The sequence below is a fragment of the Empidonax traillii genome, unplaced genomic scaffold (genome assembly GCF_003031625.1).
Source record: "Empidonax traillii isolate 1590-97213 ecotype Southwest subspecies unplaced genomic scaffold, ASM303162v1 scaffold586:size682069, whole genome shotgun sequence".
Lineage (NCBI taxonomy): Eukaryota > Metazoa > Chordata > Aves > Passeriformes > Tyrannidae > Empidonax > Empidonax traillii.
Genome location: NW_020955779.1, coordinates 6,087 through 251,859, shown reverse-complemented (window position 1 = coordinate 251,859; position 245,773 = coordinate 6,087). Strand labels below are relative to the sequence as shown.

The 245,773-nt window shown below is 41.6% G+C and overlaps 3 protein-coding genes and 2 long non-coding RNA genes across 8 annotated transcripts in view; 3 read left to right on the top strand and 2 right to left on the bottom strand.

The window, feature by feature from the left end:
* The first annotated feature begins 25 nt into the window (after positions 1–25).
* On the top strand, positions 26–13,498 carry CALM2 (calmodulin 2). The gene is made up of 6 exons (XM_027898248.1): positions 26–196; positions 4,551–4,581; positions 9,522–9,665; positions 9,739–9,845; positions 10,738–10,873; positions 12,260–13,498. Exons 1-6 carry the CDS (start codon positions 194–196, stop codon positions 12,286–12,288), a joined length of 450 nt encoding a protein of 149 aa, XP_027754049.1. The 5' UTR covers positions 26–193; the 3' UTR covers positions 12,289–13,498.
* A 5,168-nt stretch (positions 13,499–18,666) lies between these two features.
* On the bottom strand, positions 18,667–23,483 carry LOC114064856. The gene is made up of 3 exons (XR_003572820.1): positions 23,286–23,483; positions 21,628–21,757; positions 18,667–18,801 (listed from the first exon to the last, which is right to left on the bottom strand). It is a non-coding gene; the product is annotated as an uncharacterized LOC114064856 (long non-coding RNA).
* Positions 23,484–52,412: 28,929 nt separating this feature from the next.
* Positions 52,413–225,380, bottom strand: TTC7A (tetratricopeptide repeat domain 7A). 3 transcript variants are annotated; one of them, XM_027898243.1, is made up of 20 exons: positions 225,081–225,380; positions 222,305–222,468; positions 220,550–220,718; positions 205,069–205,199; positions 202,826–202,947; positions 195,780–195,858; positions 192,670–192,830; positions 192,138–192,201; positions 182,047–182,184; positions 181,545–181,628; positions 170,084–170,188; positions 160,718–160,835; positions 154,234–154,291; positions 150,816–150,888; positions 144,132–144,292; positions 113,873–113,989; positions 109,981–110,078; positions 103,369–103,503; positions 91,705–91,907; positions 52,413–56,621 (listed from the first exon to the last, which is right to left on the bottom strand). In XM_027898243.1, exons 1-20 carry the CDS (start codon positions 225,238–225,240, stop codon positions 56,400–56,402), a joined length of 2,562 nt encoding a protein of 853 aa, XP_027754044.1. In that variant the 5' UTR covers positions 225,241–225,380; the 3' UTR covers positions 52,413–56,399. The 3 variants fall into 3 exon arrangements, with proteins under 3 accessions (XP_027754044.1, XP_027754045.1, XP_027754046.1); XM_027898244.1 differs by lacking the exon at positions 225,081–225,380 and adding an exon at positions 224,165–224,303; XM_027898245.1 differs by lacking the exons at positions 222,305–222,468; positions 225,081–225,380 and adding an exon at positions 219,764–219,820 and having other exon boundaries at positions 220,550–220,599.
* Positions 225,381–226,800: 1,420 nt separating this feature from the next.
* MCFD2 (multiple coagulation factor deficiency 2) lies at positions 226,801–231,226 on the top strand. Of its 2 annotated transcripts, none has more exons than XM_027898247.1 (4): positions 226,801–226,914; positions 227,695–227,843; positions 228,547–228,706; positions 229,819–231,226. In XM_027898247.1, the coding sequence occupies exons 1-4, from the start codon at positions 226,843–226,845 to the stop codon at positions 229,948–229,950; spliced, it is 513 nt and encodes a 170-aa protein (XP_027754048.1). In that variant the 5' UTR covers positions 226,801–226,842; the 3' UTR covers positions 229,951–231,226. The 2 variants fall into 2 exon arrangements, with proteins under 2 accessions (XP_027754048.1, XP_027754047.1); XM_027898246.1 differs by having other exon boundaries at positions 226,828–226,962.
* An 11,071-nt stretch (positions 231,227–242,297) lies between these two features.
* The window catches only part of LOC114064852, a 4,725-nt gene continuing 1,249 nt past the window's right edge, over positions 242,298–245,773 (top strand). The window contains exons 1-2 of the long non-coding RNA XR_003572819.1: positions 242,298–242,380; positions 243,565–243,676. This is a non-coding gene — a long non-coding RNA (uncharacterized LOC114064852). The remainder of the gene's footprint in view (positions 242,381–243,564; positions 243,677–245,773) is intronic.

The window sequence follows — 245,773 nt, the reverse complement described above, 5'->3', positions numbered from 1 at the left end:
CGCTGCCGGGGGAAGGGGAGGGGGGAGGGAGCGGCGCGGAGCGATCCGGGCGGGCGGTGAGGCGGTTTATGAGGCGCCGGCGGCGGGCGGGCAGGGCTCAGTGTGAGGCGAGCCGTGCAGCGGGCAGGTCGCGCAGCGTGCGCCCCGTGCAGCTCTCAGCTCCCACCGCACCCCGCAGCCAGGCCGGGCCACCATGGTGAGTCCCTGGGCGCGGGGCAGCCGCAGGGTTCGGCGGGCGCCGCTGCGGTGCTCGGCTTGTGAGGCGGGGCTGGGGGCGGCTGGGTTGGGTGCAGATGGGGGGGGAGGGGGGGGAGGTTGGCTGGTGTGGGGCGAGATCGCCTGCAGAAGGGCGGGGGGGAAGGTAGGGATGCAGGCGTCCCTCGCTGCGGCCGAAGGGCTCGGGCTGGCTCGGATGGTCCCGCTCGGAGGCGCCGTGTGCGTGGGAGGAAGTGGTGGTGGCGGCGGCGGATGGGTCCCGCCCGGGTCCCTTTCCCGCCCTGGGGCGTTGGTGCGGATTCAAATCCAAACGGCCCCGGGGTCGGCGGGAGCGCCGTGAGGCGGCGCCGGGCGTGTGCCGGGGGGAGCGGCGGATAGCGGTCCCGCCTGGGAGGGCACCCGGGGTGCTGGGAGCGCGGCAAGGAGCTTGCCACGATGGCATCGACTCGGCGCTCTTATCGCTTCCCCCCTCCCTGTCCCCGGCGTGTGCGGCTGAGAGTGCCCGGGGAGGCAGCCTAAGATGTCCGGCTCGCTAGCGAGGTGTGCTGCGCCCGGTCATCATAATGCACTGCGGAGCCCTGCAGCTTCTGAGCAGCATGATGATGAGGGGCAGGCTGTGCCTCACTGCACCATCGCCCTTCTCGCTAGACCTGTTGTCAGCTCGCGTTGGAACCCCTGCCGATCCCGTGGTAGCGCCTTGCTGTTGGTGGCTCTGTTGGACAAGGGATTATTTGTGTTCTTTTTTATTTTTTTTTTAATCAATTTTGGCTTCCCGTTTTGGTCACTGCAGAGGACAGTCCTGCGTTTCTAATTTTTTTTAGTGATGCGTTTAGGATTTTAAGCCGCTGTCGAAATAAAGCGCGTTTTGTGGGATCGGAGAATTCTTTCGAATTCGGTCTAGACGCTGTGAATTTAGTGTTTGTTTTTTTAAAAAAACAAGTGGATAATAAGAAACTTACAAAACCCAATTTTGTTGTAAAAGCAGCACCAGTGATCACTTAGGGCTATCTTTGCATTAAGATATTATCTCTGCATTAAGATAAGTATTGTGGAATTGTCTTTTCATTCATTACGTGCTTCCAAGGAATCAGATCCCTGTCAGCTCGTCATGTCTAATGTGAACGATGGGTACTTAAAATTTAGGTTTTTAGAAGTGCTGTTTCTGAGCAAAGAAACTAGTTGACTCGCAGCCTGAATTGGTTCTTTTTTGAATTGTGAACCTGTACAGCAAACCATCTCTAAAGGGTGGTGGGGGGGAAAGCAATGGATCTAGCAGCAAAAGACTTACTGCATTTAGTCATCATCTGTAGAGAACCAAAAATGGAGTATCTTCAAGCAAGGTCTGTGTTAAAATGGGTGTGTCCAGGAGGCACATTGACACTGAATGTGGTTATAGTTCATCCCGACAGACCAGACTGGCTCAACCTGTGACTGAATGCTGTCCAGTGCTCCCCATGCTAGATAAGGCAGAACGATCTGCTCCTAGAGTAAGCGAACCTACCATAAGCCTAATTTTAGTCCGTATATGCTGGTCTGTCTGGTTCTTGTTCTGCAGTTAGTCCTTCCAGAACAGAACTGTCCCTTCAGATCCCATGAGCGTGAAATACACCGAAATGCCGAGTTTCAGAGAGGAACAGTGTCTGCGATTTGCTGGTGGCTCTTTATCTGGCAGTGCTAGTCAGCCCTTTAGAGGATCTCTCAAACTGGTTACTGCAGAGCAGCTAGGGCTGTAATGAAACACTACCTCTAGAGGCTGCATGTGCCACAGAAAGCGCCGCACACACAGCAACTCCCCTGCTTTTCTAGGAGGTTTAGATTCTTTGTCAGGGCCTCCTCACGAACTGGGTGTGGGGGGATGGGAGCTACTGCAGTGAAAATGAAAGTACTGCAACGTGAATCACGGAATGCCGTGTCAAATCTGTGATGGCATCAAAGGAGGTTTTCGGGTGGGTCTTGGCCGCGATAAGAGGGCATGTCAGACCTTCAGCATGAGCACGTTACAGTCAGCATTTTACCGTTTGGATCTGAATTTGTGTTGCCTCGATCAAAGTGCGCACCGTGTCGCAGGTATGGTGCACGATTATCTAGCTTAAATTCTGGGCACAGAACTCCAGGAGGACCCTCTCGGAAGGGCACAGTGGCCTGTAAGTCGCACGCATGGTTCCGGGCTGATAGCCCTCCACCTGGGTGGCACGGGAGGCAGGGATCTGGCAGGCTGCTGGCTCCGCCTTTTACTGCTGTTGCGCAGCAGTCCCTGCAGAGCCCAGCACTGCAGAGTGCAGATGGTGTTTGTTCAACCTTGCCCCACCTCCCCGCTTATCTTTCAACTGCTCCATACCTGTGCCTTCTAATAAGCTTTTCTGCTCTCCTCAAACAATGTACCTCTTTACAGCACTGTCAGAGCTTATCCAAATTCATGGTTAGGATGTTTTAAGTTTCTGGAAGCGTTAGAGGAGGAAGAGCTTGAGAACGCGTAACAGCTCACACATGCTATGTCATGTCTTCATATAAAATTGCTTGTATAAAAGTGTCACAGTACGTGACTTAACTTGGTAACCCATAAGTACTGAACTAAGTAAACTAGGTTCTCATTCCTTAAATCTGATCTACAGCTTTCTGTGGATATAAATGTCTTATGGAAATGTAGCACATCATTCTCCTCGAACAGTAAAAATGTAAATAGCATGCAAAGGTAGGAGCCTATGTTAATGAAACTCTCCAGAGAAGCGAAAATCTGTTAGGCTTCTGCCAAGTGACAAGCAGAATATTTCCATCCCAAAGCCTAGGGCTGAATTGCTGATGTTCTCAGCAGTGTTGCTCCCACCCTAGTCTTTTTGTTTAGTTTTGTTTTGTTTTGTTTTTCAAACAGTAGAACCTACACGTGGATACTTCCTACAGCAGCTGAAATTGGGGCAAGTGGAATCTGTAGCTTCCAATACCCATTGGCTGCTAGTTTGAAAGTTGCTCAGCAGGGAGGTCTTGGTTCTTGAAGTAGCTGAGCCCCAGACAGTCTGAGAAAAGGAACTGATCGAGGCCTTTGTCTTGGGCTGTTTTTGTATTGTTTTTTGGTAAGCAGTTTTAGCTCTTGTATGGCTGCTTGAGTAGCTGTCTTCCCTTCAGTTATAGGAGGAATAATCAGCAGCTGGTAATTTCTAAGCTTGTATGCAATATAGAAATGTAATTCAGATTGTAATTAGTAAAGTAAAAATTGACAGGTGGTGCATATACCTTTTTCTGAGTCTTCCCTTGACAGATGGTTAATGTGTAGGGAGATTTTGGTGGGCACAGCTAGCGACTGAAAATTTTCCTGTCAGTATTGCAGTAATTACAAAAAGGTTGCTGTTGAAATGATCTCAACAGGAACAAAACTGAAAAAGCAGTGTTGAACTTAGGCAGTGAATGTGTCTCTTCAGTATTTTAGCTTGGATTTCTTTACTCTTCAGTGGGGTGCTATGAAGTAAAGAGTTCAGGAAGCTTCCCTGAAGGGCGTGTGTGGCATTGTTACTGCAATTGAATTGAAGCTATCCAGAATTTGTGTGAAGAGTAAGCTGATTTGGGAACCAAGGGAAAGTGCTTCTGCAGTCCTCAAACACCTTTGTGCTGTCAAATCCAGTTGATTAAAAACTGGTGATAGATACAGTAGAGGTATAAACTGGGGCCTACTCAACTGATACAGAAATTATGTCTTAGACCACAAAACCTTTCTCTGCCGGCCCTGTTAACTACCTGGTAGCTGAGTCAGTGTAGACAATGGTCTGAAAAAAGTCTACACAGCCGCATTTCATTGAAATGACTGGTTTGAGCTGAAGCTGGTATCTCGTGTTTTGTGGCCAGGTCTTGGACCTAGCTTTAGGTTAATCAAGGGATGATTTAATTCTAGCAAAGAGTATATTCTTCTAATTTTACCATTGTAACTTAGCAGAAGATACTAGTCTGCCTTAAATTTGGTATTTGGGGGTTAGTGCTACATTACTTAGACCTAAAGTGTTTAGTTTGAAGCTGAGGCTGGTAGTGTGCTGTGCAAATGAGTTTTTAAAATCAGTCTGGAGGGACCTCTGTGCCTTGAGCTTGCTAGTGTTGCTTGGGCAATTGATTGATAAAAGTGGTAATATTTTACTTGGGTGTAGCAGATATTTCAGGGTCAGGAAATGAGAATAGGTGACCAGTTTTACTTAGCAAGCAATCCTGATGACTTTTGAGCTGTATTAATTAGAACTATTTCAGAATGCTACAGATAAGTCATGAAGAGCAGCTGCCATATTTAGAGGCTTCTACAAGTCTTATTTTGCCTTGAACTTTTGCTGCAACTATAATCATATTCTCTTTTATTGCAGGCTGATCAACTGACAGAAGAGCAGATCGCAGGTGAGATTTTTGTGCTGTGTTGCTACTCCTTGACCTGGCACATCTCTCAATTCAGTGACAGTCTTGTGTTACACAAGATATTTTGCTGTCTTGGATACTAAAGTAATATGGTGGAATGTTTTGATATGTTACCTAAGTTTTAAAGGCTTATCTACTGTAAGAGCACCATGGGCACAATGAATGTGTAGTTAAACAATCCTCACATCTTTACTGGCTAATAGACCTGTGACTCTTCATTTTTCTCTCATGACTACAAAATTGTCCCAAGTGCAAACTGAAAGGGGGTGGGACAGAGGGGAGAATAAGAAGTCTCTGGTGAAGGCTTGGAATCTGCAGTACTTTTCTAACAGCAGGCAGAAATGATGTACTTTGCTGTCTCCTGTCAGCAGAGATGTTTCAGAGTGGCTCTTGTTGATGACAGCAGAGACTGGCTTCAAGATGACAACTCTTGATATTCCATATTTGGAACTGCATTTTGTACTTGGACACAAGTGTTGTGTGTGTGCTGTTCTGATGGTCTGGCACTTGCTCTGAAATGCTTAAATAAATATGCATCTTAGTATTAGCCCCTTAAACAAATGCTTATTAATGGCAAAAACTTTGTGTTATCGTGACTGCTGCTCATGCAGGCTGCACAAGCTCCTGTGTTTCTTATTGCTCTCTGTAGACTTATTTGAACTTCGGTAATTGATGTGACTTTAAGCTGGTCATGCAGAATTCAGCTTTGCCAAAGACATTAAAGAACTTCAGGGTTTTGATCTGACAAGTGTATAGTGTTAATACTGGAAAGTCTTACTGTGCATAACTGTCGTGTGAAGTTATTTTAGAGGATGTTAGGGTTCTGCTAATCTAATAGTACCAGGTCAGGCATACAAATAACAGCCTCTCTGAGATACACCACAGTTAAATAGTAGTATCTCTTAAAGACACTGTATTAAACAGATGTGTCATTATGAGCTGGTTTGTTTTTGCCATAATTGCCAAATCTGAAGTGTAAGAACATTCTTCTGTAGCTTTTAGTCTTTAGAAGCTTGCTTTTACTCAAAGGAAACTAATTATGGTTTTGTGGAAAATCCTTGGTCTATTTACTTGTTGCCATGGTACTGTCTTGCGAGTAAGCACAAGCCAAATTTAGTTCAACTTCAGATTTTATTTTTTTTTCTGGAACTGGTTTTGTGATCAGTTTAGTTACAGCAGCTTTATCGATTGTCACTGCTGTCTTTTCAATAGTGCATCATTGTTCCGGTTCTTAACTGTAGAAGCTTTATTAGTTGATGTAGCTGATTACGGAATGTAAACAGGAAGCTTATTACCTTGGGATTAGTGCAAATTTTAGCTATTTATTTATGATGGTATAATTCTTGGAACAAAAAGTGAATATTGATAAGCCTGTCATGCTGGAATAGAGGTTTTCATCTGCATGGAAGGAATAAAAGCATATTTTTAGTATTAGTATTCAGTGTAAAATGTCCTACCACTTTCAGTTCAGTTATTAGTATTTCATTAAGCAAATGTGTTTGCAAGGAAACCATAAACCATGAACCTCAAATATGGAGACATGAGCCCGCTGCTGGTCTGTTAGGGAACTGTCCCCCAGTACTGCTTAGGGGGGGCTGCACCTGACTAAGCAGTCTGCTTAGTTCTGCTGCTGGAGGCCAGCCAGTGTCTTCCCTTGAAGACTTCCAGGTAAAATTTGTGTGTTCTGCAGACTGTGGCTTGGAAAACTTGAGCCACTGCCATTGTAATTGAGTTTCTCTGAAGATACCTAGCTTTTGATTTGAAGATAAACGTAGTAAATGGTACTGAAAGGTAGTGACAACTTTCCCTTTCCTAAATAAAAGGCCGGAATACTTAATGCAATCACTTTTCCTGAGCTTAAAATCTTCCACCTGTGCTGCGAAGCACCAGAATAGAGTTGTTTAAGATTCAAGATGTTATTTTCCATGGAACTCATTAATCATATAGGACTGGAGCTCCTTGTCAGTGTAAGAGGGGGTGAAACTTCCCAGAGTTTGTTCATACAAAAGACTGGTTTTTTTGAAAGCTGAGTAGGTACAGAAAGTGAATACGGGCTGCAGTTGCATTCAGTAAGAATTAAAGTTGCTGAGTCCAAGGGCCATCCCTTTGGTTAAGCACTGTATTAAAAGATGCCTTTCTCCCAAAACCAGCTGGTCTGGTGAGCTCTCCTTCCTTCCACAAGACCTCAGGGTTCTAACTGGGCTTTGTGAACAAGTAGGCCTATGTATGGTGTTTGTTATGTCTTCTTCCTTTAGTGTGCCGTGGTTCTCTGTGGGGGATCTGTCCACAACAGTGATTTAAAATTTATGTCATAGTAGAAATAGACATGTTTTGAGTGTTGAGCTCCTGGTAGCTGTGAAGAGAACAATTGATGTTCTCCTATAAAAGTTCCAGGCATAGCTTTCTAAACTGTGCAAGAGTAGGAATGGTAGCCCTGGTTCACTGAACATATTAGGTCACTGAAGACTGCTACTTCATCTGGAAAGGGGATGTGGTGTAGAGATGCTTCAGAAGCTGTGGTTAAAAAGAACATTCTGAGCTAGGTTGTTGGAGTTTAAATTCCCTTGGATTAGCCTTTCTTTCATGGGGCCAGGAAGTAGTGTTTTTTTTTTTTATGCAGGACAGTTTTCAGAGGGAGGAACCCTTGTAGCCCTACAAGAGAGTTTTCATTTGCAATTTGGGATGGAGAAGTGGAATGGAGAAGATTTGCTTTACATGCTACATGGAGTCATAAAAGTGTATGAGGTGTGTTTTATAACCTTATGTTGCAGGAAGCCAGAATTGAGTTGCTCACTAAAATTAAGTATTTCATAGCTGCCTTCACTACCCATGGCTGCAAATCTTCCAAAGCTGTGCTAGATTTCTCTTGTTTTCATCTAAACTGTATCTGCGTAGGTTGTTACTCCTTTGTTCTAATTACTGGAGGTGGTTCCCAGAAGTGGTTAAAGAGGTATTTTAATTGTATTCCTAACTTGATTCAGCATTTTAAATGGGAATATGCTGCTAATCTTTGACTTGCTTTTATTTTCTTTATGGTTATGCTTACGATTTATAGCTGGTTGCTTCTTAGCCTACAGCATCTTTGAGTGAAAGAAGGGTAGAGTTGTCCTTTGAGTGGTTCCTTTTGAGTGTTGAGAGCATATCACTGAAAAGCCTATTTTTGTAGAAAGCAAGTCTTAAATTTATTTTTTTTTTACACAAAATGTTAAGTATTACTACTTCTGAGCAAGGTCACTGCAATACTGAGAAGTCTGCTTCATGGTTGGGTTAGTGATGGTTGACCTTCATGTGAATGACAAAGTAGTTAACAGCTAAACCTTTTGAATAACACTTGAGCACTTGACTCTTCATGGAGACTCAACTATTCCCTTTTGAGGTCCTTCCGTGTTTGACGGTGAACTTCTGTACTAGCCTTGACCTGAAAGCCTTTCCTTCCCTGGTGTAAAACGGATGTCCTGATAAACATATTTGTTGCCTCTAAGACAACTGAGACTAGCCCCAAAGACTGTTGGGAAGTGACTAGGTACAGGTGCTTGGTGATTATACAATACTGGCTTCAAACAGTTTTGTTTGGTCCTGTGGTAGCCTTGCTCCAGTTCTTACGGGCTGAACAGTGGCAGCTGGCTTTTGGAACACTTCAGGCTGTTAGATGTAGAAGAGCAGGTTTTTTTTTTTTTCCCCTGGAACTTGATTGTGGTCTGGTATTATAGCTGCATTCATGAACCATAGAAAGCCTATTTTTGTAGTCTCATTTTTAACACTTAGCAGCTTGTACTCACCTCAAGGGCTTCAGAGTATGAAGTGGATGAAGTAAGACTTCATGCAGGTCATGTGAAAACACAGTTTCTACTGTGACTAATTCTCGTCTGGGAAACTCACCATCTGGAATGCTGGCTGCTTGGAAATGTTGAAAAAAATAATACTTGGAAGTATTTCTGATGCAGGAGTACCCTTGAGCTGACGAGTCATCCAAAGGCATGATATGATCTTAGGTGTCTTAAAATCTGTAAAAGGATCTGAACTCTACAAGTTAAGATTTTCATGTTTAACTGTCGTGTATGAGCCATCACAGCCCAGTGAGCTGGTTTAAGGTCTGTGGCCAAAGAGAAACAGATGGCATGAATTAAAACCAGCTCCATTTTTGGATTGGACAATTAAGCATGTTATGCTTGTATTAATATTCCTGGCTACAATACATCCATTGTAGGGGGTTAAGAGGTAATGTTGAAACATGGCTAAAGCAGTCTTATAACTAGTCAGAAACACTTCTGTGAGTGCTGTTTCAGGATGCAGTAGGGCCAAAGCAATTTTCTAAGCAGCTTTTCAGAAATTAAGGCTCCAGTGACTCTCCTCCTTCAATGACTGTGGTAGCATGCACTTTCAGACATGTGTGTCTAACAGAAACAAGTTATAATCATAGAATTAACTGGGAAATGATAAACTTGCTTTTAGTTTGGTCTGACCATACCTTCTTCTATTGGCTCATCTCCTCTATTAGTAATAAAAGTGCTGTTAAGCTCTAGCATTTATATTTTAAGTACCACTTTGCAATTTTCTCATGTAATTCCATACAGTTCTTTGTTGAGATACAGTTCCTACCAAGAATGTGGATCATTGTAGTTCCAGGTAGCCATTTCAGTTCTGTGTTAGGAATCCTTTTCAAGACAGATAGTAACAAACATCTGAGTACTTCTGAAATGGATCACCTGCGGTCTTAACTGAGGTCAACATGTGGTTGATTAGTAGACTGGTGGGTAGTTTTTCAGATGTTGGTGCTTTGATGTTGGCATTAGTTATACTGGCTGAGCAGTATACTAGAATTTTCTTACGAGAATGAAATCAAGTAACTTAGAACAATAGGCAGCAGTGGATTAAGTTAACCTTTCAAAGCTGAAGGGATTAACTTTTTTGTTGTTGTACAGAATTCAAAGAAGCTTTTTCACTATTTGACAAGGATGGGGATGGTACTATAACTACAAAGGAGTTGGGGACAGTGATGAGATCGCTTGGTCAAAACCCCACAGAAGCAGAGCTACAGGATATGATCAACGAAGTAGACGCTGATGGTAAGACTTTACTAATAAGTAATTTAATAAAGTGCATGAAACACTTTTTTCTAACAAAGTGATTGTCTTTCAGGCAATGGCACAATTGACTTTCCAGAGTTTCTGACAATGATGGCAAGAAAAATGAAAGATACAGATAGTGAAGAAGAAATTAGAGAAGCGTTCCGTGTCTTTGACAAGGTACTATAATGTTTACCTTAAGTATTCCTTTTGAGAAAACTGTCTGACTTCTAATGTGCTTCCTCATGAAGCTTAGAGGTATTTGCAGTCCTGTCATCTGGAACCTCTAGATTGGCCAGTCACCCTAAAGTTCAGTCTACTGTGGTACTGTACATGAAAGTCGAATGAGGCGTCAGGATAGTAGTGGGTGACACCATTTAAGGTACTGCTTGCTATGATACTAAAATACGTGTACACAACTGGCAGGGAAATTGTTTTAAGTACTTTAAGTGTTAATATTTTAAATCTTTCACGTAGTCTTTGCTAAGTGAATTTCTAAAAGAGTCTGAAGTTACTCGTTTTACTGAAGATGCCCCCTTAAACTGAAAACATATGATGTGAAGTACCTTGGGTGTTGGAGATGAAAGTCAGTTGGGTTAGTATGCACTGGTACTTCAATGTTTGGTGTCCCAGCTAGCAGGGAATATGTGAAAGTGGTCTCTGAAGGCCTTGTGGCTTTGTCCTGGAATCCTGTTAAGTAGGCATATCAAATAAGTAGCTTCTGTTCTAAGAAATAACCACTTGAACCACAGTCACATAATTTAATAGACACCCATCACCTAAGGCAGTTGCAAAAGGTGCTGGTTGTATTGTCAGTGGTATAAAAATGTCTCAGAATAGGACAGCCAAAGTATACTATATTGGATAAGTTGATTTTAAAAAGTCTTTTAAGACTAAGAGATTGGACAATGCTGAAGATAGGTTTACAGCTCTCATTTGCCTTGTGCAAATGCTAGTGGTTAAAGCCCTGTTAACTTCTTAATGCTCAATTTGCTCTGCAATGTTCTTAAGTTATAGTTAAATCACTAGGCCTTAGGCAAGTCTATTCCAGTGTTCCTTTTATCCCTCCCAGGATGGCAATGGTTACATTAGTGCTGCAGAACTCCGTCATGTGATGACAAATCTTGGGGAGAAGCTAACAGATGAAGAAGTTGATGAAATGATTAGGGAAGCAGACATTGATGGTGATGGTCAAGTAAACTATGAAGGTAAGGAGTTGTTAACTGATTTTTTTGTGTAGCACTTCTTATGCTGCTGCTTGTGTGGTCACTTATAGCCACACCAGGTTTAAATAGGGCAGCTTTCAGACAAGTTCATCTGAACACGTAGTGTTCCTTTAAGCTAATGTTCAATTAGTATGTACATTGTGTACCTCTAAATAGATTCAAGTTTGAGTGTTATTGCTGTCCTTGTGCCAAAGGCAGAAAAAGACTGTTCAGCTGTGCAGTATAAGAATTAAGTTCCTAAATCTAATGATGTCTAATGACCATTAGAATAAACAAGGTGTCAGATGTTCACATACTGCTCTGTTCACTAACGAATGTTGACCTGACTGTAGGAATTCACTCATTTGTCATAAATGCTTTTAAAATCGCTTACTGATCAAAGGGGGAAGGCCTCTAAAATATGCAGAAATTTCAAGGCCTTTAGAAGACCTCCTGAATATATTTCACACAAATCAGCTGTAACTTATTTTTATTTCCTCCATTCTTTCTGGCATTGAAACTTAAATGAACTAATGCAAGCAGGAGGAATTCTTTTAGACAACTTGTTTGCAGCTCAGACACACTAAGCTTGTTTTTACTTTAACTTTCCCAACATGCTGTAGGAAGTAGTGATGAGGGTATTTTGAGATAATACCTGTACTGTTTCTGAGGTGTAGGTGTGCTTTTCCTCTAAGGCCTCTTTGACTGTGGCCTAAGGATGAGCACTCATCTGAGAGTGAAAAGTCCTTTTTATGTACAAGGCTGCTGTTTCATCACTGCACTTAATGTATAGACTGTTCAGAGACTGGCACTGGGGAGGATCGGCATCCCTCTTGTTTCCAGTTGCTCTTCTGAAGCTTGAGCAGCCAATTAACTCCTTTTAGGCTCCCAGTTTCTTTTCATTATTGCATCTGAAACTGTGTTCCAGAACAATAAATGACTCCTATTTTGTGGGTTCTGACTTACAATGTCCTGTGAATTAACATTGAAGCAGTCGCTTAAAGACAGGCAAAATAGTATGAGTTGGGCTGTTCTGCTTTGGAAAATAAATATTCAACACTGTACGCCTACTTATTGTCACTTTAGTGTGATTTCTACTCTTAGTCATTCTTGGGTATTTTGTCCCCACCTGTAAGTCGGTGGACATGAGTAATGTTTTGTTCTGGAAGTAAGGTTGTTCCCTAGTTCAGTGAGGGACCAACTTTTATAGCCATATAGGAGGGGTTTAGGTCTGATTGTTAAAAAAGGGGATGGTCTTGAAGATGCTTTTTTTTGACTGTAACTGAAAGCACAGTTTTCAAACAGTGTTTAGCACCAGTAGGGTCACTTTTGAGATCTTGCAATTCAGTTTCTTCTCTGAATAACTCATGCAACTCTTTCCTTTTACAGAGTTTGTACAAATGATGACAGCGAAGTGAAGACGTTGTACAGAATGTGTTAAATTTCTTGTACAAAATTGTTTATTTGCCTTTTCTCTGTTTGTAACTTATCTGTAAAAGGTTTTTCCCTTACTGTCAAAAGAATATGCATGTATAGTAATTAGAAGGCCATTCCTCCATGTTTTTCTCCTTTATCTTACTGTCATTGTTCTGATTTTTGGAAAATTGATCTAAGTAACAAATGTTGCATGTGGCTTACTCTGGATATTTAAGCCCTTCTGCACATCTAAAGTTAGATGGAGTTGGTTAATTGAGGGAACATCTGGATTGTCTATTAAAGAAGTAGCTTTCTTTAGGAGACTTAGGTATGACTAGTGTGACAAGTTACATAAAGTAAGCTAGGGTTTACCATGCATTAGCAATTCCTTAGTTAAAGCAACATGCTGGCTCTCGTTCTCTAGTACATAGAGTTTATTCCCCTTTCTGTGATGGAGGCTGAGGACACTTGTGGTAAAATGAGGTTAATAGTATCTGTGATGTGGCTAATGCGGTGTAAAAGTCATTCTCCTGGCTTACTTCACAGTAACTTGTTTGTGGCCATACCTGTAACATGTTGTTGAAATGTGGAGTCTTAACGTTGTGGACGATTGACAGTCAACAATATGAAACTTAAGTTGCACTAATGCAAAACGGGTGATTTATCCAGGTACTCGTACACAAGTTTTTTTTGTACTGCTGGTCCTGTACCAGAAAACATTTTCTCCTCTTGTTACTATGCTTTTTAAACTTTGTTTAGCCACTTATTTTAAAAAAAAAAAATCTGCTTATGGCACGATTTGCCTCAAATCCATTCCAAGTTGTATATTTGTTTTCCAATAAAAAATTACAATTTACCCATACTGTTTCAATGTATCCTTGAATTATTTACAGGAATTGTTCAATGCAGTTGCTGCTCTATGTTTCAGTGTGTAGCAGTTTGGTTTGCTTATGCAATGGATTGGCTGTCTTAAAATAGCTTGGAAGGTGAAAACTTAGTCCTTAAACTCTGGCCCTTAATAGTATTGTTGACTTGAAGAAGCTTTCTTACTAGTAGTTTAAAATGTATTTTACAGTCTTGTGTGGAGCTCGGTGCTTCAATAAACTTACCGTAGTGACTGGCTATGCCCACTATCTGTAGACATTGTGAACTGGATGTTGACCTAGTTCAATAGTTGACCTAAAATTAAAATTCCTTGTTCAGACAACTAAACCTGTTTGCTTTCTTTTAATTATTTTGGAGTTTATTCCCTGTCAGCTGCTACATCGGGGTAACTTAGTCTCACACTTGGGCTTTTCTGAAACTGCCATGTCTGAGTTGCCATTCAGGATGCAGCCAGCTCAAAGTACAGAAGGAAGACATTCTCGTACTCATTTGTTAATGAGCATGATTGTGCTTCTTGCACTAGTTTCTTGTCAAGGTTTAAATTTTTTTTAAAGCAGAAAACAAACCTGATTTCAACCAAGGGACAAATCCAAGAACTCAATGCCAGAGGCTGCTCATGCCTGTTGCCTCCTACTCTCCTGGCAAGAACTGAATTGACCTTATATATGCTATATGGTTATCTTCTTTGGGGATTCTGGTGGCCTTTAAACAAAGCATTGGCCCCTGCATCTGGTTACCCTCACTGGTCCCAGAAGAGCTGTTACCTAATGTTGTAAAACTGTTTCAGTCATCTTTGTCTTTATGGTTGCAGTGAACATGTAAAATTAGGACAGCTGTTCAATCTGAATTCAGGAACACGTAATCAAATGTTTATGGTCACTGATCTTAAAGCTCTGCTCTCTAAGGACTATGAACAGCTCTGCTGGCTTTTCAAAGAGGCTTGTCAAAAGTATTTAGATTGCCAGCATCAGAATTCCTTAAAACTGTTGTTTGTGCACTGGCAATCTGATTCAGGAAGCTTATGCAGTCTAAATTTTCTAGCAGTTATGGTTTCCCTTCTATAGAATAAGTGACCGAACCAACACTTCCCACCCAGTCTTCAGCCCATGGTCTAGTAGCCTGGGGGCAAGACACAGGTGTTAAAGCTGACACCGGTTGAGGAGAATTTGGCAGAACCATCAGACCAACCACTTGAGATTCTGAGTTGCTGGAGTATTGGAAGACTCATTTTTGGAGGTAAGTAAAGCAAACAGGGATCTGACAATTTGATTTTGCCAGTCTGGTGTCTTGACTTTGAGTAGACTGAGGATCGCACTTCAACCTCTGCAGGCTTCTGCAGCTCCACATGCATGTGTAAGCGTCTGTGGTGAAAAGGAGAGGGCCCTCTCCATTATGTAAGGCTGCCCTGACCGAGGTCTTTGCCTTTCATAAAAGGAGTGGGTGAAGAATGAGTGAGAAGGCCACTTTTATTTATGGCCACTTTAGCTGCTCCCTGCTTGGAGTGTTTTAGTCACAGGAATCAAAGCTGCTGGTTTGGTTTAGTTCGTCTGTGTTGCTGTTACGTAAATGAAATGCCTGGTTTCTAGGTCAGTATTGAAGTCTTGTAGCCCTGTTTACGTAATTAAACTGGGGAATGGGGGTGGTGGATTTCAGTACTGGCTGCTAATGGAAGGATGTCTTCTCAGTTACAGTGGGCTAAGTGTGATGGGAGCCAGTGGCACTGGTCATGAACCTTTTGGCTGAGGTGCGCTTCCATGTCCTTTTGCGATTGTGGAACAGTAATCCTTGGGTCACTCTAGGTAGATTTCTGGATGTATGTGCAGGAATACTGAAGTTTCAAGCTCGGCTTCTGATAGCTGTACAAGACAATCCTTCAACCCTGTCTTATACGTATGGTGGAGGTTCTCATATTCTGTATACTAGAAAAAAAACCCAAACCATCTTTGGCATAACAGCAGTAAAATGGCTGTTGGTGTTTTATTCTGAACTGGGCAGTGAGGTGGGAGATCTTAGGCCTAAAGACTAATGTTCCCCTAATGTGTAGGCTTAGGGGGCTTTCCTGTTGATTCCTGATTGGGGGGAATGAAAACAGCCAGATTAATCCCTAGCATCCACTGGCAGGGCATGGGGCAGTGGGCACAAATCTGCATACCAAGTTCTGTCTGAACAGGAGAAAAGACTTTTACAGTAAGAGTGATAAACTTAGGTTGTGGAGTGTGTGTAGATTTAAAACCTAGCTGATGAGGTGCTGGGCAAATGGCTCCAGCAGATTCTGCTTTGAGCAGGGTTGGACTAGGTAATCTGAGAATCATTTATCTTGGCACAGAGAAGTGGTGCCCCTGCTAGCTGTCTGGGCTTACCGTGGTCTAACCCTACCTCCATATAGTTGTCTTCCCCAGTGAGGGAAGGTGCACAATTGCTTGTTAGAGCCTGATAAGCTTTAGAGTATGTCTCTTAACTCATCTTAGTAGTGTTAGGAGTCCCAGACAGGACTAAGGTGCGGTACCTCAAGGTTGCAAGCTGTCTTGGGAAAAAAAATACTTCCCTAGTCACTTGTGACTGGAGCTTTGAAGGGGTAAATACATGGCTGGATGAGGAATGGTACCTGGTAAGTTTGCAGCCTGTTGAAGTAACTGCTAGTAAATTAATGATAGCTAATGGCTAAAGAAGAAGGTAAGTGAGGATTAAGGGCCTGCTAATAAGATCAGTCTTATTATTTGAGTGATACTACAGCTCAGAAGGCAGATGAACACGTAATGCAGGAGTGCAGCTGTTGGACCTGCTACAGGAAGTGCACAGGGGGTATTTAGTCTTTTGGCCACTGGTCTCCAAAGACTTGGCTCTCAGGAGTGAGGCAGCTGTGTTTATGTTGTATCATAGTGGCCCACTCAGATATTGTTTGTTAACAGCCTGGACACAAGAAGCAAAATTACTGCTTGCTTGTATTTATGTGTATCACCTCCATGACTATACTATGTTTATTGGATAGTGACTCAGTCCACTTAAGAGAAAAGCTGTGTTAAAACTTGTTTACTAAATAAGTAAAGGGAGTTCCATAGTTCAGGATTAACCTCATTGCTCACCGTTTCCAGTGAGGGTGGGTGGGAAATACTTGACACTTCAAAATTTCTCCTTGAAATACTGTGTTTAAAAATGGCTTTTCTGTTGAAAGTCTTCATGCTGTAATGGACAGTTTAGAAAGTTTGTCAGTCTGTCAAATGAGACTTCTCAGATAAAAATGTTCAGCTCAGCAAAACTTCTGTAAAAATGAGCCTTAAAAAGTCACACTTTTTTAACAAGTGAGAACAGTAGGTATTTGAGATGACTGAAGAGGAGTATGCTGGGGTGTGCAGTCTGAGTATAAAGAAAAAAATGTTTTGTTCAGGTAAAAGGGACAGTTTCAAAAAAACTTGGGTACTGCATATTAAACCTGTGCTTTAACAGAACCTTGAAAAGGAGATTGAATCACCTTTGGGTTTGTTAAAGTAAGTGTGTATCATAGCATCTCCCTAGCTATCTCTTTTCTACTCACACCTACCTTTATCACCAGTACGGATTTGTGATTGGAATGAGAATAACCATCTGCTCCAGTGTCTGGTTTTGAAAAATGTTCCTACAAGAATAGTCACAGCTTGTCAAGTTATCTATTCGCTCTGAGGGCCTTAATTTTCCTGTTTCCCATAAGGGCGAGTCTGATGTCCTAGTGTCATCTTCAGATTATATAAATAGCAGTTTGTATTTGAAATTGATTACTCACTTCAGCTGCTCTGTAGAAAAAATTAATCCTATAGTTTTTTTCAATATGAACTGTGGAGAAGAGGGCATTTATTTCAGTGTCCTTAACTTGAGATTCCTGAGAACTGTTCAAGAAATTGTGCAAAGATCAACTGGGATACCTTCAGGTGTAGAAGATTGGGTAAAGATGACCTTAATGGCAGTAGCCTAAAGATGAGGCATATTCCTTGCAAAAGTCTGATTGGATGGTGTGACACAATAACTCTTGATAACATTATCAATAAGTTTCAGCAGGCTATTGAAGAATGGGTCTGCTTTTTGCTGCATGCTGTGTATGTAAGTAGCAGATAGTGCTCTTGCCATGCAAACAATGTCATGCAGTGTTACGTAGTGACTGCACAGATAGTTGGCTTTTTTTTTTTTTTTTAGGTGGAGCTGAACTGGAAATAAGAGCGGAAGAAGGGCATGAGGAAAAGAAAGAGGATAAAAGAGTGTAAAATTAGGAGAATAGCATGGGAGGAAGAGAAAATAAGTTTGATGCAAACATCTAATAATTGGTGCAAGACAAACTCCACCACTATTTTCGTAATAACAGCAACACCCTAGGGCTAGAACCCCTGCCTTGCTCCTGCAGGGTGTTCTCAAACGGCAAGGGTGGTAGCTGGGTTTGTTACATTTCCAGTGGCCCCCATAGCTGGAATAGAGTCCTTAGATTGTTCCAATTGCATAATCCTCATCTTGCAGATCAGACCTCTGGGTAGGCATGTGCTTGCTCAGGAGTCAAACTTCCTATTAGTAAAGCAGTACTTTTATCAGTAGTAATTGACACCTTGATCAGCAAACAAGATCAGTTCTCCATTCAGACCTCTCCCTTAGTCATTTAGGTATCACCAGCTTGTGCTGGCTGGTTCCTTGTGTGACAAGGCAGCCCACAGAGGTCAGACAGGTATTCCCCTTCCTTCCAGGTCTGACAAGCTCTAAGTTCGGATTAGTCACTGATTGTATTGTCACAGCAACACATTCCTGGTCCTGTTGTACCTTCTTAAAAGGCACGTGCTTTTTGGCAGCCAGAAAAATGCCCTTGAGAGAAGGAATTTCCCCTAGCTTTTTATGTCTCTGGGATTATAGAAAAGTTGTCTGTTTCTGGGATGAGCGCTAATTTTTTTCTTTTTTTTTTTTAAACTAAGAAGTTTTTTTCACACTGCTAAAAGACAGGGCTATGGAGATAAAAGAGGGGAAAAAAGGTTCAGTGCTCTCCCCTCCTACCAATCTGTCACAAATTGTGAAACATTAGAAGATTTGCAACCCCAGGAAGACTGGGGTGTTTCATAGTTCCCCCTATTTCTAAAGTCTTCCAGCCTCTGACTACTATAATTCTTTTTTCTATTAAATAGACACTGTTTTTCTACTGTTTACTAAACCTGAGGCCTTCAAAAGACCTTTGAAGGTCCCTGTGTGTGAAGTGGAAATGCAGAGTCTTGTTGCAGCCAAATCAGTCACACAGACTGGAAAATCATAAGTCAAGGTTTACTCTGAAGCTCTGTGGTCAGTGCAGTCTACATTGATTCAGAAGGTCTTGAATATGCATAAACTAAGAGGCTAAGAGGCGTGACAATTTCCAATAATTTGGAATTGATTCACAAAGCAGTGTAATATGTCATTAGAATTCTTCCCTTTTTTAAAGATGGTAGAATTAAGACAGACTGCATAATTGATTTCAACTCTGAGAATGCTAGGCATTTTTCCATGGAATTAATATTGGCATTTATTTATACATATGTTGCACTTTAAAAGACTGCCAAGATAAAAAGTGTTAGAGGATTGTCTTCTGTTGACTCTCTCTCTGTGGAAGCCATCCCCACCAGGCAGGTTAACAAGCCAGTTTGCAGGATCATCTGAGAACAAGAGTGAAGGAACACTTTCAGCAATTTTTGGTTTTTTAATCATTCATTATTCTACCAGTAGGACAAGCTCTCTTCATTTTTGAAATGGACTGGGATGCCCAGGTTAATCATGCAGAGAAGTTACACCTCTCTGCTAGCTTTTCCATCCCTTCCCACCCTCGTGCCATAGCAGCAGAACTGGATTGATGCTGTGGGGTTTCTGCAGGCAGTGGCTTCCCTAAAAGCCTTTAAAATCCTTTAGAGGTTCTTTCCTGGGCTTTGGGAGGAATGCTACCAAATAATTTCCTTCTGGCAGCTTTTTCTTTCCCTTGAATTTGCCCATGTTCTGTCCTTCCCTAAGGAAACATTAGCTAAGGAAACCCATCTCCACATACCCTGAAGAAATCTTCATGTGACCTGAAAAAAAAAAAAAAAAAGCTGGAGGTCCCTCACAGGATGGCCCAGATTGCCATGCTGTAGATTCATCCTTTATCTAATGATAGCATAAATTACACTTGAGCATGGGTTTTATTGCCAAGGTTCTGATAAATTCCCTTTGGCTACTGAAGAGACTTATAAATTGTTTTTGCTGTTTTGCTCTTATTAAAAAGTAATTTTCACTACAAAAGCAATGAAATTGGGGGATAAGGGGGAGGTTTCATATCCATGGCCCTTGCTTTCTTGGCTGCCTCTGTCTAAAGATGTCTGTCTGCTCTGCTAGCAGTTAAACAATAAAAAGCAGTCATTTGCTCATGGAGCAGATTGGAAGTATCTGCATCAATCCCGAGACCTTATTGCTCATCTGCATCTGAGAGAAAAGTACCTCCTTGCAATCTGTCTGTGAAGTGTAGGCAAGCAGCTATTGAGGGAATTTGCTGAACAGTCTTAAGCAAACTGGCAGTTCTCAGAGAACATCTGACGCAATTACATTTTATATCAGAAGCCTGGGGAAAATGCATCCAGTATTCAAATGTGTGTGTTTATTTCTTCAGCCCCCATCCAGCCACCTCTTCTGCACCCAGCCAGAGTAGGCTGTTCTCACCAAAAATGCTGATAGTTACATCCATTTACTGCTGGCTTGGTAGGATGAAAGGAGTCATATAAATGGTATCCTCCACTTGAGTTGCACCTTGCTTCTTCAAAGCGGAGAGGCAGACTCTATCTTGCCAATCACCCTCTTGGTCTTATTTTCTCTTCAAAATACTGAGCAGGTGTGCTTAATTCTTTGATGAACTCAAGCAATTCTGGCCTTTTCTGATCCACAGCCATTCTTGTGAGATAACTTCCTCTTGCCAACAAACAGACATACTTTTAACTCCACTGCTCAAAAGCTGTCTGTCCTTGTGAGCAGTATTTTTTTTTTGCCATGAATCTCTGTGTCTGAGATAGCAAAGGGAACAGGAGAGTGGTGAGAAAGATATGTAGCAACACAGCTCTTCACCTCTTGAACTAAGATTTTTACCTCTTCAGTGAAGCTTAGAAGGCCGTTCAGGGCACCTACAGAAGACTGTTGATTACAGCCTGTGTAAACCTGTTACCAGGCAGAAAATGGCCCCAGTTCAGATCCTTAATATTGCTCGTATATTCTAACTCACTCACTGGGGGAGGGCCCATCTCCTCTGCTGACTTGCAGCCTCCAAGCAGGTCCTAGCCAGGAAATTCTTTTCCCAGCTTATTTGCTCTTTGGCACAGCGCAGCAATCTCAGTAATGTGGGGATGAAAACAAAAGTGGCATATGAATTTTGAACCATTCCATCAAGCTACCCTGCAGCAATGAGTCTGACAGTCTCAGCTCAATTTAAATTAACTTACCAAAGAGGTTTGGATATTTGCCTTTTATAGTTCTTCCATTTTTGCTTGAAGACTTACATATTTCATTTTTATCCTAAGGTGTTTATTTTTCCCCCAAGCATCCTCTACTCTACAGAGCTATTTTGTACAATTGTTTAATTATGAATAGTGCTTTAGAAAAGCATTGGAACTTCAGCTTTATGACCTTGCTTAAGCAAGATCAGAACCTTGAAAGATACCTCTGCAAAATTATGGGCCCTACTTGTGAGCCAGTTTCTACCTTCAGTTCCACCATATTGTTCTTCTCTGTCCTGTGGAAATCTGGGAAGAATCAGTAGTTTGAAGGTCCTGTCATCCTCCTGTCTGTGCTGACATTTTATTCCAGGATATTAACAGTACACCAGAACATTAAGCCCTCAGCTCTTTTCCAGCTCTGAGGTTTGCATCCAAGTAAGTAAATCAGATGAAAATTATGTGATAGGAAAATTGATTTATGTATTTCAACACTGAGCGCACCTGTGACTCCCATCTACATGCTTCAACTGAAGGCCATCAGAGTCTCCTGTTAATTTCAGTGATCTCTGGATCAAGCCCTCAGTCTTGACCATCTGTATGATAGGTCCTGGTTCGGCATATTCTTAAGGATATGTTTAATTCCATCCCCATTTAGTAAAGCAATTAAGTGTGTGATTAACTTGAGTAAGAGGTTGAAGCCTGTGCTGAAAGTCAAGTAGGATCTCTGCTGAACTGAGACTTAAATAGTAATTTACACTAGAGGCTATCCCCATCCAGTATCTGGAAAATAGGGTTTCTGGAGACACATAGCCCTGGTAGGTATCGCTGGGGATACAGATCTTTTCAAAACAGAGTGATCTAAAATCCAACCGTTTTCTGGCTTGTTGGTGCCCTGTCATGTACACAAGCCCTTCCTTTTACGGCAAATATGGCTACATGAGGGCATTCACAATGAAAACCAGTTATTTTGAAGTGAAAACTGGTAGAAGCGATTGAAGAAATAGGAACAGTGACAACAGTGCCTCAGCTCACCGTAATTGCTTCTTTTTCAAAGTCCAGGTGGTTTGGTTTGTTCTGCAGCCCAGAAGCCCTCAAAAATTTACTTCACTCCAGTAAGTACTATGCAAATAAATCTTTCTTCTAATAAAATATGCATGAACATCTGAAATGCAAAACATGTACATAAATTGCCATGTGTTGGCTGAGGCGTAAGAGCTCTGTGTGTGACCTGAGCACATGAGAAGCAATTCAAATCAGCTTAGCACTAGCTGAGCTGGCAATCTAGAGGGCTATGAGTGCCTCATTTAAATAAACTTGCACTTGCCAGAGACTAGAGATACTGCTAAATGAGATCCAGTGAATCTCTCTGTGGTGGCCTAAGAAGTTGCCTCTCCCAGTTACTGACTGTAGTACTGTCTTGGAGGTTGCCCCTTTCCACAGTAAAATCAGCAGAACTGCCCCACCTGGGTTGCAATATTGCCACAGTCTCCTCCTTTCTTTAAACTGCAGGTGAAGTGAAACTTAAGCTAAACTAACAGACTTCACACTGAAGCTGTTAAGGCACTGACTGTGTTCTTTTGACTTCACTGTGAGCATGGCAACCACAAATATAGTATTAGTAACTCCTTGAATTGTTGCATAAAGGCGTAATAAGCTCATCTATTAATACCTTAACAATCAACAGCAATTCCATCTCAGCTGGTGGGGCAGGTCCTGTTACCCTCACAGCCTAGGCCTGTGCCTTTTGTACTCTATGGCACACCAGGGCATCGGTCTTTTAAGCTTGCAAAGAACTGTATTGCAGGAAAATGTCTTTTTAATGGCAGTGAGACGGCTGCTGGAAAAAAGGCAACACATCAGCTCATGTTTACAGGATTTTAGCCGAAATGGTCTTCGGATGGCTAATAGAATACCTAAGCTTTCTTTTTGTGAAAATTCAATACTGAAGGTCCTTTATTGGGGGGCATAGTGAAAAGCAATATATGCCAACCATCCTCTAAAAAAAAAAAAAAAAGGACAAGATAAACAGTGTTTTATTTCTTCCCTTGTAAGGGTTTAAAAGAACTAAGAGTATCTGCCAGACTTACAAGGAAGTGTATTTTGGTGGTGTGGCTAAGACAAATTCAGATTGCAGGTGAGCCAAAGCATGAATATTTCTGCAGTTGAAAACAGGAGTGAGTGCATGGGATGCATGTCATGTCTATGTGGTAGAAAAAAAATTATTTGTAAATGGTTTCTTGCTTAAATTACAATTCCATAAAATTTAAAATGCCTTCAGCCCCCTTAGTATTGAGGCTGATTCTAACTGCCTCAGTAGTAGCATGACTTCTCTGGCCTTTGTAATACAATTCCTGATTTACTGCAAGAGATCAAGCTCAAGGCTACTGCAACTCCTTTTTACTACTTCATTGAATATACTGTGTATGTTCATTAAATTGTCAGCTATCACTGCACAGGCAGTACCAACCTGTGCAACTGTATTTCCGATCTGTGGGTCCGGCACCCCACTGAATAGCCTTCTAGCCACACTGCTCCCAGCAAATAAAAGTAAAGGGGAAACTCCCTCCCCAGTTCGATGTATTCCCTCTGAAGAACACTCAAGTTACCCTGCCACTGGAGTATTACAGAAGGGCCAGTCACTTCAGATGGAAGGACTCGAACGAACTCAAAAGCTGGTGTTTTCAGTTTACCTGACTGAATTGGCTAAATGGAAAATGCAAGTATTGCTGCAGTCTCTTCCTCCAGCAGAATTAGATGATGGGCCATGCTGAGCAGATGGAAAGTGGCAGTCTCCAGTCGTTACTACGTATCACAAAATGGACATCTGTCATGGCCTGAGTTAGGCACCTAAGGGAATCTCTACGTGATCTTCTGCAGGAAGACTTGGGCTTTCTCTGCCCACAGGCCGAGCAGGCGCGCGCTTTGGACTGAAGACAAGCTGAGCAACCGTGATAAGGGGGCCATAAGGGTGAGTTAAATACTCCCAACTTCCCAGCAGGATTACTGGTTCAGGTTTGACGCTCTACTAATGAGAACCACGCTCCTGGCTCTTAAGTGGCTCATGTCCAGGAGACACAGTTCAGCAGAACCAGTGTGTGACATGGGTAGGATCAGTGCAAGAGACAGCTACAATATTGCCTGACCAAAGCATCTTGCCTCCCACGCCCCAGCACACTGGAGACTGTAAATCCAATTCCCAGGTGCTTCATTTCCCTCGTTCACTTCAGAGGGATGACAGGCACTTACCTCCATGTTGTGAATGGCAGCATTTCATTTTGCTTTTAAGTATAGCATTATTAGTTTTGCAACATCCAAGATGGCACTAAATAGCAGTGTGTTATTTTGGAGCTTCCCTGAGGACCAGAATTTGACTTTTTAAAAAATCATATTTTGTTAGGAAACATGTGTTCAGGGGTCTATTAATCTCTCTACAGCTGACACTCAAGGCCGTCTGTGCAGCAATTTGTTACAACGCCACTAAACCCGGCACTTTAATTATGAGATGCCAGTTCTTGCTCCTCTGTTGTGAAGTGAACATAAAGTCATCACATGTTTCTATTTTTGCATGAAAATGATTCATAATGTAGAATGTACTGTACTACAAAAGGGATGGAAGAAAATAGTTCCATGATACATTTTGGAAGGCAGAAGCAATGGCTTGCTGCTGTGATTCACGCTTGTACTGCCCAGGCATTCCAAAAATGGCTTTCTTCACAATTAGCCACAAAATCTGTAAACCATAAAAGGAAAACCATCAGTCTAACAGCAAGTGGTTCTGACTGGCTGCTTGAAACAAAGGAAGGTGATAATTCATAGAGCGGGTGAAATGTCAAAACTTACTGGGCATCTTCTCCTAATGACTTCATAATTAGGCAACCCAAACTGGCTGTCTTTGCTCTGAAACTGAAAAGACTTACTGTTCTTCAATAATCAATACAGTGTAGTGAGAACCAGTCCCTGATAGAAATTAATGGTTTGTCTGTGGCATAAGAGCCCTGTATGCAGCCACTTGTTGAGGACAGGGGCACGTAAGGGATGGGTGAACTGCAGCCCTGCTCCCCTGGGCAGCTGAGGGGCTGCTGCCTACGTATTCCCTGTGGAACAGACTTGGCAGAGAGAAGGCAGTGAGTAGGCTGAGCCCTGGCAGATTGCTCTTCCCCCAGCACAACCAAAATCAAAAACAACACTGCTGAGAGCACTCAGCTGGGTGTCAGCTGAAATATGAAAATGTGGGTGTTGCTTCCTTCAACAAGTCTGCATCTTTGGGACCTCCTCAAGCTTGGCATAACCAGGTATGTGTCAAGGACAGCATGCTTCTTCCAAGGCTTTTTATAAGATCTGAGGATCTCTAATCTTTGACTAGGAAAAGTTTACAGGAATGAGACAGGGTGAACTCCAGCTATAGCCAAGATGCCCCTCTTACAGTTTGTAAGCAGAATATTTATTAACACATCCCTCCTGAGAGCCTTTGACATGTATTCTGGGAAAATTTACATACACAACTATAACTACAGAAGCAAGGGCAATTTGTTAGAGCTGCTAATTCATTTCTTAAAATTAGAATCAGCAGTGATAATGCTTATGTATGTTCTGCCCTGTGTCTGTCACACCTAACTCAGCCATGGTCTTGACTGTATTTCTCACAGTACCCAGAGAGGCCCTTTTACCTTTTGGGGCTGAATCTACTTGATGAACAACAATCTTAGGATACCATTATTTTCTAGATGTCTGATGGAAATGAGAAAAGGAGTTGGTTTGGTTTTTTTAATCCTGCAAAACAAATTCTATGCCTTCTCATATTTATAGTTCTAGAAAGAATAGTATCCTTAAGAAAGAAACATCACTACTGTTTCTCAGTGTTTATTTGAAAGTATAGCAAAGAATTGTATTAATACCAATTATCTGGGGACAGACTTTCTCATTTGAGTAAATGCTAACCTTTTATATGAAAATCCTTTAGGATCTCATTATCTACTCCATGCCAGGTAACCTATTGCAGTAGGAGAGCCATTCTGAGTAAACAGCAACTTCTTAAATGAGTTACGGATACTGCTATTATACAATAGTTTGCAACAAATTATCTGTAACACCTTGCAGCCTTGGAATTTCAACCTGAATTTGGTGTGTTTTATGGACAGATTAGAGCTGCTTGGCTGCTGATTTGGAGAATACCTTTACACTTTCTGTTTATTTTGCTATGTAGTTGTTTTGTGCCAGAAATGTTCTCATGTGACCTCAAGCTAACAACTAGTTATAAATGGCATCCCTGATGAGGGTTTTGATCATATACTCTAAGTAATCTCCTAAGCAACTGCTCCCCTTCTCAATTTCATCATCATCATCAGGACACAAAGTGATGCACTAGTGCAGTGCCACTGTCTGTGGAGGCTGGCTTTTCAGTTTCAGAAATGCATATCAACATCCTGGGAGTGGCTTAAAATACAGTCACAATCAGGAAAAGGATTTTGGGAAGCAATAACTCTGTGTTCTATATTAATTCTGAATTATAAACATAGCAGAATATACACAAGTCAAGTCCAACTTTCCAGATGTTTTTTTTATCCTGGTATTAACTGTCAGGAGAAAGCTTCTATGATATTAACAGTCTCAAGTCTATTGCTAAATGTCAGCTTTTCCACATATGAGAATTTTTTTTTTTTGACATTTCAACATTCCCAACATTCTTTTAATTAAAAAAAAAAAAAACAACACCACAGTCTTTTAACAGTCATGATCCAAAGGATCTGTGACTGTCAGGATTAATGGCTCCTGGGATTTTTTTCCCAGGGGCCTGACTGTGCCAGGAATTGCCTTTCCACTAGTCACCTTTGCTTAATTAATCATCCCCAAGTCAAATTTGCTAAGCTTATACATTAAGGGCCCTGCTGAGGGTCAGGTCAGCACTGCCCCGGCGGTGCTGGCTGCTGCCACCCAGCAGGCTGCAGGCTCATCTCCCGCATTCATCACGCTCTTCCCTTCCCTGTAGTTCAGTTACAATGGTCATACTTGTAAGGCTTGTGCCTCAAGCTCTTTGGTCCTTTTCTGCAAGGTTTTGAAGCTTGTTTTTCTAGTGCTTGGTCACTGCAGTGTTTGTTTGACCACTTGAGTGGCATCCTGTCTTGTGGTAAATTATGTCTATGCCTGTCTTCCCTCAGTAGCTCTGCTGCTTGCTTTCCCCAGCACACCAGAAACTTCTGTTTAGCAGGAAACCTTCTTACTCTTCCGTGTTCCAAAAGCAGAAAGCAATTTCTGTCCCCCTTGACCAATTTATCTTTCCTTTGATGAACGAGAAAACATACATAATTTATGAACCATTCCCACGTGGCGTAACAACATCCAGCCGAAAGAATTTGTTCCCATCTCCCTCTGACCACGATATCTGAATCTGACAGATGTATATAGAAATGTCTCTGCAAGCATAGGAGAACTGTGGCAAGCCTCATCACTTCTCTGGAAGACTGCTGCATGCCTGTTTCAGTTGGTGGCTATTGGGTGTGGTATTAAGGTGCTTGTACCTTCTTTGTTATTTCTCTTTTGAAGCATACATAATAGCAATTATTAACCAGCAGCAATTGAATCCTTGGCCTAGAATAATAACCCATCAATGAAGCAGTTGTAGGATGAGAACACCAGTATTTGTAATGGCAGGGTGCAGTGTATGCTGGCTAGCTTGTAGGTTGGCACGTGCTCTACCTACTGCCACAGACACCTGAGGTCAAAATGCTTCAAGAGCCAAGAGAAATCTATTAATATCATTCTAAGTGCTGTGGCTAAGGTCCAGGTAAGGAGAGCCTCCAGAAGGTATCTTTAGAGAAGCAAAATTCTGTATTTCCTATCTATATTATGACAACTAATAATCCATGTTAATGGGTAGTCATTAAATGGTCGCTGAATCAGTATCAGTAACTGTGTATGTGAAATCTGCCAAAACTGTGGTCTGCCTTGGAGAGCTGACTTTTCAGAATGCTTTCCATTCATAAACCTGCCACTTCTGTCACGCTTTTCCCATATTGCTCATTCTTTTTTTCCTGTTCTCTGTCTTGTCCATACGGTTATACTTAGCTTCCTACTAATTTTTATTTCAAACATACCAACTTTGGTCTATCTGATCTTTTATTCTAAATGATCAACATGGGAAAAATTATGACACAAAATCTAGGGAAAATGCTGCCTAAGTTTAAGAGAGAAATACAGTAAACTCCTTTCTTTTGTAATTATTTAATGTATTTTCTGTTTATTATTTATCATAAGGTTGGTCTTTAGGATACAGGAGTCTAAGCTTCCCAGCCAAGATGACAGGAGTATTTGATGGCACATTCATTTACTCAAGCTGATGAAGGCTAATTCTTTGTTAGGCTGCAAAGGAAAGACATCATGCAGTTTTTTTACCGTGCATCTCATGACATTTTAGATTCAAATGGGACTTACGAGGTTCATGAATTGCCCTTAAATCATCTACATGCTGTCACTAAGCATTTTCTTAACAGCTGTTCTTTCCTTTACTTAATTACTTATCAAATGTCAAAATGTGATGGCTGAGTGAAATGTCCTGTTATCTGAACAAACCCTAACTTCAAAATCATTTTCTGTAGACAAACAAAATGAGGTGCTACATGAAAAATCATGAGATGTTCTGACTGCACAAAAGCTTCATTTTTATGCCTGACTAAACCTGACAATCAAAAGATAAGGGAGGGGAGCACAGAGAATTAATAAATATACATCACCCTACCTAATGGTTATTAACAGGCTCAGGCTGGACCACAGCTGTTAAGGACCAAGTTGTGGGATTTTTTTTTTTTCTGGAGATGAATATGAAAACCTTTTATGGAAGATTATAACTCAAAATTGGTGGTGGAAGTTGTTGGGGGTTTTTTTAGATGACTATTTCAAAATCTGCTCAGATACAACAAAATGTATGTTTTCATTTAAGATGGACCTGAAACTTCTGGAAAAGCTGGCATGGCTGTAATAACTGATCAGCATTACTTACATCTCATATGGCTTTAGAACTGTTATTTGGTTTTGGTTTGGAACAGGATTGAGGATAGAATTATCTGTTCAAAAACATAGTTCAGCTCATTTCACAGTAAAAAAAAATAACATAGCCATTATAAAGAAACATATAAATACAAAAAAAAAAAAAAAGGCATTACATAATATGCTAAGGCTATTTTAATATAAGTGTTTTTCCTTTTCACAGCGTTGCTATATATTTTCTTAACAGCTGAGTTCCAAATATAACTAGGGATGCCTTTTCTGAATTGCTTTTGATTGCTTCGATTACAGAAGTCTCAAGTTTGGGCTTAAAATGAGGTAAGAATATGTAGAGGAAAGCTTGAGTAATGGTGTAGTTTGCTGTCACTGTCTAGAAACAAGTGATATGGATAGGACTGCAGTGTCATATTAGGAGGAGCTTCCCTAAATACTGTTCCTTAGTTAGTCAGTTCTCCTCTAACCCCAAAATAACAGGAGATGCTGAAATAATGTGAGGGGTTTATACCACTGTCTATGAAGTCTAACCAGAAATAAGCCTTTAATGTGCCACTGGCAATAAAAAAGTGAGGCCAAAATCTGTTATATACACAAAAGAACAGTAGCTTAATAGGATGAGTCTACATTTATTTTAAACCTTACATTTATTTCTGTGAGTGAAAAGTGGGGATCAGAGTATCTCAAGAATGAAATATCTGTTTGTAGCTCTGCCCTCTAAAGTGTAGCTCTCATTTGCACATCTAAAGCCCACCGGTTAAAAAGCTCTAGTGAAACGAGCAGAGCCTCTTCGAGCCCCACAGCAGCATCTCTGGCTGTCCAGCAAACAAAGGCAAGAGGACTATGGTAAAAAAAGATGATAGGCACTGTGTCGCTCTGAGGACTGGAAAAGAATGTACCAGCAGGCACTGCCTTTTACTCTGAGACTGCGTTAACTCACAAAATATGAGTATGACTCCCTGGGGAGAGAGAAGCAAAGAAGTAGTATGAAAAATGTTTATATTCCCTACCAGGGATTCACAACACCAAGGAGGGGAAACTGAGGCAAAGGGTTATTGCCCGCAGTGCTGTGAGCAGCCATGTTTTCCTTTCATTCTATATAAACCCAGGAGCTTGTTTATCACTCTTTTGTTACTCCTTTCCCCTCCCTTCTTTACTTGTTAGGAGGGAAGTATGGCCTATCATGGGAGTCCAGGTAAGGTATATTCTTGTCTAATACCCTGAGCAGGCATTTGATAACAAAGGAAATCTTCCTCCTTTTTGTTGCTATACCTAACAAAACAGTTGCATCTACTTCTTATAAGTAGCAAGGTATTCTGTGCAACCTGAATGCAGTCTGAACAATGATAAAATATTTAGAAATTAGTTGGTGGTGATGTGCTGGCAGATAATGGACTTCTTAGCTTCTTGTTTACATTGCACCATCCACATGTAATGTTGGATAATGTATTTGCTGTGACACGGGCATGATTATCTGCATCAGTTAAAATGAGTGTTAATTTATAATCAACTGTGATTGGAATACTGTTGCATGGCATTGAGTTATTCACAACAAGAAATGTTGCATTAATCAATCCAAGAAACTAAAGGACAGGGTTTCAAAAAAAAAGAAAAAAAGCTGCCTAGAGATGCTAATGATGCTCCTAGTAATTTCTTTTAAATCCTAGCATTTCTTCAAAATACCCACTTATTCTGAAACCAGTACTCATAAAAAGTTTCTTCCTTGTGCATTGGCTTCCATGAAAGTGCTTGCAAAATAAAACTACTATAAATGGTATGGAAGACTCAAAAATTAAGACAGTCTTTTAAAGAGGTATTTGGCAATTAGAGAGACCCCTGAACTGAGAAATAATGACCTCCTTTCACTCCTGGACATGATAATTTAGCATACACACTGCAGAATGTTTTTCCTTGGTTACATGCTCATTCTCTGAGCTGCACTGAGGATGTGCAGGATGCATAGCACACTGTAAAGCCAGGCTGCTAGGAACCAAATGCATGAAGCAAAAGTTCCTCATCAGCATCAGCGCTCATTCTTTATTGCTTGACTGGGGTGGTCTTGTAGTTTCCAAGAGCTGTTAGGCATGTTGTTTGTTTAAAAAAATGAAGCAGCAACAAACAAACTTTAAGTGCATTGAGATGATTCACATCACGGCTACTGGTGCTCAAGATATTGTGAGCTACATATGTTAAAGGATACATTTTTAGGGCGTTTATCTAACTCCAAATGTCTTTTGCTGATGATGGGTAACGTAAGGTCTGTGAGTCACCAAGTGCACTTAATCACTGTGGCTAATAATTAGAGAAAAGGAGCTCCCCGTGGAAGCTGTTTTGTAATGTTGATTTTAATAGGTCCTTGCCCAAGCCTACCCTTTTCCATGATGTGAGGGCTATCTCCTGGTATCTCTGCCTCATGAATAACCCCGGTGACTTCACTGTGAATGAAGCACAGAATGTTGTGAAATCCTGACTCCACCAAAGACAGTGGTAAAACCCGCATTGCTTGCGGTCAGGACGAGATCTCACCTGCAAGGTCTCGCTCTGCCCAGCTTTGGCAACTGAGATGAGAATCACAGGGCCAGCATCCTCTCGTGTCCTCACTAAGTGAACAGGGTGAAATGCTTCCCAGTCATGCCAGTCTCAACCTCAGAGGTACTTCTTTACCTCTTTGAGTCTCAGGTACTTTGTATCGACTTACACAATCTGCCTGTTTTTGTACCTCCCGCTGAATCTTGCACTCAGCCAATTATTTCCACAAAGTCCGTGTGAGCTCTAATCCCTGCTTCAAATCTTTCAGGATGGGGTTATGGAAGCAAATCTTGCAATCACTGCAGTGAGCCTTGCAGAAGGGGTGCCAAGTTTTGCCTGGCTGGCTGTCCCCTGTGCAGTGAGGGGGGCTGTGTGTTCCTCGTGGGAGGGAGATGTGGCAGAGCAACACCTGGAGCAGGATCCCTGATACAGCTCACTTGTAAGGTAGGCCCCACAGTGTTGTGACTCAGCTGGTTTTATTTGTGGCAGAAATGTAAATGTCTTGGGCTACAAGGCAAGAGCTACACGAGAAGCTTTGCATTCAGCAGGCTTAGGAGCCCAAAGCTGCCACTGTGTTTGGGCACATGAGTTCCTGAGTAAATTTAATTCCGATTTTACTCCTAGCAGGGGTTGTTCACCCCCTCTGTAAATAAAGCCACCTTATTTGGGTAGCCAGGAAGGTTTTAAAAGACTAATAATAGATCCCCAGGTTAGAAAAGTTTGACCTCAAGTTTTATTTAGGATGTAGGACTCTCATGCAAATTGTAGCACAGAGCAGGGAGAGAAATATAACATCTGGTGTGGTTTTATAGCTTCTACTCTAATGCATCGTGGCAAATCCATTTAAATAAGCTGTATAAAACCATCATCACTTCTGCTTAATTATAAATCTGTTGCATATCATTTTGAGTTTTGAAAATGAATATGGATAAAGAGACTTACCTCTAATCTATATTGATCTCTATCAAGAGATGAACAGATGATGAACTTAAACCATCCAGTTCTATTCCAGCGCATTTCCCATCTGTACAGAAATGAAAAAGTGTTTACTGTAATTAAGACCTAGCACTTTAAGTAAACCATTATGGTAGTAAGAGGTATAATAGTAATAAAAAAAAAGGCAGCAAAATCACATGTGAGAAAATGCTGTTGCATATTGCCAAGGTCAGTTGACAGAAGAATACAGAAGGCAGGAAATATGCTCGTCAGTGTGAGTACTGGGCTGTGTTCTTTCTCCTGGCAAAATGCATAAAGGTGAGCATATTACTTAACATCTCCATGCTTCAGTTCTGTCTCCTCCAAAATGAGGATAATTGCTCTCTAAAATGTGTCTGAAAACACTGGTTTGTTTTTATTCTGATACTGTCTTAGTCAGAAGAAACAATCACTCATCTTTCAGGTCTAGTACTACACTGGAAAAGACACAACTAGAGTGCTGGAGAAGTGATAAAATTCAAACATATGAGAGACAAAAAGGCAAATGACACCAGTCATAAGCTGGAAAGTCCAAGAAGGCATCAACCTGTGTTCTTTGTATGATGATCCTCACTGACTTGCATTTATAAATGTCACAACATCTTGAAATGGTACCTTGAAAATTCTGTCTGCCAGGAAATATCTCCTGTGTTTAGTGGATGAAGAATCCTTCAGTAGGACGGTGGAATTTCAGTTCCAGAGTAGTATGTGACCTGGTTGTCACTTGTGAGTCCTATAATCTGTCACTCTCATCTGCCTGGATTTGGAGAAAAAAGATCTCTATTTACTTTCTAGTCCTCATCGCTTGTCTGATGTAACTTCTGTGTGAAGTATCTGAACAAGCAACTTGATTAACGTGATGACCACAGGAATACACATCCAGAGATTATAAACCTCCGTGACAACGGGCTTAGGTCTACTTAACCAACCGTGAGAAGGAAATATGAACAAGGACAAGACTGTTTTCAGCTTAGCCAAGGATAAGCATAACCAAGACTTCCTTATCAGCTATGACTTGAATTCTCGCCAGTGTCTGGATACTTGAGGTACTCATGGGGCGAATTAGCATGTGCTGTACTCTGCACCCCCAAATAGCCCTTCCTCTGATGAACATTACTTAGAAAACTGCAAAACTCAATACAATGATTCTTTCTCTGGGGACAAGAATCATCACAGTACATTTATTTCTTCCTTGGAGAAGGAAATATGTACACGGCTCTGTTTTCTTCCTAATTTCTGAAGCTGCAGGAGATCATTATCTTATTTCAATGTCCTATTCCAATTACATTCATTTTACAATCCTATAAAATTCAAAATAACATAAAAAAATCCTTATATACCCATATGGACATAGAAGTGGTATATGTAAGGCTTGATACATTTAAAACCAAACAGTTTAAACAGAAATCCATTGTCATTTATTTGTGCTTGGTTACTTGCATTACTTTTCAGCTTGGGTAATACCAATTAGATGGTTTATGATTATTTCACATTGAATTTCACTGCAGGCTCCCTCTGCACCAGCACAGCTCTTCAGTGGTTCACTGGTTGCAAATCCTGTGGGGAGAAAATTTATTTCTTTGTTGGAAGATAGAATTTCTTTTGGAATTTGTTTAAATTACTGCTGCCTGCTGATCAGTCCTGGTCTTTATCACAGACTCATTAACATGTCGGCCCTGGTGCTGCAATGGATGCCTTGGCAAATGCCAGGTCTGGCTTGGAAATCCCTGCGATGCCAAAGAATTAAATCCCGGACCCACTGAGTGCCAGGAGTGAGGAATGAGTAAAAGAAAATAAGTTTAAAAATATAAGTAAATTAAATAAGGATTGGGTTGTACTTCCTGTACATGTTTTCTGGGCTTTCTGTTTGCTGGAGGCAACGTGGCGCAGCGTGCACTCATCCATGGTCTTCACAGACCTTCAGTCTCTGCTAAGTCATTTAATCTTTGATATTTTGGCTTCCTTTATCTGTGGAGATAATGGCACCTTTACTTTGGAGCTCTCCATGTGAAAATGCCTATTCCAAGGCATTAGATATTGTGGAGCAAGACGTGGCACAAGAGAGGCTGGGCTGTTATTTCAATCTTTCAGACCCTTTTGCGACATGGAAGTCCTTTTCTAACAGCCCTGGGAGTTTATGGCTCATTCTTCCCTCCTTAATCTGATATTTGTTTGCCATTTGTGTGGGCAACACCAGGGCCTGGAAGCTGTACACCCACAGGGTGGTTTCCCAAGCAGCCATGAACTATTGCAGGCTTGGGTCAGGAGCACATCATCTTCATCAGCTTGTGAAACAGCATCAGAACTACAAGGGGGAAGGCAATGCTGCCTCTCTGCAGACAGAATTTCTTGCCTGTGAGAACCTAGGAGGGGGTTCAGAGGAACTGCAAATCAAGAGGGAGCTGTAGGCCATGAGGCTCAGGGGAAGGAAAAATATTCAGGGGTGTGGGAGGAAAGGCAATCGCAAATTTTTTCTAACAAACTTGAACAGCCCTCTGGCAGGACAAGTAGGAATAAGCCTGACAGGAAATGACAAGAAACTGCGATTAGGTAAATGTTAATAAGAAAAGAAGGCTCTAAACTTAAGAGAATATTATTAATGATGGCAATAGAAGAAGTTTTGTTTTCTGGCCCAATGTACTGTCTACGTATAATTTAAAGTATTGACTTCAGTGGGAATACTTGTGTTCTGAGAGCCCTGTGTGTGTGTTATGTATCTGTTGGAGCCAGGGGCTCTGGCGGGAGTGGTGCTGTCTGTGCTGGTTAAGGCTGCTAAAATGTTTTTAATTCTATTTTTACTCCTTCTCCAGTGCTTACAATTGCTTATGACTTTCTGATACTTTATGTGCTGAGCTGAACTCTTCCAGATGGTTTCCTTTTGAAACTGGTTTCATGCATGTGGGCCAGAGGAAAACCAGTTCAGCCATTTAAAACCAGGAATGGCCTTTATTTCCATGCACTGGCTTTAAATATTTCAGAAATGCTTTCCAATCCATACAGTTGTTTCCAGTTAGAGGTTAGCCTTGCAAGGTGTAAGGACCCTCTCTCCTAAGACTTGTAAAACTGAGCATTTCATAGGAATTTACCTTTTTTTATTTACCTTTTTTTTTTAGTAATTTTCTTGAAGTAGTGCTAAAAATTCATCATGCATTGTTCATAAGATGATGCAGAGTGCCATGTTCTCAGTGTGGGTGCAGTTTTAGATTTCTGCTTAGGTAAATGAAATAAACAACTGGGCCTTAATACTACAAGCAAAGTGGGACACGGCCAAGGGAAACTGTAGAATAAGCTTCTTAAAGTGGAATATATAAACTCACAGTGTATTAAATTCATCACCATTGCTCTTGCTGAAATTAAAAAATGTTACATCAATGTAATTCTTCTCTATGGGAGCCTGAGCAAACTCTCGGAAAACTTTGCATTAACAGAGAGGGACTGGTGAGGCAGGCTATTTCTTTGCCAATGACACGCAAAAGCAAGCAAGAACCTTCCTGAAAGTGTTTTATTTATGTGAGTACTGGTGATCCTTAGGCATGAAAAGCTTTCCATACAGTGCTGTGGCTGAGGCTCACTCAGAAAACACTGAGTTGCTTTTAAAAGACAGTAAAATATTCTGCTCTTAATTTGCTGGTGGAATCTGTAAGGTGGCTGTGCTGTCCTGTGTGTGACTGCCTCATCTGCTGACTGGCGTTAGCAGCGCCTGTGCTGTCCTGATGTGCTATGCCAGGAAGGTGTCTGGCTGCTGAGAGAGGGAAAATTCCGTCCTCTCTCAGCTGATCCTTTACATCCTTCTCTGGTGGCAGAGTTTCCTTCACAGCGGTGAGGACAGCCTGTATCACCCTGGTACCCTGTGTGAAATGGAAAGAAAAGAAATTTGGATGCTGTGGTGTGCCATGTCCTGAGGCCACCATGCTTCCTTAGGAGCAGAAAGGTGAGCATGACCAGGGGTTGCCACCCTGTCCAGGCAAGCTCTGTGAACAAACCACAGCACCACAGAAATGCCTTTTCCCCATTTCTTTTGTCTCTCACAATTTTCCTAAATCTTCCTCCCTGTGAAATTTCTCTTGGCCAGTGTGATGCTTTCCACCTAGCCAAGAGTGGAGGTGGGTTCCCCTGATACACCAGAGGAAAAACACATATTGTTGCGTGTCATTTCTTTTTCATATGGAAAGATAGGGCAGGAAGAGGGTGGGGCAGATGGGTGTAACTACCTTGAAAGAGAGCAAGGACAAATGGAGAAACATGGGAGTGGGAGAGCCACCCTCATCAAGCATCGTAAATCGCTTTCATTGTGACACATCAAAGCAGAAAGCTTTAATATCTTCCGGTATTTCTTGCTACAGGAACCCTTCAGAAGAGTGGGGCAACCCTAAGCAGACTTGCTCCCAGCATCAAGTGGGCCTGGTAAATGTTCTTGTCCCTGGGATGAAGGATGCCTTTGCAGCCTGTGAAGTATTTGTAGTGTTCTTATTGGCTCTGGTAATCAGTAACTAGCTAAAGCCTTGTGATAAAATAGAGCGGCTTACTGCACTTGAGGACATTTTAGATACTGGCAATAGTATGATCTAGCACTTGTCAACCATTTCTGCCTGAGCCCTGCCTGCCATTTCTGCAGCATGGTGTTCCTAAAGGGGCAAGGGAAGGGACTTGTTGCTTGGCTCTGCATGCTTCCCAGCTTGCCTGCAGTTCTGTGTTGGTATTAAGGAAACAGACCTTGTATTTCACCCTGCCCTCCGTGCCCTGGTGGTTATCTATGAACAAATTGCATTCCCATTCTCTTTTAGCAAGCCCAGGCATTATTTGCTTAGGATCTATACACTGAGAGAGAGGCCCCTGTGGCTTTATAGCACCTAGCTCAGGGTGAATCCAATCCTTGATCGGACTTTGGACTTTCTTGAAATTTGAATAATTCTGAAGGTCACTGCTCCTGTGGAGGTTGGGGGAAACATGCTCCCAAAGGAAAGGGAGAGCTTAGGCAACCATCTCCTCTGTTGTGAGCACTCCTAACAGGGAGGTTTGCCCACGACCAAATTTTTTGTCAGTCCCTGTGAGTAATAGATTCCTTTGTGCTCCGTGTAAATGACTGAGACAAAGTGTATGTGGAAGAGTCTGGTTATGCCTACATGGCTTTCTGGGCAGACAAACTGTATGCCACTCCTTATTGTCGGGGAGTCAAAGGTTTCTTGACTTGCTTTATTGCACCGTGCCAGACCTGCCAACCGAGCTGCTGTTAGAGCACTAACATCTCTCCAGGGGACCTCTTGCTCTTCTTGTACATAAAGGACCTGGAAGAGCTTTCTAGAGCCATTTAGAATTGCTAGTCCAGGAAAGGAAATGCTGTAACCAACCTGATCCTTTCCCTGTCTGCAGCAGCGTTAATTAGGTGTGGCTTTACTGTGGTCAGCAGGGTGTTACCATTATAGAGCCAGCGAGAGCCCTGCTTCTGCTTGGTGGGACATGCAATGGCCCAGGGAGCTGCTGTCCTTCCTGCTAACTATCCGTCGGCTTGACTTGGTTTTCTAGGAAAGATCCTAAAATCCCAGTTCTGGAGCCCTCCCATCACCCTGCTTGCCTCAGTATGGAGAAGTCAGTAGCTTATGTGCTTGTGCCTTGCCACCAACACTTCAGCTATTGTCAGCTGAAGACAGCTCTTGACTTGTGCCAGGTTAAGGGCTGGCCTTTGCTCTCGGGTTACCTTCACTGTGAACAGATCTGCCGTGCCTGATTTAATGAGTGTCTGTGAGAAGCGGTTACACTGCCCTCTCCTTCCTTGAATGGAAGGAAAAGACCGATGAATAACTCAAACCTGCAACCTGATCTGTAGGTTTTTAGCCACCAGTTATGTTTCTGCTGGTGTAGCCCTGGGGTTCCCCTTCAAGGGGGTGAGGTGGTTCTGCTGTTCCCTCATCTCCCCTTTGAAAACAAACCTCGTGGTCTGTGACACTGATATTCCTACTGAGTAGTGAAAATACATCCTCTGATGGGTTCAGAATAAACAGATATCTCCCTAAAATGGTAGTGCTGAGTAGAAATTGATAGAGATCAATGCCTGTGAACTTGGTACAATAAACCTCCTTGTGTTGCTGTTTGTCTGAACGTGGCTCCCATTGTACTGACGTGGCTGTCAGGTAGGTAGCAGGGAACGCATGGCTGAGTTTTCTTTATAGTTGCTTTCAAATATTTATCTGCAGGAGGATAATGGGAGAGCTGTGTTTCCTCTTGTCGTCAGAATTTCAGAAAGGATTTTAATCCCCTGCGCTCCTGCTGCTTGCAGAGCCCTGACAAAAGTGGCTTGATCCTGCTGGCACAGGACCACTTTTCCTTCTTCCCTGCTGCACCCAGCAGGGATGTACTTGGACTTGCCAGACTGAGCAGCATACTGTGAAAATATCAATATTTTGGAAACTTGTCTGAATATGTTTTTGTGGGCTATAAGGTACAATCGGTGAGATCCAACAGGGGCTCCTGGTCTTTCTCTTTTTTTTTCTTTCTTTTTTTTTCTTTTCTGTGTTCTTCCACTTCCCTTTTAACTGGTGAGTAAATGAGAAAAGCTGGAGATGTACAGGTCTCAACTCCAGTGCAAGATGTAGGTGTCCAGCGCATCCCAGGACTGAGCGCTGATTTCCCTCTTGCCAGCATGGCCATTAACGCGAGTATGTGTTAAGATGACATAGCCCTGACTGCATGTTCTGTTCCAGGTGCTTACGACTTATGAAGGGTCTCAAATGAATAGTTTAAAACCTGGATTTAAACCTCAAAAGCTACTGCAAGTCTGGTATACTGCTCAGTTTCAAGTCAGCGCTGAGATGATAGTGTTTGATATTGTTTACAGTAGGTCTTTCCACAGGGACTGCCTTAACTTGCTCTCTGCTGATTACTGTTTAGTGTCTCATTTTTCCTCCAGTCCTCCTCTTCCTTTGCTGTAGCTCTGGGTGGGCATGAGGAGTTTTATTGTGGCTTTGGAAGTACTCAGCACTGCAGCACGGCAGAGCATCCGTGTGCCTGGCCTTTGCGTTAATGATTGTGTTACCGGCTACGTGCTAGCAGAGATAAGGATCATGCACGTCTCCCTTCTGCCTCCCCAAGCCCTCAAAGTGACAATGTGAGCTCCTATAACATCATAAAACGTAGTTCAGCAATTACTGTGAAACTAGGGGGAGAATCTATGAACAGCCTGTCTCTGCTTCTCAAGCTGCCCCTTTTGCGAGGCACACACATGACTGTAGTGCTGGTACACAGGGAACAACAGGGCATGCACAGTGGCAAGAAACAGAGCCATGTGTGTGTTGCTGCTTTGTGATATGCCACACATGCTCTGTGTTTTCAGTCTCCTTCTAACAATATTAGGTTTTTCACAGCTGGTACTCCCCCTTTATTCAATGCATCTCACCCTGCGCTAGGCAGGAAAGTGGTTCTTCTCCCCTGAGTCCAGACATGAAGTAAAATTCATCTCTCCTTCCTGTTTCATAAAAGAAGCAGCTAAGGAAAGGCCCCTTTAGCTGCAGAAAGCTGCTGTGAGCTCTCCATGGAACCCTCCTTGCAAAGCACAGTCACCAGCCGCTGGGGCCCAAGGCTTCAAGGAGGTGAGAAGGGCCCATGTGCTCACACGTGTTTCCAGGCCCAATTACTGTGTAGATGTGTGTTGTTCTTACATTATGGCTCACAGTGGTAAAGTACAACCTGGTGATAGCACGGGAAAAAAATTCTCTTTGAGGTAACTGAGAAGTAAAACCTTGGACTCTCAGATGCCACACAGTTCAAGGTATAAGGCTAGTGTTCAGCTTTGCCCTGTTAACTGCTTGATAGAACAGTGGGTTGATAGATACCAAGATGGTATCTAAAAATCATATTTAAGATTGTGTGGGGGTTTTTTTCCAAAACAGGGCTCTTCATCACTATGGGCACACGTAGCAGTGTGTCAGGGGAACACCTAGCGCTTGCCAAATAAACACATCGCTCCTCTCCACGTGGGAGGAGCAGCCACAGAGCTGCATCATGCCGAGCCCTGCTGGGTGCTCCTCTGTCTGCAACCTACTTAGTATGCAAAGATACCTTTTCTGCAGTGAAAAGGCTTTGATTTGCCCAGGTCCAGATCACTTTATTAGCATTGCAAAAACGCTAAGAGCCTATACAGCTCTTCAAACAACAAACCCTTCTGCTCGGTTTGATCATCTGCTACATATGTGATCCTAGCAGAGATAATTTGGAAAGGTGTGTTTATTGCTTTGCACTTAGCAGATAGGGATATGCCTGGCAGTTTCACAAACATGCCCTTGGCTAAAGTCTGTTGCTAAGCAATAGTTTTAGATAAGGAATATATACAAATCCCCAAATGTTCAGTTTCTAGGACTTCAGGTACTCATAAGAGAGAGGTATAGCAACATTTTGCCTTTGTCCAGAGCCCCCCAAAGGAATGTTAATCTTCATTAACCTGGGAACAGCATTAAAATCTAAGGATCTGCTGTGTGTTCCCCCTCCTGCAGCCAGCTGCAGTGCACAGCAGAATAAACAGGTCAGATGAGTAACCGGCTCTACTCCTCATCTGAGGTGACAAGCTACAGAGAACGGACAATTCGTTCTCCCTGAGCCTTTATTTGTGGCAGACTTTTGCACATGGAGATGGTAGAATCACAGATTAGTTTGGTTGGAAGGGACTTTTAAAAGTCTTCTAGTCCAACCCTTCCTGCAGCGAGCAGGGACATCTTCTACTAGATCAGGTTTCTCAAAGCTCCTTCAGCCTGACCTTGAATGTTTGCAGGGACGGGGCATCCACCACCTTTCTGGGCAACCTGTTCCAGTGTTTTACCACCCTCACTGTAAAAAACCTTCTTCCTTATATCTAATCTAAACCTACTCCTCTTTCAGTTTAAAGCCATTCCCTTTGTCCTATAGCTCCATGCCCTTGTAAAAAGTCCCTCCCCAGCTCTTTGGAAGGTGCTGTAAGGTCTCCCTGGATTCTTCTCCTGTCTGAACCCCAGCTCTCTCAGCCTGTCTTCATAGGAGATGTGTTTCAGCCCTCTGAGCATCTTTGTGGCCCTTCTCTGGACTCCCTCTAACAGGCTCTTTCTTGTGTTGGGGGTTCCAGGCACTGCAGGTGGGGTCTCATGAGAGCAGAGCTGAGGGGCAGAATCACTTCCCTCTGCCTGCTGGCTGACTTGCTTTTGATGCAGCCCAAGATACAACTGGCTTTCTGGGCTGTCAGCCCACATTGCTAGGTCATGTCCAACCTTTCATCCACCAGATGATGGGAGGGAGCCAGAGCTTTTCACTTCTTATCTCTCTCTGCTTCTGTGCATGCCATCTGTGTGGCCCGTGTAGCTAGAGGCCAGTAGCATGTCTGAATGCAGAAGAAGCCAGAAGAAGTAGCCAGAAGAATGCAGCCTGCTTCTGCATTCTTCACCTGCCCCATAGCTCTAAGTCACCCACTTTCACCTCATGCCCCCCAAACAGTGTTTTCTGCTTTATGGCCTGCCATGGGTGGCTCCAAGCAATGCTGTGGGGCAATAGGGCAAACCCCATCCCTGCATTTCAGCAGAAGCCTCATGGAAAGACCTCCTGTCTTCTGCTCTCCCCGTTTCTCCAGTGCATGTGTGAGGGAATAGCGAGTGAGCTACAGGAGCTTGGCAGCAGCAGTGGACACGAGCTGAACTGACACACAGGGTGCAAATAGAGTCATAAAGTATATGTGGCAGCGTGATGCATATTAAAGCGATTTGCAGGGTAATGTTTCCCTGACTATATTCTTAGTAACAGGGAGAAGTGATCTTCCCACCTTCCCACCTTCGCTGTAGGCACATTACAGCACCCAGCAAAGAGGCTCTCAGGAGCTGGAGGTAGTGCTGGCTCCGGAAATCTTCAAGGCCCGGGTTTGCAAGGGCCCCATCCCACATGGCCAGACTGTGTCCTGCAGCTTTGCTCTATGCAGAGGCCCCATGCCATAAGCCCATGAGTGAGCACGCGCCATCTCCTGTTCCTGCCTCTCAGTGGCACATGTAACATGCCCAAGAAATGACTGTGTTCCCTCAGGAATAAGGAAGGACCAGCCTGGCTAAAATGAGAGGAGAAAATTTTATATCCATGTAGTTCCTAACTCTTTATTTGGAAAAGCAGAGCTGTTTGCCTGGTGCTTCTTGGACCTTTGGCTTAATATTAAAATGACCTTCGCACAAACCTTCTCCAGCTCCTTCCCAGAGGAGGACAGAAGTTACTGTTTTCTTTCCATTGGCTCTTGGCTTCAGAGCAGAGGTTTAAAAACTGGGCTGCAGCTGCCCTCTCCAGTGAGGCCACAAATGAAGCAACCGCATTTTAGCTCAGGAGGTGTTACCCCCTCAGTCTGCAGGGTGGGTCACTGAAATGCCAGCTGGCGAGAGGTCAGTGAGCTTCCCTGGATTATGTTCTAAAGCGGGCCTAAGGTCTTCCTCTCACCTGCTCTTTCCAGGTCTGAGACCTCCAAAGCTCTGGCCATGAGGTTGGCTTTTCATCTCCTCCCTCCCTCTGTGCTAGCACAGAAGGTGTGTGTTGTGGGGAGTGGGTGTGGTGGCTAGAAAGCAGGAAAATAAAGTCTTTTCTTTGGTGTATACATAGTTCCTCAAAACCTGCAGCCAAACACCGGAAAATAATTTTCTGCCCATGGCCTTGCTTGGTGAGCTTCCCTTTCACAGAATCACAGCATGGTTGAGGTTTGAAGGCATGTCTGGACACCACGTAGTCTCACCCCCTTCTCTAACCAGAGCAGGTTGATGATCCGGTGGGGTTTTATCTGTTCCCAAGGGCGTATTCTCTGGGGAACCCATTCCTGGGCAGCTTGACCACCGTCACTGAAAGAAGTTTCATTTCATGTTTAAATGGAATTTCTGGCATTTCACTAGCACCAACAACACCCCCTTGTGTGAGCTGGGCCAGGAGTTCCTGCCTCTGTGTATCTGCTCAAAGAAGGAAGGATCGCCTTTCTCTGTGTGCTGTTTCTGGGATGCTACATTTGTTCCCATGTCAACCATCTACCCTCATCTCTCTCAAGCAGAAAGAAATGGCAATATCTCCTCTTGGCTTCCAACAGATTTAAAATCTGCTTTCATGTTTCTTACGGGCATGTGAAGTTGTATGTGCAGAGCCTAATTTAAAACACAAGTTCATCTACTTAGTATGTCCTTTTACAGTCTCTGGTGATGATGTTCTGGATCACCTTCACGCTTTAATGCCAATGTGAACAAAGGCATCTTGAGATCATGCCCTACCTTTCCTGCAAGTAACTTTTTAACCTGACAAGAATACTATTGTCATACAGCCTCTAAAGCCCAACAGCACAAATGCCTGGGCTGCTGTTAACAAACATGGCGAGAGCGTATTCTCCTGGGAGGGTTTGATCGTGGAAGTTACTTTTGTTATATCCAATTCCACTAAATATATCTCCAATTTTCCTGTCTCTACATCAAACATTACATGTTAAGGAGCCTCGAATAACAGCTGCTGCCACTCATGTTAACTGAGAGGAGCACAAGACACTGAAGTGTCTAGTTTCTCATCACTTTACGGGACGGATAAAAGTATCTGTTGTACTGACTAGTCCATCAAATATGAATGATGCAGATAGAGTGGCTGTTTACACACAGCGATCTATTTTAGTTAAATTGAAAACATACACAGGGGAGTGTTTCAGCTTTGTGGATAGAAAACACTGGAAACGTCAGAAGTTTCTTTGTTTTGTCTTTTCTGTTTGCCAGTGACAATTAGCATTCAGGAGTGCCCAGTCTGTGGCTAGGAGAGGACGAGCTCTCTTCTTCTGGGACAAAGGTCAAAATATTGTGAATTATCCCACCAAATTTCATGGAATTGAGGACGAGGTGCTCGCCTCCTTTTGCCATTCTAATTTTACCAGAATACTCAGCTCTTTTGTACATCATTAACATAAGCATTTACAAAGCCGGTCCCTCTGGAGGATGACAGCAATTGTTTTGCTTAATGTTTAATGGCTTCCTCTCCCTCTGGACTCTGTGCCAGGGCATATTGTAATGAACAAGCTCTGGAAGAATATTATAGGCTCACTTCATTTATTAGGACACTTTACATAGAAATTTATTTTGCACTACCATGAATTATATAAACACACAAATTAAAGATACATACGCAGTAACTGCTTGCAGAGAGCATTGTCTGCAGCAAACTCATTAGGAGAATGAATTGCTGTGTAGAAAATCACTTAACCTTTGTGGATTTCCTGGTACTGTGTTTATTAATGCCCTTGCTTTATTTTGAAATAATATCTCTGTGTTATCTGAAAACATGCTCCAGACTTGAAAATTAATGTACAGCATGAAGACTTCCTCTGAACATACTAATTATATTGAAAACAAAAAGTAGTGAGGTCTCATTCTGCACTCCAGTGTCCCTGTACAGAGGAGTAGAGATGTGTCCACCTGTGCAAAGACTTTTGAAAGCAGAATCAAGTGATACAGGGCTAAACTCCTTCAGAGGAGGACAAGAAAAGGAATAAGAATAAAAGGCTGTGTTTTCCATGGGCAAATGTTAATTACAAGCGTAAGGCTTCACTGAATAGCCTTTATCACTGGGCTCAATGGCTAGCGTTCTGCTGTGGAAAATATTTCTCCAACAGCAAATGGAGATGAAGGAAAATAGCAGACTAACTTTTTGGCAAAATGTCTACTTCAGTTAGAAAAACAATGCTCACCATGCACATGTTTCTGTCGGGAAGGCTGCTAGCAGGAATATGGCAACTCTAGTAATTTCGCAAGTAGTAAAAACAGGATGTATCAGGAATAGCACGCTGGGTACAGAATAACCCACACTGAAATGCTGGGCTGCAGGAAGCTGTGTGTGCACGGAGACCTGCACCCGTAGATATTTTCAGTGTTAAGGCATCACTGAAGCCTTATATAGTAACTTTGTGATAACAAAAGCTAGCGATTAGTCACTGAAAATTTGAAGTGACCTTGGTAACCTGACTGCTGACTCATCCTGTGGCCTGTCTTGTTTATTGGGAGTGCTGTGACCCAGGTAACTGAGGAGAAGCTGTTGCAGGTGCCTATCAGGGTGACTTCCTTGCCATCACGCTGTTGACTACATGGACATATGGGACTATGAAAGGAAGGCTGTGGAAGATTTGGTTCAGTAGGTTTGAAGTCCTGTTTCAAGGACATACTATGGAACTGAAAGCAGGCAGTGACACTGAGGTGTATTGGAGCAGACTGACATTCCTTGAACTCGTCGTGTTTTTGGGGTTTGATGCTGCTTCTGTAGCACAGAGTTGCTTCTGCCTTTGCTGTGAGAATACCCATCACATAAGATATAAGCATGCTGCATCATGCTTATATCTTATACAGATACAATAATAACCCTGCAGAGTGAGTCAGTAGAGAGCAAAGGTTACTGACTTCCAGTGAGAGCTTCCAGATGATATTAATACAGATAGAGTAAAACTTTGGCCTTGAGGGGAAAAGCTCCAGCAGAAGGCTACTCGGAATAATTAAACCTATCATACAAGTCATGTCTTTCTGAAATGAGCTGAAAAGCAATATTAACCTGACTGAAACTCCAGCCTCCTCCCTAGAGGTCTGAAGCCCTGGAACTGACTGCAAAGGCATTGGGGTGGGCTGGAGGTTGGTCCTGAGGACGTTTATGCTCCAGCTGGCAGCACACCTGAGTCTCGCAATCACTTAACTGTGAAATAAGAATTAAAAAAAAAAAAAATAATAAAAAATTGCTGCTTCTGCACATTGCTATCTAATCCTTTATCCTTTGCATTCTGGATTAAGCATGGAATGGTTGCCAGCAGGGAAAGGAGGGTGGGTAGGGAGAGCATAGCAGATACTGCCTGTAAAGGAAGTAGAACTGGAAGGGGGCAGTGGAGGAATCAATGGGATGGAGAGAGGAAGATCTGAACTCCTGCAACCTTCGTGCTCTGATGTTTCACTTCCATTTAGAAAAGGAAGCAGCTTGTAAGAGGCTGCTAATGCAGATAGGTTATGGATCAACAGACTCCAGTCTCCTATGAATTCATGAATTACATGAACAGTCTTATTTATTGCTGGAGGTTATAAGAGGTTAACCCTGTGTATTGGGGCTGTAAGATTTCTCAAGAGCAACACTAACAAGGGCTGAACAACTGAAGTGTCGAGTCTGCAAAAGCTTCTGATCTGAGCACAGTAATTTACAAAGACAAGTGAAGCAAGGTTACATATTTCTGGCGGAGACTTACAAGAAGAACATCCCTTGTCACTATTTAAATTTTTCTCCTATAAGAGCAAAGGGAGAAGAAGATGATGCTGAAGTCAGTTAGTGGTATGTTATGCTTTTCTGTAAGAAAAGGCAATTAATTTTAGAGCTGTTCTTTCTAGTGAAACCAAAACACCTTTGCTTTTGAAAGCACCTTCATTATCCTGCAGCTAGATTACAATGATTTGTAAGTCGAAACAAAAGCATAACTTTGTTTTAGTTATGTTTTAACTGATATAACTGATAATCTTATCAGCATTATCTGGTCACAAATGAGTCTTCTAAAGATAAAAGTGAAATTCAACTCTTGAACAAAAATGCTGGATACTGAGCATCTCTTTATATTTTAGGTTTTGCATAATGAAGTTATGGGACCCACTGTATGTGGATGAACATTTTTGTTTTCGTAGTAGCTTGGTAACGTTTCTGTCATGTGGGATGACTGGAAGCACAGCATTTTGGTTTTCCTGGTATAGTTATTAACATGAGTGAAAATGTGCATACTCACATTTGAGAAAGTGGACAGACTGTCAAATCCACTGGTCAAATGTTCAGAGAGATAAAAGCTGAAGACGTTTTTCAATTCAGTAAGACAGACTGTTCGCCTCTAATTCAGTAGTGAATGGTGAGCTGTATATGGTAAATCCTCTATCTGTTCTATTGAAAATCATGCATGCTCCTTGTTTTTACATAGGTTTCATGTTTGTGGTTTGTTTTTTTTTTTTCTTAAAACTCTTCATCATGCACACATTCCCATCTTCCACCTCACTCCTCCAAATGCAATCATCTCTGTGCGTGATTGACCTAAGTGATCACCATGGTTTCCAATTCAATTCAGGTCCCCAAAGAGGTCTTTTAATTAAGAAGCTCTAATAGAATCTCAGAGAAAACTTCTAAGTCCCCAGTCTTCAGGCTGTGAGCTAGAGATCTCGGGGGTGTCTGTGGCCAACTAGTACAAGACCCTGAACATGTCCTTTGTGGAAAGGTTATATCCTACGCAGAAATTTGTGTTAGTGGATCTTAGAGATGCAGACGTCCCATGGAAAGTTCCCAGGGATCACACTAAGCTGAGAAGTTCTGTAGTAGGCTGCAGTTGAGCAGTGGGTAGTGACCAAGAGACTGTTGAGGTGGAAGCAGGCACACACAAAAATGTCTGTGTATGAAACTCCAACAACAGTTTGTGTGAGGTGCTCAGCCCAGCTTGCAGTCAGCTTGGTAATTGCAGATGTGTACATAAGTGGGATTTCCAAAACTGCTCGGGATTGGCCTCTGTTTATTTCAGTGGGGACAATCCCACCTCGAGTGTGTGGAGGTGTGCAGAGCAGTGTATGCTGATGTTTACTCAACAGTTGGTACTAATCTCCAGGAAACAACCTGTGCTTGCTGGACTGTGGTTGTGATGTTTGGTAATGTTGTGCAGAAGGACTTGAGAACGCTTTCACATCAGGAACTTCAGCATTACCCACGTAGGGGAACAAAAAGTGGAACTGGAAAACACTTCTGAACTCTTAGAAGTATGGTATTTGCTGAAAAGTAATGTTCCAGAAAACTGAAGCCACATATAAACTTGAGATAACTTTGATGAATAGTTCTTGGCTGAAAGACAGAAAGGAAAATTTAAATGGTTTGTGTTGATTGTTTCAGGATTAAACATCTTGAATTTTTGTTTCAAATGCTCTCCCTTCTGGCAATTCTCTCAAAACTTTTGGTCATATAAATTTAAGTTACTGAAGATACTACTTGAGGAGTCCTGTCAGAACAATATTTTGTTTAATTGGAGAGGTTTTTTTAAGCTCTTTATTTAGTTGAAAATCTCAGAAGTTTTTCTTTGGAATGTAGCTTGAAACAAATTTTTCTTTCAACTTCGCTGTTAGCTGACTGAACAGAACATGATATTTGCAAGTACTCAAGAGGGGACAGTGGGAGAATAGAAAAAAAAAATAAAAGCTTTGATTGTGATAAGTCATCCCCTTGGCACAGCAGAACTCCAAGGCCAGACCTGGACCACTTGTACAGAGGTAGCTGTACATTTCTGCACCTGGTAATTGCACCAACATGTGTCTAATAGGGGCCACTCTGATGATTTATAGAAGTCATTTATACTGCATTTATAGAACAAGTGAGTGGAAACTTCCATTAACTCCCCCTCCACAGAAAAGACCTGAGAGGAAAAGGGGTTTGAAGGAGGACCGTGCCATGCTGTGACGGGGAATGGTAGTCGGGGGTGGGAGGCGCTCTCAGAAAGGAACAGAACCCGAGACACAGTGAAGTAGCCCGTTCTGCACAGAAAAACACCTCTCCCCTGGCTCCACTCCTGGCTGAGTTGGTTTTTCATCTGGTGAAAAATGGGGACGAAATACCTCCCTTGCTAAGCTTTGAAAAACACTTCAGTATCCTCAAAGGAGATATAAGAGCAGCATCATTATAAGTGGGAAATTAATTGCTCTCTTGCTGGATTTAGCAGCTTCCTGTTTTGGAAACCCGAGATACCATCTCAAATTTCTGTTTGTTGTCAGCCTAGAAAAAGAGACTTGGAGGCTGCAAAGCTTCTCATGAGGCAGCGCTTCATTTGCTAATTGTCTCTGCCAGACAATGCCATTTACACTGAGCACAAAATCACCTCTAACCTCCACTGACCAGAAAATCGCCATATCCTTGAACTCCCATCCTTCTGAAACAGTACCTGTCATTGCAAACTCGGGCTGTGTGTGTCATCCCCTCTCATGGGATAACAAAATACAGGGCTACTTATTGCTGGTTCATTTACAAACATCCCCGTTTCCGGGCCTAATTACAATATCATAAACATCTGCATTATGAAAAAGATGTTTTGGCTTGCCATGCATAATGCAATGAAGCTTTTGCTTTGAGGACCGTTCTGTCCTTTGAGAGGCACAGGACTGGCATCTGCCCTAAGCACGCTGTGGAAGGGTCCAGGTCCTGTGCTTCAGGCTGGACTCTGGATCCCTGGTGCAGGGTAGAGGTTCAGAGAGGCCTTTGCAGCCAGGAGGCTGGGGAGGGGCTGATTGACATCTGCTCCCTCACAGACCGGTGTTTTTGCATGTTTCTGTCAGAAAAGCTGGTGAAGCTGGTCTTTGCCTCTGTGAGAGCTTTGCAGTAAGGAAAATGTTTCCTGTTTTACAGTTTTCATTGCTCTTTTGCGGTTTTAGGCCATGCTACAATGCTTGCCGTTTTTGCTGTATAAAATTCAGATGTTCTGTCCACCTGCTTCTCCTCCTCCATCAGCCGGGTATCACAGTGGCTACATCAGTTTTAGATGGGATCAGACCTGAAAGTGGCAGCTCTGATTCTCGGGGCAATGACCTGCAGGGCTTTTTTCCTCGTTATTAAACACTTAATGCAGTTGGAGCACTGAGAAAACCATTGAATCTTGCTGTTCGGTCGGTGGATCTGTGGGGATGGTTTTGGCTCTAAGACGTTGCTCTTTGCTTTGGAGACAACATAGCAGAGGAAACTGGCTTGACAGCCACAACTCATTTAAATGCTATGGTGACTGCTAAAGGCAACAGAATAAGCCAGTGTTATGCAGGTCTACTTCCTCTAATAGCACTCTTTAAAAGAGCCAGGAGGTTGTGTGTATAGTTTTCCTTTGTGCCAAGGACTGGTTCAGGCATGTCTGACTGGGATGTGACACCTCCTGAGGGATGTGGTTAAAGACAGACAAAATAAACACTGCTGCTTTGGTGACTCCACAAAAATCTGATAGCCAGAGACTGTCATGGAAGTGAGCATCGGGGCAGCAGCGATGCTTCTCATCTCTTCCTTTGGGAAGTTTATGGGACTGCTAAATGTAAGGAACTGCTAAATATCTGGACCTCACATGAAGCAGGAATATACTGTATGTATTCTGAGTTGGTTTTAGCCATTTGGCAGCAGAAAGAACTGGAGGTACGAATGAATTATTAAAAATTATATCAAATATATAATAAATTATTAAAAATTATTAAATTATTCTTAATGACCTTTCAAGAGTTTCATGTCAAAATTACCACTTGGCTCTCTGCAAGGGAAGAAGTGATTCTGTATTAAAGGTGGAGCTCCCAAACCAGCTAGAGCTCTTTCCAGCAAAAATGAGGGGTGAAAGGGCTTATTTAAACAGAAAGGGAATATTAAACATCTGTGTGATGCAGGGAGGATTGCAGACAATAACAGTCGCCCTCAGAGGGGACTGAACTATGAAATTCTCAAGCTTTTGCTGGGGTTCAGGTGCATGCCTCCATTTGGGCTCCTGCTTGGAGGGGCCATGGAAGCCTCTTCCATCCATTCCCCACACCAGTGTTTCACTTCCTCTCTGTGAAAAAGTTAGAAAAAGACGGGGGTAGAGTCAGAGCTAAGGATTTTGTTCGCTTGGATTTCCAATTTTTAAGACTGTACAAACAGCTGAAGGACTTAATTCTGTTACTGCTGCAGACGAACCTCGTTCTGCTTGAGTTATGCCGAATACACTCATAAACCAAAGCAGCCACAGTTATGAAGAAATGTTGTTCAAAAACTCCATCCTTAATCTCGTTTGAATAGGAAACTAAGGGGCTGACTTTTTAAGAAGGCCCTCTTGAAGCTTGCCCAAAAGATTACTGTGTAAATGCAAAGAATGCTCTGGGAGCTCTTGAATGGAGACATTTTATTTCCAAATAACCAAAGGAGTAACTGTTTGTAGCAAAAAGATGATTAATGGCATTGCCACCAAAATAAGGTGAGTCCCTAAACTTGATGGCATAGTATTTGCGTGTTACCTCAATGTTACAGTTTCTCACACTACCTTTGTTTATTTTTACTGGAAGAAGCACAAGAAAAACACAATGCTTGCTTAAATCTCCATAAATCCAAACATCTGAAGCTACATTACTCCTTTTTCCTGGCGCTGTTCCTCTCTGAAAGCATGCTGCTTGCATGCTCACTCTCGTTTTTCCCATGAACTACAGGGTGTAGGCCAAAATACCCTTTGCAACTGGTAACTTGCTAGGCACACTAGGTTCTAGTTAATATAACAACTGGACGTTTCATAATACTCGAAGTATCCATGGCATGAATGTATTAAAAACCCTGAAACTCGCAGGAAATATGAGCAGCATTTTTTGTTTTCCACAGGGTCAATTTTATTCGTCTGGTCAAAGCATCTTACAATGACAAAAAACAGTTAAGTTACATGGAAAACTGACACTGACACCCACGTTAACAGCATTAGAGTGGCGTGTAGGACACGCTTTCTGTGTGCAAAACCTGAGCACCTCTCTGTGCACCAGCTCAGGGAGGTTCTTATTTGTATCATCGTGGGCCGCTACGCAACAGCGCAGTGTTGCATCCCTATCAGTGGTTTTAGCTACTGACTGGCATGCGTTTCGGTGGGAAAACCAGATGGATCTTTCAGTATCCAGTCACTTGGGAAACTGCTGTGGTTTACTGGCGCTGAAGGCACAAGCCAGTTCACGAAAGGCAAAGTTGGAGGAACCATCTTGGCAACTGCTGGGTCAGTGTTTTCCTGCCCTCCTGCCAACGTCACCAACTGACGGATGATTTGGCTTCTCATTTCTAAGAAAATAACTTTCTATCTGACCACGCACTGACATCCTGCAGCACTGAACAACAACTCAGCAGTAGGGAGACTATTGCCTGGAGCCAGGCTTAGGGAACCCAGACGGGCACTGCAATCGTCCCTTCGGGCAGAAAGCAGCTCCCCTTAGCCAAAAAAGGAGGGAAAGATGTCTCAGCTACACATGCCCATTGCATAATTGTCAAATATGCCTGTAATATAATTCCTTCAGAGGCAATTACTGCTGCAGTGTGGTTGCTTTGGGAAGCCTTCCTCTCCAAGGCTGAACTGCAACTATCAAACCTCTGTTGGTTTGGCTGAGAAAGGATCATGGTAGTGATGTCTTCTTACTAAAAGGGATTGTTTCCCACTCTGCTGTCATTAAAATGAAATACAAACTAGCCAAACTCATTCTTCACCAAGACTCTCTGAATATGAAACATTTTTTGGATAAAATAACTGTAATTCAAACTGCAGCAGCCAGTGCTGTGCCTGCTTTGGTACCCAGCCAGTGAATTTTAAAGTAAACACCCTCCAGGACTGTTCTCCGTTTGGATTTATTAGTCATTACCAAGAAAAGATAATTAGCACTTCTGAAGCATTGTGATAATCAGAAGCATGAAGTGTTACCAATAGAAACGGACTGGGGTACTTGTGTGGCGCAGGAGTTTGCAGCTCCGTACTCCCTGTACGGAATGAATACATGGGTGGGCAGAGCCTCAGCTGGAGGAAATGCTCCTAACTACCAACTGCTCCAATGGAGCTAATGACACTGTACGCGGGGTAAAGCTCCACTTTACAGGGGACCTGTTCCCTGGCCTATTGGGCTTCTCCTTCTGTTATCCTGGAGGCAGATTAATTTTTTTTTTACAATACACAATCCTTCTTGTTGGCCAAAGGCAACAGCACATACTACTCCTTTACTGCACAACAGGAAAATAGAAGGTAATTATTTTTCTTTTTTGTATGCACCCTGCCAACAAAAAGGAAAATAACCTTGTGGTGGAACAAGAGGAACCTGATCCTTTAAGCAATGATGTGGTTTTTTTAACCTCCCTCTTTCAAAACTAATGAATGAGAAAACTGTTGGACTCAAGTCAGTGCTAAAACTCATGGAACTGATTCCCCAAACTTACTGTTCCCCAAACTTCCATTACTTATGAACTGTAATAATCATATGAGGGATGGCATGTAAATCTTGTGTTGTTAGATTTCAAACCCTGAGTATTAAACATGCCAGGCTTCCTGCCACACAAAGAAGTATTACTGAGCTCAGATAAGTAATTCTATCAGATTTATCAATGTTGCTATCTAAATAAATATCACAATATTGTGCTTGTCTGAAATAGTTGTCTGTTTTTCTGTATCTGGAAGTGCGAGCAAAATCCATTCTGAGTAAGAGAGGCAGCATGTAAGCTTGGAGGGCTTCTCTTTTGGTAAGCATGAGTAACAAAGATGGCTAGAGGATTTACCCCCAAGATTCTTTTAAGGCTGCAACAACCACTTTCTTTCCTGCGCTGTACAGAGCATTTCAGGCCAATACAACGCCCCTCCAGCCAACAAGGTGTTCTGTATCCCCTGGGAAGCATGCAGCAAATCTCAGGACTGAGGTCAGTATGCATGCAAAGCACTTTGCAGATGCTGCAGGGGCTGTGGCGTGGTGTGTTGGTAAAGGCTACCTTACCCATGGTGATTCCTGTTGATGCTGATGGCCTTTACTCATGTACATCTTCCTGAAGCAGAGGCTCTTAGGACTGCAATTCCAATGCCAGTAACACTCGTCAATGCACTTGAGAAAGATGGGACCACCCTGGCAACATCTGACTTACTGACGCACTCAAAGTATTCGTGAATGTTTGCCCCTCTCCTAGGAAGATGACTCCTGTGGCAAGTCTGATTATTGCCAGGATGAAGTTTGCCAGATAGCAACAAAGAGCATGGGCTGGTGGCTGTTTACAAGCTACGCGTACAGAAGTAAATGGGTCTGTAAGTGTTTGCTTTTCAGCTGCTGCTGGGAAACAGGCACCCTCCTGCCAGGGCACAGACCAGCTACGTTACAGAGCTCTTAAAGCAGTTCCTTGGTCATAGAGGTGGATGCGTAGCTTGTACTCAAATAGCTGTCCAGTACACAGGAGTTGCTATGGCAGTGCTTTACAAATATACATTGCACAACTGAGCGGCGATGTCGGACCACACTGACTCTTTTTTTCTGTCTAACACAGAAGGTTTGCTCCCACCCTGGAATCTGTGGAGCAGAACAAATACCAGAATGTAACATCTATCTATATATGTCTCTACTTAAGTCTATTGTCAGATTGCATCTGACTGTGGAACTGTGTTTAAAACACCTGGGTAAAAATTTACATATTATGCCGACAACAGCATCTCTACCCCTCCCCTTCCCTCTTTCCCACCTGCAGTGCAGAGCAAGCCGACTTCATAGCATCCTTCACACCAAAATGGGTCTCGGCTGTGTCTTTTTGTCTTGATGAAACTCATTTAATTCTGGTACTTTAACACCTCCTCCTTCCTCTGCTGCTGGTGCTATTGCAAACAAGAAATGTGACCGGGTAACACTGTCTCCTTGGAAACCTGCCTCTGGCCTAAAAAAGTCAGTTTTGGTGCCTGTGTGGCACTGGAAAGCCAGAGAATTCATGGGCTGAGCACCGTTTCATGGCTGGGCTCTTTTCACCTGGACTGAAATTAGCCTAGATCAGACCTAGAATCCCTCAGTGAATAGATAAATAATCTGGGCCATTGCACCAGGATGATTTAATGGGAAAAAGTAAAAATATTTGCCTGGCATTGCACCAGGCTGCTGAGAGAAACCTCACTGAGAACAGTGTACTTCCCTTGGCGTGGGCATCTCGAGCGAGGGCTGGGGGCAGGAGCTGTGCCATGGTGTGGTCTGGGAGCACTGCGAGGGCCTAACTCCCCATTAGCCTACAGATTTCCAAATAATTGTAAACAACGCTGACTTCAAGTCTGCTGCCAGAGCCTCAGGCTCTTTAAGCAATAACCCCAATTCATTTATTGCCTAAGGATATTATTATTTCCAGAGTGAACTAGTTAAGGATCACAATACTGGGTGGAATTACAATACAAGGTGTGTTTTAGTGCAAACTTACTTATGAAATAGTCACAAATCTTCTTTGTATGAAAATAGGAGCAGAGCCCCAACATTTTATTTTATTTTTTTTTTTTAGAAAAGTGCCTGCAGCATTTCTGCATCATCTTTATCTTTGGACTGGTCTGGACAGGGCTGGCTCCCGTGGGTCGTGTCACAGCACGGTACGGCTCCACCTTGCTGCCAAGGCCCCGGGGAGGTCAAGCAGAGCTAAGGAGCAGCTTAGCAGGGGGTACTGCCAGCTGTGTCCCCTGCCCTGGCTGTGCCAGCCATGGGGAGGCTGTGCAGATTAGAAGCTCTTCACTCTTACATCTGATACGATACACAAAATGATCCTGCTCCACTGAAGGCTCAACTCCATACCTCTCATGTGAAATTTCTAAGGACAATCCAAAGATTTAGTTTCAAGAAAGAAGTCATTCATATATACACATACTGCCTTCAGCATAATTTCCCTTAAAAGACTGCTGCCATCTTTTGTATCATGAAAAGATGGATATGAAAATGTTCTCTGCCAGGAACAGTACAGTAGAGTACAGAGTTCAGTCACTATATAATGGTAAACACTATATTCCTCACTAAAAGTGATGCAAGAGGTGATTAGTAAGAATGAAACTTAGAGATTATAATTAGCTACTTCATGTAAAGCCTTTCAATAAATATGTAAGTGGAGATACATATATGTTTTTAATACTAGTTCAAGTGTGAACTGATTTGGTCTTTGGTCTTTGTGCTTTTGTGAATTATACTGCAATATTAGCTTTTCTAAAAAATAAGTATTTTTAATTTAAATTGGTCTAGGCAAGTGCTACGCTAAATATAGTGAGCATATGCAGTATATAAAAGGAAGGCAGGAAAAAGGATTATCAAAATAGCTGAAGCAGTTTTGTAAACAGCATATACTGCATGTCTATTTGGTGCAATTGTCATTCTTGTCCTGTCAGATCTGTGGGGAGGCAGCCACATGTTTAAGCACAACTTGGTCAAATAAGTTGGTGCATTTACTCCTGTTTAGAGCAGGTCTGGGCTTTAATTCAGGGCTTGGGGTTTTATCTTTAATGAACACTGAAGGTGCAAGTGCTTTGAACAGCTGTACTCTCTAGCATGATCTTTTCACAGTCACCTTAAACCAACACTTTGAAATAAGCCTTGATACCAACTTCAACAGGAGGTTAGCTGGGCACCTGTGAAGAAAAAGGCATTCTCTATTTCTGCGTGTTGCAAATTCTTCTACAGTTCAGCTTGTCTCAGCTAAGCGTGTAGGCCTGAGCCCCATCCTGGAATTACTTATCCCAGTTCCAGGTTACAATGGCACTTTTCTATTGGGCTTTTTTCTTTGTTTATTTAATTGGTTTTGGTGTCTGTTCACAGAACGAAGGTGCTTAGCTGCAGGGAAAAGCTTCAGAGCTCCCTGGGTATGACAGTGAATGGAATGACAGGACTGGTGGATTCAAGGTCCAGTGCAGTAAGGAAGCACTCGATGGCTGCTTCGTTTTTCCCCTGAGCTTGCAAGACCTCTCCAAGGCTGTTCCAGGCAATGTGGCTGGTGGTCTGGATATGGATGGCGTCTCTGAGGACTTTCTGGGCCAGTTCCCTCCGCCCAAGTCTGCTCAGCACCAGGCCCTGTCAACAAAAAAGTGATGAACAGTTAACAACGGCACAAAACAGAGGAGGAAATGGAGCACCCCCAGCTCCCACAAAGCTGGGCTGCCATATGAGATCAGGCGCAGGAGTCCTATGGAGGGATTATTTAAAAAAATAATTGTGAAAGTAATTTTTTTTTTTTAAGCAGACACTGATCCAGAAAGTGCTCCTGCTGGGTGTTACTGGGAGAGCCTATACTGGTGCTACACAGAAGAAAGGTTACAGGTCCTTTAAGTATCCATCTCTCCTTGCCCAGAAAATAGACAGAAGTTCAATTACACCCCATATCTTGCACATCTGGAACATGCAGCTGAGGCTGAGGTAAAGTCTCTCACCTCCTACATCCTGAGCATATAGAAAGATCTTTCTTCTTAACAAATAGGGGACAGAGGGATGTGGTCCCCTTCCAGTCTTCTAGGGGCAGGCTGTATGTAACAGCATGGAGTGTAACAGCTCTGTCCTCCTGCACTCCAATGTAGATCCTAAAGCAGTGTGGGGGAGGAGAAGGATGCAGGAACCTTGTTTAAAAAACTGTCCTTAGGGTAAGAAAAGACATAAGTGGGTGTAACCATCTGGAAGGAACAGAGGGGGAGGATGAGAGAAGTGTTAGGAAGAACATGTTTTCCTATAGGGCTCTCATGGATGTGGATCTGAACCCACAAAGCACCTAATGAGCCAGGCTCCATGTTAATTATACAGCAGTCAGCCACACCGAGCCCCGACAGCCATGAGGGCTTTGCGGGCCACAGGGCATTAGTGGCATTTCTCTGCTTCCTCCTGAAGGTGCACACAGCAGGGTGAACCTCCCACCAGCTTCACCCAGGGATGGCCCCTGGAAGAAGCAGACAACACTGCCATATTGCCTGCCAAGCTCTGCATGGCCTCTGCCTGCACTCACCCATGGAAATGCTGGAAAGTGGGATGACTGTCTCACTTCATGCTTTGCCTGGGAAAACACAGTAGGTGGATGCATATATTTATAAAGAAAATCATTAGCCTAATCTTTAATGTGTCTAATTGCCTTTAGTTCATATGAAAAGATGTGGGAAACCTGAAATCTCTTGCAACTAGAACCCAAGAAAATTTCTGATGAAAGAATGGTGATGCTTTTGGAAACAGTGAAGACTTTTCCTCTTTCTTGTTTTCTCTATTTTCCGAAAGTACCATTAGACACAGGGTGCATCAGCATGACTAAGACCCTAAGGCCAGTGATAGTACTAATACCTACAGCCTGAGACAAAAATTAAGAAACACCCATTTAATCAAGTACTGGCGGTGCTATGAAAAGTTTCAGTGCCTCTTTCTTGCCCACAGCCTTGACCTGAATAATCAACTCAGAATCAAATCTGCTAATTTAGAGATGCAGTGGGGGTGTTTTCTTCTTTAGGTTTCTTTCCATGTAGGAAAACAACAAGGCAACGGGGTCTAATCTTACCACTGCCTTGGGAGCAGGCACACGTGGCACAGAGGTACCCTGGTGGGAGAGGCTGGTTCCCTTGGAGGTAGCTGCCTGGAGATGACTGCAGGCACGTAATGACAGACTGGAAGGAATTTGTGCAATTATAATTTGAGTCACCCGCTTGACAGGGATAATGAGGCATAGAAAGGGCAAATAGTGTGGCCATAGCAAATCTGCTGCTGAGCCAAGAATAGACAGGAGTTATCTCAGCTCAAGTTTGTCCTCAACCACAAACTCACTCTTTCTAAAAACTCTTCCTGTTGCACTGACCGAGCAGAGCCGATTGTGCTCTCCGGTTGCTGGGGACCCATCGCTGTCCTCGCCCTGACACTAAGTGGCATCGAGCCTCTCAGAGCTCTCAGAGGCTGCTGGCCCCGAGGCAGAGAGGCCAGCAAGCCTGTGCAGCTGCTGCCTGTCAACCCACTCCAACGAGGAGGGGAATTCCCTTCCCGGTTGACATCTCGCGCCTCTCAACAATGCTGCAGTGAAATCCACCTCATCGTAAACTGCTCGTGCAGCACAGCTCGCCTGTGCTCCCCAGCACCCTTGCTGGTCAAGAACCAAAGACTGGCCTGGCCTCCCTCTTACAGCTTCCCAGTGTTTCTCTGCCTGTGCTTGAAGTCCCTGCAGCTGTTCTGCAGCGCTGGAGGAAGCTGGATGCAAACCCAGGTACTGTATTCTCCTGGGGGAGATGCTGAAGCTGACGCCCACCAGTATGTGCAGCACGTGTGAACATTTGCTCATAGGTATTCAGTGCTTTCAAGTTTGCCAGTTTAGCTGAAAAAAGATCTGTGAACTCTCACAAAGGGTGATTCAAGGCTCCCCAAAGCCAAGGGAAGGCCTCCTGTTGATGCTGCAGTATACTGCATGAGCGAAAAACTGCTGTGTGTTTCTGGAGAGAAACACGGCAAACATTTTTTAAGGAGTTTAGGATTTCCTGCCACCTCTTTTCTTACATGCACCGCTGTTGGTACCAAAGGCTGCCCAGGTCCGTGGCCCTTCCAAGGCATGCCCACCACCCTGCTTCCCTTTTCTGACCAGGAACAGCCCCCATGCCTGCTTCTTGCACACTTGCCCGGATTTCCATGTAGTGTGGGGACATGATGCTGGGCTTCAGGCCTCAGCCCAGGTGGAGGTCAAGGTTTGACCAACCCACTCTGCAATCTCCATCCTTGCCAGTGTTCCCAAGCCCCAGCACAGAGACCTATTTCTTTGCCCCAGAGTGAGCTGTGACAGATGGTGTCAGCCTTTTCAGTGAGGCTTAACTGAAGCGGCAGAAATATGCTGCTGGATGTTTAAAGGACAGGTTGAACATCATTAATGCTGCGTGCAGGAGAGTTTCTTGCTTTATGTTTCCTCTCTCTCCTCTTCCCCACCCTGCTCCTTGCAAACCACAAGCATTTTCTGAGAGCTGGAGGCTGCACAAACCCCAAACCTTAGGAAGAAGCAGCACCGAGCATTTGAGTTTCTGTTTCCCTGAGGTATTTGCACTTGAGAGCTTCTCCTTGCTCCTGAATTTCTTATTTCCCCATGGAGTCTGGCTTGCTCTAAACAATGCCTGCATGTTGTTGCTATGTAGGTCCAGTTGAAATCTGCCTACAGTGCAAAAGAAAAAAAATTATATATAAATTCAGAAAGCCACCCACTGACAGGCAATTTGCATTTTTATCTGGAAGATTTTTTTTTAAAAAGAGATTTTTCTAATGAAAGTTCAGCTCATGAGTTTCTATGGAAACTCATCTGCTTGGTGTGCATGCATAATTTCATAAAGTCAGATCTCAGGAAGATGAGCAATTAGTATAAATACAAGCAGCAATGTGATTAAGGGTTTCATCCTCTTATTCCTGAAGATGGAGAGTGGGGGCTGGGTTTTGTTGTCTTTCCTCGGTTTCTATTTGTGTTTTTGCCAAACTAACTGCAGTGACTGGTGTACAAGGTAGCCTGGCTTCTCTGCCACCTCCTGGCTAGCACTGGCACTTCTGGTTTTGCCTGGTGATTTTCCTCCCAAAGACGACAAGTACCTCTAAGTATGGCCTTCTCTGTCAGTGATGTTGGTACTGAGTCAGGCCCAGAGGAGCAATGGGGACAGGCTTATTTTTAAACTCCAGCAAATTATAAATAGTAAAAAATCCCAAACCAACCCAAAAGGCGAGTGGGAATCATTTTTCTTTCAAGCTCCTGTGGGCAGCACATCCCCAGGGCTCGCACCCCAGGCCTGTGCTAGCCACGCACACAGGCATTTCACGTCCCGTTTGTGCTAATACAGCTGCATAGTGCTCGGATGCTCGCTCACTCACTCACTCACTCACTCACTCACTCACTCACTCTCACTCACTCACTCACTCACTCGAGAAGGTCTGAGGGTAACTTGCACAGGCTAATTTAATTTCTTCTTTGGGTCTCAAGTTGTACTTCAGATCTTGTAAACAGAGGCAGACTAGTGAGGCCAGAGCAGTGGAAGAAATTAATTTGAGGTGAAGGACTGCGGCACAGCGAGGCCGGTACAGTCTAGCGGCGTACGAAAGCTGAGGGGGAATAGTGAATTTGGACTGCTGATTTAGGGTGCCTTTTGCTGACAGCTGGACTCCTGAATTGATGGTTTTTAATTTCAGGGAACAGAGGGTGCCTATGGGAAGCTTTTTAAAGGTATTTTTGACCTCATCTGCATGCAAAACAAACAAAACCTAAACCACTTCTATGGTGACACTGGGCTGTACTCCCTTGCCTTCAGTGATGTGATACTCAGTAACTGATACTTGTGTGAGGCTATTTTTATTTTAGAATAGGAGAGCCATATTTCAATTTAAGCTAGATGAGAGAAAAAGTGACTTATTTTCAGTTTTCACTAATAAAAAGTGATCATAAACCACATCTGAAGTCCCGCTTTCACAAGGTTGTGAAATTTCTGATCTGTGCCTTTAATTCCTGCGAGTTTGACAAAACCTCCTTAAAGGTTGTTAGCTCATAAAATTCCCAGAAAATAGTGCAGAAAAGACATTATGGAAGACTACAAAATAAGCCTTACATACAGGCTGGAGTTTATTTTTAGTAATGAAAATCAAAACTTCCTTTGCAAATGTTTAGTTCAAACACCTGATGAGCTGCAGGGAGTTATCCTGAGTCGGCATTCTTGTCTCCTTCCACTAAGGTGGCACAGATTTGCTTGTTCTTTCCTTTGGGGCTTGCATTGGAAAGAGATGTCCAGAGAAACATTTTATTCCATTCCTGGAATGTTGCTTTTTGTTGTATTTGCATGGTCATCTCATTCTTGGAGAATCTGTATAGGTGGACTAGACTCTATCCTTTACAAATGGATTTTAGTAATTACATAAACGTTAAGTTCTCTCTATCTTTGCATGAGACTCTAATTCCAAAGTGAGGTTGTCTCTGATGCTTGTCTTAACTGAGCAGAGCATTTTCACCTCTTAATGTCTAAATACCCTAAGATGTTTCCAGAATAAATCAGACTTTGCTGCTGGGCTTCCTTTAGTGCATTATTTAATTAATTTCAAGGTAAATGCAGTATCCTTACTGTCTTCTCCAATCTGTAATACGGACATGTCACTAGTGGTTAGTAGGAGGGTAATCAGCAGCTGGCAAGAGCAGGGCATGCTGCAGAAAAGTACTCGTTCAAAAGTGTGCTTATTCAGCAGAACCCTACAAAAAGCCTTTCAAGATGCATTTGGCACTTGGTGATAACAGTCTCATGTAACAGAAAAATCCGCACTGCTACAGGGCAACATACGCTTCTGTAATTATTTAGCAATCAGAATAAGTTGTAAGCAAAATCTGTTGCATAAACCATGAAATATCAGAGAGTCCTTTTGGAAAATGGCAAATATTAACCCTGCAAATTCTAGGTCTCCTAGAATAAAGACAGACATGAAAGCAGTCAATTGCTCTGCGATTCTTTCCCCCTACATTCATGACCTTTGCATTTCTGAAGAGCCAGGATTTTTTTAGCTGTGAGCAGTGAAGTGAGTTTTTGTTGTGCTGTCACTTAGCCACGCAGCGGCTGGCAGTGTGGGGGTAGCTAATCATCCATTTTGCTGATTCAGTCCAGGTTGTGGTGAATCTGAGCTATACATCTGAGCTTTGTTCCCCTGAAAATACACTGTAGGTGTACATGGAGAAGTCAGGGTCTTCTCACCAAACTGAATTAGAGACCATATCTTAATTTGCTGCCCTAACAAAGGGTGACTGGCATACAATTCCAGGAGAAAGCTCATCTTTCATTTTTTTCTGCTGCCTCCTTTGCTGAGAGCAGCTTTTCCTTCTCTTCCTTCCCCCTCTCCACTGCCAAAGCTGCTGCATCCCCTGTCAGTCAGTGACGCTGAAGTGCTGCATTTGATAAAGCAGAGGAGGGGAAGGAGAGGGGAGGAGAAGGAAGGCAGGCAGGGCCACTGCAAAACGCAGCACGTAGAAAGGAGAAATGAAAGAACGGCACCAGAGGGGGGGAACTGGCAAGCGCTGGGAAAAGCAAAAAACCCAAGTTTGCATCACGATTTGTAGCACTTGTGTACCCCACTACCTGTGGGTTTCAGCTCAGTAGGTTCAGCCCCAAGATTTCAGCTCCACTACTGCAGGCACTGAAGGCAGCCTAGCCTTAGCTGTTTAAACTTCATTGCAGCAACTTCGTGTGCTACTGAGGACTGTGAGGGAAGAGAAGAAATGAGACTGCAAGGAGGTATCAGAAGAGACAGACTAGTTGAGGGTGAAGACGGAGACATCTTAAGCCCACCAGAGACTTGGGCACATGGATATGCTTTATCAACCACACTAAGGCAGCGCTGGCAGGGAGAGAAGAAAAAGCAAAACAAAGAAAAGATCAGAAGTGGTGAAGACCTGAAGAGAGGGACATCCCTTTCAAGAGCTTGTCAATATGTTTTTCAAGGCAGTGAATAATTGCAAAGGCAGCATCTCGCTCCGTGAGTCCAAGGCAAGCCCCCCCCGCAGAAGGGAAGCATTGTGTCGTGCTGCACGCTGCCCTCTGCCCAGGCTTGCTGTCTCTATTTGAGTTCATCAAATGTTAGCAGGGATGTTTCTACCGTGTTTGAAGCTTAAATGTGATAAAACATTTATTGACATAAAAAGCAAACCCTAAGGCAGCATTTCAAACCAGGAGGCTCTGATCTCTTCACAGGGAGGCTCATACAAGCCTAGGGAGAACGAAGAGTTTTTCTGCCTTGTTGGATTGTCGTCACTTAAGCTTCGTGCAAAGCAGAATCGTTTGCTGCATGCTGAATATTCTCTAGACAGTTACTCCTTCGCTGAGACCTACATGGAGATGAAGCAGGAAGCAAGGAAGCCTACCAGGATGCCTCAACCACATGTTTGAGAGTAACTAAATCCAGTATTTGTTTCACACTCTCTTTCCCTATGGAAGGGAAGATTTCTCCCAGTCCTGATCTTAGCAGTTGTCATAGTAATGTTGAAATAGAGCACACAGTAGCTTCAACTAGGACTCAAGCTCATGGTGTTGTCTGTAAAAATGTGCACCAAAAGAAGGTCCCAAATTAATAATAAATAATAATTTAGAACTTGTAATTTATAATTTAAGGTCCCAGTTCTATTATGCTTTGTACTGGCTTCCCTGGCAGAAAGCCTTGTTGAAACTAGTGGGATTCAGCCTAGGTATTTTTAAGTATTCCAGAATCCACGCAGAATTGAGACTGATAAGCATCAGTAAAAGAGAGAAAAGGCATGCAACATACATGCAGGATGCTGAAGAGTGGCAGGTAACCTGCTGGCTAAAGCACTTGACTATAAAGCAGTTGCTGTGCTTCATCGGCTGCTAATGCATTTCACGTTGAATAATCTATCATTACTCAGGAACAATTCAGACAGCAGGGACAGGTTCAAGGGACTCAGATGGAGGAGAGTTGAGAACTTGGCTCTCTTGTGCCCAGGGGGTACATGCTAACTTCTAGCAAATGTTTATAAGAAGGCAGAGCAGCTGTTAAGCATCTCCATTGCCCCCAGGGGCAAAAAAACCTGTCTATATTTTGACAGTAAGCAGGTGCCTATGTTCTGTTGCACATAACAAGATGTTGCTGCATGTAGCTGGGGAATGTCCAGGCTTAAGACTTGGGCATCCAATTAATCCAACTGCCCACAGTATGCAGTTGTAGATGAACGTGGAATTTCTGTCTCCTTAAATATCCTCCAGTGCCAATGCTGGATCTCTCCCCAATTTTTAACGCACTGCTTTGCAACAAAGGAGGCTGATATGCACATTTCCCATGCATGTTATCCTCCCCTCTCCATACAGAGTAAATCTTGTCTGAACGTATGAGTCGTGAACAGGTTCTCCTAGATAACAGTTTCAACTCTGCTGAGGGTCTCTAGGAACCTCAGTCCCACAGACCTAATCACCAGAACAAGTGCTGCATTTGGTATGTGGATGAGCAAGGGCGCAGTGCAGTGAAGACATGGCTGACAGAAGCACACAGCATGCCAATGTAGATTACAGCAGATGTCTTCTGAAAGGAGAGCTGAGATATTTAAAATATCTTAATTTGCTTAGTTTTCCACTACTGGCAGTCTCTGGGATAGCATGTGATTAATGACATCCTCCACACAACTACAGAGCCAGAGCCTCCGAGTGCAGTATCACAGCTGAGCACTAACCTTAGCAGAGCTGCTGGGAAACACACGGAGAGCTGGGCAAGAGCACACTGCTGTGCCCCCAGCTTCTGCTCCAGTGCCTCTGATCCTGCAAGCAATATGTTTTCTTATTGTCTCTTAACACAAAATCTCTCTTAAATCATGAACCTCCATGTACAAAGAGATTTTACTGAATTACAGACAGCATTTTCAGTTACATGCTCAAAAGAAAACGAATGAAAAAACTCACTGAGAAGATGAAGATGTGATAAATACTCCACATAACATTAGTGTAAATGGAAACTCCAGAAACACTGGAGAGCTGTGATGTTTTCATGTTTCCCATTTGTTTGGCAAGAAGGGACTTCTGCTTCCTTCTCTTGACTGTGGCCAGCTCAGTGTATCAGAAGAGTTTGCTGAAAACCTGGAAGTCTTGCTAGTTCCCACGCCCCTGTTTGTGCAGCTGTGTCTTGTGTACCAGGAGGCAACATATTCTGTTATTGTGCTACACCCTCTTTTATATACTATATTATTATAGTCTATGACTCTGTCCTGTCTTTGGTGTGATAACAAGCAGCCTAAATAGCACAGAATCTAAACTAATTATAACCAGTTTCCTTGTTTGTGAAAAACAATGTTTGAAGGTTGAAGTATAAAGGGATAGTCATTCCATCCCTTCTCCCTTCTGACAGTTCCCTGAGCACTTTCTGAAATACTGTTTAAGAGTTCAGCTGCAGACCAACTTGACTACAACAATTCTTAGGCTTTAATTTGATCTCAGGGCAAAGCACAGCATGAGGACAATACTGCTTAGTAAAGCTGCAGTGGTATCTTGAGGGCTGTGTATGGGAAACCACAACTAAAGCTAGTAATCATCTGGAAGATCAAGTCTTTAGACCCAGATGCAAGATTTATTCTCCAGAGATCACTGAACTGCCCCAGGAACTCAATGGGTTTAAGAAATGTATCAGGTTCTTCTCTTGTAAGGTGTTACACACACTTTAGAGAAGAGATCAGAGAAGAGCTGGGGAGTTTTGTCTTTCAAGATTTTATTTTGGTCCCTAAAGTTATATAAACAGAGCCTGAATAATGTGGTAATGAGCACCTCAGGGATATGGAGAATAACTTACCACAACAGGCGAATGCAAGTGATTGGTACAGAAAAACACAGCCACAGATTCTCTGGAAACAGGGATAATCCACCTCTGAGAAGCAGAGCACCAGCCCCCCGCTAATGGACTGAAATCTCTGTGCTGTGCAGTGGATCAGATTTGCTTCCAGCGACCCCAAATGCCCCAGCAGGTCCAGTCTTTTGCTGATACGGGAACTGCGCAATTCCCCCAGGAGAGGAAATGGCCACTCGTAGTGACTAAGTGATGGCTTCGGTGTCAGAAAATCACTTATCACCTTGTTTGTGATGGCTCCACTGTCTCCTCTGGATGGAGGAAGGAAGCCTAGCAACTGAAGAGGAAAAGAGCGGGCAACAAACCAGGAAAACAACTCTGTCAGCTCCTAACTGGTGCTCGGGAACTGTGATCCAGCTGCAGAGCCAGAGATTTGCTGTGATGGCTGGGCTACAGAAGCTGCCAGCTAACTAGTGGATTTGCTGGGAGGATGGCAGTGGGGGAGGGGGCTTTCCGCAGCAAACAGAAATGAGGAGAACAAAGTGTTTGCAATTCCTTGGACAGTGAGTGAGCTGACACACAAACTTATTAACGTGAGCATCCAAAATGCTCATTTCTCCTCTGGGAGCCAGTGACTAGAGGCAAAGCCAAGTTCTCTCCCTCAAGCTCAGCTGCTTCACAACACAAAAATTTGAGTTAAGAGGCTGCTCTAAGGATTGCTTTTCCCCAAGGAGAGCTTAGAGCAGTTATTTTGGGATATCTGAAGTGCAGGAACATTCCTGGGATTCTGCAATAAGCTTCAGAGTTGGGAAAACAGAATCTGCTAATCAGCCATGGTTTGGAAGGAGACTACCAAACATCTCCAAAAGCCAAATGTTGCTCTACTGTTGCCCTGCTTAGTGAAGATGCTCAAGGTATGTGCTGGACAGGCATCATATCCATGGGGAGAGCTTCTCTTAGGGTCAGATTAGAATTAGTTTTGATGGTTCTCTCCACCCCAGCCCATAACCTACCTATTTGGGACTTGCAGAGTACCACTGCTGTACTGGCAGGCAGAAAGCAGCTGTCCTGATTACACTCGGCGTGACTGGGGATGCTTCCTGCAACCACAGCCTCACGTACAACAAGAGCGCAACCCCTTGCTGGGGAATTCCAGTGGAGAGCACCATCACACAGGAGACTGTGCTGATGGTCCACCAGCAAGTGTTGCGCTGCTGAAGTGCCATTTTTGGGAGGAGGTGTAACTAGCTATGTCACCCTGCAGAGCAGGCTCAAAATAGGATTGCACTCAGTGTGCCATGTGGCTCAGTGGTATGTCAGGACATGTATTTTTAGGAAATTCCTCCTTTGGGCAGAAAGGGTGAAGTGCTTGGCCTGCTTTGCAGGCTGCTTGCTTTGCCCAGATCTTCTATGCTAGAACATGGGAGCGTGTCAGCCACCAGTCGGTCTGTGGAGGCTCTGAGAGTCTGGATACAGGGCTAGTCCTAGTCACCTCCTCATCAGGGTGGCTGTGAAAGGCTAAAAGACAGCTGGTCTGCTGCTGTGCTTTTCTGTGTTTCAATGCATGAATGTTTGCTCTCTCTCTCTTTGCTGGTACTTTTCAGAGAGGGAATTGACCTCCAACAGAGCAGGGATGGAGAAAAAAGTAAGGAAGATCAATGTGTTGGGAAGGCTATGGTCTCCAAGGAGCAACAATAAAAATGTACCTTTCAGAATGAATGTGTGAGGGGAATGGGGAGCTCAGAGAAAATAGCTCATGCAGAGAAGAAACAGAGAGAGAAGGAAAAGCAGACAGTAAGTAGGGGATTTAAATAAGGTTCTGGAGAGGAAAAGAGGAGTCTGACTTGGTGAGGCACTTTTTGGGTGCAGCACAGTGAAAAAATGCAGTACATCTCCATGCTGGTGCACAGGCAGTGCAGTGAAAAGGACAAGGTAAGGCAGTGCTGGACGCCACCAGAATCAAATTCTTCTCTCTGACAGACACTGGTTTCCTCTTTTCCCCACAACATCATTCCTATCAGGCAGCATGTGTTCAGTTCCAGCATCTGGGCTGTGACTTTTTGGCAGCTGCACAAAATTTCTGCTATTAAATCCCACCTGCCAGTCTCATGTCTGCTCCCAGAGACCTTTGCCTGTCAGCAAATGTTTCAAAATCACACTGCCAGGCACAGCACATCATTCTACAATCCTACCTCAGGCAAAAACCCTCATGCAAGGACTCCTTTTAACTTCAGTGGGCTGCAGGAGGGAAAGACTAGAGGACAAGCCTCTGGATAAGAGGCAGAAATACTCATTTAGGTCATGGCTTGCACTGAATTCCTTTCAGCGCTAATGTAAAACAGCTATTTTCCCCTGAATTATCTGAATAATACTGTTTTGTCTGACATTTTAAGAAGCTTTGTTTTGAGACATGTTCCATGCTATAGCTGTGCAGTAAGAGAATTTGTGAACTTTGTTCACCAGAATCTGTTCATATGAAGTCATTCTTCTTTTTAATTCCCTTCTCTTGCTTCTTAGCAGTCCCAGATAGCAATGCCACCTGTATGATGTGTGCATACTGTATGTCACTCCACTGTTGAAACAGTTCCTTAATAAACAAAATGCTGAAATACAGCTTGCTCATCTGTCTTGGATAAGAGATCTACCCACAGATATAACTGCACTTTTTAATTCTGTACAGGGAGAAAGGGCCTAAACTTCCATATAAATTATCTGCTGTAATATTTCACAATCTGAGTTTGAACCTAGGCAATGAGGCTGTGCTTCTGCTGCAAAGGACAACATCTCTTGGAGATGGAACAAGCTACTCAACTATGGTATCTCTAAAATTGCAAACAAAAGAGACAATCAGTGCTTTTTGATGTGGACATCTGTCAGCAGAGAAACAACTGCTAATTGTCATGTAATAACCACACCAGACACTTTCATAGCAGTCATCTTTCTGGAATTCAAGCATGAAAAAAACTGTTACTCATCCAAGCACCAAGCATATTTTGTCTGAATCTGGCTGCATTTCTGTAACTGTTTAAAACTCAGACATGATATGATGCTCTTTTACAGATGGATACCTGAGATCAAAATACTTAGCCAAAATACAGCAGTCAGTTATTGTTTTTCTTGGCATGTGGTTAAGGTATTGAGCTTTATATTCTAATATTTGCATTTCAGTTTTAGAAGCAATGTAGGTGTACTGATAAAAGGTGCCGATATCTCACATAAATACAAGCACGTGGGATTTGTAGAGGATTGGTTCAGCAGCAGAACTATTCAGTTGCACTTCATTCAGACAAGTCCTTGCTCCTACAGAAGCACTGTAGGAGCTGTCACTTTGGCAGCTACATGGCTCTACATGAGCTCTGAACAATGTTAAAGCAGTACAATGCTGTCTAAAAGCCATGTGCGGGGAGGAATAGCTAATTCTCTTTTTATGAAAGGATTGACTGCAGACAGCCTGTCAACTACAGAAACCATATATGTAATTTCCTAAAGCATCTGCATACCTCCCTCGCAGGCATGGGCTCACCAGCCCATCACTTAATTGAAGAGAATGGAAAAAATAGTTGCAACTTCTCCAGATACAACAGGCAAATGGATGTCTTTAATGACTAGTAACCTGAACCAGGTCTGAACTGACTGAAAACTTCTGGAGAGTATCTCTTGATTTGATGACACCAAAGGTGCCTGCACTACAGACCAGTTATTTTGCTGATTACATAGTTCGGCAGTAGGCTAATGATGAGTACACTGTATTTGGGAAAATACAAAGGAGAAGGGAAAAATGAATCTTCTTGAGAGCTGCCAGAGAGAAATGCTGGATCATCAGGGAAGTGGATAAAATCAATCTCTCATGATTTTCAGCAAACCAGTGAAAAAACTCGACTGACTGAACGTAAGGAACACGGTAACTGCTGCAATAGCACAGAAACATATACGTAAGATACATTTTAGCACTGCCCAGAGTCCTAAGCAAGAAAAATAAAATACCAAACATTATGAAGTCTTTTTTATCCATATGGAATGAAGAGAATTCTTACAGACCAACACAACCTCTAGTGCTGCATCCATTCTCTAGTCTAGCAAAGCCCTTTCATTTTTATGAGGTTGGTCTGCCTTTATCCTAGGAGGAATGGACACGAGTATATTAAATGAACCAGCCTGCACCTTTGAGATGCCTGGGGAAGCAGCAATGTGGAAAAGACCCATGGCGTCTGGGGAGCACTACAGATGGAAAATGAGGGAGAGGGGCATCTTCAGTTGTTGTGTCAAAGCCTCAACAAAACACAGACTCCAGCAGCAGCAGTCCCTGATGGGGATGATGTACTTGTAAAACATTTACATTTTCAGCAGGATGTTTCTCATTAAACTCAATTGGTTTGCACACCTGCTGGGAATGACTGCTCTGCACCTCCTCTCCCTCTCCTACTTGAGCAGAGAGGAGGCAACTGCTGAGGCTACCACACAGCACTGTGTTCCTTTTGTGCACTGACAGTAATTGAGAAAATGGATGGCAACAGCCTGTTTTGTGTTTGCTACTGTTCTAGGAAGTGCTTTATTTTTCTTTCTTCCTCCCCCTCCCACCTTCCAGAGCATCAGACTGCTCAGGTTTTACAGCTCTTTTGTGAGACTGACAGGACTTTGTGTACTTTCCCAAATGCAGGGTATCCCAACTGATGCTGGTAATAAACCACTAAGGACCAAGGAAAGTACCCATACAAATCCTGACTATGATCAGATCGAAGGGGAAAGGGTGGTATTGAAGCATGCCATGGTTAATAGTGCAAAGCAGAATAGCCAGCTGTCACCAAACACTTCTCAGTCTGTTTTATGAGCACAGCCTGACTTGTACATTTTAAGAATGGGTTTTATTGACACTATTGTGTTATATTGTCTGAGGCATTTATGTTTTTGCCCAGAAAGGTCTGAGGCAACCAAACCTTCAGAGAAAGCTGCTAAAACTGTGTGGACGGTCAGCAGGACCTCTGTTTTCACACTGCTGTCCTAAGGCTCCCTTTCTGCATGTTTAGGGAGCCAGCACTTGTCAGTGAGATGTAAGTAATACCTTAAAAGAATACTTGAATGTAATGGCCTTGTTGTACTGCAGCGTTGCCCTGCTGTGAAATGAGAAAAATGCATTTACTCTGCCGAGGCAGCAGGTCAGCATCCCAAATGTTCTCCCCTCCAACAAGCTCACTGGGTCAGAATAATTCTGTTTTGGATTGTACAGGACAGTCTCCTGGGCAACACGCTTCACAGCAGTGCTTGGGGGGAACACGCCCTTGAATGCAAGGCAGTCAATGAGGTTTATAATTACAGTGTTTTATAACATCGTTCATTCAGGCAGGGAAGGATACTGCTGAAGGGACCTCAAACAAGAGAAATCATATATCTGCAGCTACATAAATAGTTGTTGTTAACATGATTTGAATCTTGGATGGCAGAAGGAGCTCTTCTATTCACTGTGCTGTCCAGCATCGTGCAAAGAATGCACACATCAGTTTTAAACTCAGGCGGCAGTAGGACATGAAACTCAGAGTTCAGCTACCCTATTCCACAGAAGAGGATGTAAAATCCACTCTATCACTGAAATCTTCTGACTGCATTAAGCAAGGTCTTGGCTCAAGGCCAGGTCCCAGCTGTCCCTGTAGTGATAATGACTGCTCTCCCTCGGGGTGCTGGGCACAGGCAGTATCCAGCTGCATTTTCACACACACACACACATGTAAATTGTCTGAATGTGGTGGTATAAATGCTTCTGGGATGACAAACTGAACCCAAAGATGTCTCATCCACAACAAGATCCTTGCAGAATACATTATATTTTTATATTATATTTATTCTTAGAAAAGCCTGGAGGTAAAAAAAAATAAAATCTCCTGGTACAGTTTATCTGATGCTTTGTTTTTGAGTGTCCTTGATGCATAACAGCATGCTATCATCTCTAAAGATTAAAACCAATCCCTTCTTATTGCTCTGCTGGGTATTTTCAAAGAAATTCATGCACAGATGTAAACAAATAAAAACAATGTCCAATGGCTCTGCAGAGATCCTAGGCCTCAAGTTTCAGGTAGTCTAGAGACAATTTTAAACACAGACCTCTTAAATCCTTGGCTACACCTCCGGTAGGTGAGGACATGCTGGCAAAACTTCAGTAGCTTTAATAGGGTGAGGCTGGTTGAGGATTTTCAATATCATCTCCATTTTGTGGGTTTTAGGGTACAGCTTAACTAGGATCTAGAGCTTATCATGTGCAACGCTGCATTTTCATTATTTTTTAAATTAGAGCTCCAAGTTAAATAACAACACCTTTGTTCAGGCTTGGTTTAAACAAAAATTCAGAGTAGCCAGGTTGGTTTTCATGATGTTAAAGTCTAAGATTTTTGATGGACTATGGTAAAGGTGGAGAAAGTCACCCTCTTATCATCAGTGCAGGACTGGGGCCCAAAATGACTGAATTAAATGCAGTATAAACTGGGAGAGCCTCAGGCACTGATGAAGGAACAGTTCAGCTCGCTTCAGTTAACATGTCTTTTGCTTTTACCCACTTGGCTTTATTGTTCCGAGGATCTGGCCCAGTGCAAGAATGAAATCCCTCCCCCAGGCCTGTTCTGCTTCCAGCATTTGCTGCTGGCTCGCTTTGATGGACAGTTGCAGGAGTTTCTTAAGGAGAAATTTATGTGGCAGTGCTGCACTTAGGGAAAGTCTGAAAATAGGCTTTTTTCTTTTTCTTCACCCCTGCTTGTGCGCTAGCTTTGCTCAGACTGAAAAAACACTGCAAAGGTATACTTGAGGGTTTGGTTTCCAAAGGCTGGGAAAAATCATTCACAAGGTCACCTGCGAAGCAAAGCCAACTCCAGATGGAACTATGCATAGGATGCTTGGGCCAAACACAAGATGTTGATTACAGGAGTATTGATTTAGGGGTGCTTGTGGTATAGAGGATAACAGGGATAATGTGGAATACAAAACCATGCTCTCTTGCCTACAAACAGCCCCAGAACGCAGTGTATCACAGTGCATAGGAAGGAAGACCCAGCAGGTCGTGTTCAGATTGTACCTGCTGCACAATTCCATTCCATTTTTAGAAAATCTCTACAGTACTGCAGAAAGCCAGTTACTTTCAAGGCCTTCTCTGCCTCTTCTACTTTGGGTGGGGATTTACTGGAAGCCCAGTGGCTTTGTTTGGGATAGTTACTTTTACCTTTTCCCTGGTTTACCTCTTGAAAAGCTGATTTCCCAGCATACTGGGGGAGCTATGGAAGATTCTTGTGTTGTGTGCAGTGAGGGACAGTAACATTCAAGCACAGTTATTTAGGTTTGTCAAAGCTCTATGTACCAGTACTAGTCACCTGGGAAGGGGGTGGCATCCACACCTACACAGCTGCTTCTCTAACCCCCTTCCTTGAGAAAAGCATCTCAAGCCTACGTAGTGTTAAAGGCACAGTATAGGTTTTTCTTCCTTTCCCCAAGCGCTGGGATATCCTGCCATAGATACCTAAAAGCCATCATAATTCCTTTTAATTTGAAAGGTTTCACCTTCAGCTCTGTAGTATCTGAGCAAAGGAAGTCTTTTCTAAAGGGAGCTCTCTTCTAACAGGAGATGGAGAGAGGCAGTCCTTCTGGTTCTTCTCAAACTGTGACAGGCGCTATGACCACTGAAATGGAAAAAGTTTGCAAATTGTCTAGTTCAAAGTATGCAAAAATAGCAGGGCTGCAATTCCAACAAGGCTGCTCTTCTGTCCCTGTTTGATGCCAACTTGTGAGAGTGAAAATGGATAATCCAAGGCTATTGAGATTCAGTCCATTTACAGAATTTTAATTGTATGAATTTGATTTGAAAGAATTTGTGTTACATGTATATATCATGACTTGTCATCGTTGCCTGCATTGACACTACATTATGTGAACGTTTTTATTCCAGAGACTAGCTACATTGATAAAATCACTTAGTACAGCTGACCAAGCTAAAAATAAATTTATAAAAAATAGGCTCTCTTTTGGCTCAAGGATCTCACATATATGCCATTTTTACTTTGTGATGCTGCTATTTTCGATGCAGCTATTTTATATTTTCTGGTTTGGGAAAGCTAATTTCAAACAATGGGTTTGTTGCAAACCACTTCCTTTGATTGTTTTTCTTTCACTATTCGAAGTAGCAGGTAAGTTAAAATGATATATGCTTCCAGTTTGTCTGATCTGCTGTGCCAGCCCGCAAATAATATATAATACAGAATTTTTAAGGGAATGCAACATCTATGAGTTGAGAAAGTTGTCTAACCACTGGTGACTAGGGTGATGTTCAAAGAAAAAAAATTTCAAGCTGCAGAAATGTGAAATTAACACTTAAATACTTGCATAATCATTTATCACTAGTGAAAAGCAGACCTGAGCTTTCAAGGTTGCTTGTTTGACATATGTGTGGTATTCCAGGAACGCCACCAAGGAATGCTAAGGTGAGGGTTTCTGCTCCTGAAGCCTGGAATTCTCCAGGGCTTGTGGATTTTATTGGTCTTTCTACGTTTATTTACTTTTCTTGCTCTCAGGGCAAGACACTTTTCAAGCAAACAGGATACCAAATAGTCCATGAATCCGGTGTTGAAGATACTGCAGGCAATTTTGCTCTTAATGTGCATGAAATATGTACAGAATCTCTTACTGAAGTCACAAGGAAAACTAGTGTCTGCTTGTACTGCAGAAGCCTGTCCTGAACTATCCTCACATACAAAATCTCAGTTCAGGAAAGATTTAAATGCTGTGGGGTCTGGCTGTATGTTAACAAATCTATAAGCTCTCCTACAACATCAAGCTTTGAGCCTCACAATGTGTTAAGGGATTATACAGGACTTTAGAAATGCTTCAGTGTGGCATTTGTTTAATTTGACCTAGCTTCATTTGTCTGTATTAGTCACTCCTGTGCTCTGCTGAGCTGCAAGTGACAGCCTCAAAGAGAAAATACCTCTGCTGGCCAATCAGATCAGAAATTCTGTATATTCTGTTTAGATGCAAGGGAATAATACTGCTCTCTTATTAAAATCCACACAATCCCACAGAAGCGCCAAATCTCCTCACCATTAGATGCTTTGGAAAACATTGCCCAGGGGAGTATTTCCATAAGGATGAAGTTAATGTTTCCTCTTGTTTAAAAAAATTAACACTATCTCATAACTGCTTCAGGTTAGTATGTTATGCTAAATGAGCTGAACAAGTGATGCATTTCACTTTTCAAGAAAAAGAGAGGCAGTAGGGTAGACCTGCACATTAGGGAGAGTTTTGATTGTCCAGAGCTGAATGATAGTGACGACAGAGTTGAGTGTTTATGGGTAAGAATCAGGGGGAAGGCCAACATGGCAGATATTCTGGTGGGAGCCAGTTAAAGACCACCCAACCAGGATGAAGAGGCAGACAGAATATTCTATAAGCGACTGGAAGATTAAGTCTTAAAATCACTAGCCCTTGTTCTTGTGGGGTACTTCAACTTACCAGACGTCTGATGAAAATACAACACAGCAAACAGGAAGCAGTCTAGGAGTTCCTAAAGTGAGGTTCCTGGAGTTGTTTAGGCTGAAGATACAGATATCACTCTGCACAACTACCTGAAAGGAGGATGTAGCTAGGTGTCTCTTCTGAGTAACAAGTAACAGGACAAGAGGAAGTGGCATCAAGTTCTGCCATGGGAGGTTCAGGTCAGACATTAGGAAAAATTTCTTCACCGAAAGGGTTGCCAAGCACTGGATGACGAACAGGCTGCCCAGGGAAGAGGAGGAGTCAACCATCCCTGGAGATATTTAAAAGATGTGTGGATGTTTTAGCGGTAGATTGGACAGTGCTGGGTAAACGGTTGGACTCAATGATTAATTAAAGATCTTTTCCAACCCAAACGATTCCATGGTTCATCCATATGCTGCCTCTTTCGTGTTGGTTCATGTCATGTTCAATGCAGGTGTTAAAGTCTGCAGTACACAGATTGACTTGACAGGTTGTGGAGAAGAAGTGGGAACTGTTGCTTATAACGCAAGGAAAGGCAGAGACCACAAGGATAAATTTACCAATGAGCAGCAACAGCATTTGCTGTACTAACATATGGAATAGCAGCTTTTCCTGACCCTCAGGGGTCCAGGCCCAGACATGTGAGAGCCAAAGCATAGATGGTTGTTTCCCAGTGGCCCTCTGCATTTGGGTTGCATGGTGAGGTTTTGGTAGCATGGGGACTAAAGACGTGGTTGAGGTCAATTCACCACACTCTCCATTTCAGGTATCCAGCACTGCCCTCACTCAGCCTCCCACTCTACTCACTTCAGGATCACAAGACTTCACTCTTTCAACTAATTAGACTCCTCCTGCCCTGACCTGGCTAGTTCTGCAAGGAAGGTCTTCTTTAGAATCTGTTTTTTGTTTATTTTCCTACTTTGCTCTGCCCTGGGGCACAACCCACTTACCAAATGGCCTTGGGGACCTGCCCCCTTCCCAAAGCACCAGACCCCAACCAGTCAAGATTGCTCAGGGCATGCAGGAGATGCTCCTTCCATCTAAGGTTTCATAACTAAATCTGAAACTGCTAAAACTGGCTCACACTACACTTCTTGTAGCTCTGATATACACAAATATGTGTGTGTACACAGAGATGCACACACTTATAGCCCTGCTGTAGGCCACAGAGGATGCGAGAACCATTCCAGCAGCTCGCCTGTCTACAAACAATGAAGGCATCAAATCACAAGGTCACACCAGGGAGCCTCCTACCAAAGGTGTCTTCCTCCAGCAGCTTTCCAGTGACTAGTGAATTCCCAACAGGCCTAACTTTTTCACATTGCTCTGCTTCTACTAATGTTGCCTTGAGCAATATCATTCCTTACTGTCTACAGTGTGGAAAAAGATCTTGAACACTGTATGGCTTTCTGTACGAAGGGGACTGTGAGTTATTGAAAAAATCAGTGTTCATACGAAAATCTCAGCATAACTCAGACGTGGCAGCTCTGTATTTTTAAATATATCACTGATCAAACTAATCTTCTACTTACTCTGAGTGTAAAAATCTTACTTGCCATAAGTGACCATTACGTGCAATTTGCCTCTGGCCCTCAACAACACAGGTTTTGTTTGTTGTTTCAATGCCAGAGTCTCCCCGGAGCTTTAAGAGAAACTGCATTTGTTAATAAGTGACCTCTTGCAGCTGGGATGAAATAACCCCATGCAACTGTATGAGCTGGATGCCAACTGGGGAAAAGCAGCTCGGCAGGAAAAAACTTGGGGATGCTGGTGGACAACAATTGAGCACGAATCAGCAGGGCACCCGTACAGTGCTGAAGGTTTATGTCATACTGTGTTGCACTAGGTAATGCCTCACAGCAGACCGGCAGCAATTATTTCCTTCTATTTTTTTTAATATCTGGAGTGCTGTCACTAGTTTTGGGTTCCTCAGTACCAAAAAGATGATGACAAACTGGAGCAGGACAGGTGTAGTGCCACTGAGATGGCTGGGGGGACCATGATATTATGGAAAGCTTGAGAGAAGAATATTCAGCCTTTCCCCTTCCAGGCTAAGGATGTATTCAACTGCCACCTTCAGCTACCTGATGAGTGACTGCAAAAAAGATGGAACAAAACTTTTCTCAGAGGTGCTCAGTTGCAATGGATTAAGGTACAGCAAGGTTGTACCTTAACCTTGTTCTGGTTGATTAGCTATTTAGAAAAAATTCTTCACAAGGAGTGTGCAGCATCAGAACACAGGCTCAGAGAGGTAGAGAATAGTCACCCTGGGAAATAATCAAAGCTAAGCTGGACACAGCCCTGAGCTACCTGTATCAAATACAGATATTTGAAGGTGGCTCTGCTGTGAGCAAGAGGTGGGACCAGACGACCTCTGGAGGAAAGGTCCTTTCTCACCTAAATTCTTCTATGATTCTAATGTGCCCCATGACATGTGCGATAAGATATTAGGAGCACTTAATATATCATCACTGGTGTCAGGTATCATCAACACTTTCATCAGCTGGAACGCTGCCGAGCTGACTCAAATACTGTACATCTTGTCTAACTGCAATTAAAAAGGCACATGGCAGTTTCTGTGTATCTTAATTAGCCTTGTACCATGCACACTGACAATCAAAATTAGCTTACTTGGGGGGGTCTGTTACCCACTCAATTCAGAGTTTATATGGAGCTTGCCTTTTTTGTTGTAAATCTTACTAAGGCTCACAAAATAAGGCCCTCCTTCAGAGTCACATTAACCACGGTCCGGATTTTGAGGGATCAAAGCAAAGTTCACATAGTGCAAACCTAATGAATCAAACCCCATAAGATTAATGTTCCTGCATAAAGCAGCAAACCTCACATAGAGCTCCACAGACCTGCCTCTTCTTTTATTGCTCTGCTCTTGGGATGCAAAAGGAGCAGCAGGGCAGTGACGTCTCTCCCACATTGGTATCTACTATTGTAATGCTAAGTGCTAGCTCCTATCACCCCCCGTAATCCTGTTTGGGAAGCTCTGCTACAGCATTTATGTTCTTATCTTTGTTTAGTCAATGCTGGCAAATAAAAGCATAAACAAATAATCTCCACAGTACAGCTTGGCACTACTGAGATGCTGCCATTTGTGTTCCAGTTGATTTTTATTTGCAGTTTCTTATGTTGGTGACAATCTTGGAAAGCAGATACAGCCTTGTAAGTGATGCAATTGTAAAACTGAAGTTTTTATGAGTCTACTCTTTTTATTTAAATGAATGCTGAACAGGTGATCACAAGCAGAGAGAGAACTGGGCTAATTATGAAAACTTCAATGCAGTAATTTCTCTGGAACAAGTCAATGCAATTTTACCTCTTCCTGCCTTAGGCCATGCACTAGGAGATACTCATATGATATAAAGAGGTACGTGATCTATACAAACATAGGCACCCACTTTAATTGCACAGTCTTTCTATATCTTTAGGGGAAGAACAGAGGGAGATTCTTCCACAAGGCAATGCAGAGCAACAGCCTAACAAGAGGCTCTCCACCAATCTTGGAGAATACCCCTCTCTGGGCAACTGGTGAAAGAATGGCCAACTCATCTACCTAAGCTAAAGGCTGAGAACTAGGCAATGTGAATTTTCCCAACATAGAATGGAATTACCACCTCAGACTCCCAGAAGCAAAGAGGAAGTATAAAAGCCCATTGTTCTGTTCATTTCTTACAAAGCCAGTGGCTATTAAGTAAAGCACGACAGAAAAATTACTACCCATCCAACTTCTAAAGATACTGGTCACAAGGACAGGTTTAGGCAAGCTTTGTATTTGACAATGCCAGTGAACTGCATGACTCGAGAGAGCAACCACAAGACAGAAATGCTCCAGCCCATTTCTGATCAAGCAGCTCCCAGTTGGTGTGATGCACCCAATGGTGGTCTCCAGTTCATGCCCTTCCTGATGGAGGAAAGGCTTGGCTAACTCCAGAAGTCATAAATCTCCCCACTGAAAGGTGATTAGCTTGAAAATCCCCTGTTGTTCTGTCAGGAAGCCATATAGAAGAGCTGCAAATCCATTATATTACATCTGGCAGACATGTATCTAAGAATACATGGCATCTGGTGATATATGGAAACTATCACACTATACGTTCAGACAGCTTATACAACTATCTCTTTCCAAATTAACATTCTTGCCATCTGATTCTCATTAGACTCACTCAACTGTTCTGTTAATCTCGTATTTTTCCTCCCAAGGGATTAACATTGATTTTTTTTTTTGTCTTGTGCACACACAGGAAGGTCATACTGTTTCCTACATAGTGGATTCATTCAATAAGGAACTACATTATTAAACCTTATTGTCAATACAGCTGAGCTGCCACAATGCTGCTCATTTTTAAGAGAATCCCAATGCAACTCTCCTGAGTCCAGCTACATCCATCATTCCACTCCATGACACAAGCCACTTGACAACTCATTAAGAATATAGATAAAAAATGGAGGTCAGGGCCGAATTCCAGGGAAGCCCTACTGCCATTCAAACTCCACCTCGAATTCAAAAAATAATAAACAAAATAATTACAAAATGCTTCTAGGAATAGATTGTCTTCAGCAGAAAATGGAAATGGGAAGGCAGGACAACAGGTAGGCCTGCAGGACGTTTTTAGCTGGATACTCTGCATTTTAGGTCACAGGTGAGGACATTATTAATTCAGTCATTGGTGACCTGGACAGGGCAGCCTGCATGCCTGAATGGGCAACCACTGTTTTGGGTTTGGTTAAGTCCTACTTACAGGTACTTTTGGGGTTGTCCAATCTCTCCCTCATAAACTGACCATGCTGCAGTATCAGATGATACTTGATGACCTAGAAGGCTGCTTCAGAACCTCCCTGCACTGATGGCCGAGAACCCTCTTCAATCTCCAGCAGCCACTTATAGCAGATCAAGCTGCCTCCTTTAGCTGATGCAGCTTTTCTCCCTCCACAGCATTCACTATTTATTTCCCCGCGTACCTGCAGAGAGCAGGAAGATCTCTTCCCAGTCTTTGTTTTACTACCCCGACAAGTCAAGATCTCTCTATCCCACCCCTGATGCCCACAGGCTGTTTTTGCCCTGGGGCCTTCCCCTGCCTCCATCTTTTTCCAGCCAGGGATTCTCTCTCAACCCCTTTCACAAAAACATAAGCAAGACTCACATTAGCAATATTAAACAGCAGCTCACTGATAGACTGGATATTTATAGAAGCCTGAGGAAGGACGAGGAATAGAGCAAGAGATATGTTTTCAACACGGAAAAAATACACAAGTTTAGATGTCACGAAGAACAAACACAAAATGTATATTAAGTTCCTGCCTCAGGCATTGATTATTCCAAAGGGCTGAGGACTTCTGCCTGATTTCTTGGTTCTGGATTGTTTGTTCTGTTGTTTTCAGATACTCTTTCAAAACCACTGAAATAAGCTTTTACCTAAGTGCACTTTAAGATTGTTTGTGGTGAATTTTACCTTTCTTGAATAAAACAGCAAGTAAATAGCATTGAAAAAGCCTTCTGGGGAAAATCAAGGTTGGGTTTAAGTCCTGCAGAAATCTACAAGGCAAAGAGATGAAAAAAGAAGAAACAACCTACTGAACAGGTAATGGAAGAGAAAGAAAGTGATTTTAACTGTCTCTGAGTAGTCAATGCTTTAACTTGGCATTTTTAAATGAGTAGCAGTCTATGCTTTTTGCTGTCAATTCTTTCCCCTCCCCTTCTCTTACACACCTATATATCACCATCTGCTTATTCTCCAAATGTACTGGAGAAATGCAGTGCACTCAACAGAAAAAAAAAATAAAAAGAGAAAAACTGTTCCTAGCATAGTCCCCTCATCGAGGGAAAACTTATGGGGTGGACTGAAATGTTTAAATGTTTTGTACTATCAGAGTAGTCCAAAAATATCCTGCTGGAGACTAGGACTTTGCAAATTCACCCTTGCAGTGTTTTCTTGTGCACTCCATATTAGGTAGACCTAAGAGAGTCCCAGTGTGTGTAGCTCTCAAAGCTGCATCACGGAAGACGTCACTTGTCTTCCTCTGGGTGGCTCGAATCTCCTGTTGACTGTCACTATTACTTACTTAAGGAAGGGGAAAAAAAAAAAAAAAGGCACTTCGTTCAAGGTTGCTCCATTTTTGGAATGGCTTGTAATGACTGTCTGCATGAATGCTTTTCCTACCTTTAGGTCTGTCATCTCTCTCTTAAAAATCCAACCCCCTTCTCACCAGGGAAAAATTGCAGAATTGTGCTGGTACAAAGATGTTCTGCTTGCACTGAATTTGCAAAGCAGGAGAATACATTTACTGTCAGAGAAAGGAAGCACCCTCCCTCCCCCTGCAAAAAGCTATTTTTTGCAGGTGTTGTCATATCTTATCCCCAGGAAGAGGAGAGGGCTGTGCTAAAAAGCTGTCAGATTCACATTTGCTTCTATTTTACTCTGTCCTTCACAGCACTGCTACAACAATTCATCAATACAGTGGAGGGCAAGGCACGACACACAGGCACAGCAGATTCCTCTAATGAAAACAAATCCTTGCTAGAGGAAGAAATAGTTTGCAGGTCTGCCTCCTAAATCCTACTCCCACTGCAATAATGTTTTCATCACTACTTACATTTAGGGACATAAGGGTACTCAGAGCTCTAAAGCACGTAATTTGTGCTGAACAGTTGCAGTACTTTGTCCAGAATAATTTGTGGTCCAAAATCCCGAATGAATACAGGAATCAAGACATACAACTAGAATAAATAAATTTTGTGTTTACAGAGCGCCTGTCATCTGAAAGTATGTGCAGATATTAATTAAGCTTCACAAACCCCAGATGAAGTAGATTAGTAGCTTCATCCCTGTTTTACCGAGGTTTAGAGTAAAGTGTGACACATAATCAGAGCTGAAAGTGCAGCAGAGCTGGCCATGCCAGGGATGGCGAGAGCCAGGGCTCCACCTCCTCTCTGGCCTCTTCAGAGAATTGCCTTCAATGGAAAATGACTGAGTTGCAGTTCTTTTCTCTCTCTAAGAGGAAGGACCCACCCTGTTGCACAACAGTAGCAGAGTCCCAGCCTGAAGTGCTTTGATAAATACCATGAAATGGTGCCTGGTTTGGGAAGAGAAATCTAGAGGTTGCCCGCTTTCATACATTTGCTTTGGGTGCTCTATCTCGCTCTTTCTAAAACACCAAAAGATTGCCCCTGCAGCAGCACTCCCTCACAAACAGTCCTAACAGCTTGGCTTGTGGCTTCTCAGGTTTAAGGGACATGGCATATGGAGCGTCTGAGGTAATTTAATAACTGATACCGGTTTTTATATTTCTATTTCTATGCATTTTTACTATATTATAACTCGGAAGCCACACCAACCTTGAGTCATACAGATGAATGTAATTAAGAACTAGTCAATACATAAATCAGATTCTTAAAATAACCCTCTCTTGAAGCAGGTTTTACCACAGAAATTCTGAATAATAAACACACCTGATACCATCAAAAAATATTTAAAGTAATGAACACAAGGAATAGAGGTATTAAGATAAAAACTTAGAAAGCGTTTCTAGTAATGCTTCAATTGTTTTGTATGTTAAAGAATAGTCAAAATTTTTTTTTTGCAGACATTATCTACCGAAATTCAAATTCTTACGACAGCAGTTTCTCCAAGATTTCATTTAAGTATTTGTTTAGGTAGTAGCTATGATAACGAAAACTATTCTCAGCATCACAGAAATAGTACAACTGTCAACTTCATCAGAATTGCCCAGTCCTTAACTCTGCTTATTACCTTTGTCTAAACAAGAGCAGAGGGAGCATCAAATGCAGCCAGGAAGAAGTATCTCCAGAACAGATAAAAACAGGTCACTTGCTGTGTCTCTAGATACAATTACCCACCTAATTACACTTAGGACAAATGCACAGTTGTTCTAACTACTAGAGAATGAATTGTAATCATGATGTTCAGTTCTCTGTACACAAATATGAAAAACTGAGAAAGAAATGTCACTGTAAATGGAAACAGACCACGGCATAGCTATCTACAAAACAGAAAAAAACTGCATAAACTACACACAAAGGCAGCTTCTCAGATGATAACTAACTCTATTAAATAATGTGAAAATTACGCTCTTTTGTTCTCACATTTAAGCACAGAAAGCATTCTAATTTAGTTTTCAAGGTAAAAATGGTTTTAATTAGGGTCCTAGCTGCCTTGCAAGACGTACAGACCTTGGTATGATGGACCTATGATAATTTACCGACGCAGAGAATCTGCCCTGTGATTTATATCATTACTCCATGGCAGCATGAAACAAATCCCCAAGGAAGTAACACATGTCATCCTTGAAAATATTAAGCAATCAAACCATGTTTTTATTATGTGAATGGATGCCTTTGAAAACAAGGATGCATGCACCATACTGTGAGGTAAAATGAAATAAATGAACAGAAATAATTCATTTCCATGTTCTAATCAGCAGAAACTGTAGTCTTCAAATTATCCTGATCCTACCAAATGTGAGTCTGGATACAATAGGTTGACTCTCCTACTAAAATGAACATGAAATTGCATCCTAAGTACACAATGAAGGCCAAATTAAACAGTCCAAGGCTCTTTTCAAAGGCTCTTTCTTTTTATTCAGTCCTTGCATCCCACTGAACAATTAAGAACAGAAGTTTTAAATACAGTATCATATAGTTTTTAAATGCTCAGATGTAATCAAGAGCGATGAACTTATATAACCTATACAAAAATCTGTTCTCAATCAAGGTCTTCAGCTTCCAGCATTACCAGTAGAGAGAAATCTGTGTTCCACCAGCTAAAAGGATGTCTCTGGCAAGCAAAATGAAGTATATTTATCAAATACTAGAACTACATGCTTCTTGCCTGCGTTGTATTCACAGACTGGGACACCGACATCTCTGCAAGGACCCGAGACAAGTGTTACACTGCTTACTGCTATTATAAATAACCATGCATTTATTAGAGATGCTGACCATTCAGAAAATAAAATCCAGCCCCTACAGGCACGAGGAGATGGAAACAGACCTTTGATAACAAAATCGGGTTAATACAAAACAGTTGAACTAGAACATTGTGTTTCTATGAAAATGTACATAGACATAATTATGCAAGTAAAAGACCATGGGCAGAGAGGGTTTTTTTAAACAGTGAGTCCACAACACTGCCCTTGAAGGTAAGTTATTTTTTCTAAGTGCATTATTTGCTCTATTCTGCCTATCTTAAAAAGAACTGTAAGAAGTTCAGAGAGAGGAAGTAGCAATAGAGAAAGGAACAGGACTGGTTCAGTGACAGATACCTATAAAATCAGTAACGGGAGCGGGATGAATAAGAATCAGCAGGGTGTCTTCCAAAATAAGAACAAGGTGCAGCTCCATGGCTAAAAAGAGCTGCATTGAGAACATACAGAATGTGGCAGTTCTTTGTACAGCAGAAAGGAGACCTGTGGGTCTCCTTGCCTAAGGGTATTGTGAATGATGAAAGCTCTTAACACAGGCTCAAGACAAGCTCATGAAGGAGAAATGCAATGTGAATTACTATGCAAGTCGAATCTAACTCTACTTCAGGATGTCCCTGAGCTAAGTCATAACCTTAGAAGTATCACATATGCCTGCCCTGCCCTCATTCTTTCCTAGGAACTTCTTTGATGCTGTTGGTGAGAAGGACTAGATAAACCTCTGGCCTAACCTGGTACAGTCATACCAGTGTTATGTTTAGTATCTACTTGCAGAAAAAAATTCCTGGTAATAGCTTCAAATTCACTTTGGAGGGGCTGACTGGATGGAAAGCAGCTTTGCAGGAAAGGAACTGGTGAACAAGCAGCTGTCCATGGGCCAGTGACGTGCTCCTGCAGCAAAGGCAGCAAACAGCATCCTGGGATGCATTAGGAACAGCGTTACCAGAAGGTCAAGGGAGTTGATCCTTCCTCTCTGCTCAGCACTGGTGAGGCCACACCTGGCACACTGTGAGCAGTTCTGGGCTCTCCAGGTACAAGGAAGACATGGACATACTTGAAAAAGTCCAGCAAAGGGGCATTGAGATCATTAAGGGACTGGAGCATCTGTCATACAAAGAGAAGCTGAGAGCTGGGTCTTGTTCAGTCTGAAGAAGAGGGGGGAGACCTTAACAATACAATTAAATATCTGACAGTAAAGTCTAAAGAAGATGGAACAACCAGACTCTTCTCAGTGGTATTCAGTGACTGGATGGGCACAAACTGAAACACAAGAAATTCCATTTAAACATAAGTAAAAGCTTTGTTTATTGTAAGGGTGATCAAACATTGGAAGAGATTGCACAGAGGTTGTTCCATCCTTTGAGATGTTCAAACCCCAGCTGGACATGGTCCTGGTACCGTGCTCTAGCTGAACCTGTTGAGCAGGGAGTTGGATTAACAAGATCTCCCAATATCCCTTCCAACCTCAACCATTCTGTGGTTCTGGTATGTGGCTGATACCTCCCTAACTGCACTCTCCATAAGAACTTCTCCCCAAAAATAACCAGGGCTTCCTGGGGAAATGTCAGAATCTAAACTAATCTTGGAAAACAGCGGTCAAAAATAGCCCAGCCTAGGTGACTTAAACCTATGTGAGTGGGAAGCTTGTTTTGAACTTCACTTGGGAAGTACTATGTGACTGTGAACCTTTCTCCATGGTTGCCAATCTTATGTTTTGTGGTTCAGATGACAGTCGAAAAAGAACTCTCATGATTAGCACAACCCCTGTTACCTGTATATTCTATCTGATTATGGAACAAATCAAGTACATGTTCACTAGATTATGTTTTCTTCCCATTTATGTGGACACATTACGAAGGCTGCTTTTCATTTTAACCTTCAGAAAAACTCACCAAACAAAACCCAATATATGTTTCACTTTGTTTTGCTTTCAAGCATAGGGATAAAGCAATGCAGACAGCTATGCAGCATTCTGACAACAACCTTATCATCCTTGCCCCACCCTTCAAGAGAAGTGAAGAATCATTACAATCTTCCACTGCACTCAGTAAGATCCAAGTATGAATCAAACAAATTTTTTGCTTTGTTTTGATGGTATTGTTTGTTGTTTTCATTAATTTGGCACAGTGATGGAGATGAGGGTGCCCATTTCCTTCCCTTTTAAATATACAATTCTTTTTCTTCTTTTCTGAACTAAAACATGTCACGAATTGCTCTGACTTGACAAAGTGCTATGTGAGATGCATGCTGGGCAGGAGTCTTCTGAGTATCTCAGTATGTTTTTAGTTTATCTTGCAATATTACTTATGAAGCTTTAGGACTCAAATCCAACATGCTGGCATTGATTTGCTCCTTCTCTGAATCAAAAGTGGGAATGGTACTGAATGCACTGTGGCTGGAACTAGCAAATCCCAGTGTCATTCTGTAGTTACGTACGGGTAGGTAGATTTGTGTATCGCTTTACAAGGAGGTGTCATCTGCCCCAGCTTGTATTATATTTTCTGACTTTGCTGGGCACATGTCAGTTTTGTTATCACTGTCCCAAAGCTGTGTATAGCATGATGTTATATAAACAAAATTTGGTACATACTGAAAAAAGTAAGCCATAGTTATTGGTTGTAGAAATGTGCTGTCAGAGGTCATAGTGTAAGACAAAGGGATACGGACTAAGCTCTTGTTTCTAGACCAGCAAAGACACCTGCTCAGTAGAGACTCCATCAGCCTCCCTGGGGGGGAGAAGTGCTCTGTGATCCTTGCAAGCAGGCCCCAGAAGGAGCCTGTGAAAGAGAAGAAGGAAAAAACAGGGCTGTTCTGGTAAAGGGAGGGATGACAGAAATGTGTGAGACAGAATCAGAAGAAATGTGGAAAAAGAACCTTAGCAAGTTGTATTTATGAAAGAAAACTGTGGTCTCACAGTATGTATGATTTTTAAAGGCCAAGCTAATTGTTTCTGGCAGCCAAAGGAGTAGCTCCACACCTCACCAGGAGTTCTTTGGTACATAAGTGTGCTCCAAATAGCCTCAAAAACTGACTGCGCATGTCTTTTTCAAGAGAAAACAGAACTCCTCAACAAATATCCTTCCTTAAATTAGGTTATCAGCCAGTAGTATTTACTTTGTAAATGCCAATGGTGGATTCCTAAAACAGGCTTAAGGATCCTGTGACATCACTCAGAAATCGCACGTGTCACAAGAAGCAGCACAACTATGTGGTATTTTCAAAGTGCCTGTGGTTTCCTAACCACAGTACTGACACCGAGTGCCAAAGGCCACCGTGATGAAGCAGAGCACGCTGCTCACCTCACTGGATGTGCTCAGCATGGCACTCCTGCTGAACTGCACTGCTCTTCCACGCAGCACCGTGCTTTATATGGAAAGCACACTGATTTGACAGCTACTGTAAACACCCTGCAGTCACAGTAAAACACAGCCATTTTCAGCTAAGCAGAGAAAGAGCTTGTGTGTATTATGGTGGTGACTCTATTCTGTGTAAAGGTGAAGTTACTGACACCCGGTGGACTCATTCATTGCTAGATTTGTGCCCTTCATTTAAAGTCAGCGACACTCTTCAGGTTGAAACTTTCCAAATATAGCTCTGACAACCCACTTCTGAGAGCCCAAGGGAAGAGACATGACTACTTTGCTAATTGATGCTGATACACCAGGGAGGATTGGCACTGTCTGCAGCAGAGTCTTCCCTTAAAGTGGACTAGGTCGGCTGGATGGCACCAAGTCAAACAGTAATTCTCATAACCAGACCATCTTTCTCTAATTTATTACATTTCCACAACAGTATTACTACAGCGGGCAAACGATGCTCTCAATTTTGGAGGACCAGCACTGAAACAACATGTGTAAATTTAATTTCAGGTGCCTGCGTACGTGTCTTTCATAATTCTGAACCCCTCGGGACTAGGTGATAATCTGTTTCGGCATCTTGCATAAGCCAAGACATATATTTCCCTCTGGTAGGGAACTGAACATACTGTGCTCAAAAACTTGTATTTTTAATAAAAGTACAGCTAGCACTTGGCTAATTCATACATTTCAGAAAGGCATTCAGTTTTCTTTTAATGGCCTTGAGGAGATTCAGAATTTACCACTTGTTACATTACATCCTCAACTGCATAAACCCAGTCTTAAGTTCCCCATGGGGACACTGTCTCATTCAGTACACAGGACAAAATCACTTAGCTAGCAGCCATTCAGTATTTCAGTTTTGCCCTTTTTATTTGATGCATAGCCCTAAAAGCCTTGTTTACTGCACATTATTCCAGCTCTGTTCTGAAGGCAGAATGATTAATTTCTTTACAGGCTTTTCTTTACAGGCTTTTCTATAGTGCTCATCAGATGTTTCTAACTTGTTATGTGCAATTTCCTAGCTTTTGGAAAAACATACAAAGGAGTGCCATTATGTGGCATCATATAACTACTGCCATGATTCATATCAGCAGGGATAGACCAGACCTTTGCTAACAGGTGTAAACCACAGGCTGCCAGCATGGCCAAGATAAAGGAGATGAGGCACATGCTTAAGCAAGTGATTTTCACTGATATTTGCTGGCACCAGGATGGGAAGAATCAGAATCTTAAGGAGACTGAAGGAAATGGAAAGGAAGTACAGGTTCCTGCTCCTTTGCCACTCTCAGAAGATGGACCCTTTTAATTTGCCCTTTCCAACATGCCCACCTCTCAACCCATGTGTCTTCTTATCTATCCAGTCTTATCCAGTGTTACCTATCTTACCCTATTTTCTGTCTATCCTTAATTCTCTCACTTTGTTACTGAATTTATCTTTCCTTCTCCTCACTTGCTTACAGACTGAGTCTCTGCCCCCAAATTTCCCATCTCCTTGTCTTTTTCAACTCTCCTAAATTTTACTTCTGTCCCTTGACTAAGACATCACCACAGAATACTCTGAACTGGAAGGGACTCACAAAGATCATCAAAGTCCGTCTCCTGGCCCAAAACTGCACAAGAAGGCCCCAAGACTCACACCATGTGCCTGAGTGCATTGTCCAAACACTTCCAGAACTCTGGCAAGCTTGGTGCTGTGATCACTTCCCTGGGGAGCCTGTTTCAGTGCTCAATCATCCTCTGGGTGAAAAACCTTCTCCTAATATCCAACTTAAGCCTCCCCTGACACAGCTTCAGGCCATTCCCTCCCATCCTAACATTGGTCACCAGAAAGAAGAGAGTTAAGTGCCTTCCTCTCTGCGTCCCCTCATGAGGAAGCTATAGACAGCTATCAAGTCTCCTCTCAGTCTCCTCTTCTCTAGGCTGAACAAGCCAAGTGATCTCAGCTGCTCCTCATATGGCTTCTCCTCTAAACTCTTCAACATCTTTGTGGTCCTCCTTTGGACCTTCCTATACTGCGGTGCCCAAAACTGCACACAGGACTCGAGCTGAGGCCACCCCAATGCAGAGCAGAGGGGGACAATCCCCTCCCTCGACCAGCTGGCAATGCTTTGCCTGATGCCCCCAGGATACGGTTGGCCCTCCTGGCTGCCAGGGCACTGCTGACTCATATTTGACTTGCTGTCAATCAGGACCTCCCAGGGTCCCTTTCTGTGAAGCAACTTTCCAGCCTCTCATCCCCCAGTCTGTCCATACACCCAGGGTTGCCCCAGGGCAGGTGCCTTCACAAATCCATCCTGGCTGTGACCAATGACAGCATTGTCTTTCAGGTGTTTTTCAGTAACTCCCAGAATAACCTCTATAATTTTACCAGTCACTGAAGTAAGACTGACAGGCCTGTAGTTACCAGCATCATCCCTCTTGCCTGTGTTGAAAATTACTGGAGTTTGAGGGGACGGAACATTCACAGACTCCTTAGAGCTTTCAGAAATACATATCTGCTAAGCACATATGTGTTTTTTAAAGGTTACAACTTGGATAACCTGGAGAGGATTTTCTTAGGGATGGTAAAAAGCATATTGATATGTTACCCATTACTTGCAAAACCTGTAGACACCAAGGCACAGTAAAGAAGATGTCACAGAAGCCTTTAAGGTCTCTTCTGTAGCCTCATTTTCCGGAACACTTATGACATTTTCCGAAGTAAACTGGGCCAGAGTGATTTGCATCTCAGAAATTTTTATTCCAAATTACTATAGTTTCAGAAAATTTCAAGCAACTGAAATAGGAAGACACAGAATGTGGTTGTGTCCACAAAATAAGACAAAAATTAAAGCTATTAGTACCATGTTGGAATCTAACTTGATGGCTGTTCTGGTATCAGTGACTTGTCTGAAATTCTGACTGAGCAAAGAATATAATTCCATCTAGCTAGGTTTTTAATGACTGATTCTGTAAAGGCTATATCCGAACATCAGAGTAATATTATTACCCCATATAAGCTTGAAATCTGTATAGCTGTTCTTTAATGTTCTCCTGACATATGCACCAGCTATTCAATTGCTGGTTTTGTACATATTCCTTATTTTGTACACATTCATTATTACCAAATATCTCATCCCTTGCCTGTAAGTTCTACTATTTTCTCTCAATTATAACTTCCCATTTGTCCTCTAGTGCACTAATATCCCTTCACTTTTGGAGATACCAGCAGACTCCATGAGGACCAAATTCATGCCAGGAGATACGAATCTGCTAACAAAGACTCTAAGCAGGCACATGGATACAGAATTCCTATAAAAAATAAATTTGTCAAGACAGACTTCTAAAATCCTGGAGAGATCTAATAAGGGCTACAGTTAACAAGACACTTCATTGATGAAATTTGATTTACTGTTCTGATTTCACAAGAGAAGTGGGTTTTGGTCTTCCACAAAGCTCCCTGTATTACTACTATTGTTATTAAGCTCTAGGCCCTGTGTCTGGCAAACAGTTTGTTTTGGGCTTGGTGCCACAGAAAAAAGAAAAACTTGCTGGGTAGGAGAGTTACCAAAAAAACCCCAAAACTGTGGAGTCACTGCCCCTACACAAGGCTGGAACTAAGCTGCAGCTTAAGGGAACAAGAGTTTAATTTTGTTGTAAAGTTACAGTTTATCTTGATTTGAGTAGACACAAGACACCAGCCCAAGGTTTACAAACCCCATCCATCTCTCTCTCTCTCTCTCTCTCTCTCCATATTCTAGAGTTATTTAGTTCAAATCTTTCAAAGATCCATGTACTGCTAATTTAAAATTAATAACAGTTAGTAGGAAAAGCAGCAAAGACAAAGCAGTGGATTGACTTCCAAAACTATCAGCCTCTGTCAATTAAAATATTTACTTTTGATATAAGTGCTAATCAGTTAAAAACATTCAATCCAGTCTTAAAATAGAGGTTCAAGCTACCCAATTTATTCTTGGAACAGTCACTTGCTCTCAGGATTAGGAAGACAATGGCATCCAGAGCAAGCACGAGCCTTCTCCCCTCCTATTACAGTTAATCAGGAACATAAATACTATAATGGAGCTGAGCCCCTGCAAACTTACCAGGCTGTTCATAATTTCCACTCCAGCTGGATTCACTGTGAGCGCTTCATCATACAATTGCTTAGCCTCCTCCAAATTGCCTTTCATCTCTGCAAACTTCCCACGCATGTACAGTACAGCATGAGATGTGGGGAAAAGACTAGCTGCCTCCTGGATACAAAAGCCTGCTTCTTTGAGATGCTGCTGTTCCATGAAGAGTTCAGCTAAAAAAAAAAAAAACAAACAAAAAACCAAACCATAAACACAAAGCAAAAAACACCGTACCATTAGAGGAAATATAACAGAGACCTTTCTTTGTATTAATTATAAATCATCTCCCTTAAGCATATTAAAACATGAGGCCACGATCCGGCACAAGGCTTACTACTATGGTTAGTGCTTGCTATCATGATTGGATTCCCTGAATGGATCTTTTCCTAATGCTAAGGGCTCTATACAGATGTTCATGGACATCTTTAGGTGGTGTCCAGACAGAGGACAGCCTTAAGGATTCCTCCACTGGGAACGTAAACAGTGCTGCACTAAGCCCTAAGGAAGCAGGGCTGGTAGCTACTTGGAGCCATCATATGTATTTCCAAGTAATCGGGGGGGAAAAAAAGAACAGAGTAAGATACCCCTGTCAACTGAGAACTTCAGACATGTCAGAGTAATATGATACATCTGAGCTGGATAACTTACCTTAAAAAAATATTTCCCCATTTAAAAAGATGATAAAAGTGTTTCTCTCTGCTTGTTTGTCAAGTTTATGAGATAGCTGTCTCTTAAATTTTCAGAGACTGTTAAAATCAAAAGGCTTTTATAATCTAGACCTATTTATATTGTGTATTCACCCATTTACTTCCTCATACAATACAGAAAAACAAAATATAGCTCTTGGAAGAGACCACTCATTTACTTTCTCGATCTTTCAGCAACTGTCTTAGTGGTTTTCTTAGGAAAAAAAAAGTAACAGGCATACCTATGTGCTTGAATGTCAACTTGTTAATGAAATAATTTCTCATGATCAACATAAATTTCATAACACATTTCATGGTTGAACTTTAACATTTCTCAGGATTTGGACTAAATGACTGTCTGACTAGATGATTGTTGTGTTGGACTGAATGGATGATCGTTGTAAGTCTCTTTCAACTGAAATAGCCTAATTCTAGATTTATTAGATATTGAATTCTTTTAAAAGGTCAGAAGTGATACTCAGTTTTCACTGCTACATGTAACTGAAAAGGAAAACTGTGTTTTTAGACAGATATATATATATATATATACACACACACACATCTATACACAAACCTGTATGCATGTACACATATAAAATAATTCTCTCTCTTCATGCAGCAGGCACTGCTCTTTGGTCCATAACCTGTTTGTGTTCTGTGTGTTCTCACTGCAAAAAATCAGTGTCTTTTTTTATAACTGATGTGGTAATGCAGTAAGTATTGACAGTTCAAGAGTCCAATTCAAAATTACTAATTTAGGCTCCAGATTTAGAAAAAACGATTCTGAAATTAGACACAACCTTAAATGCCCTGACTTTTAAAGGCAGTGAATATTCTCAGGAAGTCTCTGCAAGGAGGGAAATTAGTGTGACAATTTCTCTTAAATAGATTTGAAATTCTGCCAGTTTCAAAACACTGGGAGACCCAGAAGACTGTGGGGACTTGGCATGGTGACATCAAGACTGCTGGCAAGAGGTGAGCAGGAATGCATCTCAAAGGCAGTCCTGCCTGAGCATGGAAAGGCTCCTCCTTGCCTATCTGACGTGCAACTGGGACCACAGATAGCATTTCCATTGGCACACTAAAAAGGATTATGTACTGAAGTGACAGCATGGCTGAATACCCTTCCAATTCTGAGGTGGTCCTCCTAGAAGAAGGGTGAGGCACTGTCAAGAAAATGCTCGAATATTCCTTGGCCATCCCTAGGTCGTGCTACAGATAAATGTCATTCTCCAAGGCTGTCAACATGAGCAAAATATTAGTTCCTTCATAAGAGTTATACTCTTTCAGAATGACTCATATACATTTCTCTCTGGTTAATCATAAAATCTCTGCATGCATCCCTTCCCTTGGCTCCAAGAGGCTGCAGCTATCTATAATAACAGAAAGCAAGGCCATGTACCTTGTCAAGCTGAGTATTTGCACAGCCTTACGCAAAAATTTGTGGGAGGACAGTATTTTCCTTGCACTTCCAAGGAACAGAGCATTTTCCTGCCAAGTGCTGCATAGCAGCTGATGCTGTGCATGTGGCATAAATGAGGATGGGGATGTGCAAAGAGGCGATCACTGCCTGAAGATGAACCCTTCATTCGCAAAGTTAGCACAAACTTAGCAGCACAAAAGAAGGGGTGAAATCCTGGCACTGTTTGGAGTCGGCAGAAGTTCTGCATACTGCCGTATAAAAAACTCTATTAGTAACTAACAGCATCGTGTGACTTGTTGCATTTCAGAAAAGAATTGGAAACAAAGGGTTTAGATGTGAAATCATACACAGCCGGCATTTCAGTGCATACAAAATGGAGAGTACTTACTCTTTCAATGGTGCCTGTAAATCTTCTTCAGTAATAACAATTATTTAGAGGAAGTGCAGCAACACAGAATCTAAATAAGATCTACAAATTGTATTTTATGGTATGGTAATGTAGCATATTAAAGTTCAGTCCATTTCTTCGCAGGCTCAATAGTCAACAAAAATGATTTAATGGTGTGGGAGGTCTAATTTGCATAAAAAAGAATGAGAGGGGTGCCTTTTGGTTATGAAAGGAAAGGAGTGCTAAAATTTCTAGCTACTGAGCTAAAAATAGACATTAAAGGATGCCGTTTAGGCCTTCATTAAAATGAGTTTTCTGCAAACTCATTTTTCACTTCTATTACACACTCATTTATTTTATTTACAGATTAACAAGACAGGCTTATGTAACACGGAAGAAAAACACACCTAGAGGAGGCAGTAATCAAACCCAAAAAACAAGTACCTGTTACATTTTTCATGGTAATACCCTCAGTGGTACTGAAAGTACTGAAACACCTGTTTTTGTGCTACCTGGGTTAGCAGTTTCCTGACCACTGGATTAATCAGCCTATCTCCTTATATAACCTAATTATGCAGTAAATAAACACCTAATAAAATTAGCAGCCCTTGTGAGGAAGTTCTGTTTTAGAGACATGGCACTCAGCTCCACTCCAAAGCAGAGGATATCTTCTTAGGCTGACACAGCTACCAAAATCTATAATTCTTATCCCATGAAAGGGTCAATGCTTCAGGGAAGCCATTTATGAACCTATAATTGCTGGACTACATTTTTCTTGGTACTGACATTCTTCAAAGTTTTGAATCTAAAGCCAAGTTTCCTTGCCCTGTCTCAGTTAACAGCATTTTCATAAAAACTAAAACAAATTACATTCTGTTTTTAACTAAGTACCAAAGAAAACTCTCTGAATACTACTGAGCAGAGAGATGATGATCCTGGAAGTACCACTCCTCTATTAGCCTCTCTGGAGTAATGCTAGAAACTCTGAGTGTGAATGACACTAAGAAATATTTCAGCACTTTTACCTATAGGTATGGACTGAGACAGTGCATTGCACGGATGGGCAAAGACAGGTTGAATCATGCACCATCTACTTTCATTCAGTAATTGAAGCCTGCACCTGCACCGAGACCACAAGCAACTATCCATCTAACTTCAAGATTCAGCCTAGATTCATTCCTTTCTCAAATCCACTTTAATGCTTCCCATCTGTGCTCTCTTTCAGTACTGTCCACCCTACTTTGCTGTTCTTCCAAACAACTGTTGTCTCCTCTCGTGGCTATGGCTTCCTCTGTCTTGACTTGCAGCTAGACCGCTATACCAGTTTTGGAAAATGATGATGGCCAGTCTCTTCGCGAACGAAGAACCGGGGAAGGTCTTTCCACCTTCCAGCCTGCGCATTGGATTTTTTTAGGTGAGACACAGTGTGCGCGGAACTGAGCCCACCCTTTAATCCTGAGGTTCATCTGCCGGGGCCAAGCACGCTTGGACGGTGGCAGCGAGGTCCTCAGGACGTAGATGGATTGCCTTATGGGCTAACGAGCTCCATCTGCCCGGGGAGGGGCCCCGACCGGGAATCGAACCCGGGTCTCTGCAGTGACAGTGCAGTGAATTTTCCCCTGGACCACCGGGGGCTCCCATACCAGTTTTAATGCTGGGTCCAGTCCCTGAGAGTGGCACACATCACTCAGATTACTGCCAGCCCCTAAAATGAGCTCCTAGTTCTTCCAGTCATTTCTGCTAGAAGCTCGCCTCTAGTGAAGATCCTCAATCAAGTGAAAATTGCCAGAAGCGTATCATCTATTTGCTCTCCAAAGGCCAGTGACAAACACACAGACCGAGAGCAATTTCCAGAACACTGACAAAGTTGCGTCTCCTGCAGTCAGCCCCCTTATTTTGTCTCCCAAGATAAATTATTTGCAGAGTTCTGTTAGGTAGCCCATCAGAGGCATAACAACAGTGTAATTTAGTCATGTCTGTATCACAGTGCTAGTCTGAGAAACATAGCTGGTTAACAACCTTGAACACTGACTATTTTTTCCCATTTCCAAAGCGTTTCAAAGCAGTGTCAAGAGTGGCAGTGCATGTCACTGCAGCAACAACTGTAATTCTAGCCTAAAAAAAAAATCAAACAGATTTGAAATGTTTTTATGCAATGTGAACAACCCAAGAGTTAAAATTTCATTCCTTGTGAATCACATTTGGTGTTATCCAAGATGCAGCACTTAACTCCCACAAAGATTGCTCCACATCACTTGGTTGTGTGTGCCTGCCAGATTTATAGTACCCTACTCTCCCCCAAAATGTTACTGCATAGTGATATGGCCAGGGTAACAGAGGCAAACGTCCAGCAGGATGGTACAGTGGGGAGCAGCCCTTCACACTTAAGAAGGTGAGAGCATCTGTGAGGATGTGAAGGAAGGTGAATTCTGTTCTACATCATCTGCCTTCAGGAGCTTTACTGCAGGAGCCCTTAGCCAGTTGGAAAGACCCACTCCTTGGAGAGAAGCTCTGCCTTCAGCAGTGACTACAGAAAATTACCATGACAAAGGTTTTCCCTACTGCCTTTCCTTTCTGGCAGGTGACGTTTAGACATTGTTCCATGCTATGACACCACCCTGCATACAGCAGCCTGACAATTTGTGGCAGCTTAGACAGAAGATTCCTCAAGCCATACCCTGACTACAATAATTTTATTTGATGCCAATGTTTGATACAGAAACGAAGTACAAAACCTGCCACATGTTCCCATCCGCCTGAGCTCAGCCACTTGCTCTTTTAAATGAGGCAATAGATTTACATTCTCAAAGGCCCTCTTTGCATGCAAACTGGTAACTGAAGTCTGGGGACTTGCTTTAAAGTCCCAAGCTCTGGGTCTCACAAGGCCTGAAATGTCTCAACTTCTTTATTTACAAATGCAGCATGAGAGTGGAAGTTTTTGGAAGCAAAACTGCCATAAGCTACCTTTGGTACTAAATGGCACAGTCAAAACATGACCTGAAATACTACAAGGTAGCTGGTTCCTTTATGTGAAATAGGGCCCTGTTTACTGGTGCACTCTTTCCCAGCAGGGAAAAGCAAGCCACAATCTTCCTGAAAATTAGGCCACCTTTGATAAGAATGACATAAAAATGCTTCTGTTGGAAGAGCATTTTTTGGGGTCTCTTGCACCCTCTCTCAAAACATGCATTGCTGGTTACTGTCAAAGAAAGGACTTCTAAGCCTTTATATTCCAGCCCAGTCAAGTATACATTCCTATTAGGATTCCTACAAACAGATGTCCTGCCTCCTTCTTCATGACTGAGTCTACTTCATAACTTGTCCAAACTTACTGAGCAGTTCACTCACTCTCTGGGTACCACTGGCAGTACAACAGGTTCCTCTCTGTCTCATGGCAAAGGATCCACAGAACGCTTAATAAAAAGCATTGGTAGCTGCTGCCTGTTTCCTTCACGAGCGAGTGTTCGAGACACACATGAATGTCTGCATGTCCCAAATTTAAAGAAATAATATGTGCTCTTTGAAGCCTGTCGATGCTGAAGCATTATCAGTCCACAGTTTTATGTCCTGCCCCAGCGACGAGAAACATCCAGAAGCCTCAGGAATGGAGAAGGCAATCCAAAATGCCCTGTGCTGATATCAGGCCATAAGAATCCTTTTGACTTTTTAAAATTCATTGCTGATAGAAAGTAAAATAAACTAAGGTGGAGAGTGTAGATCAAAACGTAGTATCCCTCCTTGTGGATGTTAAGATGAAGTGAAATGGGGAACTCGGTGACCTTTAGCCTCCACCAGAAAAGCCTAGAACACAGCTTGCTAAACTAGGAGGCTCAGCAGAACGACTGCTGGCTTCTTAACTTCACTAATAACATTTCAAAGGCAATCAAACCAGCTCACTTTACCATTTCTATCTCTAGTGTGAAGCTTTCCTAATCCATCCTAGTACATAAATATTGCAGGGGAGACACACCTTTATTTTCCTCAGAAACAGGTATGTAATAAAGGACTCCTTCCTGCTTCCACTCACCAGGTTCCAGCTTTTCACAGTGCTTTGTGTCACTGTAAAGAGACACAAAAATTAGCAGCGTTTATGGAGCTCAAGAACTCCAGCACTAGATGGGGAAGTTCTAGATACCAAATTCTGAAATTTTAAAGCACTTAAAAAGAAAAACATTACAATTGCTTCAACAACCAGTGCTGCATCACAGGACAGTATCTGATCCACCTACTCTAGCAGTGTCAATAAAGATGTCTCCCAAACCTGATAAATACCTTTAATATCAGAGCTAATAACTTGTGGGGGCTTAGGATCACTGAAAGCTTCGAGAAGGAAAAATGTTTAAGTGCCCGTGCCCAAGCTGTGCAAACACAAGCTGTGCTGGGTGAGCTGAGGGGCACAGGGGAGGGCCTGGCTGCACCCTTGGCTGCTGCCAGCATGCCAGCTCTGCGGCTGTGGGCCAGCTGGGGTTGGAGATTCCAGCCCACTGGCCCCAATGACTCGTTCTCGTGGAACAAAGCCCATCTCCTCTAACACAGCTTTTTCCCAGGAACTGGCCCATATCGAATAAAATAAATAAATCACAAGTGTTTTGTGAAGGGGAAAAAAGAAAGTTCCTGCTGTACATAGCTCGGGGCAGCAGATGTTTTTCCATTAGCTCACTGTTCTGTGCTGCGCTGGCTCCCTTTGCATTTCTTGTTTGTGGCATGTTCATTATAATCTTTCCTTTCCTAGGGTAAACTTTAGCACGTTACCGAGACAGCAGGTAGCCCACTCCAGGCCCCCATTATTTTTCTCTAAATGCTCCTTTAAATTAGCCTTAGGGTCTACCTGGTGAGGTTTGCAGGCTGAGCTTAGCAGGCATTTAGCCAAACTCAGATCAAATTACCAGACCTACTCTGCTGTGAGTGGCCATATTTGGTAAAGTATTGGGTTAGTCAAGAAGCTAAATTGTCAGATATGAAGTACTAGTAACGACAAACAAAGTGGACATTGTAGTTAAAAGTAAAGCTTAAAATAATATAGTAACAGGAGCTGGAATATCAGAACTCTTATTAAAACTGGCTTGCAGCATTCTAAAATGCTCTGTGTAAATAGAGCATATGGTTATTACTGCCTGGAAATATAACCACACATAACTTCAGATAAGAAATCACTCCAGTTACCCAAAGAGCTTTGAACTATTAACACTATTTCTTTTCAATACTGACATGCTTTGCTCTCTGGGTCAAATGTGATCTTATAAAAATGTCGAATGAAGGTAAATTTTGGTCATAAATTTGAACAATTTCAAGTATATTTTCCTTAGCCAAACAGCATGACTCTATTTTCTAAACAAAAAGGAGGAGTACTGGCAGGATTTTAGAAAGTATTAGCACCAGTAATCTCTAGGATTCCCCTTGCAGCTCTTCCTGCAGCAAGAGGGAGGAGTTAACAAGCTTTACCAATGCCACAGAAGTTCATTCTCTCCTCTTGAAGTTGAATTCAAGCTCTCAGTTATAAAAAGCAGAACAAAGTGGAGAAATGAGTATATTGATTACATAAAGACCACCTCTCCTGGAGCTGCACCACCACAGCATGTGCACTGTAGCACCATTCCTAAGTACTCCCTGAAACGAGCTGTTTCTCAGACTTGGGGCCAAGAATAATGTTTAGGTTTATAAATGTTAAAGTGTTCCGAGATTACTCTTTTTAAGAAGCCATTACATTCAGAACTAGGGGGGGTTACTGTTAAAGAGGACCAGACAAGCTGTATTAACAATCTTTGCTGCAGAACACTTGAAAATAGAGTATGCCTGCTGCAGGGATGGACAATCTCTCTAGTCCTTGGGGACAGCACACCTCATGCTCTTCCAAAGCTAACTGTAACTGCCTGCAGGAGAAACAGGAAGATTTGGAAGGCCACAAAAGTAATGTTTTAAGTTCCCTGCTGCACATGACTGCACTCACAGTTTTATTTTGATGCATGAAAGAGAAAATGACTTTCTAGAGACTAGAGATCCATCAAGCAGCTCTTTGGTGTTTACAGGAAGCTACAAAAGACTATCTTGCCAAAGATCACTAGGTATTGCTACAGGGAAAGACAAGGTATAACATCTCTTACAGTGCAGCACATTTGGACTGTGTAGCTGCACATTTAAAGCTGCTGCTTTTTTACCTTTCCTACCCAGAAAAGTTATAGATAAAACCACTAAGTCTTTGCCCTCTTATGTGCAGTGTGTGTATCTCTATCACAGCACAAAAGAGATTAATTATTTGCATAGGGTTCACAGCCTTGCCTTCAGCCACTGTCAAAGGAGTGCACATGTTCTCATGAGCTAACAATGAAACTCATTAGGCAACAAGGGCTCTCCAGCTTGGAGGGACTGAGGATGCTTCTGTACAAGGCTTTGTATTGCAGCTGCAGGTGGAGGATGATACAGTAAGGATTCCCCTGTATAACCACCACCAACATTCCCTTTCGCAAGTATATGTGCCGGCTTTGTGGCCTGTCCTGGCTGCTGGAGGGCTGTAAGAACAGCCTCCCACAGCTGTGGGATAGCTGGTTCTGTGTGCCTCTTTCCTATACCAGTGCAGAAAGCTCTCTACTGGATCAGTTGGTTGCTACTGTTAGTTTTCATGTCCTGGGATATGAAAGGGCATGGGAACTGCAATGGCTCTAATGGAACCCAGACAAGACTGCAAGCTGGTGCTCTAAATCCATATCCTCACACAGAGACGCAGCCAGCTGCGTCCTGTGAGTGTCTGAAAAGGATGGATGCTTTGTTATAAATTTACTGTAGTATGAGGTTAGGAAATTGTAATAATTCTATCTAAAGATTTATGAGTCATGCTAAAAAGGTCAAAGTGTTAAAAACAACAAAAACAACAACACACAAGTCATTTCCCAAAGGCAGATTAACATTTTTTCCCTTTAGAGATAGGACACTGAGGTATGAAAAAGTTAGGCAAGTTGCCTCGAGTCACGAGATGAGTCATCGATTGAAAAACAAGTGCAAGCTAAACCTGATAAAAATCTACAGCATACTGATGCAGCTCTTCCATGAATATGAAGGGACTCTGTATGTGGCCATAAGAATATATTACATTAATAGCTTGTCGTTTTCCATAGCTGTTAATTTTTGGGTAACCTGTAATGCAAAAGCATGTGACTACCTCAACTGCCATTAGCCATGCATTTCTGATTAATTTGTTATTTATGAAATATCTCTATTCTAGAAGTTATTAACTTCTTATATGTATACTTGTTTCTGCTTTCCCCTCCTTCCAGATGGAAAAGATTCTAGTACTGAAGGTCAGTGATACCCTCTTGGACTATTACACTGACTAAGCCCAGTGTAACATCAAGCAACTTCCAAGAAGTTCTCTAATTATTCAGGCATGATGCCCTTCTCCATAGAGAGTAAAGACTACCCCAAAATACCTGCATCTCCCTTTGTCCCTCCGGATACCAGAATGCAGCAACTTCCACACTACTGTGCAAAGAGAATGGCCAATACCTCACCAAGAGCTCATTAAGCTGCATTCATAACAATAACTGACTTCAGTAATGAAATTACACAGCAGTCACACTACATGTTTTCAAAATATCAATCCTGATTCAAGTCCAGCTAAAAGCAAGCATGAAGCAAAATAAAGATTTAAAAAATGGCAGCACAGAAAAGTTACAGCCTATAAAAATAAATTCTATCTAAAAGAATTAATTAACACCTTTGAGAAAGGCACTCAATTCACACAGAAAAGCAATCACAGCAATTCACAGCTACATCACAGCAAGCACTAGGTCTTTATTGCTTTTTGTCTTTTTAGACAGCAGCAAAAATGTAAACTGCCTAGAGCTATATGCAAGGTGATGGACAACAGACACCTAACATCACAATAACCTCCATTTATTTTGCTCCCCACCAGCCTTCTCTGCAGCCTTAAATCAGGAGTATAAACTGACTAAAGCAAAAGCTTGCTGGTGATTTTGAAGCCCACAGCATATGAGTGAAATTTACATGCACACAAGTCATTAAATTGACCATACGTGATTAACTTACAGTATGATGCATTCCGTGAGTTCTTTTGTTCTTCAATATTAGTCAAATTGGAATAAAAACAATGGCACATATTTGGTTCTAGAACTACAGTTCAGTTGGTAGGAAACAGCCCATAAAAAGAGCTACAAAAATCTCTGCTGAGAAGGAAGGTGAGACTGCCAGGTTTTGTGTGAGAACTGTCAATTGCATAGATGAGTTAAATGAGAATTTGAAAGGTTCTCCTGCATAAAGAATAAGAAATTATCAGCAAAGATCCAGAGGCCCCTACTTATCTTCTTCATCGCAAATGGTGAGACATCTAATAAGCAACCACAGCACTCAAAGGTAATTTCAGACTCTCAACTGTGGGCCCAGTTATGGATGAAAGACTGCATCTCATAAGAACAAAATTGCAGGGTCAGAACTTCTTTCTATCAGTTCTGAAACCCCGGAATGCAAATGGCAGAATGTGCTGGGCAACTCTGTTCATCATCAAATGTCCTACATGAAACTCTTCCAGGAGTTTAGGGATCATCTCTGGGTAGAGTCTCTTCTCACTATTCTCTTTACCCTTTATGTGCTCTTCTGTAGCATCTCTGCACTAGTGTCTCAAACTGATAAGCAACCTACAAGCCCTTGGGAGATTCAAAGAGTTGAGGAGTGAGTGAAGTGGAGGACTTGCTCTTTTTAAAAAATTTTCACTTAAGCCATGGCAAAGAGTGGAAAGTTCCCCGTCTAAATCACATTTAATACATGGTTTTTACCCAATCTTATTACAGGGAAGCATGTAGGAAAAAGCAAATGAAAATAATTGTCCCTATCGACTACCATTTGTTAATGAACTACCCAACCTCTCTTTTTAAAAAGCATATTGTAGTGATGACTGAAGTTTTCTGTGTGTTTTGGAACAACAGAGGTGAGTTGAAAAATCATACTACTATAGTATTTTTTGTCAAAATCAAGTAAGTGGTATTTCAAAGACCATCTGGGATAGATAGGCAGATTTTCTGTTGCAATAAAGTGATTTTCAACTTACTATTTCAACTACTTGGTTAATACTTATGTCATCTCATTCGCCACCGGAGGGAAAAAGGAACCCCAGGTGGTCCAGGACTTACCAGCTTGTAGCCAAATTTGTTCAAGAGTTGTCCACAGTTGCGTAGGTCCCTGCTTCATTGTGCTGCTCTGCATAGTTACTTCAGACATGGCCTGTTCCAGTCTCGATGCAGCAAGGGAAGAGGCTCGTTGTGACCCTATGAAACAACAAACCAAGAACAATAAGGATATTTCTTTGACTCATTAGGGCAGCAGGTCTGATCCTCCACTCTACATAATAAGAACTTTATTGAATTCCGGCATGACCAACTGGAGAACTACGTTTTGTAAAAGGTTAATTTACTGAAAAAACCCTACTAAATTACCCAAGGCTTGCAGCTCAAACAAGCAAATTAAGAGACAGACAGTAATTTTATAAAGGTCTGCTTAGAATTCATTAAGGAAACAACCATATTTTGCTCATTTGGGAAGCTGAAGTCTACCATCAAATATTATTTTTAATAATCCACTTTATAAGCACAGTCACCATACAATTCCAAAATGTGCCCCACTAATGTAAAAACTTAGTACGGCATCACAAGGTAGTTCAGCCCCATTCACACAGCACACAGGTTTCAAGTGACATCAATATTGTTCTACTGATTTAGAAGCAATGTGGTTTTTCATTTAACCTTGGGGAGCAGAGAGTTCAGAGCTTTGACTACATTAACCTTTAGTATGCACTGTAACATTTACGCAAGAATAAAGTATTTGGCGCCCACATCTCTGGGACAAAACATCACATCAAAAGCTACTCCCAGAAGGAGTGCATAGGCAGAGACCATGTTCTCCAGTACAGCAAGTAGGATTATACTGGTGAACTGATCTCTCACAGGGCTACTAAGAAGATGACAGCAAAATAAGAAGCTACAAAATGAGATTTCAGAGTTAACTTTGTAAAGATTTGAGAAATAAATGTTTTAATATACATAGATTTAATGTGATTTTAAGGTTCATAAGCTCTTCTCTGGAGAGCTGTTGTGACTGAAACACTTGTGCTGATTAGCATTACTCTTGAATCAATCCTTACAGGCTGACCTCACAGACCACAAGATCATGGAGCTAAAATCCGCTTTCTCTCACCACAGCCACCCTGAGGGAGCAGCAAACGTACTCGGGGAAGCTGAGATGGCTCTGGGCAAGGAAAAGGACAGAAGGGCAAAAAATCCTGTCACAGGGCCTATGCATTAAATGCCCTCTCTGAGAGAGACAGCAGCTTTTCCAGCTGGAGTGGGCTGAAGAGGGGGCTGTCAAACCACACCTCCTGACCAGCAGACTGACACATTACCCTGGGCCAGGGTGCTGGCAGGCACAGCAGTGTGGTCCCCCAGCCATGGTCTCCTGGCCATCGCTGCTCTGGATGCTGAGCAGGGACTCAGCCTCCTGCCAGGCATGAGGGGAGGCACATTTCTGCCTGTGCTCCTGTGCCAAGACACCTGTGCATTGCGAGGCACGACACGGCTGCAGCTTCTACCAAACCGTGGCAAGCGGATCATGGCTTGGGAGAGACCACAAGTGCAACCCCAAACCCAAAATTGCTCCGGGAAATACTTGTCCCATTATCTCACTGCTAACAAATGTCATTCATTTTAAACAGGAAAACTTCAAACAGCCCCGAAGCGCCACAGCTCCCTTGGAAAATGCAAATGTGCTCTTCCCAGCTGCATTTCTGAAATTCCTACATATTTTCAACAACATTCCTGATCTAATGTTCCGAAAGATGACAGTGCAGTAATGTAGCAATTACGGTTTCAGCAGTATGGTAAAAGCCACTCTGCTTTGCAGGGAGAATTCATTATATTTAACAGTTTATTTAACAGATCCATCTTCAGCCCGTTCCACTGCATGAGATTCCTCCTCCTGCCCTGTCAGCTTAGTCTTCTCCCTCGTCCCTATCCCTACCTGAAAGAAATTCCACCGAAACTCCCAGAAATTCAAGTCAGACTACAGCTTTTTGATGCAGGGAAAACTACCATTTACTCCCAGCCATCCAAAAACACAGACAGCTTCTCTGAAGTGTAAAGGCAAGAAAATGGACACATGAACAAGCTAGTGATGTTATTAGGAGTACTTTTGAAATTAGGGCAGATCTCCTGCCTTCTAGATTGGCAAACGTGGAAAAAATTACATGTGCTTTGGGGACTATGCTGTCAGCGTAACCAGATTCTTATATTAGCACTCCTGATGATGGTAGCATGCTTTGAAAGCAACTTTCAGAATTATATTTTTCTGCCAAGACTGCCCTCTTCCAGAGAGGCTTTCTGGAGCTGTGTTTGTTGCAGTCCCCGTATGCAATGCTGGGCTGTTTGCATGGGGTGGGCAGATGGACTGGTGTTTTATTCACATCCTCACAGAGCTCAGGGAAATCCTCTTTTCCTTGCAAGTCAATCCAAGAAAACTACGCCACTGTAAGGCACCTTTATGCATTTTGGAGAGGTTCACACACTCCTAAGTAGATCCACTTAGGATTGACTAAAGCATCCTTCCCTCACAAAGCAGGCTTTACAGGAATATCACAGTGAGCTAGTTGCACACAAAGGAACAAAAGTTAACTGCTCCTTTTCTCCTCTACATTAGCCTGATGTAGTTGCCAAGAGGGAAATCTGACATTGAGACTGATCTTGCCCCCGTGCAGTGGACATCTGCACAGCCATAAAAATAAGAACCCAAGTTACTCAGAGATTTACATCAGAGGCTCTTTGCATTTAACAGCCTTTAGCATTCCGGTCCTTTGATGTTTACTTTCTTTTCCTTCTCTTCCAGCCTACATGAGGAAGCAAACCACACTAGGCAGAGGCCATTCCATCTCTTCCCTTCCCATCCCTGCCAGGCCTCAGACACAGATATGCTCCTTGTTCTAGACACATAAACACCAGATGAAAAGGCTCAGTCCCTCACAGCCCATACGGCCACTTTTGCCACTGCTGTTCTTGCCCATCTCTATTGGGCTGCTCATAATTCGGTCCTTTGTCTGACTCTTTAACAGAAGGTTTTAGCCAGCCTGGCCCTTCTGGACTGAAAGGGGCTCAGCCACAGCTCTGAATCTCAGGCAAGCAATATGGTGACCCTGAAGGTGGGCTGATGGCTACTGGAGCCACAAAAGAATATCCCCCTAACACACACCTTCTCCTGAGAGAAGAGGCCAGCGTGGCATGACTCTGACCTCAGGGTGGCTGAGGGATATGGAAAAACTTCAAGCAACATTGAAAAAAAAATGCATCTGAATGTCTCATTATAAAATATTTCTTCCTAAAGAAATGTAGATCTTTACAGGCTAAAAAAACCTCCCCACAGAACCTGTCTCACAGAACTGTAATGTCATGCCTCAAAATATATGCAAATGTTGGCATAAGAAGATATCACATCAATTTGTTATTTTAGTGCAGTCTCTTTCTCTATTTAACAGCTCCACTAGACAGAATATAAGTTTCACATTTTACAATAAAGCCCTTCACACATTTTGGAAATAACTCATAAAAATAACAAAACTGATTTTGTCATGATGAGCTCTGCATATAAGCCATACAAAATCTATCTAAATAATTTAAAAGCACTGTTCTAGGGTGCTATAAGACTGAAAAGACCAAGTTTAATATTTTGCATCTATGAAAAAACTGCTATCAAAACAGAAATGTACCTCAGTAGATTTACTAGGCTTATAAGAAACACAGAATTCCCTAGCCTAAATCACTTCAGGCAAGAGCATTATAAGATGAGACTAAATCAGAAAAAGAATGAAACAGCAAGGCAGCTGACTGATATCAGTAAATTTAGTTAGAAACGCTGCTTCAGTTAGGAGAAGATGAAGAAAATAAAGGGGAATTAATCTTTCTAGCAGCAAACCTAAAATTCTGGCACAGCAAATAATCTCATTGTGGTCTAACTGAGGGAGAGGCCAGCGTCAAACCCGGCCACAGTAACCCCCTGCCCCCCTTCAGTGATGAGTCCAGAGATCACAGAGTGCCTGTGCATTACACCGATATTGCTGCATGCTCCCAGGGGATTTCGTGATGCAGACCAGTGCCTGTTCCAGAATGATGCAAAAATATCAGACCTCCTCCCTCTTTCAAAGCAGCCAGATGCAGACGCAGCTCTGGGGAAAGCACAAGGGTGAGAGGGGCTAGAGCTGTGCCGTCCAATCTCACCCCCTGCTGTCTTCAAAGAGGCTCCCAACCAGGACAGCAGCCTCAGCTGCCTCTTTTCTGCAGATGGAGAACAGCAGCACTCAGAGCCTGCAGAGCAGGGAGCCACAGCCACAGGCTTTTGAAACCAGCCAGTGCTAGCCCTGCACTAAGGTGGGTGGTGTAATTTCAGTATAAGCTCCATCCTTATGTCCATTGTGGGGGCAACCATGTTAGCATGGAAACATGGATTCTCGAAGCAGAGGAGGAATACATTTCTTGGTTAAACCCAAACTCCAAATTGCATTCAGGCAAATCACTTAAGATGCCTAAAAAGCTGGTTTAAAGCTTATATTTTACATTAATTTGCTCTTCCTGGCAGGCAGCACCCTGGCATACAGCATTTTCTGCTGAACTACAGCCGCTCCATTGCATGCTGGCTGCTAGAACTGGGCTAAGAGAAGGCTGGAATAGATCCCCAACCCATGTGCTTTTTGAGGAGAGCACTATGTAAGAGCCCAAACATGCCTGGGCTTTGCTATGACCCTGAAGAAGATGCTGCAGGTCTGCAGGAGAGGACTGAGCAGGAGTCAGGTTTTTGAAGGGTGATACACCAGCACATAAAATATTACAGGCTCTACTGGTGACAATTTGGTCTCAAAATCTCAAACCGTGGTGTAAATGGGTACCACCCAAACCTGGCCACACTTTCTACAAACAATTACAAAGCAAGGCAAGGGATCTCCAAAAGAACATGGCATCCACACCCAGAACACCTTTTACATACTGTTAAGCTCCAAGCCAGAGCTGAAGACACAGGGATAAGTCCAGGCTCAACCCCACAGTCTAGACACCACAAACCACTCAATGCTTTAGCAGCAGAGTGAGAACTGCATGAATAACAAAAGTACTGTAGCAAATATTATTTTTGAGGGTTTATTACTTTCCTAGTAATTCCTAGTGGCTGATGGATTTTACAAACTACCCACAGTGTTTTTCAAACTGTTTTCATGTATTCACTGAAAATAAGAGTCCATTTTATTGCCCAGCATCAGAGATGATAGGATATATTTCACAAATCTTCAGAATTATCTTCAAGTGACAACTATCCTAAATGGTTTTGTACTACCAGGCAGTTTTCATGATATATCCACTCTCTTTTCCTGTTTATTTTTAATATGCCAAACAGCAGACAGTTATTTAGTGCATCTTCTTCATCCATCTGTGCTGACTTTGGTCTGTTCTCTTCAATTTAGCAAAAGACTCTAGAACACTGCCATATAAACAATGAGAAAAAGGGCCTATACAAAATACAAAGACTCATCTCAGCAAAGGGTAAGAAAAGAGAAATGGAATAAAAAAATTTACATAAATATGTGTGCATAGAAGCAGTAACATAACAATGTTACAGACCCTAGGGGTTTAACACTACAAACAAGAGAACAGACATGCTAAATAATATTTTGATGCTTGAATGCTCAAAAACTAACCTTGCAATGCTTTTTAACCATTAGTGGGTGTAAATGGGAATTAAGTACACATTATTTAATAAAATATAACACATAAAGCTTAACACATAAGAACTTTTCCTCCATCTCAGCCATATATGCTGAGCATGTGATTTCAGTTTTATGAATTCCAGGTGTTCACGATTAAGACACAGACAAACCCTAATTCCCTACCCCCAAAGCATGTGACTTGGTTATGAGGGGTTTCTTTAAATCAAGTTTTTATATTCTTCTTGTTCAATTTCTGAGTTTGAGGTTCACTTTTTTTTTTTTTTTTTGCAAGTGTTTCTTCTACATCCACAAGGATAGAAATTTGCTTTCCTAAAAAACCCTCCAAGTTCAGTTTCTCACATATTCATCTGATTTTGAGTTAGGATTTTAAAGGAAGCACCAAATATCACGAGACTTATAATAAAAATCACAAGTTGGCAGCACTCTCTGAAAGCTTCCTTTCCCCTTCTGCCAAGATTAGCTTTGATGCCTCAGTTATTTCCATCTGACTGTATCTGTTACTGTGAATATGTATTTACCATATAATAAAACATCACAAGGTTTATGCAGAAATCCCAAAGCAAATCACCATCTAACAGGAATCGACAGTTTCATTCAGCTTTCCAAAACCAACAAGAGCAGCTGGTTTGATCAGGACATCTAAAAAGGATTAAATGGTGGGGAGAAGGGGGGAAGGAGAAAAAAAAAGGACTGAATTAGACAGTTCTTGTAAAAGTGTAGTGAACTCCCATCAAATACCTTTCATGCTTGTCTCAGAGAGCTTTGTAATAGAAAGCAGAAACTCATCTCTGTTTTATGCATGGGGAAGCCAAGGTACAGGTAAACCACAGTGACTTCTGCAGCAGAGCTGGCCATGGAGACAGATTTGGACCTCCTGACCACCAGTCTGACATGGATATGCGCAGCCCCACCACCCTTGTCAAACAAACTAAAACATTCATCTCTCACAAATGCACGTGTTTAGCACAGGAAAACACAAATCTTGCTTTCTCACCAGAATCGGTATCATGAGCATCTGGGAGAGTGAGATGCAGTCCGTTATGCCTTTTGATCACCGGTGTTTCGGTCACACTACTGCATTTCTCAGAGCCACTGTAAAGAAACAAAACTGTGTTACCTGGCCATCTCTCAGTGAAGAACATCTCCTCAAAGCAAGCAATAGTCTAGCTGCCACTAGAACTGAAAAATCAGTTGCAAGAAATCAGCTTCTTGAATGTACTAACACCCCACACACACACACACCTGCCAATGGACAGGAAGCTCAGAGACACAATGACCAGAAAGGGCTCCAGGGCACGTGCTGGTATATAGTTTATATGGCTGTTGGAAGTCTTTGCAAAACACAAGGAACATCTTGGCAGCTAGAAGCCAGACCAGAGGAAGAAGCCCTCTTCCAGCAAGGACCACTATCCCTTGGACTTGTCTGTAGAGTAATTTGTTCACAGGTCTCCTATGCTAATCTTTTTGAAACAGACCAATTACCACCTTCCACCTGGGTGCTAATTTCTTCATTTTTTCATTTCAAAGGGCTTATTTTCTCCTCTTTCACCTTTGTTCTGTTCAAAAAGAGGAGGGAGATAAAAGCTACCACATAGCATTGCTTTATGAAAGGGGGAATATATGAAAGGGGGAATATCTGGTCTGCTCTTCTAGAAGACTTCTGTCCTCACAGGAGAGGCCTTCCAAAGGGAAACTCAAAATAAAAAAAAATAAAATTAAAAAAAAAAAATCATGTGCCTTCCTGTGACCACATAATCTGTCATCCCCCAAGGATCAGTGGTGATGATACCTCCTCTCATCATCCATTAAGGGACAAAATATCAAAAGGAAAAGCAACTGCCCTGGCTACTTTTTCTGGCACACTTCCAAGCCTGCAGCTCAGCCTTTGGACAATATTTCTTCCAGAAAACAAGCTGTCAGAGAGTCATGATTACTGTGGATGCCCCCGTCTTTGAGTCTGATCAGTCCTTTGGTAGCAATTGCACAGAAATCCTTTGAATTTGCATTAATCTAGCAGAAGAATTAGCTTGGGACTGCTATTTGGTGTTAAACACGATTATTCTGTTATCACAGAAAAAATAGCAAAAGATAAACCAAATCTTGTCCTTCCCAGCTAACAATCTGGGAAGCCACTGAAAGCTACTTAGTGTCATTCATCATAGTAGAAATCATATTTACAATACCTAATTAACCTTTTACTTGGGTTTTGGGATCAAACATAATGGTGCCTGTTAACAAACCCTGAATTCTTGGGCTTTTGACTGTACCAATCCACATGCTTGAACAGGCCTCCCTGTCTTCCATACTTGTTTCCACACTGACACCTCATTTGAGACTATCATGTGGTGACAGATAGGAAGAAAAATTAAATTGTCTGTCCTGTGCCTCAGCCTTGACTAGCCAGGATTAACCCAAGTGTAAGTGTCCTGACTGGGAGCTGCTGGTTGAACTGTAGGGGCAACTCTGTCTTACTGGTGCATTGTGTATGCAGGAACAAGGCAGCTGCACTTCCATACATTACTGCCATGAGGCGAGTGCTGCTTCGATGCAGCAGCCATCACCACGGGGTCACTGTTCAGGCACATGCTGAAGCACTGGCTTATACACTGTACTCCTACTCCAAGGACCCGGTGAGGAGATTGGAAAATCCCAGGCTGAAAACCAAGTGGAATGCATTGTGCAAAACAGCCACTCCCAACAGCTTCATCTGTTATCCTGGAGAAGGGCTGAAAATCTTCTACTCCTTAAAAGCCGCAGTAGAAGGCCTTCAGCCAAGAAAGCCTTTCCGTGCACCATGGAAGGGATAGTAGCCAGATGATTTGCCTTCTGCATACAGCACTGGAAAGGCTGACAGCAGGACGTTTTGCCACTCTACTGCCCCTATTTTTGAAAGGTAGTTGAGAGAATGGACAAAATGGTGACAAAAATGCTGAAGGAAACACTTGATTGTGAGAGACTGCAGAGGCACAAATTTGTCAGAGAGAGGACAAAAGGAGACTTGAGCATGGAATACGAATAGCTGCCTAGGGTAAAATATTGGGCCCTGACCCTGAACGACTCTTCAGTCTGTCAGTCACAGTGAGACTGCAAAGCCAGGAAACTTAGGCCAGACAAATGCAATTAAATGTAACCAATGTGTCAGTTAATTGTTTAGGCAATTATCTACTGATTAAAGAGTACTGGGTGCAGCAACTCTCAACTTTTTGTAAATGCAAGCTTTTTTTTTTTTCCAAGAGGCCCTAAAGAATGTCTGAGTCCAAGTCTCACTGATAAGAATTCCCCTTAAGTTCCTTTGCAAGCCCTACCCAGAATGCTTTACATATTTGTTAGCTGATAGTGCTGTAATTTGCTTAATATAAGGGCCTTCCTGGGTCACTATATCCAGTCTAGAGCCACACCTAACAAGTTCATTCTTGTTACCTTTCAATTAGTACCTCCCAAAAGAAAATACTTTATGATGTATTTTTTGAGAAACTAAAAAAAAAAAAAAAAACAAAAAAAACAACCACCCCTGCTGGCAATAGAGGTAAAACACACACCGAGGTTCCTAAAAGCAAAACCAATTTGTTTTGTTCAGGCTTCCATGGCTAAAGCTTATCAAAAGCCCCTAAAGCTATCGCATCTTGGGTTCATAAGTATAACTGCCAAAGCACAGCCTGGGATCCAAATGCAGTCCAAACGGCTGAACTATTTATTTGTCTGTTTTCTAACACACTTTCTACAGTCCTAGGCTTGCAGCCCCCCCTTGCAAGAGTAAATCTTCCTCAGTAATAATTGTTTAGCATGGATTTGATCAGCTTCATGAGGACTACTCATATGTATAAAGATTATTTATGTGAGAGGTACATGACTGAATCCTCAGCTCAAGAGACTAAGGCCTAAGGAAATCAGTGAGTCCAGTCTGCAAGAGACCATTTCTCTGCTGCTATGCAAATATCTTGATTTTTGTGTTTGGTTTGCTGCTCATTAGTTAAACCAACAAGAATTACTAATAATCCCTCAAGGACAACTTGTATTTAGACATACATCGTTCTGTACATATATTTCTACTGTTTATAAGGCTTATGTAAATACATACAGAGATTGAGGAACAAAACAAACTACATCAGCCTGCTGTCAGGACTGTTGCCATCAAGCATGCTGTCCTTCTCATCAAATGCAACCTCTAAAGACATTATTGGTGAAAGATAAATCCAGTCTTGGTGTAACATTCCCAAGACAGTTGTACAGTGATACCTTGACTGGGACAATATCCAAAGGGTGTGGGAAGGAAGAAAACCGCAGTCAATATCTTTCACATTTTCTAAACTTTACCTTTTGGTAGGGCAGCAGATGAAAGGATGGAAACAAACAGGGAAGGTAGCATAGTTTAAATGCAGATTTACTAGGACAAAGGAAGGGAGAAGGATGCTACATTCTCTATTTCTTTCCTTGTCCAGTTAGTACCAGGCTGTGCAACCAACATGCAACTACAGCATATGATAGAGCTTGGCGATGTGCCTTTCCTTGGCTTACTCACTTCGGGACTGTCACCCCCACACATTCCTGGTGCCAACTACTGCAGACTGTGAACAATAGCTGATGAATGCTCAGTGCTCCCTAAGAAAAAAAAAAATCTGCCCTCTACTCTGGACATCCAAATATGGATAGAGATGTTTAGACATTTTTTTCCTTTCTTCTTTTTTCTTTTTTAATTTTTAAAAAAATAATAGCTATTAAAATCTTGCCTTTTTTTTTAAATCATAGCTAGAAATATTACTTATCTTTTAAATAGTAGCATTTATTACTCTTTTTGCAATATAACTTAAGTGTCTGGAAAATTATAGAATGTAACTGCATTCTCAATAACAAATCTGAACTTGCAACAGTCAGTGGAGAAAGCCTACCTGTGCTGTGCAACATTATATACCATCTGCCACATCTGCAACATACGTCTGCATGTCACCAGAGCCTCTTCAGGTCCTTTATGTATCCATTCCAGTTTTACTTTGGTGAAGAGTAAGCTGCAAGATGAAAAAGAATAATTCCTGTTTTATTGGCATCTCATAAACGTAGAGAATCAGTATCACTCTAGCAAGACCTTAGCAGGCGGCATTTTTACTTCCTTTGTCTGTGCAGCAATAAAAGGAAACATTAGAGCACAAAACATTTCATTTGGCTCAACTTTAGATTTCCCACAAGGAGATGAGCGGATTAACAATATTCCTCAGCTGCAGTCAAATTTGCGTCACAAAGCCGGCAGGACAGTGTTAAAAGCAATGCATTGCAAAGCTAACAAGGTGAAACATACACTGAATCTCACTTTATTTTAGACAGTATTGAAAACAGAGCAAAAAGTAATTGCCATAATACATATGCCAGGCTGTTTTCTTAGTCTGGCATCTTCTTATAGTACTGGCTTATATAATAAATTTCAGGCAAAAAACCCAGCACGCTTAGTATTATACATAGATAATTATGTAATGCCTCACAGGAAGGAAATGCTTTTTCTTAACCCCAGCTGGCAATCATTTCATGCCCCTAGGCAAGACAGCTGATAGCCTTGTACATTCTTGTTCTAGGTAGTGTAACTGCTGCTACTATTCTTATACCTAGAGACGACATACTTGCACAGACCACTGGAATTCAGCAGAATTGGGTCACGCAGAGGTTAGAAGACAGATTTGGCAATGACACAACCTACCACTTGCGGCTAGCGTGGCTTTTAACACCATCCTTCACAACACTCATTCTATTTTAACTGCCAAGATGATACGATTTATTTCTTATTTACTAATGCAAACTTACTTCTCGGCTTTACATGTTTCCAGAAAGTCCAATATCAACACATTTTCAATGCACTCGATATGGCTAGCGATTAGTCCACTGGATGCACATACGTATACACACATGCCCTCAACAACAGCTGAATGTTAAAAATCCTAAAACCAATTTTGTGAATGTGACCTGCAGGCTCCTGAGGAATCCAAACAACTTCAGAAAGAAACAACAGCAACTGCATATAGGATGTTAGAGAAGACTTCGTAGTTGAGAAAGAGATCCTTCACTTGGAATAATTAGAAATCTGCAGACAAGACTCTGTGGTGTATTATCTACAGCAAGGCGCTAATACTGCAATCCCATTTGGCACTGATAAACATCAGGCTGGGGATTTAGATTTTAGTGCTTTTTTTTGGGGGGGGGGGGGTACGACACTGCTATACAGGGATGTCTGTAAGTGAACTGCGAGTGTAAGAACAAAGCTTGTTCCAATGCAACAGAGTACAGAATCAGTCAGTTTGGTGCAAGAAACATATATCACACTAGAAATATGGGAGGTTATGCCCTGGAGTGTACTGCTATTATAAAAGATAGCTTCATGAATGTGAAGTTCCTGAGCAACAATGCAGTTTAGAGGTCAAGAACCCCCAGCGTTCATATACGGAAGCACAATCAAGCAGGAGCCAGTAGACGTGGTTATTACTGATCACAGCATCATCAAGACACAACAATCCTGTTTCTAGTTCTTGCTCTTTAACTCCAGAAGATGACTGAAAATGGGATGAGCTTCAGAAAAAGGTTATGCAAGTGATCTGAGGGCTAGAGAAAACATATTTCATCAGAGGCTTAAGAAGATCAGTTTATTTGGTTAAACCAAGAAGCAGCAAAGAAATTATTTTGCCTCAGCCTACGAACACCTACATGGAGAAGCATTTCATTGTGAGTCCTGGATCTAAAAGAAAAGCTATCAGAAAATCTAAGAATTCTTTGGAAGCTGAAACTAGTCAAATGGAAATTTATAAGTAAATGCATTCACATAACTATCAAGGAAAATAATCTTTGCATGTGTGCACAGTAAATTCTGTAGTCGTTAAAGCCTTTTCAGCAAGACAGGATAACATCTGGAAAGCAGTGGTACTGTACAAATAGGAGCTGTGGGTTTGATGCATAGGCTTGTGAGTAAGTTTCTTTAGGCTGCTCTGTGCAGAGGGGTAAGACTGCATTATCACCTTCCTTCCGGAAATTATGCTATTAAAAATATTTTTCTAGTCCTAGAAACAAGTACATAAACAAAAAATCGTTGCTATTTTAATCATAATTTTTTAAACCACTACAAACTTGCAAAATGAAAGACCTTCTGAAACACTGTACAACCCTCCTTCCAGCAGAAGAATGGTGGTTAAGGAGACCGAGGCCCAGAGACCACTCCTGAATAACACCATGCTTCTGAACAGTAACACACTACTCAATATTAATTATATAGAAGAATCTATTAACAGTCAAACTCCTATACTAGAGGGTTATATTAAGGGTTCTTTCTCCCTTTCACATTAGTAAGGACATAGATGGGTTATCAGCAAGCAATTACAATCACTACATAGTATATTTAAACACTGCAATTAAACATTAAAAAGATGAACCAAGTACTTCATCACTCTACTGTTTACTAATGAATACACATCAACTACTTTGGATAAAGATGAAATCTTCTATCTCAGTAGAGAGAACAATATCACCAGCCATAAGGCATGGGCACACTACAGGATCTTGGAGATATCATAAACTCTTTGCTGTTGTGGTAATTCACTTCTGGAATACTGTTATCCATGTTCCCATGTAGCAATATAATGAACCAAACCAAAAGGCAAATGGGAAGAATGTAAGTGGCAAAAGGAATCGAACTATACCAATGGCAGCAGTAAACACTGCAATTAAACAAAAGGTGGAAATACAATCAGGATATTAGGCTGCATGTGCTATACGCTGTCAGTCTTTCTCAGTTACTAATAAGCTTTATAACACTGAAACTAGACAAATAAATATACAGAGAAAACACTGAAGTGAAGTAGTATCAGTTATCTCAAGCTTGTAATTTTATTACTGAGACAGCACTCTTGCTACACATAAATCTAATGAGAATTGTGTCCTATCAGTGTCTGTGCACAATTTCATGGATATAAATAAAAACTATTTATGCACAAATCTCATTATATTTTCTTAATACCACTGTATATTTGTATGATGCTTGTAGTATTAAGCAGAATAGACTCTTAGAAAGATTCAACATACAAAAATAGCACCAAGATTATCAATGTAGTTATTGGTAATTCTGTTAACCTCTGAATATGAAAACAAATTTGGGATAAAGCAAGCATATAAATTGCTACTACATAAGCACAGGAAACAGAGCAAAAAATCCACAAATCAATCTTGAAACGTGTGATTTCAGGGACAGCAACAATGGAAAATAACTAGTACTTATTCTTGATAACAGACTCTAAGCTCCCTATCAGAAGAGGGTTTTTTTTATAGGTATATGGACAGTATGCAAAAGCTTTTATTCCCTGATGTAACGTGAAGCTACTGCCACAAGCAAACACACAATAGCATTAACTCTGGCAAATTAAAATCTGTATAAATCTGAAGCTCTGAAAATTCAAAATTAGGTTTCCTAAAGTATCAAAATTTCAATAGTATAAATGACAATATGACGTGAGACCAGAACAGTGGAAGGCTACTTCAGTTATTTCAGAAGGCATTCAACATTTTTCTTCATAAAGACTGATTTCAGCCACCTGCCTAGCACTTCCAAGAGTCTTCTAATCCTACATGGTTCAATGCTGAGCCTTTAAATTCTTTAATATTTCCCATGAAGAGGCAGTTCCTTCCTATCACCGACAATCTAATTACTGAGGTTTAATAGCTAATGCTTATTATCAGAAGATTTCATATGTGCATATGGTATACTATAAATGCTTATGAGCACATCTGTGGGAGTCGTAAGTTGCTATGTATAGCAAAAACTAATTGACAACTTTATGGATGCTCTAGGAGTCTATTAAGATTTATTAATCAGTTAATTATTGTGACTTTTAAAAGCTGCTTTAAAATGGAGTTTTTAGTCTCAAACGTAGCCCTTGAACTACACATTTATACGGCATCACAACAGGATCTCTGTGTCTTATCATCTGACAAACAATAAATAATGCCAGTGCTATAACAAACAATAACACCTTCCACTCATTTCAAGGTTGAGAGACTAAATTAGGACTAATGAGTATTATGTAGTCATTTATCTATATATTTTGCCATTCACTGTCTGCTTATAACCTCTCCAGTTCTTCAGAGCTTGTGAGCAGCTGCTCAAAGATCTACATGTCTTCAAGCTTTACCAGATCAGTGGTGTCATTCCCCAAAGTCTTTCATTATTTACGCAGATTGGTCTACCTACACACACAGCTGCTGCGTTATTTTGGATTTGAAAAGCAAAGGAAACAAAACAAACCACCAAAACCTGTAGCAGTATATCTCAATTCATGAAGACAATTGTGTACATTAGCACGCTGACCTTCAGCAACTAATACGTGTACTTTGTTTCCTTCTTTAATTAAATGACACGATGCATGTGGCTGTTTATTTGTACAGACATTTGCCTGGAGAGAGAAACCAGAATTCTTGGGACAGCTCTGAGAACAGCAAATGCACTTTATCCAGTGATTGATAGGGTGTGGAGCAGCATGGAAATGCCACTGGACAGCAGTAACCAGCTCACCCCACTACCTCTCTGAACCTCAGATAAATATTCCTCACCAGCTCCAATAAAAAGCAGGAGACTGCCACAACCCCAGATGGGTAGATGGCCCAAGTCTGCCCCCTGAGGAACTGCAAGGCATGGACTCAAACCCCCAACACTTAGATCACTGAACTCTTGAACTGGTTTCTTCTCTTTTACGGTAATGGATGCAGAAGAAGGATACAGGTGGATACAGGACATAAACTGATCTAACAGAAATGGAAAGAGAATGTAGCAGACAAGAAGAATGATCAAAGTTTTGGAATGCTTTTGATATATGGAGATAGTAAACAGAGTTCTCAGCCAGAAAAAGAGGCTGAGAGAAGAGATGACATTTATAAAGTCATTAATAGCACGAAGAAGATCAGGAAGGCAAAGCAAATCTGTGTCGTTTCAATGAAAGAAGGAATATCCAATAAAACAATCAAGCAGTGGATTTAAAATGAGCAAATGAAGTGCTTTTTCATACAACACAAAAGTGCAAAACCCATTGCTACAGGATGTTCTGGAGCAGAAACATAAATAGGTTCAAAAAGAGATTAGATAAATTCACAGATGACAGGCCCATCAGGGGCATTAAAGACAACCTAATGCAACTTCTGGCTCCAAAAGCTCTGAACCACTCTGCTGACAGAAGCGGGGATGATTTATGAGGGATAGGATCATCCTACTGCCACATTTCTACATGCTTTTCCCTGTGCACTCAGCACATGCCCTGCTGAAGCCAGACAAGCCCTTAGTTTGATCAAGAGTGACCACTCTTACATTTTGATACAGCAGAAACATGATTGCAGCCCCTGTTCTTTTTATAACCCAGATTGTCTGATCGTGTTTTATGTGCCGGTATGAGAGGACAGTGTATGTGGAACTGTAGTATCTCCACAGAAAATCAGTTGCTCAGTTTATCAGCTGCTGAGTTTAGCTTCAGTGGTGAGTCAGCTATACAAGTCAATTAGATAATGTATACTCTTTTACCACAACCACTGTGGTTTCATTAACCTTCCCACAACACTTACTAAAGCCCTAGTCACATTATCAAGAAGAAAAAAAACGTAGGTAAAATTGGAAAGCTGCTTTTAATCTCCAGTATTTTTTGTTGATAAAATCAACATCAAAGTTGCTGTCTTCTCAAATAACTCTGTGCTTCTTGCAGTCTCCTGACATTTAAGGGCACATTCTCTAGTTAAATTAACGCCAGCAACTCTGACTGCAATCTCCTTTTATAACTTCATGTTCTGCCACGTTATCTATCACTTTCCCTACAAAAATAAATTGATCATATACTTTTACAGGCATACTGTCCTATTTTTTATGGCTCCCTGTCCATTTACCCCCCAATATGAATAAAAAATAAAACCAAGAAATCTGTCAGCATGCCCAAAGAACTACTGACTTCATCTTCCCGGCCCAGCAAATCTAGCAGACTCAGAGCTGCCCATCTACTTTGTAAGAATGCCATGCTTAGAGTCCCAGTCTTGCACGAGAATTAGCAATTCAGCTCATATTGCTCCACAAACTGCAACAGCAAAGGATGAAAACAGCTTATAGAGTGGTGGATTCTAGGCTATTTAAAAGTTTATATGATGAAGGCAACTTGGGTGTTTTTTTCTTGGACTGCTTCCTCCTGCAAGCTGCAGCTTGCACCTGAAGACAGAAAAGCCTCCTGTCAGTCAGGTGAAGGTCCTGCCCATGGACTACATTGCATATTTCTGCACAGACCCAGATGTCACTTCCCAAGACAAACATGTCTGCAGCCGGTCCAGCAACCTTATGCACTTATTTCAGCACTCAAGTCCATCAGATTCACTTGTGATACAGAGGGCAAATATGATTCTATGAATATTTATGTGGTCCATCCAGAAAGTGACCTTTACATCAGAAGGAGGTCTTGTAACAAATCTGCTTTATCTGCTAAACCCAGGCTGGTTGTCACTCGAAGGGAATAATAGTCTGCTGAAAGAAAAAGCAAGTTTATTTCCCTGGAAAAAACAAAAGTAACCACAAAATCAAAACCAAAAACCAAGCACTGAAAGTCCTCTTTATCTTTACCTGTCTTCAGAATTAAGTCATATGTAGTCATATCCAAGAAAACAAGGCATAAAAAAGGGTGATCAGAATTATAGTCTTTTTTCCTTCTGGCTAAGTCATTAATTTTCAATGCCAGATTTGTGGTATTTTGCTTTTTGTTAAGAATGTCGGAATCAGGCAAATCATTAGCAGATCTGATAAAAACCCTTGTCTCACCCTGTGAGGATCCTTTGGGTGATATACCTGAAAAGACTTTTTATTTTCCTCTCACCCTGATAAAGAACTGACAACAAAATAATTTCGTACCGTCATAAAGCACATGTGTTTCAGTCCACAACTTCTCGAATAAAGACAAAATTAATTTTGACAAGTTTTACAGCAAAATCTAAAAAATAAAAGTTTCTTGCTTTGCTATGAAGAGTGCTTACATCAGCTTTTTCCATGTAAATAAAAATATATCTCCTCTGTAAGGACAGCGCATTAGACTTTCAACACTTCAGATGTTAAAACTGAGGTTTAATCTGCAAGTGTCCCTACATACTGTTTTGTGAATTTTTTCTTCTCTGACTCCAACTACATGGAATACTCCCCATTGTTCTGCACACCATATGATCACACTTGAAAATCAGGGCCAAGTCTGAGGCATTCAAGGCTAGGAGCTTAGAGGTCTAACGCCTATTTAATTTCAATCATGAATTCAGCTGGAGTTCGGTGCACATCTTCCCCATCCATCAGGTCCAAACCCTGGCACTTAAACTCAGGTGACTCTGTGGTGCAGTATCTCATTCGTAAGTGGAAACAGACACCTGCAGACAACGTGCAAATGTCAGTGCAACCTCAGAGGTGAACTGGAAACCATGGTCCACTGTATTTCACCTCTGGGGGCCGCATGGTAAATATCCTATAGCTTGGGCTGGGGACCTGGGAGAGCTGTGCTCCGTTTCTTGTTCTCTCACGTGCCTTCTTGGCCAGTGTTGGGCAAATTGCTTCAGGTCCCTACACTTCAACTCTTCTAACTGCAGAGCAGATAACGGGAATGACCTTTGCAAAGCATCTGGAGAACTAGGTTCCTCATAATCACCTTCCCCACATCCTTTACATTTAATCTCTTAATACTGGTGCTCTCAACTTCAGAGCTATTTGAGGACAGGAAGGAAAGCACGCTGAGTTCCTCTGTAACTGACATCACTTTTAAAATATTTTCTCATCAGCTGAGCCTGAATCTTCACAATTTCATCAGATGTGCTCTGAAATAAATTCAGCCAGCCCTGATTAAATAGGAATTCATTTGCAAGGGCAGAGCTGAGAACTATCCCACTGCCACAACCACTGGAATAACTCTAGAGTTACAGAAACGGAAAAGGAAGCCTAGGGTCTCTAATTGCTGAGCTGAGATCCTGCCAGACAAGAAAAGAGCATTAACAGTACTAAGCTGAAATTCTTAACATGCTGCCAATGCTTCCTATCCCCAAAGACTGCAGAACTGGATGCTTCACTTACAAACTGTTATATTTTTCATAAAAGCTTCTACTATGTGCAGTTTAGGCAGCTTTTAGCAGAAAGGACTCTGGCTAATGAATTAATGCTCAACATCAACTCCAAGTCACCTCAGTCTGCAACCAAGAACACACCTGTTTCAGAAGTTATATCAGAATCCTGATTCACCTATTTAAAACTGAGTGAAATACCTTCTAATTAACCTAGTGTCAAGGTAATAAAAAGCGACAGCATAACCATATTATTGATATATAAATTATGCAACAAAATAAACTAAAAAAGAACCCCATAAAGGACTAATAAATAATTTCTACCCAACTTGACACATTTATGAAATCCTGCATGTTACTGATACTTGGAGCCAACAATCTGAAAGTGCACCATGCCCCCCAATGTATTAGTAAATTAGAACCACACCAAATTTAGCTTTGCTATAAAAAGAACAGGCGTAAATTAAGATCATCTTTTTCAAACTGCATTATGCAATGTTGTTAAAAAGACCTCACTCTTTCTATGATTTTATTTTGGGGCAGCGTAATTTATGCCACTTTGGCACTACTCCAGTAAAGCACTTACAAAAGGTCTTCATCTTTTAAGCATATGAGCAGTCCAGCTGAAGTCAACAAGAAATCAGTTATTCCTCTCCTTAAGACTAAGCGTGTGCTTAAGGACCTTGGTAGATCCAGCTCTTCTTGAAGAGAAGAATTTATGTGTTTCTCTCCTAACTGCTTAACTTTGCAGAGGACAAAATGTTAACTTGAGTAACACAAGGAGGGCCAGCACCTGCCCATATTTAGAGCTCGCTGTCTGCACATCCCAGGAGAGGTGAAAAAGACGGAAATCAATCTGTCAAACACCACTGGATTTCACTAGAGGAACATGTGAGGGCATGCTTTAACTTACATTCTGGATAAGACAACCCACCATATGACAGTTCAGAGGCAGTGCTTTTTACAAGATGAGCTTTTTCAGTAAGATATGGAGGAGCAGGTTTCTATGCTAGCCTGAAAAAGACAGACATGCTTAAAAGGTGAAAACTACAGAAGATAGATAAAAGCTTCTTCATTTCTGAAAAAAACCAAACAGCAACAAAACCAACAAACCCACAGTATCTAGAACAAATCTGTGTCGTGATAGGTAGACAGAAAACTGCTGGCTTCATAAAGAAAATCCCAGAGAAATAAATGGCTATTTTGCTACCAGCAGGAATCCTATTTGTCTAAGCCTGCAAAGCAAACCCATGATGTAATTGTAGCCTATGTCAGCAGCAGTGCCAGCTGAACACAGCTAGCGCAGTAACCGCAGCACGGAGACACAGGAGCCTGACCTTTAACGCAGAGGCAGCGATCAGCGCTACAGACCTGGGTCTGTGTTTCAACACACAGGCGTGCTGAAGATTGCACTACTGCAGTTTCATTCAATCCTTCCCTGGCATGTATTCATGGTAGTGCTGGGTTGCTTTTTCACCACAGACAGTGTTTTGAAGACGCTGTAAATTTCCTTATGAAATTCTTTTGTAGTTCCTTTTCATCCTGTACAAAGCTAATTGCAGAGTCAGGACTTGTAGCCCCTAATCTCTGTCAAGTCTGAGACCATGCAGACTGGCCTTAGCAACAATGGCACTTGTCATATTATTGCCCCCCCCACACAGTACAGGTTCCCCTGGATGTCAGGCCAGCTGGCTGAACTGATATGGTGATAGCTCTTCTTAACCATTACTCTGAGTTAAAAACTCAGGATATAACAGTGAACAGCCCTGTATGCTTCCTGCCATTTTCTTCCTAATAATTTCCCAACTATATACATCAACCCAAGGACACTGCCAACCTAGAGAACCCAGTTCCACAGCTTGTATCCTTGACTAGTACTCCAGTGTAATGTTTTCCTAGCAGAAAGCTGTATATTAGATGTGAAGCTTCATTCCTCAGCTTTGCTGTACATTTGAACTTCACTGATGCATGTATGACTCCAGCATGTGCATCTTACACTGTACGGGTAAGCTGAGTCACTGCTTATGAGTAACAATCACCAGTCTCTCAACCTGTCAGAAATATGTAACAAATTTCAATTAGAACTGCCAACAAAAAATAAAAGCCTTGAGAGAAAGGTGAGAAAGATATGCATGGTAAAAAAACCCCATATGCAAGGAAAAAAATCAAAACAAAAGGAAAAAGAGGATCCATGGCAGACTGAACCTAAAATCAGATTAATGGATTATTTTTCTGCAATATCTGTTACACCCCGATGTGACAGATCTTCCAGATGTGCTGACAAAAGATGACACAATATTACACATCCAAAGCATTAATGTGTGATTAAAGAAAATCCTTTGAGAAAACATACATAGGAATTACATTTTAAACATTCAAAAATAGCAATATTTGGCCTTCTTTCAATAATAGTCTGAAAACACACCTTAGTGTAAAACTGCAAAAACAATTTAAATGCTGGTTAGAATTAAACGAGCTTGACTGCTGAAAAAATAGATCTCATTTATACAGCACTGCAGGTGACAGGATTACTGGGGTTTTTTGCTTACTTTTGGGTTCTTCACCCACAGAAGGTGGGGTTTTTTGTTTATCTGGTTGGTCGGTTTTACGTGTGTGTAGTTGTGGGTTTTTTGGTTTTGGTATGTTTTCAGTTTTTTGTGACCTTTTTTTTTTTTTTTTTTTGATTGGTTTGTTGGGTTTTTCTTTTTTGAGACACAGTCCAGCACTTAGCAACCACTGACCTTTACAAATTTTTACACAACAGTGCTTTATAAAACCAAACTCGGTTCCAAAATTTAGAGTTTGCAGCTGTAACAAAACAGGTAAAAGGAACTAAACACTCAGGGTCAGACAGAAAGCTGAAGGCAATCAGCTCTGCTCAAGTGAAATGAATGGATTTTTGTCTTAAACTAGCTGACGATCTGGAACTCAAGCTTCAAGTCAGAAAAGCTCAGGCAATTTCAACTCCCTAAAAATTTTCAACTCCCTAAAAGCATGCATCACATAAACACAGAAATGAAGTGCAGGGTCAGTGTAGTTTGATCAGCTTGTATCAGCTGACTCCCTATCCCCTAAAATAAACAATTCATTTGCTCAATTCTAACCTTCCATACTTCCAGAAGGATACTGCAAATTAAAAAAAGAAAGGAACAGAAGCAATGATGATAGCAAGCCCCAGCTTTTCATATGGAAAAGCTTTATACTTTCCTTTCTCCTTTGTGGAGAGAAACCCCCCTGTGGAAATGCTCGGCTTCCACAGGGCTGCCAGCGTCAATCATGGAGCAGCCCTGCAGCAGAGCAGCAAGGCACCGGAGGTCATACCCTGCACCTCTACATCTCAGCCAAGAAGAGGGACAGAAGGAGGCCGGACTGAACTCATTCACACCTCCTCCTGCTGACAGAACACAATGAAATCTCCATGTTTATCTTGTTTCACATATTCTTTGATTTCAGAACAGAACTGTCTGCAGAGTAAGAGATCAGAGCACACCAGGATATATCAGACGAGTATATTTATAATCTCTGTCTTCTGATAAGTTAGCAGCATGTACCAGTTTTTCCTTGAAGTGCATCTGAATGGGAGAAACAGATATCAACCTGAAAACGTAAGAGTACTGCTCAGTTCACCATTTACCACGCCTTGCATTTATGTATGCCTTTACTCTTCCTTCTTAAAAGGCCATGGTACAAGCCATCTGGAATTCAGAGCTCAAAATCTAAGTTTTATTTCCTTTCTAGGTCTGTATGTCCAAAACACAGGTATAATGTTCCTCTCCATTGTCACCACACCAAGGGCAATGTACTCGCATTACCATGTCTACACTTCTCCTCAAATGCCTTACTGAAAGAATATCCAAAGCCACTGTGCAGAACTCTGTACTCCAAGGCAAGTGAAAGTGCTCAGGCTCTCTGCTGACCTGATTGGTAGTTTTGCCTCCGGAAAGCTTAAGAGAGCCTGTCATTATGTATGTGATATATCCTACCATAATTAATTCCCTCAGGGAATGACATCCAGAGGAAACGTGGGGTTCAAACACACAGCACACACCTGAAATCTGACATTCTGAAACGGACTCCCAACACCAGGATACATGCATGGGAGAGTCGATATTTTTTTTTTTCCTTGACTGTGGATACACAGCATAAACTAAATCCTGTCATAAAGAAACTGGCTTAAAAACTCTTGAAACACACAGATAAAAATCAGTGTTCTTTGCTCTTGAACAGATTTGATTTAATTCATTAGAAATCCAGAAGGTGTTTAAAATTACCATGTGCCATTTAATATATGATGAAGTAATAGCTTCCTTCACCCTTAGTGGAAAAGATTCAGAGCTGCAATCTTTTTTCAAATAATTACCCTGTTCATTAGTCTTCAGCACAAGATGACTCCAAGCAGAAGAGAAATGGAGAGACTGGCTATGAAAGCCTCAGTATATACACATACCAATCTGAATGGCAATGAGAGCACTTTGCAGGTGTTTATCAAGTCACAGGCCAGAATTAGGCTAAAATTAGAACTGCTGCAAAGGAAGAGCAAGAGCATATGAAAGTATAAAGTCCATCAGCCATACAAAAGGGTGCTTGAAGACAAATGTATGAAGGTTGGGTAGGGATGCTGACTGAATGAGGGAGCTTCTCAAAGCTACAGCAGTGAATTAAAGCTTTCACACACGTAACTTGTGGTTTTGACTCAGCCATGAGTTGCTCTGTGTGGCTACCCAGGAAATGAACCTACAGAGAAGAGAAGGTTAGTGGCTGACATAAAGAGCTGGGACAGCTTAGTGCTACCCTGCCTCAGGAGGCACGTACAAGTATCTCACTTGTGCAATTCCAGGACAGCACAACTATATCCTTACTCAGGATAACTGTAGTGTTTCCTACCCAGGGGTTAAGGTAATCCTGCATCAGCTTGCATGAATGATTCTCTCCAACAGAAATGGCAACATAAAATCCAACATGCTGACTGAACAATACCACGAATTACATCCTTGAGGTCAATTCCTGTAGAGAGTATTCAGTCAATAAACTTCTTGGGCATCTTCTTCAAGGAAGCCCTAGAGACTTTAGTTAAAACAGAGACATGTGAGTTGCAGTACAGTTTTAGCGTAAATAAGACAGAGAAGGAATTAATTTGGAGAAATATCGGCTCTGCTGGAAGCTGACAGATTCCTAATGATCAGATTTGTGATTGCATACGGCATGACTGATTTTTTTTTTGCCCAGTGTGTTTTTCTTACACTTTGTTCCTTATTTATAATGAGGTTCTACAGTAGCTACATTTGGCAGATTTGATACAGATACAGGCCTTTCCATTAAATTTTCTCCAATCCCTTTCTCCTCTCATTCTATGCCAAGATCGCAGCTCTATCTGTCAGGTCTCTCCAGGTACAAATTTATTTTTCATGTAATACCTGTCATTCAGTCAGCCTCAATGCAGACTTTTTCATGTGATTCCAGCTACCCTAACAGTTTCACTTCTCCATGGAAAACTAAATAAAAAAGTAATGTGCTTTATTCACTCATATCTGCTGAAGTCTGCTTCAGTAAACCCTGCAGATCTATGTACTTCAGACTGTCATCTCTTCTGAGCAGTTTGCTGTTTCCAATGGATACAAATTCTGGTATTTATATTCAGCAATACAACCAACAGACAACTGAAGCCTCAAGTACAAAAATACTACTGTTGCAAAGCCACGGCATCACAACCACCACAGCACATAAATGCCCACCCAAGTCCATAAAAACTACCATGAGACACTAAGCAGCAGAACACATCATCTACTTGGTTTGCTCTGTAATACAGTTCTATAGGAGTTAACCTAGCAAAGACCATCTTGGGAAATGAATTAATCCAGCGAAACATTTCACCTCCATGTAAGCTGTGTGTTCCCTCTTGCTAAATCAGCTAGCCACACTGACAGGGTATCCTGGTGTGGCTTGGTACAGCTCTGTACCACTGCAAACTGCTTCATCCCAACTGAAGGCACCATGTTTCACTGCGGGCAGCATCTGCAGAGCAGTATCGGCCCTCCTTGGTTGAACTACACAACTGTGAGACTCCCTGTGTAACAGGGAAAAGACAGCCAGGGCACTGGACTCATCCCTTCCTCTCTTCTCCCATGGGCAGGACACATCCACTTGTCAAATTTTTCTTTTGCTGCCATAAATAAAAGTTAAACTGCAACTTACCTTGTCAAATGAGTCGTTCCATGGTTTATTATTGCTACTCAGGAAGCAAACCTAAATTACAAGAGTGGAAAAAATACTGTAACTGCTCTAAATTGTCTCTCCACATGGGTCCTCAGACAATTTTTCTTAAATTCTGGAGCACTGACCCCAAAGCACTTTTGACTACATTTTTATGAGCATGGCAGACTGGCAGAAGAAGGCAGGGACAACCCTAAAAGCATTGATTACAGTAGCATCTTAGGCCCCTGTATCCATGGAATGGAGTTATGTCAACTGTTCCACTGCTATCTGTGTGGAACTCCACTACCATCCTGTTAGGGAACTGTGATCTACAGCTTTGGGAAGTTTGTTATAGAAAAATCCAAGGGATGAACCTGGCCCATCCCCAAGCATTAGTTTGTGGACCACAGATCACGAACGCAATTATGCAGGAGACACCACGTAGAAACTGCTGTACTCTTACAGCTGCTCTGTAATACAAAGTTAAATGTTCCTGGAAAAACAACACAGTAAAATGAAGCCTGAAACTTCCTGCCTACATTAACTCATCCTATAATTAATTTATTAAAACAGATAGAAAGGCAAAAGCTAAGTTCTTCATTAATAACCCTAACCAGAACTGTGCAGCAAAGATAGAACACCCAGCCAGTTCTACTAATTTTAGAATGTTCTATTATGGAATTTAGTGCTGTAGCTGATTTAGGGGAAGTAAAAAAAAAAAAAATCTTTCTAATCATCAAATGAAAGAGGTGAATTCATTTATACATGGTCAGCTTTTCTTAACACTTTGAAGTAAATTGGTTTTATTTGGGTTTTTTAAGATTACATTTGTCCTCTTAAGATTCAAACGTTTTAATACCTGTCCTGTACCTTGTTAGCCTCACTAACGTATTTTAAATGAAATGTAAAACCAAATTTTAATTAACTGAAGATATTAAGGAGCCTAAATCACATTTTTCACACAGTCTTTAGCTCTTATGATACGGTAAAACTCCAGCTCTGTTCTTTGCATTCTGCCTCTCTACAACTATCTCATCTACTTAACTGGTAGATTGTTCTTCCCAACTTCACAGCCTAATCTGGTACGTACTGTTGTTAGTCCCTGTTAAAGAGCTGTTCTACTCTTCCCCAGTCACAGCTGCATTTCACCAATGTACAAAGTGATTGCAAAATGTTTGACGCATCACAGGGTTGCTGCGAAATTCAAAAAGAATATCACTGCAAGGAGTTGGGAGCTAAAATGGTTTACTACAGTTATGAACCATCTAGGAAACATGCTTTTGCAAAAGAATAGCTTTTTGCTTCCTGTCTGCTGGTGGAAAAACAGCCTCTCACTACGCAGAAGAGGTGAATTACTCAATCTTCTGATTTACAGGAACAGCCCCATAAAACTACATAAAAGAGTCAGATGGATTTTTCTACCTTCCTTCAACTCAAAAGAACGGATTTTTTGCTTTCTCTTGCTCTCTTTTCCCTTTCGTTTTCCATGCCTCCCTTTCCTTGCCTGGTGCTTCAAATACTCTGCAACCAAATGCCTAGAGAATTAGTAGGAGCAAGAAGCTGTTGCCTGAAAGAGGAAATACAGTGCAGTAACACATTTAGTTTTATTGGAGGCTCATAATGTGAATTTGCGTCTCACAAGCCACTTAAACGGAAAGCCACTCAACTTTAGAAAAGACAATTATTCACAGACAATAGAAGAGAAGGTCAGGGATCAGTTCAAAAAAACAGCACTTTTTTTACAATGAAGCCAGGATAAGGAAGCTCACACAGACTGTCCAAACGCAGTCTCAGTTTTGGGGCCATTCCTGTGCTTTCAGCTTGCTTCAGCAAATGTCATGCTTCCTTTAAAAATGCCTTCCTGCTCCTCATAAAACACCAGTTTGGCAGCACAAAAGCTCTCCACTGAAGTTTTAAAAGACCTTTTTCTCAATAGAATAATAATTCCTTCTGCTGTTATTTAACCAGACTGTACGCTGAAGTTAGAATTTCTGCAAAAACCTAAGAGGTGCAATTCCTTCGTTTTCAAAGAACATGGATTCCTGTGGGCCATGGTGAGACCCCAGCTTTTTACCACATTTCCCACACACGCCGGTTTTGTTAGGCTGTGCTGATTATGATTTGCAGCATCACTCATTACCTTACTCATTCTGCTATCACTTGCTACCCATGCAAACGAGCATGTAAGACACAGAAACAAACAGTGTGTGTTTGTGTACTCTTCACTTAAATGTCACAAACTGTCCCTTCCCAGGTTGGTATGCAACTTCCTACAGATTTGCATCCTCTGCACCTGTCCCCCACTGCAATCTGTCTCTGTTCCCCCCGGCCACCCCTTCTCCCAGAGCCACCACCCTCATGGCAGTGCTGCTGCCCTATCCCCGTGTGATGCACCCACTGTGCAAGTGCTCCCTTATCCTGCTGGCAGCTGCCAACCCCAGCACCACATGGCTCAGCTCTGCCTGCCCCCTCCAGCCCTGACTCAGCAGGCTGCTTTTAGAAAATTTGCAGAAACTTATCTTCAGGACTTCTAACACACTGTCAAAACTTCTTTTAAATCAGCCAGTATTTTCAATAGTGCTCAAGGTATAAAAAGCCCAACTGCATAACCCCATTTCTTTAGGAAAACAAGTAAAAAAAGCAGAAATATAATTAGAACATTTCCATTTGAAGGCAAAAGGAGCAAGTCCCTCCACAGGTTTCAGGAAAAAGAAAAAAAGCATAAAAGCAAACAAATGAAAATTTCTAAATAGCTCTGAAAATATAGTAGTAGCTATTAAAAAAGCACTGCTCACAAAACTGATAAATAAGCATATTTCAGGGGCTGGATCAGAGACTGATGTCCCGCTCACTGGCAATACTCCTTTCATTAGCTAGAAACTTTGTTTTGTTACTATAGTTACTGTCACTACAAGTGGCCCTGACTAAGGCATAAAGTATTTGTTATATAAAACCTCAACACAACTGCAGCCTTAAGCTTCAAAAAGTACCAGCTCTGTGCTCAGTCCCACTTGCAAAGTCTATTCCAAGCGCAAACTCAAAATGCTTTCAGATCGAGCAGGGCGTGCTCTTGAGCAACAGTTTAATGGCACTATTTAAGTGCTGAAAACATAATCCACATCATTCACAATACACACTACAACTGTGAAGGAATTTCGATGGACAGAGCAATGAGCAAGGGGAGCAGTGACTTCCTCCCTAGAGAATTACGCTCTTAGCAGTGGCTGTGAGGTACAAGAGAAACTGGCAATCAACCTTAATAAAATTTGCTGACAGGCCATTGAATTTGATGGGAAAAAATGCTTGTAGTCAGTAAGAGCACCATGTAGAAAACACGTATCCTGCAGCACTGCAATTTTTTTGTTTCATTATATTTTTATCTGCTTAGTTTGATGAAATTTAACATCACTAATACAAAAAATAAATACACTCTCTTCCTTGGCCTTTAATATATTCTGGTTTCACTTAATTATTTTTCTTGTTCTTCTGAGGGATATTTTCAACCAGACAAACTGCTATTATGGATAATCTTGGAAAAGCAGCTTATGAGATCCCCAGTGAAATCAGGGAGATGACAGAACCTCACTTTTTAAGGTAGTCATCTGATGCTGATACTCCAGTACAATGCGCCAGTCTGCTTCAGGTCATCTGCACCATTCTCAGCTGTGTTTTTTTCCCCTACTTGGGTAGGAGAAAAGAGCATGGCTTTCCTTCTCTTCAGACGGAAATCTAGACACTAAGCTTTTTCTTAAAAGGGCAACAGCCCACACAGAACCTGCTCATGAATGACAATAAGCAATTAATAAATACCGAGGTCAGAAAATACATCCGCTTCTACACTTGCTTTCTTGCTGTAAGCATTGCTCAAGGTTTGGGTCACGCCAATGACCAGTCTACTAGAGCACTATTTAGTTAACTTCTGAAATGGCAGCTGTAGCCATTTATGCTACATAGTTTAAGCTTTAAGCAATTTGAATGCTATGGAAACCCAGAAGGGTATCTTCTCTTCCCCTTCCACTCTTCGTGCTGACACCCTGTACTATTCTTAGTGTGCAAAAATCAGTGGTGTTAATTTCAGAGTTCACACATCAGAGAAAGCATTTAGAATTTATTCATTCATTTGTGAGAACCTCTACAGGGCTTTGCTCTTAATGACTGAGCAGCCCATGTGACATTATTTGCAACCAGCCTTATAGCTTATTACTGCCTCATAAGTGCTTAAGAGCAAATCTGCCCTACCCTGAGGCATAAGAAACATGATTTCCTTAAGGTGCTGTTCAGAAAGAGAATTGCTTTATTGCTTCTTCCCTGTAATAACAGTGCTCACAGTGACATCTAAAACCATGATTCCTGCCTCTTGCAAGTCAGGCAACTAATCCCAGACTAATGTCCTAGTCTATGTAGGCAAATAATGAATACCTGCTGGAATACGTAATTCGTGAGTGCTGCTTCTAGCTTTTTGTGGCACTGCAACTTTACACTGTACTGTTGCTTAGATTGTGTTAGAGAAAACAAAAATAAACTGTTGTTTAGCTACAGTATTGCTTATGCCCAGAAATCCCAGGTTCAGGGTGCATGTTGCTATACAGTACAAAACGAGACACTGGCTCTGCCATGGGCAGAGGCCAATTAGATGAGATCAGTAGATACTGCCATATTGCACTAAAATACAGCTTTTGGATCAGAAGTTTTCAGGAGATTGAAGTGGAGAAATTAGTGAAGTCTAAGTTAATAACTACTGAACATCCGATGAAAACAACATTGCAAGGACTAGACATGTTTGGAGACAGTGAGGCACCTGAAGAAGTTATTTTATCATTTTAAGACTACACTGAACATCTAGAACATCAAAAAATCCGTACTAGCATTCTCTACACACTTTCCAGTGTTGCTATCACAGCTGCTGAGTAAAATCCCCCTGCAGCAGATTATTTAGATGTTGTCTTTCACAGTATCGTCATAGGGTTTAAATAATCAACTAACATTGCAGAGGTTTAAGATGTTTGTTTCTACATCCCCCTAAATATTAACTGAAAGACTAAGTCTTAAGTCAAGCTTGCTTTGCTGTCTTCCTTTCTCTATATATCAGTCCAGTCTTCTAAAACAGGGAAGGTTTGATTCACGTGCATTTTGCTTCTGCAAAGTTCTTTGTGTTTTTTTAAATTGCAAGAAATGTACTGGGGCTTTGCTCAAAAGCAATCTCACATATGTAGGATAAAATATGTCTGCAAAACTAAGCCTGTCTAGGGCTGTGCAGAGAAGGGAAATAACACCAAAGACAACAGGCTTTCAAATGCAAGTTTTCCTACCCTGCAAAACCACAGATAGTGCACATGACACACACTTGAACACCATTATCCTGCTAGATCTCCCTTCCACTTCCCCACAGACGTTTTCATAGAATAATAGAATCAAAGAGGATGGAAAAGACCACCAAGATCATTAAGGAGGACTATGCCCCTGCTATGCAAATCTGAACATTTGCAGGTGGCCAATGATGCAATTGCTGGTTGCCACTGAGAAAGAAGCAACATAATCCCAGAGTTGTTGGTAGAGCAGGCTTCAATCCCTATTATATTTGAAAATCATCTGGTGTGAAAGCTCCAAAGAATGCATATATATTGCTTTTTTTTTTTTTTTTAATAGTGGACTTGAAGAACAAAAATCTTTTTCCAGTTGGTATTTCCAGACTGACAATGTGCAGCCTTTTGATTAAGACAGAAGACAGTTTATACCCCTGGCAACAAAGGAGACTCCAAACATTTCCATCTGCTTTAACAGGAGAGCAGTAAACAAGAAAATACACCATCCAGTTTAGTTTCAGAAGAACATTTTCTATTGAAAGATAATTTAGTATATGTATCCTGACTTCTAAATGTAATTGTATACCAAAAAGCATTAATTCACACAAGAACTCTGGAAGCAAAAAAACCCAAACAAACCATAAACCCTTCCAAACAATAAACTCCCAATGTACTATGCACAGCTCTGAACAAACCCTTCCACAAAACAGCACTATAGTGGTGGCTCAAAGGCAGAGGAAGTTTCTGTGCTCTCCCTCTCAGGAGTCATTCCTCCTCAAGATGTAGCAAGAGCACAGATTAAAGCAATCCCATGTAGATTAAAAAATTCTCCTGGGGTGAGATCAGTACAGCTGGATTGCAGCAACATGAACTACCCCAAATGAACACTGGTTCCATGCCACCTACCTGTGCCTTCCCGAGGTGCACATTACTGGTAGCTTTGCTTGAACACAGTACACGGGACATGTAAACCTTGGAGGCTGCTCTGTGCAGGCCAGGAAAATCTCTGACCGTTTTACTCTCAGAGTCCTTGTCTTCCTTGTCTGCTAAGTAGTGCTAGTTACCACAGATGCTTTGCCTGCCTTGCTGGCAGTTGCTGCATGTGAATACACTGGAGCTCACCAATGCCCAGCTGAATTGCTGCTGCGTGGTTCAAGGCAGCCCCTGGGTCCCCCAAGGCTCAGGGGTGCAAGCACAAACAGCTGGGCACTTCGCCCATACAGATCCACATCCCTATGGAGACTCTGTTAGTAGCAGCCCAAGGAGCTGGGATGAAGACAGCCCTGTCATGTCTCTGTGTGGAGCAGCCCTGGCAGGATGGACACAATCATTTGCAACTGGTGCTCCCTTGTGTGCACCAGCTGTTTCTCACTACTGGTGAGGATGGTCTAGCAGCCAACATCTAACAATTGTGCATTCTTATGTGGCAGGGAGCACCACTCCTCGTAGTGGGGCCACAGCTGCAGGTACGTGCACCTGGGGGTGGGAGATACTGCACATCCTTCTCCTCAAGTGCCATTTTGCAAGGCCACATCATGCTGGCTCATGTTGGCCTCTCAAAGCACTTCTGTTGCAGTGGTCGGGGCAGGGCTGGAGAAGAGTCTAAAAATTATCCACACACCTATATTGTATTCTTTTGTTTCATATTGAGTTATGTCATTCCTACTTTGCTATATTGCACACTTAAACATTACTGAAAGCCAAGCAAAGGTTTTTCCCTTTTCCTCCCAACACAAGTGCCTGCATTTTGAAGAATCATACAAAATGACTGGTTGATGAAACTCACTGGGTGGGAGGCAGGGCTTCCACTTTCATCCAGTAACACAGCTCCTTGTGGCTCCCTTGCCAACTGGCCATCTCTCCTCTTTACTACGCAGACTGCAGTGACATGTATACTCTTAGCTGGGTTCAGACCCCACTGTACTCACAGCCTACCAACAAGAGAAACACACTGACCCTGTCCTGAGAAAATACAAGAATAACTACAGAATAATCTCAAGTCATTCAAGGCCAGATTCAAGGAAAAAGATAAAATAAAAAAAAATAATACCAAAAATTTGTCCAGGAGTCTCTTCACTATGAATTTCAGTTCAACTGCTTATTGTAATGAACTTCATTTGAGTTGCTGGTCATCAGCCTTCTGCCACTTTTCCAGCTGGTAGAGACATATGGAATAGAGGTCACTGCCTTTATTTCCAGCAGTTCACATGTCCAGCCACAGCACCCAGAAACACAATTCTGTGTCATGCTTACATCAGTCTGGGCTGCATTTTCTGTTGGTATATGTAGGATATACTCTGCTCATGACTGCAGAACTCGAACAGACCACTTAATTCTCCATCCTCATGTTCCCCCTTCCTCCTAAAATACAGCCTTTATGACAAACTTACTGCTGAGGTATATACGTTACAGAAAGCTTCAATTCAAGGTAAAATTGAATAAATGAGAGTAAAATGATTCATATCTGTTTTGTGTTGTAAAAATGTTAGCATATTAAGAAATATGTCAGGATATTTTCAAAGACACGTTGGTAACAGAACTTCAATGTTACCGTCTCTCTCTCCATGATAACATCTCCATTTCTCATTATCTTTCCTTTAGTGATACTAAAATATTAAGTAACATGAATACCGAGTAATACCAAATAGTATGACTGTGCCTGATGACATATCTGGTTCTGCAGACATTAATGACAATGGCAACAGAAGCTGAGTTACCATCTAAGACACAATTATTACTAGTATTTCTAAGAAAGTGAAGAGCAAAGACTTTTCCTGTTTTCAGAAAGTGAAAACCACATTTGTGGTTGAAAAATTACCACACTTGGCTTCTGTTCCCTGGTGAGTTCTTCAAAACATTTGAATCAATTCCTCTCCCTCTTCTTTTTGAAGAAAATAACACAAATCAAAACATTTTGTGCTCTTCTCATTAGATAAATAAACATTCCTAGGACCTTAGAGCAGAAGTTACTCAAGTCTGAACATCGGTGCCACTCCATATTTCTGGATCTGTGTTTTCCATAAATGATTATCAACTGTAATTCTCACTGTATCCTGATAAAGCTGATACTCTTCATTCTCAAAAATCAATTCCCCCTCCAAAAAATGAGACACTTAATCACTCTTGATTTTGAGGTTTTTTTAAGGGTCTCAGAAAATCCAGAAACTATTTCCCCCTACTTCTCTAGTGATCAGCTTCTGAGAGACTCAGGAAACAATTTCAGATTATTGGATTTGTATGTCTGACAGCAGACCTTCCACAGCCTTCACCTCCACTCGATGTAAAGAGATAAATAACAGACAAGCAGGGCAATTTGTTTCCTTCCTTTATCCACATAAAAGCGCCTCAAAGGATTTCAGTTCACAAAGATTCTAACCATGTTTTCTGGCAGAGCCAATATCTGAAGCTGCTAATAAAAGCTGGCACTCTATTGAACCTGTTGTATATATGTGGGGAAAGGAAATTTTTTTCCCACAGCAGGAAGGGAAAATTTAGAGCTAGGCTTCCCACAGAAACACCCCCTTTCTCCCTTGGTTCTCTTTTTGATTTCCAGGCAGCAAGCATCCTTAGGTCCTCCTCCTGATCTCCATGACACAGGTCTACCCCTGAACTTCACAAAACTGCCTGGTAGAAACACAGGGATCTCAATCACTAAGTCCCTCCTCACCTTGGATAACTTCTACACGCATGTACTATGGCTAAACTCCCATTCACAGAGTTTCTACTGATAACTTGACTCTGCTGCCCAGATAATACACACATGCTATTTTTCAGTATATTCTGGCACTCAGCATAGATAGTCAGGGCTCCTAAACAATTCCTCTGAATATTAAGCAGAACACACTGCAGCTGTTCAAAAGAAAATGGTATGTAGCAGGGAAAAAGTAAGTGTTTGGGGGACCAACTCATTGTTATAGCAGATATACAGAGTTCTGAAGAAGCTGTGGCTGGTAACTCAAAACTGCATTTTGGAATTTATTCCTAAATTTCTGAAGTGAAGCCTATGCATTTGCATAACTAGTGCTACCTCTCCAACACCAAAACAAACATCTAGAAGCACTGCTGCTCACTATAAAGGTCTTAAATGTATGGAGGCAGTAGACATTTACTCAGGCAGTAGGGGAAAAAAGAGTTATTATGAAATAAAATTGTCTTTTCATCCAGAAGAAAGATATGAACCATTGTTGCTAAAGCTGGAAAACCATTTAGCTGTTCCTTTTTCTCATATGAAACAAAGAAAGTTTGCAGTAGGTTCCTATTTAAGCTCCATTTAACTCCTTTTCATCATATCCTGAACTCTGCACTATGAGGGAATGGAATTCTTCCCAGGTACCACTGAATCCACCCCTTAATTTTAAGACGGATTGATATGTACACTAACACAAATCCATTCCTGGCACAAACACACATGAACCAGCTAGGAGGACATTCCTTCCCGCTGCACTAAGCTGGTAGATCGAGGGCTATCATGCTCATCTGCTGAATTATTGTCTTAGATCAGACTGTGACCCTTAGAAAACCATGCATATGTCAATTTGAACCTGCCAAAATAGGAATCCAGTCTTAGATACTGTAACTCAAGAATTCATTTTGTTTCTTCATCATATTGGGGGCAGGGGGGAGGAGAACGAAGAAAAAACATAAAGAGCTAAAAGCAGGGAAATAAATCCTAACCAGAAAAAAAAACACTCTCAGATTTCTATTTTCAAGGACTTTTTTACCTTTAAGAATCTGTGTTATGTTTAATAAGTGTTAGCAGATTACCTTAAAGCTTTCCCTTTATATATTTGGCATACAAATACTCAATATCATTACTAGATTCACAGAGTATAGTTCTGATTATTGCAGCATTTCATCAAGGGTTTTCTTAGATTAATTTTATTAAAACAACAAGGAATCATAACACACCAACAGAAGCAAATATTTGTGGTTACTACAGTAAAAAAACCCAGCCCAACCTCTCTAACTCTGTACCTCGCTTGCTTAAGTGAATCACAGATGCCTAGCACATTTCATATTCTTGTAGCACAGTACTGCCACATCGCTGAAGAACATACTTTTATTTTTTATTACTTTGTATTATTGTCTGGGGTGTCAATAAAGAAAAAAGAACATTTTTGGGTCACTCTCAGCAGCCAGAGTATGGACACACCACTACAAGAAGTCAGCTTACAAAAGCTCCACGCTTAGAAGTTTTGAATATCCTATTTATAAAAGTTATCTAGCATGGTCAAATGCTACAGCCAAAACATTAACCTATCCCTGCTTTAGACCCTCATATCTTACACCCTTGAGGAATTCAAACAAAACAATATTCTGAGAATTTTAACAAGCTGTTCTATCACCAAGTCTGCTCACAAGTCGTACCAGGCTTCCTTGCCTCTTTGCCTAATGATGAACTTGAATCATATAAACGGGCTGATCTGATTCTCTAAAGCCATACCTCCAAAGCCAGGAGAGGCCACCACCACTTCTGTGGGAAAAGTGATAAAATCATTCTATGGCATGTGCAAGTGTATTACCTGGGGGTGAAGTGGGAGGGATAGGAGGTACAACCATCTTTATATAAGAATTATAGTGGAGACTAGCCACAACACAAAGGTGTGCAAACCATCAACTGAGAGACAACTGACTCTTTATTCACCATGAAGATTATTGGCAAGAAGACAGTTCTACTTTACTGCTGTCACCAACACTGCAGTACTCTACCAGTGCCCATAAAGATATGGCTCCAAGAAACCACAAGTTGTTTATTTTCCACATACAAGAAAGAGCCTCACAAGCAATGGAAAAAGAATTCAAACTGGAAATGCCAGTTTAATCATGCATTTTGAGATCCTGACTTTACATCAGGGTTTTTTTTTTTTTAGGTGAGTGGAAGCACCTGGTAAATGACATTGCTTATATACCACAGAACAGCTCTCCCCACAGTAAGTTTGCACTAGACTATGACAAATAAATCTTGCCAGACGATTACTTCATATGTCCTTAATGAAATTTATGTAGAAGTGATGAAGTCAAGGACATTTTCTGTCAGTAAACCACGTCTAATCTAGAAGTGGACTTTGTATTTTGAGGGCTGGCTATAGCAAAAAAACACATTTCTGCTAAAACAATACCAACACCAAGACAACACACACAATTCCCCGTGAGAAATTAACTTCCTTTTTTACGGACAGTCTCCAGGATACACATTTAATATTTCTTGGCCTTCTGAGCTTTTTCTGCACTACATTTACAGTAATTACTTTTCTGATAGTAAATATCTTTGCAGAACAAAAGCACCTGCATTTGACAACTATGTTGCTCCAAAACACCAACCCACCTGTTTTTTTTTGAGTCTTTATGTGCAGAACAGTAGTGCTTACCAAAAGTTTTCTGTTATTGCTCTTTATAACTAGTTTTGAGACTCTGAAAGCAACAAAAGTGTGACTTACAGTTAAGAAAGAGAAGGAATATTAGCAGCTGTCCATTTAAGAGAGTTATGACTCCTGTGCAATATGCAGAACTGCTATGGATATAAAGATGTGATTTAACAAAACATTCACCATTCACACTGGACAGCAATTAGAAGATGCTGCACGTTATCCCAGAGGATTGTATTGTTCTGTCTTAATGGGGAGCCATCCAGGAGCAGCATGCTAGCTGGTGAACAACAGAACAGTTTTGATAAGCTGTCTGGGAGCAATAGGAGTATCCATGAAATTGATATCCTATTTCCAACTTCAGGCTTCGGACAGACATTAATTTTTTTCCGGTGTTGGAAGCTAACCAATTAGAGCTAAAAGATGACCACAGAACAAAACAGTCTCTGGAAGAATGGATGAGCCACGAAGGCAATGTCACTTTTACACAAGCAAAACCAGAAGGAGGAAGTAGCTGAAGATAACGGACCATGTTAGACAGGCGCTTTGGTGGGTTTTGCAGGCTGCCAGACCCATGGGACTTCTGCCTGGAACACTGTGAGGTGTACATACAGGCTTTAAAAAGGGAAATTCTTTCTAAATAAACAATGCGTTATTTTAAGATCTCCTGGAGGGCAAGAGGGGTGCTCACTAATATTATTTCTTCCCTGAGACAAGCCTGCGGAAGTAATCACTGCCAGACTAAGGAAGAACACTGACCAAAAGGCTGGCCTTTGAGCTGGAAAAAAATTGAAGGAATCCATCTTATGGAAGGTTTATGACTAGCAATATTGACCTGGAGGGGAGACACCTCATGCTATCTTCTCACCCAAATGGGCTTAAGACAGGGCTTTGAAATACATACCAAAACCAACTGTTGGCACTGCATTCATTAACTGCTTATAAAAGCACACTATCATTGACAGGATGTAAAAACATTATGTTTTATCCTGGGCAGTCTCCCACCATGGGTCTCAGCAATTCTTCAGATGATACCTGCCCATGTAAAGGTTGCTATTATTTCTATCTTTTATAATCATAGCAAGGCAATGTATTTCTTCCAGTTCAGTCCAGCTTGCAGTATGTCCAGTGCAGCTAGCTCTCATTCTTCCTTTATGCAGTCTTCCTTTATCACTGCTTGACAGTACATTCAAGTGTTCAAATTCATTCACTGACTGTAATGTATTGGATTTGTCACTATATATGCCACCTTTCAAGAAGTGATCTTGCCAAATGTATTTTGTACCTTTTGGATATTCAGTTCTCCATCAGCTCAATCCAAAATACTGCATCTCTCTGTATTCAGTGCCTAGGTTTTGCATCCCTCCTCCCTATGCACCACATAAACCTCTGAAATATGAAGTAAATGTTTAAGTTTAAACACATGAACAAGGGACACTTTCAGACGTATCTGGGCCAGTATTATGAGGTCCATGCCAAAGGATGTTGTGTGTTAGCTGAGCAATTCAGTATATTTTTTCCAACTGCTTCAGCCACGAGCTAACCATGTCAACTATCCTGAACAAATTCTTCTGTAAAATTTGTAATGAAAGAATTTAATACAAACCCAAAAAGAATTTGATATAAAAACAAACATCTTAATTACATACAGAGACCAATGAAACAGTATGAAATGTCTGTCGTTTGGGTCGGTTAGCCCTTAATTTTTTACATAGTATGCTTTCTTTTATTTAGGATATACATCTAGGTAATGTTTCTGGGGTTTTTGCCATCCACAGAGCCCTAAGGTCCCTTAATGCAGCTTTCATCATCCTTTCTTGATACATGCCATCAAACTCTATTTCCAAAAAGAGTTGTCATTAGGAAGGGAGCCCCCAGGCACCACATTACACAGTAGCCTGGTTCATATAAATGTGAATTGGGAAAAATAATCAACCACTTTTAAATACAGCTTTTAAATCATGCAGTTGAACCTGCCTACACTATTTACATGAAACATCTTGTAGTCATTCCATACAGTAGTAAAATTTATTAGCCTTTTTCTACAAGGCAGTAACAACTGGAGATACACAATAGCATCAGGTCTTTCTCCCTTCAAAGAGATTTTACAAAGCAGTAAAGCCCTCCCAGCATTAACTGTACTAGAAAGCCTGAAATGGTTTCAAATTTGGTACAAACTATAGATGTAGGCTGTTACTCTTCTTGCTTTTCCCTTCCTTATTGGATTCCCCTTCTTTTTTTCAGAAACACTTTTTTCTTTTTTTTAAATTTTTTTTCTGCCTTGCAAATCTATATTCTTTCTCTGTTTCCTCGCCCATGAGTTATTTGCTGGCTGCTTTAGAGAAAGACCCATACAGAGAGATGCTAGTCACTGTAGCAGAGGCAAGAAGCCAGCCCCTATTCCTGCACCCGTGTGTATCTGTGAATGAGTCTCACTGTCAACTGCGTCACACACCACTGTGCACAAAAGGAGCAAAGAGGGGCTCTTCCAAGGGCACACACTTTGGCTAGTCTGTGTTTAGGAGTAAGCATGGACCTGAGGCTTCACTACCAATATTAACTGTTTCTATCAAAAACAGTCTATTCTGTTATTTCTTGGCAAGGTCTCTCTGCACATGAGGATTGGCACTGATAGAAGCATAAGAGATAATATTCTTTTCAGTTTTGGGGAAATCAGATTACCAGACAGCACAAAGGCAACCAACACAGTACTCCTCCAAGTACTTTGCATATCATGTTTCCTATGTTTTGTCCTCCCCTGAAACATTAATTATCATCACTGCTGTACGAAAGATGTAGGATTTGATGGACTAGCTGGTCAACTGGACATGGCAAATACTCTTTTCCTGACATATACCACCTCTTCTTCCTCAGCCACCTCTGTCTTATGAATCTTTAAGTGTCTGCAGTCCTCAATGAACATCTAACCCTTGACTGCACAATGTGACCTTTTATATACTTTCAAATGCTGAAACACAATTTAGCACCCACTGGGCTATTTCCTGCTTCAGTTACACCTATGCTGACACTCTGAAAAGAGATGTTGGCATCATTTTAAGAGCTTTTCCATTTCTAATTTTCACTTCATTCTCAAAGATGTGCACTGACAGTCTTAGCTCCTCATGTACACAAAATAACTAACCTCAAAAACAAAAGCAGCAAAGCTATTTTAAATAGCAACATACAACTTACAATAGAAAGCATTATACGCTGATATAGTACCATAGTTCTAAAAGTTCCTAAAGTATTCAAGCTCATATTTAGACAGCCTTGATCTTACTTGTGACCTTCCTTTGCTCTGGTTCAGAAAATATCCCACTCAGCTACTGGACTACGCTTGTGGAGGCTGTTCCCTCTCTCCATTGAGAATGTAGGCTGTCTAAAGACAGTGTTCGTGGGTTTAAAATGCAATTTAAATACAGGCAATTCTGAATGGAAGTTGGTCTTCCAGCAATACAACGGGATTTTCTGCAGTTTGGCTAAGAAACTCAGCTAGTATGCAATCACCAGAAAATATTACAGAAGCTTTAATTTTTGTACAGAACAGACAAATTCGTTGTTTTGAAAGGTCATGACAGTAAATTGCATGGAATTCAATTTACCTCCCTCAGATGGATGAAGGTCTGAGTCAAACATAGAACAGTGGAAGCCTTTGGCTCCGAGAAGTCTGTGCTGATTCAGACCTGCTCTTAGGCAGGCAAACCATCCTTTCAGCTCTACATTATTACAGCTTGTGATTTTCAACTGATCTTTTTCTTCAGCTGTGCTATTGAAGTAAATTGTGCCACAGATGAGCATCAAAGCACTGGTCAATACAAGAAAAATCTGTTTGTTTTTAACTAGGAAGTTACCAAATATAGTTATTTGTGAAACAGAGATCATCATAGTTGTCTCACATTAATTTCTCCACGTGTAAAGTGAAATATAAAAACTACAGGGAGATAGATGCATGGGAGACAATATCATCAGTACAATACCGAAAGACAAATATCAGAACAGCAAACAAGCACAAGGATTAGTTTCAAAAACAGAAAGACAATGAAGACAAAGTCAAAAGAATACCCTGAGCATGTTTTAGCTTCACAGTACACCCAGGAGGAGAGTGTGCACCTGCAGCACACTTGACTTAATAGGCTCCTTGTGCATAACTGAGAACAACAGAGCTACTGAGCAGATCATTCCTGATTGGATGTATCTTATGAGGCAGTAACTCTTACCTAAAGCTTTCTGGGTATTCAGCAACAGCCATGTTGACAACATCCAGTGCATGCTGATAGTGCTTCTGAGCTGAAAAGAGGAGGGCCAGTAGATGAAGTGAATTCATGTCATCTTTGCACAGTTGCAGGGCTTCTTGAAGATGGTCTATAGCATCTGAAATCTAGAAGGAGATGGCACAGAAATAAAAAAACTCAGTACTCCTTCAGTCTTACATTATACCTCAAAGATAGGAACAAATAGAGTCATTAGAAATTATGAAGAAATTCTACTTAGGCACCTTCTATTATCTAAACAGTTTGCCAAAATTAACAGACTGCACTGCTTGAAGAAAAACAAACATTCTAGAAAAAGGAGTCTGCAGCATGACTAAATCACTGCTTATAAACAAGAGCAGCAGACCTGATCCAATCAACCCCCTCTTACTTTGGCTAGGTGATTCTATGCTGTAAACAGATGCACTACAGAGGCCCAATTCTCAGCTCCATTTTCAAGGATGGGTGGCTGGCTCTTCACTTGGGGGAGAGCATTACACATCTCTGCTGTATTTTGTCTCTTGTAATAGCTGTACAAAGTCTTTCATGATTTGGATCAAGAACATGAAAATTGAGTTTGAATGTTCAAGGGTAAAAGAGTTGAGATTTAAAATGTTGTCAGAAGAAGAAATATCTTTGCAAGCAGTGATGTAAAGAGCAGTCCTGACACTCACAGCAGCAGCATGTCATTAGAACCAAGTCTCATTTGGCAGAAAACATCTATAATGAATGCAAGTATATCACATGCTCTTTGTGATCCAGTACTCTACTTTAGGCTATCTGTTCAAAAAGAAACTTCTTAGCAGATTCTCTGCTGTTTGTTTACCACTAAGTTTTATGCAGAGGATTTTCTTTAAGATTCTCTAGTGTCAGAATTATCATTACATAAATTATTCCTGATCTGTGTTTGGCTCTGGAAATCTGCAGAAAACAAAAGATGAAAGTGTATAAATTTCTTTTCCTCATGTATGCTTTCCCACTGCTTCTCTTAATGGATGGAGAATGTAGTTCCTTCTTCCCTACTATGAGAACTTTCCACCCAGCAAAGTTTTGCAGACATTCTTCTACCCTGGCATACCATCAGTGTCAAATTCCCACCTCCTCCACAGATCTCTCACAAAAACAAGTAGCACACAACTAACAAAAGCAACAATTACACTGCCTGCAGCTACAACAGAAGTTGCTGATTATTTAGATCCCAGGTATGCTTCTAGGAGCATGGTATATATATTCTATTCATGGGACAGCTTCATCCCGATGTCCAAGTGACATTTCACTCTTGCTGTGCATACGCGAGCCATCGTACTTAACTACTCTATTACTGGTGACTCCATGCAAGCCTGGAGATCAGTATGACTGCTCCAGACATAACCCCAAACTGGCATCTGGCCCACAATGTCAAAACTGCTGAATGTCCTGGCTTGGATTCAGGTTGGGATACATGACTAAGTGCTCAGCTTTAATGAATTACTGCTTGTCAGTGGAGCTACTTCAACCACGTGTTATTAGAGCTTACTGCATAGGTAAAAGCATTGGCTTAAATCACCAATGTCCCCCCAGCAGCTCACTAGAACACATGTTTATACAGTGTAAAAATACTAGCAATGACAAGACAACTTGAAACCAGAACAACAAGCATGAGACTATTGTGGGCCCAGATCTGCTGTCCACAAAGTTCTTCAGTAGATATACCAGAGATACATAAATTGACTTGCTAAAACAAAGCTGCTATCAAGACTTTTTGTGCTCAGGACTAGAAACACCTCCTATTTTTTTCTATTCCTCTGTCTCAGATCTGCACAAGTAGTCATAAAGAAAATATAAGTTTGGGGAAAAGTAAGTTCATTAGAAGAAAACATGTAAACCAGACAACTGGAGGGAACTTTGAGCAGCCTGTTCCAGCTGACCCTGTTTCAGGCAGCAATTGAACTGGGTGATCTCTAGAGGTCCTCTCCAAACTCAACTATTCTGTGATTCCAAGACTTGGGAAGGTGATCGTAACTTGCTAGTATGAATCAGACAGCAATTAGTGTCTTTAGTGAAGGGTTTCAAAACTGTAAGCGTGCTTGACCTTACCTGCCTGTGAACGTGCAAACTGAGTCACAGACTTTGCTCTGTGTGTTGCAAGGGACTTACAGTCACACAACTGCAAGTCCATACCCCTCACAGAGGCCTGCCATCAAAGAAGCTCCCTGTGTTGCAACATATGTGAAATAAAGCTGCACAAAAGTCAGTTGTGGTCTCTCCTACAAACCTGCACCTGCTGGGCAGGTAGTCATATACTGCTGAAATAGACATAATCTAAAATAATTTCCCCCTGTTCTGTGGCATAGGGCCTGCAATGGTTACATCTCATTTCAGTGTTTCCCTCTAGTACCATCAGAGTCACAGGCAACGGCTGGTTTTGAAATTTAATTATGCTTCCCTGGCACCTAATTGTTAAACTTGAGTCCAAAAAGATTCCTTAGAGCTGTAAGACCATTAGTAGCCTACAAAGTTCTGCTGCATAATTAGAAGCGCTGGACAAAACACAGATAAGAAAAAAAAACCACTTTAAATTCTATGATCTCTATGCCTTTATATGAAGCACTATATGAAACAACCTGCAACAGACCAGAAGTAATGAAATACAAACTAAATTTCTAGATGAACAAAAGCAAGATATTTGGCAGCAAAGAGAACTTCTTTTGAAAGATGTATTTTTATTTAAGTAACTGTATAATACAAAAAAGCTGGAAGCTGGCAGCCCAGATGGCACCCTGAAACTTCAGGGCTTTATCAGAGATAGGCTGCCAGTTTAAAATTCCCTACAAGTGCTGAGCTTTAAAGTAATCTTATTTCAGCTGGACTCCAAGTCCAAGTGGGGCTTGCAATTAGAAGATGCTACACTTCCCTGATGTATCTTTCTGTTAATAAATCTACCACACATTTTGCAAGGCACACAGGTGAATTCACATCACATTGATCAGGAAGCAAAGATGCTGCAGTAGGCCCTAAATAGCATCTTGCAGCACTACCAAAAATAATGCCACAACATGGATTGTTTAGGCTGCCTCTCAGAGAAAAGGATTTATTTCAATAATGATACATGTTTTCTTAAAAACACTGTTGGGATGTTACAATTATAGGTATAAAAAGGAAAACAGTATGAGTGTTAAAAATAATTCCCAACAGTAGAATGTGCTTGCATATTTGAAATGGTAAATGAAACAGGAACTTGTAAAGAGGAGTTTTCAGGCCTTGTAATTTCACATCAGTTGACAGTTACACTTAATTAACCATTAAAACAACCCACTCCATCTCTTTTTATAGCATGGGGATTACAGAAAGGAGACAGCTTTATCAACTGGCAAGAGCTTCCATTGAGAACAGTCTTGCTACAGTCCACCAGAACTTCAGGAAAACAGGAGTAGACACATCTGCATGTTATTACTTAATTCTTACTACAAGCCATTTCTGATCACCAGAAAAGCCTAAGCTAGGATGTAGGCAGAAAAGCAGCATGCTGCTGTTCAGCAAAGAGGCACTAGCTGGTCTAGGAGAAAGACAGAGACCAGAACTACCCACATCCAAGCAGTCACTGAAAGAAGCATCACTTGATACCTACTAAAACAGAGCTCCCCTCCTGGGGAGAAAGCAGCAGTCTCTCCTTCTTGAAACCAAAACAAAGACTGTAGAAAATAACTGAAATATTTTCTCTGGTCTCTTAACTGATGTTTATCTTAGTTTTAGATCCAGACACACTGGAAAGAAGTAGGTGTTTTCTGGATATTGCCACTTGAAACTTGAGGTCTGTTGGAAGTCCACATGAAATTGGTGAGACTTCCAGTTCTCAGCTGCTGACCCCTTCCTGTCTTTCCCTATTTTCATGCAAAGAAAGGGCAAATAAGATCAAGTATTAAAATGGTATGAAGCCTACATATGTTGTTTTTATGTATTCAACACTGATTTACATGGTATTCAAGGTCAAAAACACCACCACCCCCAAACCGAAAAGGGAATCAACACTTAAAATTAACAAGAACGCTGATGACTCTCTGGAGTCATTTCCATAGAAACTGGCCTGCTAAAAACCAAGACAAGACATTAAAATCAGTGAGCTTTAAAATGTTCATTCTACCTCATTTTTGCTGATCTAAATGCTGTTACCACAGAAACAGGAGAAGCAGCCGAACCAGCCGCCGGGAGTTGGGAGTTACAAGTCTCATTTGTCGATCGGCTCGGCCAGCTGCCAGCCAGGCACTGCAGGTGGAGATATCCACTGCAGCAGACACTGACCTTGGCCTCATGGCACTTCAACTCTGGGGGAAAATCAGACTGAGTCCTCCCTTACAGAAGAGGGTATTTACTTTGCATTTTACTGAAAAATGCACCTGTGTGGCTGACCTAGACCCTCCAGGGGTCACTGGAGTCTTCCCAGTGACTCCAGTGGTCTTTAAAACACAAACACACACACACACACACACATAAGCACAAAGCACATCATCATCATCATCTTTCATTTTGGTTGCTGGTGGTTTCAACTGCCAACTCGGCAGGAATCTTTTATAAGCATTCCTCCTCTTGTCACATCCTCATCGTATGCCAGAGGGAAGCTTATGTTTTTCCATTTCCCCTTTCCCTTGCCCAGCGGTGACAGAGACAAGTACTACTGGAAATATTTTACAGCCTTCCAAGGAAGATGAATTGCTCCAGCTTTGCTTGGCACTCTACTGGTCAGCTGCTTCCCTTGCTTTGTTCCATGAAAACACTCTCTTATCAATGCAAGCTGATACCTAGATTTTTTGGTGCTGGGTAAGGTTACCTCCTTTATTGATTCCGACTACAGAAACAAAAAGGTCTATTCGTTGAGAAAAACATTCAGGTATTATGCTATAACCTTCCATGTAGAAATGGCCTGATTTGTTGGTACTGTAGCATTGCTTAATGAAAGCCCTGTGATGTTCAATAGTTAATGCAATCTATCAGAAAAGGTATCATTTATCTTTCAGTTAATCAGAAAGAGAATATATTAGATACTTTAAATAATTAAGGATATTAAAAATGCATTACCAAATGTTTATCATTAAGTAAACTGGCAAAAGAAGAGCAGGATATTTTACAGCAGTCTAAAAATAAGGATGTCTCAGGTATCTCCTCTCTCTCCAAGCATGTGTTAAAGATTTATAGCTCACTTGATGGGAGAAGAGCAGGAGCAGTATTGCAGGGGTCAGGCTGACACTACATAATACACTTAGATCATACAGCTATGGTAACAGAGGCAACTGGCAGAACATCAAGGATGAAAATACACAGGTGAAGCAGACAAAAGAGAAAAGTGAACATGAGGACAAGAGACTTAATGGTAAGAACAGCAGGAAGGGAAATGAAGAAATAAGACAGATGAAACAACATTGCGAAGACAGGCTACAACCAGAGAAAAACAAAAGGTAACAACTTAAAAGGCAGTGGATCAGTAACTGTGAAAACAACAAAGAACCAAGGACCACAAAAATCTTGATTTTATTTTTCAGGATAGCAGCTGAAAATCTGTAATGCTTTTACTCATGGCAAGAAGCAGAAGAATCAGCAGAACAGACATCAGATCTTCCCTAAGAGACAAAAGCTGCGGGAGAAAAAGGGTAGCTGAATATTTTTTAATGAAAGACCCTAAGCAAACTGCATCATAAAGCAGCCAGTAGGCAGATGAGAAAGTTAAATAAGCCATTTTAATTATCGTTTCTTACTGCATGCTTTCTCACAACACACTGCTCTCATTATGAAAGGGTTACAAAAGTGACATTATCAAGAAGGTGCTCTCTTGGAACTATTAGTTTAACCTAATGAACACACAGCTCCCCTAATTAGCTCAGGAAAGTAAGGATCCAACTGTTCAACTCTGCAGTACAGACTAAGGAGAGAAAACTGCAGCAAGCAGAAAGCCTGCCAAAGAAGGAAACTACGGTGAAGAAATTTCAAATCTACCTAGAGAGGCATTTAAAAAATAGAGGCTGCTCCAATAAAGACTTTGGCTTTTAAACAGAAGGGACAGAGAAATAAAACATATCCCAATTTTAAGAAGGGGCAGAAAAATAAAGCACAGCCCAAATGGTTGTGTTTTTTTTTCCTGAAAGGCAGTGCAAAGTATTTTATCAGTTTAATTTTTATGAGTTAACACCTGCAGCAGCATTCAAATGCCAACTAATCCCACTCACTGCAGAGCTCCAACGCTTGTCAAAGCCTAACGTCAAACGTGCCCAAGTATGGAATAAAGCAATCCCAGTGCAGGGAGTGTGCGATCTGGCATGATACAGAATCGGGCAGTAACGAGAGAGCCTTTGGAGCGGCCTGCAACAGGACACAGCATGATACCCAGGGAACAGGAATAAACACACCTCACTCAACCCACACAGACAAAGTTGCTCCAAGACTGCTCAGGAGTTAGAGCTGAACACATGTCCTAGGGAAGGTCATTCTATGTGCTATAGAATTACTACTTTAAAGATATGAATTAAAAGATATTTTACATAAGCATATTCAGCTTGCTTGATTGATTCCAGTGTAGGAAGGAACGGACCCTGTTTAGCAAGCCTGGGTCTTGTTCAACTGTCCTTCCAATGTACTCTCCTTCTACCCTCTCACAACTAAGTGATTTCCAATTATTGCACATACCTGTCTGACAAGAGCCAGCTGCAGTGATAGGTAGAGGATGATTTGGTGATCTTCTGGGGCCAAGTCCCGTGCTCTTTAAGGATGACCACACAACACAAAAAGAAAAGCGGCTGTTAGATTGCAATTTGCAGAATTTCTTCACCATGAGCTACACACAAGGACAAAACAAAGGCTTCCCCCACAGAAACTAGTCCAGTAACAGAGGAGCACACTGAAACTAGACAAAAAGCAGAACAGTGTTGTCCTGGCTAAGCCAGAGTCCCAGGAACAAGTATGTTCCTATGAACATACTTCAACTGCCAGGATGTTATACAACTTACATGCTCCTTGATTAAATGCCACTTAATATTTTGAAACTTGGATAACTACTATGGAAAAAAGTAGCTCTGAGCTCATAACAAACACATCAGAGCATTATTTTAAGTAATATAGGTGATGCACATTAGATGTTCAACTTGTTCCTACACTGCCACTTTCCAACAATACAAGAGGGTTAGATTAGCATGGGAGAAGTAGTCACTATTGTGACTGTGAGCACGTAGAGGAACTACAGAATAGAGGACTAAAGATCAGGAGCCTGTAACAGAAGCTGGTGCTCAAATACACAAAACATTCTCCACCCTGCAGCTTCTAGTTTAATCCTTGACAGTGGACTCCTAATTTGGAAAAGGAAGATACTGAGGGAGGAATGATTTGATGACAGGAGCTGTGCCTGGACCAAAACCAAGGCCCTTACTTCTCAAGCTTGGATTCTGAGGTATTATTATCTTCTAGTCCACAATAGGCAGCGTGCACTGCAGTGATCCCTTGGCTAGTGAAGGCTGCAGGGTCTCCAGAACCACATCTGGAGGCCCTTAACAGTGCAAGGCAGCGATGGGCAACCTGGGCAGAACTATCCCCTCGGAGACTATGCTGAGCATGGAACTGCAGTCTTGAGTTTGCTAGCCTGTGGAGAAGCCACTAACCAAGGCAATGAAAGGAAAGTGTTTTGGGGAACCTAGAAGCAATGTGGGGCACTGGCTCACACCACACTGGCAGCCCAGTCCAAAAACTAGTGGATTATATCCTCTCTGACTCACAGAGCTCACTCATAGCTCTGTGTTACAGGGAAGTAATTTCACATGGGAGAAACAGGGAAGAGGAAGGTCTCTCGCGGCCAGCTGACATTCCTGACCTCTTTCTGGGCTGTATTCCAGGACACCAGGGAAGCCTGCACCTGCATTGCCCTGCCCAAAGTAAGCACAATTAATGTTCTTATGAGAGAGAAATGACAGGCTGACAACACTGGTGGTTAAAAACCCTGACAAAACTATTAATTTGGTAATAATAAAACAAATAAGCAAATAAGAATAAGAAAATTACTTCAGGAAACAAACTACACACCACTTTCAGGGCAGCCACTTTTCAAATGCCATCTTGGCTTGTGAGCAAGAAGCTGTTGGAGTTGACTTTTATAACTAATGACTCTGGAACAAATTAATTTAGTATGGAGTGAATGTGTCCTGTAACTTTGCAAGTCAAGGTAGCACTCGAGGATTCTGAAGCAATGCCAAAGACATCAAAATGCAATTAGTGCAGGAAAGTCACTAATTTCTCCTCCCACTTCAAAAAACACAAAATCCCCAAACAAAACAAACAAAAAACAACTCCCTCAAAAAATCCAACCAAACAACAAGACTCCAGAAGATAGAAACCAGCTTTGCCCCGTGCTACTGGAGCAGGGTGAGCCACCTATTTAGAAAGCAACTCCCAGTAGCCCCTCCGGCAATAAATACCAGGGAAAAGTTCACAAGAGCATGGCAGAAGAGATTAATAGTGCTTTTAAAAAGAAACAAAGGACTGATACTTTACTGCTCAATTTCCTCAGAAGGAATTAGAAAAATATTTGATACAATCTTCCAGCTGAAAAGGCCCCTTACAAAGATGGCTACAGGCCAAACCGTGGTCTGAGAGATCCTACATGTACTTCAAAAACAGGTGGAAAAACAAGGAAGCTTAAAAAAAGAAAGAAACCATAACTCAGGCATTTAGAAGAACATTAGTAATCAGCTCACCATCACACCCCTATTGGCTGAGGTTTGAGTAACTAACGCTTGGCTAGAAGCTTGTCTGGTTCCTAGCTAGAGTTAAGATACCATGAAAACAAGTCACAGCCAATGGAAAAGGTCAAAGGATAAAAATAAATGCAGCTTAAAAGCTCTGCAGCATCACAATTACACAAAAATTAGTCAGTAGTGAAAGTATTACAATGGAGTGCAGGAACTAGTGTGACTTAGAAGCATAATCCTGACCTAAATAGTGAATGAATAAATGGCTTTTACAATTTTTATCTCAGATCTCCATAGGGTAAATATTGAGAATTGCATCTGTGGTTTCAGCTCTTGCAGTCACTGCAAAACCAGGGCAAGATAAACATGCTGGACTCCCTGTTCAGCATCAGAAAAAACAGCTAAGATCCATAAACGTCATTCAACCTGCTAAATCCGTACTCTGAGATACCAAAGATTTCAAATTTTCTACACTTTTGTGATGTATTTATGACCACAACGAACCCAGAATTAGATACAGCCTAAGACTTAGATCATATAAGCTTCCTTTTAGTTGCCATCCAATGTCTGTAGGCATCTACACTTAAAATAACTACCCAAACATCATCCCGCGTATTATGAGTGATGTAACTTAGTCATAACAGGGTCAGAAGTCATCTCTCTACCTTACAGAGCTGACAAAAAAGGGATTGAACCCAAGCAGTTTTACTTGAGGTAACTGTGGCAGCAAGAGAGCTTCATTCACAGGTACCTTCAGGGCAGAGTCATTGGATCAGTCACCCCCACAAAACACAGTGATGCAGAACAGGTGAGTGATGATGTTTCCTACGCCAGCTCTGTAGCTCCTTCTCACAGAACTGCTCATGTAAACATTCACAAGGATGTTAAACACTCATTAGGACAGCAATTATCCCCTCCCTGGTAAGTGCACTGGTGCCAGGTCACCCCATAGCTGCCTACATCCTGACGGTGAAGGTACTTTCCCACCATGAGGGAAGCAGGAGTTTAAGAGTGCTTCACACAAGAATTAAGACAAAATTAGCTTTCCATGTTTGCCAGCTGGCATTATGTGAGGAAGCTGCATCTCCCAGCATGTAGATCTTACTGCAACTAATTTGGGCCTAAGCTTATTTCTGTTTAGTGGCAGAACAGGTACTCTTATCTTGGATATTCAGTTGAATAATCACTGCGTTTAACCATTACAAGAATGGTTTTGACAGACTATTGTTGAAACCTGTTGAACTGTTTTTAAACTTGCAGGCAAGGAAGTCTTATGCAGAGGAAAAAAAACCCAAACAGCAAATACAACAATTATTCTGAATTCATCCAAAGAAATACACAATGCAAGTATCTGTAAGATTCCTACTCACCTCTCCAAAGTCTGAAGTGCTTTCTTGTTTAATTCATCCCGAGTGCCCTTCAGAATAGCTGCAGAGCAAGATACAATGCCATTTAAGAGTTGAATTTAATATTTCACATTACCTAAATAAATACATAGAGTATTTCAAAATGGGATCATAAAAACTGTGGAAATCTGGTGGGGTGTGTGTGCATGTGTTCATTTTAACATGAATTCTAAAATTGATTTTTATTAGATTCATTTAACTCCCTTGTTTGAAATGCTGAAGCATTTCTTTATTCACATATGCCACTGAAGGGGGCTGGGAGGAAAACGGACCATACACTAACGAGATACCAAGGGTATAACAGGCCCTCTGCCAGGCTGCTGTAAATGCTAAAAGCAGTAACCTGCAGCATATTCTGACTCAGATAGAGACTGCCTCCACCACCATCGTCATGTAGGAGGGTGCTGCAGGTTGAACAGGGAAAACCAGGAGTGAACCTTACAGCTCTGTGACAAAACCCTTGACAACAAACCACAGTTCCTTGAGACTGCACAGACTTTTAGGCTACTTCAGCTGTGACATTAGCCACTAATTCCCTCCTATGTGCCTCTAATTGCTTGAATAATAGAACCTGCCCACTTCTCACCATAAAAGGAAGAGAAGAGTCAAGCTCCTGTTATACCAGGGTATCATCGTCAAGATCAACAGGAAGAGAGGAAGAGCTTAGGGAAGTATCACTTTCTCAGATCCAAAATATCAGGAAACCTAGTGACAGTTTTCAGAAATGCAGTGGCTGTGATGTTCTGGTTCTTAAGTTTTCAGATTTTGCATAGCAGTTGTTTCTTGTTCTGCCTATGCTGAATTTGAGAATGACTGATCAACAGCACAAAGAAGTGATAAGTAGTTAATCCATCAGTAAACATCCACCTATGAATATATTTTATTTCATACATGAACTCAATGTATGCTCAAAAATAGAAAGTTACTAAGTATGTATACTCAAGCAAAAAAAAAAAAAAAAAAGATAAAATTCAACCATTCTTGAAAGTTATTAAGAAGAAAGAGTTGTGTTCTTCTACAAGACCTACAGAGGTATCAGTTTCTTGGGATTCTACAACATGTAAGCAAGCGAAACTTTGAAAGTAACTTATTTTGCTGAAATAGTTACAGTGATCAGATCATTTTATTCCTACATCTTCCAACAGTTCTTCAAAATACCAGGTTCATTTGGAAGCAACAGTAATCTTCAGGACTTCCCTAATAATAAGGATTATAACTTACTTAGGCCGCAAAACCTACTCTACGTATTAAAAACTGAATCAAAATTTGCATTTTAAAGAATAAATTTGAAGACATGGACTTTCATGTAATATGCAGCATTTATTAAAAATACTTCACTTGCAATAGCCTTAAATCAGGCCACTACAGAATATTGGAAAAAGGTAGCAGAGAAGAAAATGTAGAAAAAACCCTTAAAGAATGAAGATTGATGCAAACAAAAATGCTTGAGAAGACATTGGAAAGGATTTGATCACACCTATAAAAATCCATACAGAAAAAATATGTCAGATTCCATTTCTCATGGAAATGACAAGATTCCTTATTTAAGTTACAGAGCAATTCTATAGATGTCACACAGTAAGGAAGACTGAAAGAAATGTTACTATTTGGCCCTCATGGAAAAGCAAGAACTTCTAGCGTTTAACTGGTAAGACATTTAACTAATGTTCAGCTTGTAGTCAGAAAGAACACAAAATATGTTATGGAAATGAAGAGATTACTCCACGGCTAGTCAGCTTTGCCTCTGCACTACTGGGAAATAGCATGTGACTCCCACCTCCTACAATATGGACTGCATCTTCAGCTACTGCTGAGTTGAAAATCTGGTTGTCCTTCTTTGGATCTGTGTCTAACTTGGATGAACACATTGAAATTTGTGTTTGACAATACTGAGCAGTGATGCTGCAAGTTAACTGTGCCATTTACAGGGCCTTTACAGCTAAAGGAGATAAATAAGAATAAAAAAAATAGGTAATGAAAAGTGATTTGGGGAGCAATGCATAAAAAGAAGCTTGGCCAGCAGGTTAAGGTCATCTTCCCACTCTGCTCTGCGCTCATGAGACTCCACCTATAGTCCAGCTCTGGGACCCACAATACAAGAAAGACGCTGGGTCCATTGGAATGAGTCCAAAAGAGGACCATGGAAACAGTCAGAGGGCTGGAAAACCTCTCCTATACAGAAAAGCTGCTAAGAGTTGGGGGTTTTCAGCCTGCACAAGAGAAGGCTCCAGGGAGGCCTTACTGCACCCTTTTAATACTAAAAGTAGATTTTTAAGACAGACAAAACGAGGTGGGTTTTTTGATTTTTGTTTCATTGGTTGGGTTTTTAGTTTTTGGTTTGGTTTGGTTTTTTTTTTTTTTTACCAGGGCCTACAGGGATAGGACAGGGGGCAATAGTTTTAAAGTAGAAAGATTTAGATTAGATACTGGAAAAAATTCTTTATCATGAAGGTGGTAAAACACTGGAATGGATTGCCCAGACATGTTGTGGATGCCCCACCCCAAAGAAACCTGCAACCCACTTCTATCACTGAAAAGCTCTCATTTCAGGCACAAAAAAGCTTGCTAAGGAGACAGAATTAGGTGGGTCTGACTAAAGTCTAAAATTTTCTCTCCATTCTCTGAGGTTGACAGCACTAATGAACTCTTCAGCCTCTGCCGCAACTTTACCCACTGTAAGCATGGCTGGGGCAGTTCCACCAACTAAAACACATTATGACTTACTATTTAGATTCAAATAACCTGCAAAACAGTTTGACCAATGGGAGAATGGCACAGGGGAGTTTTAAGTTTCTGAAACTTCAGAAGGTACTCCTGTAAGACTCAGTACTTTTGCAAATGCCACCTGAGCAGCCCAAGACTTACTTTCTAAAGCACTCTGGGTTTTTAAAGCACCCTCAGCCCTACTGAAATTCAACAGGTACTTCAGCAATATTTTGGTACTTAAATACCAAACTCTAAAGTCACACTGGAAAACAGAGGAGGACAATTTCTGTGTTAGTAAGCAGATTGTGCATTCACATCTACTGGGCTCTGAGTGAAACGCTTAATGCTGAGGATCAGTATCAACACTACAAACATGGGGACAGGCATCTTCTAGTCTCGTCCAATGGACTGAGCACCCATTAGCAGCTGAAGCACAATCAGAGCTATTTAAGTAACATACTAGTTTTATGGGAAAGAATTCAGTTTGTAATGTGCAAAACTGTTCCATTATGTGAATCACAACATAAGAAGCAGGGATGACAGATAGATGGGACTTCAAAAATACATTTCTGATCCAAATTGAAACACTGATGTTCATTCACCCTTTTGCAAATATCAGTGGGTTTCAAAAACTATTCCCTTGTGTTAAGACCCCTAATAAATATGGCAAGCCATGCAGTTTTAGCACCCCAAATTGTAATTAAAGATCATTTGCGCTCTTATCTCCAAAAGCAAAGATGATGAGTTTGTTCACTAACAGTTTATTAACTTTCTAGTGAACAAATGTGAGGGTCTTTTAACATAAGCCAATGCTGTCAGTATCCTGACTGTTTGCAAAATCCACATGGACTGATAGAATTATCAGTTTCCAATTTAGTCTCTGATCCATGGCCTTCTACCAAAATTCTAAATGAATACAGAAATATAGCACACTCCATCTCTGAAAAAAGAGCAAGAGACTGTTAAATCTACAAAGATTTCACAACTTGTGAGGTGGTGATATAAGAGCACTTGTATTTCACAATACACTCTCAACCCAGTCTTTACTCTTTAGCCTTTGGTAATTTCATCTCACTTTTCCCTGGCATCAAGGGATTCTTCACCAGACCTAAGGGAGGCAAACTTGACAATACAGCTTATGTCAAAACTGGAACTCCAACAGGAAGAGAAAAGGTTTGCTGTTGGCATTGGCCCACTGGGAACAGATCTGCAGAAAATGGACATTCACTACAAACCAGAGGTTTATGCTTCCAAGAGTGAGACAAAAGTGTCAGTGACTTCCTCTGAGGACACATCTTTCTGCTACTTCAATGCGACTTTTTCAAGAAACCTGTAATTAGGCATTAAGAACAGGGAAGCTGTATATAATACTGCTACTCTGCATAAGCTTCAGGAAGTCTTATTTCTTCCATGAATAAACTTAATAGTTGTAGAGTGACTTTTTATCAAATTCTTCCACTAAGTTTTTTGAATTGTCATTTAGCAGGATTCTCTCCCTTATGACTCTGTTTTTTACGAAGTGCATTTTGCAGGTCACAAAGAAAAGGCTTTAATACAACTCCTCAGTGCCTTTGTCACATAGCATGGAGAAATAACTACTGAAAGGATATATTAAATAAGAAAGCCTAAACTTTGATGGAAGGCATCTTGATATACTGCTGAAAGCTTTAGAAGGCAATTGGTCAAATGTCTCCAAAACACTTCGCTACCACTGAAAAGGCTGATTCACTGGAAGTCAACTCCAGTGGAAAGTTAATAGAAATCATATATGTATCCATACAGACATTTGACTGTGCCTGCATATGTCACTATGAACTAGTATAAACACAATGATAAAAAAGATTGACAATACGAGGCAAGTTTACATATGGGAGGTGAGCTGTTGTCTTCCTTTCAGTATGTTCTAGCCTTGCTTCCTCACTGTCACATGCTATTTTTTAAACGATGCTAATGAAAAATGTCTTCCTAGTGCAAATTTGACATTTTCTAGTAAAACACAGTTCCATATTCATGACCATCACATGTATGCTTTCGAAGGACCCAATCCATTTTATTAAAATATAATCTGAAAGATGGAATACACTCTTCCTCTTTCCCTCAAATAACTGAGTGACTGGTCCTGTTGACTTAAATGCTAGAGATATGAGGAGAAGATAGATATTCCACTGTTTCACAACATAAAGCAGATGCTAATATGGAAAAGAATCCAAGGCAGTTGTTGTGAAGATTGTTTCTTTTACATTAAAATGGATACAAATACTGAACTAATCTCTTGAATACTGAGACTACCAGAAGATGAGTTTCCAACTCACATTTTGCTGCACCAAAGTATTTTTAAAGCCAGAGTACAGCACATGCCTCTACAACTCCGTTCTTTAGAAACCACCTTCTTTCCATACTGAGGATAACAAATAGATCATAAGGGACTAACATAGAAAACCTCCTATCTCTGAAAATAGTCTTTGGAATCTTGTATAGCTTTAGGAACAGTTTAAACAAAATCTAGAAAAAATACCCTAAAATAATAGGCTGTTAAGCATAACTCTATTTCTAATTAACTTAAAAAATATGTAAGAGAAAGTACAGGCTAGGAAGAATGCATTTTTTGACACGAACTTTCTAAGAGGAACTATTCTGAGGCAGAGAAAAGGGGAACTGGAGGGAGCTACAGTGCCTGTTATCCTCCAGGATGAAAATCAGTTCTCAGAACAGCTGATCAGATATGGCTGCCTGAAAAACTACACCAACTTGCACTACTGAAGAGCCCAACTCACTTTATCATGCACATGCCTTGGAGAATTCTGGTGTAACTTGCAAGGCCAGCATACTTCCAGATACCATAATACAGTAATTTTAGCTTCGTTTCAGGCTTCTTTGCTGGAACAAGTTGGTTTGTTCCTACGGAACCCATTTGACAGAAAAGCCATTGTTTGCATGAGGGCAGGACTGCCAAACTGATTAAGAAATACACTAGCCCAGCCATTATTCAAAGAAACTACATTATAAGGCCTTCTACCTATGTTAGAAGTCATAGAACAAACAAAGACTGTTCCCACCTGTGAGCTTGATGAAGATCAGAGCTAGAACTCTCCTAAACACTGAGACTTCAAGCCCTTCTGGCTACCAAGTACCAAATCTGCAGGAGCCCGTTGTCCAGTCATTCAAGACCCAAGCAAGCAGCATTAAAATAAAATACTTCTTACATTCAGTGGTCTGCTTCTAGTCAACATCCACACTTACCACTGAGGTAGATATTTTTATCTTGTTTACTTCTAAGTAGAGGAAGAAACCACATCACAGAGAGGTTGAATCTCTGTGGGGAATCAGTATCATGCCAGGAATTGAAGTCAGGCATCTCTGACTTCAGTTCTTAGATTGTATTTCTTTGTGATTTATGAGTGGGTGACAAAAATATGAAAATAGATGGAAAGTTTGACTTTTTGTTGTGTAAATAAGTGAAGAAATGTATTACAAACATTCAAGTAAAGCACACCAAGCGCTGTCAGCTACACTCAGATTAGCACTACCTAAGTAATGATCTGCATTTCTTCCTTTACCTAAAAACTTCACTTTTATTACTGCAGAAGAGCAAGTGAACAGTCTCCACTTGTCTTGCAATCTGATTGTGTTTCATGTCTAGTCAGCACTGAAAGCAGATTTTCTAACAGATTTCCACTGCTTGCACTGGAGACTTTGAACAAATGCTCTCCATACAGCACACTTGACAAACAGGGTAACTCACCATCAGTAGCTTGAAGACTGTACGTCAAGCCTAGTGCCAGGTAACCTTTTGCTAGGGACTCTCCAGCATCCTCACCCAGGTCTATCACCATTTTAGCAAAGTGTTCTCCTTCTTCCAGCTGCAAAAGAGGTAGGTTGAGATTTACAAGCATTTCCTCTATACTTGCTGCAATAAGATTATACCACTAAACTTACCTGAAAGTGATCTGAGAGCCATTCACACAAGGGCTTTCAGTGATCTCAGTGAACAGTCACAAAAAGGAGGATGTAGAAGGTCAGATAAGCAGACCTTGGTGCATATGAAGTTTTGAGAAGGTTTTGGTTTTACACCTCAAACTACTTCCAGATGTTTAAGATTAATCAAGGACACTATGTTTCTTTTACAGTTCCCTTCAGACACATTTCAATAATGCAACCTTAAAAACGCTGGACTAGCTGGACTATCCTAGCAGTACATTGAAACGTCTAACAGGTCTCTTCCTTCAAAGGAAAAACCATCCAATTTTGGACTTACAATTTTTTTAAACCTTAGCAAATTTTACTTCCTTTTAAAATGCTACTAGAGTAAACCAAGAAAGTACTAATTTCAACACATTTTCCTCCCCACAACCTTCCTTTCCAGCTGACCACACAGGTCTAAGCATCCGTAAAGTCTGAGTTAATGGTAATTTTAAACAAAAAGAATAAATTGATTATTTTATCACAGAACAGCGTTTCTCATTTCTAACTTTAGACTCTAACATTACTCATTAAAAGTAGAAAGAACTAAGACCTGTAGACTGTACATACCTAGAAAGGTGTAGGTTGGAGGGGTATAGGCAAAGCTGTAAGTAATGCTTGAAAGACAGAGATCACAGGAAGATCTCCTTTCTGTACAAGACAGTATGCAGATCCTGTCAACCATAATCAGAGTCATCCCTAATCAAGAAGCCAACATCATTACACTCTCTGAAAAATCCTCCTTTTGGAAACTTTTATTACATGACAACTGACTTTAAGGAACGGGGTTGTTTAATTTTGAGAGAGTACTTTTTTGTTTGAAAGCCATCTGATTTAGGCACAAGTACTGAGGGCACGTGCTCTGTTAATACTCAGCTTCATCAGACTCCAGTACCTAATGGCTTCTTAACATCTAAAATGACTCACCCATAACAAACTGGAACCAAAATGAACCAGCAGACCAGAAATTTCCCTTCCAGAGAGATCTGTTAATATGCTACCTATGAACAGAATCTACTTGACATAATATCCTGTCAATGGGCCTCCTAGTCACATCACCTGAAGACATTCAGGTGACAACATTAGCTAACAGCTTCATAAACAATTTATTATCAGGATTCATGAGATGGTATCAAATAACTCCCTGAGGCCATACAATTCAAACTAGATGTAGATCAAGAGCCCCCAAATTTCTGAAATCTCAGGTAAGTCAGTCCAATGACCAATGTATATGTTATAATCAAATTCTTTCCTGAAAGCACTTTGAAATCATTACAGTCTTGCTCATTGCCCAGTCAACTATTAATCTGGAAACTACAAACTGAAACAAGAATATTCCCTTAGGGAATACCTGGGCTACCAACTAAACTGCTAGGACTGTCTTTGAGTTCATAGTCTACCCAAACCACCAGAAATAGTCCTACTGAGTTCAGGGATGTTCAATGAGACCCTTTAAACTCTGATCACATGAGGAAGACAGAGATTCATTTCAGGAGATTTCTTAATACTGTCAGTAGCCCTACTGACTTCCCTGCCACAAACTGAAGTGTGTTCTGGATCAGAGCCTAGGACAATAAAAGAAGAAAATGTCCCATGACTTGCCACACAGAAAGAAAAGAACCCCAAACCTACAAATCAACAAAAAACCCCTCCTATGAAAAAATAACTGAATTCTCCAGTTCTCAGGAACTTTTATGTAAGACATGAAATCTCTGCAGCCCGAAAATTCATTATGCACCTCTCTGCCACCATAAACAGCTATATTCCCACTCTCTGTCTTCATTGTTTCTCCTCTTCTCCCCACACACACTTTCATTCAAGAAGTCTCCATTAAATGAAGAAAAGAGCTATACAAAGAATTCTAATGACTAGTGAACAAGAGTCGGGGTGGGTAGAGTGCATGAAGAAAAAGATTAAATGACACGTTTGGAGCTGAAATGGAGACATTTAAAACTGGAGAGATTTTGCTCCATTGTTTCTTTGAATGGTCACCTGATGGTATTTCCAGCCTCTGACTGATGGCCTATGCTGTATAAATCAGCAGTACAGCATTCAGCCTTCTTGCCTGCCAGTTATCCAGGGCCACCTGTCAGTGTCAGATTAATCTAATGTTTGAATAATTAAAACCACAACTTTTCAGAGTGGCTGAAACAGCACTTCCAGCACATTCTTGTAAACATTTATTCATATTAAACACTAATGGCACTTTGACTAGCCACAAAGATTCTTATGAATGCAAACTTAGGTCAGCTGAAGTCTGATTTGAAAATAAGTGGCCCTGCAAACTCCAGCACAGCTGGTTCTGTTTATGAGAACATTTCCTTTTCTTTCTTACAGCACTGAGACACTTACCCCGCCAGCCCTGCTGTGGCAGCCATCTGCCCCTTCTTCTCCCATTCTCCTACTCTTCTATCATTCTGGGCAAGTGTGAAAAGCCAAACCTTTCACTCACATCACCCACTGTGAGGTTTCAACTCTCCAGTGCATCAGTCTTGCTGACTGCCTAGTCAACCGTGAATCTGGAAATTACTGTCTCAAATGGGAATAACCCCCCTGAGACATACTTGGAGCTACCAACTAAACTGCAAGGAATACCAGATTGCAGTCTGGATGAAAACTCCCTCTCCATACACCTGAATGAGCGACCAGCAATGAGCCTGAGCTGTGATCTGCCAGTAAAGCTGTGTCTGTGGGGGTCCTTAAAGATATGAGATGTCACCACTCTGTACTGTAGTGATGAGAAAGGGAGGGGGAAGCCATCAAATGAGGCGCCAACCCCTTTGGTGACCCACCAATAGAACCATTCTCCTCATTCTCCTGCATGTTGCCATATGACCTGAAGCAGCAGGAGCTACTTTCTCTTTCTCTACTCCCCATGTGGTGCCAGGTATGAAAAATCTCACCCTGTGGGACTCATAGAAGTTGTGAGCTCAGGGTACACAGAAGTGAGCTGAGTGGCAGAAGGCTTATCAAGAGAATCAAAAAGCTTATCAGGAGAATCAGGAGAATCCATTCCTACTCCTCCTGCTGCACAGCCAGGAGCCAGCCTCAGTATGAAGGGAACCTAAGTGACTCATTCACTTCAGAAGAGAACTCCAATGTTAAGGTGATGTAATACTGCATTGGAAGAGCAAGAAACATCATCAAAACTTCTGTTGCAACTTGCAGGCCCTTCCTTGCCAGTAAGCTCCTCTACAGCAGGCATGGCACAGTGTCACTTTGTGATTAGGAAATGCACGGTGAACTGCTGCTACCTGGTTGCTAGCGGCTCCCAACACCACAGAAAAGATACGTTTTGGAGTCAGTAACAGCTAGAATTCAGTTTCCTTAGTATCACTACTTCTTATTCTCTCAGAAGCAAGCAAGAAACAGAGTCTCAAAGCCATACAGGTATACCTCCAATTTGGCCCCTACTGTTCTTACAATCGTCTGCATACCTGGCACTGATGGAGAGAAGGGCAGAATTCCAGGTTGCAGGGCGAAGTTTCCTGCCTCCAAGACCTGCATGGAAGAAAGTTCAGAAAGCAGGCATGGGGGAAAAACAACCTAAGAGGAACTTTTTGCACTTTGAACTCAATCTGTGTAAACTGTCAGGAGGCACCTGGAAACACTAGCTAAGCAACCTCTCCACCACACCAGAAACAAGCAGACACCTGGCACGTGGAGAGAGACAGACTGCTAAACTGAACTCACACCAGTGAGATGGTACTACTGTGAGGCTGGTTGGTTTTTTATCCCTTCCACTCCCTCCATCATGTCTGATAGAAAAAGAACAGTTGTTAGCTGTCTTACCCTGAGGGATGTTTCCCCTGGTACAGTGTGGCTGTTTCAGCCACCCTTGTTACTTGACTGCAGTTTTTGGTGTGTGCTCCAGCCAAGCCCAGGGGCACACTGACAAGGGAGAGGAGAACAGCAGGTGCTGTCCCTTGGCCTAGTGCCACCCAGCTGGTTTCCAACTGCCACCCAGCTTGTTTTTAGAAAAGCTCAAGCCCTACACCACTGAATCAACACCCTCCAGGACTAAGTGGGAGCTGCAGTTCTCACCAGCACACATTTAGAATAACTGAAGACAAAACAAATTGATGACGTACAGCAGAACGAAAATGGCACTGTCCTGTGCCAAAAAAGAGGAGCACACACGGGAAGAGGCAGGAAATACATCAAGTGACACTGGGCTTAGGACAGCAGACAAGGTTAGTGAAGCAGGTGAGTTTGGACACCAGTGACACTGAACGATACCCAAGCACTTAAGTGACCCAAATCCTATGAAAAGGGTATCTGTGCAAAATTACACATGATATTACCTCATTGAATTGACCTCTTCTTTTAATTTTCATGACACTGGGTTGTAGGTATAGAGACTAATTCAAAGAGAAGAAAATAAATACTGTGAAAAGAGAATGTTAAGTGGAAAAATTATAGGGAGAAATGGGTCAATAAGGCCTAGTTTAATGAAAAGGTTTTGTCCCACAGCTGTTTACAGCATACAGAGCTAACGACATGTTACCAGAAAAAAAAATCCTGCGCTTTGTATAGTGGGTCCAGTCAGCATTTTCTCTTTGTGTCACCATAGTAAGGCCCACCAACTTACTCTGTGTCTAAGCTCAGCCCCTAGGCACTTAGAAATATTCGGGCCTTTCCTCCACTGTAGCTGGACTGGTTTGTTCATAAAGGAGATGTATGGAAAGCAAAATTCTTGGTAATTTTTAATGTTAAAAACCCATGGGATTGCCCCAGTAACAGCAGTGGTGATGTATGCAAGAATGTCTATTAAAAGACGGAAGAAATGTCTAGCAGCTCCTTGTCATTCATTGCTTTCTTAGTAGCCTCTCACCCCAGGGATGTCAATCCTCTAGAATGTCCACTCAGCGGGCAGAATAAATCTGGGAACAGGACTAGATTTTATTTTTCAATACTATTCATATTGCAATAAGACCTAAGCATTTCCAGGCAACTCCAGGGCTCCTAAGTGACTGGGTACAAGCACATGCACAGCACTTATTATCTACAGTGGCAGGGTCAACAACAGACAGAAGGAGGGAGAAGCACTCTCTGATTAAGTGTCTGTGAAACTAGTGAATGATAAGCTATTGCCTCAGAAGTATGCAGCTCTAAATCTACAACCTACCAGCCTCCCCAATACACACACACCCCATGACATCCTACTCAGTATGTCCTACTCAGTTTTTACGGCTCCATGCATGGTCTGCCCTGGCCCAACACCACTTCTCCCTTTTCCTGACTGATGGCTTGATCTCTGTCTTCCCAGCAACGTGCTGGAGCAGAGCACTTCGCTGTGCATATCAGTTGAAAGGAATGAGGGAAATGTCTCAGGCACAGCACCATCTTGTGCTGCAGCTTTTGCCATGGGAGGAAGTCCCTCCGTAAGTTCATACTAGCTGATAATACCGCCATCAGTCAGTGCTACACGAGTTTAACACAACACCACTATTGCTATTGTATCCACTGTGGGGCAATGACAATACTAAGAACACCCCTCACGTCATCCTGGTTTCTGTCAGAGTTCCAGAAGATTCAAGCACTGCAGTCCATTTCGCTCTGTGTGTATTTACAAAGTTTTTAACGTGTCTCCATTGAAATCAACAGAGTAAAAGGCACAAAAAAGCATCATAGTAATCCTAAATACCTTAAATAAGGCTCCTAAAATGGAGAAATCCAATATCTAACGCTTGCCTGTAGGCAGAAGTTCCTTTTTTAGTATTTTCACAACACCTGCCATAAGAGGATCCTGGAGAACCTAGATTAGTAGTGAAATTAACAGTACTGTACTATTAAAATATTAAAAACAACAACTCATGCTGCAACTCAAAGTCACTGCCAAAATAGGCAAGTGAGCATTCAGCTGAGGCCGTGCCAGGGAAGGCTGAGTGAAAGAGGAAATTGCAGCAAGCCATTTAGTAAGCGGAACTCTGAATTTATAGTGGGACAAGGCAGGACAAGTATGGACATATTTCAATGTGAGCTACTTCAACTTTTTTCCTACGAAAATTTAAAACACTACTCTGAACTACAATAGTCAAAGACTTCATAGTGCATTCCAGAAAGCTAAAAGACAGCTGGCTAAACACAAATGGGCTTTGTGTTCATATGACAGAAATCATCCACATGCAAATTCAGCAAAATGCATGCTGAAACCCCAGCAAACTGGAAGGCTCAGCAGCATGATGCCTCAAAAGTAATTCTGAGCCCACTACAAACACATTTGTAACACCTGTGTAATGGGCTAGATACAGTATACAAAAATTCCAACCTTGCTAAAAACTTTTGTATTTATATATTAGGTACAGGTCTGACTACATCCTGACCATAAAAAAGTGGTTTATATGGGTACACTAGTTTTGGAGCTTTTCTGGTCCTCCAAGACTACTGGCTTAAGCTTTACAATTAATCAAATATTGATTTATTGTTTACACCTTTTTTTTTAATTTTTATTTTTTAAAAGATTTTGAAAACCTGTAATTCTGTAACCAAAACATTGCTTATACCACTCAGTTGTTTACTGCAGGCCACATCCTAAAAGCTAGTGGTTGATGGGGTGGATCATCTCCTGATGTAAGCCAGCATGGTGCCACTAATATGCCAGTGGAGTAGTGCCAACTTACATCAGCTAATAATCTGGTCATACTGTCACAACAGAAGCTGGGGGCGGTTCAGTTCTTTTCCACATCAGGCTCTGTTATATATTGATTTGCATGGCACTGTATGAATGTATGCATGTTTTCACTTTGATTTGTTCTCCATTGAGAGATTATTTCATAGATGTGATCTGAGCATCCTCAGTGTTGTAAATCACTACAGTACATTTCAATTAATTTTTCCCCCCGGTTTTTAAAGTGTGCTGAGGCACCATGTACAAAGCCAACAAAAGAAGTTAAGTGATCACTAGATTAATCATGAAAGAAACTGTTCTGTGCTTCTCATGACATTCTGTAATTATCCAGCTGCATAAATGTTGTGTTTTGGGGTTTTCTTTATTGCTAGTAACTGAAAAAAGACTAAAGCACTGTTTGCCCATGGGCTATAAACAAACTGGATATAATACTGCACCAAAAGCATATAGTAGACAGATGCAGGACATAAATCAGCTCTTTAATTTGGATAAATGGTGATCTGATTTCACCCTTTTCCTGCCTAGCCAGCAATCAAATACATAGATATATTTCCTAATTGAGAAATTAATTGAATTTTATGTGTTCTGAAAAGCAAGATGTATTTGAGTATTTGCAACTGTTAATATTTGTCCATTAGACTGTTCCCATGCCATGTCTATCCTCCTTTCTATTTATACTGGCATTGATCAACTTGTTCACTTCCAGTTTAAATTATTCAATTCTGATTTGATTGCCATGTAATTTAAATGCAAATAATTACTGTAGGGATGACATTAAGAAAAACAGCTCTGCTAAGCAGGAAGGTCTTTATTAGTCACAGGAGTCTGCCAGTAATATCAGAAGTATCCCTTTGACTGTGAGATGTGGGAACCTATCATTTCAGTTCTTTTAAAAGATGCTCTGATTTCCATTTGACTCCTCTTAATTAAAACTCTTCTATTCTATCATCAAGTTTCATATGAGGGTAGATCATAGGCCACTGACTGAAAGGAAGAGGGGAGAGGAATATTTTTAATTTGGTTTTAGTTCAAAGGTTGTGCTCTAGATAACTGCAGTAAAATTACCCTCTTGTGAAATCATGTTTTCATTTCATACTGCACTCCAGTTCTAAGCCACTGTCTGATTAAGTAACACTGAAAAAGCAGTAGATAAAAGAAAAAACCCTCTTGCTTTGCAATAATGAAAACCAGCTCATTTCCCCCTTCTTCCCTTCTCTTTCCTAATTTTTAGGGCTAGTCTTCTGCTTTACCAGCTCTGCCATATGACAAGTCTGAAGACATGGGATCGCCAAGGACAGAGCTGGAACCAAATTACAGCCTCACTGTCTTTTCTAAGTGTCTCTATAACAAGGTATTTTTTATATGCTAGCTGTGCTTTGAAAACTTCATCAGAGACACTAGTAAGACTGTTCAACACAGCTGTAATGCCTGGCTTTCACATTGTTTTACATCTATAAGAACAGAAAAAAAAAACTTATTTGCTTAATTTTAAAAAATAACATTCACTATGAAAGTTATGTCACTGAATAACTTTCAGCCCTGAAAATTTAGATACTGAGCTACGGCTACAAGAGAGCTAAATTGCTAGTATGTAGAACAAAGTTAGATTGGGTAGTTCAGGAAGGAAGGCCCTCAGACCTGGAAGATTTTTCCTAGAACAAGATGTCGCCCAGTTCTTGCTGACTCACGTAAAAGTTTAACCATTACAGTCTGAACAGTGTAGTTCATTCAAAAACATCCATAACCAGATGTCCTTCCTGATGGTGGTGACAACCAACAGAACTCAAGTTTAGCTGAACACCAGCTTGCATCACATAGGGATGTAGAGGATGGGGAGGCAGGAGTAAGAGGGCACAACAACAGCAAATGTGAAAGAACTTTTCACCAAAATCTGGGCAGATTCTTTTGGTTTTTTCTGTCATATTTTCTTGCATCTTTGTTTTACTTCTATTAGCAACTGTAATCCTTCACTGACTGCAGGGACACCTCGTGGTGAGGACAGGTGAGAACAGCAGGCTGCTATTCAGTTAATTAAACCAAGTAGCAAAAGAGTGACAGATGTTTCTGCTCCTTTGGATAATCACGGGCACCAACTTCCACTCCCGTTCTTCTTCTGGGACATACATTAACACATCCAGAAAACACTGACACAGCAACTTCAAGAACACAGGACCGAGTTGTCCAGCAGACTCAAACTGTCTAGCAGTCCAGTTATAACTATTAACTTTTTTCTTCCAGGGGCTACAAGAGTGGCCAATTCAACACAATACTCAGCTGAAAAAGCAGTCCTCAGCATGGCACTTATGGCTTTCCATCCTCCTCCTTTTTTTAATATGCCAGTAAAACACGTTTCAATGACTCACTGCAAAATTTCTTGCTGGGATTTACGCTATTTTAAAAAGGTACACACGTGCATGATTCTTAGCAGGGATTCCCTTTCTCCCCACTGCAACTACACTGTGGCACTGCCACTGCAGAACCTGATCTATTACATAAGAACTGCATCAGCTTGCTTACCCAGTGCAGTGACCCAATGCAGACCTTGGCAGCCAGAAGAGGAACGGTGGGATCCGTAGGTCGCAGTTTAGCACACTCTTTGAGCACCGACACAGCATATGCCGACTGGAAGAGGAGTAGGAGAGCGAGGAGGAAATAAAAAAGGCTGATTAGACAATGCTGTTACAGAGTCCAAGCAAGATATTTCAGTGGCATGTACAAAGAAGTACTGTGGAGAAAAGAATCACCTCAGCAACAAGTTAACAACTTTATTCCCACCTCCACACACAGACACATGCGTGTGCACATGTGCATACAAACACATGCCCTTCCCATGCTGAGAGGAAACACACCAAAGAACCAGCCCTGACTGAGCACAAGAAGGTTTTCCTTAGCTGTTAATGCACTGTTCATGTTAACTCTGCCCTCTCAATATACAAGAATTCTGCTATAGTTTTCCTTGCACATAACCATGTCCCAGTAAGAAAGATCATAAAGATCATAAAGAGCTTATCCTCCAGTACATTAACATTTTAGGACAACTCTACTCAGAGAGGTTTGTGCAACTAAAGTAATCTGTCTGGTAAGTTGTTTTGTGTCTTCTACAATTCCAGGACATACAAGAATACAAGGACCCCACCATACAAAGGGTGGAGCAAGCAACTGCAGACGAATACACTGAATACACAGTGGGTGGTCCAAGCATGTCTTAGAAAGAAAGCCCATAAAACTTGCTGTCTTCCTAGTGTTAGGTTACCATTAATGAGGACACTTACTAAGATTAGCAGTTACATAGCCCTTTTGATTCAATGCACTCTGCAAACATTGCTTTTTACAGCACATACTCATGGCTGCCACATTTCAGATGGTTTTAAGGAGAACGAGGAAAGCTCTGGTCTGAGATGGTGGTACAAAGACCTGTTCAGCTGATAAGGAGGCAAAAGAAGTTGCCTTATCAGTGTCTCCCATCCCATTCCACCTGAACCACAGTTTCTATCATGTTTAAACCTTCCTTGCTATTGACCCCTGCTCCACTCAAATTTTCTTATCCTTGAGAAAGAAGAAGTTTTATTCTTTTGGAATTTCTCCTTGCATGCCCCTTTCCTTCCAAACTTCCACATGGTCCCAAGACACATGCTGGCCTCTCTGACTCAGTGTTCCTCCTCAGAAGCACATTAAATAGTCATAGCCTTTCCATAATACAGGAGAGCGGCAACAGAAGCTTGTAAAGTCAAAATAGCAGCTATTCCTATCAGGTCCCAGGCATCTCCTCCTGGCCCCCAGAGGCTGTCCCTACCAGAACTCTGACCAGCACAGGCATCCAGGTCTGGTGTCTGCTGCAATTCCCTGCATGGCAGCTTCATGTTCCCACCAGACATCAGCACTTCCTCCCACCAAATTAGTCTGCGTCTGCTGACTCCTTCAAAGAACTGAAGGTCCACCTCTCGCTACTGCATTTAAAAGCCCGTTTAGGAATTTGCTTGGAAGAGAGCCTGAGAAAATGGAAAACCAGATGTACACTAGAGACTTGAGCTCCTTGGCAGCAGAGAGCAAATCCTGCCGCTTGAAAAGCTCAGGTACCTGACGTGTTGTCTGAAGAAGAGCAATGGCACACCCTATGTTCCTCTTCTTGCTTCCCCTTACCTAGAGCATCAGGTACAATCAATAAAAGTATAGAAATAGTTGCCATTTTACAATTCAAAATGCACAATTTTCCTAAGGCCAGAAGGAAGCTTGTCTCAGAGCAAAGACATGAATCAATAATCTTTGTCCTGGAGCTTGAACCATTACCTCATCCTTCTCAGAAACAAAGACTTGGGTAATTCAACCCTGAGGTACAGGAAGGAACACACCACTGGGCTTTGCTGTCACGAGATGACTGGCATCCCTCAGAATGAATCTCTCTGACACCTATTTGTTCAGAACAAGTGGTATCTCAGGTTTTAATGGCATCTTACTCCTCTCTCTCACAGAATGCTACCTGCATTGCAAGCAGCTGGTATTCCCAGTAGCATAGTGGATGTGTTGGAAATCCAAGCAAAACCCCACAAGGAACCCACTGGCACATCATCATCTTGCTCTTCATATATTCCAACCTCACAGGTGCTTCCAGAAAAAAATAAATGTGCCAGTGGGACAACATGCACCATGACAGTCAGTATATCCACAACTGAACTCCATTCATCTTTCTCATCTCAAAAGTGATTTGAAAAGGCCAGATATGTAAAAGACACTGTCCAGAGTCAAGGCTTGCAGAAACAAGACACAAACTGAACCAAGCGATGGTTTTTCAGCTCCCCATCAGCAGTACGACTGCAGGGAAAACAGGAAGTACCTGGGAGCTGGTGACAGCTCTCCTGTGGGTCAGCACAACCAGCACCAGCACAAACCAAAGCAGTGACAGGCCTGTCCTAATTTGGGCCACAGCTGTAGGACTTCCCCAGGTCTACATCAGATGAGAAGTGATTCAAGTCCCAAGTCCGCTCAGGAGGCAACTGGAAAACAGTGACTACTGAATGCTGCAAAGCAGAACATGCCAGCTTGTGCCTACACCCAAACACATCACATGGGGAGTCACTGAATTATATGCACTCAGGAGCTTCTGAACATGGGTTTACAAGAGCGAGAGCTACAGTTTCCACATTGCTTCTTAAACATTTACACAGTTATGTCACTTTAAAGAGGTTTATAAAATTTGCAACCAAACATATGGAGCAGAAGGGGTTTCAGGAACAGGGTGATAGGAAGCCTTTCTCCCCAGCTGCATTTTAAAAATTCAAGAGCCATTATATAATTTCACCTTGAAAACTTTACACAGCAGTATTTTATACAGATGATGCAAATGTTAGTCAAGGAATGACAGGAGAAATAATATCTCACTCCCACAGTGACCTTACTTAGGGGAGACTGGCATGACATATAATATCAAGGTTTCTTAAAGATACTAATTACAGACATTAATATCGAGGGGAAAAATATCATCCACTCATTACTGAATACAGATGTCACCGGTTTGTAAAAATATTTAATATGAAACAGTGTTTGTACAACATTGAAATAATTTGATAATTAAAATGTACATATTCTTTCACTTAGTGTGGGTGGACCAGGCAGCCAAACGCATTGTTTGTGAGATTCACTGCGCGGCAATAATAATTAGATTTATTGGTGAGGCATGTTTTGAGAAGAGCAGAAATTGAACTCCATTTCAGTGCATGCTTCCTACTCATAATTCTGAGCTTTAGAGGGGCTCACATCATAATTCAAGCCAGGATTTAAGTTCTTTCTGTTTAGCTTGCTAATTGTTAGATTATAATGACTGCACTGGAACCAGTTCCCGAGGACTTCAGAAAACTAGGGATTTGCCTCTGGGTCTCATTTGGCCTCTCTCTGGGAAGAAGGCTTTAAAAGTTCCCTCAAACACAAATAGACCCGTTAAACAGATGTGGTTTAAAAGAATGGCAAACTTGCTGACAGCTGCCTCACAGGGGTTTCAACTTTGTTTATGGGAGGTCTAATGTAGGCCTTGGGACCCTCATCAGATTTAAGAAGATTCATGACCATCCTCCCTTTGTTATGGCCAACAAAGCACACAGTTCAAATCAGGTTATGGAGTGGAAACACTGCTCTAATGAGAATGTTCAGCCATCGAAGAAATTTCAAAAGGAGTAAGGGACTTAAGAATTTCAAATACCTGAGTGGGGCATCTCCATCCTTAATATAATACCAACTTCGGGGTTTTTGCAAAGGAGACAGAGATGAACATGGCACTCCTGCTGCATACTTAAATCCAAGATTTGCACAAAGCCAGTTTTCTCTGTCAATTTTCCCCTCATCTAAACTACTTACATACCATATTTTTCTTCTGCAAAGATCCTCCGAAATAATTTCTGAGAAAAAATTAGGCAGTTTCTGGGAAGCCGAAAGCAATACTGATAAATGGCTGCTTTTGATATGGGCTTCTGAAAGAGCTGTATGTACCACATGCAATTTGGGGGCAAGGGCACTTCTTAATCTCCAGCAAGAAATCACATGGAAGCTCTGGGGAAGGAGAAGGCAGGAGAGGACACCTTCCCCTAAGTAATTACAGCAGCCATGGTTTTGAATCCTTTAAGGGAGTAAAATTTAAAGAAAAACAACTATCTAAATAGAGAACACAATTCTCATTCCCCATTTACTAATTCAGTAATGAAGCCTGAAGGTATGCTCCTCAAATATTCTTGTACATGAGCAGAACAGAACAAAAAGCATCCTACAGGTAATTTTCCTTTTCCCTTTTCCAAGCTTGAGAGATCTTGCCATCAGTCATGGTAAACTCATAGATACTGCCCAAATGCTGGTTTTCCTAGCTTACTCCAGCATAATTTGCTTTCTCCTCCTCTGCTCTCTCACTATACCAAAGCATCAAAAGAAGGATGTTAGAAATTTGTTTCATATTTAGAAGACAAAAAAACCACAATAAGGAAAGAAAAATTCCCAGACAGTAAATCATGCCAGACAAACTTTGACACACTATAAACAAGTGCTCTCCTCTTGCAAAGGTTCCAAAGACTTTTCTAGTTTTTTTGCTTCTTTGGTAATACTTTCTAGCCAGAGGGAAAAACTTCTCACCTCACAGTGGTGGTTTTGGTAAAGAGCCTCATTCCCAATTCACCTGGCAGTTTAGTGCAGAGATGAATCTCCACAATCAGTACTGCTATATTTCTAGCATCAACCTGTCTGACTTTAAAAACTGCATTATTTCAAAGGGATTGTGGGGAAGGAGGGGAAATCTTCCATCACTGTGCAAGAATTAATATTCTCTGTATCCTGGGATTCACAGACATTTAACTATAAATGACCTTGAACCAACACAGAAAGATGACAGTGAGCCAGCAACTGAGAACTCTAGAATTAGTTGTTTTGGTGTTAGCCTTCCACTGAATTCAGAGATTTCTGTGAATCCCTCAGCATGAACATTATTCCCCTAAGACATTTACTTCTCTTAACACGAGGACCAATTCTCTCCCTTTTCTTTTACCTCATATTTAGCAAATTGGAGCACTGGAGTCAAGCAGCTTCCACTACTCCCTCTTAAAAGTATCTCTTAAATTCCGAGACCTATAAGCATACATTTGTCCTTGCTAATTGTGACAAACACCTCACTTCACACTTTCTGTCAAGGAAAGGAGAGTTAAGCCTGAAGGTAATTATATAGCCCACCCAGGTATTCTGCTTGACAGCCAAGCATCTTAGGAAATTTCCATTTTTTCTACTATCTGCAGCATACAGGCAAACTCCCTTCTAATCTTTCCTTTGCGCCAAACGAAACCAAACTATTGAATATCCTCCAGATAGCTGACCTTTGTAACACGATCTTTAACCAATGGATGTTCAATATTTTAACTTTCGTTCCCCAGCAATGCTATTTAAGGAGCCATCTGAGGCCTCTGCTGCTCCCAAGGTTCCTGCCCGCAATACAAAGAGAAATGTACTTTTTTTTATGCCAGTTGCTTAGCAACCAGCCTAAGCTTTTGCAAGGAAGCCAACAGAAGGAACTGCCTAAATCATAAAATTTGTCTGCTGTTGCTGCAGAATTATGTATTAAATATATTTATAACTTTCCTTCTAACCTTCTGGAAAGCTGTATGTTGGCAGTACAGGCATGGCTGAGTCAAACTTGAAGCTCCTCGAAGCACTCAGAGACATCTGCTTTTGTTGCACTGTTTAAATAAGGGGAAGATTCCTTTTTTTTTTGGGTGCAACACAGATACGAGCAGCTCAGACATTACTTGTCGTTATTTGGCTATGACCAGTATGTATTAGCAACTTGCTAAGGGCTCCAAAATCAGAGTTCATGGCTGTGTAAGATTGGTTTCAAAACCCTAAAAATGCTGCCAGAACAAGCCCTGGGCAAGGCTGCAGCATCTCCAACTGCTGAGCAGCCAAGGGGAGCACAGTGACACTGCAAGATTAGCTCTGGGAAGAGCTGGAGCCTGCTCCCTCAGAAACACAGCTGAATGACCTATGCCAAGGAGGATCCGGTTATTTTTCCATGTATAAGACAAGACACCTCTTGAAGCATTATGTGATTAAGAAAACCATTCAGGTAGACAAGCTTGACTATTTCTTCCTCTTCGCCTTAAAGATGAACAAACATAACGAGTATGAGCGGAAAGGAGCACTTCGTGTAGTTGAAAGCTGCTTTATCTGCCTGGTTTTGCAAGGTACCATGCTTGGAGCTTATATTCCCTACTGCCAAGCCTATCTATCTATCTATCTATCTATCTGGTAATGCTGACCATTGTTCCTACAGTGTCCCAGTACGGGCTAGCAGGGGCTGGGGGAGATGAGCAACAATGCAGTTGTTTCTGAAAGCACACAATTGCTTTCCTCAAGGCAAGCCCTGGGCTGACAGTGTTCCCAGGGACTGGAAAGCTTCATGCCAGGCACCTCAGGAACACATCAGCAATACAAGGCCTGCTGAGCACAGCCCCTGCCTCCAGGTACCTGCTTCCAGCTCCATTGAGCTCTCATAGAGGCTTTTCCCCACAGATCCTTTAATTGTTCCTGAGCTCTTCTTTAGTCACTTTTTGCTGCACTTCATCCCCTCAGTGAGTACACAGTATGAGGGGTAAAAGCTGATTATCCTCTTCTAGCAGATGCTCCAGGCTTCCTTCAGCTGGCCTAAGGCTATATTGCTCTCCACCCCTCCTCTCAAAAACCGCACATCCTAAAGCTCTTAATTCCCTAACCAAGTTGTGGGTTTTTTTTGGGCAGAAACATTAAACATAAGTTTGAAAATGTTTCGATGCACTCCATACACCACCAACAATAAATATTCACTGGACACGAGAGATTAAGACATGACAGCTGAATGGCTCAGTAAGGGCACCCAGCACTTTTAGACAAAGTACACTCATTGTTCACAGAATAATTTCACAGCTATCCTTGAAGAATCCCTCCCTCACTACCCTCAGGAAAACAGCAAATCATTGTCACTAAATACAAATCTTGTCTCCTTGGGTAGATAGAAGAGAGGCATCAGTGTTGCCTCATGTTGTTCAAAACACGCATTTTCACAGTTTATCTTTCCCTTAAGCAGTGTGACAGGTAAAAAAGACACTCACAATGCAGATCAAGAAGACTTTCCTAAATACCATAAATTTAACCTAGAGCCCACTCTCGATGCTCTCCTGAGTCTCTACATCCAGAGAGCTCCAGTGACACTTTGGAACACCAAGGCTAGGTCCCATGTGAGGGTATTAGGTGTGGAAGGGGACAGAAATCCGAACAAGGAACAAGTATGTAACTGATCCAACTGGTCTGAGGCCAAGGAAATGCTTGCGAGTGCACAAGGACCCTATTTCACATCCCTTGTGCTTGCAATACATCATCTAGACACTATGACAACTTTGCCTCCAACTTCAGAAATGTTGGTGGAACTACCCCAGTCTGCAGGAGAGCTGTGTGCTGGTAACCTGCACGACCTCCCGTGGAAGCTGTTTAGCTGGAAAGCAGCAGCAGAGAACAAGTCTGCCCCAAGCAGCTCTCTTTTCACCACTGTGAAGACTACAAAGACTACTCTGTAAATGACAATTCGGTCCTTCCTTTTCCCATGCTGTTGAATACCGGTCACTTTTTCAAAATCTTGAGACAAACAGATGCAACTGTCTGCACTCATTTTAGTCTGGCAGCGGGACAGTGGCTCATCTCACTGCCCGAGGACTCTGCCAGATGGCATCCGGCTATCATACCACTCGCCAATCAGGCTCCAGCCTGTCCGTGCATGGCAGCAGAGCCAGGGAGCTGCTATGCCCACTCAGCCTCTAGCTGTTGTATTACCACATTGCCAAGGTTATTACCAGCAGAAGCAACTTAAAGCATCTGTGAAGAACTCAGCATTCAGCTTTCCAGCACCACAAGAACAAGGGTACTGCATTAGACTAATTTAAACCTCTTTTGCCTATCCAGAACTGCACTTAGTGACACAGGACAACTCTCACCACGTCTTTGCCGTTGTCTAGGCTTTCCCAGCATTTCATCTAAAACTGCCTACATAAGTCTTCCAAATGCAATAGTGGATTTCAGTAATTTAAGTATACATGCCTTCTTTGTTCAGAGGACATACAGCTCAGTATAACAGGCATTTCTAAGAACAGGTTAAAAAACAACCAGACCACACCATCTTTCTCATTATGTAAGTTGTTGAGAAACACAGAGAAGTGAAATCGCTGTTACTCCATTATTTCCACCACTTAAATGCATAAAAGACAGACAGGAAGGTTATGCTTCCCTGAGTTTTTTCACTCACCATTTTAGGAAGCCCCAAGGCCTGTAGGAACTTACTGAAGTGATGTGCCTATTTTTGTTAAGGCACATGCTTTTAAGAATAATGTGTAAATTCAAGCCTACATGCAGTAATGAGCCTAGGTGGCTGGCTTGACATTCAGACTGATCACTTGTGAAAAACAACAATCACCATTTGGCAATTTTCAGCTGGCAGAGGAATAAACTACTTCGAAATTCAACTTGATTGACTTAATCTGAAGGTGAATAAACAAAATAAAAGTAACATTAGTCAAATTCGGTGTAGAATAGAGGGCAAGACAGGATTTTACAGCACTTTCAAGAAGGTCAAAGTTTGAAAATCCTAAAAACATGTTGAAAAAAAAAAAAGATAAACCGAAGTTTACAGCATTTACAGCTTGATAGAACTGTTCCTGTTGTGCCCAGGATTTATGAGCATGATTTGCTGTACTGCAGAGCGAGTAATGCTGCAGGATGTGAGATTTCATTACCAAGAAATGAGATCAGGAATTGGCTGTGACTGAGACAGGTGAAAACAGATCTTTACCTATAAAAGCTCAAGTGTACTCTGCATTCTGCAGTCTAGACAGACCACACTTTTCTTGTGAGTTCTTTCTGCAACACTGGAGCACTTACTTTTAAATGAACTCTGTCCTGCTATCAAGCTCCAAAGCAACATAAAAATGTATGCCACATTTCCCATTAGCAAGATGACGCATTGCAGAGTATATGACAGGAATCCTCAGGGAATACTTTGGGATTAGAAGCGAAATACTGCACAGATGGGACTGCTGGGTAAGGGAATTCCCTCTGACCTATATAGGGCTCAGAACATTTAGAGCTTTCACATCAATGGGCAAGATTAGGACATTTTACCTTGTAAATATTTCAAGTACAGGCAAAAAGACATGACATACTTGAAAATCTGAAAAGATAGGGCAGTTATAGAGATGGATACTTGTGTTACTTTTTTTTTTTTTTTTAAAGTACCAAACATGTAGTAATTTCTAGGGAAGGTGAAGAGGTATGCAAATATATAGGGAAAAGGACAGAATTGCCATGCAAGTTATTAGAAGGTAAAGATGAGGCTGCATTTCTCATGACCATACTAATCTATGACTGAACCACAATTATTCTCTGGATACACTCACTCTCAACCACTGGTAGTTAAAAATCTAGATTTGCTTTCCAGCACAATATTAGAGCTATAGCATTATCTGCTGTTGATAAACAGGTCACACAACTTGTAAAAAGCGGATAAAGCTCCCAGACAAGCCCTGTGTTTATGGGAAGATACTGTGTCTTTCCATCATAGCCTATGTAGTCATTATTGTCCTCAGTATCAAGAGATCAGGTATCTGGAAGATTTGTAAAGACACAGAGGGCAGGACTGTGCTAACTCCAGCTGAATGCCAAGGAGAGCTGGACATGACTTGTAAACCCCCCACCTGACATAGGCCAGTGCAAGGTATTAGCAGCATGTCACCAAGCTCATTGTTTAAGTATTCCATTAGTAGCTTCAGGTTTCCTTATACATGACTGAGTCTAGCCATTGTTTTCATACTTGGAATTGGATCTTGAAATGCTTGTACTGACCTCCTATAGGAATCTGCAAGGCTCTTTCTGTCTAAATATCTCCCTTCAGCTCCCTGTTGATCTAATATGTGTTGTCAAAGCTTTGGTGTCTCATAAATCAGCTGTATCTGTTCTGCTCAAAAAGAGGTAACTGTAGAGTTCCACAACAGAGCCAACAGTGGTTGACTCCCACCGAGGTACACCCACCGAGTGTCCCACTGAGTACATCCCTGATGCCTCACAGAGGTGTCACTACATGTTTGCCCAGGGTGTTCCACAAATGCTCAGTGATGCAGGCTCCACACAACCCCCACAGGGCAATCTTTTTCCAGTGTTCCACTATCCTTTTTTGCCTCTTTATAGGACACATGAACTTGTGTTGCTGTAACTGCAAGTCATTACATCTTATCCTAACCACCACAGACAAGATTAACCCCTTCTTCTAAGAGCTCCTGAAGACTTGTTTCTCTTAATCATTTCAGTCTCTCCACAGTCCTGCTTACTATACCCTTAGCCATATTTGATGCTCTTTATTAGACTTTCTCTTGTCATTTTCTTGAAGTATAATGCTTAACGATTCACAGTTTTCCAAGATAAGGCCTTGCCTATGCTCACAGAAGTCAAGGAATCCTTTTCAGATGTCTTCCAAGCTCTGCAGCCACTTATACACCACAAGATGACAATTTCTGCACAAAAGCATACCGCTGTAGATTCATCTCCCATTTCCATGCCAAAGCCACTGTTTCCAGCTCAGCGTAGAGCCATAAAACGCCAGTAGTACCTGCAATTGGTCAGATGACTGCTAATTGGTGGTCTCCATGGATTCCTGTACAGTCCATGGGCACAGAATATATGACCACATTAAGTGGTCTACCAGGGCATAGCATCAATTTGCTCATACCTTCAAAAAGTGTAGGTGGGGACTCCAGAAAGAACAGGTTACATTTTGTACCATCTACATTTCCTACAGTAAGTCCACTCTTTTAACACTAATAAAAAAAAAACTCCTGCTGCCACTGCCTACCTTTCACAACCAGATTTCAGCATCTCAATGGTTTACTGATAACTTTGACAATTATACTGATTTTAAAACAACATTTTATGCTAAAACACACGACCATTCCAATTTCACCCAGTTTCTTTTTCAAGAGTATATTTTCCACCAGGCATTTCAAAAATATTAAACCTCTCTATGACAAAACATTAACATTTCCTTGATCATATAAAGAAACCATAGCTTAAGTCAACTGCCCAAAGACACAGAGTGAGTTGAGTTTTAGACATCAGTTTTTTCTTATACTAAGCACATTTATGTTGAACCTGCAGAGAACGGACAGCTGTATAACACTTTGCAACCTGCACGGATGCAACAAAATTCATTTTCTCCCTGATAATGAGAAACAAACACGACATGGAAAGAACACTACTCAATACCAAATGCATGCACCTGACCACAGAGTGTAATCAGGGACTAAAAGGAGAGCACTATCCTTCAGCATAGCTGCCTGATGGCCCCTACTCCCACAAAATACATGGATCTGCACGTTCAAACAAGTAATCTAGATACACTCTGCAGGGGAAAATGTGCCCTTTTTAAGTTCTTCTGTTTGAACCTTACCTTTCCACAAGCTACCATGGACAGGGCAAGCTGATACCAGAGGTGAAACTCATCAAACGCAAACTTCATGGCTCTCTCCAAGCACTGAGAAAGAAATGATGGGAGAAATATTAGAACTTTATTTATTTATTTTTCTCATTATACCTTTCATCAAAGCTGCTGCTTGGGTCAGGAAACAATCTGTTGTGGCCCAGGACCCATGTGGTTTTTTGGGGGTTTGTTTTTTTTTTAAAGACATCATTTTCCTCTTCTCAGTTAATGGGACTTGCTAGCATACATCGTCACTTCAAATGGCAGCCCCTTTGTTCAAGTGCCCACACAAATTATGTCAGTCTCAAACAGTTCTGTGTGCACTTCAGGTCTGTGCTGCCACAGGTCTGTGGCTTTTTCTACTAATTGCCAGTTGGTGTGCTTCACTTTCACGTTCCCATCAAGCCACTGCAAAGAGGGGCTTTGCCAGCACGTTTCAAGGGGCAGCTGAGGCAGAGTGTGGAGGAGGTACCTCAGACAGCATCACATACTGCCCTCTTCTGCCCAGCGTGATGCTGAGGAGGTCGTAGACTGCAGAGGCATCCTGGAGGCTGACAGCTCGGTCATCCCGCTGGTCTGGGGCTCGGCTGATCACCGCGTCCCTGTTCGCCTAGGCACAGACACAAATGAAGCATCAGACTCCAAAAGAGCAAAAAGAGAACTGACTCCTCCATAGCAAGCTACACCCATCACTCATAGCATTTTGTTTAATATCATCTAAAGATTTTTTTTTTTTTAAACTTATCCCAATACAAGGCAGGTGCTTCAACAGAGGTACTTTATATTCACATGAAGCAAACTCAAGAAGATAGCTGTATGTACAGAAAGGAACTGCTAGGAATACCTCATCTGGATTTGTGTCAAAGAATTAGAACATTATGAAACAGACCTACCAGATCCCATTTCCTCAATAATTAGAAATTCAAGGCCATCCTTAAAACATCTTCCTTATTTCCTCAATAATTAGAAATTCAAGGCCATCCTTAAGCCATCTTCCTTATTACTTCAATTGCCTGCAACTGCAATAACTGCTTCCACGGTTGGTAATTTATCTTCTGTGTCCACACTTGATTTCTTCATAATTGTATGTGGTTTTGTTGTTCTTTTCTGCTACTCGCTTTTCATTTTTTAATTTGAGCAGGTTGCCTTAGTAATCAGATTTGTCTGTCATCAATTTAAAGCAATTAGAGGTTTGGGCAATGCAATATCAATTTTTTTTAAAAAATATATGTGTTAATTTTGCTAATCTATCAGTGCATTACTTGGCCTAGATCAGGAAGAAACACTACTTTTGACAGAAAATGATCAGGTTAGGTATTTGTGAGGATGTCCCAAAATACCACATGCCAGAGACTCAGATTTACCTCAAGATCCCAGCCCTTTGTGCTTTTCTGAACACAAAGGGAAAGATTACAATCCCAGAGTAAACTGAAATGCCCCTCTAATTTCCAAATGCAGAGGACCTCACCTAGACTGCCCAGTTAGATGCCACTGAGCCTTAGCACCTACTGATAGCACTGATACACTGCCCTGGGCTCCTCAGCTGAAAGGGGTGCACCATCAGACACTCAGGTCTAGACATCTAAAAGATCAGAAAAATTAAGAAAATTGCCAGCAGTTTCACCTCAGGCAAAGACAAACAAAATGTTCCCTCCCTGAAACAGAAAGGTTATGAGATTTATTTTATAATACTTACTACTGTAATCTTACATCTATTTCTAATTGTAGGGAGATTTTTTTTTCCTAAAAAGGTTAAATATGGGAATTAAGTGTAATAAAAATTTCCAGAATATGCAGCCCTTAAAGCCCACGCATACTTCTTTATGATTTAGCTGCAGCTGTTTCATCATGATTTTATCTGTGTAATGCCCCAGTTCCAAGCACTCTTCATCACAGCCTCCAGCCGAGACTGCAAACACAATTACCAAAAACTAACACAATCACAATCAAGAGCTAAATGGTGACCGCAGTTAAAGGCAAGCTGACAGATCAGACTGCCTATCGTTTGCACAAATAAACTTACACCAACTCCTGCAGCCACAAAAGTATTTTTCTTTTGCATGCTACTGCAAAAGACATAATTTGTGATTAAAAAAATAGTTCAGAGCAATAGGTTGCGTGAGAGGGTGAAACCAACTTCAAAGAGATAATCCTGCTGCCACAGTACAGGAGTACAGCTTGTCTACCTTTATTACAAGAAATAAATAAGAATAAAAAAAATAGATGTTTAAGCTCTGTTTGGATTTAACACAAGACTGCTACTTTAAAAGGAAAAAAGGAGTTAAAGGCATATACCAAAGGATCCTCATTGCCAAGTGAATCCTCCTACGTAGATACAATAGCACTAATAATTTTTTCTCCACTTGTTACATTTTTCTGACAATTGTTTGTAGAAAACAGCAACTGAGATAGCACCCCCATGCTCTGTAATCTCATCATCAACCTCCTATTAGAGTCAGCTATAGCCAGATACTTTTTTGGTACCCATATAGTACCAAGCTATGATTTTTAAGTGGATACATTAGCACAGACAGAAAAGTATTCAGAACTGATGACTACAAATTAAGTTCTGCCACAGATACTGGTACTAGAAGGAAGAATGCACCTCAATCCTGCAGAAGAAGGAATACAGGACATATTAGAAGGATGCAACATTCTAAAATTGCAGTCATACTGAACATAGTGTACATATTGTACTTCACCCAAGCAGCCAGCAGTTAAGAACAACATATGCATAGGTATGATGAATATTCTTTCCATGAAGGTCATAAACCTGATGATTTTGTTCAAGCTTTCAAATCTCAAAGCCATAGGTCATCTCTGCAAACTATCACTCTCTATGCTTGCATGCATAAAAGTTGCCACTGGCAAATTCATCAATACTTCTATCCCAACAATTTTTTTAATGCTGACTCTATTTACAACTGCTTATTCCAGCTGCTCTTAAAAAAAAAAAAAAATCAAGAGGAGAAACCAAAAGGTGCAAACTTCCTAAGAAACTAACTGAATGGTAGCAAGAATATGGAGTGTGTCTAACACAGTAACATAAATACCAAGCCAAGGCTCAAGATATCATTTACTACTGTAGTGTTACATACAGGAGGGCAGAGAAGGGAAGGTGAATCTCTGTTTCCTGAAATCCACTCAGAGAAACTGGCATGTTTCTGTGGCCTGCCTCACACAGAAGGAAGTATGCTGCAACCCAGACAACTGTTAGAAGGCAGGTTTTTTTGTCTTTACCTACGTTTTATGTTTTTGTAAATGTTAGTTTTACCAGTGAGAAATCCCAACAGTTGATGGTGCAGAGGCTTTGTAGAGTTACTGCAAGACAGCATACACCAATTCTGCTGGATGGGGAATTTTAGTTAGTGAAATGTATAGAGATATTTCATTTTTCATTTAAGAATGCAAAAATTCTAAGTTATTTACACCAATTTTTCAATACCTCTGTTTCTGTTGTTTCAGACACTAATTTCCCTGAATACAAATGGAAAAAAGGTTATTTGTAGAACACTGGTCTCAAGCAGCATATCAATAACATAAGCAGCAATTTCGATTTGTCCTACCACATTACTTCCTCCTCCACCATAAGCAGCAGTAAAACACAGCTACAAATACATTTTTTAACACCCCCAGCATGACTATTCCCTTTAAGCTGTTCCCATTGTCACACAGACATGCCTCACGGCACAAAAGCAGGATGGAGAGAGATGATTCATCAAAAGAACCTCCTTTCAAGACTGTTTTCAGGGATGGAGGTCACTAATGCTACCAACGTACGTCGACCCCTGACAAGTTTCACCTTTGGGAGTTAGGGTAACTTGCCTTATACAGAGCAAAAACATACATGCCCCTTTATTTGAGGTGCTCTTAGGTAATCAAGCAACCCAGAGACACATCACGTTTGTATGTTTTGGGATGCACTGGACACAGTTAACTGTGCATGTAGTGGTTCTGACATTACACCAGTCCTATTTGGGGAGACTGGACATATTTCATAGTCAGCCCTGACACAGGACAGCGAGCATCTTCAGTCCTCCCTTTCCACAGGCCAGTGACACAGCTCATCTGCAGGCCACAACCCCCCAAAAGGTTCCAGCCCAGGCCGGCACCCCTGAGCATTTAGTCACTGTGTGTCTCTGCACCGTGCCAGATGCCTGGCTTAGGTGTTCAACCTGACAGGGCACAGAATCAGCTGGGGTTCATCAGGGCTTTTCAGGCCTGGCTCCAAACCACAGCAATACTACCATATGGGACTTTCAGACCCATGCTGGCTCTGAGAGCAGGGAAGAGATCTGCCTTTCTGGGCATCTGCAATGTAACTAACAACCCAGGAGAGCTACGGACAGCTTGTACCTTCCTATCCCCATAGGCAGTATTCTTACCTGCAAACTAGATAAGCCACCTATCCACGGAGGATTTGCTGTACATCAACGACCCTTATTTATGGCATGTTTACTTCACAAAGAAAGGAAAAGAGCCACAGCAAATCCAAACAGCCATTACTTCAGCAGTTATTACGCACGCAGTTACGCTGCAGAATATTAAATTTTACCACAGTACAAAGATGTGCTTCTTAATAAAATGTCAAACAATCATATGAATTACAATAGAGCATATTCCATGCAGCAGCCCCTTCTCACAGCAGTTAGCTATGAAGTATCCTTTAATTGCTCACTTTGAAACATGGCTACCCCTGCTTTCTTCCAAAGAAGAAAAAGAAAGCAATTAAAATCTTTAATGAGTGCCTGCTGCCTGCCCCCTAATTCATGGGCATTCGAATGTTTAACTTGTGTCTTTCCATAATAGACATAATTGCCAGATTCACTGCAACCCATCTATACAGAACGGCAGCATGTTTTACACAGTGTACTGTAATAATGTAATTGGTGTGATTCAATACTAGCATTAAGAGAGAAAAACAAACGCTATGCATGTAAGACTGACAACAGGCCTTTGAAATCATGCAATTGATGCTTTTACTGCTAAGAGCTGAAAAATATTTAGCCCATATCCTTTAGGTCTCTGTTCTGGCTGTTCTGCCTGTACTGCCAGCAAAATGAATGAATTCCTCACAGCGGCAAGAACCTATGCAATGGAAGAAGCTACAGACTTCTCACTTTAGTTATTGATCATCTCTACACAGCACTTGAAGGCTTCCTTCACCGATATATGCAAAGAAAATATTCAGGGTTGACTGCAAAGCTGCTGTGAAAATGAGAAGTAGATTTAACAGGGAGGACACACCATGCCCCAGGAACTCAAAAAACTCCTCTCACACAGATACCACAACTTGTTCCACTTCAGAGAGAAGCACAGCAAATGAAAACTTACGCCCTTGTGAACTGTATGGCATCTATCTCATTTCTGGTAAGCAACAGACCACAAGTTACTGGTGCCCAATTCAGGTGCCACAGCATAATAGCCTATTATTATTGCTTAACAAAAATGACCATATAGGCACATCTTTTATATTCGAGGTGTATTTTAATGCCTTGTACTGTAACAGAACTAATACCAGAAACATCACTGAATGCAAGACAGACATACATACCCACCCATCCAGAACCACCCAACAACCTTACAGATAAGGAAGAGAGACAGAAAGTAAGGAAGTTTCTTTATGGATACTGTCTTGTAGTAATCTGGATTTAGAGAGCTATGTTCCAAGAATTTACATCCTCCTTGCAAGTTTGGAAACAAGACTTCCTACTGCAAAGCAGAAGAAAAAAGCTCTCTACTCTGTCTCAAGTAACTCACATTAGAACTATTTATTCAAGAGGCAATTAACAGACGTAGCGTATTTCCCACCAGAAACATCCTGCAATCCATCTCTGCAGGTCCCAAACGCTTAGCTTTGCCTCGCAAACCAGTTAAAGAGGCAGTAAGATTTGCTATTACAAGCGCACAACTGTGATCTGGCAGCAAACTACAGAGAGGCCAATCCCATTCCCCAGTTGTCTCTTTCAGCTGCCATAGTCTGACAGCCCTCAAGAAAATACTCATGCTGGTCATCTAGCTGTTGTATCATCACTGGGCTTGGCACCACTCAAAAATGAAAAACAAACAAATAAACAAAGAAACCCCACAACCTATAAAAGCAACAAGAGATTATTCTCCTTTGCCAAGATTATTCTCCTATAGGACTAGGGAATGTAGAGCTAACAGGTTTTAATTATTTCTGTGCTTAAAAATACATGAGTTTAATCTTATTCTGTTAAAGGCATGCTCACAGCCACGAGTTTGTTCTCACCAGTAAAAAGAACAGGACAAGTCCTAGTATCTTACTTCCCCCTCACCATCTGTTCCATGCTCTCAGGCTCTCCAAGGTCAAATCGCCTTTAGGGATTCAAATCAGAGATAAAATGGGGATGACATTTCTAATCTTTGTTACACAGGCACAGAATTTATTAGTTTTGGATACAAGGAGCTTCATTTCCAGTATGAGTGAAGTGGGTACAGAGCCAAAAAAAATAATCCATGTTACCTGGTACATTTGGTGGATAGCATCAGCCCAAATCCCTTGTTTTAAGGGCCAGCACTGAATAAAGGGATTTCAGATGGTACACTTTGAGAGGGGAAGGTTTCTAAGTGTAAACGAAGAACTTTTTCTTTTGGGTTTTTTGAGAGGTTTTTTTGGATTTTGTTTTTAACCTCAAAAGTAAACACAAATAGTAATAGAAAGTGTTCCATTCCTGGCTCTGAGAAACTTCTGGTTAACTTTAAGGGAAGTGCAGTCAATTCTGAATACCCTTGAGAACAGCTATTAAAATAAACAAAGCTGCAGCTAGGGGTTAGTCATGCCAAACCTCCTCTGTCTACACCCTGCAGTTCAAAGCACCAGAGTCCCTGATGTCGGAACCAGTATCATTCCCACTGGTATTGTAATGCAGAGAAACCACAATGCAGCAGGTCACGATATGTCCTCAGTTCTCCTGACAAACACAGTTATCACTGGTTTAGCTGGGGTGAATGAAGTAAGAAAGAGGACTAAAGGTTTAAAAATAGGCCAGACCATTTTTTTGTAATATGTGACAGGAACGCACCATTCTACCACAGCCTGAGCTTGTAAAGGCTGTCACCAGCTGCCCTTCTCGGTCTAAAGGAGAGCATTTTCCTCCTCTCACAAACATAGCCCATCCATGCCGTAACTTAGGCCGTGCAAAAGGAATGATATGGTAGCAAGGAGGCCACAAACCCCCCTAAAAGACCACCCTAACTGTGGCGATCTTCAGGCTGCCTGATTTGTTTCACTAGATTCCTTCATGAGAACTCTGCAGCCAAAGACTGTGACTAAATAACAGCTGGCACAGAGGAGGAACATTTGCCAAGCTCAACAACCAGGATAGTTTTCATTGTTTACTGAGACGCCTCGGTTTACAAAAAAGGCTACCATTTTTAACAGGACAGAAAGAATACAGGAGGCATCTGAGCAGAGTGCCAGGCTACAAGCTTTCACTTTATATGTTAATATACCCACAGAAGCATCTTCAAAGCTATGAAAAAAACTACCATGTTATTTCATCATCTGAAAACCTTTTACATACTTAGGCTCAGAGGCAGAGTGAGTGAAATACTGAAGGAACCCTTAATGGCCCCTTTAGAATATATTCATCCCACTAGAACACGCAGAGTGGCTCCCCTGCAATGCCAGGGGAAGGGATAAGAAGAAATCACAAGCCAGAATCCTGCACTACTAAGAGCCAGAGAAGGCTTGCTGAGAAATAGGGTCTGTCTCACAATAGCCTTAAGGCAATTTCCCCCTTTCCCCGTTAAAGGAACAATTCTACTCCCCCGTAACAACTTCTGGAGAGTCACACAGATCGTGGTAAAGAAGATGTCAGCTTTACCTAAGGAAGGCAAGTCAAACAGAAAAATAGGGTGAATTTCAGCAGCAAAGGAGTCCAAGGTATATACTACTTGAAAGAGCTACCATGTTTCCTTTTCATTAAATTTATGACATATTTGCTTTGAGGTTCTCTGATGATTTATGCTCCTCCCCAGTACAACTTTGCTCTGTGTCCCCTCCACAGCTTGACAATTCTTCTGTCCATCCTTCCCTTAATTTTCTCCCCCTCAAAGTCATTATGGAGTGGCAGAAGTCAGGCATGAGAAACAGCCATGAGAAGCAGCTGTTTGGCTTAATGGTCCTGTGAAAGAGTTACTGCAGCATGGCTGCTCTTTGTCTCTAAAAATCAGACAGGCAAAGTACCTTCCTGGTGAGTTCTGCTCTGACAGAACACAGTGTCAGAGAGGTTGGAGAGCTCCCAGCAAGCCAACCTAATTGCATACTTCTGTTTCATTTTAAGGGGCTCATAATTGTAAATACTGAGGGAATGCCTAATCCAGCCAAAATCCACGAACATCAACTGTGTTGCTTACTGGCCCACAGAAACATATCATTATCACTTGCCATTGACACTCTCTCCAGGAAGGAAAGTATGTTTTATTCAGTTGTTAACATTATATTATTAGAGAGAGGCCTCAACTGGAAATCTGCTCCTCTGTTAACTCATTCCATGAGCTCCAGTAAGTTGTTTTTGTTAAAAAAACAACTAAAACACAAAACCAAAAAACAAAATTTCAAATGAACAACAAACTTGTACATAAGAAAATTCACTAGCCTACAGCAATGCTGTTATGGAAAACATGTCTTATGTCATAAATTAAATAAAATTTTCCCTTCATACCATAATAGTGAAACTACAGGAAAACATTTATGGATTGCAAACTTACATAAGAATCAGATTACTCCTTCTGTTCTTCACTTAGGAAGCACATTCCTGTGGTTCCTAAGTGTATTTCTATACATTGGCCTGAATTTTATTTAGAACAATAAACTCATGGCAAGAGGAAGATTCTGATGTTCCATTTCCCCAAAACCAGGAAGATAGTTACATGGTTCCTGCACTGCTCTGTTATAGGATCTTCAATTAAGTGTTTCATATGCAGCAGATCAAAATGCCTTACATCTACCTCCAGAGAGTTCCTATATATTGGAGACTGCACTTAAGCATACACAAGCTCACTTATTTAACCTCAAAGTCAGCACAGCAGTCCAGTTCCTATCAACAGCATTTTTTCACTGCTTTATCCATAACTTAGATACAGGACCAGTTAGTTCACCATTTTACACACTAAAATTGGGTAAAACAGGGATAAGTTTCACTCTCCTCAGCAGAAGAAGATGGTAGAGTTCTCACTGCAAGTACAGTCCCAGAAAAGGCTGGAGCAGCCAGTACTGTTGATGCTCCAGACCCTCATCCTTCCGCTTGAATCAACCCTGAGAAGCCACACTGACACAAGTCCTTTTGGTTTTAATAGAAGTGCCTATGATATTCTACAAGCCCTCACTCCACTTGTTTTTGTTAAAAAAACAATCAAAACACAAGACCAAAAAACAAAATTTCAAACGAACAACAAACTTGTTCCACTTGCAATTATGAAAAGCCCGTCTAACTGAAGAAAAGCCCTTGAAAACACAAAGCAGATGTACTGTAGAAGATTAATCTAGAAGGCACTAAAAAGCGCATTGTAATACTCAGATGTACATGATTTTTAAGTCAACTTCATATTTTGGAGTGGTTCTGCCTCTTCAATTTCTCCCCAGATTTTAAAAGCAAACAATATTAAATTGCCATGTGCTGAAGAAATTGCAGGAACAGGGAAGTACTTGAGCCAGAAGAACCAGACAAAGAAAAACTGAAGGAAGCAAAACCCAAGAAGTTTCCACAGCATCTCTTCAACTTGTCTGAAACCTGTTTAAAAGCTTTAAAGAGGGTCACTGATGCTCCAAAGTTTTAAAATCTCACTTTGAACTACAAGTGACCACACTGTATTAAAGCAAAATACACATTCCTCATATATTTTCAGAAAACGTTCCTTACACATTTTCTGTTTGTGTCTTCTCAGGATATGAAAATTATCAACAGTTACTGTGCAGTTTTCCAAGCAGTTGTTTTTCCTCCAACTTTTTGCTTGTTTTTTAAATGGATTTTTTAAAGCCACCAATGTTCTGAATTCAAGAAATCTTATTATTTCACTATAGTTTATCATGAATGTTTCTGCATGTGACAAAATTCCCTGTATTACCAGCATGAGAAATTGTCAAAGATCACTCAGGACTGAAACAGCTAAGGACTGCAGGTTGAGGCACGTAAGCCCAGCACTGTATCCTGCAATGCCACACAGTGAGTACCACCGTCATGCCTGGCTTTAGGCAAGGCTCCCTTCCTCTCATTCTTGATCCATAAATCCACACAGATGTTTTGAATGGAAACATCTGTCTACTGACAGTGTATCTGGATGTCAGAACCTGCATGCAGCAATGACGAATGCAGTCACTTCCTCTTCTAGACAATTCCCAAAACCCTTCTTTCACATTCCATTTAATAAAATTGGTGCCACTAATAAAAGAATAGATCGCATTTTCCATTCAGCATCCAAACCTTTGCTTCTGCTTATCCAGGGAAGACTGTAAACAAAACCAACCAGAAGACCTGACAAGGAAATGCCAGATATTACTTTCTGCTAATAATATCACAAAGCTCATTTTTGGCTTACCATGGATTCACTGATTAAGAGGAGAAGAAGAGCCTCTTCTACGTTGTCTTGAGGGCAGTACACACTGAAAGACAGAACACATTTTTCTGAGGGAGGTCAAGAGTTATCCTGTCAGCCTCTTTCTCATTTCACAGGAGAAGAGGTAACTCGAAACATCTCATGCATAATTCATTTGCCAGGCAATACTTTCTTTTGCAGGTTCACACAATTAAAATATATCTCAGATGAGCTATACTGAACCATAAATGGATTACTTTAATTTCATAGCAAAGACAGCTATTCGGTTGGATTTTTTTCTTCCTGGGGAAAAAAACTTGAAAAAAACTTGAACTTTGAGTGTTGGATTTTTTTCTTCCTGGGGAAAAAAAAAATCCAACACTCAAAGTTCAAGTTTTATTTTTCCAGCAGACTTTTTGACAGGAAGTTAAAAAAACAAAAGGATACAAAAATCAGGGACATAATTAGCAGTACCAAAGAGTGTTCAAACACTCTCCTTCCTCCTGATAATAAACAAATAAAAATGAGCGCTTACTTCTCTTCTGTGTACAGCTCAGGCCTCCGACAAAGAAGATTGCTAACATAAGACTGATATTCCTTGTTCATGAACTCAGGAAGCGGATCAGATAAAGGGCTCCAGTAACAATCTTCACTGAGGGAATGGAGAAGTACTTGGGCTAGCTGTTTAGCTGCAGTCTAGAGATCAGTGAACAGTACAGAAAAAGACATGTATCAGTGAAGCCTTCTCCAACACAAAAGACTCACCCCTCCCCATGTTCCACCTTGGGAAGATGTACCAGCTTGACAGAACCACTTTTCAGAAAGCCAGAGAAGCTAAATCAGCTGCTAAAGTCTACAGAAGTGGCAGTTTCTTTGCTCCTCTGAAATGGCCAGACTTTTGCATTTACATGATCTAGTTGCAATGCTGTAGGAAAAAAGTCTCAAGAAAGCCTGACAGGAAGGGATGCTTTGGTGAACAAAGATAACCAACTGCCACATGGACTGCTGAGACAATCTCACAAAAGGTACTGTAGTATTAGGGTATGATGACACTACACTGCACTTTCAGGCTCTGAATTTTGTATGCAAGTCTCGGACCAGAGGCTACTTTTGTGTTAGGTTTAAAAATCAACCTTTTATCTGTTAATATTGCTCTTTCCGTAGTCTTTAATAGTTTCATCTTAGTCCTGCTTCTCTCTTTCCGTTGCAGTGATGGAGGGAGGAACTTTATACTGAGACAGCGACATCACATGTGCTTTTTTGACCGCAGGTGAACAAGGATCCTTAAATACTTGCTTTCCAGTTCATACACGTACCTGGCAAACTGGTCCCAAAACGGGGCAAATTTTGCAAAGTCAAGTTAGCTATCTTTGGCATTTGTTCTTGTCTGCCACCCAACAAATCTCTGATTTTTCGCATTATAAATATATGAGCATACAACCAAGCTCAGAGACACCAAAATTTGTGACAGCTTCTGAGAATTCTAAGCAGCATACCCACTGTAAGCTGTAAAGTAAATACTGCACAAAACAGAGGCAAGCTGAAACTTCAGTCTTTCTGTCCTAATACCTGTAAATACTATTATACAACTTCTCTGACTACCACATAAGTATTTTATATGCAACTTACACTTTGAAATGTGTTACAAAGCCATCAAGTCATTTTCTTTTAAATACCAGCACAGGTGTGATAAAAATCTACATCAGTTGGATCAAATAAATCACACTGAGATTAAAGTTCCTGTTATTAGTTTCAAAAAAATAACTTCTTTTGATGCAAAGCCCTTGATTTTCATTCGCCTCGCCCACCACACATGAATTCACTGCACTAATCTGAAATGCAACCACAGTAGTGTGCCCAGTTTCTTAACAGCATAAAGGGAGGTTTCATACATGTAACCCAGCAAAAGGCAGCGATCTGAATGTACGACGGTGTCTCAAAGAACTATTGTCACGTACAACTCCCCGGAAACCCCAAGACTTTCCATGCACTTCTACTGACAAGTTACAGAAAGCCGTCTGTTTCTAACTAAGCTCTTCTATGCTTTTTATAGCAAATAACTATCAGCAAAATAGCCTAGGGCCCTGCAACATTAGCCAGTATCATTTTATCATTTCAGTGTGTAATTATTCAGTCAGTTTTACCCTGAGGAGTCAACTCTCCTATATTTTTTTCCTGCAGTCTTAGGGGAAAGAGAAAATAATATGCCAGCAATAGAAAGATCTCTACTAGTTCACACAGAGGTAGGAGTACAGTTCGTGGAAAGCCTTTCAAAAGGCAAGCACCAAATACTTCTAGTGTCTTTGATTTTAACATACAATACAGAAGCTGTGTAAATTAGCTTCACTCTTGTTTTGAATAAGACCAAACAAATCAGAACAGGCCAAGACTCTGATTTATGTTATTACTGCCTTTGGCTAAAAAAAGCATCATTATGCTTGAAGAACACTGTGATCCCACAAATTAGGAAAAAAAAATAAATTGTGTATTTTACTTTCACGCTTGAAAAACTTGTTTAATTAAGCACGTTCCTCCCTTTGCCCTCTCAACAGCTCTTTATACAGAAATAAGAAAATGAAAATGTAACTTGCAGTAAAATAGAAATCCCAGGAAAAACTATTGAATGAACACCTTCAGAGTTTCCCTTAGGGAAAAATCCCCCAGGGGTACTGTACAGCTCTCCCCAGTTGCACGGGGACAGGAGCAATTGAGCCACATTCTGTCATGGTATAGATTAGACTCCTTTCAGCAAAATGACAAAACAGGCAAGCATGAAAATACCCCTGAGCCCTGATCTCAGTTTGGAAAAGGATGCAACCATCTGAGCGGACAATTACTGAAGTCACCTCTTTTAATTCCCTGCACAAGGCTTCCCCATGCATCTGTATTCTCCAAAATGCTGTGCAAACCCATGCCCCCTTCCCTTGTTGAACTTCTCTTGAAATTGCATAAAACACAATGCTGAAACAAGCACAAGTTTAGTTGTAAGCACATCAATGCTTTTAGGGCTGCAGAGTTCTCATTCACATTCTCAAGACTGTTATTCTCCATGCTGTTGACCTTGTCACTTCCTGAGTACCTTCAGGACAAGATATCTTAAACAGGAGACAGGGAAGAAGCAGTTACAGGTTTAAGAAGTTAAACAGGCACATAAATAACTCTCTCCATGATTTCTTTACCAAAGGCATTCAAAATAAAAGGATGCATGCAGAATGCCAACATCAAAAAAACCCACAATTAAAAATCACTCTACTGTATTGAAGAGGGTTTTACAGAAGGACTTCAGTCTAAAAAAAGCCCCAATTGCTGCAAGAGCCAGAAGTACTTAATACTTCCACATGCAAATCCAGAAAGGTGTGCATGCACACACTGAAACTGAGAAAGAAAACAAGCCAACATCACCTGAGGACAGCACTGTCAAACTAAATACACCTCTATTTCTCTGAGGATCCCTTGACACATCACTTCCAAAAGTAAAAAAAAAAAAAAAAAAAAAAAAAAAAAAAAAAAAAAAAAAAAGAGAGAGAGAGAGAAAGGCAGCAATCAATCTAAGTGAGGGTAAACATTTTTGTGCAACTGCAACGGTCAGTAGAGAGAATTCCTGCATACCAGACAGCCCCACCTTCCCATCTCCCATCCCCTTACCATTTTGAAGGTCTGAGTAGCTTTTGTTTCCACAGTTCGTAGTATTTCTCGCAGACTCCTCACTCCTTTCACAATATTTCTATGGGGAAAGACAGAAAAAAAACCCCAAAGCATGAAAAACCCCCCAAACCAGCAAAACATTGGAGACAAAATGTTTTTACGATGTGCCAACGCTTGGCAATAAACTCGACGTTCAAACAACCCATGAAACAATCACTGAGTGTGCAGTAGCGAGACAAGTCACTCTGAGGCACAGACAGGACAATGGCACAGAGCAAGGCAGCGACTGTAGCATGCCTGCTCCAGATGGCTTCCTAAGAGAAGATCACATTCACATTTGATGAACAGAGGGGACATTTGGAAGCCTTTCATAGCTCATATTTATAAAGCAGATGCTGCTCCTTAAAAGCATCCACATCTCCTCTTCACGCACACAGATTGTACTCGTTTGAATTATATTGAGCTTACTTGATGCTTTTAAATGACGATTCCTTTTAGGTGGTGCTTAAACGCCTTATGTCTGATGGTCCAAGCGCATGACGAAATTACAGTGGTTTAAACAGTTTATTATCAGGCAGCTAAGTTGCAGTAATTGTCTGCAAGGCACAGCTTAACCTGCAATAAGAGGGTTAGGCTAAAAAAGAAAAAAAAATTTAAAAAACCCCCAGAACACATTACTCTGCACATACCATGAGCAATTAAAGCTGACTAGTTGCCAAATGGTATCTTAATCATGTATCTGTGCACTCAGAAAGATGCAGGGAGGAAAGATTAAACGATGTACATGCTAGTTAACACACTGTCAGGCTATAAGCTGTTCAAGGATAAGGACGTGGCCCTACCACCACGGTAACTGCAAAGTGGTTCAATGCACATTCATTGCAGGGTGGAAGCTACCCAAAGAAATACAAGCTATCAGAAAAGGAGCAATGTTGGACCAGAAAACAAAATAAGCAGTTGTACCGGTACATTAACTGCCACTTCAGCTTATCCAGAAGAATTTTCTGTGCAGAAGAAAGCTAAATTTCATTTTAAAAAGCCATAACAATCTTTTCTGTCAAACTGATTAAATTTTGAAGGTAAGCGGTACAGACTGCATTTGTGCCTGCTTTCATGCACTGCAAACCTTCTCGCACTCCAGAATCAGTGGCAAACATTTGATGAAAATAAAAGGTAATTATTTTGGGGGGTAGGGGGATACCAAATGATCGTGAATCTTGCCTACAAAAAATGCCACCCTAAAGCTTGTGGTCATCAAGTCACAGAATCCAAATGCACGTGGCCTTACTTCAATACTCATCTCAATATTAAACTGTGAGGTAGTCTGAAGGTTACCTAATTGGGGGCAATGTACAGACAAACAAGAAAGTAAGGCAAGAGCAAAAACATTGGAGACTAGCCCCCACAGAGAAAGTCAGATGTTGTCTTTTTTTCCATTCACTTTCTCCTAAGTAAAACATGTACTTTCAATTTATCAAGGGGAAAAAGCTTAAGGAAGTTTTTTTAAGTTGGACTTCAATGCTTCGGCACGCTCTTCAATTACAGGGTCAGAGACAATTACATGTCGAGACAACATGTGCTTTTTAGTGGGTCTAGAATACAATATACCTACAAAAATGCAGTTCTGGACTTTAAACTGAGGAAAGCAATAAAGCATGTGGTGTTATTTATGCTTGAGTAGTGACACCAAATCCAATGGAACTATTCACATGGTATTTACTATTAGACAAAATCAATAAATTCCCCCCATCTCAAAGAAATACACCTTCCCAACTGCTCTCTTTGGTTATTGAAAACTACCAGTATTTCCTGTGCATCCATGGGCTCCTTAAGAGGCTGAACAGAAGAGTTATGGTGTATAACAGTTCTGCAACATTTTCAAAAATGCTATATTCAAATTTCTTGTTAGCATAATGGTATTTGTCTTAATAAAGTGCCTATGAATTGCATTAACTACCATGAGAAAGAAGATTAGTGACCACTCGCAAAGCCAATTAAGTTCACATTTGGCACATGGCAAACGCCTAGGAGTGCTCTCAACAAAAGCTAGGAGAGCAAAATGGGCAGCACAGGAGGGGCACCCAGCACTCACCACCTCTTACACAGATAGTCCTGTGGTCAGAGGTTCTATCAAAGAGCACCCACTCCACTCCCTGAGTTCCCAATTCTGAAACATGCAGAGCATCTGACAACGACAACAGTTGTACAGGACTGAGGATTTAGTTTGGCGGCTTCTATATTTTGAACTTTATTGAACATTATTGAGCTATGACAGGAGACAGAGCACATCTGCCAGCATTCTGCGAACATACCTCACTACAGGAGCTTGTCTTTACATTTAACTGCTCCAAGCCAGGAGACCATCTGAGCATACATTTCATTTTGAGCCAATGAATTGCTCTACTTATAATAAGGAACTTAGTGTCCCATTAATGTATGTCCTTTATATACTAGCTGTGCACTTAGAGAGAATTTTTTTAATTAGGACCTAAAGAGGTTAACAAAAAAAAGTATATATTTGAACAGAAATACATGTACATAGATGAGCAGATGAGGACTCAAACATAAAACCTCTGGCAACCGCTGGTAAATCCATCTGATCTTACCTAGTTCAGAAACTAAAAAATCTTGAGCCTCTGCAGAACCTGGATAGAAAACTACCTGGAAATCTCAGGTACTGCTGCCTCAAGCCATGGTATCAGTGAACATCAGATCATGGAAATTAAATGAGCTGAAAGAGTCCATAGGCCCCTATTGTACTGCTAAGACACCAGAAAAAGAAATGAGGAAGAATGGGAAGGGAAAAGCACATGATCATTAAACTGCCTTGGTTTAGCCGCAGAAGTGGCCAGAGAGCCATTTAGAAAAACCATGATGAAATACAGTTTAGGATTCAGTCACAGCTAATCTAATAAAGAACACAGACAATCATGGGCAAAAACTGTGACAAAGAGCACCCCGAGAGTCCAGCCAGTCCAGCTTGGCATGAAAATATGTTTTGTTTGTACATGTACCCTGTTAACACAGAGTAATTAATTACCAGTCCATGTATCAAAGCAGTCCTACTGCATTTATGCCATATAGTTTGGCTAACACTATACATGACATTTTAAGACACAAGGAAATAAAGAAATACACTGTTTTCTATGCAAATTTCTGGGGAAGAATACTGACAATAAACCAGAGGGCCCAGAGGTCTGCAAAGACAGTCCCCCAGCAACACAGACACCAGAAGATCATGTTCTTATCCCCACTGATTTACTGCTAAAACAATTAGCTGTTAACACATAGAACAGACCATCTTGAGAAGATTACATGGAAGTTTGCAGTCACCTCTCAAGGGTAAAGCTGTACCCAAAGCACAGAAACAGCAGGAACACCATTGCCTCTGCCCACCTCCTTTTGCATGTTTGCATCTCACCCAGGTTTCTAAAAAATCATACCCTCTCAAACAGCTGTTCATGCATAGACACAAAACACACCTGAAAAAATGAGCCTCAGATTCCTGAGAATAATATTCAAGACACGGCAAGTAAGTACAACAGAGCACATTAGAGTTTCCTAATGGCAGCCTGTCTAACAGAGAGGGGTGCTCAAAAAAAAACCCAACTCAATACAAAACAAAAGCTTAGCACTGATCTAGATCCATCCAGCAGACAGTAAGACTCCCTCCCAAATTACCAGCTGCAGTGTCCTGGATAAGGTGCTAGACTGTGATGACTGAAGAGGAGATAAATGTTGAGAAAGTCAGATTTTCAGATTAAATTCCTCAGAAGTGATAAACAGTCCAGCAAAGACTGTCCTTCGTACACTAGACACTACTGTGACACTACAAATACAGGAAGTTACTCTTTCAAAGCATCCTTGCAACAGAAGCCTACAAGATTTCCAAAAGGGAACTAAGCACTCTAGAAAACTGACAGAAGGAAAGAGAAAAAACTATGTAAGCTTTCCCTATTAGGCATTTTTGACTGGGTTTTCCAAAGTAATATAGGTCCAATTTTGAGAGATCATATGGAAACCCTGATAAATGCTTAACAATAATTTTTCAGAAATTCTTTTTCTTCAAAAATGTCCCATCTAAAGCTTCCAAAACTAAGCACATCCTCTAGAAAGCTCTGACTTTGTCTTGCCTGTGGAATTCTATGCATACTTCAACTGCAAATACGAGAGCAGTATACATATCCATTACTTCACACAGGTGAAGCTTGCTTGAAAATATTACAATCATCTTGACCAAAGACCCCATAACAGCAAGAAGTGGGAATACCTGTTCAATACTCTGACAGAAGAAGCAGTAAGAAATTAGCCTAATCTTCACACATCTGCATCACAAAAAAACCAAACAACCAAAAACCAAAACCTAGTGCAGATGCTAACATGGAAGACAACTGGCTGCCTCCTGCAGTATGACATCCTATATTCTGCATCCACAGTATCAACACTGCTCACTGGAAGAATAAAAGAAAGCTTTTTTGGGTTGTAGCAGGGAAAACGACTGCAGGAAATGTGTCTTCAGCAACACAATGTTTTTAAGTTAACATCTTATTAAAAGTGTCTGGGACTAGTACAGCTGCAAGGCTTTTTGGTCCTTACAGTGGGCAGCTCAGCACCTGAAGGGCAGACCAGAGCTTGCTTTCATCCTGGAGGCTTCTTTCCACAGCACGCTGCAAGAGAAAAGGACATCCCTGACCATGCTCCGAGAAGACGTCTGTTCCTGCCAGCAGGAACAAAAGCACAAACCACCACTTATATCCCTCAGCTCTTCTACCTGCTGAGACAAGAACAAAGCACTCACTATTCCTTTTGTACACACGTGCCAACTGAGGAAGGACATCCCACCTGATAGGGCCTTCCCCAAGACAGTTTGAGCAGCCATTATCCAAGGCTTATTTCCTACCAGAACATGCTGGGAGCAATAAGGAGAAGAAAAGCATTTATCTGAGCTATTCAATATTGGCTGGAGAAATTTATTACACTCATGAAGCATCCGAAAGCTTCTTCCTACTTCCATCCTCTTTTCTTAATATATCCCAGTGCTGCTTATGCCCTCTCGTGGCAGAAAGTACACATTAGTATCAGCTGCGGTGGCACAGACAAGCTGTGGTGTCCCACTGGGCTCCTTTTATCCCTCCAAACCTTCCATTCCTGGCTGGCGCTTCTCGCTTGCACCACAGGAGGTGAGGAGCACGTGGGATTCCATTCCCAGCTCAGCCACAGAAGCTCCACTGCACTGACTGGGATGCTCTTTCATCAGGAGACAGCTACTGAGAACATTTTTGCTGCTATTGCAGCAATTCAACTTATAATCAAAGCCCTGCGTAATTCACACCTGTATTTTGCTTCAAATTGTTTTCCTGTAGGTTTTTTTGTGGGTTGTTTCTGTTCAGGGTTTTATGGGGGGAAATTGTTGGGTTTTTTTAAGGCTATCATTAAAATAACATGGGAACAGAGCAAGCAGGGGCCACAGTAGTAGCTAAAACATCCCACTGGATATATTGAACTCATCACTGATGAAGACTGAATTAAAAATGTTGCTGAATAAAACGAACATGAGTGAGTTTGATATTCAAAAGGTGCCTAGAGGACATCAGTGCCGTATGTTCTAAATGAGATTTTATTTTTTTACATAGTTAATGAGCTTACTGGCAAGACCCGAGCTTTTTGTTTGCCATGAGAACAACAAAAGGTTAGGAAAGCACATGCTGTGCCACAGCTGGTCAACCCCCAGCTCACCTGGGGAAACCACATACCTATTCCTTGCTGTCAGGCTGATACTGAGACTATGCTTTTTAAGTCCATACTTTCTTTATGCATAAACTTGCACTTGCGTGACTAAAGGGGTCACTTCACAACACAGAGCTTTGAGCTTTTGTAAACCTTCAAGTTAAACAAGGCTTACCTGAAGGCACCTCTCATGGACAATTTAAGGGTACAGCTTCACTGTATGTGCAGGCTCTTAATGAGAAATGAGAATGAGAAACAGTGGCTATTCACAATTGTATTTGAAGTAATCCTTGGGAGATAAAAAAATAGCAAAAAATCCCTAAATAAGAAGCAACCTCCTCCAACAGAATCAAAAAATGGTATCAATTTTCTACAGAAAATTTTAAATTGATTTTTGCTGGATTTGTTTTTCCTAGTTCTCAATCTTTCAATTTTTTCTCATTTTTGCTTTCTTCTCCATTTTACTCAGCAGGTAAAAAAAGCCAAAATTAAATACTTGCAAAGATAGTTTGCAGTAAGAAATTCAGTATCTAATTCCTTAAGAATAAATGGGATATTATAGTGCAAGGAAAGGACTAGGAAAGGATGGACTCTCACAACTATACTTGTGGAAGAGACACTCTCCCACATGGCAATTTTGCCATCAGATAACCAGAACTGATTATGTTTTGAATGCATGGCCTGGTTTAGGGAACAGCGTGCCCTCACTGATGGCCTTTGGAAGTGGCAATTTACTCTGTCTTTTCTGCTGTTCTTGAGAAGGTTTTCTACAGGTGAAATTCATTGTAGGCTTGCAGATATCAACTCCTCTCACCCTTCTGAAGTTCACTGGGAGCTGTATTTCACAGGCACAATAAATACCACAGAGCAACATTGTTCCTGCATGTGTTCTCAATAGTAAAACCACATAGATTTGGGGCATTGATTGGGTCATTTAAGAACTTAAACAAACACATAAATAAATGGAAGAAACTACCTTAAGACTTCACTGAACTCTAAATCAGGCCCTGTGGCTGTACACTTTAAGAGCACACAGCCGTGTAAATTCCACTCACTCTTTACGGTCTAACTCCCCTCATCTCCACAGGGAGCAGAGCTGAGGCAAGACAAGAAAATTGTTCTACTCCACCCTACCTGCGGGTCTGGAAAAAAGAGGCTTAGAACTCTTAAGGGAGGAGAACAGGGAAGGACACTGAGGGAACTTGAGGTGAGTCAGCAGCAAAAAAGTCATAACAGAAGATATAAGAAAAAAATAAGCCTTCATCTGTTCTGAGACAAAACGTGCAATATTATTTTTATTAACATCTGCATCCACCTACCCCTTCTTTAAATGAGTCACGTAGGCACTCTGTAGAGCTGCTTCCAGAAAGTAGGAAAGTTCAAACTCGGAATAAGTCATGTTGCTGCCCTTCACACTCCTTGAATGTGTGTTGTTTAAGGTCTGTGAGGGGAGGAAAGAAACATCTGGGATTACAGACAACTGTTTGAACTAGTCAGGTCCTCATGAGCCAGTGACATCTACAACAATAAAACATTAGCTTCTGCCATCAGATTCCTTTCAGACTACTTGAAAACTTCCCTTCATTTAATATTCAAAAACCTTTTGAAGTCAATTTTAAAATAAACTATACAATGACTTTCATAAAATATTCTTCATGCAATATGAGTTTTGAAAGCCCATCACTTACTACTTTCCTTTATTAAGTAGAAAACCACACATTAACACCCACAGCTTCAGAAGTACTACTCAAACTACAGAGATCCAGCATCTTGCCCAGAAATATTAATGCAATGTTTGAGTAGGTACATCCAGGTTTATGTAACATAAATATTTGTAAAGAGTTAGTAAGCCATTGGGAGTACTGATGGAAGAATCTTACCCTTTCCTGTTTCTCCTATCAAATCCTTCTTGATTTTGCTTCTTTCCTAGTAACAAGCAGCTTTCATTGCTGAAAGTTGCCCTGTGTCAACTCTCCAAAGCAGGCTTTTACATCTAGGACTGGAGAAGGACTATGAACTTTTAGTGCATCTATCAGTACTCCTGCACCCTTGTCTCTATGTCTAGAAGACAATCACATGAAAGGAGATTATAGTGACGTCAAGATTGGTCTCCTCCCAGTAACAAGTGACAGGATAAGAGGAAATGGCCTCTAGTTGTGCCAGGGGAGGTTTAGACTGGTTTTTAGGACAAATTTCTTCATTGAAAGAGTGGTTAGACATTGGAACAGGCCTTCCAGGGAACTGGTGGAATCCCCATCCCTGGAAGTGTTCAAAAGGCATATGGTCATGACACCTGGGGACATGTTTAGAGGTGAACCATGGTAGTGCTAGATTAATGGCTGGTTTGATAATCTCACAGGTCTTTTCCAACCTTCTTGATTCTATGATTCTAAGTGAATGAATTACATTTCAAACTGTTTCACTTCTTTGCAGACCCAAGCTGTCAGTAAAAAAATTTAGCATCCAGTGTTGGCAGGAACTCATCCTTCCAACAATGGAAGGACACTACTTAATTTGAAATAAAAAAGCTATTCATTTTTTTCCTGCAAAGAAACAAGACTAGACAATTTGTTAGCTGGCTTTTTTAATTAATCTTTATACATACACTAAACTAATTTTTTCTTGTTTCAATGCAGTTAAAAACAAAACCTGAAACAGAAACACGTTTGCTAATGGGAAGAGCAGAAATACCTGGTCAGAAAGCCAAAGGCCTTTAAGTTAGAGAACAGATAACACGCATTGCCCTCACTACAGCTGATGTCAAGCATAACATGTGGCAAAGGAATGGCATGGAAGTACGTGATATGTCCTGTAAAATCAGCTTGGTAAAAAGTTGCAGTCAGAGACCTCTAAGCATGTACCCAGCAAATCAGTGGCTCATGTTACCTGCATGTCTTCATGGAGGGCTCACAGTACTCATCTTGCTCAGCATCCTGGCCAGCCACTGACTAAGCAGTTACTTGCTACTAATCATAGAATCACAGAATGGTTTGGGTTGAAAGGGATCTTAAAGATCACCTAAATCCAACCCCCCTGCCACTCCAACCCACCTTTCTCTAAAAACCAGGCTGATCAGAGCCACAGCCAGCCTAGCCTTGAACACTTCCAGGGATGGGGGATGTAGGTTCTAAATGATCTAGATTCCTCCTGGTTCACTTGAATAAGGTGAAGCACTGGCAATTAAACTGCTATGGTTGACCCAAAAAGGTTTTTTTCATCTTGTTAGGGATCTCAATATCCACTACTGTGTATCATTTATACAGCAGGTAAATGTCAGCACTTGCCATGCAAGTTTGTAGTCCCTCCTTAGTACAAGCTAAACTTCAAGATTCAACCTGAGCATATATGAAGCATTTGTTGTTTTACCACAGGTAAAGCAGCTAAACTGCTGTTCTGCAACTGATTATACTGACACATCTCACTCCTTCCAGCTTGTTCTCATACTGTCTATGATCACTGTTTACCACATGACATTTCCCCATCATTTTTTCATTTTTGCTGTCAAACCCCTGAAAATTCCACCCAGGCCACCAGGCAACACTCCGAGCACATTTCTTCTTACCTTCTCAAGCTCCTGCAAGTACACTTGGGCAATGACACACGCTCTCTCAAAACAAGCCATGACTTCCTCCTCCCTTTCACACAGTCGAGCACGTGAGGCAATTGAGTTGGTCGAGCGCTCCAGTGACATACCTGCAAAATGGCAACACCTTCTTTAACTGAAGCCGAACAACAGCAGTATGGCCATATTATTCTTAATTTACTAGCTGACGGGAAAGTTTTTCCATGTGTGAGTTTCCCTCTCATTCTGATGACTTTCAGGACAACACCCCCAAGGAAAATACAATTCCTACGCATGCAGGGCATCTTTGTCATGCTGCTAGAACACACAGTGCCACTGCACACTCCTACAGTGCCTTTCAAACATTTTATAAAGAGAGGACATACAGTCATCTCTGGTGGGAATGAGAACAAAGAAACGAAGGTCTATATTTTCAAAGACAGCTGTAGATTTCGGGTGCTTCAATTCAGTGAAATCCTGGCACTGAATCTGATAATTTCTAGGCATCTGCTACCTCAAGTGAAGCTTTCAATAAAGGGCAGTTTTGAGATGGAGGAGGGAAAACAACAAAAAACTAACTGGAAAATGATACTGAAACAAAGCTGGAAAATCTGAGGCGTCTCTTGGAAAATCTGAGCACATGCAAACTGCTCATGGACACACACAGCAAGCTCTTGGCAAGAGACTCCTAACCACAAGATCACCCTCTTTTCCAAAGAAAGGAAAAAACCCTGGGTTTTGTACTACTAAAACTCTTTCTTGTTTCATGATCCAACACCACCGACAAACAAGGAGTATGTGCTCCTGGCACAGATCCACAGAGGTGACAAAAGAAGAGAGTTCAGTTGTCCAGACAGCCTTTCCAAGGAAGCTGTTTCAGCTGCTGCAACACGTGGCAAAGGATTCTGCCCCACATCAGGAGCAACCACGCATACCTGGAGCCAGACTTTCCTGGGCTCCTGCAGTCCCAGGAGGCACAGCACCTCAGCACTGCTCATTTCAGGCAACAAACTGCTGTGAGGCAGCAATGGGCAGCCACGTTTACAGTACAGGCACTCATGCTGGAGGAGCCTGAAGTTCCTAGGCAGTCTTAGCTTTGTTTACTTCTAATGTTCAACATTTGTTTTGTCCCCTTGGTTACTCTGCTAGGAGTTTCCCTATCTCATGTCTTACATTTGAGCCAGACATGAGCAGTTAGTTCAGTGGGTTGGGAAGAGAAGATGCCTCACTGGTTCAAGCTCGGGAGGTGGCTCCCTGCTTCTGCCCTCTTCCAAGTCAGATGCACGCGGCATGTTCCCTCAAAAACCTGTATCTTGGTGGAACACATTAGTACCTTTCACCTCTGAAAATCTGGACCAGAGTAGAACAGGAAGACTGGATTTACTTCAAACTGACAGTGTGCGTGGGACAGGGATGACAATCATTTTGCTGCTTTTAACTAACGCCCATTCTGTCTTCTCTCCTTTCTTCTGACGTACACCTTGCACAGCATCCAGCTATAACAGATTTTGTCTCTAGTCCATCTATGAAGTCTCTGCCTTTATATCATGGGTTGTTTTCCTATTATTTCAGTGCTACTATTTCCCAACCCTGTTGCTATGTAATGAATGAAGTGCAAAAGAGGGCATTAACTTCCTCTATAGAAAAAACAAACCACAAGTATCCAGTGCTACAGCTAGAACAAACAGCCTACAAATATTCTTCTTAGATCTGTCTGTTTTATCCACCTCTGAATTTCTAGTCATTCCTCTTAACTGAAAATAAATTTTAAGAAGTGTACATTTCAGAGCCACCATCCCCTTAAGTGCAAAGTGAGGCTGAGGGCCCTGAAAAAAAATCCAGTATAATCCACTGACATTCATACACATGCAGCGTTTAATCAAACTGCAAGAGCCATCCTAGCACAGTCTGTATGGGGGTGTTTATCGTGGGAGATGTCATAGAGAGAGAACAGATAAAAAGCCATTTACATACATGGTACAGCCCACTGCAAGGAGTTACTATCTCTAAGCTCTGACACAGGGGAGGAAAGCAAGCAGCCTTTGCCAGCATCAAGTACTGACAACGAACATGCCCATCCATGCAGTCAGAAAAACAGAGCTGGGGCTGATCAGAGACAGGGGAACAAACACCTCTAAAACGGTTCTTGCCACAGTAAGTATATAGCAATATACAGTGTATTAAAACAGATACCATGCCACACTGAACTACTTGTAAAGGGCTAAGAAAGAAATATGACCCACATGATGTGGCATTAGTCATGGTTCTTTCTGCTAATACCATATGCACTGATCTGATGTCATTCAAGTATAAAACATTCTACAGAATCCAAACAGGGCTATTCTTCCCTACCACAGAAATGCAATGAAAAGGAAAATTGAAGCAAGCAGACAGCAAATCCAGCACACAAGGGGAAAAACCAGAAGAAAAACAACATAAGTTCCCTATCCCTGCAGCCACCAATTCAGTTCTCACAATACAAAGCCCCAGCAATTACAGATTTGCCTAGGGTGCAGTTGGTTAAGACTGTTGACAAGCCCTCCAGTGCTGAGCACACTCTTCTCCATCCCCGTGATAACTGGGGAATATCAGCACAGAAAAAATTTTGCAAGACACATTTTTCATTCAACTCAGTTTCCAAAAAGTGTCAGAAAGCCACGAAAGTGTACGCTACTTCCACATTAGATTTAGCAAGAAAAGTGAAGCTCCTGCTAAGGCAGAATTAGCTTCCAAGTAAAGCATAAAGCCATATGCTTTCTTTGTAGCTGGTTAAGGTAAAGGGACTTCGGTATTTTTCACAACCAGTTGTGGTAAGAGAATACCAGCTTAAAACTTACATATGCTAAGATTTTTCTCATATAAATGAGGTGTCCAAATTTAAATATAGATTACATACATACCCTAGTAATTTTTTATATAGTGGAGACACAGATTTCTAATAGCATATGGCCCAAGCTCAAGATTTCAAAAGACACATGTTCTCAGATTATCTTTTTTGAAAAGAACAAACTCTACCCACTTCTGAGGCAGTAACTTTCTATGTATAGAAACACTGCTTTCCTTTCCTGCATAAAGATAAGGTTTCCATTCACCTCCTCTACTTCTCCCAAAGACTTATCTCTGGCTCTTCATCCTTCTGTAATCTTTGCCCCTTCTTCTCTGCTCCCAGATCTAAGCCACATTTATGTCAGAAAGAAACCCAAATCCATAGGGTTTGTAAGACATATCACTGAACTAATTTCTTCCTAGAGTTGAAATGCACTGCTCTCATTTATGGAAATCTGAAAGGGGGAATTTTATGAAGTTTTTTTTCCACTTTCATCTCACTCAGTCCTTGCCACGGGAAGACATCATACCTTCCAGAACTGGAACATCCATGTGCACATGGGCACGTGGTAGCTGATTCTCAGCAACACAAATGAGATGAAAATCACTGGGGAACGGTGGGTTCACAGGTATAAGAATTTGGGGCCAGCAGCAGCACACAACTTTGATCAACAGTCATGCAGCTCCTAAAACCCCATAGCCAAGGAGCATGAGAGCTACTCGGCAATCTGAAGAAGGGATCAAAGAAACACAACAGCACAAAGAGCATGAAGCCAACCTCTTGTGCTGTGTCCCACCGCCATGCTCGTGTTGAACACATCTATGACAACCTGAAACCAAAGACAGCTTAGGATAGAACTTACAGCCCTGCCAACAGCACCAGCACCAGTCTGCAGAGCAAGGTTACAGCATCTAAGCTCCTGCACCACACAGACAGGCCAGCCTAGCCAAAAGCCAGCAGGATGCTAAGCTAAGTGCAAGCAAGAGTTTTACTCCAGCTACAGAAAGGTTAAGTCATTTGTCTCGAGATAAGCCACGCGTGAACATGCTGCATGGCAACTGCTGCAAGGAGACTGGTTGTGTGCACATTCTCACTCTGGTGAGTGCCAGGTCATTCTGGGTCGCTGTCCTCAGGCAGAGGGTGCACTTCATATTTCTAGTATGTGGCCTTCACAAGTGTCGCTCCAGGAAATCAATTAGCACTGAAACAAGACTATTTTTAAGACTAGCTCTTCAAATACATACACAAGCATGCTGACTAATCAAAAGTCCAGCAGAATGCTAAACGCTTTTCAAAGCCAAAATTATAAAGCACAACCAAACTATTCTAGAGATGGTATTAACAACAAGCCTGCCCCATCAGGTAAGGTTTGAATTTCAGAGTGCAGCCTTCAACCAAGCTACCTAATTACAGTGTCTTGGAAAACAAAATAGCTTGGACCTCAATAAGCCAAAGCAGCAGTCAAGATTAGGTTGACATAGGCAAGACCCAGCACTGTACACTATTTCTGCCACAATTCACAGCAGTTTAAATAATTCACAAACTGGTCTTGACACTCATCTCCTCAGCAATCAAGCTACGATTTTTTTAGCAGGGCTTATTTGCAATGCAAAAGAAGAAGAGGGGGAAGAAAGGCCTAGAAGCCCTTGGCTTTGAACACATTCATTCATACAGTACCCCATGAAAGGTGGGGAGGAAAGGACAAGTTTTGTTTTTTCAAGAAAACAGCACATGCTTCTTTCACTGCTGCTTCCTATTATATAGGATTGTTGTATATTCCCAGCAATCTGTTATAATCTTGAGGTATTTTTTATGTAAAAGCCTCAGAGGCAGAAAGGCAGAAAATTCCAGTAACCCTAATAAAATTATCTGAAGACCTTTCTGTCCGTTAGCTAGGAACAAAGCTGAAAATTTCAGTAACTTCTGCACAGCTGCTCAGTTGCATGCAGAACTCAAGACCCCTACTCCCAGCTTCCCTGCTAGATGCAACAAACCAATACTAACAATTTTACTCTAATTATTTTCAAATTAAGACCTCTATCTGGTTAGACTTGTAATTACAGCTAAAGCTGATTGCTAAAACTAGGACAGCATCTTGACAGAGCGGCTGTGAAGCCAAAAGGCAGCAAGCACAGCCCTGCTATGCAACCTCAGCCACCTACCCTTGATCAATGCCATGTAGGCTCTGCATCACACTGCATATCTTATGCACAGCAGAAATCAGCAGTCTTAATCCAAAGACACTTATTTTTCAGAGCATATCCAGACTCGCTGCGTATCAGCTGGCAGCTCTTAAACTTCACAGCATGTCTTTAAACCTTAGCTTTAACCTGTAATAAACTGGTCTCCAAACTTTTTGGTCATATACCATACAAGGAAAAAAATTATTGAGCATGCACACACAACATGCACATATAGTTATGTACACACATTGGTTATATTTATGTGTTTATTTTTTAAAAATACCTGCTAGGTAACATGCTACTGACAACCACACATCATCACTAAAAAGGCCTGCAAATTCAGAACACTGGACCTTTTGCAAAAGCAAAAAAGGCATAATTCACCTTGAAGTTTGACAACTATTTAAACCCTTCTCCATGAAACAACCACTGAGCTTTGCTGTGGTGCAAAAGATTTTCATGGTCACTCCCTATCTCATTACGAATTATTGTAAAAATTCTATTTTAAAGTCTCGTGTTTACAAAGTTAACCCCATTGATGACATCTTAAAGCACTTTGTGCACTTCTGGGTCCCGCTGTGCTGTCAAATAGTTCTCAGTGTATTTCATTATCAGACCAGAATCTGGCAAACTCCTTTAAGCTGAGACATGTTAGAAACACTTGTACTTCTATGCAACTGCATACCAAGAGTCTCACGCTGCACAGTTTCTTCTAATACCTGTTTTTTCAAGTCTTTGGTAATGTCTTCTGTGAGTCTTTCAAAGGAATGCATTTTAGTTTGCTGCCATATTGCTTTTTGTGTATTATTCCAGCCATTTTTCCACAGCACGAAAAACAAGTGCTTCCCCAGTGGTATGTGGGTTTTCATATTCTGCTTTTGCATAAGAAATCTCAAAAGAGGCTTCGAAAAATTTAAGTTTAATGAATTTTTTAGAAGTACTGAATTGAGAACGATTGGACTTCAAATATCACTGATTGCATCCAATTAGACTGTCATTGTCTTTACCTGATCAAAGAGCTCACGGTAAGAGTAGCGTAGGCTCTGCCATTTTCTTACTGTTTACTTGTGGTCCCATTACTAGCATTACCTGAAATACACAGTTTCTTTGAGGGAATTTTTAAGCTACTTGTCTATTTCATAAGGGTTAGGTTGATTAAAACTCGACAATGTAATCCATAAATCCACTTAACTAGGCACAGGTGAACTTCAATAAACTGGAAGTGAATGAACAAGTGAGGATGCCTTGTGAGTCCCTCTGCACTGTGGAACACCCTTCTCTTTTGCAAGACATTTTCAGAGGATCTACATGACACGGGAACCTCTGACATACAGACTGTGAGAGGGCACTGTTGTCAATACAATACATTAGTAAAGCTTGTTGGGTTTACCCAATGTGTTGGGTTTTCTTTTTTGTGATGGGGGTTTTGTTTGCTTTAAGAAAAAATAATAGTTACAATATTTTTCTTCTGCACCTCAGTGAATCATCATGCTCACCCACTGGGTCACACACTTCGGGGACCACTGCTATAAAATATTAATTGTTCTGGTACAAGAGGCCACCTCTGAAGACATGAAGACACCTCTACTGGAGCAATGCTCTAAGGCACAGCAAACATAGAGGTCATCAGCAATCTCTTACAGTCCCACATCTAAAGACTTGGTCAGCACCATCCAAATCCATAAACTTTCAGGGCATGCTACAAAAATTACATTTTTTTCCCTGGTCTAAATACAACAGGAAGAAGCAGAAGAGGAAAAATGGAAAGTGGAGGAGGCACAAGGGAGAGAGATGGTGCTGATGACCAAGTGTTGGAATTCATTCAGCTCGAGTTCATCTGCATCACAGTCAGGCAGCATCACCAGTAAGAAAGTTCTTTTCCAGCTGCAGTCAGTCACTGAGTCAGGCTATTCCTCAAATCCTCTGTACAGTTTTGGGCCCCTGTGTTCAGCTTTGGACCCTTGTGTTCAGTTTAGAGGTTAACTCAGCAGTGCTGGGTTAATGACTGGACTCTATGATCTTAGAGGTCTTTTCCAACCTAAATGACTCTATGATTATATGTGTATTTTGGGAGCAGCACAGAGAAAAAAGACGGATAATTCTTGTTTTACTATGCCGATTCATATCAAGCACTCAGGCCAACTCTACTTAAAGTTATCAGAACTGACAGAGCCTGCGAGGACTAACAAGCTTGTTGCCCCGTCTCTTTAAAAGCCAGTCAGAGACATCCAAAGCTTACTCCAGGGCAAACCAGCACATGGAACTCTCCCACTGGACACATACCATGCTACACAACACAGCCCCAGCATGACACTGGCACCATAGCCATCAAAAAGCTACCTCTAGCTTAGGCCATCTGAGAGTACATTTGTACTTGTTTTCTTCTAGTGAAAGTAGAAGTTACATGCTGTCTCATGTAACCTTACAAACACTCTACATTCCCTGTTCCACTTCCTCAGAAAAGCATATGCAAATATTCTTGTACCTCCTGGTACCACTAATCCCACAGTTTCAGAGAACTAAACTGTAGTGCAGAAGGTGAAGAAGGTTTTATGCGTTGTGTGCAACCAGCACCTGCAACTCTGTGGAGACAGGAGCAGAAAAATAATGAAACTTTACCATCACGGAAACCAAATCACATCTACAAAAGTAATCATATGCTATTTCCTTTTTCCACTTTCCAAATTTCAGTAATCTGCATTTAGTGGCCTGCAACTAGCTCTCCTCAGAAGTCTATAAAGTCACATCCATGCTAATTTGTGCATACTTGATTGTGCTAAACCAACTACTTCCAAAAATGAAATATCTAATCCAACAGCAGAGAAGAGCACAGGGAGCGCAATGGGAAAGCTTAAGAGCACCAAGAACATCAAGGTTGGGCTTGGCAGCTCTTTCACATCCAACTCTTTCACTTCCAGCTTGGTGCCAAGCTGGAAAGCAATGGCACCAAGGTATACAATTCACCAACATGCAACACTTTCAAAGTCATCACTGTCACAAGAGCAACTCCAAACTCTTACACTCCTATTCTGAAACCCCAAATAAGACATGCTGATAACCAGGCCCTTTTATAAAGACATCAATATCTACAAAGTGGGGATTTTGCCTATCAGACAGCTACTCTGATGCCAACATGAATTAACAGCATGCTTCCTGTCTTGCTGTCAGAACTGTGAAAACTAGCACTTTGAAGTGCATACCAGGTATAGAACAAAGCCTCTCTCTCTCTGATGTGGATTAACATTTAAAAAATACACCTTTTGCCAAGCAAAAATGAAAACAAGTTCTGCCAACAAAATGTCTTACCCTGAGTTACTCACATTTAATGTCCTATTGCATCACACATCCTTTTGGTTGGGACTCAATTTTTCTAATGGTCAGGCAAGAAAACTGATTTTATTATTTAAGCTCTTTAAAGGACCCCATCTCCCCACAGATCTCAGTGTTCAGAAAACTGTATCTTAACCCCTTGTAGTCATCAGAGGATACCAACAAAAGAATTTGTGCCCTGCCCTGTCTGACCCTCTAAAAAAAAAAAAAAAAAATCAACAATTTTTTTTTCTTCCACTGTGTCCCACTAAGTTCTACTTAGTCACAGCAGCAGCTGAAATTACTGACAGAAGTAATTTCATCACCAAGTAGCTGCCAGTAGAGGAAACAGCAGTTAAGGAACAGAGACTAGTGCAAGCCAATATAACATCTCAAAAGCAGCACATACGTTAACACAGCTGCACACTGGCAAGTGCTGATCACCCTCATGAAGCCGACTATCACTGAAAAGCTTTATATTTGCATGAAAAAAGTGAAATCAAAGTTTTAAATAACTTTTCCTTCGACTATCACCCAAACCTATGTTTTTCTCGTATTAACTTTATGCCCCATATAATTCTGTATCTTCACAATCAACAAGCTTTCCTAAAGACCATGAAGAACACTGGCGGTGTCTTTAGGAAAGTGTTAGCCAGTACTGGTGGGCAGGTTACAAACAGTAGTGACTTGGGACCCCTGGGAAGTCAGAACATGGTAAGATAACAACCCTTCTGGTTTAATCAGGATTATCAAGGTAGAGAGCATTTAGACTTTCAAGTAAAAGCCTGAAGTATACATGCCATAATGTCAACAGTGCCTAAACGACATCATACTTGATACTGAAACTAATGGGGAGAGACAGAGAGAGCATTCAGGCTCTCGGGACTTTTTCCCCTGCACTTCACAACCTACTGCCCATTTCTACTGAAGGGGTACAGTATAGCACATTGCCCTCTGGTCAGTCAGTAACAGCACTGCAAGCAGGATGAAAACTCAGCTTCTAAGGAGGTTGGGGGTGGTGTGTCAGTTGTGATGGAAGGAGGGGAAGAAGATCTGGGTTCCCTCTTTTGTTACCACTAGCAGATCTGAGTATTTTCTTTGCAGTCATGTGGCTCCTAAACTAAAATATAGAAATGGACCACCTTTATCTTGACTTAAGCAATTACAACCTGCTTTTACTTTTTTACTTCTCCCCAGTAGTGCCCAGAGAGATCATAAAGCAAATTACTTACACGAACATGAAAAAAATGTCATCAACCTCCCATTAATCCACTTCCTACACTTGTCTCAGTTGACAAAACAAGGTAAGTTCTTACACAGGAAGATAAACACACACTATCTCTATTTAGGTATTAGAGTAAAGCTTTTTTTAAACAACTTCAAGAACTCTTAAAAATGAGCCTGCAGTAAAGATCCCAAGCGCAAGAGTAGGCGTAACCACCGGGAGGGGATTTTTTGGCATACAAAAAGCAGAACCATATTCCAAACACTTGTCTGGAAAAAGGAGAAGACATCTTGAAAACCGTTATGCCATCTGAAACGAGAAGTAGGCTCAGGAAGAGCCTGTTAAGAGTCTGAGAGGTTTATAATACATGGCCTGAATTAAAAATGCTTCCTGGAAAAAGAAGTTAAAAATGTAAATTCACTTTCAAAAAAAGATTATGAAATAAACCATGACCCTGCAAAACCACACACTGTTTCTAATCCCAGTTTATCTGCACTTGAAATTGTTCAATCTGCTGGCATTCAGAATCATTGCACACAGTCTGTATTCCAGAACACTCCACAGTTTATTACCATCTCACTTATCAAAAACTAAGTGGACAAAAGTCTCATCTCAGAGAAGCTAACTGGAAACTCTAATTAAAAGTAAGGCTGTTTAAGTTAAGCCGATAATACACAATAACTTATTAATATTATTTGAATGGAATATATCCTTGCACCATGGGATCAGGAGCATTTAGTAAAAAAACTCAACTGGAAAAGTTAGTGGCTTAGGATCTGAAATAAATACTATTTCAATACTTCAATAGAGGTGCTCTCTTCCAGAGAGGAAAAAAATAAAACAAGGGAAAAAAACCCACCTGTCTTTCTCCCTTTCAGTTCTTTCCATTAATTTAGTTAAATGAACCAACAAAGCTTTGACTAAGTAAAACCAAATAGGAAAGCTTATTTTTTCCCATTTTAATCTACAGACTAAACAAAGCCACCATGACAAGAAATCTATCAGCTTTAACATTTATCAGAAATACTAAGTTAATTTTATTAATTTGCTAAACTGAGAAGATTCTTAATCGAATTCTTCAGTGAGGAGGGAAAAGTAGATTTATCCAAACATAGCTTAGCAATAAAGCTATCTTTAACTGTACATTTTATTATAATTTCCAAACAGATGCAGCTGAAAAAAATCTCACCTAGGAAATTCATCAACATGTAGAAAATCAAATTAGAAAAATAAATGACACACAAGCATATGTCAAAATTAAAGACTCCAATGAAGTGTATGAACAAGTGCGTGATAAATCCTCTAATTAGCTAGAATGAACAACTTTAATACCAAATTTACAATTACTGAATACAAACCTACTATTTTTAACAGTAGTGGAAGCCAACAAAATAAGAAACTAATCAATTAGCGCAATCACAAAGAAAGTTTAAAACAGATTACTCAAATTTTGAGGCTTCAGCTGATCAATTTAAAACTATGATTAAAACCTAGCAAGAAGTTTTCAAACCATCTGACTAAAAGGTCAGGTTTTCTGTTTATTATCTCTGTGTGATATCTCCATTTTCCTTCCAGAACACCACCATAACCTCCAAACAACCACTTCCAGTATTACAAACTCAAGACAAAGATTTCACATGGGGTGAAAGCAGAACAATACACTTCCAAGCATACCAGCCTCATTGTCATTGAAGTTTTAAAAGATATAATCACAAAAGAAGCAGGAACTCATGTAAGTTCAGCAATTTGTCCTAAAAAATGAACAAACACAAAATAATCCACAAAAAGCTGGACTGAACCCAGAACCCTGGAAGCAGGTCCAGTCTGTTTATTATTCTCAAACTCAGGAAAAACCTTCACGAGGTAGATTCAGGGTTTTGCTTTCAGCAATACCCTTCACTGCTCTTAGGAGAGCTCTAAACAGCAGTAACTCAATCCAGCAGTTTGTCATCTCTTGATCTTATGTTTTTTTAAGTGTCACATCACAGATCTTAAACACCTGCAAAAGACTAAAATGGGCTCAAGAACAAAATATATATAACTCCAAGACACTGCACTAACACAGTCCCATTTCCTCATATGTCTGACTTGTGGTTGGGGTTGCTAAAATAAAACACAGGTTATGATCAAGGCTTCTTACAGACGCAGTATGACCTCATTCTCTTCCATATGTATTTTTCTAAGATCTAAGATGACCTAAGAGGACCAAGCTCACACTGCAGCCTTTTGATACAAAGGATGTCTTTTCTAAAGGTAAATTAAAAAAAAACACACACACACACACATAAAAAAAAAAAAAAAAAAAAAAAAAAAAAAAAAAAAAAAAAAAAAAAAAAAAAAAAAAAAAAAAAAAAAAAAAAAAAAAAAAAAAAAAAAAAAAAAAAAAAAAAAAAAAAAAAAAAAAAAAAAAAAAAAAAAAAAAAAAAAAAAAAAAAAAAAACCAAAACAAACAGAAAGCCCCAAAACAAACCACCAGAAACTTTTAGAAACTTTTTAGAAACAAATTTACAAGGGATTCGTCTCCAATTAGTCCACAGCCTCTTCTCGGCTGACTCACCATGCAATAGCTCTGATGCCACACATCCATGACCATAAGGCAAAGTCCTTCTCAATCATTACAAACCTAAGACCCACATGTCACATGAGCCCTGCCTGAGCCTCCAGCACTCAGGTTGGCAACACCTGACTCAGTTAACACAGGTCTCGTCATGCTCTCTGGCAACACAGCAAACATTGCAACATCACAGAAACCTCTTTCTTGGAACTTAGGTATGCTGAAACCCTGGCTAGAGCTATACTGTCCTTTGTAAGGCTTAGGTAGTGACCTATCCTACCAGGAAGCTTTACTCGCTGGAACATAGAGAGATCTCTGCAGGGTTTCTGCAGAAAGCAGGGACAGAGGGAAACCAGTGGGCTCTGACAGTTACACATGTCGTTCTGAAGTCTTTTTTGCTCACTTATTTCAAGTGGACAACACCAGGTAACAAAGTCAACACATCCCAAGTGAATTAGAAACAAAGTTTGTTTACTCAATACTGGTTTATGCAACACAGAGAGTTGCTTGCATCAGAGGTTACCTGCAGTACTGTGAACTGAGTAGAGGTTTTAAGGAGGGATTTAACTTCATGGAGGATGGGGAAGAAGGAGACAAGTACGAACCAACTACCTATTAACTAACCATAGATGGTAAAATTAGTCATAGTGAAAAATCAAACTCTTGTCACAGCTCCACTCGCAATGCTTACACAACTTCTCACAATATGGGAATTTAGGACAGGAAGCAGCAGTCAGCTGAAAGCTGGAAGAGCCTTGCCCTCTCAGACATTTTTCCTGTGACTTGTCAACTGCACAAGTCCCCACATTTATAAAGAACTTCACTGTTAACTTCTTGATACTCTGAGTGGAAGTCTGCTGAGCAAGGCAAGCAAGAAACTTTCTCCCTGTTCAGCACCTGCAGTCCAATCACAAGGGTGCAAGTCCATATGGCTTCTTACTGTAATATGAACTTACGGCATACTCTGGACCTTCAGAGGAAGACTCCAGAGATTCAGTTCAACGCTTCAGTGCTGTGGAGGTTAGAAGGTGCTCTAAAGAAGCAAACTCATTTTTGCTTGTTCACATTCCCTTTCTACCACTGCCTTCATCTATGCAGCTTCTCCCAGGGTATCCCACATCTTTCTTACCACATTTTTGTTCGTTTCCAACATTAAAGGAGTGCAAGAATTAAAAAAATAAGCCTTTAATTTGACTTTTCTTTCTTCTGTGACCTTTCCAGCCTAATCCCGAGTGCTTGAGAACCTATGTTGCCACTCTGCATACAGGTAAAACTACACAAAACCGAGGTAGCTTCAAGTTCCTACTATGAGGTGATAAAAGTTCTGATGTTCAACTAATGCTGGAGGAATAGGAATATTCTATTAAACCAACTGCTTTCTCCCATTTCTGAAAATGTGAATAAGAAATTAAGCAGGAAACCTAACTTCTGCCCTGAAACAGACAGGATTATAGCTTTTCTGGATTTTTGTCTACATGACCCCTACAAAAATTTTACTACCAGTGACATTCAAGAGCATCTTTAAAGAAGATTTAAGCAACTGATAATTCAACCAAAGTCAATAATACGGTACGGATCAACATAATTTCTGGAAAGATATCAAATCAAAAAGGGGAATAAGGAAAATCTATAGAATAAAGTAGAAATTAATTCCAAATAATTCAACTCCATATTGTCACTTGCCCAGCAGAGGTAGCCCAGAAACACATTTTAAAATAAAAATTTAAATCTACACCGCTATTGCCATAGCTACCTGTACAAAATTCTATCTTAAGGGATTATTTCTTTAAAACTAGGAGGTGGAGCAAACGGCATGAGGGAACAGTGATCCTAGCAGTGAGTGCCCTCTCTAAACTCAGCTGGACAAGCCCCACTCTGCTGCACTTTTCTTGCCAGAAGCTTTGGTAGAATACTGAGTGACTTACTATACCCTTGCTCTCCTGGCTAATCTGAAAATAATCATCATGGAGAAAGAATAAAGACTGCGAAACAATGACAGCAGAAGTTGCTCTTCAATGGCAGGGGCTCCACACAGTTTACAGGAGCAATCAGTATTTACATTCCATGCTAAAACCACATGGGGAAAAAAACCAAAAATAGTGCAGCCTGATGCTCTGAGGCAAACATCTCCACATCTTCATATGCAAATTAGGCAGTCATTACAATACAAAAGGTCTTAGAGGAACAGTGTTATTCCATCATTTTCCACAGACCCCTTGTCATTACACTCACACCCCACCAAGGGTCTTCTCCAGTTCCCAGTGAGGACAGTGCATCTGCTTCACACTGGAGTGCACCAGCAGCTGCTCTCAGATACACCGCTAAGAACACACTGGCAGCTACTGGCTCCTCTGCGCCATGCAAGTGTGAGCATGAATTACAGGTAAATTAGTCCTGCTCCACAAAAGCTCATTATTGAAGCAGATTCAATCAGTACCACAGAAAACAAAACTCAAAGCAAGCAAAGCAGCATAAGCAGGGTTTCAAAAAAGCAGAATGACACTGTGAGATCACGAAACACTCAAATTATCATCGGTAATACTAGCAGCCCAATCAAACAGTATTTTGGGTTGATTTGGTTTCACTATTTTACATACCAGTTGAAGGTATCTGATCATCAGAGTTCTCATTCACCTAATTAGCTGGTGGACATGCTGAAAAGAGTAGAAAGCAGTAGATAGGTAGCAGTACTTGAGCAACACTTATAAAGGAACTGAAAGAAAATGAAGGAGAAGATTACTGATCTTTTTCTCCCCCCAAGTCAAAAACTGACTAGGGTCCTCCTCTCCCCAACTCAAAAAGGAAATGTAATTTCACTACTCATAGCGGTAGTTTTTATTAGAATCTCTCAAACAGTGCAATGTCTGTAGAGTTACAAGGGGAAGGAGAGATTCCTGTTTGTACATAAGGTCTAATACTGTGTGACATGCATTGCAAAAATATACTACCTACTTCGAAAGCACATATTTTGTTAGTCCAGAGCTTAAAACTTGGAGGCATTGTCCTTGCTTAATTCACATAAATCACTGAAATTTACAAGTAAATGAACTCTAAGATAAAAGTCCAGGCCCCAATTCTGCCAAATGCTTGATTTAGATTTTCCCAAAATGGACACACAAGCTAAAGCATGTTGCTGACTTACGGCCAAGAGTTATCAAAAAATTTCCATTTTCAAGCTTTTCTTTACAAGCCAGCCAAGTTTAAAAACCATGGACTAAAACTCCATAATGCCTTTAAGTTTAAACTACACAGACCATACCCAGTAGGATTTTCTACAGCACACATCTTTGCCCCAACTCTGCTCCAATCAAATCACTTGGAGAAATACCTTCAACTTCACCCTAAAATCAGTGTATTTCAAGTACACATACACGGTCCTTTACCTTTAATAACGAGGGCTTCAGTTATCAAACGCAGCACATACAGAGGTTCATCTTTGGTTGAGAGGTCATCAATCCCTGCTTTTGCATACATGCTGATGGCATCCCTGTAGCATCCCTCCACATAATGAAGCTTTCCTAGGATCAGCATAGCTTCAGTCATATACTTAGGCTGAAACAGAGGAGGGAGAGAAAAAGAGTGTTTACATGATAAAATACCAGACAGCAAACACGAGGTACTCCAGAACAAATTAAGCACATCCAGAATGCCTTCCTCTCACAACTGCTAGCTCCACACGCCAGAGTAGGAAGGAATTAAGTGTCTAGAGATCTTAGGGCTGTTCTCACGATAGCAGCAGGCAACAAAGGTCAGGCAACCACTTTGGAGCTCCATTTAGAAACACTCAGTTCCAAGCCACCTCTTTGGTTTATGCTGACCTGATCTGTGGCTGGTGAATCGATGGACATCAGATAAAAGGCTGGCATTGTCAGAACTACCTACACACACACAAAGAATACCTCCTGCCTTTAAACTAAGCAGAAGGCATGACTTCTTAGGCAAGTGCTCCCCTCTCCTCTGTACATTTAATTAAACAGTGAGAAAGCTCCCCAGTTTTCTTAAGCTGTCAAAGAATTTTCATGCAACAGTAGAAAAACAGAAGGCACACCAGCTATTTCTAAGATTTGTTTCCTTTAAGGTCTAAAAACACATCTAACAAAAACCTCAGTAAAATACATCTCTTCAGACCCTTTGGAAAGCATGAAAAGGTTTTTAAGCCTTCATACCCAATTTTTTAACACAAGGTCAATGCTGCACAAGCAGCTAAGTCACCACCAACAAAGAAACAGTAATGGCAATTCATGCAGCCAAACTAAACATGAAGACCTGGAAGAATTCAGTAGTTCTGACTGCTGATGGGGTTAAACTATAAAGAGGGTTGGACGGACTCCCCTTCCTTACTCTCTCCATTTTACTTCTAAATAGGTTGACTTTCAAGAAGATAAGAAAAAGGAACTCCTCCAGAAAAGTGACTGCACACTTGACTCCTTGGAAATTAACAAGTATAATACACATTTCAAAACTAACTGGCCTGTCAATTTTGAACCAAAAGTAACACAAGCCTAGAACAGACCTGTAATTCATTTACTTCTAAACCCAGTTATGAAACTGTGCATCCAAGGACACCAAAACAGCAGCAGCCATCAAGGCAGAGTATTAAAACACTCCTAAAGCTCTGCAATTGAGCTGACAAGCAGCCATCAACCATGAACCTAGACCACAAAATAAAAGCATAACTTCTCTGGCAGAGACTGAAAGTAGTGCAAGGCTGTAATCCTGGACTCCCAACACAACCCTAAATTCCTGACAGCAACTTGCAGTACATTTTTCTCTGATCTGGAGCAGACTAGGTATACACAACTCTCTCAGAGCAGCAGTAGCAGCAGGTCATGTTATGTGGCCACAGCCCAACACCCCAGAGAAATGCTAAATATTTATCCTGCTTCTTTCTAATGAAAAAAAAAAAAAAAAAAGAACAGGATATGTACTTGTAGCACACTATTTGCTTGCATATGAAAAAGCAAGTCTCACAACAGAAGATACTGCCAAGGGGAATTAGCAGTCTCTTAGTAATGCCTATAATACAGCACTGTACATACAGGGACATGAACAGGCAATAACCACACCCTGTATCAGACTAATAATCACATGAAAGAAACATCCAGTTGGCAGGAATTGCGATGACAGAGCCCACTTACTCTTAATTTTCCTCTGCTTAAGATATTGGTCAGATACTGTTTAGCTTCACTCAGTTTTGGTTCATTTTTCTCTGTCAGTGGAATGGAGTCCTTCAGTTTGGCAAAGTTTTCCTTCAAACATTCTTCCAGCAGAACCTCCGCTAGCAGCATACTCCCATGGTCCTCTGAAAGCACACACCAACCAACAAGAAACATCGCTTAGTGCTGATGATAAACAGAATTACAAAAAAAACCAATGCACCTTTGAGACATAAAGAGCAACTCAAATGAGGGGATAAGGAAGAAATGGCAGACAAAAAAATTCCATTAACTTCTGTCTATTGGAAACAGTATGTTTCCTAAGAAAAAAAAAAAATCAAACTACACTTCCTGGTAACTTGAAGATTTTCCCCTAATGAATCCTTTCATTTTAGTAGCACCATTCATTCTTGCATTGCCACTAATATAACAGTTCAGAATTTTCATCACAAAACTCACTTTCAAAAGTATAAGACCAATCTTTGCAAACATGTCAGTGCATGCTTTAGATTTACAAATGCACAAGCATGAAATGAATGCTTCGGCCTACATGGAAGCTATGAATTTCACTGCAGAACAGTAACAAATTTACCTCAAAGCTCACAGAAAAAAGACAATTTAGACACTAAAGACACACAAGGCTTGATTCTCTGCCACAACTAACGTGCCACGTTCTTTCTACATTAAAATCCATTCCTGTTCACAGTTCTACAGAAGAGAAACTCAAACACAAGTAGCAGCGCTGGATACAGTGTGAAGCATCATGCAATATGGCAATCGTGCTGAAAAGAAAAAAGTTTCATCTGTCACAGTACTTGTGATTTCTCGCATGATGGGCCCAGTTCTGCAGTTCACTTATTCATACAAGTAGTACCTCAATCAGTGGACTACTGGGTCAAGCAGGGTAAGAAGATCTTTCTATATGAAAGAGCCAAGCCCTACATCTCATATATACTCGATGTCTCAAAGTCTGAAATTCCAGAATGCAGGAAAAAAATACAGTGTACCTATTTCTATATTTTCAGGCCACGGGACAATTTATCCCCACTTTCCACTTATACACTACATACAGCATTAATAATCAACTCTGTGTGTGGGAATGGTGGTGGTTTAGATTTTTTTGTTGTTGTAGCCTGCATAATAAATTATAACGATAGCTCTTCCTGCTCATTTGCAAGTCTGCAACTAACTCGCACAAACAAAGTATAGGTACCTAAAATGGAAAGCATAAATGTGCAAGTATATTCCACTCTAAACTTGCATGAAATAATTTCTACACACTAAAGACCTTTCATACAGTCGTTAATCTCTTAAACTCAAGGAAATAGGTAAGACAGTTAAGAAATAAATACACACAATCTCACAAAGCAAATACTACTATTTAAAAAACCTAATCCAAGCAGACAATGGTTTCTAGAAGCACAAAACTGTACCCAGTCCCCTGCTGAAAGAAAAGTTCTGCAGCAATAACAAATCATTACTCTTTCATAACTAACAAGTTATGATGACATAGCAGCAAATTAACAAATCCTGTTTTTACAGCAATTATACTGTTGTTATGCCTCTTAATTACAAGTGAAGAAACTACTATGAACTCTTCAACTATTAATGCCCCCAAACTGCAGGGAGATCTCTGCACCTGGGAAGCGCTGCTGAAATGCGACTGAAGTTCAAAGGTTGGCCCTGTGGTTATCAGCACAGGGTTCATCCTGCATCATGTACCCACTCGGAAAGCCTTACAAATAAACATATCTTAAGCTACCAACATCTCCCCCACCATGCTTCCCCCTGTGAAGTTTAAGGCACCCCTGGCAAGCTTCAATTAACTCTAGGACCACATCCCAGAAACACTCCTCTACAGAAGGGTTTTATTCAGAGATGTAGCTCCTCTGACTTCAGCGGCAGAACCCTTTGTACCAGTGCCGTGGGTAGGACCAGGTCCTTTTGGCAACTTACTTGCTGACCACAGACACAGATTTTTATATTTCCAAGTTAGGCTGCCTCACTTATTGCTAGCGATTTCATTTTTAGAAAGCAGCAAAGTAGTGTGCTGTAACAAATAAAAAAAAAAAGCAAAACAAAACATAAAAACATTTGCTATTTATGAAACCTGTTCTACATGTGAAAGGGTACTTGGACGAGCCCAAGCCTTTTAAATAAAGCGGTGCCCTTCAGAAATGGAGGGAGGTAACACAAGGGCATCCAGAAGAGGGTTGGGCAGGGGGCAAGAGGGAACGAGCACAACACGTATGGAGAAGCTGCAGACGGACATTTCCAAACCGGGCAAGTTTTGGTGGGTGGCCCAGGCGGGCTGGTTGCACCAAGGGCCGGCTCGGAGCGGGGCAGCCGCCACCTGCGCCGGGTGCTGACCGCCGGCATCCCGAGCGCTCGACAGCCGCTCCTCGCCGCCCGACGGGCTCGGCAGCGCTGACACGTAGAGGAAGCGCGATGGGATCTCCCCGAGCGCCGCTTCCTGGGCTCCCGCCGCCTCTCCCCGGCATCCCTCCTTCTCTCCCGCTGCGAAGCCGGGACGCTGACACGGGACACCGGGCGACACCCCGCACCTCAGTGCTCCCCAGCCCGCTCCCGCAACCCCGGGAGCTGCGGGGCAGCCGCAGCTCCCGCCCACGCCAACCTGCCGAGCCGGCGCTGCCGAGCCCGGGCGGCGGCACGGAGCGACCGTCCGGCCCCGCCGCCGCCCCGCGCCCGGGCGGGTCGGTACCGGCGGCCACCCCGCCTGCCCCCCGCCGCCGCTTACCCGCGTCCTGCGCGCCCCTCGCCGCCTTCGCCTTGCGCGGGGGCCGCGCCGGCAGCAGCTGCTGTGCGAGGAGCCAGAGCCGCCCCCAGAGCCCCTCCGCCCGGCACCGCTCGATCTCCGCCTCCAGCTTCACGTGCGAGTGCGAGCCCTTGGCCGCCATCTTAGCGCCGGTACGGACGCGCCCCGCCCCGGCCCGGCCCGGCCCGGCCCGCGGGGTGTCCCCGGCGGCAGCTCCCGGGAGGCGCCGGCGGGGCCGCGGATCCGCCAGGTGCCGGGGGGCGGGAGCAGGCGGGACAGCGCCCTGCCCGAGGGCTGCGGCCGGCTACGGCGCCTCCAACGCAGCCGCCGCTCCCTGACGCCCGGTGCGCGGAGCCGCGTCCAGCCGGGTGGGCGCTGTCCGGGGGTTGCGGTGGTGGCCCCGCGCCCCCTGCAATGCTCGAGCAGGGCCGGGGGTGCCGCTCACCCACCGCGGCCCGCGGGAGTCACCGAAATCCCGGGGCTGCCTGCCGGCTGCACCCCACGGCCACTGCCCCCTCCTGCAGCTTCGACACGGAACCCCAGAGTGGTGCAGGAACGAGCCGAAAGCCCGCCCGGCTGCCCGGGCCCGGGGTTTGCTCGGGGGTTGTAACCTCGGGAGACGTGGGGTGTTCGGTGCGAGCGGGAGCGCAGAGCACGCACAGTTTATAAACCACAGTGGGCACCGGTGACAGGGCCCAAGGGAGCAGCGGGGTGAAGAGCCGCAGTCGTTTATGGACGGGGCTGTCTGAGGGATGTGTGGGAAGTGCCTGGAGCAGGAATGGCCGAGGACAGCCCTAGGAGCAGGACACACTGCCCCACTCCCTCCCACCTGTGCTTAGGGTAGGGCATTGTCGGTGAGATCCCCGCAGTGCGCTCTTTGGAAGGGAGTTCTCTACATTGGGGGCCGGGGCGGCCGAGGCCCCGCAGCACCCGCACAGAATCCTATAATGGGTGAGGTTGGAAGACACCACAGTGGGACATCTGCTCCAGCCTCCCTGCTCAAGCAGCGTCATCCTAGAGCAGATGGCACAGGACTGCATCCAGGTAGTTCTTGAATATGTCCAGTGAGGCAAACACCACCTCTGTGGACAACCTGTTCCAGTGCTCGGCCACCCACAGAGAAAAGTAGTTTTTCCTCAGCTGAGGTTTTTCCTCAGTTTTATTCAGGTGAAACTTCCTGTGCATCAGTTTCTGTCCACTGGCTCTTGTGCTTTTGCTTAGTACCACCAAGAGCCTGGCTCCATCCTCCTTCCCTTTAGATAGTTAAAGACATCGATGGTGTCCCCTCTCAGTCGTTTTTTCTCAAGGTTGAACAGGCCCATCTCCATCAGCTTTTCCTGATGCTCCAGTCGGTTCATCATCTTGGTTGCCCTCTGCTGGACCTGCTCCAGGAGCTCCATGTCTCTGTGTACTGGGGAGCCCAGAACTGAGCCCAGAACTGAACCCAGAATTCCAGATGTGATCTTACTAGGGCTAAAAAGAGGGGCAGGATGAATTCACTTCACCGGCTGGCGATACTCTTCCCGATGCACCCGCGGACCCCGCTGGCTTTCCTGTCCCCCAGGACCGCCATGCCCTGCCCCGCGCACACGCGGTGGGCGGGGCCCGGCCGCACCTGCGCCGCCGCGAGGGCTCCACGTGGAGCTCCGCGAGCGGTGACGTCGCTCCGGGGGCGGGTCTGGGCAGCGCAGCCAATGGGAGAGGGCAGGGGCGGGGCGCGCGGCGGGTCAGGGGTGATCCCGGGATGGTGTCCCGGGAATGGTGTCTCTCCCGCGCCCGTCCCGGAGCCTGCGCCACGGCCCACACCCGCCCCACGGTGCGTAGCTTGGCGGCGGCGGCGCCTCTCCGCCCGCCCCGGCAGCCGGTACTGGAGGGCGGTGTGCTGGGGCCTGGGCGGGGGGTGCCGGGCCCGGCTCCGTCCCGATGCGGGGGGGGAGCTTTCCCGGGGGGTCCAGCCTGGTCGGGAGCCGGGGGTGAGAGGCGGCTGGCGGCCAGCGCCGTGCCGGGGAAACCGGGGGTCGCTTCAGCTGGGGCAGGAGCACAGAGAGGCCGAACTCCCCAGCCCGCTCCTGGGCTCCCCTCGGCCCATCTGGAGCGCTGTATCGTGTCACTTCTCCGTGAAGGGAGCATATGCGAGGCCGCATGACGTTTTCCAAGCCGTACATTCCTTAGGGCATGCAGTCTTAAAAGAGATACTAATTTGATGCGGCTGCTTCGATGCCGTAAGCGACCTTTGCTCCCGTGGCTGTGGGGCAGGTCTGCCTGAGCCTGGCGTGGTTGGTTGTCCAGACGGTGCATGAAAACACAGCCGCAGCTGAGGAGTGCGCATTTGCTGTGTGGAAAAAAACCCAGTCATTATCTGAAAATTACTGCATAATACTCCATGATTCCGTCAAATAGAGATCCTCATAGAAATCCTTAACTGGAGCTCCCTGTTTTTCTGCTCGCCAACGGCTTGACATGAAGCAAGTTCTTCTATTCTAAAACTCAGTGGGGTTGTTTCTAAGTACTTGGTAAATCTGCTGAAAGTAGATCACATTTTTCATCTGAGTGTTGGTTGTTTTTTTTTTTTTGGTGGATGTTTTCCTTTTTGTAGGAGATCACAATGGCCCAAAGGTTGTTTAGATCGCATTTGCTGTTCTGCTTTCTGGCTTCATTCTTCATCTCTGCCCTTGCTGAGGAACACGCAGGAGAGAGTCAACATGCAAATATTCGCCTCGATAAGAATTTGGTACAAGATAAAGAGTATGTGTTCCATGTTCTAAAAACGTAAACTTTACTTCTTAATGATTTTCTTATCTCTGAAGTCTTGTTACGTTGGACTTAAGCCTAGGGCACCCTGTTTCCTCGAAATGTTGTATGACTAGCTAAAACCAGATATGAGGCATGCTTGCTTGATAAATTTATAGAGATATGAGCCCTAGAAAGGTCTCTTTGGAACCTTTAGCCCTACTCGTACTATAAAGAATTTCTTACAGAATTCCTGCTTACCCAGATCCACGTACTTTAGACAAACGCATTCTTAACAGGTTGAGGGTTTTTTTCTTCTGTTTTTCTTCATACATGCAAATCAGTTCCAGCAGTAAACAAAACTCCCTAGAACGCTTCATGGTTGACTGGGAAAAGTCTTTCTCCAGCTCCTGTGCTTTGGAAGACAGCCAAAAGGAGATTTTGGGCGCTGCTTCTGTTGTTTTGATAACCTGCTAAGTAGGCCAGAAGAAACAGAAATAGCTATGTAAGGTGTTAGAGGTTACTACAGCACCTGTAACAAACAACCTTTGTGCCCCCTTCATCCTAAACTGCAGCTTTTAGTTGTCCAGGGTGCTTTTAGAAGAACAATATTCGATCAAACACTAAACTTGATGTAAACAGAACAGAGCATGCAATATTAACTGACTACAAATGTTGTAGATTTTGTTTGTCTTTGGGGTTTTTTTGTTTTTCTTAGGCACATCATGGAACACTTGGAAGGTGTCATTGAGAAACCAGAAACTGAGATGTCTCCACAAGAGTTGCAGCTCCATTACTTCAAAATGCACGATTATGACGGCAATAATTTGTTAGATGGGTTAGAGCTCGCTACTGCTATATCACATGTCCACAAAGAGGTAGGTGTGATTTTGCAAGGGCATGTGTGTTTGGAAACGGTCCTGACTCTAAAAGCAACTTACAACAGAACGGAACGGTTGCAACACATCCTCAGTGCAGTTAGAGTTTTGCCTGAAAATGAGCTATATTTCTTTCCCCCAGTGGTTCTAGTTGGAACTAACTACTAGCTTTATCACAGCTTTTCATGTCACATTGCAGTTTTCAAGAAGTCTCCACTGTAGTTTAAACTTTAGAATGAGGAAGGGCTGTAAAGTGAAAATTATTTTACAGAGAGCTTGCTTTGGTATGCAGGGATGGGGAGAAAGGCAAGTTATCCAAAGTGGGGCATGAGGATTTACAGAAATAGCATGTGATATGATGCTGTTTTCAGTTTCAGACTGTCACTGCTGTGGATACACAGACTGTAAGAAACCTCTTGAATAAAGTTAGTATTAGAAGAACCAGTTATGGTCTGCCTCTTTCTAAACAAATTCTCGTTGCAGCTATGAACATTTAAGGACAAAGTAGGAAGATACAGCCATTAGGAAGACAATATGAACACATTATCTCATACTGATCTTCTGGAAGTTACAATTCCGAGTAGCGTAACTTCCTGCATACACCTGCGGCAAAAAATACTGAGCCAAGAACAGAATAATGACTGGCTGTTTCTTGTGCAGAGGCACCTCTTTGTCTTTCCATTTCTTTGTAAAGAGTGTTTCTAAGAATTTTATTGGCTTTAAGCTACAGTGCTAGATTTTTTCACTACTCTGTTAATGTAAGATGTTTCTGTATTTTATAGAAACTATAGTGTCTATACTACATGAAGATCCAAATAAGAATACATCTCTTAGATGATTATCCATCATTACACATTGTGCTATTCAGCTTTTGGAACTTTTGACTAAGAATAATAACTGCAAAGAGAGTGCTTTTTCTGAAGTCCAGAAAACTTGGACTTCGTAGCTTCCACCTAAAAAAGTTGCTTATATTGATATAAATGTTTACATAAAACTTAGTGCCAAATTAGGCACCAAACACGAACAGCTTAATAAAAATTAGTTGTCAGTAATCTATGTGCCAATAGGTGGGAAAGACTACTAAACTGTTCAACGTGGTTTTGTTTTTGTAGGAAGGTGGTGAGAATACCCAAGCAATGAAAGAAGAAGAGCTGATTAATCTAATAGATGATGTCTTAAGAGATGATGATAAGAACAATGATGGATACATTGACTATGCAGAATTTGCAAAATCACTGGAATAAGGTTTTGCAGGATGTTTGTTTCTCCTTCTAACCACGTGGAAATGTGAACCAGTATAATGTGATTCTTTACTGTCTCATATCAACCTCTGTGCTGTGAGAAGGAGAGGTGTACCAGTTCCAGCTGAATTTATTTAAAAGTTGTATGTGTTAAGAGACTGGTTAACCTGGAGTGAGAGCCATGTTTGACTAAACACAGCTACACATTTGAATCATGAAGCATGGGAGAGTCAACAGTACTCACATAGGTTACAGCTGGTAAACTCCTAAGTAGCTCTGTATGAATTCTAAATAGAATCATTAGCATCTAAATTTCAAGTTTTCAGTCATTGGGTTATATAGTACTTATTTGCTTACATCTTCTTCCATTTAAAATTATAAAATAGCTAGAAAGCAAGAAATGATTACTGCATATAATTGTACTCAGAGGATAAATGTCCTTACCTTCCTTCTGATTTACAAGGAAATTTGCAGATAAGTACAGGTGCTTGAAACAGCAGTTGCAGGGGGAAAGCATTTGAATGTGTGTTACATTTGAGTTCCAAATGATACCGTATAAACTTAAACAGTCTTCGAAGAAACTGAGTATTTTTAAATATATATACTTCATAGCATACCCTCACATATAAATATATATACATGTGTTTTTCAATGTCTTGTCCTCCACAAATTTACTTTTTGTATCTTAATTTACTGATTTTTTTTAACAACCTTCCATGTTTTCTTAAGAAAATGAAAGTATTTTTATTGTATTTATATGTTGTATCCCATCTTTCAGAGGTGTTTTGAAGGTCAGGTTAACAGTAAAGCAGTTTATTACAAAAGCTTCAATTTGGGTTTTACAGTATTAGCCAGCAGAATAATCTAAATAAGCAAGTAACGCTGCCTTGTTAAGGTTTAAGTCCATATTCCTTGACATTTAAATTATGGTATTACTTTAGGAGGTATTTCATAACTTAACAGTTTCAAGTCAACAGTTGAGTGTTTGCAAATTTTCATGGCTCTAGGAACGTTTTTACTGTTTTGACATATTTGGTAAGTCAAACAGTTTAGGGATATTAGAGCAGTGATGTATTGCTGTGTTATTGATGTTTGGTGACTCAAACATAACTGAAATCTTAAATTGCATTCAATCATTATTCATTAATAAAGAATCTAAATGTTAGCCTATTTCTGTAAAATGTATAAAGAGCTATTTTCTATACAAAATTATTCTTATACAAGAGAAACACATTTGTAAAAGAAATTATGTCCTCTGTTTAAATGTTTGTGCAATGAATTCTGAGTGTCAGATTTTTTTTTCTTGTAGTAATTCTTTGTTTTGAAATCTTTGTGGCTAGGGTTGTGCTGGCTGTACAAGCAGTAAAATTAAGTTGGGGTTGTGCATGCTGGAGGTAGGTACATTTCTCACTAGGACTTCTAGCCTTGTGTATCCTCATTTGCTCATATGTTTCTAAGCCCATCTCTGTTACTACCAGTCACCTTAATAGAAAATTCTTTCTGTTACAGCTGGGTTTTTTTTAAATATCTCTTCTGATAGTGATTAATCTGGATTGAATGTTGAATCAGAAAAAAAGTGTAGTAAATGCTAGTGAGTAGGACAGCAGAAGAGGTTAAGCTCCTAAGCTCTGAGCATTTGAAGCAGGTTGCCTGTAGACCTGCCAACTCTTACATGCTTATTGTTACTACAGTTTAACCCCTCCTGGCATCTAGGGAACACACAGCCCCTTGCTCACTCTTCCCTGGTCAATGGGGGGAGAGAATCAGAAGAGTAAAAGTGGGAAAACTCATGGGTTGAGGTAAAGACAGTTTCATAGGTAAAACAAAATCCATGCACGCAAGCAAATCAAAATAAGGAATAAGTCCTTTACCACTTCCCATGGGCAGTGGATGTCTGGAGAGCAGAGCTCCATCATGGTTACTTGGGAAGACAAATGCCATCAGTCCCCCCCCCCCCTCCCTTCCTTGTTCCCTCTCAGCTTTATATGCTAAGCATGACACCACCTGGTACAGAATATCCCTTTGGTCAGTTGGAGTCAGCTGTCCTGGTTGTGTCCCCTCCCAGCTTTCCGTGAACCCACAGCCTTTTCCCTAGTGGGGTGGAAGGCAGAAAAGACCTTGACTCTGCACAAACTGCTCAGCAGTATCGAAAAATCCCTGTGTTATCAAAACTGTCTTCAGCACAAATCCAAACCACAGACCCATACTAGCTTCTGTGAAGAAAATGAACTCCATCCCAGTTAAAATTAGCACAATGCATAAGGCTCTGAGTTCTGGGTTTCTTTGGGATGATCAAGGAACTGACTCTTATGCACTGCTCTTAAAAATCATGGTTTTCTTATGAAGTGCAACCACCTGTAAGGCCCATTTATTTATGTATGTTGTATTTATATACATGTTTATCAACTGCTGTTGCATGTGGCAAAAGACATGCACCACAGAAGCTTTATATTTGAAATTACTATGATAAATGCAGGTGATGTGAACATTTTTTGCCAACTATTTAAACTTGTTTTTAAGGGTTCAGAATGATGTATAAATAGAAAAATATCTTAACTGAAATGGGAGAACAAAATTAGTACCTTTGATTTCATGACACGTGAAGAAACATCAAAATAAAATTTCTGCTTTCCTAGAAAGAGCAGTTGAAGAAATGTTACCCAGGATGAAACCTGCATCATCATGTCTTTACTCAGCCTCCTAAAACAAATACAGATACGTAATTAAGTGCACTTAAATGGTTTAACAGCTGACTAGGGAGCTTTCTCAGTTATTAAGTAGAAAAGCACAAAATTGCTGAGAGCAATGATGAATCAGACCTTTTTTTTTTTTTCAGTTTAACTAGTTTTTGTGCTAGTTGTAATTCATGTGAAACCCCTTAATGTGCTAGTACAAGTCGTATATAAATAAATATTTCCTATATATATATAATAATAGAAAATACAGCCTTTACAACAAAAGTACTCATTAACTATAAAGCTGTTTTAGCTTCCATAGAGCAGTACTACCTCCATTTTACAGAAAAATAACAAAGCAGAAGGGGATGTGTTTTTTACTGAAGTACAGTCATACCCCAGCAGAAACAGAGGACTGGAAGAATGCTGTTGTGCATGATCTTCACATCGTCTGTGATCTCGAGGGATGGAGATTAGCTTTTCCCATTAGAGGAGAACACATCTGGCCTTGCACTACTTTATACCATGTGCACAGTTTAAAGTATTTAGATTATCTGCTCTTACCTTACAAAATACTGTATAATTAGCAACTAAAGAAAATACTTGAACTGTTCTTGAAGCACTCCTAAACTGAGTGGGTTTTTTAGTAGTCAGTCTAGAACATAGTCTGTATACGAAGGAGAAGGACCTGAAGTGCTTGACCAGTGCCTGTCAGAATGCTCTGAGGAACAGGAATGACTGCCTAGAACTCCCCAACAAGAGTTTTGTCTACATATTCACACAGGCTTTACTACCTTTTTGTTTTGTTCATTAATCACTTATGACCTCGAAATGTCTTAGATGAAATCAGGATTTGTAAGTCTGTAACCATTCCCTAATGAATCTAACATATTTTTTAATACTATGATTCACAAGCAGAAGGAGAGTAATTCAGGGATAATGTCATAATCGACAGAGCCACTAGATAGCGTATGGACACCACATATCAGTTCCCTGTGGCATGTAACAGAGTGGTTCAACAACCTGGATTTCTCTAAACTGTCACTAGTATTCTGATTACAGGAAAGGTTTCCTCATCTCTTCCAACACCATATTGACAGTATGATGCTCACATTTTTATTAGTTTTTACCTGTCATAAAAATTGACTACAGCTAGGACTCGTTACTGGTAATTAAATTTCATTGTTTAGGGAAACCAAATTGACTTGAAGTGATAGTAAAGGAACCTCCATTGTAATATTGTCAGTAAAAATAATTGTGTAATAGGAAGCTTTCTAATATATGTACCAGGCTTGGCCTGACTTCTTAACCATTTCTAGTTGACCTGTGAGAGGGGCCATGAGGTATCTACAGCGGTCTCAACCAACATTAAAGGATTATGGAGGGTTTCAGGAGGACCTGAAGTCTTACTGCTTTTGTATTAGGTGTCAGTAAGAGCTTCTGTCACTTCTTACGAGGCATAGGTTCAATATGGTCTGATCTGCCATTTTTGTTTAAGGTGAAGTTTATTGCTTTTTTCTTCCTCTTCCCCATTAAGGTCTCTCTGTCTGTCCGTTGCACCTTGAAATAGCTGCATAGTGTCCTAAGTTTTTAGTAAACAAAGTAAGGCAAGGATCATTGCATACCTTAGTCTGGATTATTTATTATCACAAGGAATTTGTGTTCGAAACACTTCATTAGTGCAGTTCCTCAGTCCACATTAATGGAGATTCGTTTTAAGGGCAGTTATTAATGCCTTACAGAAAGTTTATCTGAAGTTACATTTTCTCTATGATAAATTCTGAACAGCAGCCTAAATCTTAAGTACATGCTGTAATTGTCACAACGTCCCTCTGCTGAACAGCAGCTTTGCATGTAGGTAGAGGGCAGTGTAACATATGACTCAAAGTCTGCTGCCAGATATGACATTTTACAAGGAATCAGCACTGCAGCAAACATAGTGTCATCTTCTGCCACTTGATCCAAGTGACTGACAGCACTAGATTTCAAGAAGACAGATGTCAATAAACTCAGAGAATTGGTAGGGAAGATCTCGTAAGAGGCAAATCTAACGGTAAAACAGATTATGGAGAGCTGTCAATTCATTCAAGAAATGCTAATAAGAAACCAAGTGCAACCTATGGCATTTTAGGGGAAAGTAAGGAACTTTGGCAGAAGTCAGCTAATTCACGACCTTTTGATTTACCTGAAGCAGAAGAGAGATATCTGTAAAGCAGAAACTAGGACAGCTGGATGAGAACCCAGCGCAATACTCCATTCATGACAGAGTGTGTGTGTGTGTGTGTGTGGAGTTTACAGAGTTAGTAAAGACAAAATGCACTGGATTCCACCAGCAAAATTTACCAAAATAAAAGAAATTTAACAGGTAAGGTGTTAAGAGAAAAAGGGAAGTTTGGAGCAATAATGAGATAGGGGTGTGCTATCAGCAGAGAATGTTAAAGAAGTGTTTAATGAGAGAAGAGTTTAATGAGGAAGGGTTTAATGCCCTTTTTCTCTCTTTTTCATCAATCTTTACTAAAAAGGTCAACAGCAACCACACAGTGCAATTATTTAGATGGTAAAAATTCAGCCTAAAATATGCAAAACTTACTTAGAGAGTAACCAGTTATGTTAGATGTCTTGCCGAGCCTGAGCCTGAGCAACTTCGCTCTAAGAGTCTTAAAAGGAGGTTGAAGTACTAGCTGCAGATGTCACATAGCTTGAATTTATTTATTTAATTTAATTTTTGCAAGGCCTTTAGCAGTACTTCCTATAATATAGCCTTATGAACTGGCTAGTGAACTGTGATCTAAATGCAACTGCTGTGGGAAGGGGCAGCAGGTCAAGTCTAGTTGGATAATTGTATCCACAGGGTAATTCCATCAAAACCTATCAAAATATGTGTGTTTTGCAAGGCATTCTGTGGGCCTTGGTCTCGGATCAAGTTTCATTTTATGTTTTCAGTGACGGCATAGAAGATGGAATATGAAGCGCGAGCCTTGCAGATGGAGAAAGGAAGGACTGCAGATGTTATAGATGATAAAAAGGTTAGAATTTAAGATGATCTTGATATATTTAGAGAAGTCATCTAAAATGGATGGAATACAACAGTACAAAATGCTTACACAGAAATACTCATCTGTATTTGCAAAACTGTGTAAGTACGAGTTCACAAGAGAAAAGATCGGGTACTATGGTGGAATAAGCATGAATGGCAAAGCCACTGGGACGTCTCAAGGGTCTTAAAGACTATTGAAAGAGCCCATGTGGGCCAATCCCCACAGTCTAAGATTCACTTGGAAGACCATGACCTGTTCAGTGCACTGTACTTCAAGAAAGAGAGGAAAGAATTGGCAGAATGGGCAAAAATTGACAGAAGTCCAGAAAACATGAGGGAAAAGTGTGAGAAATGTGGGTTTTTTTTCCTGAAGAAGTAATAACCAAGAAGAAGGAAGGTTAATAATCTTCATCTAAAAAGCTGTTGCAAAGGAACTAATATGTCCTTGGTGGAAAGATCAGGAACAATAAAACATGAAGAAGCATAAACCAAACAGCTTGGGAGATTTAGATTAGTCATTGGACAAAACTTCAATATCAGTGATAGCTTGGGATGACATGATTGCAGTTTGGTCTTGGGATAGAAGGGTGGAGTTAATGATCCCTCTAGTGAAAGGCTGTCTCTCAGCGAGTCAATAACTGTCAATAACACAGGAATCCTGTGCTCAGCTCCAGGTTTCAGAGAAGTCTTCTCCAGAATCACACAGGCCATCCTCCTCTCTCCCTGTTGTGAGGCCTTTCTCTTCTCTTTATCATATCTGTAGACTATTATGAAGCCAGCCATATTCCAGCTCCCTCCTAATCCATCTAGATGTCAGTTTTACATCTCTTCTTACCATCATAGCCCATTTTGCCTCTTGAAAGCCCCTGAAAACTTGGTCGTCACTTCTGCCTTCCAGTCAGGCAGGAGGTCTTCATTCCCAGGAGACAGTGACCACTGGGAGAGTCCTGCTGCACTCAGCTCCCATGCTGCATGGCAGAGCAGTCTGCAACCTGCAGCGTCCTGCTCAGTCCTGTCAGGGTATGATCACCATCAACAGCACCTAAGTGCAAAACCCCTCCTAGTTTCTACTGAGCACATTCAAAATGGGGTTGCCAAGAGCCAGAATTGAACACTCTGAACCAAAGGGGAGAAAAAAGCCTATCCCTGACTTCAGCATAATGCTTCACTTAGGATTCAAGTCTTAGATCCAGAGCACAGAAATATCAAATCTTCTATAAAAAAAACCAAAAACACAACAAAACCCTCAAAAAAACACACCAAAAAACCAACACTAAAACAACTGTTAAGTCTTTAAATGACAAAGTAAATTCCTAGCCCTGTTTTCCAGCAAGCAGTCAGCTATTTCACTGAGAATGTAGTGTAAAAACATTAATACTGAGTAAAAACCAAGGTCCATCTAGCCCGAGAGCTTGCTCCAAACAGTGGTCAATAACAGATGCTGATGGAATAAAAGACAGAGAAAGAATTGTGTCATACTTCTCCTAATTACACACACAGCTCCAGCAATTTGTAGGTCAGGGGCTTTACCGCAGCAACAACAAAACCAATTAAGTCAAGAGCTCAGAAAGATCAAGGCTTAAATGTTAAAGTCTGGGAACATTATTAACTAACCCCAAGGTCTCACAGAAGATGTGCCATGTCCCACTGTCAATGGTACATGCTGGGCAGACCTGACTGTCTGCTATAACCTTCAGTACAAACTAAGGGGGTGATGCAGTGGGGGAGTGATCCAAGAAAAGCAGTGCCTTAGTGCAGTGGCATAGCTCAGCTATACTGTTTCCAGATTTCATCATGTTCTCACAGTGAGAGAGGCTGAAAATTGTCTAATGAATGTTTGCTTCTGGTTTTGGTCACACTTCAAGAACCATCTTTAAAATGACGCAATTATGAGAAAGTTCTAAGCACATATTTTGAAACAAATCCTCTTTAAAAAGAGAACATTTTGTCTCAGAACTTGTTTTGTCATAAAAACCAGAAATAAGCCACAAAACACATATGCTGAAAAATGATACTGACTTAAGTCTCATCATGTGTGGCTCACAGCCATCAGAGACTGACATATTGGCATGAATCAGGGCAGGTATGAATTTTTTGACCCAGAAAAAAGCACCGAGATGAGCAGAATGAGCTTTGAATGCTGTAACCTTTGGGAGAGGCCTCCAGGGACTGTGCAGAAGGGACTGTAAAGCCATGCTGTCAGCTTCAGCATGGACTGCAGTGTGAGTCAGGAAACACATAGGTGAGGATTTTAAACAGCAGTACCTGCAGATAGGATGAGTCTTGGAGAAGAAACATGTCTGTTTAGAATGCATGCAGAGTTGTTTAGAAACCTGGCATATGCCACCATAAATTTGTGAGCACATTGGCACTGACTAGTTAAGATCTCCAAAGAGCACATAACACATATATATATATATATACACACACTGAGGCAGGAACCACGTTCAGTAACCAAATAATTCTGTCACCAGACAGTCTAAAACTATTCAAAGGCACCATTTCTAGCCAAGACCAACAGATCTGAATTTTTTTTTTCAATCTCTAAGCAAATGAATTTTCAGGATATGGCAAACCAAAAAGTCTTTAGGAAACTCTCCAAGCAGATGATCTCATTTTTTTTAGCCATCATCTCTCTTAAACACCTTGACCAGTTTCCTTCAACTCTTCCAAAAAATCTGTCCCAGAATAAGATTATGCCTGTGAAGCTGTAGGTGGATAGGGCTGATTTTGGCACAGTGAGGAACAGGAATAAAATCAACTTTATATTGAAAACTTAAGGACATCTGCAGTTGACAGAATACTGTTCAGTGGGATCTATATAATGCATGATCTTTCCATTGTAGCAGAAATATAAAGTGCTTTTATTGTCACCAAGGGAAAAGATCACTTCCTCCATAGGAAGTCCTACCTACGAGCCAAAAAGACCTGTCAGGTCATGCAAGTATTTTTGCTTCCTCCCACTAAAATGTTTATAGGATCCAGATTAATTTCCTAAAGTCTTGGCTTAAGGATCTGTGCAGTGTATTACACCATGCTGGCAGTGCAGAATGATGACAATTTCTGACTGCAGATGTGCCTCTTCCACTGACCTTATTAAAACTGCAGCATGGCACTGACACACTGAACTAGCATTAAATGAGCCATCCAAGGTACTGGTAACACCATGGCACTGCTGTAACAGAGCACAGCACACCTGCAAAACCCCCTGTAAAGCAGAGCAGTCAATGGCCAGCTATTGTTGGCAGGCCACTCGGAACACTGTCTTCCTGGGATAATGCCACTAATTGGATCCAAGCTATCTAGTTTAATGGGAATTCAGGTCTGTCAGAGCTCTAAATCATGTGAAGGTCCAGTGGTGAGGGTAGTTAAATGAAATTATTCTGTGCGGTTGTAAAGTCTGCTTCTAGATGCTTCCTAGCCAATAGCTCCTACAATTCACATTGATGCCCAGCTTGGGAAAACACAGCACACAGAGTTTTTACCAAAATCTGGAAAATTTCTGGGTTGCATAATGTTAAGGAAAAACTGCTCTAGGGACCTTACATAAGCCTTCTCAGATTCCTGTGACAGGTAGAGGTTCTTTCTAGGTCCTTGTAAAGCTCACTTAATAAAAATATCTGTAGGGAATGAGAAAGGGCTGTATAGGCTGCAGATCAGAGAGCACATTTTCACCCAATGCGGAATTGAGCTGTCATCCTCAGATACTACTCACAGAAATACATATCATCCTCAAAGTTACATTAGGCCTGTTAAACCCCATCTCACTCCCGACCCACACACCCATGCCACTTATTTCTTGTCACCAAATGTCCTCCCAACACAACCACCTCACCTGGGGACAACGCTGTTGTGCTTTTCGGCCTGAAAGCTCTTCCTGTTGACCTCTGCAGTACTGCTTGGAAATGCAGAGGTAAAAAGACCAACCTTGATTCAGCAGACCAAATAAAAGCCATTCTAAAAGCTGCCAAGCTAAATCACCTCCAGAATCTAGCAACATCAGCCTGGTGCTCAGGCCAGCATGGAGATCTGAAAATATGGTCCTGATCCTATATGACAGGGATTGCTGGTCAAAAACATTTCAACTGGACAGCAGTGAAGAAGGAAAAGGGTGAGCAGAGGAGAGCTATAAAGCCATAATACATACCCAAACCCGAGATGCGCTAAAAATTAAGCCATTTAGATGCCATCTTCCTGAACTGTGCTCCCTAGTAGCATAATCTCAACCTGCTTAAAACAACTTCTGTCGACAGCGTGGGCTACAATACGGAACTAAATGGACAAAGTACAACCTCAAAAGACGTAGGTCAGTTTGCAAAAGGTTACAAGTGTCAAGAATATCTAGCAAGTTGACAGCCTTGGACATGGAACCTCTTGCTGTTTAGCAGCAACTCCAACTTCATCCTGAGCACACACCACTGGTGTGCATGTAACTCCAGATGTTTTTCCCACTCCCTCAAGAAATGAGAAATGTACAGCTATTCCTTGAAAATTTGTGTTCAAGTGACTTTTCAGTGATACATGAGCTTGGCAACACCATGACTATTCATCTAGGCCCCTCCACACACAAAACTTCAGCTTCTGGTGACATATGGCATGGGAAAATCCAGCTCAAGCAGCTGAAGTCTGGCAAAAATATAAACAATCAGAAAGAAGGCCTTCTAACGGAGACTGTTAGACAGCATTAGCTATTGGGCCACTGTCATCATCCCAGCCAGAGAATGATTTAATCTGTCAGTTATGTGAGCACTAGGAGTGATGAATGGGTCTTTGTGCTCATTCACAGCAAGTACATACCCAGAATGGCATACAGTGTGATGGGATTTTTTTTTTGTCTGACAGTCCACTGGATCTCTAAAGAGCTGGGAATTTGCACAACATAGCTATTCCAAAGCAGTGCCACAAAAGATACCACTTGTGTTCAGAAAGAGGGATTCCCAGTGTGGTTGACTGGTGCGCTTCTTGTCCAACTTAACTTGTCCATCATTCCCTATGCAATTTAAAAGTCCCATGTTAACAAGGTTGCCCAGGTTTTGCCTCAGTTTTAGCCATTCCAGATGGCCACACTTATAATCAGGGTGGCACAGGGCACGAGTGCAGTTTGTCCACGACTCCAGCACCTGGTAGCACAGCAGCCACAGGGCTTTTCTGCAAAGCCATGCCACGGCTACCCTAGTAGCCCCGAGCTTTTGGGTGCCCACACTCCCATTGGTGTTCGGCTATGCTGTCAGCATGAGGAGCAGAGCAGGGGCACAGGGTTACCCAGGCGATTCCTTTGCAGTTTTCTGACTCGTTTTGTTGCTGCAGCAGCACAAACAGACAAGAATAGGGCCAGCAACTCATATGACGTTTTCACCTGGTATAAATGAGAGTAGAGTATGCTCTATCACCTTTCCTTAACCCTCAATGAGCAGCTGGACCTAGGGCCCAATCAGTCTCTACGTGGGAGTATCATGAAAGATTTAATGGTGTTGCCCACCACTACCAGAAAGCAAACTAAACCCCAGGCACAGGACTGTCAGGTCTGGCTCCTAACTTGTATCTCATCTGACCACTGCAAAAGAAACTGTTGAAGTTCTGGCAAGCCATGAACTGTGAGTAGCCACTTGAATCCATCCTTGTTCAGTGAAATGACAGGAGTGAAGTGCTTAGAGCTAGGTGTGGGCTTAAGTGTTCCACTGAAAGGCGCAAACCTTGAACCAAGGCAGTTTTCAGAGAATGGGAGATAAGGGAAAGAGGAAATGTTCACCTACATCTGAAGGCACACAAAGGGGTTACCGTCCAGTAAGAGTGAAGCCAGATGCATTTGGGAACCACCAGATCAAAGATGAAGTTAAACCAGGACACTACGCAGGGTAGCATTTGCCATTTAAACACAGCAAAGAAAGACAATGCAGTCCCATACCTGGAAAGATGCAAGTTGCTGCAGGCAGTTAATAGGTTCATTGAACAGCCATCAACCTGGAAAATTAGAGAGAAGGTACCAGCTTCTCAGTATGTTGTGTGTTCTCTCCTTTTGATAGATGACTCCCAGAAGTCATGCGTGATTTTCTCAAGGCGAGATAATAAGCTGTCAGTCGTAGGAAGCCTAGAGTGAACCACACAGAAAATCATCACGGTCTGGAAATCAGAAACATGCCAAACAGCAAAAACAATTTCTTTCTTTAAAAATAAAATAAGGGAGTGCTTTAAGCAAGTTAGCTTTGGCTTACAAGTAATGTTTAGCCATCAACAAAACAGGAGGAAAGTATCTATTTGTGTGATTCCTGAGTGAACGATACAGAGTACGTCTGTATGCCTTATCCCATATGTCATATACATGTTTTGAATCTCAATAAATATACTTATTCACATGTTTAGTTTCACAAGTGACAGGAACACTTAGATGGTTATCAAATCCTATGAGCACAGGACATAATTTTGAAACAAAAAAGTGAGATAACTTGTGTAACCCATGGCCATGGCCAGGGCACCACATGGGCTGTGCTGACAGGATGGGATGTGGGTCTGGCTCTGTGGGGCCCATGGCCAGGCAGGGCTGTGGGCAGATGGAGCCTGGCCCTGCTATGGCATCACTGGGGCAGACGCTGATGAGATCAGAGGGCTGACACGGGCTACTGGTCCTTGGGAAGGTTGAGCAGGAACTGGACACGACATTAGTGCCCCTTATCTCTGGGGCCCTAGTAGCCATGCCCAAATGCCAAAGTCATCCCAGGCCTGTGTAAGGACACACAAGTTCGAGGCAGGTTGTGCAGATACAGTTATCTCCCACTGTTTTGGGGCAAATCCAGCAGTGCTGGCAAGGGAAGGATGTAAACTCCTTTATCCTGATCCATTGGCAGTTGCCCTGAGCAGGGCAGACACTGTTAGCCACGAGGCACCTTCATTCCTAGCAATGGGGAAGAACAGGTTTTTCATAGCCAAGAGTGCCAGCAGAAGACAGAACCAACTTAAGCCAAGCAGTGTCATTCTCCCCTGCTCCACTCTCACCCCACTCTGGGGCTGTCCATGACTGCACTTCCCAAGGGACTAGAGGAAGAGGTTGGAAAACTAAGAGTATCACTGCCTTCTCAGCACAGTATTTGCCTTAAAGGTCACATTATTTACCAGACACTAGGGTTTACTCAGGTGGAATACCCTGCATGAGGCCTTTATTTGTTGTTTTTTTGGTTGGTTTTGTTTGTGGTTTGTTTGTTTTGGTTTTTTTTTTGAGTAAAGAGAGTCAAAAAATTGTCAGCAAGCGACAGTTTGGGTTGCTGGGCTTTAGTGGCTTTTCATTTTCTCCCCTTGGCGATTTGTGCCAACTGTTACTTCATGCATATGGAACACACAACTTCCAGCCTTTTCTCACTGGTATGAAGTAAGAGTTTGGCACGTGCTGAAAACAACAAGCAGAAATTCACTCACTCTCTCCCATCTTTAATGTCAATACCCGCCAGTGATTATTTGGAGAATTAAACACGTAGTCATCTTGCCGTCACCTTAATTCTCCACATTAAAAAGGGATTATATAACAAATTAGGCTGATTTAGTCTATTTTCTAGGGACTTACCCACGGGTTCACTCTTTATTAAATTAGCAAAGAAGCCTTTGGCTTTCAGACATGTTATGAAATCCTTCCCAAGCAGAGACCACCGGTGCTAGGAATTGCTGAAGTGCTTAAACTGCTCTGGAACCACCTCCTTGGAATTTACAGAGCCTGAACTCCAGCTGACCCCCCATGAAGAGAAAATATTCGGGTAGTCACTTGTAATCTGATCTTCAGACATTTGCCTTCCAGTTTAGAAAAAGCAATCCCCCAATCCACCAGGGTCATAGAGTCTTCAGACTCTTTCCCGTGCTCATTTAAATACAACCCAGATCTAGGGTATGTGACAATGGCGACTTTGCTAATTCTCTCTCTAGTGATGGCTTAGTGGGAAGCAGCAGTTGCAAAGCACAGCTGGATGCCTTTCCACCAGTTGTGCAAGAATATCTACATCACCCTCAGGGATGGGGATGTCTGCTGACCAGAAGGGTAAATTGCAAAGACACAGAATGTCTTATTCCTCCTCAGCTGACCGTGTGTTGGAGGACTAACACTTCTTTCATAAAGAATTACACAGCATGAAGTCTGCTGATTGCCAGTCATCTGAAGGCCTGGTGCAATGCCCACTGATGCCAAAGGCTATTTTTCTTCTGCCTTTATTAGGCTTTGGATCATTGCCTTACTCAAAACACTAAACCTTTCAGTATTTTGAGCTTTAGGGTCAAACGCCCTTACTTTCTGCATTCTTTGCTTTTAGCTGTAACAAGTCCATGTCACAATGACAGATTTGATAGCAAACAGTGAATCAGTGTGAATCAGTACAGAAACAATCATATACTCCTGTTTTTCCCTTTCTTTTCTTCAACTTCTCCCTTGAGAGTTTAAACCCAGCTGCACCAGATAGGCCATTCATTGGAATTGCAACTTACTAATTTTAAGCAATAATTTCCAGGTTTCTTATAAAAGAAGTTGCTTGTCTATTTTAAAGAAAAATGCCTGATAACAACAGAAAAAGAAAAAAGAATATGTATTCCAATTTTTCCAAGACTAAACAGTAATTCTGACCTCCTGTACACAGCTTCTCCTTAGTTCAAGCTGCATGCCTTTGAAGCTGTTCCTGAAATGCTTGTGAAAGATGTTGGCCTGAAATATGGGGCAGTTGAGCTCACCCCGTTTATGTGCATCGCTTTTCCAGCAGGGGCAGGGGAAAGGGTGCCTGTCCTCACCGTGCTTGCAGCACTTGCCTGAAGAAGTACTAAAGGCCCAGTTGCTGATGGCAGCTCCGAGTGCTGCCCACCATCAGTGTTTTCACACAGCAGATGTGCACTCCTGGGTACCTCATCAGGGACTTCAGCAGGTGGTTAGGTGACCACAGTTTTCAGTCACCACTGGTGGCACTTGGTCTCTGCTAATGATCCATCCCCCATTCAGTGGATAAATCAGAATCTGAAGAGAGAGGAAAATAAAATCCCTTGTTTTCAGAGTTACTGATATTCAATTGATTGTGACAAATAAATGCTCTGGTTAAATCTGGCCTATATACAGAGAACTGATCTTGACTGGCAAGGTTTGGAAATGACCACTATGGGTCTAAAAAACCCTCATTCCTCTTAGTTTTGATTTCTGTCATTCTCTGCAATGTATCTTTTTTGCCCATGAAGTCACCTCATGACTTGTTAAACATACTTCTTTAAGAAAGCTCAGTTAAGGAAAATTCAATATAAAGCCACATTTTTTTCCAGTAGCCCCATGCTCTACCACAGTTATAAAATAATTGTGTTTATCCAGCTGCAGAAATTATCAGTAACACTTAAACAGCATTGAAGTTTCCTGAAAAAAATCTTTATGAGGCGTACTTTTTTTATTTTATGAAAATCTGATTCTGTCAGATGCTTTTTTTCACTCTCAACAGCCTCTGACTTAAGAACAGCCAAGCATTCTCATGGGAGGAACATACTGTACCACAACTCAATAATCAAACAGAGTACTAAAGTCACTCAAAGAGAAATTAATTGATCCTAAAATTGCATGCAATTATTGGACAACTAAGTAATATCTAATCTGAAGTTGTTCATAGTAAGCAAAAACTATGTGCAAACGTGCAATCTGAGATCAAAACCGTGTACTTCTTAAGGAGTCATGGCTTACAAGCAGATAGGCTGGATAAACAGAATGAAAAAACCCAACCCTCAAGTGACCAACCACATGGGTAGCAATAGTGGTTCCTGCTGCCTTTGGAGATCTTCACACTCAAAAATTAAAGAATTTGCAGTAATTTTCCTTCCAATCCTGCTATTACCCACAGTGTGAAAATAGCATATTTCAGAATCCCTCCCACCAAAAACTAAAAGCTTCCACCCAGTCAGAGTGGACATAGAAAACAAAGAGGCTATCCTAAAGAAATGGACAGGGGTAAACAATCTATTTCTATAGAAAGGATTTCTATTCATATCAAAGTACTGACTCAGTATTTTGAAAATGTAATTTTTCCCCCCCTCATTTTCTTACTCTTCTTCAGGATTCTACAGTGCTGATTTAAACATCTCCAATTCTTCAGCCTGCTTTCTTATGATCTATTTGGAACAC

Excerpts from the sequence above, each read along its gene's own strand:
- MCFD2 (XM_027898246.1), top strand. The coding sequence starts at position 226,843 with ATGGTGTCCCGGGAATGGTGTCTCTCCCGCGCCCGTCCCGGAGCCTGC. Across the intron at positions 226,963-227,694 it reads TCCGCCCGCCCCGGCAGCCG|GAGATCACAATGGCCCAAAG; the intron begins GTACTGGAGGGC and ends TCCTTTTTGTAG. Across the intron at positions 228,707-229,818 it reads TATCACATGTCCACAAAGAG|GAAGGTGGTGAGAATACCCA; the intron begins GTAGGTGTGATT and ends TTGTTTTTGTAG.
- CALM2 (XM_027898248.1), top strand. Across the intron at positions 9,666-9,738 it reads CAACGAAGTAGACGCTGATG|GCAATGGCACAATTGACTTT; the intron begins GTAAGACTTTAC and ends ATTGTCTTTCAG. Across the intron at positions 9,846-10,737 it reads CGTTCCGTGTCTTTGACAAG|GATGGCAATGGTTACATTAG; the intron begins GTACTATAATGT and ends TATCCCTCCCAG.
- TTC7A (XM_027898243.1), bottom strand. The coding sequence starts at position 225,240 with ATGGCGGCCAAGGGCTCGCACTCGCACGTGAAGCTGGAGGCGGAGATC. Across the intron at positions 195,859-202,825 it reads GTGACTCATTTAAAGAAGGG|AAATATTGTGAAAGGAGTGA; the intron begins GTAGGTGGATGC and ends CTTTCCCCATAG. Across the intron at positions 144,293-150,815 it reads AGCTGGCTCTTGTCAGACAG|ATTTCAGATGCTATAGACCA; the intron begins GTATGTGCAATA and ends ATCTCCTTCTAG.